Source organism: Pelobates fuscus, chromosome 5, assembly GCF_036172605.1.
Source record: "Pelobates fuscus isolate aPelFus1 chromosome 5, aPelFus1.pri, whole genome shotgun sequence".
NCBI lineage: Eukaryota > Metazoa > Chordata > Amphibia > Anura > Pelobatidae > Pelobates > Pelobates fuscus.
The window spans coordinates 185,506,677-185,734,344 of record NC_086321.1 but is presented as its reverse complement, the minus strand read 5'-3'; the positions used below and the strand labels follow the sequence as shown (position 1 = coordinate 185,734,344).

Here is a 227,668-nt window from a genome sequence, read left to right as displayed (position 1 = left end):
TTCCTCCCATAAAGAGAGGAGCCGCGCGGGAGGAGGAAGAGGCAGAGCAGAGGGGGTCTGAGCCGAGCTAGCCAGACCCCAACTCCCAGCAGCTTCAGCCACCCTCTAAGGTAGAAAACTGGGGGGTGGGTTTTATAGTGTAAATTTTGTGTGTGTGTCAGTATGCCTGTCAGTGTGTGTGTCAGTATGCCTGTCAGTGTGTCTGTCAGTGTGTGTGTCAGTGTATGTGTCAGTGTGTCTGTCAGTGTATGTGTCAGTATGCGTGTCAGTATGCATGTCAGTGTGTCTGTCAGTGTGTCTGTCAGTGTGTCTGTCAGTGTGTGTGTCAGTGTATGTGTCAGTATGTGTGTCAGTATGCCTGTCAGTATGTCTGTCAGTGTGTCAGTGTATATGTCAGTGTATGTCAGTATGTGTGTCATTGTGTCTGTCATTGTGTCTGTCAGTGTGTCTGTCAGTGTGTCTGTCAGTGTGTCTGTCAGTGTGTGTCAGTGTGTCTGTCAGTGTATGTGTCAGTATGTCTGTCAGTGTGTGTGTCAGTGTGTGTGTCAGTATGCCTGTCAGTGTGTGTGTCAGTGTATGTGTCAGTATGTGTGTCAGTATGACTGTCAGTGTGTGTGTCAGTATGCCTGTCAGTGTGTGTGTCAGTGTATGTGTCAGTATGCCTGTCAGTGTGTGTGTCAGTATGTGTGTCAGTATGCCTGTCAGTATGTCTGTCAGTGTGTCAGTGTATATGTCAGTGTATGTCAGTATGTGTGTCATTGTGTCTGTCAGTGTGTCTGTCAGTGTGTCTGTCAGTGTGTCTGTCAGTGTGTGTCAGTGTGTCTGTCAGTGTATGTGTCAGTATGTCTGTCAGTGTGTGTGTCAGTGTATGTGTCAGTATGTGTGTCAGTATGCCTGTCAGTGTGTGTGTCAGTATGTGTGTCAGTATGACTGTCAGTGTGTGTGTCAGTATGCCTGTCAGTGTGTCTGTCAGTGTGTGTGTGTCAGTGTATGTGTCAGTATGCCTGTCAGTGTGTCTGTCAGTGTATGTGTGTGTCAGTGTATGTGTCAGTATGTGTGTCAGTATGCCTGTCAGTGTGTCTGTCAGTGTGTCTGTCAGTATGTGTGTCAGTATGCCTGTCAGTGTGTCTGTCAGTATGTCTATCAGTGTGTGTCAGTGTATGTGTCAGTATGTGTGTCAGTGTTTATGTCAGTGTGTCTGTCAGTGTGTGTCAGTGTGTGTCAGTGTGTCTGTCAGTGTATGTGTCAGTATGTCTGTCAGTGTGTGTGTCAGTATGTGTGTCAGTATGCCTGTCAGTGTGTGTGTCAGTGTGTGTGTCAGTATGTCTGTCAGTGTGTGTGTCAGTGTATGTGTCAGTATGTGTGTCAGTATGCCTGTCAGTATGTCTGTCAGTGTGTGTCAGTGTATGTGTCAGTATGTGCGTCAGTGTATGTGTCAGTATGTGCGTCAGTGTGTGTGTCAGTGTGTGTGTCAGTGTGTGCGTCAGTGTGTGTGTCAGTATGTCTGTCAGTGTGTGTGTCAGTGTATGTGTCAGTGTGTCTGTCAGTGTCTGTCAGTGTGTCTGTCAGTGTATGTGTCAATATGTCTGTCAGTGTGTGTGTCAGTGTATGTGTGTCAGTATGCCTGTCAGTGTGTGTGTCAGTGTATGTGTTAGTGTGTGTGTCAGTATGTCTGTCAGTGTGTGTGTCAGTATGTCTGTCAGTGTGTGTGTCAGTATGTCTGTCAGTGTGTGTGTCAGTTCATGTGTCAGTATGCCTGTCAGTATGCCTGTCAGTATGTATGTCAGTGTATGTGTCAGTATGCCTGTCAGTGTGTCTGTCAGTGTGTCTGTCAGTGTGTGTCAGTATGTCTGTCAGTGTGTGTGTGTCAGTATGTCTGTCAGTGTGTGTGTGTCAGTATGTCTGTCAGTGTGTGTGTCAGTGTATGTGTCAGTATGTGTGTCAGTATGCCTGTCAGTATGTCTGTCAGTGTGTGTCAGTGTATGTGTCAGTATGTGCGTCAGTGTATGTGTCAGTATGTGCGTCAGTGTGTGTGTCAGTGTGTGTGTCAGTGTGTGCGTCAGTGTGTGTGTCAGTATGTCTGTCAGTGTGTGTGTCAGTGTATGTGTCAGTGTGTCTGTCAGTGTCTGTCAGTGTGTCTGTCAGTGTATGTGTCAATATGTCTGTCAGTGTGTGTGTCAGTGTATGTGTGTCAGTATGCCTGTCAGTGTGTGTGTCAGTGTATGTGTTAGTGTGTGTGTCAGTATGTCTGTCAGTGTGTGTGTCAGTATGTCTGTCAGTGTGTGTGTCAGTTCATGTGTCAGTATGCCTGTCAGTATGCCTGTCAGTATGTATGTCAGTGTATGTGTCAGTATGCCTGTCAGTGTGTCTGTCAGTGTGTCTGTCAGTGTGTGTCAGTATGTCTGTCAGTGTGTGTGTGTCAGTATGTCTGTCAGTGTGTGTGTGTCAGTATGTCTGTCAGTGTGTGTCAGTATGTGTGTCAGTATGTGTGTCAGTGTGTCTGTCAGTGTGTCTGTCAGTGTGTGTGTCAGTATGTCTGTCAGTGTGTGTGTCAGTATGTCTGTCAGTGTGTGTGTCAGTGTATGTGTCAGTGTGTGTGTCAGTATGTGTGTCAGTATGCCTGTCAGTGTGTCTGTCAGTGTGTCTGTCAGTGTGTGTGTCAGTGTATGTGTCAGTGTGTGTGTCAGTATGTCTGTCAGTGTGTGTGTCAGTATGTCTGTCAGTGTGTGTGTCAGTATGCCTGTCAGTGTGTGTGTCAGGATGCCTGTCAGTATCCCTGTCAGTGTGTCTGTCAGTAGGTATGTCAGTGTGTGTGTCAGTATGCCTGCCAGTGTGTGTGTCAGTATGTCTGTCAGTCTATGTGTCAGTGTGTGTGTGTGTGTGTGTGTGTGTGTGTGTCAGTATTCCTGTCAGTGTATGTGTCAGTATGCTTGTCAGTGTATGTGTCAGTATGTCTGTTAGTATGCCTGTCAGTGTATGTGTGTCAGTATGCCTGTCAGATTGTGTGTCAGTATGTGGGTCAGTATGCCTGTCAATGTATGTGTCAGTGTGTCTGTGTAAGTATGTCTGTCTCTATGTGTCTGTATATCTGTGTGTGTATATATATGTTGTCATTGTGTGTGTATCTGTATGAAGTCTGTGTGTGTATCTGTGTATCTGCCAGTGTGTCAGGTGTGTATATGTGTGTCTGTGTAACTGCATTTGTGTCAGTGTTTGAATCTTTGTGTATGTCAGGATGTGTATCGGTGTGTCTGTATATGTGTCAGTGTGTATCTGTATGTTGTCTTTGTGTGTTTCGCTGTATCTGTATGTTATGTTATTAGTGTCTGTGTATCTGAATTTGTGTCAGGTTGTGTATCTATGTGTCAGTGTGTGTATATCTACTTGTGTGTTTGTGTGTGTATATGTGCATACATCTCAACATGCACACGCTAACACTACACACAAATACAACCCTGCATTCAAGCTTCAGCACTACATACAAATACACGTCTGTGTTAAACACCAACATTATATGTATACACACACCTGCATTCAAAAACCAACACTAGACAAATACATGCTTACATTCAAACACCAACACCACATACAAACATATTCCATACAAAAACCTGTTTACATTGAAACATACAAAAACTGCTTAGTGTTAAATACAAACCTGCAAACATGGGTAAATGGTAGAGCCCCAGCTGTCAAGGCATTGCTGGAGTTGTTGGACAGATGTGGATTTAAACATCCTTGCAATAGGGAGGCTCAAAAAATATTCTTGCACCTCTCTACTTTAGGTTGCCACTGTATTAAGGGTGATAACGTGATTGTACGCCTGGGGAGGGTGTACAGGGTCCAGGGGGCCCAAGCAAATGCTTTGCCCAGGGTCCAATCAATATTAAAGACGGCCCTGGCCCAGACACACCCAGCACACCCCGGGTGCACGCCTATGACTATACCAGACTTTCCTAGCCCCCTGTAGCTTATAATACTTAGCTGGGTGCTTTCAATTTGTATGCAATTGTGCAACATAGTATCAGCGTTCTCCTGCTTTATAGTCTTATTCCAAGCTGGGAGATCATTCTGACTATCTATATAGGATCCATCTGCTTGTCCAATTTTATTTATTTTCTATTTTATCACTTTATCACATTTTTCTGGCACTGTTTTTGTGTGTGTGTGTGTGTGTTTTGTATCATCCTTATAGGGATTTAATAAAGTTGTTAATTATACATTTTTAAGGTTTTCTCATTCCAATGTTCGACTAGTACTTTAATAAGGGTATAAGGATTGGTATTGAGTCTGCTTTTCACTAGTCTGTACTAATCTTCTTATTGATTTCTATGTTGGGTTATGCCCTAATTAACCCCCAACCATTACGGACTCGGTGTTAGATTTTCTTTCATCGTGTCTGTATATTTAACAGCTTATGCAGATAATTATTATTATTTATAAAGGGATATAAACATATCCCACAAAGCTGTAATCATTGTTTTACAGGTTGCTAATCATTCCTACAGTATAAATTAGGGTTTTGTGGTCTAGGTTTCATTCTGCAAAATATATGAATATATATATATATATATATATATATATATATATATATATATATATATATTATATAAAAGGATGCATTTAAATATAGTAACAATTGCTTCCTCTGAGGTCTCAGAAATTATTTATTTTGAAAAGCAACATTTCTAAATCATTTTATTTTTCTCCTATTGGTTGAAAAGTCAGAATTTCGGGGTTTAGTTTACTATCACACTCGTTTTGATTTCTTAACTTTTTGTTAGTGTTGAATGATGTGTTTGTCAAAAATAACTTATAATATAAATCATCAACCCAGGAAGAACTTTCATTTTGTTTTACCCTAATAACATTTGCGATACTACATGCCTGAAATTATGATATGACACATAAACCTACTCAATGATCTCAAAACATAGTAGGAACGAATACGTACCATTCATCCCCCAGAAAATACTGCTGTAAAACACAGCTGGAAGACAAAACAGGGAAAGAGTATCAGTAGAAATAAACATAGACAACCTGTCAGACTTAACAATATAATAACAATAACAATACCATTAAGAAAACTTCTTAATTTGTTTGTTAGAAAGAGGTGGAAGAGCACTTTATGCCTTCTGGTTATAATGATGTAACTACCTGATGCATTCACATGCACAGTAGTGCTACACTAAGATAGCAAATATTGTTTCACATATTGTTCAGTGGTGTTTGTCAAGATTTGTCAGAATATTAAATTAGATACACCAGGTGAATTTTAGTGGAATGATCATAACAAAGAATAATCAACCAAAATCATTTTATCATTATGAACATCATGAATTATTAGTATCAATGATGATATAACATGCACGTGAGTAAAGAGGAATAATTTAACACCCAGCCTAAAATACACAGGTACGTAGCGTACTCACCAAACAGGAATGAACTAGAGAGCATGTTGGAGATGACTTCCACAACTAAAAGGGATGAGAGTGAATTAGACTAAATTTGTAATATTGTTAAGAAGTTTTTAGGAAACATACATTCGTACATGGCCACAAGAACATTTTTTTAAAATTAAAAGTCATTTCCTGTCTTGTTCAGCCTTTCTCACTTTGTGTTTTATCCACATAGCTAGCTGGCTGATTATTTCCAAGGTGTCAGTGCTGAACCCAGACTTTACTTAAGGACCACTATAGGCACCCAAACCACTTCAGCTTAATGAAGTGGTCTGGGTGCCTGGTCCAGTAAACATAGCAGTTTCATTGAAACTGCTATGTTTATAATAGGGTTAATCCAGCCACTAGTGACTGTCTCATTGACAGCCGCTAGAGGCGCTTCCGCGCTTCTCACTGTAATTTTGCTTTCCTATGGACTGGCTGAATGCGCGCGCGGCTCTTGCCACACATGCGCATTCAGCCGGTGACGGAAGAAAAGGGAGGAGAATAGGAGGAGAGCAACATGTTTTCCTGACCCTATAGTGTTAAAACCACCATCTAGCCCCCCTGGACCCTTCATGCCTCCATAAAATTAGTACAAATCTTACTGTATTCAAGCCTGAAACTGTAACTCTGCATGCTGTTTGTCTCAGAAAAACAAACAAGCAGTCTGCTGACATCATCAGAAGTGGTAGCCTGATCCAATCACAGTGCTTCTCCATAGGATTGGCTGAGAATAACAAAGAGGCAGATCAGGGGCAGAGCCAGCATGATTCAAACATAGCCCTGGCCAATCAGCATCTCCTCATAGAGATGAATTGAATCAATGAATATCTATGAGGAAAGTTCAGTGTCTGCATGCAGAAGGAGGAGACACTGAATGTTTTGATGCATTTTAGGCAGCCATGACCCAGGAAGCATCTCTAACAGCCAACTGAGGAGTGGCCAGTGAAGTTATCACTAGGCTGTAATGTAAACACTGCATTTTCTCTGAAAAGACAGTGTTTACAGCAAAAAGCCCGAAGGTAATGATTCTACTCACCAGAACAAATTCAATAAGCTGTAGTTGTTCTGGTGACTATAGTGTCCCTTTAAATGGCCTTTGGAACCTCCAGTTGTTTAAATGTGCATAGGGATTCTGGATGGTGGACAAGTAACTTTTTTCTTTAGTTTTTATTTTATTTTTCAAATATAGATCTTTATTTTCAGAACAGTGTGTTAAATTTACAACAGAAACGGTACTGAATTAGGTGCATCAATCATCTGCATATAACTGCAATATAAGATTTTGGCTTTACAGAACTTTGAATCATGGTAAAACATAAGTACTTGGCAAGTTTTAATACAGCACTCAATATCATAGGTTTACTGTCTGGTAATTTGAAAATAATAGGAAAAGAAAAAGTGAATCCTAGAAGAGAAAAGGACAGTATTAGAAAGAAAGAAGTAGTTGAAGGCAAGAGATACTTTCTTATGATCATCTACAGCATGAGAGGATCAGATAATGAGTGTAGTAAATTAAAGTTGGAGGGTTAAGAGCATTGCTCTGTCAGAGACGTTTTCCCACTGGACAGGAACATGTAGAGTTGGATTACCTATCTGTGTCATGAAGAAGATTCCCAAACTAGACAGTATCGCTAAATCTTCATTGTTGCCAGTGAGGTCTAATCTATCCCTGAGTCAGGGACAGTAATGAGGGTTTAAGTCCCACCAATTCCATGCCTTGCAAACCAGTAAGATCTATTCAACTGCACAAATCAGGTCTCTTACCATACATCAGAATTGGTGTAGTGCTTGGCAAGACCATCACATGTGTAGCATTGCCCCTCTGTCACTGAGGCACCTCCAACATTTGTCAAACTGGGAACTCCCCAAACGTGCTAAGTTAACTGGTACTAAGTACCACCTGTATATAAGTTTTCTGATTATTTCTAGATGGCATTAACAGAATGGTAAGCCACAGTGTATAGACGAGGCTCTATGCTGTGGGACAACTGGATTAATGGGAGCGACACACTGCCTTTTATGTGAGTCCCCATGCAAGGGGTTTCATGAAACATATTCCAGGGGCATTCCCCACTGATCTGAGAGGAGACTACAGTAAAGTACACAACTTAATTACATTAACTCTCAGGTCAAGGACATACATTTCAATTAAACCCCAAAACATACATTTAACAGTGGGGTACCGCCTCAAGTACTATATCCCTGGATATCTTGGATCTGAGCACCTAACATATCTTGAAAGCGCTCAAGATATGCTGAACGCAGCCGCAAACGCAGCCGAAACACCACAGGGGTAAAGTTTAAACCGTCCGCACACGAGGTGTCTGCCCAAAAGAGTTGTGGTTGGTCACTTTCGGGGGTATGAAATATATCCCAAATAATGAATAAAACTGTTTGTACATATACTTGACTGGTATCTCTAGTTTGGGAGTGTGCTTCCACCAAACCACGGGCTGAACGTGGAACGTAGGTGGAATTAGCGGAACGTAGGTGGAGATGGAAGTCTCAGCGGTGTTCCAATTTGAGTTCCACACACTCGATGACCAAACACCACTGTATGTGTTCACGGCTCCAGATGGCCGCCGCCACCTGTTCATATGTCGAATGGCGACCACCCAGCCAACCGTTTAGAATGTTTGTGGTTTTAGTAGTGTTAATGGGGTGCGAACAGGGGTTACAGAGGTTAAGGAGCAGCACACTCCTCATATAGGTGGTCCAGTCATTAGGGACTTTGTTCGGTAGGTGAACAGAATAATGATAAAACGAAGGAGAATGAAATGTCCTGAAGACATAGGGAAATTGAGCAAAGTAATTAAAATCCAGGGACAGGGTGATCTGTCGCAATAGTAAAGGACATTTCCCATTGTTTCATTTCAATGGCATGCCCTAAATCTTTTCCCCAGTCTTTGGTGAACTTGAGAAGAGAGTTGTTATAAATTAACGAGTCAACATAAGTAGATCAATTTGCTTTAAAGGCTAATTTCATGCAATCTTTTTTCTATCTTAGATACAGTGATTAGGGGTGCTCCTAAACAGAGGGTTTGCTGTTATACGGCTTTATTGGCTGAATAAAGCATGAAGTGCGATAGGTTGTAGTCGGACTTTTAGGCATGTAGAGGAGGGGGAACAGTGGGCAACCCTGACTGGTCCCATTTGATAAAGAGAAACAATCTGACATAAATCCTAAAGTCAAAGAAAATGTTACCTGCGCTTTCTCCTTAATCCCTATGTATATTTAGACAAATGGAGGTCATTTAAATCCTAAATCCTAAATCCATAAATCCTAAAGTGGCTACCCTTGCTTTCAGATCATTATATAAAAATGACCAACTAAGACTGTTAAAAGCTTTCCCATCCAGAAAAGGCATGACCTCTTGCCATTTTTGTTTTTGCATGGAGTAGATCAGGTCCAGGACCTTTCTCGTATTGTCAATTGCCTGTCTACAACTAACAAAATCTGTTTGTTCTGAGTGAACAAGGTCCAGAAGTACAGTTTTCATCCTATTTGCCATAAGTTTGGTAAACTGTTTGGCATCGAGATTTAGTAATGAGATGGGACAACAATTCTTAAATGTTGTTGGGGATTTAACGGGCTTGGGGATAGTTATGACTGTGGTCAGAAAAATGTCTGGTGGGAGCCCTTGGCCTTCTATAGCCTCAGTTAATAACCTTCAGAGATAGGGAGCAAGTTGTAATTTGAATTTCTTATGCAAGGCATTGGAAAATCATTGGGGCCTAGGGAATTATTTGCAGGGAGATCGTCTATAGCTTTAGAAATTTCCTCTTGTGCAATGTATTCTGTAAGAGTAGATGTGTCTATCGAAGCCAAATAATCTGAGGCATCCGAAACTGAGAAATGCGTTAAGGCATTGTCATTGCCAAGATTATAAAGATCATTGTAAAAGAGGTCAAATTCATTGCTAATGTCAGAGGGTTTCAATAGTTTGTCACCAGATTTTGACAGTAAGTAGGGCATTTTCAAATTGATTTGATGTTCCCTCAATCTGTTAGCTAGATGTTTTCCTGCTCTATTAACCTGTGTATAATAAGAAGCTTTCAATGTTTTCATGTAGAAGCCTGTTTTTGCTGGCTTGAATGTCTAGAATCTCTTTATGGAGCTCAATTGTGAGTGATTTTTGGTTATTCTCATTCAAGGTCTTTAGTCTATCTAACCATTCTTACATTTACATGCTAGCACACATTCTAAGTAAGGCTGCTCTTTTCATCAGGAGACTGCATATGACAGTTTTCTGGGTCTGCCACACTGTAGCTACAGTGTGTCATTATCAGTGAAGTACACCAGCTGATTGTACAGGCATCCAATGAAAGCTTGGTCCTGAAGTAAAGATTTGTTGAGTAGCCATGGGTTCCTTCCCTTAAAATCAAACTGGTCTCTCAAGGTAAGTGCCACCGGGGATTCAACATCCTCCAGACATCATAGAAACGAAGACCATCTAACAGTTTACTCATGGATTTTTGTCAAAGGACATATGCATTGATAAAGGGCAAGAGCCCAAAATGTTTGCTGTATTAAGTTTGTCCTTAATTAAGCTTGGTTAGCACGTTCGTGTGCACAAATAATTCTGGTTGCGCATATCTCCTTTCTTTTTACTCTCTATCTCCATCCTTAGTGAGTACACTGACCCATGTAGCAGAGCAAAAGGCGGAAAAATAATATTGAGACATAAAGAAGAAGACTAAAGTTAAGAAATTTGCAAATATAAAAGTAAAACTGAGTGAAAAAAGGCAGTGAATCTTTGGCCACTGGCAATTCTGATGAAAATATTTGGCTCCACTGAGTGCCATCCTAGTTCCCCTGGGGTGAGGGCTAAGTATACAGCAATGTGTGTAAAAGACCTTGCAATGACACTCCATGAGAGTTGGCCCATTTTAATTGATACTTCTAAAAATATATCCAGTATTACTATTACGTTAATAGGCATAGTGACACTTATTCATACGATTCTCTTAGTATACTAAATGTTTATGACTCCAATTCAGGACATAGCATGGCAAGGAGAAACATCTTAGAACATTCAATACATTATATAAACAAAGCCTTGAAAGCAAATCAGTGAACCTTGTGAGAACCCTCGAATGAACACTGTAATCCACCCCTTGGTTACTGTATAGTTTAATCAAAATTATTCAACTTTCATTGAAAAGCAGGTTTTATTGTCAAAATGTACAGACTGTCAGCTGTTTGCAATGAACAAATCAAACAAAAGCAATTGAAATAGCTCAACACACTGAATGTTTTAAATGTTTTTTCATAAATTCAACTGAAAATGCATCTTATAATGACTTTTCCAGTCTCAAAATATTTCAATCCCTTCATTTACAGTTTTGCTGCAATTAGTTGAAGTAATCGTTTTCTGTATTACTTTATTGGTATCTCACATTGTTGTGGAGACATTTTGTCCCACTCTTCTTTACAACATTCATTCATTCATTCATTCATTCATTCAGATCTTCTGGCATTTGTTTATGCAGCTTTCTTAAGGTAGAGAAATGAAATTTGACTAGGCCATTGCAACACCTTGAATCTTTTCTTTTCAGACATTCTGTTTTAGATTTGCTGGTGTGCGTTGGATCATTGCCCTGATGCCTAACCCAATTTTGGCCAATCTTAAGCTGTCGGAAAACTGGCATCACTTTTGATTCTAGAATAAATTTGCTATAGCAAGGAGTCCATGGTAAACTCTGCAAGGTTACAAACCAAGCCAAAATCATCACCCCTCCACCACTGTACTTGACATTTGTTATAGGGTGTTTGTGCTGATATGCTGTTTAGTTTTTGACAAACTGGGAACTGATCTAGAAGTCTTGTGGTTTGTTCAGACAGATAGGGGGTGTGGGGTGAGCAGATTTTTAAAAATGTAAAATTAAGTTTATTACCCCCATCTTGCCTCTTACCTATGGCCAGGCAGGGGGGGGACACTACATTCCCTGGTGTTCCGATGGCACAGCAACTTGTTGGGTTCTAAAGTGAAGAGACTCCTCTCCCTCTCATGTAAGCCTTGGCATCATGGTGCATCTGAGTGTTGCAATGCTCTGTCTGCAAGAAAACCTGACAGAAGTGGTAGCTTGAGTCTCCCGGCCCCCATCTTCACCATAGTAGCCAGCAGGGGCATGTGATACTTGCTATATATGCGTTCATTGGAAGTATAGGGCAAGGTCGCACCAGAACCTCTGTATTTGCTGTACCCCCCATGGCAGACCTGAGTTAAAGAAATTACTAGAATGGATAATAAATGCATAATGCATAATAAAAAAATGACAGTAACAAAGGCTAATTGGGTGTTGCTATCAGGTGGAAACAAGAGTAGGGTAGATTAGGGAATAAGGTATGTGGGAAAGGAAAGTGTGTGATTATTGTGATGGAAATTAGGTTTAGGATAGGGGGATGAAATAAAAAAATAAATAGCAAAATACATGTGAGTGTGTCGTGTTACCCTTACAGTAGAATCAATAATGTTTTATTATCTGAATGTGTGAGGTATTGGATGTGTGTACTATTATTATTATTATTATTATTGACATTTATATAGCGCCAACAGATTCCGTAGCGCTTTACAATATTTTGAGAGGGGGGGGGGGGGATGTAACAATAAATAAGACAATTACAAGAAAACTTACAGGAATAATAGGTTGAAGAGGACCCTGCTCAAATGAGCTTACAGTCTATAGGAGGTGGGGTATTAGAAACATTAGGATAGGAAATATCAAGTAGGAGTGAAGCAGAGCTGGAGGAGAGAGCAAAGCACTATCCCATAGGAGAGCAAGAGACAGGTATGTAAGGGAGAGATTACTCTGGGAGGCCATACGCTTTCCTGAAGAGATGGGATTTAAGGCCCTTCTTAAATGATTGAAGACTAGGGGAGAGTCTGATGGCAGTAGGCAAGTTATTCCATAGGAGAGGAGCCGCCCGTGAGAAGTCCTGCAAGCGTGAGTTGGCCGTACGGGTGCGAGCAGCGGTCAGGAGGTGGTCGCGGGCAGAGCGGAGGGTACGAGGAGGGGCATACCTCTGGATCAGTGAAGAGATATAAGAGGGGCTGGAATTGTTCAGTGCTTTAAATGTATGGGTTAGCACTTTGAATTGACTCCTATAGGATACAGGAAGCCAATGTAAGGACTGGCAGAGGGGCGAGGTGTGAGAGGACCGACTGGATAGGAAAATCAGTCTAGCTGCAGCATTCATTACAGACTGTAGCGGGGCAGTACGGCTTTTGGGGAGACCAATCAGGAGAGGGTTACAGTAATCCATGCGGGAAATTACTAGAGCATGGACAAGCTCCTTGGTAGCATCTTGCGTAAGAAAGGGGCGGATGCGGGCTATGTTTTTGAGTTGGAACCTACAGGACTTGGCAACAAACTGGATGTGAGACTCAAAGGTGAGACCAGAGTCAAGTATGACGCCAAGACAGCGCGCTTGTAGGGATGGACTTATGTGGATATCACTGACTTGAAGGGAGAGTGAGAGAGGAGGATCAGTATTAGGAGGAGGAAAGACAAGGAGTTCAGTTTTAGAGAGGTTAAGTTTGAGAAAGCGTGACGACATCCAGTCAGAGATGGAAGAGAGGCAAGCAGTGACACGTTGCAGGACGGCCGGGGAGAGGTCCGGTGAGGAGAGGTATATCTGAGTGTCATCAGCGTACAGGTGGTAGTTGAATCCAAAAGAGGCAATACGTTTTCCAAGAGAGGCAGTGTACTGACTGATGTATGCTCCCTAACTGGTGTGTGTACATATATATGTGTACCTAACACCAATATTGACCTATAAATCTAAATAATTACTCAAATGTAGTCCTATAAATGTTATTACCACTTTTTCATGATCAACACCAACTTCGGGCACCATTACCTAAGGTGAAATTTTCATGACCTGGGATTATACTGCCCCATCATGGTTGCAATGATATTGACATAGAAAACACACCTTTTAGCATTTTTTAACTTTCTCTGTAGGGATGGATGTTAGGGATGGAAACTTAGAAACTAGCTAGTATTTTTTGGATCCAAAACAGTAAACATGGGTTCTCTGATCAGTCAGGTGGCCGCCCAGATGTCAATTTTGCATCTGTTGTGCCTAATCATTAAATTCATGAAGCTCCAATATCCAAAAAGTAATAATCAATACCTAATAAGGTTTATAGTGATATTGGCGGGCACACAACCCAGTTTGGATAGAGTACATTGAGTTATAGGAAAGAGAAATCACACAGAGACCAAGTTGAATATAAGAATTCACACTACACTTTATTATCCACAAAGGGATCTAAGCAAAGTAAGTTTTACTCTCATTTAAGTAGTTGCATGCATTTACTTCAAACAGCTTAGTATCTAGATATATCAGCTTAAGTATACATCACCATTAGAGAAGCTTGGTTGTCTCCTTGCCACACATGACTGGGGAGAACTCAGGCAGTCACTCAGAGAGACCCTCTCTTCTGGGAACAGCAGAAACCAGTAACACGGGTCCGCATTACAGGTGGGTAGTTCTCCAAGTGAGCGCAAGATTCCCTTAGTCTTATATACCTGTCTTCAAGGACAGACAGTAGTTCCTTATCAGTGCAGCCCAGCAAAAGACCTTGATACAAGCAGCTGGATAGACCTGGCAGTTGGCCAGACTGTTCAGGACCACCAGAACTTATGCCAAGTCTTGTGCGGTTAATTATCGCTTATCTACAAGCCATGGGAGCACCTAATAAAAAGGGCTGCAAGCTAGCAGCCAGAGAGTTCTATTTTTACCCTCAACTTGAGTCCTGTCTCTTATTGGGGGAATCTGCTACAAGGGATTGCTATGCTAGGCATATTCCCTTGCTATAATCACTGAGCTCTTGTAAGAGCTTGTTCCTGTTTCGTTCTGAAGGGAGATAGCTGCAGCCTGCGGTGCTTATGGTGTCTGGTGGAGTGCTTGGAGTCCTCTGGAAGCGCTAGGAGCATCCATTAACGGAGGTACCCAGTCGGGGTGCCAGGTGATCCGTTACACTTTCTTTGTACTGTTCTAGAGATGGCAACATAAGTTTTTGATGGCAACATAAGTTTCTCAAACTGCTGAAATGCTGTGTCAGCTTATAGTGCTGTGTCAGCTTAGTAAACAGGTGTAGTGCTGTGTCAGCTCTTAATAGCTGTGGCATAAGGCCTTCAAGCCTGCATCTAGTAATTGTGGCCTTCAAGCCTGCATCTAGTAATATGTACTATGTGTGCTTATATGCTTATCGGTGCCATCTTAACTATCTATTAATGTTTGAGTTGCTCAATAGTGATCAATCAATCATACTTAATTAATATGAAATATTATTATCACAGCATCAGAATTGCAGTACCATCCAGAAAACTTCAAAAATTTGAGCAAATGTTTTACGTAGGTATCCACACCTCTTTGCCATTAATGTCTAAGTGCTAGAAGCAATTTTGGGCCTTGTGGAGCGGTGTCAAAGAATGCTTTTGCTTGAGAATGTTGGTTCATCCAGGTAAGATAGGAGCACTATATATAACAAAACTGGATGGAGACCACAATAACATCTATGAGTCCAAGGAGGGGAAGATTGAATGGGGCTCCAAGACCAGCCACAAGCTTGTAGGGCACACTCAAGGATTGGAGATTTCCCATCTCTCCTGTACAGTGTAGTAGATCCAGTCTTGAAATGTAGTACCTGAAACTCTGCACTCTGAACCAATCTGGCACGTAAGGCTACTGTAATGTGTTCTGCCAGTGGAGAAGTTAAGTTAGAACATGTTTATGAGCAAACTAGAAAGATTATAAGACCACAAATGTGAATTAGCTGCAGGGGTCCTACAACCTACATCTGGCCAAGCTAATGGTCAGGCCCTGGCACTGTTCAATTGTTTTTGGCAACTAATGTATGAAGTTGACTTTGAATATTTCAACATATATATTTTGCACTACTGGAATGATAGTATTCATTGCTTTCATATATATGTTTTTGCAATATTACAGTTAATATAATATTATATTACAACAGAACACTTCACCACAGAGGTTTTCTCTGCATATTTTAGCGTACATATGATAACCATACTATTTTCTGTTCATGAGATATATCCAGCACACTAAGGTGCATTATTACATTCTGACCAGAAGCCAGGATGTGGTTTCACTTCTAACACCAAACTAGAGACAAATTATGTTATAAAAACGTCAGTAACTATGCAGACGTTTGTGCAAAGCAGATTTATTATAAGTTCCGAAGAGAAGTAAGATGTAGGTGTTTATTGACTAAACAGGAAAATAAAGAATTAAAGGTACACCATAATCTGTGTATCTCATCTACTTTCCCTGATTATATGGTGTACCAAGACGGTATCACTGTAGTATAGAAGAGAAAAAAGCTTAGCTCTGCTATGAGGATGTGTAACAACTTTGCATTGCAAAGTTTTCTCATGGGGAAGGCTTAATACACATGCATGTGCATAAGGTCCCCCCATAAGCTGGTGGAGGAGTAGCCCAACCCTGCGCAGAGGGATCTCAATGTTGGAATCAGGTAAGTATGTAAAGGTTTTTTTTACTCTTTTGTAGGTGGGGGCATGGGGACACTTTAGCTTTAGGAATGCATCCTTGTATTCCAAAGACTAAAGTGTTCCTTTAACAAAATTGGATTGCAATCTCCTATTTGGCTATTTAATATTTCTATCCAGCTTTTGTCCTAAAATCTTGAGTTTTCTTGTTAATTCTCCATAATTTCAGGATTAGTAGATAACATCCAAGCATAAAAAAATCCCAGAGTACTGAACAGCTGCAAAGTGTAGATTTTTTGTACATTTAACAATATGTATGTCTCCTACTCGTTTTCCTGGCACTATAGTGCCCTGAGGGTGCCCCCACCCTCAGGGTCCCACTCCCGTGGTGCTGAAGGGGTAGGAAGGGGTTAAACGCTTCTTGTGGAACCTTCATGTCAGAGCACTCTGATTGGTTTGTTTACAATATCAGTCAGAATGCTCTGATTGGTTAGCTTAAAAGCCAGTCAATCAGAGCGCTCTGATTGGTTGGTTTATAAGCCAGCCAATCAGATTGCTCAGACAGGAAAATCCCACTTACTAAGTAGAACACCTACCTGTGGGGGGGGGGGGCACAAGGATACATTATATCTTCCACCTCTGTGGGGTCACTAGTGGTGAACAGTGGTCTGTCCATTCCCCCCCACCTCTTTCATTTGAAGTCCCCACCCAATGTCCATGGGTGGGGACACAAGAAGGAACTGGTACTAGTGACTGGGCAGCAGTAACTGTCCAGTCACTAGTGTTTTATTACAACAAGCAGCCACTGGTTGCTCACTTTTTAATGGACATGACCCCACTTGCAGCATTGAAAAAAACAATTATTGTAGAATCTTTTTATCAAGCAGCCAACCTGCTTTTCAGGTTCAGTTGCTAGCTTTTTGTCTGGTAATAAATTCAGCCAAAATGCAATAAAATATCTGCTGAACCCAGTCAATCCTTTTTGACTGTTTTTTTGTATCTACGTTAAATCTAGGTCTTTATGTGAACTCTCAATAGACCGAATACTCATTTTGCAGTGGCTACTGCTATATAGTTAACACCAACTTTGAATCACTAATTTACAGTTTGATAGTGTTTTTTGTTAAAGAGACACAAGAGGCACCATTATTTCTTCATTTTAAGGCCTCTGGCAATATTCAGATTGATCCATTTTTTTAAAAAAACTAAATACATTTTCCAACTAACATTCAGATTGATTTGCATTGTTTTATAACCAAACCAAATTTTTTGAAACAAACTGAAATATTTTGATAATCAAATGCAAATCAGAAAAAGAATCGAAAATTTTCACTGTGCACAAATGTATTTTATAAACACATTTATTGAAGTTTAAAGACACATCACTGTCGGTATCATTGCTGTCGGTATCAAACTTTTTAATTGTAGACACCAGATACTTACATTGAGAATTTCCTGTCTTGCTGTTATGCATGCAACCCTTTAATGGTTTATGTCTTGGACTTAGCTTGTTGTTTTTAGACACAGGTCTTTAAGCACAGGAAGAGACCATGTTGACCTTTTAAAATACCTTAGACTCATCCATTGTTCTTGTTCTCTCTCATATCCACATTGATTCTGGCAGAACAGCAGCAGGAATTAAAGGACCTCTATAGTGCCAGGAAAACATACTTATTTGGGAGACTATCTGATAAAAATAAGAATATTTCAGAGAAAGCACTTCTAGTGGCTCTCAGGGAAACAACCACTAGAGGCATTTAAACCATGCAAAGTAAACAATGCAATTCCTGCAGAATGGCAATGTTTTACATTGCAGGATTAAACAGACAAGGACATGGCACCATTAAAATGAAGTGGCCTGAGTGCCTATAGTGTCCTTTTAACTAAGAATAGTTTGACATTTTTAATTTAACCATTTTATGAACAACCTCGGTTAAACCCTATATTTATCTTTTAGTGCTTATTACATTTTTGTAAAGAATTTTACACACCGCGTTGATTTTCTATTATAATGAAAGCAGATGTTATTCTGCTACTGCCCCCCATTTACAGTAGTATGTCTCATGTAGACCTTTACCAGATTTAAGAGAAGCCAATTTAGGCTTGGAGCAGTTTGAAATGTTTCACTATACCATTTGATCACCAATTTTGAGTTAAATGGACACTCTAAGCGCCAAAACAACTTAATGAAGTAGTTTTAGTGTGGCTATAATTGTATAAATAAGTGATTTAATGACAGACAACTGAGCAGTGAGACTGCATGGGCATAATCTATACGCCAAGACCATTCCATTAGGCTAAAGTTGTTTCGGTTCTTATAGTGTGCCTTTAAAATGCACTTTTTCTTTTAATAGTTTTTATTAGGTATTTAATATTATAATAAAATACAAATAAAAATAATTAAATGAACAATAATAAAAAGTTGGGTAGGGGAAACTTGGGGGAAGTATCCAATCCAATTGTACAATATTTTTGTGCAATATTGATATGTCTATATTTATCGATGATAATAAAACAATTATAATATATCTATGTAATACAAATTAAACATGTTTGTACAACTAATAATTTACAGTTTGAACATCTTAAATTATAAACGATAAGCTTTTGTAACCTTGTTTTCCACTCAGTCCAGAAATAATGAAGCTGATCCTGTAATAAAGATGGCTGACTAATAGACATCTCATACAATTGGTTTTCTAATGCTAACTTTAGTACATCAACTGTAGAGGGTATAGCAGGGGACTTCCAATATCTGTGGAAGTAGGATGTGGTGGCTATAAGAATCTCTCTTATAATTACTCTGTCTTCTTAATCAACATATTCTGGAATTTTTTCAAAGAGCCCATGTTTCAATGTAAATGTGGAAATATTTTTGGTTTATGCATATCACTCCAGAATCTAGCGAATTTAGGGAAATACCACCAAATGTGTGACATGGTACCCATCTCATCACACTCCCTCCAACATCTGTCTGAGACTTTAGGATTCATTTTGTGAAGGCGTGATGGAACCAGGTACCAACGATGGAGAATTTGTAAATGATTCTCATGATGACTAGCACACTGCGTGGTACATCTAAAGGCAAGAAAAAACCTTATCCAATCCTCCAGTTCATATTGAACTCCCAAATCTCTTTCACATGCTTCCATAAAACATCATTTAGATGTGGGCTTAGGAGAAATATGTACTTATTTTTTCACATGCAGATTTAATTGTATTGATGATTGTCACAGGCCTAGTGAGTTCTACTCGTTCATAGAGATTTCTATACAGCTTTATCTGTATATTTATATGTATACCTTTTTTTAGGAAAGATTACAGGGAATTCTCTAATCTTATGCTACTTGACTTGTTTCTCAGAGACACTATTTGTAACTCTATATCATCATACTGACTATTGTCAATCTTTGAAACTACGTCTAACCCGGGCTGGTCCTAATCCTAGTGTAAACTTAGTAACTATAACAAATCCTAACTCAAGGTTTTCATTATAGAGGGTATCGTACACTTAAAGAGAGAGCCATCTAACTAATATACAGAGGATATGCATGGCCTTAAAGAGACACTATAGTTACCAAAACAACTACAGCTCATTCTAGTTATTTTGCTGAGTATAGAAAGTCCCTGCAAGTATTTTCATGCAAACTTTTTCTTTTCAGAGAAAAGGCAGTATTTACATTAAAACCTAGGGACACCTCCAGTGGCCACTCCTTAGATTTCCACTGGAGATGCTTTTTTGGACTGATGTTCAGCATCTCCATGCTTTGTATGGAGATGCTGAACTTTACTCATAGAGCTGCATTGATTCAATGCATCTCTATGCGGAGATACTGATTAGCCAGGCCAGAATTTGGTCCTAATTCTGATGATTCTGTCAGCCAACGAGGTTGATCGGGGCAGGGCCAACAACAGAGGACCCATGCGGCACAGGAAATAGGGTAAGGGGGGGAAGCCACCTTAATGGTGGTTTTAGCACTATAGGGTCAGGAATATGTGTTTGTGTTCCTGACCTTTTAGTGTTCCTTTAAATATAAGTGGTCCAATAGGAAGGTACAGAGAAACAGAAATAATACAGACTCATTTGAGAGATGAGCTCAATCATGATAGGTAGGATATATCACTTTTGATTTAACAAGTGTTTAGCATTTGAAATATCCAATGCCTCTTTCTAAAACTTCTTGCTGGCTCTATATGTTCTAGCCATGGTTTCACATTTGCTAATTTGCATGACTAGTTGAATAACCTCTGGTAATTGTGGTGGCGCAGTAGAGTTTCAATTCCTAGCTATGGAGGTGAGAGCAGCAATCAATATGTGAAAAATTGTTCTAGTGTTGTCTAGTTCAGGAAGGTCATCAGGGCATAGGAATAACAGTGGGCATTCCAGAGTGTTGGGTAAAACCTGCCCTCTGCAGAAGTGGATGAGGAATGCTACGTCTAACCAATTGACCAGTTTGGGAAAACTCCATGCAGCATGGTCCCTGTACTTTAACGGCATCTCAATCAATTGCTAGATTTGACTGGGTAGATTAGGGACAAACTGGCAGGGACCATTTACCACCTGTAAAGAATTCTCCGTAGGGTCTCAAAATGTAAGAAGTTTAAGCTGAGACTTACATGTATCTGAACTTTTTTAAAACAAGTCCCTTTCTGGCAAGATGTGACTTAACTCTCTCCCATGCAGTCACTCTAGCTCTACTATTATCTATTGGGGAGATTGGGTAATTGATAATTTAAAGTGATAAAGAATATTTTACCTCTTTTCTTAATATCCACTGGTTTCTCAGTAGTTGCTGTCCTTTCTGGATGTTTACAGCCATATCTGGTAATTTTAACTAATTTGAATTTTTTCTGGCTTCCATGCTTTAGAAGTATTTGTCTCTGGTCTTAACCCTCAATGCTTATATCTCAAGAGTTGAAATCAAGTTGATATTTGTTTTAGATAATATTAGCGACGTCAGATCTAAGAACATCAGTGGTTATAGTGAAACTTTTTCACACATTCTTAAGTGGGAACATTGCTTCATGAGCTTATGCTTGAGATACAGATATGTTTATTTAACTTACTTAGTTGCTTTAATAATACAGCTGGATGAGACAGAGAGTTGAACCTCTGTTAGATCTGGGAAATATTTATGTTAAACGATTCTAATAATTTGATGTTGATGTCATTGTCACATAGCCCTAAATTAATAATTAAAGTTATATTTTAATCTGCACTTAAATTTAAATTTAAATTTGTATTTTTTTTTGTGATTTAGGGGTTATCCTCCATTTCTGATTTCCCTGAATTATTCTGATTAGCTCAGTTTTGCCTTTTCTGATTGATTTACTGAATCCGACACAACTAATGTTTAGATAGTGACATTGGCAACAACACTCTTAGGAAGATCAAATGGTCCAATCTTTATTCATAAGAGAAGTTACTTTTTACCCTGGTTAGCTGTTGGTCAGACATCTCTATACCCATGCCATGAGTTTTAGTTAAATTCAGTTTATAATAAGAATATTTACTATATTCATGGAGCAATGAATGACAAATGAGTAGTGTGATATACGGTTGTGATAAACAAAGGAGTTATCTGAAAAGAGACAGGAGTGTAGTGAGATATACATTTGTGATAAACCAATGTTCTCTGCAAAGAAATTTAGTTTAAATTCTATGATTCCTAACTGAATGCCTTTTATATCTGGATTGGCCCAGATTATTACTGCTCAGGTGTCAAGGGTCATCACATACAATAATGGTGAATACGGAAAACTTTTTCAGGTTCCATTAGAAATCAAAAAATGGTTTAGACAGCAAGACTCCATTGAAACCTTAAACTATGTGGTGTCTATACAGTGCTGTCACAACCAAAAGGAAGCAGAGTGAAAACTGGAATTGTGTAGGACCACCTCCCAATTGGTCAAATGCTTTCTCAGCATCGAACAATAAAAACATACAGCGTTCTTTCAGTTTTATAGCACTGTGCAATAGGTGGTGTACTATTGGTTCCTGCCCTTCCCTGAACAAAGTCCACTTGTCCCTGGTAAATGAGGGTTAGGAACAAAGAAATCAATCTGATCAATCAAGATTTTAGCCATTATCCATTGATGTTTAACAATAATGTAGGGTGGAAGTTTTGTCATTTATAGGGTGCCTTAGCACGTTTTGGTAATTTTGTAACATTGGCTAGTATAGCCACGTGATACGGATCGAGTCCCTGTGTCACATGACTTAATTAACTATAGGTCAGTGTGGTGCAGTAGACATTGCACCTAACTTTTGAACCCCTGAACCGACTTGCATGATTTTTAAATTTGTTGTTGACCCAGATCTGGGCTATCAGGATATGTATGTTTTATGGGGTTCTGATGTGATTTCAGGGTGTTTCTAGAAATGCATAAAATTGTCCTTCTTTTTCATTTGGAGATAATTGAGTTGATATAATAATTAACGCAATTATCTCCAAAGCAGAGGGGAGGGAATGTGTGTAATGTATGAAAGTGTCTCACCGTCTGACTCTATATTTATTGGTTGTTCACTGTGTGCCCCTGTGCCCAAAAAGGTCCACCTGGGTGTCACCCTTGTTGGGAAAAGTTGCATAAAAGGCCAGTGTGGCCCCATTAAAAATCAGTTCTGCTTAACCCTCAACATGTTGCCTTGTCTCGTGCTTGTAGGGAACCTGCTTCACAACTAATCACTAGCTCTTGTAAGAGCTCTACTACCTATTCAAATATTTGATCAGCTGAGATGACATCTGGAGAATACTGCAGCACAGCTCCTTCCATGGGAAAAGAATGTCCCTAATGGCATACACCCCTTTGATAATCAGGGGGACCGTTACACCAGTCTTCTGGGATTACTCCTGTAAACAATGATTGGTTTAATAAACCCGTTAATGGTTTTGCTAGTACACCACTAAGCTATTTTAATAATGTTGGGTGTATTCCATCAGGCCCCATCAACTTATTTGTCTTTACTTTTCACCATTGAAGTAGAACCTTTTCCCCTGTAAACTCTCATGTAACAAATGACTTATTTGTCATTTTTTCTAACTGAGGTCCCTTTCTTGAATTTTCATTTGTAAATACCGAACAAAAATATTAATTGAGACACTCAGCTAGACCTTTATCCTTTTCTTTACCTTCCTTCTTTTGCTTTTAATTTAACTAATTCTTTTTTTTACTTTCATTTTCTCATTTACAGTATCTCACAACAGTGAGTACACCCCTCACATTTTTGTAAATATTTCATTATATCTTTTCATGTGACAACGTTGAAGAAATGACACTCAGCTACAATGTAAAGTAGTAAGTATACAGCCTATATAACAGTGTACGTTGGTGTCCCCTCAAAATAACTCAACACACAGCCATTAATGTCTAAAATGTGAGGTATGTACTCACATTTCTGAGATACTGTATATGCTCAATTCACATGGTCACGTGAGCGAAATTGCAGACACGTGATCATAACGTCATTTTGGCCTGAAATTTACATTTTTATTTTCCTATATATTCCTGTGTTCTATGATTCCTGTAATACACTTTATAAAGCCACAGAATAGGCAAAAGGTGTTATGTATTGTTTTATTCTCCTTTCTGACTGTTTTTTAAGCAATAATGGATATCTGACACTTTCCTATATTGGATTTTGCCCATATATTTTTTTTACTGACAATTTTATTTTTATATGTATTTATGTATTCCTATCACCCTGTGAAGCACGCTGTTGAAGACTCCTACCATACCTACCAGTCCATACCTCCTACCCCGGAAAGTCTGGGTGGTCTAACTGCTCTCACAAATATGAGTACAGCTTTTAAATTATTCCATTTACTCACTGGTCTACAACCTACTTCTATTGTCTTCATAAGTTCCCATAGTGAGCTATACAAATAAGTCACAGATAGTTATATTTGTGTTGCATTATTATAATAATCATTTATAACTATTCCTGGATAAGTGATAATACATCAAGCACATAGCACACAAGTTATATACATTTATTCCCATATACTGTAACCTTAAGATATAGCCATTAATAAATATAGAAACAGAAAGAAATTCCCCTTAGTCTTAGATCAACAAAGTTAAATCCAAGGTTAGGGGAATGGGTCAGAATAGGTGGTATCAGCTCCACCAAATATGGGCATGAACCCTTACTTTAAGAATAATGAGAAAAACACATAAGATGCTGGGGTTGTGCCCTTGTTAGAGGGCAACTACCCAGCCGGCTGATAAGTTTGTTGGTAAAGTATAGTTAGTGCCTGAATGAATCTTAAGGTCTGGAGTCCTGTAGACAGACCGGGGGGGGGTGGGGGGGGGGGGGGGGTGGGGGTGGGGGTGGAGTGGGGTAAGGAGAAAATTCCTTCAGAGCAATACTTCAATGCTATGTAAAAAGTGCCAAAGAGTATCCTTATATCAAAGAAAAAAATAATAAAAACTTTATTGGTCTATTACAAGATAAAAAGGATATAGAAGCACTTATATATCAGCAGATTGACTCTGTTATCTATATTAGCCTTAAGTGTCAACCCTTGGTATGTAATACTACTCAAAAGCCTCCTTAATTGGGGCTTGTACCGTAGACACTTAGGCTAATATTCCCCTGAAGCAGCACGTAGCCTTAGAGGTCTTGTTGAGAGATCAATCAATTAGGTTATCAATCCACCCAATATGCAAAGTATATTCATGAGTATGTAATAGCAGATATTGGTAGCAGGCAATAGTTACACAATAGTGACAAAGAGAGCAGAGCGATCAAAGTGTACCTTGAGACAAGTTAAAGTCTAATCTGCTGATATATAAGTGCTTCTATATCCTTTTTATCTTGTAATAGACCAATAAAGTTTTTATTATTTTTTTTCTTTGATATAAGGATACTCTTTGGCACTTTTTACATAGCATTGAAGTATTGCTCTGAAGGAATTTTCTCCTTACCCCACTCCACCCCCACCCCTCCCCCCCCCCCCCCGGTCTGTCTACAGGACTCCAGACCTTAAGATTCATTCAGGCACTAACTATACTTTACCAACAAACTTATCAACCGGCTGGGTAGTTGCCCTCTAACAAGGGCACAACCCCAGCATCTTATGTGTTTTTCTCATTATAGCCATTAATATATGCATATACACTATATACATGAGGTGTTGACAAACTGTAAATTAACATAAATACAGATTCTAATAATTAATAAAGCACAGTTATTTAATTTCCCCCTATAATAGACTGTAACTGAGCATTTAGTGAAGTTCAGTCAATAACCCTGAAAGTCAATGATAGTCATTCATCCCTCTTTTTGAATATCTGCGTGCAATGATCTTCAAATGCATCTTTACTAAAGATGTTTTTACAGAATCAGAACTGCTGCTCTTTTAACAAATTTCTTTCTGAGCAGCAGTTCTGATTCTGTAAAAACAGAGCCCGTATAACTATTCCACCTATAGTAAATATAATCCATTACTGGAAAATCAAACCAATATTGTGTGCATAGTTTAATTATCACATCCCCTAATTTACCAGGAAGGTGATATGAAATCTAATCTCAATCTTTAAAACATGTTACATTTCACTCTCTTGCATTCTCTTAAGTGTGGATTCAAGCTTTAGGTTTTATGACATGCTCATCAGTTTAATGTGCCTGTGAGACTGACCATTCATATCTATACAAAACCTTTCACCATACCTTAATGAAGATGCAAAATGGGTGATTGCTCATAGGTATTGGAACTAGACAAAATCCAGAGGAATTGTTCTTTCTACTTACTGTATTTTATCCTTCACTATTATTGTTAACCACTAATAAACGATAACATCCATTGAAACCAAAACCTAAAAATGTTACGTTTAACAAAGGTTCCTCACCTCTAGTGTAATTTTATCAGGGTTCCAGAGTCTTTCTTTTCTTAGGCGTTGAGATAAAACCCCTCTTCATTAGGATTTACAACACTGTAAATTATACCTGGTACAAGATATGACAGTGACTGTGACTAAGTTCCTTCTGTTTTTAAGATAAGCTTTGGAATCGGTTTTACTTCCGGTTCTATTGTCAGCGGAAAAAGGTTTTATATAATTCTGTTAGTAACAATTCTGAGAATTATTTTATTGATTTATATAAGATATTAAAGTGATACTCTTCTCTCTAAAAAGAACACGGCAGCCCGGCTTAGGTTTGCAAAGTTGCATCTGAACAAACTACAATGTTTACAATGCAGGGTTAAATCCACTTCTAGTGGATGTCTGTTTGACAGTCACTAGAGGCGTTTCTGCTGCACTGACCTATGCTCTATGAGGAGCATTGGTTTGGAGACCTTCTTGATGTTGCAGGTGGCGATCAGCGTTGCTAGGAAAAGGTAAGTACACCTTAATTTTTATTATTTTTTATAGCAAAATGGGGGTGGGGTGGTACACATAATCAGTGGTGTCTCTAGGATTCATTTTTAGGGGGGGGCACATGGTGGGCCAGGGACAAAAGTAGGGGGGCTAGTAACTGCCCTCGCTGCAGTTTGACCCCGCCCCTGCTGCATGTTAAGCCCCCCCACTTTTTTTTTTAAATAATCCCTGGTGGAGAATTCATTATTTTCCACCAAGGATTATTAAAAAAAAAAAAAAAAAACACATTTCCCTTGATACAGTCCATACACACACACAGACACAGACTGCTGAGTCCTTACACACACAGAGACTGCTAAGTCCATACACACAGAGACTGCTGAGTCCATACACACACAGACACACATACTGCTGACCACACACACACAGACTGCTGAGTCCATACACACACACAGACACACAGACTGCTGAGTCCATACACACACACAGACTGCTGAGTCCACACACAGACACATAGACTGCTGAGTCCACACACACACACACACACACACACACAAACACACACACAGACACACAGACTGCTGAGTCCATACAGACACACACACAGACTGCTGAGTCCTTACACACACAGAGACTGCTAAGTCCATACACACACAGACTGCTGACCATACACACACAGACTGCTGAGTCCACACAAACACACAGACACACAGACTGCTGAGTCCATACACACACACACACACACACACAAACACAGACTGCTGAGTCCACACACACACACACACACACACACACACACACAGAGAGACTGCTGAGTCCATACAGACACACACACAGACTAAGTTCATACACACAGCCTGCTACACACACACACACACACACAGACTGCTGAGTCCATACACACACACACACACATACTGCTGAGTCCAAACAGACACACACACACACACACAGACAGACACGCACAGAGACTGCTGAGTCCATACAGACACACACACACACACACACACACACACAGACTGCTGAGTCCACACACACACAGACTGCTGAGTCCATACACACAGACTGCTGAGTCCATACACACACACACACACACACACACACACACTCAAAAGACTGCTGAGTCCATACACACACACAGACTTCTGAATCCATACATACACACAAAGACACACACACACATACACACAGACTGCTGAGTCTATATACACACACTGCAGAGTCCATACACACATACAGACTGCTGAGTCCATACACACACACAGACTGCTGAGTCCATACACACAGAGACTGCTGAGTCCATACACACACACAGACACACAGACTGCTGAGTCCATACACACACACAGACTGCTGAGTCCACACACAGACACATAGACTGCTGAGTCCACACACACACACACACACAAACACACACACAGACACACAGACTGCTGAGTCCATACAGACACACACACAGACTGCTGAGTCCTTACACACACAGAGACTGCTAAGTCCATACACACACAGACTGCTGACCATACACACACAGACTGCTGAGTCCACACAAACACACAGACACACAGACTGCTGAGTCCATACACACACACACACACACAGACTGCTGAGTCCACACACACACACACACACACACAGAGACTGCTGAGTCCATACAGACACACACACAGACTAAGTTCATACACACAGCCTGCTAAGTTCATATACACACACACACACACACAGACTGCTGAGCCCATACACACACACTCACACACACACACACACAGACTGCTGAGTCCATACAAACACACACACACACATACTGCTGAGTCCAAACAGACACACACACACAGACAGACACGCACAGAGACTGCTGAGTCCATACAGACACACACACACACACACACACACAGACTGCTGAGTCCACACACACACAGACTGCTGAGTCCATACACACAGACTGCTGAGTCCATTCACACACACACACACACACACAGACTGCTGAGTCCATACACACACACAGACTTCTGAATCCATACATACACACACACACACACACACACATACACACAGACTGCTGAGTCTATATACACACACTGCAGAGTCCATACACACATACAGACTGCTGAGTCCATACACACACACAGACTGCTGAGTCCATACACACACACTGCTGAATCCATACACACATACAGACTGCTGAGTCCATACACACACACTGCTGAGTCCATGCACACACAAGCTTCCTCACTAGCAGACAGACACAGCCTGCTGAGTCCATACACACACACAGACTGCTGAGTCCATACACACACACACACACACACACACACACAGACTGCTGAGTCCACACACACACACACACACACACACACACACACTGCTGAATCCATACACACACAGACTGCTGAGTCCATACTGTTGTGGACATGAAATATTACCCTAATTTTAGTTAGTAAAATGCCTATTTACTCCATTTAGTTATAATCAGTATTATTCATTAAATTACTAAAATGACCACTAGATGTTACTCAGGAGTACCCCACCCATCGACTAAACACTCTCATTTTCAAGATGGCGCTGGAATCCGGGGGAGAACTTAATGACGACAGTAATGACATAAGATGGCACACAACAGTAGGACGTGCTTTGAATGAACCACTTAACACTTAACCAATTACTGATTTATAATTCTATGTTATCTCTGACAATGCTTATGATGTAATTGTGCTTTATAAGGGGTTTATAAGGGGACTGCTGAGTCCATACACACACACAGACTGCTAGGTCCATACACACACACTGCTGATTCCATACACACACACTGCTGAGTCCATACACACACACACACACACACACAGACTGCTGAGTCCATACATACACAGACTGCTGAGTTCATACATACATAGACTGCTGAGTCCATACACACACTGCTGAGTCCATACACACACAAACACTGCTGAGTCCATGCACACAAATAGACTGCTGAGTCCATACACACATACTCGTGAGTCCATACACACACTGCTGAGTCCATACACACACAGACTGCTGAATCCATACACACACAGACTGCTGAGTACACACACATACACACACACAGGGCTGAGTCCACACACACACACACACACACACACACACACACAGACTGCTGAATCCATACACACTCACAGACTCCTGAGTCCATACACACACACACACACACACACAGACAGACTGTTGAGTCCACACACACACACACAGACTGCTGACTCCATACACACATACAGACTGCTGAGTCCATACACACACAGAGACTGCTGAGTCCATACACACACAGACACACACACACACACACAGACACACACACACACAGACACACACACACACAGACACACACACACACAGAAACACACACACACAGGGCTTAGTAGGTTATTTTTGACAGCTGCAGGAGAGGAATCAGGTGCGGGGAGGGAAAGCCATTAACAGTTTAATTGATACACTTTCCTGAAGAAGTGAGTTTTCAATGATTTTTTGAAGGAGTGTAGACTAGGTGAAAGTCTAACGGAGAAGGGAAGGTAGTTCTAGAGGAACAATGCAGATCTATAGAAGTCATGAACGCAAGCATCAGAGGTGGGAGTATCCACAGAGGATAGATGTAGTTCTTATACGAGATGTATATGTGTATTAGGGAGGATAGGTAGGTTGGAGCAGCATTGTGTAGAGACTTGTAAACAAACACCAGAATCTTAAATTGAGTCCTATATCTTACAGGAAGCCAGTGTGAGGACTGATAGAGGGAGGAGGCATGGGAGGTGCGTGCAAACAGGAAAATGAGCATCGCAGACGCAATGGTGCAAGTCGGGAACACGTAAGTCCACTGAGAAGGCAATTGCAGTTTTCAAGGCGAGTTATTTCTACTAACTTCTTCATAGAACACAATTAAGTTAGTTTGGCGTGTTTCATAAAAGTTGATTTCTGCTAATGATATCATTGTTCATTTTGCTAAGGGATTTGATATAATGTCACACAAAAGGTGTAGTAAAATTGTTGGCTTAGATGAAAAATCGCATTCTTGGATAGAACACTGGCTTAAAGATTGAGTTCAAAGAGTAGTTTTAAATGGAAACTTTTCAAATTGCACTTAGGGCCACCCAATAGTAATGTGTCCTCAGAAGCCCTGTCAGTGCTGCGTCCCTTTAATAGTGCAATAGGGCACCTCTAAAGATGTTAGCGCTGGAAAACGTGACAGCTGATCACTTCCTCTAACACAGAGCAGGACAAAGACAGAGAACAATGGGGCAGGGTCCGTGGGGATCCTCATACTTTCAACAGCCTCAGCGAGCGAACCGGACCTTAGGGAAGCTACCCTCCTGCACCCTAAAGGTAGGAAACAGGATGGTGGCTAAAAAAAATGTACAATCTGTGTCTCTCTCTGTGTATCTATCTGTTTGTTTGTGTATTTATGTGTGTCTGTCTATCTGCATGTGTCTATATGTGTATCTGTCTGTTTGTGATTTTCTATGTGAGTCTGTGTATCAATCTCTTTGTGTGTGTTTCTGTGTATCTGTTTGTCTGTATGTATATCTATGTATCTGTATCTCTGTCTTTTGTGAATCTGCATGCGCATATCTATGTGTCTATGTATCTGCATGTGTATGTATGTATGTATGTATGTATGTATGTGTATCTGTGTATGTATGTGTATCTGTATGTGTCAGTGTGCCCTCCTGTGTATCTGAATGTGTGTTATTCTCTGTATCTGTATGTGTTAGTGTGTCTCTGTGTATTTGCACGGGTGTCAGTGTGTGTCTGTGAATAAATCTCAACATTCAAACACCAGCACTACACATAAATACACTCCTGCATTCAAATGTCAGTGCTACATAGAGACACACCCCGACATTAAAAAACAGACACTACACACAAGTAAACCACTACTTTGAAATGGCAACAGTACATAAAAATACCCAACACTACATACAAGTACATCCCTACATTCACATACTCCATACAAAATCATGCTTACATTCAAACAAGAAATACTGCTAAGTGCTAAACAACTCTGCAATGATGGGAAAAGGGTAGCTCCCCAGCTGGCAAAGCTTTGTGGAAGTTGTATGACAGATGGGGAGTTGGGGATCTTTCTTTTGGCCATCCTTGTGGTAGGGGTCCACAAATATTCTTCTACTTTACTTCCACCACTGCTGAGTCCACTTCTATGTAATCTGTTAATAAATAATCTTGAAGTGGGCATTAAAAGTCATTTGTCAGTGTTGCAGATGATACAAAACTGGGTAAGACAACACAGTATGAGAATGATAAAACTTCTAACAGAGGGATTTGGATAAGTTTGGGAATTTGGTATGCTAGTGGAAGATGAGATTCAAAATCATGGATTTTGGAATAAGGGACACACAAGCCTGTTATACATTAAATGAGATTAAGTTAGGGATAACATTTAATGAAAAGGACTCGGGAAAAACTATAGATCACAAACTAGGCAACAGTATGCAATGCTGGTCTGACACAAAGCTAGTAAGGTGCTTTCTTGTATAAAAAAGCGTATTGATGCACGTTATCAAAATATAATTTTGCCTCAATTGTAAGACCCTACCTTGAATATGTAGTGCAATTTTGGGTGCCATTTTTAAAGAGGGATATTAGAGAACTAGAACAAGTGCAGAAGGGAACTACATAATTACTATAACCTAACCTGTTAGCATTAGATGCAATATACAACAAACAAGAAGTCACTCATTATGACTGGAATAAAGGTGTTTTCATTTGCAGCAGAGGGAAGGGGTTGTGACAAACGCTCTGTGTAATTTGACTCATAATTCTCTGATTGGTAAAATGACACAGAGCACTCTGATTGGTGGATTTCAAGCCAACCAATCAGAGTGCTGTGATAGGTAAATGTAGAGACTTACCTGTCAGTCTCTTCATTTACCTGTCAGAGCACTCTGATTGGATAGCTTAAACCCACCAATCAGAGTGCTCTGAGCCTAATTGCAGGGCGGGGCAAGGCTTTATAAGCCTTCCCCCGCTTTGCAGAGCTCAGTCTGCGCGGAGCCCTCCATGGGTGAAGATGTATTTTTTTATTTTTTTTGCGCTTGTATTTTATTATTTTTTTATTGCGTCGGTTATTATAGATTTTTATTTGGCCTTTTTTGGGGCTGAAAAAAGAAGATTTTAGCAGAAAGAAAACATCGAATGGTAAGTTTTATTTTTTTTACAGGTACTTAGTTAAAGGTCCCCCCTCATTATTTTTAGGGTGAGTGGGATAGGTAGGGGGTAATTTTTTTGGGGGGAGGGGGTGACTAGGGGTTTGGGAACCCCTAGTCACTTGGGGGGGATAACATTTTTATTTAGGGCCCCCCACCCGCCACTCAGCGATGGGGGATGGGGGGGAGGACAATAGGTCCCCCCTATTGGTATTTAGGGCCCCCACCCACCACTCAGGGGTGGGGGCCAGGGGGGAGGACATTAGGTCCCCCCCTTGTTAGTATTTAGGGCCCCCACCCACCACTCAGGGGTGGGGTCCAGGGGGGGGGAGGACATTAGGGCCCCCACCTGCCGCTCAGGGTTGGGGGCCATGGGGGAAGACATTAGGTCCCCCCTTATTCCAATTTAGGGCCCCCACCCGCCACTCAGGGGTGGGGGCCAGGGGGAAGGACATTAGGTCCCCCCTTATTAGTATTTAGGGCCCCCCACCCACCGCTCAGGGGTGGGGGCCACGGGGGAGGACATTAGGTCCCCCCCCTTATTTTACTGTAGGGCCCCCACCCACCGCTCAGGGGTGGGGGCCAGGGGGGATGATATTAGGTCCCCCCTTATTAGTATTTAGGGCCCGCACCCGCCGCTCAGGGGTGGGGGCCAGGGGGGAGGACATTAGATCCCCCCTTATTCTGATTTAGGGCCCCCACCCACCGCTCAGGCGGTGTAAAAGGACGGGCCACTGATGCGGATCATGTAACCAGAACTCCTGAAAGGGATGAACATGCCCAAAGAATTGGAAGGCTAGCCTGGCATGAATGCATGTCAGACTGCCTGCCAATCATGCATGCTGGCCAACAGCATCCTGAGCTTGGCATACATGCGTCTAATGATGCGCTCGCTCCATGCTTTCTAAGGACTGTCCCTTAGCACTCACATGTCCACTTGTCTCCTTAGCTTCTTACTAGCAGGCAGAAGCTTCTGGCATACAGTCTGAGACAGAGAAAAGATGGATGTAGTGAGTGTAGAAGAAAGGGAACATGCCACAGTGTTAGAGAGACCAAAGTCAGCATTACCTTAAAGGGCCACTATAGTCACAAAAACAACTTTAGCCCACACAAGTTTTGTTTCCATATATCCCTCTTAAGTTTCCATATTTAAGCAAGAGTATGTGAAGAGTAGTTAGGGTTGCCACCTTTCTTGGGAAAAAAATACAGGCCTTACTAATTTGCATAACTAACTATGTATGTGTGACATCACATTATGTAAATTACAAGGAGTGACATAAGAGAAAATTCTGTAAACTCACCAAAAAACAACTTACAGTTTGATTCAGCTGTATAGATGGAATGCTCCCAGTGTCCCCATGTCACTAGGGGATGCTGAGCGACATGGGGACACTGGGAGACATGGGGACACTGGGAGTCATGGGCACACTGAGACACTGGGAGACATGGGGACACTTAGACACCAGGGACACTGGCTGGGAGACATGAGGGCACTGAGACACTTGAGGACATTGTGTCCCCATGTCTCAGTGTCCCCATGTGTGTCTGTGTCCCAGTGTTTCAGCATTCCCAGAGGTCTCCCTGTGTCCCCATGTCTCAAGGTGTCCCCTAGTGTCTCAGTGTCTCCATGTCTCCCTGCAACCTTTACCCCATTCCTCACTTCCCTGAACTGTAGGCTATCTCTGCAGGCGGGGAGCTGCTGTATGGACTCTCTATACTATGTAGCTGCTCCCCTACGGATCAGTGAGTAGAGAGATGCAGGTGCATGCTTTAACTTCCTATCCCTGCCTCTCTCCACACACACAGTAATCTCTGTTTATACTGAGAACAATGCCGGCATTTGTATTGCCGGTATTACTGCAATATCGGCACCGGCCTGGCAGCCCATGGTCATGTGCCTTGGGCTGCAGCTCCATCAGCCCCTATCTTAATCTGGCCCTGCACTCGAATATCGGAGTGCCCTCAGACCCAAACCCTGCTGGATGGTGAAAGCGGGTTTGTGGACATGCAGACCAGCTCAACTCAGGGCCTGGACTATAGCACATGGGACAGTAAAGACCCACACTTGACTTAGCGAATGCTGGTCCAGAGAAGCACACCTGTGGAGTGGGATGAGCCTGGAAGACGGAAACCTCGCTTTATTGCAGATATTGATAAATAGTACAGCTATTCTTTCCTCTTACTATCTGTTGGCTACCCAGGGTCACTTAATCTTACATATACATAGCAGCATACATATACAAAACACCTTTTGATAGTATATGCCTTGCTTACCGTTATACCATGCTTCCCTTTCTCTCTCATTAACTTACTCTTGAACCTAGCATGTCACGATAGGGTTTTTTCTCTGGTAACATACCTATAATCTCTCCTTCCAGACATGTTTACTTAGCCTGTCTTTTATGTTTATTTCAACCATAAAAATTTGCAATTTCTCTTCTGCTATGGCATAAAACCTACATGTAAGCTTGCGAAATGCTGGATACTGTTGTTGTGGCATCTCCAGTCTATATGTTATTCTTTGCACTAGGAAAAAAAAAACCATTCATCTGCCATTTGAGTGCCAGTCCCCCAATCTATTTAAATCTCTCAGCAGCAAAGCAATATCCTGCACACATTGTATTCTTTTACAGAGTTTTGTGTCATGTGCACACAATAAAACATGGCTTTCAATGCCTATTTCAAGATCATTTATAAATATGTGAATAGAAGTGGTCCCAGAACAGAACCCTGTTACCACTTTTGTCCACCTTGAAAATTTACCATTAATGACAACTCTCTGTGCTCTATTTATTAATAATAATAATAATAATAATAATAATAATAATAATAGTTATTATTATTATTATTATAATATGGGAGAGGTATGTAATAAAGTCTCCTAGATTCTATGGTGAGTTCCTAGCCACTATCTCATGAAGAATGGTGTCTGATAAACTATTCATAAACACATCCATACAATATTGGTTGGTCTAGTCGAGTTTTGCAGCTAGGGTGCAGAAATCCAGGGATCCGCTTTGATCCAACATGCAGTGTCTATGTAAAATGAAGCTTAAACTTTTGTGAAATATATGTATTACTGGGCCTTAGAGAGGTCAGACTTAATGTAAATATGAAATGGTCAGAAACAAGCCTAAATCAGGATTACAGAAAAAAGAATAGCCAATAACAAGTTAAGGTCATAATAGAAAAAGCATTTGATCCCCTGCTGATTTTAAATGTTTGTCCACTGAAATGATCAGTCTATAATTTTAATGGTGTATTTTAGCAGTGAGAGACAAAATAACAAATACAAAAAAATCCAGAAAAATGCAAGTCAAAGAAGTTATAAATTGATTTGCATGTCAATGAGTGAAATAAGTATTTGATCCTCTATCAATCAGCAAGATTTCTGGCTCTTAAAGGGAGTGTTCATAATCTCAGCTCATTACCTGTATAAAAGACACCTGGCCACAGACACAGTCAATCAATCAAATTCCAAACTCTCCACCATGACCAAAGAGCTGTCCAAGGATGTCAGGGACAAGATTGTAGACATACACAAGTATGGAATGGGCTACAAGACCATCGCTAAGCAGCTTGGTGAGAAGGTAACAACAGTTGGTGCAATTATTTTCAAATGGAAGAAACACAAAATAACTGTCAGTCTCCCTCAGTCTGGTGCTCCATGCAGGATCTCACCTCGTGGAGTTTCAATGATCATGAAAATGGTATGGAATCAGTCCAGAACTACACAGATCTTGTTAATGATCTCAAGACAGTGGGGACCATAGTCACCAAGAAAACAATTGGTAACACACTACGCCGTGAAGGACTGAAATCCTGCAGCGCCCACAAGGTCAAGAAAGCACATGTACAGGCCCTTCTGAAGTTTGCCAGTGGATATCTGAATGATTCAGAGGAGAACTGGGTGAAAGTGTTGCGGTCAGATGAAGTGCCGGTGCAAGGATTTCTGCCACCCTAGGCAAAAATCAATTTTGCTGCCCCCTTTTGTTAATCACTCACTGACAGACACACGCTGGCAGACACACACACATTCACTGACTGACACACACTCACTGACAGACACATACTCACTTACTGACACACACACACACACACACAGAAACTCACTGACAGACATTTACTCACTGACAGACACACATACACACACACACACACTATCTGACAGACATACACTCACTCACTGACACACACACATAAAGAAAGACAATCATTGACATACATACACTCACTCACTGACAGACACACACACACAGGCAGACACTCACTGACGGACACACACACACATACACACACATACTGACAGTCAAGCACTCACACACTCACTGACAGACACACACACACTCACTGACAGGCACACACACACACACACACTATCTGACAGACACACTCACTCACTGACACACACACATAAAGAAATACAATCATTGACATACATACACTCACTCACTGACAGACACACACACAGGCAGACACTCACTCACTGACGGACACACACACACATACACACACATACTGACAGTCAAGCACTCACACACTCACTGACAGACACACACACACTCACTGACAGGCACACACACACACACTGACAGGAAAACACTCACACACTCACTGACAGACAGAGACACACACACACAAACAGGCAGACACTCACTGACATACACACACACACACTCCCTCACTGACAGACTGTAGAATATTGCACATTCTATGTTTCTATTGATTATATATGGATGTGTGGATTTGGCATAAGTAACAGATGGTATCAATAAGTCACAAGGCGTTCTTTGTATGAGAACTCTGGAATGTGGATTTGGGGGTCTTGTCCTTATATGGTTAGAGTTATAGTCTGACATCAGTATGGGCACATATATATAGTAACAGAGGGACACGAGATCTCTCTTGTCTCTGTCTCTTGGCTCTTGGCTCTCTCTGTCTCTCTCTCGATGTAAAGATGTAAGGATGTAAAGAAGTCCAGAAATTACCATCTGCTGTTGAATGTCCATTATCCTGTAACATAATTTGTTGTTTTATTATGTATCCGTAACTAAGAATAAACCTGAAGAAACCGTAAGTCAGATTGCGTATTAGTACTTTTCAATAATATAGACATATATTATTGTAGCGAGCATTTGGCCCAAGACTATATATACAAAAGACGTATATATATATATATCAATCAACTGAAGACAAGAAGAAATTAAGAAGATTTAACAGTGACGATTCCAACTAGATTTTACACAGACACACACAGGCAGACACTCACTGACAGACAGACACACACACTCACTGGCAGTCAAACACTCACTGACACACAGACTCACACAACCTCCCTGGGGTCCAGTGTAGGGCAGCTCATCACTCCTCTAGCGTGCTGTTTACTATTCCGGGGCCAGCATCAAAGAGACCACATGAGGGAGGAGTAAGAGGCTGCAAGAAGAGCCTCCCTCGCCATCTGGCTTCTTGCCGGCATTTTTTGCCAGAGCAGGCATTTGCCATCAAGGTAAGCAGGTGCCCGCTTTGCCTTACCTAGCACAGCTTCAGGGGGTGCCCTGATGTGGACAGATGGTCACCTGTGACAGGGCTCCTCTCAACGCCCCACCTTTGTGCGCCTTGAGGATCGACCCGGCGCTGGGGGCGGCTCAAGATCTGTTTTCCCAGCTCTGTGGCTCCACACAGGGGCAGGCAGCCCACTAGGTAAGACCAGGAATGCCTAGTTCACCTAACGGTTGCGCCGGCCCTGGTCAGATGAGATCATAATCAAGCTCTTTGGCATCAATTTAATTTGCCGTGTTTGGAGGAGGCTGCCTATGACCCCAAGAACACCATCCCCACCGTCAAACATGGAGGTGGAAACATTATGCTTTGGGGGTGTTTTTCTACTAAGGGGACAGGACAACTGCACCGCATCCAAGGGGCGATAGATGGGACCATTTACCATCAAATCTTAGGTGAGAACCTCCTTCCCTCAGCCAGGGAATTAAAAATGGGTCTAGATGGGTATTCCAGCATGACAATAACCCAAAACACATAGCCAAGGAAACAAAGGAGTGGCTCAAGAAGAATCACATTAAGGTACTGGAGTGGCCTAGCTAGTCTCCAGACCTTAATCGGATAGAAAATCTGTGGAGGGAGCTGAAGGTTCGAGTTGCCAAATGTCAGACTCGAAACCTTAATGACTTGGAGAGAATCTGCAAAGAGCAGTGGGACAAAATCCCTACTGCGATGTGTGCAAACCTGGTGGCCAACTATAAGAAACGTCTGTCCTTTGTGATTGCCTACAAGGTTTTTGCCACCAAGTACCATGTCAAAGGGGTCAAATACTTATTTCACTTATTGACATGCAAATCAATTTATAACTTTTTTGACATGCATTTTTCTGGATTTTCTTTGTTATTCTGTCTCCCACTGTTAAAATACACCTGCCATTACAATTATAGACTGTTCATTTCTTTGTCATTGGGCAAACATTCAAAATCAGCAGGGTATCAAATATGTTTTCCCTCACTGTAAACACACTGTCTGATGATCAATAAATGGAAACAACCGAGGGGTGGCAGGGATTGGTAAAAATGTCCCATGTAATGCCAAAATGGGCATGTGCGTCGATGTTGTGATGATGCACGATCACTTCATTATTGTCAGCAGTGGAGGCAGAGCTATAAATAAACTCTGTGGTGATGTGGCCTGTCATAAAGTCACATGGATGTGGAACAGTATGGGAGGTGAACCAGATTGGCATCTGCCATGGGATATGAGGCTTCCTCAGGTTACTCCTAGTGAAGCTGCACCAATCGGGTGTGTTATCATACCTTTTTGACAAGGTAGTCTTTCCAGCATGAGGGGGCGTGACTAAGGAGGCAGGCTAATGGTGCAGATTCTGCAAAACATTTATTGGTGCTCGGAGTGTCCCTTTGAACTGCATGATGTGGATTATGGTATCTGTATCCCTGCTGCTTAGCAGATATACACTGATAAAAACATGCATTTCTTGAATATTACAACAGCAGGAGCAGAAAGATAATTACATAGTCACATAGTAATCTAGGTTGAAAAAAAAGTCTAAAGTCCACTGAGTTAGACCTTTAAACGTGTCTTTTTATGCTTTTGATCCAAAAGAAGGCAAAAAAAATGATTTTAACCGGTGGTCAGTTATGTCACAATAAGGAGAATAAATCCTTTGTGACACCATAATGTCAATCTGTTTTCTCTCTGAATCAACAACCTGTCGACATGATTATTAATTATATGCTTGAAAGGTGGCAGCTGTTAAAGTCTTAATACAGTGGTGTGCCAGACTCAACCCACAGAATTTGATTCCACATCTCTCATGGAAACCCCAACTCCTGATATATTGAACTCATGAAATATTAAAATAGCTGTCAAATACAAAAAAATGTATATAGAAAACTTTATATAATTTGTTTAATAATTTGACTAGCACATTTCAAACAAATGAGTGAGTGGCACACTTCTTGCATTTAAAAGGTTAAAACATATAATTATGTATTACTTAGGATGCATGGAATTGCTATAGTTAATTAATTATTCTACTCCTGGTTCGATACAATAAATTATGCTAAAATATGAAATTATTTCAATTGTCAGCAAAAAAAGAACTGATTTCGGAATACAGACCAGGCACCATGACCACTTCAGTGACTTGAAGTAATATAGAGCATTATGGAACTTATTGAAAATTATGATACTGGGAGTCATTACATAAAGAGTAGAAATAATTTATGTCAAAGTAGAAGGCTAGAAAATGTCTGAGGGGGAATTAGAATATGCGTCTATACGTGGAAAGTAATAATATATTAAAGAGGCACTCCAGGTTGGAGATAAACCTCACTTTTTAAATTAATAAAAAAAAAAAAATAGAACAAGATGTTGGCGGGTGCATGGAAGGTATTATTTAAATGCTAAAAATCAAATGTTGACATAATATTTTAGGGGGAAATGCCCTTATTGGCAAATTTACCAGTTTATATTATATAAGCTTGGGACTGAATATTTTTCATTACAATGAGACTTCACATTGTTACAATTACACTTGTGTGCACTCACATAAAACATATTTGTGCTAAAAAAATATTCAATTATGTTTCTTAACAAAACAAAAACAGCATAGCTTAATTTCAGACTAATTTTACAACCAATACACTCATAAATGTAGACTCATAGTTTATTCTGAGTCAGTCATAAAAGTGCATAAAACAATAGTCTCTGACACCTGCTGCTTTGAGATGCCAGCACAGTAATCCTTTACTTCCACATTTACACTTTCAATTTCATAAAATGTTGTGTGTTAATTCTTTGCTTGTGTATTCACAATTACAGAATGATAAACAGGTTGTAGGAGGGGAAGTGCCTGTAGTTTGGAATACTCTGGAAAATTTGAAACTTGACCTGAAGAACCCTTAAAAACTGGAGGTCTTGGTGAGGAGGATGGTTTCTTCAAAGGTGGTGATAGGTCTATTTCTGCATACACATGTTGCTTTTCCATCTCTTCTCTGTTCAACAATTCAGTGGAATTTGGGCAAAATGTAGTAGTTTTATTTTCATCCATGTTGATCCACTGATTAAGATAAAGACAAATGCGAAAAGTCATTCTATTGTACATACATATAATTTCAAACCAAGGCCATTGATTACATATCAGTCATTCACTTAGTTTTTATGTTGAAAATATAGGCTTCAGTAATTCAATTGGATGGACATGCTGGATACAACAGCTAAGAGCTGTTACACACCACCCATGTCCCCACAAACCATGTTGCGAGTGGGGTGGATGTTCACTAAATGGACAGTTCCTGCTGTCAATGTTGCTTTTAACATACAGGGGACTGGTGCCCATGGGGGCTTCAAATTACAGAACAGAGGTGCAGTGTAAATTTTGATGGAAAATTTCAATTTAGTTTTAATCATAGACTTTTGATTAAAAAGCCATATTAGTTTTAGACATCTGAATTGTTTTTGTTTATGTGTAGTTTTAGTCGACAAAACCTCCAGTAGATTTTAGTTGATACATCTAAAATCTAATGGGTTTATTTAAAGCCTCTATCTGTCTCTTTTTAACCTTCCATAGCCTGTGTTTCTTTGTGTTTCTCTCCCAAGCCCATGTCTGTCTCTTTTGCCCTTTCTCCAGCCCCTCTGTGCCTCTTTTGGTCCCACAGCCCCTCTTAGTGTCTACCCCCCAATCCTCTGTCTGTCTCTTTGTCTGTGTCTTTTCCAATTCCACTTGTCTGTCTCTGTTGCCCCTTCCCCAACCCCTCTGTGTGTCTCTTTCTCCCCACAGCCCCATCTTCCCCCCAGCACTCTCTTTCTTCTCCAGCCCATGTTGCTCTATGTTGCTTTGTTGTCAGGATTACTAGTTGATCCAGCAAGCAGAATTATATCACACCTAGGACTAAGGATAATGTTTAACCGGACCTTAGAATAGCCAGACTTAAGGTATCCAAGAATAGTCAGAATACTTGCCGAGGTCAGGGATACAGAAGGAGACACAACAATGATGGAAAGCCAAGTATAACAGAAACCAGGGAAGTCAAAACAAAGCCAAAGTAAAAAAACAGAATAATAAGCTCAGGAACACACTCTCAAATAACCAGCAAAGGGAAACCATGACAGGGCACTGATCAAAAGGCAATTTGGGTTTAAATAACCCTCCTAAAGCTGTGATTGGCTGTAAGTGGCCTCTGAACCCAAAATGTGCGTGCACGTCTATGACGTGACGTCGCACGCACGTAAGCACCATCTTTAATGTGGGTTATAGCTATTTTTCCATTAAAACCGGAAACCGCAGCTGCCGGCGTCTCCAGAAACGCTGCATACGCTGGGGACCGGGATAGAAGGAGATCGGGTAGTGGTCTGCCGTGTTCAAGGTAAGTATGTATTATTTATGTCGGTGTGACCGCTGAGTTTCCGTGTGGTCATGCTGACAGAATTCCACGGAACAGTGACAGTAGCCTCCACTTGAAAACCACCCACCGGGTGGGCAGGACCAGGCTTGAGAAGAAACTTGGATATGGAATGGATATCAGAAGCCGGAACCCAAGAACATTCGGCAGGTCCATACCCCTTCCTATCAACTGCAAGGAACCACGAGAAAGCCTGGAATCAATTAAGGAGGAGACTTCGTACTCCTCTTGTCCAGAAACAACCAAAGGAGGAGGGGGAAAAATTGGGACAGTATAGCTATTGCAAATAAGCAGTTTGAGCAAGGATACATGAAATGAATTAGGTATGCACAAGGAGGCTGGAAGAGCCAGAGAATATGAAACAGGTTTAATCCTCCAAACAATACGAAAAGGGCCAAGAAATCTGGGAGAAAACTTCTTGCTAAGAACTTTGAGTTTGATGTTGTGTGAGGATAACCACACTCGATCACCCACCTGGTAAACCGGGTTGGCACCCCGCCGTTTATCTGAATAGCGGAGTGAACTTTAGTCCAAGTCTCATGAATAGAGGTAAGGTGATCATCCAGAGCAGGGATAGCTGTGTCAGAGAATACAGCAGGTAGAACAGTAGGATGATGACCATTATTGACAATGAATGGACTATGTCTGGATGAGTCATGGGTAGCATTGTTCCTGGCAAATTTGACCCAGGGCAGCAATTCAGACCAGTTATCCTGTGTGCTATTCACAAAACAACGCAAATTCAGTTCCAACGATTGGTTAGCCCTCTCAGCCATACTATTGGTTTCGGGATGGTAAGAAGAAGAGAATGATTATTATAAATCTCTGTATCCCTCTGTTCAAGATGGTATGCAAATCAAGAAGGCTTACAGGAATAGCAGGCAGTAGTTAGAAGTAGCTTAACGCGTTTTGTCTACTATGTAGACTTCATCAGGAGTAAGCAAATTATAAAAACAAATAAATACAAATATTACAATCAAAAAAAAAAATGCTGGTTCTGACTCCATGTCCAAAGTCCTTTTAAATATCCCTCCCGTCGTGTTCGGCATCCGTTCCACCAATCAGTGTAGCTGGAATCACCTGTCAGTAATCGTTCACTCCAGCTTCTGTCCATATATGGTCTTCCGCCGGATCTTTGTGGAACGCATATGCGTTCCACCGCTTGAAAACTCTGTCCCCTTTTCGGGACGTCATCCGCCCGCGGCTGCAACGCACATGCGTTCCACTCCATCGACTCCGTCAAACAGCAACAAGGGGACCATCAGAGAAAGTCAAAGATAAAAATACAAATACAAATACCCAAAATTAATAATAATTAATCCTGGGACTCTCCTGATAGAGAAAACGATAGATCCCAACGTCTATCACCTCCTGTTGGACAGCTTCCTCCAATAGAGTCCTCAAATAGTGGAGGTACATCAGGCGGAGGTGAAATAGTCGGAGGAACATCAGGCTGTAAATAAGCTGTCCGATTAAGAAGCGTACTGAAAGCCTGGGCAAATTGATCCATTCCTCTAGCTTTCTCTCGCAAGCTGCTATGTGTTGACACAATTCTGCAGGATCTCTGGCCATGTCGTAATGTTAGGATTACAAGTTGATCCAGCAGGCAGAATTATATAACACCTAGTACTAAGGATAACGTTTAAACGGACCTTAGAATGGCCAGACTTAACTTATCTAAGAATAGTCAGAATACTTGCCGAGGTCAGGGATACAGAAGGAGACACAACGATGAGGGAAAGCCAAAAGTCAAGGATACCAGAAATCAGGGAAGTCAAAACGAAGTCAAAGTTAAAAATCAGAATAATAAGCTCAGGAACAGCTCAGGAATAAGCTCAGGAATTCTCGGATAACCAGCAAAGGGAAACCATGACAGGGCACTGATCAAAAGGCAATTTGGGTTTAAATAACCCTCCTAAAGCTGAAATTGGCTGTAAGTGGCCTCTGACACCAAAACGTGCGTGCACGTCTATGATGTGACGTCGCACACACGTAAGCGCCAAATTTAATGTGGGCAAAGGCTATTTCCCCATTAACCCCTTAAGGACACATGACATGTATGACGTCATGATTCCCTTTTATTCCAGAAGTTTGATCCTTGAGGAGTTAAAACTGGAACCGCAGCAGCCGGCGTCTCCAGGAATTTCGCACACTCTGGGGACCAGGACGGAAGGAGGTCAGGTAGTGGTCTGCCGTGAGCAAGGTAAGTATGCATTATTGCTGTCGGCGTGACCCCTGAGTTTCCGTGCAGTCATGCCGACAGAATCCCACGGCACCGTGACATTTGTGTCCTCCAAGCCCCTCCATTTGTGTCTCAAGCACCCAGGCTCCCGTGTGTCAATTCCTCCCTCAAGTCCCTCCATGTGCTAATTTCCCCCCAGTCCAGTTATGTGTCTCAGTCCCCCAGACTCCCATGTGTCTCATTCCTCCAACCCCCATGTGTCTCATTCTCTCAACTACCATATGTCTCATTTTCTCTCCTCCCTCCCCATGTGTCTCACCTGCCAGTGTATATTTTGGTGGCAAATTTATATTTAGTTTTAATCATAATTTTAAAGTGAGGCTGTGGGAAATTACTTTGTATTTGATTCAATGATTCTGTTAACTCTATTAAATTACAAAGTCCTTTTTTATATATGCCAATAAATATATATTTAAGAATGGCTTACCAAGGGGGCAGGAATTTTGCCTTGACGCTTACCTAGTTAAGAGTATTTAGAAAGAGAAAAAGATGTTACTGAAAAACTAATCTTATATAATACACGTGGTCGAAATATGAGGGTTCAGAAAAATAGATCTTACTTTTTTCAGTAGAACAGCTTTATGACTAAAGTAAAGTATTCTATTAAAACAGGCATATGTAACCTACGTTTGTAAACTAACACACATCAGTACTATTAACCCCGTAAGGACCAAACTTCTGGAATAAAAGGGAATCATGACATGTCACACATGTCATGTGTCCTTAAGGGGTTAAAGAAAGGTAGCAGATTAAGAGACAATCAGTTCTGGCGTTTGCAGTTGTCTCCAGATGGACAATAAACGCTGGACACTATGTGGTTCCCATTTCCAATGTAATTTATTGAAAAAGAAAAAAATCCAAAAACATATGAATTATAAATTCATCATAATAGTGAAAGACTTCACCTTACAGACAGAGGAGAAAGTACATAAATCAAAGAAAAATAATTAAAAACAGTCCATGTGGATGCATTTTGTACACTTACTCAACGTCAATCACACCTGAAACAAGAGGTTCTATTCCAATAGGCATGCTTAACATATTTGTGTAAACATATACAATATATCTGTAATATAAAATAAGGGTAGCAGACTAGGATCATCGGTAGGGCGCCTTGGGTCTTATTTTTACAGATACACACTAACATACACACAGACATACAGATGCAGACTGATACATAAACACACTGACATACAGACATACAGCTACGCACATAGACAGATACAGACATACATTATACAGACTGACAGATACACAGACATACAGATACACACTGACACATATACGCAGACATACAGATACACACACTGACACACACGCAGACATACAGATACGCACACTGAAACACAGATACGCACATTGGCACACACATGCACAGACATAGAGATACGCACATTGACACAAACACAGATACACACACTGACACACAGATATACACACACTGACCCACACACAGATACACAGACATGCAAATACGCCCACTGACAAACATATACACAGACTGACATAAAGATACACTGACACACACACCCCGATATACATATACAGATACACTGACACACACACAGATATACTGACACACACACAGATATACAGATACACTGACACACACATATATATACAGATACACTGACACACACACACATATATACTGACACACACACACATATATACAGATACACAGATATACAGATACACTGGCACACACACACAGATTCTCAAGAAATACAAACATACACTGAACAAACACTACATACATACTGACACTCAAAACACACATACATTTTGCGTGGCTTCTGGGGCTGAGACTGTTGAGAGTTGAGGTCCCAGTCTGATCCTCTCCGCCACGCCCCCTTTACGGCCTCCACCCGTGCAGCTTGGTAACAGCTGGCAGGAAGTGTGCGTCTTGCACTCACTTCCCCCCAGCTCTCCAGTCAGGTTAGAAGGGGCCTTTTTACCTAACTTATTGTCACTGGGTACTACCTCCATCTGCAGTGGCAGCATAACCAAAACCCAGCAGAAGTTAGAATTTACTGATTGGGTTCAGGCTATTGGCAGTTACAGGGGGAAGTAATTTGCCTCCTACTGATGACCCTACAGGGATTAAAAGATATGGCCTGCTCTGTGTCTGGATGCCAAACAGTTATTGTCATGTCCACTAACAGATGTCCAAAGTAAGTCAGTAAGTAAGTGAGTGTGTTCCGTTACAGGAAACATTCTGAGTCCCCAATGCTCACAAATGTCTCACAACTGCAAATAGCTTCCCTCAAGTCCTACCTCCCCAAGCTGGGTACTTCAGTTTCATACTTGAGACATTATCATCTGTTAGCTGAGATCCAATTGGCCTCTCCCTCTCCCTTTAAAGTTGCAATAGTATTCTATTTGCTGACAGTGAAAAACAATATTTTAAAAATAGTATAATTTCAAATTTAATTAGCTATGCTACTACTGTCAAATTTTCTAATGTCTTTTGTTATAGCTGAGCCTTTAGGTGCGGATACACCTGCAAACTATGCAGATGCAGTTGGCAGAAGTTGACAGAGCACTGTTTTCTCCACATTGACGAAAATTATGTTTCTCTTCAAAAAGTGAGTGACTTGGCCAATGACCTACTTACAACTTCCACCTGAGAAAAACAAAGCTTTCCCACGTACCCACTGACCATCCTCCAGTGTGTAAAATACAGTGTCCTGCCAGCTTCTCCCAACGGTGTCTGGTTGGCACTAGGAGATATCTGTATATAGGTTGTTAACTGCTTATTTATAGCACAGTGTGGCTTATTTTAATAAAAAGGGGTACATCAGAGGATGGGAAGACTGAGCTACTGCGCACTCATATTAGGTAGACTAATAAGCAGAGACATAGCATTGTGATCTGAAAGTGGTTAGAAAATTGTAAAATGGGAGAAATTATCTTGAAAACCAGTGGAATCAACAGGCATTGCATTGGAGAATATTCAATTCAATTTGTGTTTTCACAGTTTAGGTGGTCATGACATCAAGCCACATATCTAAAAATGGATTGCCAACTGTGTTTCATACAGTGGCAGAACAACCACAGAACAACCTCTAGGGGGTCCGGCCACCTTGTCGACTTCTGCAACCGGGGTGCCCGCTGGCATTGTGGTGCAGCCCCGGCCGCGCGGAACATCCGCCGGAGCCGAATTAAAGGGGCCCATCAGGTGGCCCATATTTTTTTCCCAGTAATTAAGTCAGAGGAGGGAGTCAGAATGGGAGCTCTGACTCTCATCAGCCTGAGACAACCACTGAACCCCAGGAAAGTCACCCTCCTGCACCTAGAAGGTAGGAAACATGAGGGTGACTAATTTTTTTTACAGTTTGCATGTGTGTGTGGTCTGTATCTGTATGTCTGTATATCCCTGTGTCTGTATGTGTATCTGCATGTCTACATGTGTGTCTGTATGTGCATCTATTTGTCTGCATGTATGTCTGTATGTGTAACTGTATGTCTGCATGTGTGTCTGTATGTTTATCTGTTTATCTGCATATGTGTCTATGTGTATCTGTATGTTTGCATGTGTGTCTGTATATGTAAGTGTATGTCTGCATGCGGTCTGTATGTATATCTGTTTGTCGGCATGTGTGTCTGTATGTGTATCTGTTTGTATGTGTCTGTATGGGTATCTGTCTGTGTGCAAGTGTATCTGTTTTTCTGCACGTGTGTCTGTATGTGTATCTGTATGAGTGTCATTCTGTGTATCTGAATGTTTGTCATTAAGTGTGTCTGTGTATCTGCATGTGTGTCTATATGTGTATCTGTATGTGTGTCTTTGTATCGCATGTGTGTCTGTATGTGTATGTGTATGTGTATCTGTTTGTCTGCATATCCCTCTGTATGTGTATCTGCATGTGTTTCTATATGTGTATATGTCTGTAAGTGTGTCTGTGTATCCGCATGTGTGTCTGTATGTGTATCTCTTTGTTAGCATGTGTGTCTGTATGTGTATCTACATGTGTGCCTATATGTGTATCTGTCTGTATGTGTGTATGTGTATCCGCATGTGTCAGTGTGTGTCTGTGTATCTGTATGTGTCAGTGTTTGTATCTGTAGAAATGTCATTTTGTGTACCTGAATGTGTGTCATTCTGTGTGTCTGTGTATCAGCATGTTATATTATGTGTATCTGCATGTATGTCAGTGTGTTTGCCTGTTTATCTGTATGTGTGTCAGTGTATGCACCTGTGTGTCTGTGTATCTGTCACCCCTCACACACACATTCACCCCTCCAAACACACTGTCACTCCCTTCATACTGCCATGCTCACAATAATCCCCCAATCATGTCACTCACCACATGGGGTTGTGAATAAGACACATAAATGGGGCTGGGGGGGCGGAAAAGTAACACATAGAGGGGAGGGGGTTAGAAAGGGAATATGCATGGTGGGGGGGGGAGGAGTGGAGGAGAGGGGGAGCAGGTAATTTATTTCCCAGGAGCCCTGTGGTTTCTAGTTACTCCTCTGGTTTCTTACAATACCTTTTGAAGTGGTCATTACAGAATATGTCTGTTTTCTGGCAGAAAAAAAAGCACACAGAGTGTTTTATCAGGTAATGCTACTAAAATGTATGTAAAAAGTGCTAAATGTAACATAATACTTGACACTTATTTAATATGTATCGAATAGTTCTCTGAAATTGCTCCAGTTTTGCTCCGACAAGTTGGTCTATGGATTTTTTCAATAAGACATCTGAAAAGAGTGCAAACAGGATTCTGAGTAAACTTACGTCTCCTTAGCTTGTGAGTGCGAAGCAGAATAAAAAGTATAATACCAATAAAAGTGATGGAAATTAATCCCCCAGTGTAATATATCCAAGTGACCTCTGTGTGAGGTATATCTTTGAAAACATAAAAAGAAAAAAAAAAGTACAAATGTTAAGACAATTTTATCAAATAATTTATAACATTTATAATATTATAATACAGTACTGTCAGCGGTTGAGCACTACACCGTACTCTGATAGAATGAAATATGTTCATAATGGGAATGGCATGGAGATTGGTGAAGGGAGCATTTTTAATTAAGATTTATTTTCGAGTTTTATTTTTACAAAACAATGAAACAATACAAGCATACAACTAAGCCCAAAATATACATTGCGGATGTTGTAAGACGCATTAAAGTTGTTTTGGTGTTCAGAGCCTCCCTTTAATGCACAAACATAAACCTTACCACCCACACTTACTATTTACAATGTATTAATTATAAAGTCATTGTAGCTGTTATAAATAAAACCATTGCTAAATACTGGTTGTAGAAATTAAAGGAAGTGATTGGCATATTTATGTCAGTTATTAAAAAAATTACTGGTCTAACTGGTTAAAGGGAAACTCCAGTGCCAGGAAAACATTCAGTTTTCCTGGCACTGCAGGTACCCTCTCCCTCCCACCTCCCATCCCAGGTAGCTGAAGGGGTTAAAACCCCTCGTGTCACTTACCTGAGACCCCCGCTGATGTCCCTCGGCGTTGGTTTCCGGTCGCCGCTGCTCCTCCCCTTCCTTACGTCAGCCGATGGGCGAGACTGATCCCGCCCGCCGGCTGAAGAAACCTAATGCGCATGCGCGGCAATGCCACACACGCGCATTAGGTCTCCCCATAGGAAAGCATTGAAAATGCTTTTCAATGCTTTCCTATGGGGAATTGAGCGACGCTGGAGGTCCTCACACAGCGTGAGGACGTCCAGCTACGCTCTAGCAAAGAAAATCTTTGCTATGAAGCAGGAAGTGCCCTTTAGTGGCTGTCTAGTAGACAGCTGTCTAGTAGACAGCCACTAGAGGTGGAGGTAACCCTGCAAGGTAATTATTGCAGTTTATAAAAAAACTGCAATAATTACAGTTGCAGGGTTAAGGGTAGTGTGCACCCAGACCACTCCAATGGGCAGAAGTGGTCTGGGTGCCTGGAGTGTCCCTTTAAGCCTTGGTTATCTCCACTCTCTAACTCTCCATCTAACAGCTTAACCACCTCCTAGTAAAAGCCTGATCTTGAACTACTGATCCTCTGAAGAGCCTTTATATGGACAAAAGCAATTGACTACTGACAAAGAGAGATGTGCATGGGAAAAACATTTGTTTTGTTTAAATTTTTTCTTACATTTCGGTATGTCCAAAATTGTAAAAAAATATCAGTTTGGTATCCTTGTTTACAATTCCACACAAGCATACCAAGTTGAGGAGCAATCTACTAAACAGCTGAAATAGCTATGTTAAGAAAAAACACTTTTTCTTAATTTTGCTCTTTTAGTTGCTTAGTATATAAATTCCTAATTTGCTATCCAATAAAAATGAATGGATCTAAAATAATTAGTTTCTATTCAATTCAAATTTGTTTGTTTTCATTTCCGTTTATACAGAATTCAGAAATTCAGACTTTTCTGAAATGCCAAATGCGGACAAATATGAAAAAAAAAAAAAATTAAAGAAACATACTAAAAGTTATGTTTTAATATATGAAAATATTATTCCAATCTTTCCTTGTAGTGGTATTCAAAGGTTGAAAAAAAAGTGTATTTAGGAGGTCCCTTTTTGTAACCCTTTAGTCCTAGGATTAATCATCTGAGTAATACGCATGTTGATAATCTCTGTTTTGTGCACATTTGGCAATGTTTTTCATTGTAAAAAAAAAAAGAAAGAAAAAACAATCAAACTATTTCTAGATATGATGGAATCTTGAAAAAAATGTCAACAATTTTTGTGAAATCTAAAATGGTAAATTTCTTCCATTCACTTTATTTATAGGCTACTTTACATGTGAGTGTAACTCTGTACTTTTTGGTACCTTGAGTAATGAGAATAAGCTTTGATGTTCCACTAGGGTTTCTCTTAATAGATGTCAAGGCTATGCGGATAGTTGTGGTAGATTCTGTATCGAAGGGCAAAAATTAAGTGATGTAAGCAATACATGAAACAATATTGACGAGACAAAATATTTACAAAATAAATTATGTTTTGTTATAAGTTTGGGCCATCTGTGATTCGTCCGAATTGCTTAACTCTAAATCGTCATGTGACTGAATCAAAAACCAAACAAAACAATTAATTTATGAGCTGTTTGCTTCATGAATTGAGGTTAGGGTCTAGGGTGCAAAAATAAAAAGATGATTAATGGATTTTATTTTTTTTTTTGATGGTTAGAGGACTGACACTAAATGTTTTATTCACAATTAATCGTTTTATCCACAGATGAAGTAAGAGGTAACCACTAGAGTGGAAAAAAGATGAAAAAGGAAGTATAAATATTTATTTATATATTTATATATTTAATAAATATATACAGGCTATTTACTAAAGTTAGAATTCAAAGTGAATTCAAGGTGAATATTAAGGTAAACATAGTCGACCTGGAAACCTTTCTAATTCAGTAATGCTTTCACTTTGACTACTTTTGCCTTAAATATAGAATCACTTGAAATTCTCACTTTAGTGAATAACCCTGATAATTTATAAATATAGATTTTTTTTAACTGCTCTTCATTTCCCCCACTAGTAGTTACTTCCTCTCACTTGATTTATGAACCAAATGGATTTATATCATGTATATCTTTTGCAGTACACTAGTAGACTCATTTTCCAGACAATTTGGTTAATCTTAATCGGTCAATAGACAAAATTAGTTTAAGTCGAAATGGACGAAACTCAAATTGCCCAAAATAAATATTATGATAATGAATTAGAACGGACTGAATTTTTAGCTGTGCACAAGTCTAGTATTTACAATGAATTAAATATAAGAGTAATATATGCCCTATGCTGAAACACAGTTTTGCTGACTTACAGTCATAAATGTAGACCAATATTAAGAACATCATGTAGTGAAGACACCATAGTATGGATATTATTGCTTGTTTCCTCCAGTTTTGCTTGAATAATATACCTTTCCATAAATTTGTCTAAAATGTGACAAGTCTACTGTAAGGGTTAATGTGAGACTGACTAAAATTTGTCTGCTCATGTGACAAGTCTACATACACAGATCAGTGATCATTGGCAATAAGCAGACAATCTTAGCCGATGAGCTAAGCCTTGCACTGAATTTCTTAAAGGAAGTAACTGCTATGTAACTTCAGTCTCCAGTATTAGTATTGACGGCAGGTAGCAGTGCCTGGCAGATCCTATGGTAAGGAGTCAAACTGTTAAAAAATGCATTGACTTCTTACAATTGGGGGGGGGGGGGAGGGGGGGGGAGGGGAGCGCCAGGACATTCCACTAGTAGTTATGGTGCTTGTAATGTTTCTTCAATCATAAAAAAAAAAATCTGTATGCTGAAACTCTTTGCTTTTTTGTATATATACAGTTCTGAAGATGGCAGTTAATTTGAAAAGTCACACAAAGAAATGGATTCCTACTACTCAGACTGATTTCACTTTGGTATAACTTGAACAATAGTCTGCCCTTAAATAGTCAGGTACACAGGCCCCCTGACACAAAAAATACCAAGGTCCCACCTCCAATCCCCCACAGTTAGCACTTTGGCATTAAACTGTTAAACTACAGTTTACCTACAAAATGATCACTCTGCCCAGTGTATCAGCTGATGCTCTCAGCCTATTAGTAGTTCCTAGCTGCCCGTTTACAAAATGGCTTGAGAAACCTTTAAGTTTTTTAAGCCGTTTTGTGATTGGGGAGCTACGGTGGGCTCAGAGCACCTCTAATTCAAGCCCTGTCCAATGCTTCCTGTCTCAAGCTTTGGGTTGAGCCATTTGTTTAATTCCTTGAGATAAGTTGGCACTGAGGACCTTCTCACATCATAACAACTGAATTCATATGAAATTGTGGTGGAGACCAGAGCATTTAAGAGTATAGGCATGAAAGTTACTCAGTTCTCTTTGTACCTTTAGTGGCGAGATTCATTGGTGTTGTAACAATAGGCGATCTCTCATTTGATTTTGACAGGATGATGGTAGGTATGGTATTTCCTATACATAATAGAAATAACTGTTATTGAAATACGCAACACATCAAGCAGGATTTAGAAGGATGAGCAAGTAACAGTAAGTCAAACATAAGACTAGTATTAGTCACCCTCCTGCAAAAAAAGTAAGAAAAAATTGCTGTGTGTGTGTATGTATCTGTATGTATGTATGTCAGTATGTACGTCTGTCTGTGTGTATGTATGTCAGTATGTATGTTTGTGTGTGTATGTATGTATGTCAGTATGTGTTTGTATGTATGTCTCTCTCTGTGTATGTATTTCAGTATGTATGTCTGTGTGTGTGTATGTATGTATGTCAGTATCTGTCTGTGTCTATGTGTATGAGTGTATGTATGTCAGTATGTATGTATATGTTTGTATGTATGTCTGTGTGTATGTATGTCAGTATGTGTATATCTGTATGTCTGTGTGTTTCTATGTATGTATTTCAGTATGTCAGTATGTATGTCTGTGTGTGTGTGTGTATTTATGTCAGTATGTATCTGTCTGTGTCTGTCTGTCTGTGTGTATGTGTCTGTCTATCTATCTTTATGTATGTCAGTGTACATATGTATGGCTGTGGGTATGTATTTCAGTATGTATGTCTGTGCATGTGTGTGTGTGTGTGTGTGTGTGTTTGTTAGTATATATGTGTATGTATGTATATTTATGTCAGTATGTGTTTGTATGTATGTATGTATGTATGTCAGTATGTGTTTGTATGTCTATGTGTGTGTATGTATGTATGTTAGTATGTATGTATATTTATGTGTATGTCTGTCTTTATGTATGTGTATGTCTGTATTTATGTATTTCTGTATGTATGTGTATGTCAGTATGTATGTATGTTAGTGTGTATGTGTGTGTATGTCAGTATGCATATGTATGTATGTCTGTCAGTGTGTGTGTGTGTGTGTGTATGTCCTTATTCGTGTTTGTGTCTGTATGTATGTTAGTATGTGTATGTGTGTCTGTATATGTCTATGTGTCTGTTTCAGTATGTATAGGAATTTGTTTAAAAAAAATGTCAAATTATAGTCTGGCCCCAGCAGTGTCTGAGGGAGCGTGAACTGGCCCCCTGTTTAAAAAGTTTGAGGACCCCTGCTCTAGAACATCATGTAGTGAAGATCTCATAGAATGGGTATTATTGCTTGTTTCTTCCAGTTCTGCTTGAAACATGTACCTTGTCACATATTTATGACAAGTCTACATACACAGATCAGTGATCATTGGCAATAAGCAGACAATCTTAGCCGATGAGCTAAGCCTTGCACTGAATTTCTTAAAGGAAGTAACTGCTATGTAACTTCAGGCTCCAGTATTAGTATTGACGGCAGGTAGCAGTGCCTGGCAGATCCTATAGTAAGGAGTCATACTGTTAAAAAATGCTTTGACTTCTTACAATTGGGGTGAGGGGGGGGAGGTGGTCTGGGGGGGAGCACCAGGACATTCCACTAGTAGTTATGGTGCTTGTAATGTTTCTTCAATCATAAAAAAAAATCTGTATGCTGAAACTCTTTGCTTTTTTGTATATATACAGTTCTAAAGATGGCAGTTAATTTGAAAAGTCACACAAAGAAATGGATTCCTGCTACTCAGACTGATTTCACTTTGGTATAACTTGAACAATAGTCTGCCCTTAAATAGTCAGGTACACAGGCCCCCTGACACAAAAAATACCAAGGTCCCACCTCCAATCCCCCACAGTTAGCACTTTGGCATTAAACTGTTAAACTACAGTTTACCTACAAAATGATCACTCTGCCCAGTGTATCAGCTGATGCTCTCAGCCTATTAGTAGTTCCTAGCTGCCCGTTTACAAAATGGCTTGAGAAACCTTTAAGTTTTTTAAGCCGTTTTGTGATTGGGGAGCTACGGTGGGCTCAGAGCACCTCTAATTCAAGCCCTGTCCAATGCTTCCTGTCTCGAGCTTTGGGTTGAGCCATTTGTTTAATTCCTTGAGATAAGTTGGCACTGAGGACCTTCTCACATCATAACAACTGAATTCATATGAAATTGTGGTGGAGACCAGAGCATTTAAGAGTATAGGCATGAAAGTTACTCAGTTCTCTTTGTACCTTTAGTGGCGAGATTCATTGGTGTTGTAACAATAGGCGATCTCTCATTTGATTTTGACAGGATGATGGTAGGTATGGTATTTCCTATACATAATAGAAATAACTGTTATTGAAATACGCAACACATCAAGCAGGATTTAGAAGGATGAGCAAGTAACAGTAAGTCAAACATAAGAGTAGTATTAAAACCATGAATCTTCTGCCGTATAACCTTAAATAAAGTATAAAAGGGACACTACAGGCACTCAGACCACTTCTGCCCATTGGAGTGGTCTGGGTGCCAACTCCCACTACTCTTAACCCTGCAAGTGTAATTATTGCAGTTTTTTATAAACTGCAATAATTACCTTACAGGGTTAACTCCACCTCTAGTGGCTGTCTACTAGACAGCCACTAGAGGGAACTTCCTGATTTATAGCAAATATTTTCCTTGCTAGAGCATCGCTGGACGTCCTCACGCTGTGTGAGGACCTCCAGCGTCGCTCAATTCCCCATAGGAAAGCATTGGAAATCTTTTTCAATGCTTTCCTATGGTGAGCGCTAGTGCGCATGCGTGGCATTGCCGCACATGCGCATTAGGTCTCCCCGGCCGGTGGGCGGGATCAGCCCCTCCCGTCGCCCGACGGAGTCAGTAGGAGGAGCAGCGCGGAGGAGGAAGCAGCGACGAGGGACATCGTCGCTGCCTCAGGTAAGTAACTGAAGGGGTTTTCACCCCTTCAGCAACTGGGGATTGAGGGGCTGGGAGGGAGAGGGAACCTGCAGTGCCAGGAAAATTGTTTTTTTTCCTGGCACTGGAGTTTTCCTTTAAAGAGACAATATAGGCACCCAGACCACTTCATCTCATTGAAGTTGTCTGGGTGCAGTGTCCTAGTCACCTTAACCATGCAATGCAAGACATTGCTGTTTTACAGAAACTGCAATGTTTACATTAAAGGTTAAGACAGCAACTAGAGGTGCTTCCTGCTGCTTCATGGAGTTTAGCTTTCAAGTTTCTGGCAAAGCTGGACTTCGCCTTAAATTTAGAGCAATACTCTAGAACATCATGTAGTAAAGATATCATTGTATGGGTATTATTGCTTGTTTCTTCCAGTTCTGCTTGAAACATGTACCTTGTCACATATTCATGTGACAAGTCTACATACACAGATCAGTGATCATTGGCAATAAGCAGACGATCTTAGCCGATGAGCTAAGCCTTGCACTGAATGTCCTAAAGGAAGTAACTGCTATGTAACTTCAGGCTCCAGTATTAGTATTGAAGGCAGGTAGCAGTGCCTGGCAGATCCTATAGTAAGGAGTCAAACTTCTGACTTCTTACAATTGGGTGGGGGGGGGGGGGGGGGGGGAGGGGAGCACCAGGACATTCCACTAGTAGTTATGGTGCTTGTAATGTTTCTTCAATCATAAAAACAAAAATCTGTATGCTGAAACTCTTTGCTTTTTTGTATATATACAGTTCTAAAGATGGCAGTTAATTTGCAAAGTCACATTAAGAGATATTTTCCTGCTACTCAGACTGATTTAACTTGGGTATAACTTGAACAATAGTCTGCACTTAAATAGTCAGGTAGACAGGTACACTAAAAATGCCAAGATCCCACCTCCAATCCCCCCACAGTTAGCACTTTGGCATTAAACTGTTAAACTACAGTTTACCTACAAAATGATCACTCTGCACAGTGTATTTATAAGAATATAGGCATGAAAGTTACTCAGTTCTCTTTGTACCTTTAGTGGTGAGATTCACTGGTGTTGTTGTGACAACAGGCGATCTCGCATTTGATTTTGAAGGGATGATGGTAGGTATGGTAGATCCTATACATAATAGAAATTACTATTATTGAAATAGGTAAACCATCAAGCAGGATTTATAAGGATGAGCAAGTAACAGTAAGTTGAACATAAGAGTAGTATTAGCACCATGAATCTGCTCCACTATAACCTTAAAAAAAGTATTAAAGAGACATTATAGACACCCAACCCACTTCATCCCCTTAACCTGCAATGTAAAACATATACATTTTACAGAAACTGCAATGTTTACATTAAAAGTTAAAGGTCGCCACTAGAGGTGCTTTCTGCTGTTTCCCGAATTTTCAGTTTCAAGTTTCATGGAAAGCGGGAGGTCGTCCAGCGGTTTCAAATTTCCAATTGGAAAGGATTGATTAAATGTTTTGCTATGGGCAGGCCTAATACGCGCACGGTGCTCACAATGCATATGCATTAGGTGCCCCCTCACGCTGATGTTGAAAGTGATGTAGCTAGCACTGGACTCAAGTAAGTGAATGCAAGGGTTTTTAACCATTTCTGTTTCAATCTTTTTTTATTGAGTTTTATAACAATATAAATATACGGTACAACAACCAAGAAAGGTACTACAAAAAAACATCCTTTCCCGGGTAAAACACACACAGGTATGGCAAATTACATCATATATATGTAAAAGATAAACCTTCCAGTGCGTAAAAATTTAATATGCAATATCAAAGTATAGGAGAATCACACTCCAACAAAAACCAATACCCACAAGAATAGGACATACAATACAAACAAAACTGGTCCAAGATATTATAGGAATATGGCAGGTCAAAAATTCTATAATAAATATTATTATTATTATTATTATTATATTATTTATAGAGCGCCGTCAAATTCCGCAGCGCTTTACAATGGGTGGACGAACAGACATGTAGTTGTAACCAGACAAGTTGAACACACAGGAACAGAGGGGTTGAGGGCCCTGCTCAATGAGCTTACATGCAAGAGGGAGTGGGGTAAAATGACACAAAAGGTAAGGATAGTTTTAGACTAGTGACAGTTGCAGAAGAGGAATCAGCTGGGAGCTATTAAGAGTTTAATTGATACGCTTTTATGAAGAAGTGGGTTTTTAATGATTTTTTTGAAGGAGTGGAGACTGGGTGAGCATCTAACGGAGGAGGGAAGCGAGTTCCACAGGAATGGTGCAGCCCTCGAGAACAATATAACTAGTATCAAATATATGGTCAAAGAGCCCGTGAGGTATTATCCAATACTAAGTTTCATCTGAATCTAGGTAGGTCATAATACGTTCTTCCATTAAGCTCACCTCATTAAAACCCTCTGATCTTGTCAATAAGGTTGGAATATAGCGTCAAAATATTAACGTTAAAATAATCATTCATGAGGATCAACCCTTTTTCCATCTCAAATTGGTATAGTAATTGAGCTTTAACTTGGTCTCTAGTAGGGATCTTAGTACTTTTCCAAAATCTAGCAATTAATAATTTAGTTGCCATTAGACAATGTATAATCACAATATCGATATTATCTTTTATTTCTGAACCCATAAGATGAAGTAGGGCAATTTCCGCTTTATGCTCCAGGCATATTGTCACGATTCGGGGAACCCAACACGCTAACACACACACACACACACAGAGAAAAGGTGCAGTACCGGACCTTAGAGTGGCCGGGCTAAGCACACACAGAATAGTCAGGAGACAAGCCGAGTAAGGGGAACCAGAAGACAGGATAACGAGAAACAAGCCGAGGTCAAAGGGTAGGAGAAAGTCACAAAGTCAGATAACAAGCCAGAGAGTACGTAACCAGAAACACAAGTTCAGTATCAATACTAGTAAGCAAAGACCACAACAGGGCACTGAGAGACAGGAAAGGTAAGTATATATATCCTTGCCTTAATTCTGATTGGATAACTTCCAATCAGAATTAACAAACACACGTGGGGGATATCTATACCCCCCACTGTGATTGTTGCGCTGTGGCTTTAACGCCGGGTCACGTGAGTGACCCCGGCGTTCTGATATCAGTGCCGGCTCCCAGCGTGCAGCGTTAGACATGCTGCCACTGGGAGGAGGAGAGGAGGACGCGAGCGGCGTGTCAAGGGGAGAGGACGCCGCTCAATGACCGGTAAGGGGAGGGGGACCGCGGGCAGCGATGGACCGAGGGTGAGTGCTGCGAGAGGATTGCAGCCTCCCCTCACCGCTGCCCGCGGAGCCCTGACACATATACCTCCAATCCTATATATAAAATTAAATGAAATACTCCAAAGAGGCTTAATTCTGGGACAAGCCCACCAAATATGGAGCATAGAACCGTCTGGATGAAAACACCGCCAGCAATTTGACGGGTTTGTACTGGATATTTTTTGCAAGTCTAGTCGGTACCAAATACCATCTATACAGGATTTTTGGTCTCTAGAATGTTCAGACAGTGAATGGCTTTTTTAGTCATCATAAAGGATTAACACCAATTGTTAAATGGAATAGATATTGCTAAATCATCTTCCCATTTACTTAAAGCTTTGGGAATATCTGGGGTCCCCTTAAGTTTTATCACTTCTATCGCAAGAGAGAACACCTTTTTTTACCATAAAACCAGAGAAGATTTTCCTAAATAGTTTACCCAAACGGCCATCTAGCGTTAGTATATTATCTTTAAGATAGCTCTTGATACGAAGGTAGTTAAATATTTAGCTAGAAGGTAAATCCAACAGTTCTTTAAGAACTTCAAAGCTTTTCAATTGTTGTTCACTATAAAGATCTTTTATCTTATAGTTAACATTTTTATACCAGCTTACCAAATTAATCCCTAACATATAGTGCTCTAAAGACCTTAAGCTAAGGTTCTCATAAAGTTTTTTATTAATATTCAGCTTTTTCTTTATAGTATTCCATTCTTTTAATGTTTGTGATAAAGACAAGGGAGACTGGAATGTAATCTCGGCCATTTGCATATTTTGGCTTGCCTCTCTACATAGGAGAAGCTCGAGATTATCTAGTCCAATTCTAGCTGACTCAATTTTGTACCAAGCTTGGTTTTTGGCATCACTTAATTGTAAATTACTAGCATGGACAAGCATATTGGCCTGATATATTTGTGTAATTAAGGGGTAGGCTAATCCCCCCTGTTGGGCCTTCCTTGATAGAGTATATGTATTGATTCTTGGTCTCTTCCCTCTCCAGATATAAGATGTAATACTACTTTGTAGCATATTTAACCAGTGGCAAGAGATGGAGAGAGGGAGCATACCAAATAGGTAAGCCCACGCTGTGTAATTTGACTCATAACTCTCTGATTGGTGGATTAAGTAACCAATCAGAGTGTTATGAGTCAAATTACACAGCGTGGGAAAATTCCAAAGAACTTTCCCACGCTGTGTAAAATGACACAGATCACTCTGATTGGTGGATTTCAAACCAACCAATCAGAGTGATGTGACAGGTAAATGTAGAGACTTACCTGTCAGTCTCTTCATTTACTTGACAGAGCACTCTGATTGGTTGGCTTAAGCCCACCAATCAGAGTGCTCTGAGCCTAATTGCAGGGCGTGGCAAGGCTTTATAAGCCTTCCCCCGCCCTACAGAGCTCAGTCTGCGCGGAGCCCTCCATGGGTGAAGATGGATTTTTTTTTTTTTTATTGCGTCGGTGGTTATGGATTTTTTTTGGCCTTTTTTGGGGCTGAAAAAAGAAGATTTTAGAAGAAAGAAAACATTGAATGGTGAGTTTTATTTTATTTACAGGTACTTAGTTAAAGTTCCCCCCTCATTATTTTCAGGGTGAAGGGGGTAGGTAGGGGGATAATTTTTTTGGGGGGGAAGGGGTGAATAGGGGTTTGGGGATCCCTAGTTAAGGTCCCCCCTATTGGTATTAAGGGCCCCGACCCGCCACTCAGGGGTGGGGGCCAGGGGGAGGAGGACATTAGTTCCCCCCCTTATTAGTATTTAGGGCCCCCACCCACCACTCAGGGGTGGGGGCCAGGGGGGGGGACGTTAGGTCCCCCCTTATTTTACTGTAGGGCCCCCACCCACCGCTCAGGGGTGGGGGCCAGGGGGGAGCACATTAGGTCCCCCCCTTATTTGTATTTAGGGCCTCCACCCACCGCTCAGAGGTGGGGGCAAGGGAGGAGGACATTAGGTCCCCCCCTTAATATAATTTAGGGCCCCCACCCACCGCTCAGGGGTGGGGGCCATGGGGGAGGACATTAGGCCCCCCCTTATTCTGATTTAGGGCCCCCACCTGCTGCTCAGGGGTGGGGGCCCAGGGGGAGGACAATAGGTCCTCCCTCATTATTTTACATTAGGGCCCCCACCCTCGCTGCTTAAGGGTGGGGGCGGGGGAGGCAATAGGTCCCACAGGCTGCTCACTGTTTAATAGACATGCCCCTACTCGCGGAATAGCGAGTAGGGGCATAATTTACTAATACGAAGTAATCTTTTGGCTGAAAGACCAATTTAGGTCTTTCAGCCTTTTAGTAGGTAACTCCCGAATACCGTGGGAATTAGGGAGTTATCTACTTATTCATTCCTGTCATTACATTGACAGGCTAAGTAACTTACATTTTATATGAATGTGTATTACTTGATTGTTGTAAGTGTTGCAAATGCTTACAGCTTAATCCTGACTATGTTTGTATACTTTTTATTTAAAATTGTATACAATGTAACATTCTTCTTCTTTCGCTGAGTAAGTATATTAGTACTTAGGCAATACTGTGCTTCGGAACTTCGACACTTCGGAAATTCGGTAATTTCGGAACTTCGGGACCTCGGCAATTCGGCACTTCGGTAATTCGGACATTCGGAAGTACCCGAATGTCCGAATTGTCCGAAATTCGTCCGAATTCATATTCGAACTGAAACGAATTGCACGTCTACCAATTTTCAATCTATCCAGCAAAGTGCTTAGTCCTGAACCAATTTATATCCTAGGTAGGGATCTATCTTTGTTTGGTTCCCACAGTACAACCGGACTCCATTAGGTGGGAGACAGAGCTGTATAAGTTTCATAATACTTTGTATTTGAAACAGTGTTAACATCATTGACTAACAATTTTCCTCAGATTTAGTCGACTAAAATTTTGGAGATTTAGTCGACTAAAACTGAAACAATTCAGATAACTAACAATTCAGGTAACTAAACTAAAACTAATATGACTTTTTAGTAAAAAAAACTACAACTAAAACTAAACTGAAAATGAATGCCAAATTTAGCACAGACGCTTAAGACAAATGGGGGAGGTAGGAGAGGAGATGAGACCCATGGGGCGCTGACGGAATGAGACATATGGGGTGCTGGGGGATTGAGACACATGGGCGAGCAGAAAGAGACACATGAGCATGCTGGGGGCATGAGACACAGGGGGGAGATGAGATGCGTGAAGAGGCTGTGGGTACACAGAGGTGGTGGGGGAGAAAGAGACAAGGTGCTGGGGGGAAAGAGACACAAAGATGGGACTGTGGAGAGAAAGAGACACACAGACGGGCTGGGGAAGGGGAAAAATAGACCGACAGGGGAAGGGGCAAAAGAGAAAAAGAGGGTTTGGGGGCGAAACACCCAGACGGGCTGGGGGGACACAAAGAGACATTGAAGGGCCAGAAAAGGGGAAAAATAGACATACTTGGGCTTGAAAGAGACACAGAGGGGCTGGGGCAAAAGAAACAGATATAGGCTTTAACTAAACCCATTAGACTATAGTAGTGTCGGCTAAAATTTACTGAATATTTAGTCGACTAAAACTAGACTAAAACTAAAACAATTCAGATGACTATTATACAACTAAAACTAAAATGGCTTTTTAGTCAAAAGACTATGACTAAAACTAAGTTGAAATTTGCAGCCAAAGTTAACACTGATTTAAAGGAGATATTTAAGGACCAAAAATAAAAGTACACTTAATCCCCTCCCCAACCAGCCCAGCATAAAATAATTTCTCAAAATAAATCTACCTTAGTGCATAAACAGCACCCATTCAGATGGACTAATCTCACTAAAACACTACATGGAAGCTGTAGAGTGACTGACTAATGATCCTTCATGCTGATGGATATTCTGTAATCTCTCATGCTGATGGAGTAGAGTCCATGCACCAAATTCTGACACAATTACCTCAGTATCCAGGCCCCTCTTGTAGAGTTTGTTTTAGAGTTGATCTCCCTGATTCTTACACAAAATCATTTCCTATTTGAGACCAAGTGGTACAGTCAAATAACAGGAACATATACAGGTGATACTCGAAAAATTAGAATAATCAACCCACTTATGACAAATCACGGCTTGAACTATCTTGCTTTGCATGTAATGCGTCTATCTCATATATTAGTTTCCCCTTTTACGTTGCATTACTGAAATAAATAAACTTTATTCTAATTTTTCTAGTATCACCTGTATGGGCACCAAATATACGCAAACGCTCATATGTACATCATTAAGCAGGAACACATTTTATCTGAGAAACAGGATCCAATGTTGACTCCTTGAAAAAATAAACTTTCAAACACTTTTTAACCCCTCAAGGACTGAGCCAAATGTACACGTTGTGAACAAACAAAACCTGGCATTTGCGCTACATGTCTGTCCAACCCTAATTCACCTCTTTCAAATTAAATGCACCCACCCTTATTATATATGTACAGGTTTTATGGTCTTTTGGGAAGTTACAGGGTCAAATATAGCACGTTACAATTGAAATTGAAATTCGCCAGATTGGTTACGTTGCCTTTGAGACCGTATAGTAGCCCAGGAATGAAATTTACACCCATAATGGCATACCATTTGCAATAGTAGACAACACAAGGTATTGCAAATGGGGTATGTCCAGTCTTTTTTAGTAGCCATTTGATCACAAACACTGGCCAAAGTTAGCGTAAGTATTTGTTTGCGTGATTATGCAATAAATGCCAATTTTGCCCAGTGTTTGTGACTAAGTGGCTACTAAAAAAGACTGGACATACCCCATGGGCTCAGATTTGGGATTTCTGTGGGAAAAGCAAGTCTTATGGCTTGACTGGTGTGCAGATTTTTGTTTAACATTGTATTAACTATTTACAGAACATATATATTTATTAAAGAAAACTACAACAGATTGAGAGAGACAATCATAGAGAGCTTTATGAGTACTAAGCACTTAGGAAATGAATTTAATTATTTTTCGTGCATTATACAGGAAGTCATAGAAGGCAGCATTGCCAAATGAGCTGGGCTTTAAGCATAAACACAAAAACATGATAATAACTGAAGAAACTTGGAGCAATATACCCTTTTTTTTTATTAAATAACTGGTAGCTAGTGCATTGTATTTGTACTCTGTCACTTTTGCCGGACACTCTGTACGCAACTACTTATTCACTCAGACCAGCAGCAACTGTTTGATGTTCAATTTAATCATTCTGTAATTTATTTGTGTAATTGGATAAAAAAAAATCCAGGCACTTCCAGTCTTATAAAGTGCAGACTTTAATAGGAATATCAAGCATAAATTGTGATTTTATTTGTATGAAATACATTTCACTTACATGATAACGATCTCTAAGATCTAAGAGAATTGAAATAGTGGGCAATTCTCAACTGTATAATATTATCATCCCATAAATATCCCCACAGTATGACTTTTCAGCAAGGGAAGGCCTTTGTAAAGTCATAATGATAAAATATTTATATATAAATATATATATATATATATATATATATAGTGTAGGGGGTGAAAGTTGGTAGTGTTGTACCAAAACCAACGAACGGTAGGCCTGTAATAAAATAGGGCCTACCAAGGATAATGTAATAATAGGTAGTTGAGGTAGTGGTGGGTGGGGTCACTTGAATGGAAATGGCATAGATAAGTAGGAGGATTGCATTTTTATAGGGAAAGCTCCTCCCACAAATTCAGACCAATGGCCTTATACTTGTGCTCGGAACTTAATAGTATATATAATATTGTAGGGGGTGAAAGTTGGTAGTGCTGTGCCGAAACCAACGTACAGGTATTACAGGTTTGCCTGTAATAAAGGAGGGCAAAAGTTTTGATGAAAAAAACACACTTTAATGCATACTTATGAAGCTAAACATTTGAGTGCTTTCCTGAGCTCTTCCTCGGGCTGCAGAATGTAAGTATTGTAGAAAGAGGATTTCCATCTACCCAATTTTTTAATAATATAGACTGTTGTGTCTAGTATATATATAATGGAAGGTCAACACCCTGCTGGATGTCTAGAAATGTCTAGAAAACGTGCTTGTTGTTTAAAGCGGCACTGTCATGCCGAATCCCGTTTTTTTTTTAACCCCCCTCCCGCCTCCACTACATCCAATCGACCCCCTAGTCACCCCCAAATGCCCCCAAGCCCCCCATATTACCTATTTTGTATTCTTTATTTTCTGCCCCGATCTATATGCAGGGCGCCGCCATCTTTGTGTGGGTAGGTGAAGTCCCTGTGGGACACGTCATCTGCCCACACTAGATAGACTGTGAAATTCCTGCACATGCCCAGTGAAACCCCTGGTCATGCGAACTGGAATTTCACCTATTCATTCATTCATTCATCAGACAGACGAATGAATGAATAGAAAAAATCAAACGAACAAACAAACAAACACCGAATATCAGTGTTCGTTTGTTCGTTCAGTTTGTTACAAGGAGTGAGCTACCGGCGTGCAGCTCCCTCCTTGTAATATGTAACTATAGAAGCGGCAGGGAGCAGTGCTCCCCACCACTTCATAAGCCCCCCAGGTCCCCCCCACACTCTATGGGGGTCAATATGACCCCCATAATAGCATAAGGGAGATTAAAATCTCCCCAATGCCCCTACTCGCTATACCGCGAGTAGGGGCATGTCCACTAAACAGTGAGCAGCTCACTGTAAAAAAAAATGGTAATAAGGGGCGGGGGGACAGACCTACTGTCCTCCCCCGCCGGCCCCCACCCCTGGGTGGCGGGTGGGGGCCATAATAGTAATGGGGGGGACCTACTGTCCTCCCCTGCCGGCCCCCACCCCTGGGCGGCGGGTGGGGGCCATAATGGGAATGAGGGGGGGGGGGAGGACCTACTGTCCTCCCCCGCCGGCCCCCACCCCTGGGCGGCGGGTGGGGGCCATAATGGGAATGAGGGGGGGACCTACTGTCCTCCCCCCCGGCCACCACCCCTGGGCAGCGGGTGAGGGCCATAATAGTAATAGGGGGGGACCTACTGTCCTCCCCCGCGGCCCCCACCCCTGTGCGGCAGGTGGGGGCCATAATGGTAATAAGGGGGGGACCTACTGTCCTCCCCCCCGGCCCCCACCCCTGGGCGGCGGGTGGGAGCCATAATAGTAATAAGGGGGGGACCTTCTGTCCTCCCCCCCGGCCCCCACCCCTGGGCGGCGGGTGGGGGCCATAATGTTAATGGGGGGACCTACTGTCCTCCCCCCGCCCCCACCCCTGGGCGGCAGGTGGGGGCACTAAGTAAATTCCCCCCCCCCATTAAGGTGACTAGGGGTCCCCAAGCCCCTAGTCACCCACCCCCCACCCAAATAAAAATGCCCCTACCCCCCTCACCCTAAAAAATAGTGAGGGGGGAATTAAATTGCTAACCTGTAAAGTAAAATTAAACTTACCATTCGACGTCTTCTTTTTTCTAAAATCTTCATTTTTCAGCCCCAAAAAAGGGCAAATAAAAAACCATCATACCCGTCGAACTAAAAATAAAATAAAAAACCTGAGTGCAAAAATAAAACTGAAGAAAAAGAAAAAACCCGAGCGCAAAAAAAATAATCCATCTTCACCCATGGAGGGCTCCGCGCAGACTGAGCTCCGCAGGGCGGGGGAAGGCTTATAAAGCCTTGCCCCGCCCTGCAATTAGGCTAAGAACACTCTGATTTGTGGGTTTAAGCCAATCAGAGTGCTCTTTGTCATTTTACAAGCGTGGGAAAGTTCTTTGGAATTTTCCCACGCTTGTAAAATGACACAGAGCACTGTGATTGGATGGCTTGAAATCCATCCAATCACACAGTGCTCTGTGTCATTTTACAAGCGTGGGAAAGCTCTTTGGAATTTTCCCACATTTGTAAAATGACACAGAGCACTGTGATTGGATGGCTTGAAATCCATCCAATCACAGTGCTCTGTGTCATTTTACAAGCGTGGGAAAGTTCTTTGGAATTTTCCCACGCTGTGTAAAATGACACAGAGCACTGTGATTTGATGGCTTGAAATCCATCCAATCACAGTGCTCTGTGTCATTTTACAAGCATGGGAAAATTCCAAAGAACTTTCCCACGCTTGTAAAATGACACAGAGCACTGTGATTGGATGGCTTGAAATGGCTTAAACCCACCAATCAGAGTGTTCTTAGCCTAATTGCAGGGCGGGGCAAGGCTTTATAAGCCTTCCCCCGCCCTGCGGAGCTCAGTCTGCGCGGAGCCCTCCATGGGTGAAGATGGATTATTTTTTTTGCGCTCGGGTTTTTTCTTTTTCTTCATTTTTTTTTGCGCTCGGGTTTTTTATTTTATTTTTAGTTCGACGGGTATGATGGTTTTTTATTTGCCCTTTTTTGGGGCTGAAAAATTAAGATTTTAGAAAAAAGAAGACGTCGAATGGTAAGTTTAATTTTGCATTACAGGTTAGCAATTTTATTCCCCCCTCACTATTTTTTAGGGTGAGGGGGGTAGGTAGGGGCATTTTTATTTGGGTGGGGGGTGGGTGACTAGGGGCTTGGGGACCCCTAGTCACCATGATGGGGGGGGATTTACTTAGTGCCCCCACCCACCGCCCAGGGGTGGGGGCGGGGGGAGGACAGTAGGTCCCCCCCTATTACTATTATGGCCCCCACCCGCCGCCCAGGGGTGGGGGCCGGGGGGGGAGGACAGTAGGTCCCCCCCTTATTACCATTATGGCCGCCGAACAGGGGTGGGGGCCAGGGGGGGAGGACAGTAGGTCCCCCCCCATTGTAATTTATGGCCCCCACCCACCGTGCAGGGGTGGGGGCCGGGGGGAGAACAGTAGGTCCCCCCCCTCATTATCTTTATGGCCCCACCCACCGCTCAGGGGTGGGGGCCAGGGCGGGGGACAATAGGTCTTCCTCCCTTATTTTACTTTAGGGCCCCCACCCGTCGTTTAGGGGTTGTGGGCAATAGGTTTTTTTTTTTTTTTTTTTTTTACAGTGAGCAGCCAGAGGCTGTATTTTGTTACACTTACAGAGTTATTCACTAAATATTTATTTAAGGGACACTATAGGCACCCAGACCGCTTTATCTCAATAAATGAATGTCATCTTCTTGTTCAACATCTGAACCGCTTGCTCCTCCTTATTTAAAAGTCACATAGGTGGGATAGAGTAGTGGGCATTCAAACATTGAATTTGCTGAGATAGCCAATTTTTATATCAGCCAAGGAGACAGGCCAGGGGGCAGAGCCAAAAGCACCTCCTCATAGAGATGCATTGAATCACTGTGCAGCACTGCCACAAGAAAAGGCAGTGTTTACATTAAAAAGCCGTCAGGCACAGACAATACACACCAGAACAACTGCATTAAGCTGTAGTTGTTCTGGTGAGTTTCCCTTTAAGTAGGTAATGCATGTATGAATGTAAATATATGTAAAGGTGACTTTTCAATCGGACTATATTTCACTGCTGAAATGTTGGGATGTTTGTAAGTGTTATTATTTTCTAAATATACAGAAGCAAGAAAATTATATAAAATGAACCTGGCTAGATATTAAACCCAGCAGTACTGTACTCAGACACAATTTATAGTTTTTATCTAAGCACCATGTGAAACACATATAACCCATATATTTACCTGACAGTTTGATGATCACTGAATTACTGGGAAATGACAGGATCTCTATTCCTGATTTTTCAACCGTGTAGTCACAATTATACTCCCCAGCATCTTCTTGCGTTACACTGGATATTACATAAAGTGTTCCTGTGTTTGTTATCTTGTGAGTCACTTCATTTCCATCTTTAAAATATCGGAATCTTTTTACCATTGGGCGGATAATAGGAACATAACACCCTAATGTGATAGATTGACCCCTGACATACTCAGACTGCTGTCCACGCACATACAGAGTAGGTGATTCAGGATGCTCTGTAACACAAAGGTGTACAAAATATGAGAGTTACTGCTTTTAGTTTAATTATGTAGTTAATTTCTTCATACATAATCAATTATGAAATCAAGAAAGTATATTATGTTCTATTAATTTGTATTTATCCTGGAACTCATTCAATAAATTAAAAAAAAAAAAAAAAAACATTTTAAATAAGAAATGAACATTCTTAAAAGTTCTAACACTTGTAATACACACACTCATACTTTTTTTTTTCTACCCTTACCTTTTGTGTCACATTACCCCACTCCCTCTAGCATGTAAGCGCATTGAGCAGGGCCCTCAATCCCTCTGTTCCTGTGCGTCAAACTTGTCTGGTTACAAATACGGATATGTTAGTCCACCCATTGTACAGCGCTACGAAACTTGTTGGTGATTTATAAATAATAATAATAATAATAATAATTTATATTGTTCTAGCATTTTATTACATTATTATATGAATATTTACTCTGGCTATCGTTTGTAAAGCTCATTTTACACTGATAAGCACTGTTGCTGTAAACTTGAACCGAACGTTGCTATATAAAACGTACTTCTATACAGTGACATTTGGTCATGGTTAATATGATATTGTAGATGGGCAGAGTCCTCTAGCCCTGGAGAGTAGAGAAAATGTGGAGAATAGGGATAGGAGTTAAACTAATTATTAAACTAATTTAATTGAGGGATAGGAGTTAAACTAATTATCTCTTAGGCACTAAAGGCACAATGCATAAAATATAAAACATACATAACATTATTAGGAACCACCACAAGTCTAATATCCCTGGATAGCTGGGACCTGAGCACTCAAAGTGTCCAAATAGCACTCAGATCCCACGTATATAGCCAAATCGCCACCGGGAGTTCCTAAATGAACAAAATACCGAACGGATACCATGGCTTTTAGATAGTGATTGTTCGCCTTGTTCGTGCAAACCTTTCCAGTGAACACCTGTCTTCAGGAACAGAAGTAGGAGGCGGTACAAAGTTACCATTGTTCGCGAGCCACATTGTCCATTTTGGAGTACTGGGCACTCGACGACCTAGTACCGCTGCCTGCATTTGGGAGACCAGATGGTCACCATTTTCCAGTGCACGTGTTCTTTGGTTCTCCAAATGACAGCCACCCAGAGAGACCACTTAAAGTGTGGTTTCTTTGAATATAACAAGCATGGGGAGGTGGTCTGTATTCGTTAGAAATACCGAACCAAGGGAAACAATCTTGGACTTGGGGAAATTAGAGGGGGTTATAGGGCAGTTTGCACAGTTAAAATGATGGATAGATTGGCGTTAAATATATACATCACAGAGAGCCCGCAATAGCAAAAAGGAGATTGGCATCCTTTAATAAACTGGCTTTCCTATCATGTTATGAAAGAATAATAGATGGACTATCACCTGTGATGTTGTGGATGGCTATTATACAAGTAACATCTAGAAGAGATCTTTAAGTAAGTATGGGTTTATGATAATACATATTATGCTATATTTTTAAATGATGTATTGAAAATGAATAGAAGAGTAAAATGACTATATTCATCCATTCAATTTCAGCAGGATTATCAACCACTATTACAGTAGTGCACACTTACTATATACAGGTGATACTCGAAAAATTAGAATATCGTGCAAAAGTTCATTTATTTCAGTAATGTAACATAAAAGGGGAAACTAATATATGAGATAGACGCATTACATGCAAAGCAAGATAGTTCAAGCTGTGATTTGTCATAAGTGCGATGATTATGGCTTATAGCTCATGAAAATCCCAAATCCACAATCTCAGTAAATGAGAATATTGTGAAAAGATGCAATATTCTAGGCTCACAGTGTCCCACTCTAATCAGCTAAGTAAGCTATGTGACGAGACCAATCTCGCCACTGTGCGTTGGAGGAGCCTGGTTGCCTGCCTGCTGCCTTTTGACTATGGACCGGCATTTAAATACTTTATTTTCCTATGCAGAAAGGTCTATTCATGTATTTCTGCCCTGGCGTTCGGTAGATTCTCGGATTTACTGAATGAACTCATTTAACCCAGATAGCTATGCCATGGAGCCTATTCATGTAATAAAAGACTTTGGCTCCATGGCAATTGCACTGTATGTGTGTCGTCTGAGCGCCATTCAGTAATAATGTGCGCTCAGACCTAAGCTATCTGGGGATATGTTGCATGTCTGTATTTTATGTAATAAATGTAACCTTGTGTATTTTATTGTATTTTACTGTATTTTGCTACCATGTGGCTAATGGAGTTTTGCCTCTGTCCTTGGAGATAATTGGATTACTTCTCAATTATCTACAGGATAGAAGACTCGGTGGAACTGGTTTTGGGCAGAAAAGCCATGCTTCATTTGGTCACAGAGGACTTTGATCTATCTTTTGAACCAATGGATCAATTTGGATGATTTTGACATATGTTTGTATTTGGAGTATACAAACACAACACAAAAATGGTGGATTGGCGCTTTAAAAGTAAGCAACTACCCCCAGTGCCTAAAATCACTAAATGGCAATCCAAGTACAGTGAAAGAAAGAAGTGTAAGGGGGGTGCAAGCAAAATATACACTAAATGGTATACTTAGTACGATGAGTGGAACACCTCCTGATTTTCCTATAATAAAAACATATATATATAGTGTAACACTGTTTTAAAAGGAAATTCAATAAAAAGAGGGTAATGGGTCACTCACAGTATGCAGAGCCACATAGAGCTGGCTCTGACTTCAATGGCAGGTGAATAATAAGCTTATTCAGGCTTTCAGACTCCCCACCAGGATAGCTCTTTTTCCAGCCTCTCAATAATTCAGGATATCCAATTGGGTAAAGGTAAATAAAACTTTACTGGATACAATGCAAGAGATAAAATAAGCTAAAATAACATAAATAGGTTTCCACAGCACTAACGCGTTTCGACCTCCAGGTCTTTGTCAAAGTGTGTGGTTGCTGTTGCCTTTCTTTCATTTAAATAGTGGTCCTTCCTTTAAATTTGGCGCCGTTTTCGCTGCGTTTTTCTTTACTTCCGGGTTCGTTGTGCATCCCTGTCATGTGACCAATCGTCCGGTCAGGTGATTCTGACGTCATACGCATTGACGTCACTTCCGTTTTTTCGGTCACAGCTTGATTGCTGACAGGCAATGCTGGCAATTTCGCCATATTGGAAGAGGGAAAAGAGCCACTACATACAGAAAACTTCAATATAAAATATCATATACATTTAATTATACATTTCAATGTAAAAATATACTTAAAAACATGTTTATACATAAAATAGTGCTACATATAGCACATTTGCATCACAAATGACATATCCATAATATTAGGAGGATAATCCCCTTAAAGTGAAACACACTTCTACAGGGGAATAGTAGATGTCAAATTTAAAAGGAGATTATACATAAAGGGAAGATGTGTACTACATCTGTAAGAGAGGAGACAAAGATTATTAGTAAAAAATCATTAATATTGCTAAAAGTCATATTAGATAAAAATTATTAATAATTTTTTTTTTTTTAATATTAATAAAAAAGGGATTTTTATTAACTTTTTTAAAAAACTGAAGAATAGAAAATGTAAAAGAAGTGGAGTTTACAAAATCAAATGCTGTCATCTCAAAGTCGACGTTGAGTCAGCTGGGAGACGAAGTGTCCAGATTAAATATCCACTTCATCTCGCAGCGGCTCAACGTCGATTCCAGACCCCCTCCTCTACAATGGGCTTCCGTCCTTTGTATGCCAACAAATTGAAGTCCGGAGGGGTCTCCTCCATGGCACTTTAAAAAGTGTAATGATACATTGTGTTTTAAAAAAAACCTCCTGATATTATAAATATGCTCACGTATCCTTGTCTTTAGGCACCTGGATGTTTTCCCAACATATTGGAGCCCGCAAGGACACGTGAGCAGATAAACGACACTTTTTGAATGGCAGGAAATAAACAAATCTATCTTATACATAGGGTTACCTTCCCTAGACTTAAAATTCTCAATTTTACAAGGATTAAATAAGGGCATCCTTACCCAAAAAGAGCAAGCCTTTTTAAACATCAGTATGCCGCGCATACCAGTTATCTACATATTACCTAAATTACACAAAACATGCAAGACCCCCCGGGTAGACCTATAGTCTCTGGTGTAGGGTCCTTGCTGTCTAATTTATCTAAATATGTAGACACTCAACTTCAGCCCATTGTTAAAACCAATACTTCATACTTGAAAGACTCTATGAGCTTATTACAAATATTAAATGGTTTTAAATGGGAGGAAGATTTTATCTTAGTGACCTGTGATGTCACTAGTTTGTATACCTGTATTGAGCACCAATTAGGCTGTGAGGCTACCCGCTATTTTTTAGAGATGTCGGCACTTTATCCCTCGGACCAGGTGGACTTTATAATGGAGGGGATTCTGTTTATTCTCTGCCATAACTTTTTTTGGTTCGAGGGTGAGTATTATCTACAACGCAGTGGTATAGCTATGGGGACCAGGTTCGCGCCCAGTTATGCGAATTTGTTCATGGCCTATTGGGAAAATAGGTTTGTGTACTCTTCGCATGACTGGAGCGCGAACCTGGTCCTATATAAAAGATATATTGATGATATCTTTTTTATCTGGAAGGGAGAAGAATCTGAAGTTTTAGCCTTTTTAAATTTTTTAAACAATAATGAATGGAATATTGTATTAACTCAAGAAATTAGTAACAAGAATATTCATTTTTTAGATCTAGAAATTTACATAGAAGATAACCACATCAAAACGAGAACTTTTTTCAAAAAAGTTGATGTAAACAGCTATATCCACACAGAGAGCTGCCACCACCAACCATGGTTGGAGAATATTCCAAGGGGACAGTTTCTAAGGCTCAAACGGAACTGTACCGACTTGGAGTCTTTTGACAACCAGGCAGACACTCTGAAACAACAATTTTTTAAATCGTGGATATAAGCTAGAGAAATTTAATTACGATATAAACAGAGTTAGAGATCTAGATAGGACTTCCCTTCTGGAATATAAATCGACTAAAGCCAAAGACAAAACAGATTCCACTATACCACTTATTTTTAATTATAGTAAGGATCAGAAACAATTAAAACGAATCTTAAATAAGAATTGGCACATTCTCCAACAGGATCTAGAAATTCAACCGTTTATAGATAATAGACCAAAAGTGGTATTTAGGGGAGCCAAAAGTCTTAAAAACATATTGACTTCAAGTTATATAGATGTTACCAATACCAATTTTCTAGAATCCTTTAAAGATGGAAAAAAGGGATTCTTTTATTGTGGTGAATGTATGGGCTGCAAAAATTATAAACCCCTAAATCGTAAAATTGAGAATTTTAAGTCTAGGGGAGGTAACCCTATGTATAAGATAGATTCGTTTATTTCCTGCCATTCAAAAAGTGTTGTTTATCTGCTCACGTGTCCCTGCGGGCTCCAATATGTTGGGAAAACATCCAGGTGCCTAAAGACAAGGATACGTAAGCATATTTATAATATCAGGAGGGGCTTTTTAAAACACAATGTATCATTACACTTTTTAAAGTGCCATGGAGGAGACCCCTCCGGACTTCAATTTGTTGGCATACAAAGGACGGAAGCCCATTGTAGAGGAGGGGGTCTGGAATCGACGTTGAGCCGCTGCGAGATGAAGTGGATATTTAATCTGGACACTTTGTCTCCCAGCGGACTCAACGTCGACTTTGAGATGACAGCACTGATTTGATTTTGTAAACTCCACTTCTTTTACATTTTCTATTCTTCAGTTTTTAAAAAAAGTTAATAAAAATCCCTTTTTTATTAATATTAAAAAAAAATGTATTAATAATTTTTATCTAATATGACTTTTAGCAATATTAATGATTTTTTACTAATAATCTTTGTCTCCTCTCTTACAGATGTAGTACACATCTTCCCTTTATGTATAATCTCCTTTTAAATTTGACATCTACTATTCCCCTGTAGAAGTGTGTTTCACTTTAAGGGGATTATCCTCCTAATATTATGGATATGTAATTTGTGATGCAAATGTGCTATATGTAGCACTATTTTATGTATAAACATGTTTTTAAGTATATTTTTACATTGAAATGTATAATTAAATGTATATGATATTTTATATTGAAGTTTTCTGTATGTAGTGGCTCTTTTCCCTCTTCCAATATGGCGAAATTGCCAGCATTGCCTGTCAGCAATCAAGCTGTGACTGAAAAACCGGAAGTGACGTCAATGCGTATGACGTCAGAATCACGTGACCGGACGATTGGTCACATGACAGGGATGCACAACGAACCCGGAAGTAAAGAAAAACGCAGCGAAAACGGCGCCAAATTTAAAGGAAGGACCACTATTTAAACGAAAGAATGGCAACAGCAACCACACACTTTGACAAAGACCTGGAGGTCGAAAGGCGTTAGTGCTGTGGAAACCTATTTATGTTATTTTAGCTTATTTTATCTCTTGCATTGTATCCAGTTAAGTTTTATTTACCTTTACCCAATTGGATATCCTGAATTATTGAGAGGCTGGAAAAAGAGCTATCCTGGTGGGGAGTCTAAAAGCCTGAATAAGCTTATTATTCACTTGCCATTGAAGTCAGAGCCAGCTCTATGTGGCTCTGCATACTGTGAGTGACCCATTACCCTCTTTTTATTGAATTTCCTTTTAAAACAGTGTTACACTATATATATATGTTTTTATTATAGGAAAATCAGGAGGTGTTCCACTCATCGTACTAAGTATACCATTTTGTGTATATTTTGCTTGCACCCCCCTTGCACTTCTTTCTTTCATTGTATTTGGAGTATGCTGATTCTGAAAATGTAAGTGAATGTGCATACTTTTAAGGTTATGAATAATGTGGAAAAACTGTATTTCTCTGCCTGTGATAATTACATTACCCATTGTGTAAGGTAATTGTATCACAGGCAGAGGGGAGTATTTTGTGTGGGAGTGTCTGAGTGTATTGTGCGTGTTTATTGGTTCTTTTCCAAAACCCTGTGGGTGGTACTAATGTGTAAGAATGTGTATATAAGAACAATAAACCCACAGCTCTGTCTGTTCCTGCTTGCCCCTCAAAATGGAGCCTTGTCTCGTTCTTGGGGGGGATTTATTGTATGCTGTTCCAGTTTGACTGCTAGGAGTGTAAACCTATTCATATGGTTTTTCCTATTCGTCTGTTTACAGCATTCGTATGTCTTCGGTTCAGTGTATTGATGTCTACAGTAGCTGTGCCTGTGTCTCTGGAAGGGAAGATCTACTACACAGCTTTTAACCACTTTTTTGCCCGAAGTGCCGTTACAAGCCATAACACCTGCAAAGGGTTTCTGAGCCTTTAAATGGTCTCTCAGTCTGGTTCAGTAGGAACCACAATCACGGAGAAGACTGCTGACCTTAAAGTTGTGTAGAAAATCATCATTGACACCCTCTATAAGGAGGGAAAGCCTCAAAAGGTAATTGTGAAGGAAGTTGGATGTTCCCAAAGTGCTGTATCAAAGCACATTAATAGAAAGTTATGTGGAAGGGAAAAGTGTGGAAGAAAAAAGTGCACAAGCAGCAGTGGGCCTGGTGCTGATAATTATGATGGACCTAATTACAAAATCTTATTGACCAAAAACACTAAAACAGTCCTACCTCCTAAGCGTCATGTATCTGATGGAGATGGTGCTGGAGGGAAACTCATAGGATGCAACTATGAGAAAACACTACCCTTTGCTAATCTCATGCTTTCATCTTTCAAGTAAACCCATACCCCCTAACAGCAGTGTCCAGTAAAGCAGGAAGTCTATGGAAGCGGTAAAAGGGTGGGCCACTGACACAAATCACATAACCAGAACGTCCGAAAGGGTGAACATTCACAAAAAGGGGGCATGTCTGTGTCCCCATGTCTCCCAGTGTCCCCATGTCACTAGGACACTGGGAGACATGGGGACACAGATACTAGGGAACACTGGGAGACCTGGGGACACTGAGACTCATGGGGACACTGGGAGACAGACACGAGGGGACACTGGGAGATATGGGGCACTGAGACACTGTGATATATAGGGGACACTGGAGACTTGATAAAGACCTGGGTACAGGTCAAAATGTTGCAGTGTCCAATAAACATGCTTAACCCCTTAAGGACCAAACTTCTGGAACAAAAGGGGGATCATGACATGTCAGACACATCATGTGTCCTTAAGGGGTTAAAGCTATCACAGTGAGTGCCTGAGATTTTTTTATTTTATACGAGACACTACGGTCACAGAGACACTACGGTCACTGAGAGACATGGGGCACTGAGAGACATGGAGCACTGAGACACTCTGATACATAGGGGAAACTGATACATAGGGGACATTGGAGACTTGATAAAGACCTGGGTGAACATTCACAAAAAGGGGGCATGTCTGTGTCCCCATGTCTCCCAGTGTCCCCATGTCACTAGGACACTGGGAGACATGGGGACACAGATACTAGGGAACACTGGGAGACCTGGGGACACTGAGACTCATGGGGACACTGGGAGACAGACACGAGGGGACACTGGGAGATATGGGGCACTGAGACACTGTGATATATAGGGGACACTGGAGACTTGATAAAGACCTGGGTACAGGTCAAAATGTTGCAGTGTCCAATAAACATGCTTAACCCCTTAAGGACCAAACTTCTGGAACAAAAGGGGGATCATGACATGTCAGACACATCATGTGTCCTTAAGGGGTTAAAGCTATCACAGTGAGTGCCTGAGATTTTTTTATTTTATACGAGACACTACGGTCACTGAGAGACATGGGGCACTGAGAGACATGGAGCACTGAGACACTCTGATACATAGGGGACACTGATACATAGGGGACATTAGAGACTTGATAAAGACCTGGGCACAGGTCGAAACGTTGCGGTGTCCAATAAACCTGCCTATATCTATCACAGTGAGTGCCTCAAATTTTTTTCTTTTATACTAGGGGACACTGAGACACTAGGAGCCATTGGAAGACTAGGGGACTTTGGGAGACTAGGAAACAGAGACACTTGTGACACTGGCACACTACAGACACTGAGAGACATCAGGGACACATGGGGATACTGAGATACTAGGGGCACTGGCTGGGAGACATGGGGAGTGCCCCATGTCTCCTAGGTCTCAAAGTCGCCCAGTGTCCCAATGTCTCCCTGTGTCCCCCAGTGTCTCCATGTCTCTGTGTCCCCTAGTGTCTCAGTGTCCCCATGTCGCCCAGTGTCCCCTAGTGTTTGTATCCTCATGTCTCCCAGTGTCCCTTAGAGTCTGTGTCCCCATGTCTTCCAGTGTCCCGATGTCATGGAAGAATGGGGACACATGGGAACATTGGGAGACATGGGGCCACTGAGACACTAGGGACAGTGGCTGGGAGACATGGGGACACACACTAGGGGCAAGTGGGAGACATGGGGCCACTGTGTCCCCAGTGTCCCAATGTCTCAGCATCCCCATGTCTCGGAGCTGCTGTCTAGACTCTCTGTGCAGAGCTGCTCCCTCGCGGATTAGTGAGGGAGATGCCGTAACTTCTTATCACTGCCTCTCTCCACACAAACAGCGACCCCTACTGTCCAGCGCTGGTATTGCAGAATAATCTGTTTATACTGAGACAGACATTTGTATTGTCGGTATTACTGCAATACCGGCACCAGCTAGGCAGCCTCAAATACCTGAGAAATACTTCTGAGAAATACCTGGCAACCCTAAGAAATACATGAGAAATACCTGGCAACCCTAAGAGTAGTGTTTTTTTTTTTTAAATCAATGGGCCTATTCCATGGGCCTGGGCCTGGAGCTGCAGCTCCATCAGCCCCTATGTTAATCCGGCCCTGGATGACAGCAGCCTGGAGAGGATTGTCAGGAAAAGGCCATTCAAAAGTGTTGGGGACATTCACAAGGAGTGGACTGAGGCTGGAGTCAGTGCATCAAGAGCCACCACACAAAGACGGATCCTGGACATGGGCTTCAGATGTCGTATTTCTCTTGTCCAGCCACTCCTGAACAACAAACAACATCAGACCCGTCTTACCTGGGCTAAAGAAAAACAGACCTGGTCTGTTGCCCAGTGGTCCAAATCCTCTTTTATGATGAGAGCAACTTTTTGCATCTCATTTGGAAACCAAGGACCCAGAACCTGGAGGAAGAATGGAGAGGCACACACTGCAAGATGCTTGAAGTCCAGTGTGAAGTTTCCACAGTCTGTGTTGATTTGGGGAGCCATGTCATCTGCTGGTGTTGGTCTACTGTGCTTCATTAAGTCCAGGGTCTTGGTATTATTTTAAACCTTTGCCCCTCTAATTTAAGACTATGTCCTCTTGTTGTGGTAGTTTTTCTTCTTTTAAATATGGTCTCCTCCTTTACTGTGTGGATTTCCTTTATGTATTTAAATGTTTCTATCATATCCCCCCCTCCCCCCTGTCTCGTCTTTCCTCCAAGCTATACATGTTAAGATCCTTTAATCTTTCCTTTTAAGTTTTATCGCATTTTGTACGAAAGAAATGGTTTGTGACGAAATTCGGGATTCAAGCTGATGAGCTTGAAGGTAAAAATCAAGCGGGATATTTAAATGGCGTTTGAAGACATGACTGTAGGACACTAGCCGGAATCCCCTGATGAAGTCTTAAGGGCAAACACCCTTAAGGGATGTCGCAATTTATTATTTATTTTATTTTTACTCGCATGTTGCTTATCCCGGGCGTTTACCAGCTTCTTCCTGGATGTTAAAGATACATTGCAATTTTCGATTGTCTTTTTAACTACTGATTTCCTGTGAGTGCAATCTAATAAAGTTATCTGTTATATACATACAGTCGTACACTATGTCTTGTATTTCTCTTTTACCCTAAAGTGTAAGAGTGGGAGAAGAAAAGAAGTCCTCATTTTGATACCATACTCCGTCTATTTTACTCGTATGTTTGTGAGTGTATCTTATTTTTTATCTTTTATGGTGATTTATTTTATCTACACCATTGTGGTCCCTCTTTGTTTTTATTTATTTTAGCTTGTGTATTTTGTATTCTTGTTTACACATACAGACACACTGTTATGGACAAAATACTAAAATGTATTTTTTACTATTATACACTTGTGTTTATATCTTATTTGTCACACATTCCCTAAAAGAATATCCTTGAAAGAGGGTCATAATTTCTTACACATGTGTGCTCAGTAACTATTTCCTCTGTAAATTCCTCCCATCCGGCTACCCTCCCCCCTTCCCATCGAGCAAGCCTTGTGTAACAAATTCCTGTGTTAAAGGAACAGCTTCCTTTACTAACTCACTCCCCCTCCCATCTTGTAACCAAGACGGAGCTGGAATGTGGGTGGGAGAACTTTGTAATGATGACATTACATCCTGTAGAGTGGGTTTTGACAAGACCCCTAAACCAATTGTTGAATGTATACTGTGTGTTAACTGTGACTCTGTACATGACGTATTTCTGCATTAAAAGGGAATTGCAGCCCCTGCAATAAAGGCCACTCTGGAGTTCTTCATAAACCTGCAATGTGTCCGGTGTGATTTACTTCAAGAAGACATGCGCACAATCAATTTAGAAAGGAGTAGATAGACAAATAATCAAACGCTTGATTTGATCCACATCAGTTGTCACCCGAACAGGGACACTCCGCTTTTGTTTCCTGGCGAATAGCAGTCCTTGGGGACACCGGAGAGCAGACACCCCCTAGATGGGACGAGATTGATCACCTCTATATATATATATGGTAAGGAATGCATAAGCAACTTACATATATCTCCTATCTTCGGGGCTGGCCTGGTTCCATTCCATGACTGCTATCGAAAGGTAAACAAAAAAAAATGACAGGTGAATAGCTTGCCCGGAGTGTCACTTTAAAAGAACCTGTTAATTGTCTATCTACATCCTGAGTGTGAGTTTTATGTGTGAAAGTGTCTGCTTGAGAATCCGTTTTACTACTTGCTTAATACTGTTATATAATACTGCCAAGTTCGGTTAAGCGCTGGCATATTTAGCCAAGTCCAGGTTCAGTGAAGAACTGAAGAGTTTAATGGTTTTATTTTTTTTGTTGTTTTAGCCTCGTTTGGCATAATCTGGCGTTTCTTTTGTTTTAGTAAAACTCGGTTGAGAGTTTAGTTTAACGTTTTATTTTTTGTTTTGGATAAGCTGGTTTGGTAAAAAAAACTGGTGTCTGTTGTTTTAGTATGCTCAGTGAAGAGTTAAAAAAGTTATTGTATATGTAATTGAGTGTTTGTGTGTGTGACCAGAGTTAATTGTTATTTATTTTAAGGAATTTGTGATTTAATTACATCTGTATATTGTGATTTTACCTGTATGTTATTTGTGTACAATATATGTTAATTGTAAACTATAACTTTATGTCTTGTCACTCTCCTATTCTATCTTTTGTCCTAAGGAGAGCTGTGCTTAGGCAATCACATGGTTAAAAAACTTCGTACTTGCAAGTAGTGATGTACCGAACTGTCCGCCGGCGAACAGTTCCCGGCGAACTTAGCGCAGTTCGATCCGCCCCCTATTCGTCATCATTGGGCAAACTTTGACCCTGTGCCTCTCGGTCAGCAGACACATTCCAGCCAATCAGCAGCACTCCCTCCCTTCCACACCCTCCAACCTCCCTCCCAGCATCCATTTTCGATTCATTCTGAAGCTGCATGCTTAGTGAGAGGAGGGAAAGTTTAGCTGCTGCTGATTAGATAGGGAAATTGATAGCTAGGCTAGGGTATTCAGTGTCCACTACAATCCTGAAGGACTCATCTGATCTCTGCTGTAAGGACAGCACCCCAAAAAGCCCTTTTTAGGGCTATAACATCAGGCTGCTTTTTTTTTTTTTCCTGTGTAATGTAATTGCAGGTGCCTGCCTGCCAGCTTCTGTGTGAGGTTCACATTGGATACTGTGCCTACTTGCCCAGTGCCACCACTCATATCTGTTTTAACAATTGGTTAAGCTTTAGATTTAAAATAAATAATTGGTTTTCACTGTAATAGAAGAGCAGTTGCCTGCCTGCCAGCTTCTGTGTCAGGTTGGATGCCTTGCCCATTTGCACAGTCAGTGCCACCACTCATATCTGTTTTAACAATTGGTTAAGCTTTAGATTTTAAATAAATAATTTGTTTTCACTGTAATTGAAGAGCAGTTGCCTGCCTGCCAGCTTCTGTGTCAGGTTGGATGCCATGCCCATTTGCACAGTCAGTGCCACCACTCATATCTGATTTAACAATAGCTTAAGCTTTAGATTTTAAAGAAATCATTTTTTTTTCACTGTAATAGAAGATCAGTTAGTTGTCTGCAAGCGTCTGGGTGTCAGGCCTACTTCAGCGTGTGCTCTGCAGTTGCCAATCATATCTGGTGTCTCTTTAGCGTGCTTTTACAAAGAAAAAAGGTTTCCAGTGTAAGCTAATAGCAGCCAGTCAGTGTCCTTCAAGCGGCTCTGTCAGGCCTTCCTTCAGCGTGTGCCCTGCACAACCCTGCCAGTGTACTTTGACAATTGCCACTCATATCTGGTGTCTCTATAGCGTGCTTTTACAAAGAAAAAAGGTTTCCAGTGTAAGCTAATAGCAGCCAGTCAGTGTCCTTCAAGCGGCTCTGTCAGGCCTTCCTTCAGCGTGTGCCCTGCACAACCCTGCCAGCGTACTTTGACAATTGCCACTCATATCTGGTGTCTCTATAGCGTGCTTTTACAAAGAAAAAAGGTTTCCAGTGTAAGCTAATAGCAGCCAGTCAGTGTCCTTCAAGCGGCTCTGTCAGGCCTTCCTTCAGCGTGTGCCCTGCACAACCCTGCCAGCGTACTTTGACAATTGCCACTCATATCTGGTGTCTCTATAGCGTGCTTTTTCAAAGAAAAAAGGTTTCCAGTGTAAGCTAATAGCAGCCAGTCAGTGTCCTTCAAGTGGCTCTGTCAGGTCTTCCTTCAGCGTGTGCCCTGCACAACCCTGCCAGCGTACTTTGACAGTTGCCACTCATATCTGGTGTCTCTATAGCGTGCTTTTACAACCAAAATTTTGTTTCTACTGTAATAGAAGAGCAGTTGCCTGCCTGCCAGCTTCTGTGTGAGGTTCACAGTGGATACTGTGCCCTCTTGCCCAGTGCCACCACTCATATCTGTTTTTACAATAGCTTAAGCTTTAGATTTAAAAGAAATAATTTTTTTTCACTGTAATAGAAGAGCAGTTAGTTGTCTGCAAGCGTCTGGGTGTCAGGCCTACTTCAGCGTGTGCTCTGTAGACCTGTTCCAGCGTGCTTTGACAGTTGCCAATCATATTTGGTGTCTCTTTAGCGTGCTTTTACAAAGAAAAAAGGTTTCTAGTGTAAGCTAATAGCAGCCAGTCAGTGTCCTTCAAGCGGCTCTGTCAGTCCTTCCTTCAGCGTGTGCTCTGCAGAACTGTTCCAGTGCACATTGCCAATCATATCTGGTGTCTCTATAGCGTGCTTTTAAAACCAAAATTTATTTTTCACTGTTATAGATTGAATAGCAGTTACTTGTCTTCAAGCGGCTCTGTCAGGCCTTCCTTCAGTGTGTGCTCTGCAGAACTGTTCCAGTGCACATTGCCAATCATATCTGGTGTCTCTATGGCGTGCTTTTAAAACCCAAATTTATTTTTCACTGTTATAGATTGAATAGCAGTTACTTGTCTTCAAGCGGCTCTGTCAGTCCTTCCTTCAGCGTGTGCTCTGCAGAACTGTTCCAGTGCACATTGCCAATCATATCTGGTGTCTCTATAGCGTGCTTTTAAAACCAAAATTTATTTTTCACTGTTATAGATTGAATAGCAGTTACTTGTCTTCAAGCGGGTGTGTCAGTCCTTCCTTCAGCGTGTGCTCTGCAGAACTGTTCCAGTGCACATTGCCAATCATATCTGGTGTCTCTATAGCGTGCTTTTAAAACCAAAATTTATTTTTCACTGTTATAGATTGAATAGCAGTTACTTGTCTTCAAGCGGCTCTGTCAGGCCTTCCTTCAGCGTGTGCTCTGCAGAACTGTTCCAGTGCACATTGCCAATCATATCTGGTGTCTCTATAGCGTGCTTTTAAAACCAAAATTTATTTTTCACTGTTATAGATTGAATAGCAGTTACTTGTCTTCAAGCGGCTCTGTCAGTCCTTCCTTCAGCGTGTGCTCTGCAGAACTGTTCCAGTGCACATTGCCAATCATATCTGGTGTCTCTATAGCGTGCTTTTAAAACCAAAATGTATTTTTCACTGTTATAGATTGAATAGCAGTTGTCTTCAAGCGGGTGTGTCAGGCCTACAGTGTGTGCTCTGCAGAACTGTTACAGTTCGCATTGCCAATCATATCTGGTCTCACAGTAGCTTGCACGCATAGTACCACTAATCCCCAAAAAATGACAGGCAGAGGCAGGTCACCCCGCAGGGGCCGTCGTGGTCGTGGTGCTGTGATTCCCTTTTGCCCTAGAATAATGCCCAGTTTTCAGAAGCCACGTACCCTGAACTTGAAAAGTTCTGAGGACATAGTTGACTGGCTAACACAGGACACCCAATCTTGTACAGCCTCCGCTCGGAACCTTGACGCACCATCCTCCTCCAGCTTAGCTTCAGGCACCTCTCAAGATACCACTCACCCGCCTGCCGCCACCACCAAAACTAGCACCACAGCCGCTTTACTTGGTATGTCAGAGGAGTTATTCACACACCCGTTTGAAGAAATGAGTGATGCGCAACCATTATTGCTAGAGGATGTAGATAACAGGGATATGTCTCAGGCAGGCAGCATTAAACACATGGAGGTACGGTGTGATGATGATGATAGTGTACCCGCTGCTGCTTCCTTTTCTGAGTTGTCAGATACAAGCGAAGCAGTTGATGATGACGATGCGTCCATGGATGTCACGTGGGTGCCCGCTCGGCAAGAAGGAGAACAGGGCGAAAGTTCAGATGGGGAGACAGAGAGGAGGAGGAGACGAGTTGGAAGCAGGGGGGGGTTGTCGCAAGGAGCTAGTGGCACAGTCAGACAGCATGCATCGGCACCCGGGGTCAGCCCGACAGCACGCCAATCAACGCATGCTGTGTCCACCACCAGAATGCCGTCATTGCAGAGCTCATCAGTGTGGCATTTTTTTTGTGTGTCTGCCTCTGACAACAGCGATGCCATTTGCAACCTGTGCCAAAGGAAACTGAGTCGTGGGAGGTCCAACACCCACCTAGGTACAACTGCTTTGCGTAGGCACATGATCTCACATCACAAACGCCTATGGGATCAACACATGAGTACAAGCAGCACGCCTACTCAAAGCCGCCATCCTCCTCCTGGTCCAGCGTCTTCAGCCACGTCAACCACTGCTGTCCTTCTTGCCCCCTCTCAACCATCCGCCACTCCGTCTCCCGCCTTGAGCAGTTCCCGCTCATCTGCCCACAGTCATGTGTCTGTCAAGGACATGTTTGAGCGTAAAAAGCCAATGTCACCAAGTCACCCCCTTGCCCAGCGTCTGACAGCTGGCTTGTCTGAACTATTAGCCCGCCAGCTTTTACCATACAATCTGGTTGAGTCTGAGGCGTTCAAAAAATTTGTAGCTATTGGGACACCGCAGTGGAAGGTACCCGGCCGGAATTTCTTTTCACAAAAAGCAATCCCCAACTTGTACTCGATTGTGCAAAAGGAAGTCATGGCATGTCTGGCACACAGTGTTGGGGCAAGGGTCCATCTGACCACTGATACCTGGTCTGCAAAGCATGGTCAGGGCAGGTATATCACCTACACTGCGCATTGGGTAAACCTGCTGACGGCTGACAAGCAAGGAATGCGTGGCATTGCAGAGGAGTTGGTGACACCGCCACGAATTGCAGGCAGTCCTGCTGCCACCTCCTCTACTCCTCCTACTCCATCCTCTTCCATAACCTCCTCGGGTGAGTCCTCTTGTGCCGCTGCTTCTTGCTCCACATCAACGGCACCCCCCCAGCTCCCCAGGTACTATTCCACATCCCGGATACGGCAGTGTCACGCCGTCTTGGGTTTGACTTGCTTGAAAGCAGAGAGTCACACCGGACAAGCACTCCTGTCCGCCCTGAACGCACAGGTGGAAAAGTGGCTGACTCCGCAGCAACTGGATATCGGCAAAGTGGTGTGTGACAACGGAAAAAATTTGATAGCGGCATTGAAGTTGGGCAAGTTGACACATGTGCCGTGCATGGCACATGTGTGTAATCTGATCGTACAACGCTTTGTGCATAAGTACACAGGCTTACAGGACGTCCTGAAGCAGGCCAGGAAGGTGTGTGGCCATTTCAGGCGTTCCTACATGGCCATGGCTCACTTTGCCGATATCCAGCGGCGAAACAACATGCCAGTGAGGCGCTTGATTTGCGACAGCCCTACACGTTGGAATTCAACACTCCTAATGTTCGACCGCCTGCTACAACAAGAAAAAGCTGTTAATGAATATTTGTATGACCGGGGTGCTAGGACAGCCTCTGGGGAGCTGGGAATTTTTTTGCCACGTTACTGGACGCTCATGCGCAATGCCTGTAGGCTCATGCGTCCTTTTGAGGAGGTGACAAACCTAGTCAGTCGCAACGAAGGCACCATCAGCGACATCATACCATTTGTTTTCTTCCTGGAGCGTGCCCTGCGAAGAGTGCTTGGATCAGGCTGTAGATGAGTGTGAAGAGGAAGAGGAAGAGTTGTGGTCACCATCACCACCAGAAACAGCCTTATCAGCATCGCTTGCTGGACCTGCGGCAAGAGGATTGTGAGGAAGAGGAGTCAGAGGAGGATTGTAGCTTTGAGGAGGAGGAGGAGGAGCAAGACCAAACACAACAGGCATCCCAGGGTGCTCGTTGTCACCTATCTGGTACCCGTGGTGTTGTACGTGGCTGGGGGGAAGAACATACCTTCAATGACATCAGTGAGGAGGAGGAACGGGAAATGAGTAGCTCGGCATCCAACCTTGTGCAAATGGGGTCTTTCATGCTGTCCTGCCTGTTGAGGGACCCTCGTATAAAAAGGCTGAAGGAGAACGACCTGTACTGGGTGTCCACGCTACTAGACCCCCGGTATAAGCAGAAAGTGGCGGAAATGTTACCGAATTACAACAAGTCGGAAAGGATGCAGCATTTGCAAAATAAATTAAAAAGTATGCTTTACACAGCGTATAAGGGTGATGTCACAGCACAACGGGAATCTAACAGGGGGAGAGGTGGAAGTCATCCTCCTCCTCCTCCTCCCACGACCACTACCTCGCCTTAACTGCAGATATCGACACTCTGAGGAGCGATGAACCCCTTGACTACTGGGTGTGCAGGCTTGACCTGTGGCCTGAGCTATCCCAATTTGCGATAGAACTTCTGGCCTGCCCCGCTTCAAGTGTCCTGTCAGAAAGGACTTTCAGTGCAGCAGGAGGTATTGTCACTGAGAAGAGAAGTCGCCTAGGTCAAAAAAGTCTAGATTACCTCACCTTTATTAAGATGAATGAGGGATGGATCCCGAAGGGACTGACACTGGGCGATACAATCGCTTAAAAAAGGCCTGATGAGATGAGCTGCCTTGGGCTAGAATGGTCCACACGCTGCTGTATTTTAGCTCTGAATGACGTTTGACTTGCGTGACTTATCCGCCACCAACTAGGGTTCAAGCCGCCATGTTTTAGGGCACTTTCTGCCTGTGAAACAAACATCAATTTTTCTGGCCACTGCTACAGCAGCGGCTGCAACAATACCAAATTTTTCAGGCATGTGTACATGCCTAATTTTTAGGCCCACTGGTGCAGCACTGTGGCTTCAAAAACCAAACAAAAAAAAATTCCTCCAACATGGCACCAATATACCAGTGATCTAAGCATCTTCCCACCTTGGCCTAAAAAGGGGAGGTGATTCAACAATTAAAAATCTCTGCCATTTACACGTCCACTGATAGGAGACGCGGAAGGTATTAAACTGATATGAACAATACTAAACTCACCACTCCTATCTGGTGGCACATTAGCTTGCCCGCGCAGTGCCCCAAATTTCAAGTAAGAGGACCGACCAAGCATCTTCTTCCATCTCCCTGTTACATAAATCAATGCCATATCCATAGAAATTGTAGAGAATATCCAGGATAGTTTTACAGGGCCAAATCATGTCGCCTGTTGAAAGAGGTGACCTTGCTCGGGTCCCAGGTGTGCGGTTCCTAAAATGGCTGCCATATACACGTCCACTGATAGGAGACGCGGAAGGTATTAAACTGATATGAACATTTACTAAACTCACCACTCCGAGTGCTGTTATTTATTTAATATTTTTGTGGTGAGGCTTTACAGGACAGAGTGCTTCTCCACGGGACATGTTAACTCACGGGCAGCTGGCTCATCAAGGAACCAGAGCAGCTTGAACGAGGTGACCTTGCTCGGGTCCCAGGTGTGTGGTTCCTAAAATGGCTGCCATATACATGTCCACTGATAGGAGACGCGGAAGGTATTAAACTGATATGAACAATACTCCACTCCTATCAGTAGGTCCGTCCCATTGTGATTTATGCCCCCCACCCACCGCGCAGGGATGGGGGCCGGGGGGGAGGAAAGTAGGCCCCCCATTGTGATTTATGGCCCCCACCCACCGCGCAGGGGTGGGGGTCAAGGGGGGGGGAGGACAGTAGGTCCCCCCATTGTGATTTATGGCCCCCACCCACCGCGCAGGGGTTGGGGAGGACAGTAGCTCCCCTCAGTGTGTATCATGGGCTTTGAGGACAGGTGTCAATCCATACCTGCCAAGTGACCCTATGTAGGGGTAACAGTCCCTATTCTGCTCTGTGTCAGTGTGTATCATGGTCTCTGTGGACGGGGAACAGTCTCTATTCTGCTCTGTGTCAGTGTGTATCATGGTCTCTGTGGACAGGGAACAGTCTCTATTCTGCTCTGTGTCAGTGTGTATCAGGGGTTTTGAGGACAGGTGTCAATCCATATCTGCCAAGTGACCCTATGTAGGGGTAACAGTCCCTATTCTGCTCTGTGTCAGTGTGTATCATGGTCTCTGTGGACGGGGAACAGTCTCTATTCTGCTCTGTGTCAGTGTGTATCATGGTCTCTGTGGACGGTGAACAGTCTCTATTCTGCTCTGTGTCAGTGTGTATCATGGTCTCTGTGGACAGGGAACAGTCTCTATTCTGCTCTGTGTCAGTGTGTATCAGGGGTTTTGAGGACAGGTGTCAATCCATATCTGCCAAGTGACCCTATGTAGGGTTAACAGTCCCTATTCTGTTCTGTGTCAGTGTGTATCATGGTCTCTGTGGACAGGGAACAATCTCTATTCTGCTCTGTGTCAGTGTGTATCAGGGGTTTTGAGGACAGGGAACAATCTCTATTCTGCTCTGTGTCAGTGTGTATCAGGGGTTTTGAGGACAGGTGTCAATCCATATCTGCCAAGTGACCCTATGTAGGGTGAACAGTCCCTATTCTGCTCTGTGTCAGTGTGTATCAGGGTCCCTGAGGACAGGTGTCAATCCATATCTGCCAAGTGACCCTATGTAGGGGGAACAGTCCCTATTCTGCTCTGTGTCAGTGTGTATCAGGGATCATTAGGATAGGTGTCAATCCATATCTGCCAAGTGACCCTATGTAGGGGGAACGGTCCCTATTCTGCTCTGTGTCAGTGTGTATTAGGGTCTCTGAGGACAGGTGTCAATCCATATGTCAAGGTGTCAATATGTCATATCTCAGGTGTCAATCCATATCCATTGTGATTTAGGAATGTTAGGTGATTTATGCCCTTTATGGATTAAAAGCAGACTCTGCATCAACTGTGTAATTTTCCATGGGAGTTTTGCCATGGATCCCCCTCCGGCATGCCACAGTCCAGGTGTTAGTCCCCTTGAAACAACTTTTCCATCACTTTTGTGGCCAGAAAGAGTCCCTGTTGGTTTTAAAATTCGCCTGCCCATTGAAGTCAATGGCGGTTCGCAAACATTTGCGGAAGTTCGCGTTCGCGAACCGAAAATTTCGGGTTCGCGACAACACTACTTGCAGGTCTTCTCCCCCTCACTCCCCCCTCGTTTGCTTTCTCTTGCTCTGACTGCTCTGACTATTGGCTACAGGGGGGTGAATGGGTGATATGCTTGTGAAACTCAGTGAGGAATGTGAGGGAAATCTTCCAGCTGCTGGCCATTAGCTGCGAAAAAAAAAAAAGAAGGATTTTTGCTGGACAACTATCCTAGTTAAGAACTTTATGTAATATTGTATCTATTGTTAAGTAAGAGGTTATTGGCATTTTTAGTTTTCTTGAAAAAATCGAAAGTGCGACTTGTTGCTAATTTCCCTGAAGATCAGTTAATTAGTGAATTTGTGAAAAAAATGTCAACATCAACTGCAATTGTAATTGCTAGAGAAAAAAGTACTTTGAAGGAAGTTGATTTATTCTTAGATAAAGTAAGGAGGTATCCAGAAATGAATGGGTTACACTGACTTGTGAGAGGCAGAGAGAGGAGTGCAGATTTGACCCCCTCCTTTTTTTTCCCTAGGACTCAGTGTGAAAGAGCAATACAGACAGCTGAGCCACTCCCAATTGCCTCAACTATAAACTGCAGAGTTAACACTCGAAGGCAGACTATAACTACTACAGTTATTTGTGTTTGGTGCAATAACCAACATTATTTAAGATCTTGCAGATATTTGATTTGAGAGTTAAAACCATCACAAGAATAGAGATCTATGTTTGTTTCATTGTTTGTTTGTTTTACTAAATTGTTAGTCTGTACTGTTTTTTTTTTCATTGTTTTATGTAGGTTATAGGAAAGTACTAGGTTAATTAATTAAAATAAATTTACATTAAGGTTGCAAGTGTCTCAGAATGAAATACACTAATGTAGCAGTTGTTAGGAACATGCAATGTATGTTATATTGGGTGTACGCGATTCAGTACAGTAACTCCAATCCTTTTTAAGGAAGGAAAACCTTGTTACTTCTGGGGTTGAATTAAAATCTTTTATTTAATTCATAAGAATGAGATTTTAATATCATGACCGATAATGGATTACTGTATATTGCAACGCCTGGACATACACATGTTTGGATATACAGCAGACAAAAGGAATAATATATGAGAATGGATAAGGCAGATTTACCACTATCCACAGCCACGCCTACTCCTAACGTAACATCACTTCCACTCTTACTATGCCCTTTTACTGTAGAATTGCCCGAATCCTAATGACCCATTCCACTACATGGCATGACTTTTTTAAGCCTAAGATAAATTGACTGATCAGGCTACCTGTATTACCAATGTCATCCAAGATGAGTTAGCGTCTGTAGAGAAGTATCACTTCAGGTTGTCCCAAATTTTCCTCTGACTTAGGTTTTAGTACATAATAAGGCCCATAACCAACAGCTATATGCGGCCTTGTATAGCAGGCCACATGGAATCTATTTGTAGCAAGCAAGGCCTGCCTGACTCCTCATTCCTGTCTAATATTGTTGTCTCCTGCATAAGTGTAGATGGCTCTCCTTGGAGTAGCCTGTTAACTAAGCCTCGCTTTGTGGTTACCTCTACCTGTCCAATCAATCTGCTAGGTGCAGATGTCCTTCCCCCCACTTGCAGGCCTCTATCACCTTTATGCCTGATGGCCAGATTCATATGTCTGCACCACTCTCTGCTGCTGATAAAACAGCCCTCTGCTTATTAGTTCTTCTGCTCCACACAGTGAAACCTGACCAGGAGGCAAGGGTCATAGCTAGTTCCCCCAATACCTTTACCTGAATTATATAGGCCCCGAAGATTTTGTACACCTCCATGTTCCCCCCCCCCCAGTTCCTGTGAAGTTGCTCCCAGGGGCCAGCCTGTCCCTTAAGCCATAGTTCCTCCCCCACCCCCCTGAAGCCTGTCCAAGCTCTTGCTATTCCCTAACAGGTTAAGGCTCTGGTGTCAAATGGTGCCCTGGTTCCCTGATTCTCTCCCTGCAATACCCACTTCTCCCTGTAATAGACAAATTCTGTGCAGGATACTATCACCCTGCAGAGATGATACTCTATTACCTGGCCACTCTTCTGCCACTTCCCAGAGGGGGAAATGATAAAGTCTTGGCTTAGACCTAGACACTGACTATTATTTTTAGCCTTTTCCTCATTGCATCTTGTGGTTCAGAAATATACCAGGACCTGAACCTCATCATGAGTATCACACTATATATGTGTTTTGTTTGTTGTAGATTTGCAGCCATATCCCACACTTCTCTGTTATCTTATATTCATCATGAAGAAGACCTGTTCCAGTTGGTGGAGATGCAACTCACCATAACAGATCTATTCCGGATTTGCTGTCACTACAGTGGACCAAGTATCTCACCTCAACAATGTCTGCACAAGAAGCTGAGCTATAGGCTCTCACCACAGCATGCAAAATCTCTGAAGGAAGACACGCCAATATCTACTCTGCCACAAGGTATGCACTAGGTGTGCCACATGACTTCGGAATGAATCTGGAAGTAAGAAGATTTCTTACAGCAACTGGCATGCCAGTTAAGTACAGCACGGCTAAAAAGAGCTGATGGCTGCCCTACACCTTCCTGATGAAGTGGCCATACTGAAGATAAAGGCTCACGGAAGACTGAACTCAGAGGAAGCATGTGGCAACTATCTGGCTGACCAAGTTGTCCAATAAGTTGTAAGTGCACTAAGGGAAGTGGACAGAAGAGTGTCTGCTGAAGAAACTCCTATATTCACCATGTAAGATCCTACCCACAGACCTCAAGCTCCTGAAGGAAACACAAGAAGCTACTGACCCTGAAAAAACACAAGCTGGAAACAGAAAAGGGCAACCCAGACGGGCTGTACCCCAACAATTTCAAGTTCTGCTTACCCAAGAACATATACTCAGCAGTGGTCCAGTGGGCCTACAGAGCATCATATCTGTCCAGAACCCTCATGAACTCTTTAGATCAATAAATACTCTGAAGTACCAGGAATTGCCTCTCTGACCAACAGTTACTGTAGATCTTGTGCCATTTGTGCCAAGGGCAACTAAGGAAGAATGGAGGAAAGCCCCAAGCATCTAGCCAAACCTCACTATCTCTTCCAGAGGAGTCAAGTTGACTACATCCAGAATGCCAAAGAGTGGCTGGTTCAAATATGCACTAGTTATAGTACACATGTTTTTTAGGATGGCCAGAGGCCTACCCAGTCACCAAAGTGCTAACCAAGACCACATGCTGAGTAGTGCACCGTGAAAGTTACAGAGATCACCCCGTGGATTCATCATTCCAGAATCAAGCCTGCCTCTGCTTCATGGGAAGTAGCATTTGTTGATCTTGACAACTCTTTTTGAAACTCCATTCTTAGAGAGCAAAGATACTTGTTGAAGAAAATATCAACAAGTGGGTGTTTTGATGGCCATAATAATGCCTGACCACCTGCCATCGATGGAAAGCCGAATACCCCAAAAGGGGACCTCGTGAAACTAAAGAGAAACAGACATACTCCTTACCCTGCAGCCCTCAAGTCTGAGGTGCCTACGCACAGTCGAAGCTTCTTCAGAATCATCTGCTTATCTTGAGTTTGTGGTGATATTAATATTGAATTTTTAAATGATCTGAGTCTGCCAGTACTAGTGTAGCATGAGACAAGATTTATAAGATTAAGAATAAGTGCCCTAGCCAAGGTTATTATGTCCATACACATAATACATGACAATCACCAAGGTACTCTTGACACACCACATTCATGCGTCAGGACAAAAAGGAGCACCCCTATAAAGGGCAGATTTACCCACATTAATGCCATAGGGGTGTCAAGGGGGGTACCAATGATTTTAAGGTAAGAAACTAAGTTTGAATCTATTCTCCCAAGCATTACAGCTAATAAAATCTGAATTGGAAGGGAGGAGGTTCATACAATAACCAGGAGACATTTTACTTACGGGATATGTAGGACTCACCTGAATGGGTAGGTGCCACGCACATGACTGTTAATCCCCTCAAACCACACATTATGACTTTAAAAGACATGGTAGTCATCCCATATTTGAGGATACTATGGCTGTCGAGACAGGTTTCTCTGGCACTAACTTGTGACTTGAATGGATGAAATACAATGCTACTAAACATAACAAGTCTAACTGCTATGTCTGCGGAGGAGCGAGGCCTCACCCAGGTACTGTATCCCTGAACCTTCCTCCGGATATGAGGTATGCTTTTTAAGTCTCTACACTATAATTTAACCTAAGCGGTCAGCATGTGAGTCATGGAAAATGAATACCCAATCATTACTAAAAATATTAACCCAGACGAAGGCATTACTATATTTCCTGGGAACTATACTTGTTATAGGATATATGGTGGGATAGGGTGGTTACAAGCTACCTCTTAGATGACCTTCCAGAATAGAATGGCCTTCGAGATGATTTTGGCAGGAAAAGGGAGTGTATGTAAAATACTCCCAGACACCATGATATGCTGTACCTATATCCCAGATAATACAGGCCCTAATGGTAAGGTAACTTTGGCAATAGAAAAGTTAAAGAGTTTGTCCAATTAACTGAAACAGAATTCTGGGGCCACGGATCCATGGGAAAGATGGTTTGGATGTATGTCTAAATGGCAAGGTGCTCTTGTCCAAATAGGTGTTGCCACTTTAATAACGATAATCATCCTCGATACCCTGTCTTAAGAAATGCCTACAAAAGACAGTTGATCAGACAATCGACCAGATCACCCCGACCTTCCTTCACCAAGAGATTGATGACATAGACCGTGATACACTACATACACCCTTACAGTCCCACCGCACTAAATCAACAGCTACTTCCTCTTAAGGACATTCAGGGATAGCGTCTGTCTCTACGGGCAGAAGTCTGTCGCGGGAGAAGTAGTGGACAAGCTGCTACGGGTCACCCGCGCAGTGAAGCGTTCGAGGCCTGTTCAGAAAGATGTGCAAGATAGCCTTTTTGTTATTTTTCTATAGGGACAGTATTAGCGTTAGAGATAGTAGTTGTTAGTAAAATAGTCATTTTAAGGGGGGACTGTTATGGACAAAATACTAAAATGTCTTTTTTACTATTATACACTTGTGTTTATATCTTATTTGTCACACATTCCCTAAAAGAATATCCTTGAAAGAGGGTCATAATTTCTTACACGTGTGCTCAGTAACTATTTCCTCTGTAAATTCCTCCCATCTGGCTACCCTCCCCCCTTCCCATCGAGCAAGCCTCGTGTAACAAATTCCTGTGTTAAAGGAACAGCTTCCTTTACTAACTCACTCCCCCTCCCATCGTGTATCCAAGACGGAGCTGGAATGTGGGTGGGAGAACTCTGTAATGATGACATTACATCCTGTAGGGTGGGTTTAGACAAGACCCCTTAACCAATTGTTGAATGTATACTGTGTGTTAACTGTGACTCTGTACATGACGTATTTCTGCTTTAAAAGGGAATTGCAATAAAGGCCACTCTGGAGTTCTTCATAAACCTGCAATGTGTCCGGTGTGATTTACTTCTAGAAGACATGCGCACAATCAATTTAGAAAGGAGTAGATAGACAAATAATCAAATGCTTGATTTGATCTACATCAACACATATAGGCACACAGACACACATACAGATACACATACAGACACAGATACACAAAAACACACACATCCAAAATGTAAATTTTTTTTAGTCACCTCCTCCTGTTTCCTACTGGATCGTGACTTCCCTGGGTTCCAGTGCCTGGCTCAGGTAGATAGAAGTTAGAGCTCTAACTCTAACTCCCTCCCCTTCTTTCCTCCTCCCACGTGGCGCACTCCTTCTCGTCGAGCGCGGCTTGCTGGGAGGAAGTTAACTTCCTCCCAGCTCTGACATCATCACAAGTGGGCCTGGTCGCATTATTAAAGCGCAGAGCGCTGATCGATCTTCCTGGAAATACATTGCATCAGGTAGAGGGGTGAGGGGTTAGCGTTAGTTTGCTAACCAGCTATACATTTATTTTCTTTTTTTTATATAAAATGTGAGTTCTGTTGCCCATTACTTTTCATGTAAAGTATTTGGAAGATAAAGGTTTAGTGTTTTTACTGTTCTATTATTGGTTTGAAGACAAACATAATAATTACATTGTTTGTTTGTGAAGAGTAGAGATGTCCCAAACGGTTCGCTGGCGAATAGTTCCTGGCGAACATAGCTTGTTCGCGTTCGCCACGGATGGCGAACATATGCGATGTTTGGTCCACCCCCTATTCGTCATCATTGAGTAAACTTTGACCCTGTACCTCACAGTCAGCAGACACATTCCAGCCAATCAGCAGCAGACCCTCCCTCCCAGGTCCTCCCACCTCCTGGACAGTATCCATTTTAGATTCATTCGGAAGCTGCATTCTTTTTTTTTTTTTTTCAGACAGAAGTGTGTTATATTTGAGCATGCTAGGCTGAACGTGCGTATATCATGGCTAGTTGCCCTGAGGGTATGAGTATATAGCAGTACATTGTTGTGAAAGATGGCTGTCATGTTTAGGATGTAGCTTGCACGTTATCAACTGTGTATTTATATCAGCAGCTCCACCACTAGTTATAAATCAAGAGTTAGTCGCCCCATGAGATGAGACTAGTGAATAACATAATGCATGAACGGTTAAGGTAAAGGCATGTAAGGAACTACGACAAACTCTTTAGGAGGTGAAATAATGACATGTTTAAACGCTTGCTACTTTACGATTAGTTAATGTGCAGAGAGCAGTTCATGTGATCAAAGGCATGGTGTGGAGGATCGGCTATAGTGGGACATGCTTGGCAGGCTGCTGTTTACTGCTTGTGCTCATCCGATCCCTTCTGGGCGCCAGGTGCAGACCCTGGAAGTCCCTGATACCTGGAACAACAAAGGCAAGTCTCTGGCTGAGTGCCGGGTTAGCGGCTTGAGGTGGTGGAAGCTTGTTTTGTCGGGTGGTCGGCTCTGTCCCGGTGGTGCTTCACGTCTGGTGCAGGGTTGTGGTGGCTTAAGGAGGAGGCGACTGCTTGACGTGGGGCAGGCTCTGCATTTCTGTTTGTGCCTACGGTCCCGTCTTCAACGCCTTTTGCGTTGGTGGATTTTAATGGGGACTGCTTCGCTTAGCTGTGGTGGAGCATGTTAGGGCTGTGGTGGAGCTTGTTGGGGCTTCCTGCTTGTTATTTGCTTCCAAAATTGATTAAAGAGTCTGTCCAGCTTAGACTCAATATCCTGCCATGCTTTGCTGGTACCAGGAGGACACGCGGCTGCCGCCATATTGGGAGAGTCGCAGATGAGTATGTCAGCCTGGGCGGCTGTGCTCTGTGCATCCATTAGCTCCAGACAGCCTCTCAGGGGTGGACCGGAATAACCCCCACCGGTCCGAGGGGGGTAACGGAGCTCCTGCCGGGAAGTAGCTGCTCCTGGGCATCCCATAATCGGGAGATCGGCTGCCTCTCCTGCCCGGTGAGCACCAGGCCACACTTGCCACGCGGAGGTAAGTAAGACTCTGTCGAGTTGCTGACCGCTATTAAGCATGTCGGGTTGGTCAGGTAGGAGCAACATTGCTGGGTCATCGCCTTCTGGGGTGAAATTCGCTTGTTGATAGCTACTTAAAGTGAGATATTGAGGGAGCTCACACACAGTGCGTCTTTCCTCCATGACAGCTTGGCCCCGCCCCCCGGAAGCTGCATTCTTAGTGAGAGGAGGGACAGTGTAGCTGCTGCTGATTTAATAGGGAAATCGATAGCTGGGCTAGTGTATTCAGTGTCCACTACAGTCCTGAAGGACTCATCTGATCTCTGCTGTAAGGACAGCACCCCAAAAAGCCATTTTTAGGGCTAGAACATCAGTCTGCTTTTTTTTCTGTGTAATCTAATTGCAGTTGCCTGCCTGACAGCGTGTGTGTCAGGCTCACAGCGTATACTGTGCCCACTTGCCCAGTGCCATTACTCTTATCTGGTGTCACAATAGCTTGCATTAAAAAAAAACCTTTTTTGACTGTAATCTAATAGCAGTCAGTTTCCTTCACAAGTGTGCGTTTCAGGGCCTGCCAGGGCACAGTGTCACACCAGTGCAACTCATATCTGGTGTAACAGTAGTGTACTAGAAATTTGACTGTGAAATAATAGCAGTCAGTTTCCTTCACACGTGTGCGTTTCAGGGCCTGCCAGGGCACAGTGTCACACCAGTGCAACTCATATCTGGTGTAACAGTAGTGTACATTGAAAAAAAAAATACAGGGGGCTTGTTGTCACCTTTCGGGGACCCTTGGTGATGTACGTGGCTGGGTGGAGGAAGAGACCTTCAATGACATCAGTGAGGACAAGGAACGGGACATGACTAGCTTGGTATCCAACCTTGTGCAAATGGGGAGTTTGCGGTTGTGCAAATGGACTGTTTGCAGTTGTTTGCGGTGCGTTAAACGGGGAGTTTGGTCTGTCACTGTGAAGCGGGCGTAACCCTTACACTACCTGATCGATATTTAACTACTTTTAAGAATCTGCTGCAAACAATATTTGATCAATATTTGATCTTAATCTGCAGTTTTGTCCTTTTTCAAACAAAAATCTCAAAATCTTGTTCTTTGATTTCCAGACCAACTACCTGCTCCCTCAGTTTCTCTGAATCCCTCACACCATGTTTGCATTAGAGGGGAGAAACTCACTGTCACCTCTTCTTCTCCCGGTCACTCAGCAGAGTGCAAACAATATGGTGTAGTATGTCAAACCAAAGAAGGGATAAAAGTAAGGTAAAATATTGCACTCACATATTATGGAGCTGGAACGGCGGCTCCCTGTATATGGCTTATAGAAACATAGAATGTGACGGCAGATAAGAATTATTCGGACCATCTAGTCTGCCCAATTTTCTAAATACTTTCATTGGTCCTTAGCCTTATCTTATAGTTAGGATAGCCTTATGCCTATCCCACTGTAACGAAAATATACCCCAACTCGCAGGATTCAACTCGACAAAAGACAACACAGAGGAGAGATACGTCTACCGTTCCTTAGAATGGCCGGACTCAACGTATATGAGAGGAGACAGAGTCAGGAACGATCCGAGGTCAAGGGCACAGAGAGACAGCGTAAACTAGGACTAGCCGGGGTCTGGTACACAGTAAACAGCACGTCGGCAAACAGAACAGATAAGGATAAAGAGATAACGTAGTCAGAAACAAAGCCAAGGTCAAGTACGAAGGAACACAACTGAACACAAAAAGCGCTAAAGGGAACTGAAACAGAAACCACGATAGGGCAGGGAGTAAAGGGAGAGGTAAGTTTAAATACCTTCAACTTATTCTTGATTGGCCCCTGTCATATCCACGCCCCCCAATATGTGAGAGTATGGGGAGTGTGGGGTGACAGGGGCCAATGGGAGACCGTTTTGATTTTCGGCTCCCACTTCCCCTTTAAGAGAGTGCTCGTGATGCGCGGTGCGCTCTCAAAACTAGGCGGGACACGTGACCGCATTCCGCAGTCAGCGCCCGCCGTCATCGGCACTCTGAGCGTGCCGGGAACAGAGGACGTCGGCCGGCCCCCGGACAAGGTAAGTAACACTACCGTAGCCCCCCTGAGGACACGCCCTCCGGGCAGGTAGGGCCAGGTCTGGCAGGAAAACGAGAATGGAAAGAACGCACAAGGCAGGGAGCATGAACAGCATGAGCTGAAATCCAATTGCGCTCCTCAGGCCCATAACCCTTCCAATGTACCAAGTACTGAAGTCGACCCCTAAGGAAACGAGAGTCAAGAACAGCAGAAACTTCGAATTCCTCATGACCCTCCACAGAGACAGGAGGGGGAGGAGGAGTATGCCGGGTATAGCGGTTGCGTACATAAGGCTTCAACAATGAGGTGTGAAAGACATTAGGAATACGCAGATTCTTAGGCAGACCCAAGGCATACAAAACAGGATTGATTAACCTTATGTAGAATACGATAAGGACCAATGAAGCGGGGAGCCAATTTCATAGAAGGCACCCGTAGGTGAATATTCCGCGTGGAAAGCAAAACCCTGTCCCCCACAACATAAGAAGGAGCCGCTCTGCGATGCTTGTCAGCCTGATCCTTCTGGCGAGCAGCGGAATCCACCAAAGAACGCTGAACCTGCTCCCAAGTATTACGCAAACCAACCAAATGCTCATCCAGAACTGGCATGCCCTGTGAGGAGAATGCAGCTGGAAGAACAATGGGATGGAGGCCATAGACAACGTAAAAAGGGCTTCTGCCGGAAGAATCATGAGTGGCGTTATTCCGAGCAAACTCAGCCCAAGGAAGAAGGTCAGACCAATTGTTCTGATGGTGGGACACAAAACAACAAAGGTACTGCTCCAGAGACTGGTTGGCACGTTCTGCAGCTCCATTAGACTGGGGATGATAAGCGGAAGAAAATGAGAGAGAAATACCCATTTCTGAACAAAAGGCTTTCCAGAACCTGGAAATAAATTGGCTACCCCTATCGGACACAATAGATACGGGAATACCATGCAACCGGAAAACCTCTCTAGCGAAGATACTAGCTAGTTCCCTGGATGTGGGCAACTTGTGAAGAGGCACAAAGTGAGCCATCTTTCAAAACCAATCTACTATCATCAGGATAACTGTGTAACCATTCGAAGGGGGTAATTCAACAATAAAATCCATGGATAGGTTAGACCAAGGTCTCTCAGGAACGGGAAACGGATGCAAAAGCCCACAAGGAACTCTACGAGAAGATTTCATACATGCACAAGTAGTACAAGCACCTATATAGTCAGTGACATCCTTGCGTAAGGAATCCCACCAAAAATACAGAGAAACAGCTGACATAGTTTTGGAAATACCAGGATGTCCAGCAGTCTTAGTATCATGATATAACGACAAAATCTCCCGTCTCTCGGGAACATCAACAAACAATTTATCAATATGCCTCTCGCTAGGTGCCATGCTTTGTTTCGCCTGTTTCGCCAAGAGGGATGAAGAAATAGACAAAATAGTGGTAGCTATTATTCTGTCTGGGGGAATGACAGGAGTAACATCAATTTCCTGTTTGTCAGCAGTTTCGAACTGTCTGGACAGAGCGTCTGCTTTAATGTTACGATCACCTGGTCTATAGGTGATAATATAATTGAAACGGGACAAAAACAATGACCACCTAGCCTGCCTAGAAGATAATCTTTTAGCTTCCCCAAGGTAGGATAGGTTCTTGTGATCCGTAAAAATGAGGATAGGATCCTTAGTTCCTTCTAACAAGTGTCTCCTTTCTTTAAGAGCTAAGATAATAGCAAGGAGTTCACGATTACCCACATCATAATTCTTTTCAGCTTTGGACATTTGTCTAGAAAAAAAGCCACAAGGATGCAATGGCTTTTCAGGCGATTCTCTTTGGGACAAAACAGCACCTACCCCGATATCAGAAGCATTAACTTCAAGAATATAAGGCAGTGAGGGGATAGGATGCTGTAAAATAGGTGCAGAGGCGAATGTAGTTTTAAGAAAGTCGAAAGCCTGAAGTGCCTCGGGAGACCAGACACGAGTATTACCAACCTTTTTTGTCATACGGGTGATAGGCGCTACAATAGAAGAAAAACCCTTAATAAAGTGTCTATAATAGTTAGAGAAACCAAGAAAACGCTGAATTGCTTTCAAACCTTGTGGTAGAGGCCACTCTATGACAGCAGAAAGCTTCTGGGGATCCATACGAAAACATTTGGCGGAAATCAAATACCCCAAAAACTGGACTTCGGATTGGTGAAATAAACATTTTTCTAGTTTACAATAAAGACCATTAGCAAGAAGGATCTTCAGGACCGTTGTAACATGTCTGTGATGAGTGTGTAAATCTGTAGAATATATTAGTATGTCGTCCAAGTATACAATTACAAATGTGTGAATAAAGTCTCTTAAGACGTCATTAATTAATTCTTGAAATATTGCTGGGGCATTGCAAAGAACAAATGGCATAACAGTATACTCGTAATGACTGGATCTAGTGTTGAATGCAGTCTTCCATTCGTGGCCTTTCTTAATATGTATTAAATTGTATGCACCTCTAAGGTCCAATTTAGTGAATACAGTAGCATGTTTCAGGATGTCAAACAATTCTGTAATTAAAGGTATAGGGTATGCATTTTTGATAGTGATTTTGTTTAGACCTCTATAATCGATACACGGTCTTAAATCACCTTATACAAGATTTGTGGCAGGCTTTGCTCCCTGATTTTAATTGTCTCAACTCCCAGTCGAAAATGGGATTGTGAGAACATAACCATGGGTACCCTAACACGATATGAGAAGAGGGAGAGGTGATAACCTGGAACTGAACGGTCTCAATGTGTAAAACCCCTGTGTACATGAATAATGGTACAGTTTCATGGGTAACGACTGGAGTACTTAAAGGTCTACCATCTATGGCCTCAATGGCCAAAGGTATCTCCCTCTCTCTGATGGGAATGTTGTTTTTCGTAACAAAACCAGAGTCTATGAAGTTCTCAGCAGCCCCGGAATCAACCAAGGCTAGTATGCTTTCAGCTATACAACTCTCTCCCATATGAAGAGAAACAGGGAGAAGCAAACGGTTAGGAGGCAATTTAGGAGACTTAGATATCACACCCAAGGCCAGTCCCCTATAAGATCTTAGGTGCGAGAGTTGTCCGGAAGCAAAGGACATTCCTTTACCATATGGTCTCTCCTACCACAGTATAGGCAGAGTCCGTCCCTTCTCCCAAGTAATTTTTCAGTATCAGAGAGTTTGGCAACGCCTAATTGCATGGGTTCCTCCTCAGATACTTTAACACTCTCAGATTTATCAATTCTGGGGTTAATAGGTGTAACAAAACATCTATTCCTGTTCTTAGTATAGAGCCTGTCACGAATCCTATTATCTATATCAATGAGGAAGCTCCCTTGCTGCTACCTCATCCAATATAGTGTCAGATAAACCTTCCATGAACGCAGTAGTTAACCCATTATTGGTCCAATCTACCTGTGAAGCAAGGGTACGAAACTGAATAGCATAGTCAGCCACAGACCTAAAACCCTGTTTAATTCTCATTAATGCTCTTGCGGCATTCTTTGACCTTTTCGTTGTGTCAAAAGTTCTATGAAAAGCCGTAAGAAAACTATTGAAATTATGCACCATAGGTCCATTAGCCTCCCAAATAGGATTTGCCCACTCAAGTGCTTTGTCAGTAAGTTGATGCATCAAAACCCCCACTTTAGACCTATCAGTGGGAAAGGAACGTGGATACATCTCAAAGTGGAATTCTATTTGATTAATGAAACCTCTGCATGTCTTAGCTTCCCCACCATACCTGGGAGGGGGTGTTAAATGGGGCGAAGTATTAGGTAAATTGGATACTTCGGGAAGAAGAGGTTTAGGAGGGTTAGGTGCGGTTGCAGGAATAGTTCTAGACAAGAGCGTCTGGAGAGCCTGAGCTATCTGATCCATACGGTGATCCTGCTCTACAAGCCTTGCCTCATGAGAAGCCATTTGCTGAGCCAAATCTGCGGGGTCCATGGCCCTATCATAATGTAACGAAAATATACCCCAACTCGCAGGATTCAACTCGACAAAAGACAACACAGAGGAGAGATACGTCTACCGGACCTTAGAATGGCCGGACTCGACGTATATGAGAGGAGACAGATTCAGGAATGATCCGAGGTCAAGGGCACAGAGAGACAGCTTAAACTAGGACTAGCCAGGGTCTGGTACACAGTAAACAGCACGCCGGCAAACAGAACAGATAAGGATAAAGAGATAACGTAGTCAGAAACAAAGCCAAGGTCAAGTACGAAGGAACACAACTGAACACAACAAGCGCTAAAGGGAACTGAAACAGAAACCAAGATATGGCAGGGAGTAAAGGGAGAGGTAAGTTTAAATACCTTCAACTTATTCTTGATTGGCCCCTGTCATATCCACGCCCCCAATATGTGAGAGTATGGGGAGTGTGGGGTGACAGGGGCCAATGGGAGACCGTTTTGATTTTCGGCTCCCACTTCCCCTTTAAAAGAGTGCTCGTGATGAGCAGAGGGCTCTCAAAGCAGTCATCGGCGCTCTGAGCGGGAACAGAGGACCTCGGCCGGCCCCCGGACAAGGTAAGTAACGCTACACCCACGCATGCTTGAACTCCTTTACTGTGTTAACCTCTACCAATTCAGCTGGAAGGCCATGCCATGTATCCACTACCCTCTCAGTAAAGGAATACTTCCTGATATTATTTTTAAACCTTTGCCCCTCTAATTTAAGACTATGTCCTCTTGTTGTGGTAGTTTTTCTTCTTTTAAATATGGTCTCCTCCTTTACTGCATTAATTCCCTTTATGTATTTAAATGTTTCCATCATATGTCTTGTCTTTCCTCCAAGCTATACATGTTAAGATCCTTTAACCTTTCCTGGTAAGTTTTATCCTACAATCCATGAACCAGTTTAGTAGCCCTTCACTGAACTCTCTCTAAAGTATCAATATTCTTCTGAAGATACGGTCTCCAGTACTGCGTACAATACTCCAAGTGAGGTCTCACCAGTGTTCTGTACAATGGCATGAGCACTTCCCTCTTTCTACTGCTAATACCTCTCCCTATACAACCAAGCATTCTGCTAGCATTTCCTGCTGCTCTATTACATTGTCTGCCTACCTTTAAGTCATCAGAAATAATCACCCCTAAATCCCTTTCCTCAGATGTTGAGGTTAGGAATCTATCAAATATTCTGTACTCTGCCCTTGGGTTTTTACATCCTAGATGCATTATCTTGCACTTATCCACATTAAATGTCAGTTGCCACAACTCTGACCATTTTTCTAGTTTACCTAAATCATTTGCCATTTGGCTTATCCCTCCTGGAACATCAACCCTGTTACATATCTTAGTATCATCAGCCAAAAGACATACCTTAGCATCAAGACCTTCTGCGATATCACTAATAAAAATATTAAAGAGAATGGGTCCAAGTACAGATCCCTGAGGTACCCCACTGGTGACATGCCCAAGCTTTGAATATACCCCATTGACTACAACCCTCTGTTGCCTGTCCCTCAGCCACTGCCTTACCCATTCAACAATATTGGAATCCAAACTTAAATATTGCAATTTATTGATAAGCCTTCTATGTGCAACAGTGTCAAAAGCCTTACTGAAATCTAGGTAAGCAATGTCTACTGCACCACCCTAATCTATTATTTTAGTTACCCAATCAAAAAAATCAATAAGATTAGTTTGGCATGATCTCCCTGAAGTAAACCTATGTTGTCTCTGATCTTGAAATCCATGTGTTTTTAGATGTTCAACAATCCTATCCTTTAACATGTTTTCCATTACTTTCCGCACTACTGAAGTAAGGCTTACTGGCCTTTAGTTGCCCGACTCCTCCCTACTACCTTTCTTGTGAAAACAGGTGCAATAGAAAATAAATCATAGAGTTAGTTGCATGTAAACCAAACATAACATCCATAATATGTGTCTGTATGTTAGAGCGTTTACTTAGAATGTTAACACCTCGCTAACGAGGTGTGAAAACCACAGACCGCAAAGGAATGGGGGGCGTCTGCTTCCTCTGGGTGGCCGCCGGTTGATATCTCCGAATGCCCACCAGGGGGAACATTCGTCTCCCGAACCGTGCCGGACCACCCCAATTCTCCAGTTAGAATGTTTAGTTAGAATGATCACACCATGCTAACGAGGTGTGAAAACCGCAGACCGCAAGGTAACGAGCGGCGTGTGCTTCCCCGGGTGGCCACCGGTTCGTAGCAACGAACGCCCACCAGGGGTCTCATTTGACTCCTGAACCGGCCTGCCTACACTGTCTTCGATCCCGCTACAGGGGTCATCCTACCTGCTCCTAATGGATTACCTGTCACCCTAAAACCTGGGAGCTAAGACGCTCGCGTCCTTTCAGCTGATTGGTTGTTGCTTGGTTTAAGCGTGAAGTTTGAATTCGCCAGATTAAACTAAGCATCACCATGGGACTAATTTTACTGATGTACAGAGCCTTGAGCTCCAGACTTTCAACGCTAATATCTTGGGCTCTGTACATCCAATCGCCCCGCTTTTTGCAGGGATCCTAGGTGGGACCCGGGGCTAATCAGCACCATATAAGACACAAAACAAGTGGTGTATATATAATAGTGATAGAATGCTCTAAACACCTGGCTCTGGTTTAATATATGGCTCTACTCTTGTGAGTGCGTTTTTTATATGTAATATCTCTATATAATATTGTGAGTTATCTGCACTATTGTATACCCCTCTGTTTTTGCAGCATTGTTAAACCGATTGAATAGAGAGGAAAGTATACAAATTGCTCCACCTATTGTGTTCGTATTAATCAGCACTATATGTTTTAACCCTTTAACCCCTTCCCTGTTAGTATCTCCCAGAGCGGGATATGATTATCTGTCACCCTTCCCCCACCTGCATGGTTTTGTGTTGTATGGATGGAGACGCCCTGCGGGGGTCTGTGCATAAAAAGCTGTGTGCCCTAATAAAGATTGTAAAAGTTGTACCCTGGAACTGTGTCCCGTCCAGTTACTGGGGGAATGGGTTTGACCTATCCTTACCAAAGGGGATAACCAGCCAGGTTACCCAGGTCCCACTACAAATTATACATTACTTTTTCTTCTGTATTATATTCCAGTGCTAACAGTGTCTCAGTTCAGTTGTATTTGGAGATTTTAAGATGTTTAAGAATATCACAACAAAACAAAAATATACTATAGAAGTGCACTATTTGTTATCTATTTGCTAGAAGTCATTATACTCTCACCTGCAAAGTAAATAAGCATGAAAAATATATTTACCTTCCATTTCAATAAGCACTGTATTACTGTGAACTGATGATACCTCTCTTCCTAATATTTCAACCCAGTAGGCACAAATGTACTCCCCGGCATCCTCTGGTGTAAACCTGGATATTACATATCGTCCTCTCTTCTTATCTGTTTCCTTACTGTCAATTTCTATTTTGTCTTTAACATATTGTATTCTTTTTACCAGAGTACTGTTATGTGGAAGAGAACACACCATTGTGATTGATTGCCCCCTGACATATACAGACTGTGCATTCCGAACATAGAGAGTAGGTGGTGGTGGATGCGCTGTAACAGAAAGGTTTAAAAATTATCCTTCAACTTTTTATTAATATTTGCTCACTTTGTTTGTTTATGCGCAAATCAGTTATTCAAGCAGATTCTGTAATGACGTTACATTATTCATATTATATTTGCTGATTCCTCAGAATACATTCAAATATTTGAAACAAAACATAATGTATAGGAAAACAAAACATTACAGACACATAACACTTTGCATGCTAGCATTTGTTCTTGTGCTTTAACTTATATATTATTTCAATTTTTCCTTCTGATTAGATTGTTATTCTAAATATGTCTTTTCAAAACCAATGCCATCATTTGTTCCTTTTGTTGTTCTCAGTTGGCGATATATCGGCATCTGAAACACTGTAGCACTTTTCTGCTTTTCTTAAACCCAAGTTCTATTGCAACAACCGTAGATTCTTTAATCTAGCACTAGATGTAAAACTCAGTTTTTAACTAATTTTGCAGTGATAACAAGTAGTGTTGCAATAAATCAACAGCTATAACATTATCTTTTAAAATTAAATGGATAACTTTCATGACATGTTGATGGTTAACACGATGGTCAGATTGACAATGGCCCTCACACAATGGGGAGTGGGTTGGCGTTATCAATGTAATAATGCAACCATTGAGCTGCATGTTCTACTGTATAGGAGGCATGAGCATATGGGAGCACAGTCCTATTAGCTTGGTAGGACTACTAGAGACTGTATAACACTAGTAAATGTTGATAGTATTGTTCCAGTACTCTACCCACTCCTTATTATATGTTGGGTATACAGATACAAGACCAGGAAGCCAGCCCCCACCTTGTTAATACTGGGTCCCACACATTGAATAATCTGATCTAAATCAATAAAATGACAATTACACAGTCCTCCATGAGGACCAGATCCCTGTTACAAGAAGATTCAGATATCATTCGTGATCAGGTGCTCTCCCCTGTCACCTTTGGCCAAGTTTTGTGCTCCTCCACTGACCAAATAACTGTGCAGCACTACAACTGAGTACTTAAGATACCTATAGTCATTTATAATGACTGCATATCTTAGTTCAGTAATCTTATGATTCAGAAGTAGAGAGTGATATATTCCCTAACATGCAGTAATTAGACAATGCAGCATATGAACAGAGTGTCATCATTGTATACCTCCTATCAATTCAAATGGACAAAGTAAGACACTTTAATTTAAGGGGTATGAGTGGAGGTGACTTACTAATAACAATTTATGAAACTAAAACGTAATTTAGAATAATATCAATCGTATGTGTGTCTTATTTACACACTCATTTCTAAATACTGTGAGGGAAAAAAGTATTTGATCACCTGCTGATTTTGAACGTTTGACCACTGACAAAGAAATGATCAGTCTATAATTTTAATGGTAGGTGTATTTTAACAGTGAGAGACAGAATAACAAAAAAAAAAGCCAGAAAAATGCATGTCAAAAAAGTTGTAAATTGATTTGCATGTCAATGAGTGAAATAAGTATTTGCTCCCCTATCAATCAGCAAGCTTTCTGGCTCAACGGTGTCTTTTAAAGGGAAATGGAAGAAACTCAAAATAACTGTCAGTCTCCCTCGGTCTGGTTCTCCCAGGGCTGCCATCAGAAATTTCGGGGCCCCTGACACAGTTCAAAGTGTGGGCCCCCTGGGCCCGCCCCCGAGGGCCCTTTCTGAGTCCACCCACAAGGATGGCCTGTGTGGTGTGTAAAATGGATACAGATTGCACATTTGTATAATGAATGTAGTTTTGTGTGTTTTAGATAAAGTGTGTGTATGTGTAGTGAATGCAGAGTGTTTGTGTTGTAGTTTTAGTGTGTGTATGGTGAATGCAGTGTGTGTTTGTGTTGTAGTTTTTGTGTGTGTATGGTGAAAGCAGTGTGTGTTTGTGTTGTGGTTTTAGTGTGTGTATGGTGAAAGCAGTGTGTGTTTGTGTTGTGGTTTTAGTGTGTGTATGGTGAAAGCAGTGTGTGTTTGTGTTGTAGTTTTTGTGTGTGTATGGTGAAAGCAGTGTGTGTTTGTGTTGTGGTTTTAGTGTGTGTATGGTGAATGCAGTGCGTGTTTGTGTTGTAGTTTTAGTGTGTGTATGGTGTATGCAGTGTGTGTTTGTGTTGTGGTTTTAGTGTGTGTATGGTGAAAGCAGTGTGTGTTTGTGTTGTGGTTTTAGTGTGTTTATGGTGAATGCAGTGTGCGTTTGTGTTGTGGTTTTAGTGTATGTATGGTGAATGCAGTGTGTGTTTGTGTTGTGGTTTTAGTGTGTGTATGGTGAATGCAGTGTGTGTTTGTGTTGTGGTTTTAGTGTGTGTATGGTGAATGCAGTGCGTGTTTGTGTTGTAGTTTTAGTGTGTGTATGGTGTATGCAGCGTGTGTTTGTGTTGTGGTTTTAGTGAATGTATGGTGAAAGCAGTGTGTGTGTGTGTGTGTGTTGTAGTTTTAGTGTGTGTATGGTGTATGCAGTGTGTGTTTGTGTTGTAGTTTTAGTGTGTGTATGGTGAAAGCAGTGTGTGTTTGTGTTGTGGTTTTAGTGTGTTTATGGTGAATGCAGTGTGTGTTTGTGTTGTAGTTTTAGTGTGTGTATGGTGAAAGCAGTGTGTGTTTGTGTTGTGGTTTTAGTGTGTTTATGGTGAATGCAGTGTGTGTTTGTGTTGTAGTTTTAGTGTGTGTATGGTGAATGCAGTGTGTGTTTGTGTTGTGGTTTTAGTGTTTGTATGGTGAATGCAGTGTGTGTTGTAGTTTTAGTGTGTATGGTGAATGCAGTGTGTTTTTGTGTTGTAGTTTTAGTGTGTATGGTGAATGCAGTGTGTGTTTGTGTTGTGGTTTTAGTGTGTGTATGGTGAATGCAGTGCGTGTTTGTGTTGTGGTTTTAGGGTGTGTATGGTGAATGCAGTGTGTGTTTGTGTTGTGGTTTTAGTGTGTGTATGGTGAATGCAGTGTGTGTTTGTGTTGAGGTTTTAGTGAATGTATGGTGAAAGCAGTGAGTGTTTTTGTTGTGGTTTTAGTGTGTGTATGGTGAATGCAGTGTGTGTTTGTGTTGAGGTTTTAGTGAATGTATGGTGAAAGCAGTGTGTGTTTTTGTTGTGGTTTTAGTGTTTGTATGGTGAATGCAGTGTGTGTTGTAGTTTTAGTGTGTATGGTGAATGCAGTGTTTTTTGTGTTGTAGTTTTAGTGTGTATGGTGAATGCAGTGTGTGTTTGTGTTGTGGTTTTAGTGTGTGTATGGTGAATGCAGTGCGTGTTTGTGTTGTGGTTTTAGTGTGTGTATGGTGAATGCAGTGTGTGTTTGTGTTGTGGTTTTAGTGTGTGTATGGTGAATGCAGTGTGTGTTTGTGTTGAGGTTTTAGTGAATGTATGGTGAAAGCAGTGTGTGTTTTTGTTGTGGTTTTAGTGTGTGTATGGTGAATGCAGTGTGTGTTTGTGTTGAGGTTTTAGTGAATGTATGGTGAAAGCAGTGTGTGCTTTTGTTGTGGTTTTAGTGTGTGTATGGTGAAAGCAGTGTGTGCTTGTGTTGTGGTTTTAGTGTGTTTATGGTGAATGCAGTGCGTGTTTGTGTTGTGGTTTTAGTGTGTGTATGGTGAACGCAGTGCGTGTTTGTGTTGTGGTTTTAGTGTGTGTATGCAGTGTGTGTGTTGTGGTTTTAGTGTGTTTATGCAGTGTGTGTGTGTGTTGTGGTTTTAGTGTGTGTATGCAGTGTATGTGTGCTGTGGTTTTAGTGTGTGTAAATGTGGGGGCTCTATGTAAAATAGGGGGCTGCATAGGGTGGTGGGGGTGAGAGGGGAGCCTTTTTTGTAGTATTTACATTTTATTCCCCCCTCCCTGCTTCTTACCTGGCCAAGGAGGGGGGAGATTGCATCCCTGGTGGTCCGGTGGTCTGGTAGAGGGAGCCAGCCGCTGTAGAATGCAGACGGGCACCAGCCAGCACATCTTAACACTCCAGAAGCTCCTGCCTGTAAGTCTCGCGAGCTGTGCCTGTTTGAGCGCGGAGCGTTGCCATGGCAACCCGTGACAACGCTCTGCCGGCCGCGGAGCTCGCGAGAGTTACAGGCAGGAGCAGCTGGAGTGTTAAGATGTGTTGGCTGGTCCCCGTCTGCATTCTACAGGTAGCCAGGGCCCGAGGTGAACATATAGATAGCGATAATCGCTATCTATATGTGCACAAATGAAATGTGGGGCCCGGGACTCCCAGAACAGTCCGGGCCCCCCAGGACCGCCGGGCCCATGACAACCGTTATGGTTGTCATGCCCTGATGGCGGCCCTGGGTTCTCCATGCAAGATCTCACTTCATGGAGTTTCACTGATCATGAGCATGGTGAGGAATCAGCCCAGAACTACACGGGGCATCTTGTTAATGATCTCAAGGCAGCTGGGAGCATAGTCACCAAGAAAGCAACACACTATGCCATGAAGGACATGTACAGGCCCATCTAAAGTTTGCCAATGAACATCTGAATGATTCAGAGGAGAACTGGGTGAAAGTGTTATGGTCATTTTATTGGACAGGAAATAGTGAGACCGGATTTGGGCAAACAAGCATTACATTGCACAAAAGTAGCTAGCTTATTGGTCAAGATTCCTGTCATTATTCATGTAATTTACCTCCCTCTCTCTTGTATAGGCAACTTTTTAGAAATCTGAATCACTTCGGCACTTCTGAAGTACTGAACTACGTCACTTCTGAACTTCGGCACTTCGGAACCTTGGCACATGAAGTTTGTACGAATGTACATTAGGAATGAAATGAATTGCACATGTCTAGTGGAAACAGATTCAGGTTCAAGAGTGGAGCTAACATCAGTCGCCTTCTCTACAAGGACGACATCAAGCTGTATGGCCAAAATTAGCGGGACAATGACTTACCTAACTAGGATGTACAGCAAGGACATTGGAATGTCATTCGGACTAGAGAAGTATAGGCGAATTATAGCAACAAGAGGGAAGAGGTGATCAAGTACCAGAAGACCAAATAGAAGATACCCGGGGTACCACAAACACATGGTAACCATGAGGAAGGGGCAAGGAGGATAGTAACATCCAAGTACCTCCAAAGAGTCAGACAAGTCCTAAAGTTCCAGCTCAATAGCAAGAACAAGATCCAAGCCATCAATTCATATGCCCATTATTCCCAGCTGGAATAATAACCTGGCCAAGAGAAGAACTGGTAACCATGGAAGTCAAGACCCAGAAAATACTCACTATGAATGGAGGATTCTACCCAAAATCCAGCACCCAAAAACTGTACATCAGCCGGAAGGAAGGAGTTCGGGGCCTGATGAGTATCTATATCACAGTCATGGATGAAACACAGAGCATGCACAAGTACCTCCCAAAGATAAACTGCTAAGGGAATGCCTGAGACAACAACAGATAGAGGAGGCAGAAAAAGAGGGGTTTCCATGGCAAGACAAACCTCTCCACGGGGTGTACCACTGGCATATAGTGAATGTGGCTCACATGACAAAATCCTACCAGTGGTTGGAAAAGACAGGACTGAAAGACAGCACTGAGGCACTAATCATAGCAGCACAAGAACTAAGTAACAGATAAATAGAAGCGGAAGTCTACCAGATAAGACCCAAGGTGCAGACTGTGCAAAAAGGCTTCTGAGACAATCCAGCACATAGTAGCCGGATGCAAGATGTTAGCAGGAACAGCATACTCAGAGAGACACAACCATGCTGCTGGAATTGTGTACCAAAACATCTGTACAGAATATGTGCTGGACTCACCTCCAGATGGGAGATACTACAAAGGGTAGTTGAAAATAAGGCTAAGATTATGTGCAAATTCCAGATCCAAGCAAGTATTGGTCAACCAACCTGATATTGTGGTGACAGACACAGAACGGAAGACTGTGGATGTGGCAATAACCACTGACTATAACATTAGGAAGAAGGAACATAAGAAGATCCTGTCCTGGGGGCGTGGCATGACCAGGGATCGAGCTGGACGTGGCTGTGTAGAGCTCCGGCCCCAACACACAATATTCAGCATACTATAGCAGTAACTTAGACACCCATCAATATTCATCGCCAATCATGGACAAAAGGAACCCTAAAAAACAGCCCAAGAGGGGGACCGAGGGGGGTACGTCGGTCCTGGACATGATGACAGCCCATAAGACCGGGTCTCCGGATCCCCAAGATGGCGCCGGACGGAGCCCTTCACCCCAACCATCCTCACCACACGAGGTACAGGGGGACAAACGCAAAAAGGGCAAGACATCGCAAATATTGGAGCGCCTAGCCGAAGTACAGACATACCTGTCAGGGGAGATTGTCAACTCCACAGCAGTTCTCCGAAGCGAGATCGCCACCTTGGGAACACGCACCGCCCAACTCGAGGAGCGGCTGGAGGCCACAACCAGGGCCCATAATGCAGTGGTAACCCACATTAACGGCCTGACGGCCCGAATGTCTGAAGCTGAACTGGCTATCGAAGATATGTCCAATAGGTCACGGAGAAACAATCCCCGCTTACGTGGCCTACCGGAGGGTGAAAGGGAGGGCATGTTGCCGGCTATACTAATGGCCTTATTTAAGCCCCTACTGCCGGATCTCTCTGAGGACAGATGGCACGTGGAAAGGGCCCACAGAGCCCTCCGAACAAGAAGGAATGAAGTCAACTCCCCTCGGGATGTCATCGTCCGCTTCTTGTTCTTCCAGACAAAGGAAGCTTTAATGCGCAAGAGCAGGGAGGCCAAGATAATGCATGAAGGCAAGGAACTCCAGGTATACCAGGTATACCAGGACCTGGCCCCCAGCACACTACAGAGAAGGCGGGAGTGGAGGCCTGTTACAGAAGCTCTGCGAGGAGTATGCCTGGGGGTATCCCAGTATGCCTGGGGGTTCCCATTTCGGCTGATGGCCTTTCAGCGGGGGAAGACCCATACCCTGACCCCCAACGGAGACCCGAGAGGCTTCTTGGATGCCCTGGGAGTCGCTACTCGAGGGGACCTGCCAGAGATGAGGCCTGCAAATCATGAGCTGGACACTCATTCCGATCGAATGGCTGGAGGTGGGAGCACGTCGGCGCTGACTTCTGAGGCCGGTACAGTATGTTGGCCCAGGGATCGCTTTAGGCAAAGCAGCAGCCCTACGGGGGGGAGCCGGGATTGTGTTTGGGTGGGATTTGGGTCTGTCAGGCCCGGGCCTCCTTGGTCTCTTAGGGCTAGATCTGGGAGCGGGGGGGATCCTTGAGGTGCTGGGGAGGGGGCCTTGGGAGATCTGATGCTGTCATCCAGGCAAGTGGTGCTGGGGTTTGGGACTGTCTCCCCGTTCTGTTCGTTTGGCCTGACACTGTCTGCGGGATAAGTTTCGGAGCATCGCAGCGGGGATTTGGACATGCGGAACCCTACATACAGGCCCTGGGGTGGCTTAAAGTTGCGGGACTGGTATGAAATCTACGGGCTTGTGGAGTGTCTTACCGCTCATATGGCCCTCTCACCTGTTTTTTGTTATATGTACATAGGCTGGGGCACGAGTGTCTCCTAGAGCTTCAAGGGGAAGGGTCACCTAAGCAACCCGCATGGCTTGTTAAACAGGGCCCGCCATACTACCATAGGGCTATAGTTTCTACATAACCCCATACAAATTCTAGATTTTCAAAACTCAAATAAAAGAGGGGGGTATGCGTTAGGACGCAACAGAGGTAGCCAGAAAAGCAAACACACCATAGGCTATAATGAGGCGAGGGGACAGGAACTAGAATGTAACCATAGTTACTTCCCGACGACAATTTTTATATACACACTGAAACTTTCCCCCCCAAAAATTAAATATAAAAGAAAGGCCAAAAGTATACAAACATTATAGTATAATATGATTAAAAGGAAAGGAATTAGTATATTATTCTACTTATGATGTTAACGGGGATCCCAGTCACCCCATAGGACCAATGTGCATAGTCGCAGTGACCCTAACACGGGGATAGACGCTGGGGGCTGCATAGGGGCACTCGGATCTCAGGGAGTCAGAGGAGGTTGAGGCCCCCCCCCCACAAGGGTATGATGGGACGCAGATTGGAGGGGACAAAACGACAGCTTCGCCCTGCATTAGGGATCGGAAGTCCCAAACCATACAAATGTTTTTTGTTTCTTTTTGAAATGTTCTGTTGTCACGTTGATACATGCTTAATCACTGTATTTTTCACTGCCGCACGACCTCAGGGTATGTAGGCACACCATACAGCACCCTGGGAGCACGTATCAGAGTGTAATTTTATTGGCATGTTATGTACTTGCAATGTCTAGTTGCAAATTCTGTAAGCACAATTGTGCTAAGTGGGATGGGCTCTCGAACCTGCATCTCTTCTGAACGCTGGACGCGGTTGGGATGCGGGGTCTTGACCCCACAAACGCCTGGCGGAAAATAAGATCAGGCAATATTGGTGGAGCACGGGGTGTGCACCACGATTTCTCTTCTTTGATTCATTTTTTCTTCTTTTTTGTTTCTCTTCTATTCTCTTTTTCTTTTCCCCCTTTCCTAGGCCTCACTTCCTTTCTTTTTCCCTGTATTATCCTGGGGGCGTGACAAGAAACGCATCTTCCCAAGCAGGCTAAATTTAAATTAAAAGACCACACATATAGCTCGACATATGAAGCCAGGATGTTAGGCAAACGCAACGGATGGCAATACTGATGCGGAATAGCTGCCCTATAAGAGTAATAGCCACTGACTCCGATACGGAGGGTCGCTATGTGATAGTTTCAGGCACCATGCTTTCCCACCATATCCATTTAGTTAATGTATATGCACCAAACCGCCCAGAGGCAGCCTTCTGGGAGTCGCTACAGTCCAAACTTCAAACACTACCTCATGGGATGATCATTGTTGGGGGTGACTTGAACGCAACGCCAAGTCCAGCAGTGGACAGGAGGACAGACAGTGGCACACAAAGATCCCAGGGAAGAGGGAGCCAAGACAAACTGCTACAGAATTTCATGGCGGGTTCGGGGTTGGTGGACGTGTGGAGAGCACATCATCCGAGCACAAGGATTAAACCTTTTTTTTGGCCCCACACGGATCCTACTCCAGGATGTTCCTGGTCAATAATAAGAGCCTACCAAGAATACTTAGCACGGACATTGGGTCCATCACCTGGTCGGATCACGCCGACATATCACTAACTCTAGGGAGGCTATGCGAAGCGACCCCGTGGACGTGGCGGCTTAACGCCTCCCTATTGAAAGACCAGGATATAGCAAACCAGATTAGGGCGGAGCTCGACAATTTTTACGAGACCAACACCACCCCAGACGTAACGCTAGCGACTGTATGGGCAGCCCATAAAACAGTAATAAGAGGTACGCTCATAAAAGTAGCAACAGCCAGGAAGAAATTGAAATTCCGGAGACTGGAGGGCCACCTGACAGACCTTAAGAGGGCGGAACAACAACACCAGGGCAACCCGACGGACCTAACTACAGGGCGACTGCGGGAGGTAAGGTTGGCAATACGCCAGCTGCTCCTCGATGACACAGCCAAATCCCTTACGTGGTCCAGAAGGACCTTCTACGAACATGCGAATAAAATGCACACTCTTTTAGCCAGGGTCCTGAAACCTAGACAACGTGGGGGACACATTACGTCCATTAGACATAAGGACGGTTCAACTAAAACTAGTCCACGAGATATAGCAGAGGTCTTCACGGACTATTATAAATCCCTGTATAATCACTCGCCAGGATCTGAGACGGGGGAAGGCGGGGGATGAAGCTCTGGCGCAGCGTTTCCTGGCAAATTTAGGGTTGCCCAAACTAGCTCAAGCAGGAGCGGACGTGCTAGCGGCAGAAATCACAAATGAGGAGGTGGCGCAAGCTATAGCCGCCCTAAAAGGGAATAAGGCTCCAGGACCAGATGGGTTTGACGGGAGCTACTATAAGGAACATAGGCGTGCGCACGGGGTGTGCCGGGTGTGCCTGGGCACACCCTAATCACACCTCCATGCTGCACTACCTTTGGGCAGACTAACATGTCGGGTCCTCGGTCTATGACCGAGGACCCGACACAGGAGGGGGCCGGCGGCGTGCACACAATGCCGCCGGGTGAGAGGCCCCTCCTGTCCGTCTGCCCTGATCCTCAGTCTGCAGCTCCGCCGGGAGTGAGCTGCAGACTGAAGTATCTCGCGATCTCCAGCCTGTCAGAGCGTTGCTACATACATACGTAGAGCGACAGTCGATTAAATATTTAGGCATTAAATTGACGGCAGACCCAGACCACCTTTTGCAACAAAATTATACACCACTCATAAAACAACTTATTAGGGAACTAGAGACCTGGAATGAAAAGCCTATCTCTTGGATAGGGAAAATTCATGCGATCAAAATGAATATCCTACCTAGGATTTTATTCTATTTTCAATAGTCTCCAAGACGCACCTAGCGCCCTTGCAACAGGCGATAGGGAACTTTGTGTGGCAAAATAAATGCCACAGAATTTCGAGACACACCCTATATAGGCCGAAAAATAGGGGAGGCCTAGGTCTGCCTAACCTATTTAGCTATTACATGGCGACACAACTGTCGCAGATAGTCTTATGGCACTCTCCGCCCGGAGAGCAGAAATGGGTGGACCTGGAGTCACTGATGGTAGGGGCAGAGATACCGCAGTTACTCATTTGGGTCCCCAAAGATAACAGACCAATCATTAGGGCAACATTCCCAGCTATATTGAACTCTATTCACGTCTGGGATAGAGCTCAGCAGAGGTATGGCTTGGCATCAGCCCCGTCCCCGCTGATGCCTTTTCTGCGAAATAGGGCATTCCCGCCGGGAATGTCAGCACGGAATTTTAGGAATCTAGAAAGAATAGGCCTGCAATGCATTCATCAATTGGTACAGGGCTCGGAGGTGGTATCTTTTGATGCCCTACAGCCAAGAGGTCACCTCACACCTGCAGACTTCTTCAGGTACCTTCAAATAAAAGATTTCATAAAGCTCCCATGGGTCCGAGCTGCGGCCCAAACACCCATGACTTTTTTCGAACAAATCTGCCTTCGAGACCATATGCCTATGGGTCTGATAACCCAGTTGTATGCTCACCTCTGCTCTGTGTCTAATGAAGGGGGTGACTTGGCCTATACGGAACAATGGGAGAGGGACCTGGGGGAGCAACTAGAGGGGGTGGAGTGGCAGGAGATCTTCGCTGGTATACAACCCCTGTAAAGCTATGCCAAATGAAAAAGTGCCCTACCGATTTTTGCTGGAGAGGGTGCGGAATGAAAGGGACATATATTCACATGTGGTGGGAATGCCCCCTGATGGTACGATTTTTGATAGCCCAGATTCCTCCCCCCCCCCCTCCGGACCTGTGGCTTTACCTGCCCAGTAGAACGATAGACGGGTGGACTAGACACGAACAAAAACTCATCCATAAACGAACGCTAGCAGCCAGGAGAGTAGTGGCAGCGGAGTGGCTTAAACAGACCACACCGGCTATAGCGGGAGTAATTAACAGAATACGGGAGGTATATGTGATGGACGACCTGACGGCAAGAGTTAGAGGAACCCAGAAACAATTCCGAAAAATATGGGCGCCATGGGAAAATAGCCCCATGTGTTAAAGCTCGCAGCGGTACCGAGACCCGAAAGACAACTAAAAAGAAGGATGAGGATCCCCAGTACTTCAAGCAAGAAAGGATGTGGATAGTAAAAGCAGTAGCAATCCCAGTTGTGATAGCAGCACTTGGGACTGCGACTCACAAATTGGGGGAGTGGCTTTAGCAGATTGCTGTAGACCATAATGAATGGCTTTAAACAGGCTTCCCCAAACTCCGGCCCTCCAGATGTTGCTGAACTACAACTCCCATGATTCTCAGCTCATCTATTTCATTCATAAAATCATGGGAGTTGTAGTTCAGCAACATCTGGAGGGCCGGAGTTTAAGGAAGCCTGGCTTAAAAGTTTTAGGCAAAATGTTAGGTATTAAGATTTTATCACATCAGAGATCGCTGTCCAGAAGAGTGCAGTTCTAAGAACAGCTAAGGTACTGTGCAGAACCCTCAGACTCCCAGAACTCTGGTAGATGATCTAAGAATGAGGACTAAACGAAACTCATTCTTAGATCCTCTAAGAAGGGGTGAGAAAATATTTTTTACATTTTAATATACATATACATATAGCAAAAAACAAGAAAGTAATGGTGGGGACAAAGTGTGATTGAAAAGCCCTTCCACCTAAAGTATGTGGATAGTCAATACAATGTTAAACAAATATCTGCACACCAGTCAAGCCATAAGACTTGCTTTTCCCACAAAAATCACAAATTTGCAGTGATGTTACTACCGTAAAGAATTCTGAGTGGGCATATGCAAATTAGCTCAACAAGGAGTCACATTTTTGCCTCATTCCATTTTAAACATGGATTCCTTAAAGTTTGTGTTGGCTGTATAAAACAGCTTTGAAACACAACTTAGGAAAAGATGCAAAGCTAGTGAACCACTCATGAGATGCAAAGCTAGTGAACCACTCATGGACAGCTGTTTCATTAATGCAAATAATCAGCATGTACTGCCAAGCCTCAATAGCAAGCCAGTAACCAACCTCATGTGTTACTATTTCAATTGCTTTTGTTTGATGTGTTTATTGCAAAGAGCTGATTTTTTTTTTACATTTGTACAACAAACCTGATTTTCATTGGGGTTTGAATAATTTTGATTAGAGCTATATGTAATTTTGTGATTTTAATCACAAACATCAATTTATTTTTTGAAGACCCCAGAGTGCACCCCGTCTTCAGTTATTAAAGGGACACTCCAGGCACCCAGACCACTTCTGCCCATTGGAGTGGTCTGGGTGCCAACTCCCACTACCCTTAACCCTGCAACTGCAAACATTGCAGGGTTAACTCCTCCTCTAGTGGCTGTCTACTAGACAGCCACTAGAGGGCACTTCCTGATTTATAGCACAGGTTTTCTGTGCTATAGCGTCGCTGGACGTCCTCACGCTATGTGATGTAAAATCCCCATAGGAAAGCATTGAAAACAGTTTCAATGCTTTCCTATGGAGAGGTCAAATGCGCAATCGGTCTCCCACGCCGGATGACATCGGCGGGGGAGGAGCGTGGGCGGACCCTAAACCGGCACTGGTCTCAGGTAAGTCACTGAAGGGGTTCTAACCCCTTCAGCAACATGGGATGATTTTTTTATAGACTTTTTTTAAAAGTTGGATTGAACTACGATACCAATGTGTAGTATGATGATTTCTCATGCATGACTATAGCATTAACAAACAAATTGGCCAAGGCACGGTTGTTGTTTATGGAACATAAGAACATTTTAAAGTGGTGTTTCAAATTTGAGAATGTTGTTTAACCCCTTAAGGACACATGACATGTGTGACATGTCATGATTCCCTTTTATTCCAGAAGTTTGGTCCTTAAGGGGTTAAGTTCAACAACAATGGACGCATGAATTTGCAACAGAACCTTCTGAGAATTTCATGAAATCGAGATAAGTTGAAAAACAAAATACGAAATTATTACAGCATGTGCAGCAATCCCACTGGAAACTTTGGGCAATGTTACCCGAGCAGCAGATCGCCATAATAATAAGTGTCTGGACACTAATGGCAACCACTTTATTCACCTTTAGTAATTGTAGAGGTCAAAGGTAACTCGTATTCTTCTCTTGATGTCTGAATGAATTTAGTATCAAAATATTTATACAGATTTTTGTTTTGCTGAAGTGTGTATACATTTTTCTGGCTAGCTCTATATGAATAAGTACATCAAGTGACATGGTGTATGGGAATCTTACTAAATTTTGTAGAATATACAATAAAATATTTTTACCATCCAAAATGATCATGTGCACAGCATTACTTCTTGTTGAGCTATAGCTGCCATCCCAGTATTCACAGGTAAACTTCCCTGCATGACTGTAATCCAGACTTGGGATGTGATATGTGAAGGTGTTATTAGAGGGAATCCAAGCAAAATTCTTATAAAATTCAAAATGTTTGTAGATTTTCTTTGGAGGAACAGAACACTCGAGGGTAATAGCTTCTCCTTTTATATAGACCGGATACACAGGGGTAGCAAACAGGTGTGGTGTGGTTACGACATCTGTAATATACAGTTAGAGTAGGAAAGGTTAATATGAGTACAATCATCTTACTTGGTGTAAGTAATAGAAACATAGAAACATAGAATGTGACGGCAGATAAGAACCATTCGGCCCATCTAGTCTGCCCAGTTTTCTAAATACTTTCATTAGTCCCTGGCCTTATCTTATAGTTAGGATAGCCTTATGCCTATCCCACGCATGCTTAAACTCCTTTACTGTGTTAACCTCTACCACTTCAGCTGGAAGGCTATTCCATGCATCCACTACCCTCTCAGTAAAGTTATACTTCCTGATATTATTTTTAAACCTTTGTCCCTCTAATTTAAGACTATGTCCTCTTGTTGTGGTAGTTTTTCTTCTTTTAAATATAGTCTCCTCCTTTACTTTGTTGATTCCCTTTATGTATTTAAATGTTTCTATCATATCCCCCCTGTCTCGTCTTTCCTCCATGCTATACATGTTAAGATCCTTTAACCTTTCCTGGTAAGTTTTATCCTGCAATCCATGAACCAGTTTAGTAGCCCTTCTTTGAACTCTCTCTAAGGTATCAATATCCTTCTGAAGATAGGGTCTCCAGTACCGTGTACAGTACTCCAAGTGAGGTCTCACCAGTGTTCTGTACAATGGCATGAGCACTTCCCTCTTTCTACTGCTAATACCTCTCCCTATACAACCAAGCATTCTGCTAGCATTTCCTGCTGCTCTATTACATTGTCTGCCTACCTTTAAGTCCTCAGAAATAATCACCCCTAAATCCCTTTCCTCAGATGTTGAGGTTAGGACTCTATCAAATATTCTGTACTCTGCCCTTGGGTTTTTACGTCCAAGATGCATTATCTTGCACTTATCCACATTAAATGTCAGTTGCCACAACTCTGACCATTTTTCTAGTTTACCTAAATAATTTTCCATTTGGCTTATCCCTCCTGGAACATCAACCCTGTTACAAATCAAACCTTGTGCAGTCAGTAACCTTTTCCTACAGTGGAATCTTACCTGTAACAGTAAAAAAGAACTCTTAGCACAACTCTTAGACAGTTGAAGCTTCTGTAAAACTCTCCAGAATATCTCCAACCACACACACACACTTAGAAGCAACACTTAGATGAAGCAACCAAGCTCTATTAGCCAAGCTAATGACAACTACCCTTATATACTCCTAAAATCACCTCCCACTAGGAATGTTTAACACCTGGGTAAGCCTCTGCTTATTAGCAAACAATAGCTAATTTAAATAGCAATCAATAGCAAGTAGCTACCTAATCCAATCAAACGCCTTATAATTACCAACAGGAAATCAAACCTTGTGCAGTCAGTAACCTTTTCCTACAGATGAATCTTACCTGTAACAGTAAAAAAGTACTCTTAGCACAACTCTTAGACAGTTGAAGCTTCTGTAAAACTCTCCAGCGCACTCTCCTATCTACTAAACAGCAACTTCAATGTTGACAGATTTTATTAGTTTTTAAAAGTTTCTTTAAAAACACCTAACCTAATCTAGGCAAAAAAAATATATACATATAGATATAGATATATATGTGTGTATGTGCTTATTCATACATACATACATATATTTTGTAGTTTGTCTCGTTCTGCATGATAAAGCCACCTGTCATGTTATTAAATTGTGCTCCCTGCCCTACTCACCATTGTTGGTTTGTTAACTTAAATGTTATTCAACTATCTGCTTATCTCTAAAGACTTTCTCTGTTATTTCTGCTTCCCCCCTTATTTTATTGATAACCACCCGAATGGTCTTGCTTGACCAATCCTCACCTCCTCTGTGCATCTCCAGTCCACAGTTTTATTGCAGGCCTTTTTTGACCCTATCCTCTCTGTTTTCCACAATCTGAGCTTTAAAAGTTCCCTACTACAAACCAGAATGTTGCTCGACTGTAAAGGAGGTGGTGTAGGCATCCTTCTCTCCCCTCAATTTACCTTTCAACCTATCCTCCCTGTCCCTGCCCTTTCCTTTACTTCCTTTGAAGTTCACACTGTCTGCCTTTTTAAGCCCACTCCTTTAAAAATTGCCATCATCTATCGCCCCTCACTGTCATCCTAGGCTATTCACTGAAAACTTTTTTTTCCTGGCTACCCCACTTTCTCTCCTCTAGCACTCCCTCATACTTGGGGACTTTAACATCCCAATCAACAACCTCAACTGCCCTGATGCCTCCCGTCTGCTCTTTGTAACCTCCTCCTTTGGCCTCACGCAGTTGTCTACTTCAGCAACTCATATAGCAGGAAATACTCTTCACCTCATCTTCACCAATCTCTGTACCACCTCTAATATCTCCACTTTTCCATTTCCTTTGTCTGACCACCATCTTCTAACATTTGACATCCACATGCCCTGTACCCAAAGCCAGGCCGTGCTCCTACAGCCTGGCTCTTTCCACTGCGAAAGTAAATTACTTAAACACCCTCATAAGTACACTGTCCCAACAACCCAAACACCTATTTGATGATCAAAGGCAGCAGAAAGATCAAGGAGAATTAGGATAGAGTAATGGCCGCGAGATTTAGCAGCAATTAAATCATTGGATACTTTGGTCACAGCCGTTTCGACAGAATGACCAGCGCAGAATCCAGGCTGAAGAGGGTCAAGCAGAGAGTTGGATTCGAGAAAGTCAGTCAGTCTGGTGTGCACAACTCTCTCGAGGATCTTCGTGGCAAATGGCAGTAGCAAGATAGGGTGATATTTTGATAGGGAGTTGGGGTCAAGGCTGGGCTTTTTCAGAATTGGGGTTACAGTTGCATGTTTGAAGGGTGAGTGAAATGTGCCAGAGGAAAAGGAGAGATTGAAAATTTTAGTTAGAGGAAGAGCAAGAGAGGGAGATGAAGTGCAGATGAGATATGAGGGAATAGGATCGAGGGAACAGGTGGTGGGGCGGGAGTCCTGCGCTTACTCCCATCACTACTGGGCCGACAACAAGGACTACAGTACACATCAGCCCCAATATAGTAAAAACCAAAGAAAAGAAAAAGTTACCTGCGCTCTCTCCTTAATCCCTATGTATATTTAGACAAATGGAGGTCATTTAGTTGCTCCAATAGGGGGTCTGCCTTGACGTTGGCAGGCGGGCATTCCCTCCAATGGCCATTGGAGCAACTAAATGACCTCAATTTAACGCATTTAACTTTATATATATATATATATATATTCACACACATACATATATACACAAACATATACACACATATAGTAAAGAACAAGCACGCGCAGTCACAAACCCTAGCCAACATTCGCATTCATGTTTGTTTGTTTTTTGCATTTTTCACTCAAAAACAACTTATTCACTAATGATATCATCATCGTCGTACATTTTACTGTTTTAAAACACTCACATTTGTGTTCAGGGAAGTTTCTTGAGTACAACAGCACCCCCATGAACAGGTTTTATGGTGTTTTGGAAGTCACAAGGTCAAATACGGGGCTTGCAAATTAAATTGTCTGGAGTTTCTGCCTGGGTTGTCAGGCAAATCTCTCTAATGAAATTGCTTTATTACATACAATTAATAGATAAATATATACAGATTAACCTATATAGTGGATTCACAGGCAAATCCACTGTATAGGTCTTCATGGAGCATTGTCACTTTAATATTGTAAGAACACATTTTTGCCGGTTTGTTGGTACATCTATTTTTATATCCTTTCCATTTTCACTATTGGTTAATTCCTGTTTTCAACATCCTCACTGTACACTTTACTTAACACTTGCCCAAATTGCTGGATTCTAATATATTGCATGGCACTTAATTTTGTGTTATTTGATTCCATACCGATAACACGGTTACCAGCATCACTATGGCAACAAGTCATACACAATGACGTAAGCACAGCACTTTTGGGAGCAGAACAGGTTCATGCATTCGCACAACACTCGGGTAGATGCTGGTGATCACTTTGTTCAGCTGGAATGAGTTAAATTTCTCATTACTTCGTCCCATACATATTTTTCTTGTTGAATGTCTGTATTATTGTTATTTTTTTTCCTGAAGAAAGTCCCTAAGAAGACTATATATATATATATATATATATATATATATATATATATAATAATTAATGCAATGTTAAACACAAATACACACACCAGGCAAGCCATAAGACAAGGGGTTTTCAGCCACACTTTTTTTTCCCACCACAACTTATTTGGTATATATGTATTTATATATTTGTACAAAAATACCGGCACTAGCCGGTATTTTTGTACAACTATATCTTCCATGTGACCAGAGCACCAGGTACCAGGTATATTTTTAAGTAGGAGTCCAAGAGCTTTGGAATAATTATATATAATATATATATAGATATAGCTATAAATAAATAAATACAAAAAAATACCGGCACGCTGGGTTTTCCAAATCTTCTAAATACAGATTGTATACAAAACCGACAGACAGGAACACAATTTTTTTCACAATACAAAACAAATTTCCCCAGGATGCATTGAACCTGGGAGGTTTATAGCATGGCCCCTTGCATGCTGGCGCCTCTGGGTAGCACGTGGAGTAGAGTGTGGAGGTGTTGGAGAAGCTTTTGCATCGAGTTTTGGAGCCATTATGGAAATTGTTTGCAGTTGTTTTGGGACTTTTTGGTGCATTTCTGTGGAAAGGTAGTGAGCTGAGCTTCGTTGTTTGCATGCCTTTTACTGTGTGTTCTGCATTGTGGGTGGCTGTGGATATTTTATTTCAATAATATTGATTGCTGTATTTTATTTAAATACTATTGATTGCTGTATTTTATTTATATACTATTGATTGCTGTATTTTATTTAAATACTATTGATTGCTGTATTTTATTTTAATACAATTGATTGCTGTATTGTATTTGCATTATTTTGGTTGTGGGGGTTTAGATTTGATTTCCCTTTCTGTGCATTGACTGGTCTATTGCTTTCATCCTTTCTCCCTGCCTGTTTTTTCACCCTCTCCTTTCTTTTCCCTTTGTATTGGGGTATACTGCTTGCCCCCCTCTCCCCCTATTCCCAGCCTGACTTTTTCTCCCCCTTTTGCCTTGTTGTTTGTGTGTACCTTTCAGCGGTCAACGGGGAGCGGTATCCCGTTGCCGACCACCGGGGCCGCGGTGATTGTGTCCAGCGGCCCCACGTGTATGCTCCCGCTTGCCGACTCGGTTCGCCGAGCGGGAGCTGTCCCGGTCCCTTCTCCTCTCCCTTCTACGCTCCCGGCCACAAGTGTCAAATTCGAAGCTTGCGAGCAGCGTGGGTGGAGGGGAGGGGGCGAGCCGGCCATGTGGAAGTAACAGCTCCCGGCCTCGTTTCGCTCCCCCTCCGGTCTCAGCACTTACCCACGTGGGAGGTGTGCGATCTAATGAGACCACATCCATGTTCTGTGTAGGGCGACAGGACTTAGGTTTGCTGACTGTATTTAGTTCATTCATTTTTTCTATGCACCAGGGTTCTTTGTATACACGCCTTGTATACAATTCTGATGGGGCTTTGCATGTATTTTTCTGGGGAAGTGTGGTGAGATAGCTCAGTGGGCTGATTCCTCATCAGAACCCTTGGGGTTCACAGGTTCAATTCCCGGCAGGGCTGACTCAGTCCTTAATGCCATTAAATTGAGTAAATGTAACATCCCCACTATGCACTTGGAAATCAGAAGTATCTGAATGTCTCTTTTGCCTGTATTGTATGTAGTGCATACTCATCTAGGGAGTGAACGCTTCCCCTACTATTTGGGCCTTCTTTTGCCTACCAGCTGTCTCCTGCATACCTACACATAGGAAAACACCGCTGGTATAGGCAGGAGACTAATCTGATAAATAAATCCAGAGATTTAAATGTTCTGCCCTACATTACGGTATTCTCTAATGGTTGGCTACACGTGGCAATTACCTGCATGCACTGATTGGCCTGCTTCGTCTGTGCCCACAGATTGACCTGCTTTGTCTGTGCCCGCTGATTGGCCTGCTCTGTCTGTGCCCTATTGATTTGGCCTGTGCTGTTTGTGCCATTGCCTCCTGAATGCACGGCTTAGTGCTACAGACTCATGCTAGCGCCCTGCATGGGCTACCCAACTTGCCTCTGCCACTATATGGGGTGCTGCCCCAAATTACTCAGCTAAAGGTGACATTTATCCTCTACACCCCTAGGTGTACACACCTAAAGTCCCGAGTCTGTGGAGCCCTCTACCCAGGAGCAGAGTCTACAGGCGATGATTAATGCAGCGGTGGCCGCCTCTGTGGAACAAGCCCTGGCCAGGGCTCTCCCTCCAGCATAGCTGGACTTTAGTGCTTGAGGGACCCCTCAAAGGGCAGATGACTCAGCGGAGTCGGACTCTCCTAGTAGAGAGCAGGCAAGTGCGCAGAAGCGGTATTGGAAGGGTGAAAGCCCTGAGCCACGCTCCAGGAGGGGAAAGGCTCAGACGAAGTGACTTGGCTGTATGCTATCGGCGTCGCCGGCCAGACACCGACGCTTGTCCTGCACTTGGGTGGTGACATCCATACCTCCCCCACCCATGACAGTCCCCGTTAAATGACCAGGTCCCCTCGGAGGAGGTGGATGTTTGGGACAAGGATTCTGGAGACTACCCCGAATGCACCGTGAGACTGGGGACGACCCCACACCTGGGGAGACGGCTAGGGTCGTAGATGACTACATTTTCCTGGACGCCATGGGCTATACCCTGTGCGACCCTCGGTCCTTTCGACAAACCTGTCCCCGATTGGTCCTTTCCTGACCATTTAGCACAAATCGTGCATTACTTGGTCCGCAGGCCTTTGGATTGGGAAGTTCGCTGGAAACTTCGGGCGGAATGCCCAGGCCTGTACTGCCGGATAAGGTTGCCACGATCCCAAATGTAGCTTCTCTGGTCGCCACATACATGACCCGTAATGGACGGGATCCCAAGAAAGGGTCGAACGCAGTCTCCGTCTGACGCAGGGACGAAGCCCAGATTTCCATGAAGAGGATCTTCTTTCACCCATGAACCATTCTTCTTTCCATCCTTCCACTCCCGGTCCTTCTACTCACTGAGATCGGACGGAGGTAGAGGGAGTAGAGCCAGAGGACATGCGAGACTATTCTGCAGGTGAGAGCGCCTCCTGCCATTTATCTTTCCCCCTGTTGCATGCGGGCAGACTGTTTCACTGCATGAACAAGTTACGGGAGGTATACTCAGACATCTGGGTACTCAGTTTGCTCAAGGATAGGTCATGGATTTTCGTTCCCGCCGACTCTACTTCCGTTGGCTCCAACCACCTTAAGGGTGCTACAATCCCTCAGAGACACTGAGATTCGAGTTCTGTTCGACTAGGGCGTGGTCCAATGGACTCCGGACACACAGAACTTCTTCAGCTCGATTTTTCTGGTAAGGAAAACATCTGGGGATTTCCGCTCGGTGTTCTACCTGAGAATCTTAAACAGCGTTGTGGTATACCATCATTTCAAGATGAAGGACACACATTGACTACAGGACCTCCTCCGGCCGCGAAATTGGTTTGCAGGACTGGATCTGAAGGACGCCTACCTCTCTGTCCCGGTGGACAACGAGTGCAGAAGATTTCGCAGTTTCCTTGGGTAGGACGGACTTTGCCATTTCACCTGTTGTCTTATTGGACTATGCATGGTGGGTCTCCTCTTTGCATCGAGCCAGGCAACCTACCCGGACCCACTCCAGGACATTTTTTTCTTCCTGGCTACGTCACTTCCTCTCCTTTAACACTCCTTCCCTTATACTTGGGGATTTCAATATCCCAGTTAACAACCTCAACTGCACTGATGCCTCTCGTCTGCTCTCTGTAACCTCTTCCTTTGGCCTCACGCAATGGTCTAATTCAGCAACCCATACAGCGGGAAACACTCTTGATCTCGCCTTCACCAACCTCTGTACCACCTCTAATATCTCCACTGTTCCATTTGCTTTGTCTGACCACAAATCTTCTAACATTTGACATCCACATACCCTGTACCCAAAGCCAGCCTGGCTCTTTCCAGTGCAAAAGTAAATTACTTTAACACCCTCATAAGTACACTGTCCCATCAACCCAAACACCTATTTCACACTTTTGATGCTCTTCTCCGCCCTTTTACCACCTTATCCTTCTACCACCATGTCCGCCACAAACTTTGCATCTCACTTCACTGAGAAGATCTCTACAATCAGAGAAGAGATTGCTAATTTCTCTCCTTCCCATAATAATACATAACCCAACCCCACTCCCTCCACCATTCTACACTCATTCGTACCTGCTACAGCAGAAGAGGTTTCTGCTCTGCTCCGGTCCTCCCGCCCCACCACCTGTTCCCTCGATCCTATTCCCTCATATCTCATCTGCACTTCATCTCCCTCTCTTCCTCTAACTAACATTTTCAATCTCTCCTTTTCCTCTGGCACATTTCACTCACCCTTCAAACATGCAACTGTAACTCCAATTCTGAAAAAGCCCAGCCTTGACCCCAACTCCCCATCAACATATCACCCTATCTTGCTACTGCCATTTGCCACGAAGATCCTCGAGAGAGTTGTGCACACCAGACTGACTGACTTTCTTGAATCCAACTCTCTGCTTGACCCTCTTCAGTCTGGATTCTGCGCTGGTCATTCTGTCGAAACGGCTGTGACCAAAGTATCCAATGATTTAATTGCTGCTAAATCTCACGGCCATTACTCTATCCTAATTCTCCTTGATCTTTCTGCTGCCTTTGATCATCAACAGCTTCTTCGCATTCTCCGTAATTTTGGTCTACAGGATACTGCTCTCTCCTGGTGCTCCTCCTACCTCTCCAAGTGCTCTTTCAGTGTTTCTATCTCTGACTCTTTCTCTTCCCCCCCCCAAGGACAGAACCTTGGGGGATGCCGACAGAGAGTGGTTACTCTCTGTCAGCATCCCCCAAGGTTCTGTCCTTGGTCCCCTACTGTTTTCATTCTATACTGCCTCCCTTGGTAAACTCATCAGTTCATTTGGCTTCCAATAGCACTTCTATGCAGATGACCCCCAAATCTATATGTCCTCCTCTGATCTCTCTCCTCTTGATTAGTGTCTCTGACTGCCTCTCTGCTATTTCTTACTGGATGGCCACCCATTTCCTTAAGCTCAACTTGTCCAAAACAGAACTTCTGGTCTTCCCTCCCTCAAGTGTTGCTACTCCTGTTTCTGTCTCCCTCCACGTTAATGGTGCTACCATCAGCTCCACCGTGTTCTCTTTGACTCTGACCTCTTCTTCACGCCTCATGTCCAGTCTATCACCAAATCCTGCCTCTTCCATCTCAAAAACATTGCATGCACCCGCCCCTATTTAACGCCAGATGCGGCTAAGGTGCTGGTCCATGCCACTGTCCTCTCTCTCCTTGACTACTGCAATCCACTTCTCAGTGGTTTTATGTGCTCCCAACTTGCCCCATAACAGTCTATAATGAATGCGGCGGCAATGCTCATCTTCCTGTACGCCCGTACCTCCCACGCTTCACCCCTCTGTCAGTCCCTGCATTGGCTTCCCGTAAGATATAGAGCTTAAAAGAAAATGTTGGTTCTTGCTTTTTAAATCTCTACATAATGCTACTCCCACCTATTTATCCTCCCTAATAAACAAGTATGTCCCGTCTAGGCCCCTACGCTTGGTCAAAGACCCGCGTCTATCCTCTGTTCGTATCTGATGCTCGTATCCAAGACTTCTCTAGGGCTGCACCGTTCCTGTGGAACTCCCTTTCTGTTAGATGCTCACCCAGTCTCCACACCTTCAAAAAATCCTTAAAAACCCAATTTTTCACAAAAGCATATCAATTAAACTGTTAATAGCTCCAAAAAAAAGTCTTCATTGAATACTATGCTACCAATCTACTTCCCCAATACTTTGATGTAGAATTATTAAAAAACCTGTATTGAACCTGTGTTGAATTTTTGCACTAACTCCATTTTAACCCACATTACCCGACAGAATCCTCCATTTTAAACTACATTACATGACAGAATTTCCTAACAGCATTTAGTGTAATGAATAGAGACTGTATTTTCTATAAAGACATGACTAACTCCGGAATTATTGAATCTCCTGTTACATGCAACAAAGTATAACCAAGGCCATAGCCAAGGCCATGAGAAGCTGGCCTAATGAAATGTTCTATTCATAAAAGAACCCTGCACCTGACCACGAGTCTGACATCACTAACTACCCAAAATTACGCTCAAGCCCCCCTTCCCACCGAGTAAGCCTCGTGCTGGGTAAGATGGCGCTTGAGCCATCTGTCCACACCCGTGTCCAGAACAATACCACCTCCCGGTGGGAGAACACCTAGCTAACCACTTAGTTCTAGAGCCAATTAATAATATTGATGGGTGGACACTGACATAGCCACTTAACATTTAATCCAATTAATGATGTTTATTTACTGATATCTCAATAATCAATGATGATGTAATTTCGCTCTTATAAGGGTCTGCGAGCCCGCTTTTCTTCAGATGCCATTAAATTTCCTCGAAGTTATTTTAACCTGAACTCCGTGTGTCAGTGTGAATTTACTTCTGCGTATACGCAATTTAATCATCTCAGATTTGGACAGGAACAGATAGACATTTAAACATATTTGTTTATTTCTAAATTAATCTACATCAATTTGGCGCCCAGAACGTGGGGCACCGGGCTATGGCCTCTGGCCAGTAAGCCGTCCTAAGGAAGACGCTGTTGGACGGAGGAATCCGGGGGGAAGGAAAGGAGATTGATCACCTCCCTGTACACGGTAGAGACTACTGCAGAGTTTATCCGGTATGTTCCAGCCCCTTTGATTGACCCGTCCACGTGTCTGTGACTGCTAACGGGAGGACATCAAAGACAGGTAATATCTTGCCCGGTGTCTTGTTGTTACCCACCTGTTTACCTGCATTTAGTCTATCTGTTGCCTGGGTGTGTTGGTATTGGTCTATATTTAGCTTAAGTGCCCAGGAGTGTTTATCTGTTTACCCCTTTTGGGATAAAGGGGGGTGGACATGTGGTAGTTTGCCTGGGGGTCCTCTGTTTGTCTGTTTACCCCTTTTGGGATAAAGGGGGGTGGACCTGGGGGTGTGTGCCTGGGGTCCTCTGTTGCCTGTTTACTCCTTTTAGGAGCCACGTGGCTGTGGCTGTAGGGAAAAAGGGGGGTGGACCTGTGGAAGTTTTCCTGGGGGTCTTCTTTGCCTGTTTACCTCTTTTAGGAGCCTCGTGGCTGTGGCTGTAGGGAAAAAGAGGGTGTTGGATCTGTGGAGGTTGTGTAGACTCATAGCTTCCTGGGGGTCCTTCTGGTGTCACTTTGATAGCCTAGCTAGCCTCATTGTGCACATAACTCTGCTTGCAGAGAGGTGGTACCCTCCAGCTTCGAGCGCTGAGGCTGGTGGAATTCCAATTTTATTTGTGGTGGGTGGATTCAAGCAGGCATTGCTGTCTCCAGCACCACGTGGTAGTGAGACTTACGGGTGGGTCCGTAGGGGCGCTACGGGGGTGAGGATAGTGGTAGCCACACTTAGTGGACTGCTGCAACAAGGGAGGCTATACAGGATTCGGGTCGGAGATGGTTGCTGTTTCCTGTGGCCGCTGGTAGTGAGACTTGAGGAAGTCATTCTCCGAGCGGGGACACTACGAGGTTGAGGGAGGTGACTTTGGTCACATGAGTAAAGGAAAGGGATTACTGTTGATTTTATTTGAACTGTGATGCATGCACTGTATTTCAATTGAATTGTTGTTTTTTGTTTAATTGGGAGTCATTCAAACTCCCGTGTCTGTCTCTAAATTTCACCTTACTTTTACTTTACTCTACTTCCTGTATTATTTACACTATCCCCTCCTATTTCTCTTGTGAGAGAAGTGATTGGTTACACACTTCTCACCCCGCTCCAATCCGTGACTACCACCTCGGGTAGGCGGATTTAGTGACTAGTCTACGTTTTGGGAAGACGCACTTGAGGGGGACCCACCCTTCTTGAGTGGCAGTCGAGCATTGTAGACGTTCTGTTTCATTTTCCTTTCCCTATATCTGGGACGCCATTTATAGGGGGATATGGGACAGGAATTGAGTAAGCCCGGTAAGGGCTGGCTAGCGTGTGATTTAGTTGAAGATAGAGAGGGTGAAGAGATGGTTAAAGGAGTTGAAAAGATTGCTAAAGTGTGTAAAATTGCTGTGCCTTCATGTGGTAGATTGCAGCCAGAAAGCTGGCGTAGATTACTGACAGAGAAGAAAGGCAAGCTTACAGATAATGATTTATTGCGTACTGCTGAAGCATGGTACAGAGTTGCGAAGGCTATTCAGCAGGAAGGTTGGGTTGAGGAAGAAATAAATCACAAAGGTGTAAAATTGTTTGTGTATCATAATAATTGTGTTGCTGGGGCATTCCCTCAGCCAGCGCCCCAAAATGGCGCCCAGGGGATGTCCATCCCCAAGGTTCAGTCAGCAATAAGTGACAGCCAGCTGACCATGTTCCCCACTCCCAATCCTCCCATCACCCATCCCGTCATTTCCCCTGTTTGTCCGGTCCTGAATTCTGATGGATCATTATTCTCCCCATCATCATCCCTAACATTCCCATCATCCTCATCCATCCCTGCACTACCTTCTCTGCCTAATCCAAGCATTTCATCTGCCATTCCTTCTCTACACTCTCTCTACGTCAATAATCCTACCCTCCCGTCTGCATCCACCCAGTTCGCTAACCCCTCCTCTCTTGCTACTGTCAATCCTACTACACCCGCTCCGGCTCCTCCTACTACACCTGCCTCTGCTAATCCCTCTCCGCTCTCTCCCCTTCCCACTCCTCCCACAGCCCAGGTTCCCACCCCTTCAGTTTCATATCCGTATCCCGGATGTCCCACCTCCTTCCCTAATCCCTGCCCAACTAATCCACCCTCCCCAGGTTCCGCCCAAAACCCTACCCAGTTGTCTTGGCCCTACCCCTTCCCTTACCCCTTGGCCCTGCCCTATCCAAACCAAGCCTACTTCCTTTCCCAAGCCACTCCCCAGACCCCGGTCATGCCCAGTCCGGCACAGTCTGCCCCGGATGTGCCCACATCCAACATGGCCGCCACTTCTTCCCTTAACCCTAACGCAGCTTCCTTCCACGCCTCCAATATGGCGGCCCCCAGTCATCCAGCACCCTTAATGCCGGTACTTCCCGGTGATTACTCACCCCAAGCTCATAATCCACTGGCCACTCCAGCTTCTGGGATTCCCTCATTACCCCCGGTTCTAACACCTCAAATGGCCCCATTAATCAGAGGGGTCCAGGTCACAGATGAGGATGAGTATGAGGAAGGATCCCAGGGCTCTCAGGATGCCACGGGGCCCCCGCCCCGCCGTTCCCTCGATGATCCTTTCGGACATACGGGCCGGGGGGATCGGGCCCCTCCTAAATATGTAGCTTTTAATCCTACTCAGGCTAGTGCCCTGATGAAATCACTCCCTGACCCAGAAAAGCAGCCCATGCCATTTTACCGAGGAATAGTTCAGATTCAAAAGACTTATTCTGCAGCATGGCGTGATTTACTGAGCATTTGTGCTATTAAAGCCGGGGATGCATACTGGCCCAGCATGGCCCGCCACCTCAGTACAGATCTGCTTATAAGTGACATTGATTACCCCTCCGGAGTAACTTTTTGTAACCAGCTAAAAGAGTGGGCTAAGGACAAACTTGCAGATCAGGCTGCTGGCCTTACTGATATTGTACAAGACAAAGGAGAATCAGTGGAAAGGTTTCATGCAAGACTGTTTCAAATGTTTACAGATTTAGGATTTGATCTTACAGACAAGATCCATTCTCAAATGCTGTCTGGTGCATTTGTCCAAGGTGTTAAAGACTCCATACGCAAGGGAATCATTGCTGCACGCCCTGAATATAAGGTGGTCCCTCTGGATACCTTACTCTTAGTTGCTAGGGGTCTGGAATCTGCCCCGACTCCTAGAAGGCCCAGTTCAGCTCCCCTCATGGTGTCCCGCACCGGACCTGTCCCAAAAGGCACCAAACCCGAGGATGGACATTGCTTTAATTGTGGTGCTAAAGGACATTTCAGAGGTGAATGCCCAGAGCCCAAGAAAGAGACCAAGAAGGTGACAAAGGCTGCACCTGTCCCCAAAGCCCCAAAAACAGTTCCAATTGTTGAGGAACCAGATGATTAGGAAATTGGCAAGCCTGTGTCATTAACCCCTGTCATGGCAGTGTCTTCAGGGGATAAGGGGGGGCCACTTGCCACTGTGACTCTACCCATTGAAGGACAACCTACCACATTTCTTGTTGACACAGGTGCAGCCCGAAGTGTTCTACGAGAACAAGACCTGCCAGACCCATCTTTTCTGTCAAATATTGATGTCTCTTGTGTTGGAGTGGATGGCCAAGACACAGTCCTTTAACAACTCCATTACGAGTTGGCAACTACCCTAGCTTGCTTGCTCATTTTGTGGTATCCTCCACATGCCCAATTAACCTGTTAGGCGCTGATGTCCTCTCACGCCTGCAGGCATCTATCATCTTCACTCCAGATGGACAAGTAGAACTGTCTACTCCTCTATCTGAATCAGACACCTCAACCTTGTGCTCCCTGCCTCTGATGTTGCATTTAGAAGAACCCCGTGGGGAAGCAAAGGAACAGAGGTCCAATTTTCCAGATGAACTAAAGACTAAGGTACCTGCAAAATTATGGTCCTCAGGCCCAGAGGACATAGGTCACCTAAAAGTTCCACCTGTGGTGGTAAAGCTCATTCCAGGAGCAAAGTTACCAAGAAAACCACAATATCCGTTAAAACCAGCTCAAGCTGCAGCTATTTCAATTCAAATCAAAGCACTCTTGGAGAAGGGTGCTCTTGTGAAATGTGAATCAAAATGCAACACCCCATTATTTCCTGTGAAGAAGAAAACTCCAAAAGGTGAACCAGAGAAGTACAGAATGGTTCAGGATCTCCGTGCAGTGAATGAAGCAACAGTCCTGGACACCCCTATTGTGCCAAATCCACACACTCTGCTCTCTGGGGTCCCACCTTCAGCAAAATTCTTCACAGTCATTGATTTGGCCAATGCCTTCTTCAGTGTACCACTGGATCCAATTTGCCAATTCCTGTTCGCTTTCACACATGAAATGCAACAGTACACATGGACTGTTATGCCCCAAGGGGCACAAAACTCTCCACGTCAGTTTGCAAAGGCCATGTGCTCTATCCTTGATCCATGGCAAGCGGACCACCCAAAAGTTGTCCTGCTCCAGTATGTGGATGATTTACTGCTCTGTGGAGATGACATACCAACAACTGAAGAATGTTCAATTAGTCTCCTTTGCTATTTAGCAGAACAAGGATGCAAAGCTTCACTTCTCAAGCTGCAATTCTGTCAACCTACAGTAATCTTCCTTGGACATTGTCTATCTCAAGGCACCAGACATCTCACTCGTGACCGAGTTAGAGCAGTACTGGATATTCCACCTCCAAGGACTTCAAAATCTCTACATGCCTTCTTAGGCCTCATTTCCTACTGCCGAGCATGGATCCCAGAAGCCTCTCTGCTCATGCAACCTCTCTATGATGCACTCAAGTCAGACCCATTCTGCCTGACCAATGAAGCACTGGATAATTTCAATACACTAAAACGTGCAATTGCATCTGCTCCTGCTCTAGGCCTACCAGACTACACTAAACCCTTCAAATTGTTTGTCTCTGAAAGAAAAGGCCATGCTACAGGAGTCCTTACCCAAACAAATGACTTAAGAGGCCGTCAAAGGCCTATTGGTTTTTTCTCCTGCCAACTGGATATCGTGGCCAGAGGGACCCCTTCTTGCCTTAGGGCCGTTTTTGCAGCAAGAGAACTCATTGAAAGAACTGCAGACCTGGTCCTTGGCCACCCTCTAGTTGTCTTGGCCCCTCATGACATTTCTGCCATCATCAACCAAGTACAACTCAAGCATGTGTCTCCTGCAAGACACCTACGTCTCCAATGTCATCTCCTGTTACCTGACAACATTACCATACAAAGATGTCAAGTTCTCAATCCGTCCACTCTTCTCCCACTACCTGAGGGAGGTATCCACTATGGGTTTATCATGGATGAAACCTACATCTACCTTCTTGCTGGTTCAATCAAGAGAATGCATCCTGATTTATCCTTTCATGATGGACAAGCTCCTCTCTGCGAGGGACCAGGATATGCCTTCTGTACCATGTGGTATAAGCCAAACAGCACTCCTGAGCCTTGCTACGAAGATGAGCTTTATCACCTAGTGGAGGTGAAACTCACTGCCCAAGACTTTTACTGTGACTCTGAAGGCAACAGCATGGCCTTGATTCCATTACCTTCAGAACTCAAATACTTGTACCGTCATTGGGATACTGCCATTCCACATGTCCCTGTCACCAAGTTGAAAACAAAATCATGGAATGATCTTGGGCCCATGGCAAAATTATGGGCCACCATGGATGAATCACAGCTACAGGAAAATGGCATTGTCAAATACCCAACAACTGACCATCTTGAAGCATGGCCACGCCACTTCCTGGAAAATGAATTTCAAGATCTGGTCATAGTGAATGATTATGACCCAGAGACACCTCATGACTGTTTTGAACAGATGAAAATGGAGACAATACACTTACCAACTGTACATGAGAATCCATTAACAAATCCTGATTTCACCCTGTTTGTGGACGGTTCAAGGTATGCTGATGAAGAAGGAAAATACCACACAGGATATGCCGTAACCACAACAGATGAAGTTATCAAGTCATCATCTTTGCCACCAGCAATGTCTGCACAAGAAGCTGAATTGCAAGCCCTGACTTCAGCATGCAAAATCTCCGAAGGAAAACGTGCCAACATCTACACAGATTCAAGATATGCTCTGGGTGTGGCACATGACTTCGGCCTAATTTGGAAATCAAGAGGATTTCTTACCACTGCCGGTACACCAGTCAAACACAGCTCTGCAATTAAGGAACTAATGGATGCCCTCCTACTCCCTGAAGAAGTGGCTATCTTGAAAGTGAAGGCACATGGGAAGTTGGATACAGATGAAGCAAGGGGCAACCATTTGGCTGATCAGGCTGCTAAGCAAGCAGCAAGAAAATTGCAGGAAGTGGATGAAGAAGTGTCCGGACACAAATAAATTCCTATTTTTGCCCTGCAGACCCTTCCTACTGACCTAAGAATCTTACGGGAACAGCAAGCTACAACTACCCCCGAAGAAATACAGAAGTGGAAGAAGAAAGGAGCAGTCCTAAAGGATGGAGTATATTACAACAACTTTAGATTCTGCCTTCCTAAGAATTTATATCCAGCAGTTGTCCAATGGGCACATGGACCTGCACACCTGTCAAAGGACTTAATGGCCGCCCTCATACAAAAGTATTATGAAGCACCTGGAATCACAACATTGATCAACAGCTTCTGTAGGGCCTGTGTCATTTGTGCAAAATGCAACCCAGGAAAACCAACCAAGGTGCCCTTGAAACACCTGGCTAAGCCCATGTACCCATTCCAGAGAATTCAGATTGATCACATACAAATGCCCAAGAGTGGGCCTCATGAGTATGCACTAGTAATAGTGGACATGTTCTCAGGCTGGCCAGAAGCCTACCCAGTGGCCAATATCACTGCAAAAACAACTGCAAGACGCCTACTTACAGATATTGTATGTAGATTTGGACTTCCAGAAGTCATTGAAAGTGACCAGGGCCCAGCCTTTACAGCAACAGTGACTAAAGAAATTTGGACTGCTCTGGGGGTGACCCTAGCCTTTCACACCCCTTACCACCCACAAAGTAGTGGCAAAGTGGAACGCATGAATGGCACCCTAAAAGCCAGAATGCTAAAAATGTCACAGGAAACAAAGATGCCCTGGCCAGAAAGCCTGTCAATAGCTTTATTCAGTGTTAGGCACACACCTAGAGGGAAGCACTCACTATCCCCATATGAGATTCTATTTGGGACTGCACCCAGACTAGGTTGTTATTACCCGCAACAGTTGCAGCTTCAAACTGATGTTTTAGTAGACTATGTAACTGAACTTGCAAATGCCTTAAACAAAATACATGCCCAAGTTTTCTCTTCAATTCCAGATCCCGAATCTGATACGGGTACCCACAACCTGCTTCCCGGAGATTGGGTTCTAGTCAAGAAATTTGTGTGGAAACACACCCTGGAACCAAGATTTGACGGGCCATTCCAAGTTCTCCTGATTACTGCAACCTCCGTCAAATTGGCCGGCAGGCCACATTGGATCCACGCTTCCCATTGCAAAAATACTCCTGCCCCAGAGGAAGCAGATACCGCACAACCATGTACTTCTGGTACATCCTCTCCTTAATTAGCTTAATTAAGGCCCAGCAAGTAGCCATCACCAAAGATGCCAGTGGGTATACCTTCTGGTACAATTCTTCATGTACCCGTGTGGCTACTTATACTTTTGATTACTGTGACATTGTAGAATGCCCATTCCCTACATCACAGATTCAAAATATCTATAGAGATATTCCTCATTCAAAGGACCCCTATGTTTGTGTAGTTGACAAACAATGGGGGCACAATTGTAACCATTGGGGGGCGGCGGGATGGAATGCCGGGCCTGCCTGGGGTTACAAACCAAAAAGTGCCTTATCTAAAGTAGATGATCATGGTAGATCCCTCCTCCAAAGAATGACCCTAAGGAAGCCTGGAGGAGGCACACCCATGAAATTAATCCTAAATATTGAGCATCCCAGTCCAACAGATGCAGATCAGTATGTAATGGGAATGTATTGGAAGAAAGGTTCCTATAACAAGTTAGGGCACTTCTACCTTAAAGAAATGTGCCACTCTCCAGAGTGGCAAGGGGCCACCCATATGGTCTCAAATCCATTAAAACCACACATCCAGTCCTTTAAAGACATGATGGCCATTGCAAACCCCACCTTTGAAGATACCATGGCCGCTGAAACAGGTTTTTAATGATGTTAATCTATGGTTGGAATGGATGAAATATAATGCCAACAAACATAACAGAACCGCATGTTATGTGTGTGGTGGTGCCGGGCCTCACCTCGGCACCGTACCTTTAACCTTACCAGTAGATATAGAAGAATGTGTTTTGAGTCTTTTTGCCTACCACTACAATTTCAATAGGTCCCTCTGCAAAGCATGGACAGTGTTATATCCTCTCTTAGCCAAGGATGTCAAACCCCCAGATGGTGTTACAGTTTATAAAGGTAACTACACTTGTTATGCTAATTATGATGGAATTGGTAAATTCTTGGGTAACTTCTCCAAAGGGTATTGTGCCACCTACAGAACTGTCTCCATGAACCTGCTGCAATTCCATACTAGGTCATTGGGGGATATTTACTGGTTGTGTGGGGATTTACAGCTAAGATCCAGGATGGACAAAGAATGGTGGGGTGAGTGTACTCTGGCTGAAGCCATTATGCCTATACATATTATCTATGACACACACCCTGACACATATGAGTCCAAACACACACCAGCCAAGGTTAAGCGTGAAGCCCCAGTAAAGGGCAGTTTTGACCCTCACATTTATATTGATGCCATTGGGGTGCCTAGGGGGGTGCCCAATGAATTTAAAGCAAGAGATGAAGTTGCTGCAGGATTTGAATCACTTTTTACCATAGTTACTGCAAACAAGAATTTGAATTGGATAAATTACATTTATTACAACCAACAACGCTTTGTTAATTACACCAGGGATGCCCTCCAGGGATTAGCCGAACAGCTGCAGGCTACATCCCAAATGTCCTTCCAGAATAGAATGGCCTTAGACATGATTCTAGCTGAAAAAGGGGGTGTATGTAAAATTTTGCCCGACACCATGACATGTTGTACTTACATCCCAGAAAACACAGGCCCTAATGGTAAAGTCACCTTAGCCATAGAAAAATTAAATGAGCTCTCTGAAGAGTTAAAAAGTAATTCTGGGGGGGCGGGGCCTAACCGCAGAGCCGAGAGGTCGCAGAAAAGAGCTGCTCCTGCACCTCGGGACAGAAACCTCGGGTTAAACGCCTAAAACTTACCGTAAATTCCTCAAACGAGTATCCAGCAGAAAGGCGAGACCGGGGGCTACCTACCGATACCAAATATGTGGCATACCAAGCAGAAACCCTCGAAGTACCCCTCAAGGCCTGCCTGCATAGCCGGCACAGGGGAGACGGCCGCTTCCCTGATGCCTCCAACAGAGATAAACATGATTACGGGCCCTAACCCCCCCCCCTATGGACCGGTGGGGGTCATCCCGGTCCCAGGAGGACCACCCCAGAAGCTGTGGCAGCAACCCCAACGGGATCGACCTGTAAGCAAAATGGCGGAGACTACACTCGAGCCAACAGGCCCAACAAAGGAGACCGACATCCTAGCCCGGCTGGACGCCACGTTTACAGCGTTTTGGGACAAACTAGCAGACCGACTGAGCACAAGTAAGGCTAAAGCTTCAGACCCACCTAAGGCACCGCCATATCGCTCCCGTCCAAAGCGCACACGTAGTCAAGCCAAGCGCGCCAAAAAAGTATGGCGGAGAAGAAGACGCTCTCTCCTGCAGGCAGGGACACACACGAGGCGGCGCCCGACAGCACGGCACAAAGTACAGCAAGCCGCACCCAAGCAGATGAAAACAGAGCTGCTAACCATGAGAGCTGGGAAGAGCCTGCACTCACACCCGAGAGGGGTCCACACCACGCCTGCAAATATACCGGGGAAAAAGAAGATCTATCCACATCTCAGCAAACGGGCAGCAAAGCACATGAAGCACACAGGCCTGGTGGTCGGAACCAGGGCCGGATTAAGAGCCCAGTGGGCCTGGTGCTGATAATTATGATGGGCCTAATTACAAAATCTGATTGACCAAAAACACTAAAACAGTCCTACCTCCTAAGCGTCATGTATCTGATGGAGAAGATGCTGTAGGGAAACTCATAGGATGCAACTATGAGAAAACACATACCCTTTGCTAATCTCATGCTTTCATCTTTCAAGTAAACCCATACCCCCAAACAGCAGTGTCCAGTAAAGCAGGAAGTCTATGGATGCGGTAAAATGGTGGGCTACTGACACAAATCACCTAACCAGAACGGCTGAAAGGGCGAACATACACAAAAAGGGGGAATGTCTGTGTCCCTATGTCTCCCAGTCCCTTAGTGTTTGTGTCCTCATGTCTCCCAGTGTCCCTATGTCACTAGGGGACATTGAGAGACATTGGGACACTGGGAGACATGGGGACACAGATACTAGGGAACACTGGGAGACCTGGGAAATCTGAGACTCTTGGGGACACTGGGTGACAGACACGAGGGGACACGGGGAGACATGGGGCACTGAGCCACTGTGATATATAGGGGACACTGGAGACTTGATAAAAACCTGGGTACAGGTCAAAATGTTGCGGTGTCCAATAAACCTGCTTAAAGCTATCACAGTGAGTGCCTGAGATTTTTTTCTTTTATACTAGGGGACACAGACACTACGGGCACAGAGACACTACGGGCACAGAGACACTATGGGCACAGAGACACTACGGGCACAGAGACACTACGGGCACATAGAGACATGGGGCACTGAGACACTGACATAGGGGACACTGATACATAGGGGACATTGGAGACTTGATAAAGACCTGGGTACAGGTCGAAACGTTGCGGTGTCCAATAAACCTGCCTAAATCTATCACAGTGAGTGCCTGAGATTTTTTCTTTTATACTAGGGGACACTGAGACACTAGGAGACATGGGGACACAGAGACATTGGGAGACTAGGGGACTTTGGGAGTCTAGGGAACACTGAGACACTAGGGACACTGGCACACTACAGACACTGAGAGACACCAGGGACACATGGGGATACTGAGATACTAGGGACACTGGCTGGGAGACATGGGGACACTGCCATGTCTCCTATGTCTCAAAGTCGCCCAGTGTCCCCATGTCTCCCTGTGTCTCCATGCCTTTCAGTGTCCCCATGTCGCCCAGTGTCCCCTAGTGTTTGTATCCCCATGTCTCCCAGTGTCCCTTAGAGTCTGTGTCCTCATGTCTCCCAGTGTCCTGATGTCACTAGGACACTAGGGGACACTTAGAGACATGGGGACACTGGGAGACATGGGGCCACTGAGCCACTAGGGACAGTGGCTGGGAGACATGGGGACACAGACTAGGGGCCACTGGGAGACATGGGGCCACTGTGTCCCTAGTGTCTCAGGGTCATGGGCGTCCGAATGGGGGGGGGTAAAGGGGGGTACTTGCCCCCCCCCCCCCGGATTTTTCAGCTTGTGCTGCTATTTTTCATTTTAGTGTGAGAATACAGTGCAATACCAGCGCTGGCCAGTAGGTGGCGCTGTGAATTGAGAAAGGCAGAAAGCTACAGCTAATCCCTGCCTCTCTCTCATGACTGAAACCGCAGGGGAGCAGCACAAAGGCAGCCTACAGAGCAGGTAAGTGAGGGATGGGGGGGTGGGGGAGACCGCATAGAGGAAGGTAAAGTAGAAGGAGCAGAAAGGTTCTGCAAGGGGCAGGAGGGGTCAGCAAGGAATAGAAAGGGGCAGCAAGAAGCAATAAGGGGTCGAAAGGTTTTCATGGAGCAGGAGGGTAAAGTAGAAGGAGCAGCAAGGAGCAGGAGGGGTCAGCAAGGAGCAGGAGGGGTCAGCAAGGAGTAGAAAGGGTCTGCAAGAGGCAGGAGGGGTCAGCAAGGAATAGGAAGGGGATGCAGGAAGGGGTAGGGCCAGTCTGCAAGGAGCAGGAGGGGTCACCAAGGAGTAGGAAGAGGCAGCAAGGAGTAGGAAGAGGCAGCAAGGAGTAGGAAGAGGCAGCATGGAGCAGGAAGGGGCAGCAAGGAGTAGGAAGGGGCAGCAAGGAGTAGGAAGAGGCAGCAAGGAGTAGGAAGAGGGAACAGGAAACAATATCAGTGTTAATGTGTTCACTTTTATTTACTGAGTGTCAGGAAACACAGAGGGCCGCTGGGCAGGGGTGCCGCTGATTGGCTAAAACATTGTTGGCTAAAACATTTTTATGAATCGCGAACTAGCGATTGGCTTAGAGTGTCAGCTGACCACTCTAGCCAATCAGCGGCACCCATGCCCAACGTCAATCTGCACTTCCTGACACTCTGTTTCAGAAGTCGAATACCACTGAGCGACCTGGAGATCTGGAGCTGAAGGAAGCCTTTGGGGGTAAACCATTTGAGAGCAGTTTCACCCCTTCAAAGAAAGAGCACGCAGGGGCCTCTTTGCATCACAGCATTTTCATTTAGATAAAGTTGTTATGGTGACCAGAATGTTCCTGTAATTTGATGAAAGGAACACTATAGTGTCAGGAATACAAACATATATTCCTGACACCATAGTTGTGAAAACGCTATTCATCCTTGCTTTATGTGAAAATGACTATGCTCCTTCCCTTTCATGACACTGTCAAAAAGGGGCCAAGCATGGATGTCATTACAATTATGCCCCCCCCCCCCCCCACGGAAAAATTCCTGCGGACGTCCATGCTCAGGGTCCCCATGTTCCCCAGTGTCCCAATGTATCAGCGTCCCCATGTCTCGGAGCTGCTGTCTGGACACTCTGTGCAGAGCTGCTCCCCCGCGGATCAGTGAGTAGAGAGAGGCAGGGAGGGAGATGCCGTAACTTCTTATCACTGCCTCTCTCCACACAAACAGCGACCCCTACTGGCCGGCGCTGGTATTGCAGAATAATCTATGTTTATACTGAGACAGACATTTGTGTTGCCGGTATTACTGCAATACCGGCACCAGCTAGGCAGCCTCAAATACCTGAGAAATACTTCTGAGAAATACCTGGAAACCCTAAGAAATACATGAGAAATATCTGGCAACCCTAAGAGTAGTGTGTAAAAAAAAAAAAAAAAAATGTAAAAAAAAATTTTTTTTTTTTTTTTTTTTTTAAACCAATGGGCCTATTCCATGGGCCTGGGCCTGGAGCTGCAGCTCCATCAGCCCCTATGTTAATCCGGCCCTGGTCGGAACGGAAGGCAACCAGCACAGCACAACACCCCACACGGACGACAACAAAGCCCAATGCGAAGCAGAACCAGCTGCAGCAAAGCAGATTCCAGAGAAACAAAGCTGTTGGGAAACCTATACACGGAACCCAGGAAGGACCACACCAGCCAGAACGGGAGTTGGGTGAAGCAACCAGGACTTATGCACTCCACGGCCTACAGCCGCAACCCTGCCTGTAAGGCAGAGACGGACACTCATAGCAGCCGACAGTAAAGTATAAGACTCTCCTTTACATGGGGAACACCCACCCTACACACCCAGCTATAGGCACTAGCAATGTTACGCTTATAACTTAACTCTCACCGGGGCCACTTTAGACGTAACATAAAGTCTTGCGTTAATTAAACCCGTACCTGTGACCCTTACACCTAAGTATATGTTAGACTTAGCATACTGTAGGAATAGGCTGAAGCAGCTCAGACAAAGCGACTGAAACTACTAGCTGGACTGATTGTTCACCCTAGTTAAAATGGCGACGTTTTCGTATTAACTTAACTTAATCTATGACATTAACCTGTTATTGTTTCAAGTTGTAATGTTTGACCTAACCCTGTATCACACCTTCCCAGATAAGATGAACTGACAAACTACTTGATAAGCGACAATTATATATAAAATGTGCAGAACCCTCTAATGCCTGACTATTGTAACATGATGTCTCATTACATGTTTTCCTTGCTGTTGTGGCATGATAAGCACGACTTGTTGAACCCTTGCACAAATAAAATAAAGAATTTAAAAAAAAAAAAAAGTAATTCTGGGATAAAAGATCCCTGGGAAAGATGGTTTGGTTGGATGACAGGATGGCAAAAAGCTTTAATGCATATTGGTATGGCAATACTAATTTCTCTTTTTATCTTTGCTCTTCTCGTTTGTTGTGTCCTCCCTTGTCTGAGAAAATTCCTACAGAAGACTGTAGACCAAACGACACCAACTTTTGCACATCTGGCAGTTGATGACCAAGATTTTCAAGATCTCGACTCACCCTGTATACCGCTGCAAACTATCCCTTTTGTTGATAAAGTGCAAGAGTTTTAGGAAGGGACCAGCTTAGGGACAGCATCCGTCAGTAATGGGTAAAGTCTCCGTGTGGAGAAGTGGTGGACAAGCCACCATGGGCCACCCATGGGAGTGAAGTGTTCGAGAGCCATGCTGACGGATGAGTTAGCCTACTAGGGTCAGATTAAGGGACAGGATTGCACTTTGCATTAACACCTAGCTAGCGGCCACGGGGTTTCTGTGCCTTCGGGCTATCACGTCTTCTGGTATTAACAAATAAAGTTTATCTTTTTAGAATCTAACATTTCATAGGGGGGACTGATGTGGAATTATTAAAAAAACCTGTATTGAACCTGTGTTGAATTTTTGCACTAACTCCATTTTAACCCACATTACCCGACAGAATCCTCCATTTTAAACTACATTACATGACAGAATTTCCTAACAGCATTTAGTGTAATGAATAGAGACTGTATTTTCTATAAAGACATGACTAACTCCGGAATTATTGAATCTCCTGTTACATGCAACAAAGTATAACCAAGGCCATAGCCAAGGCCATGAGAAGCTGGCCTAATGAAATGTTCTATTCATAAAAGAACCCTGCACCTGACCACGAGTCTGACATCACTAACTACCCAAAATGACGCTCAAGCCCCCCTTCCCACCGAGTAAGCCTCGTGCTGGGTAAGATGGCGCTTGAGCCATCTGTCCACACCCGTGTCCAGAACAATACCACCTCCCGGTGGGAGAACACCTAGCTAACCACTTAGTTCTAGAGCCAATTAATAATATTGATGGGTGGACACTGACATAGCCACTTAACATTTAATCCAATTAATGATGTTTATTTACTGATATCTCAATAATCAATGATGATGTAATTTCGCTCTTATAAGGGTCTGCGAGCCCGCTTTTCTTCAGATGCTATTACATTTCCTCGAAGTTATTTTAACCTGAACTCCGTGTGTCAGTGTGAATTTACTTCTGCGTATACGCAATTTAATCATCTCAGATTTGGACAGGAACAGATAGACATTTAAACATATTTGTTTATTTCTAAATTAATCTACATCAATTCCCTTACCTTTTTTGTAACTGTGTGTTAGTCCACCCATTGTAAAGAGCTACGGAATTTTTTGGTGCTATTATAATAATAATAATTATATATATATATATATATATATATATACACACATACATACAGTAATCTATGTTTATATTTATATTTTAATAATTTATTTTTTGGGTCTATTGTTCCTGCAGATTCCCTGTTGGCCAGCGTGTCCTGGTTGCTATGGAGATGCACCGAAGCTTGCGTCAAGAGGAAGGCATTCCCTCTTTTAGTTTTGAGGAGGTAAGCTCCCGACGGCTTCAGTACACATAGTAATAACCAATGGCTATGTTGCGCCATTGGTTTCCTTAGTAATGTGATGGAACACTTTGATTGGTTATGGTCATGACCTCTGATGTGGGGATAAACCTTAAGGATTTGCGCATGTGCCCTCATGTCCGGTGCACGCCGATCAATTAGCAGAGTTGGCAACAGCTGATTTGATGAGTATATTCATTAGTTGTCATATAAAAAGCTTATTTTTGTAATGTATACACTGTATGTCCTGATGAAAGCTCTGGTTAGGAGCTGAAACGTTGACTTGGATCTGCTATAATAAAGAAAGTAGATTTGCAAAACCCAGAGTGCCAGTATTTTTTGTATTCATTATTAATTTGGGAACGTGCACCGGGTATCAACAATATGTAGCCAAAATAGTAAAAAACTAAAAGTTAGCATTTAGTAATTATAAAAAAAAAACAGAGCGAGGAAGACAAAATGATCAATAAGATAAGGCAGAAAGAGGCTGAGCAAGTTATAAAAGCTTGCAAATGACATACAGAAGATAAAATAGCACAGTCAGTAAAAAAGGAGGACAAAACATTTTTTAGATACATAAATGAGAAAAGGAAAGTAAAACAAGGATTATATGCAAAAATAGGGGATGATCTGCTAAACCAATAACAAACAAAGTGTCACGTTCACAGTAAATGATGTGGAACACAACTGCAGATTTCTTAGGACTTTGATCTTTTATTAAGACACTTAGATGGAACTGAGACTTCAGTTCCAGAATTACAGTTACTGTTTCTTTAAATAATAAACGGTTTGTTTCATTTAGCATTGACAAGGTTCAGAATGAATTAGAGTCCGTTATTCTTGTTAACAGTTCAAATTATAAGAGATTATATACATTGGAATTATCAGTAGCAAGAATGGTGCAGCAAAACTTAATTAGTACTTGTTTTGAGGGATGCTGTAGCAGGCTTGCTGAACAACTTGACAGCAGACTTTAGTATGAAGAAATAAGATAATCTGTAGCAAGACAGGTACAGCTGAACTTGAATAATACTTGATTTGAGGAAAGCTGTAGCAGGATTGCTTGACAACTTGATAGCAGACTTTAGTAAGAAGAAATAAAGCTTTAGCATTGTTAGCTCTTAACTCAGAGACTAAGTTACTTAACTTCTAGAAGTGGAGGGATTGTGTCCCCAGCTCTCCTCAGAGGCGGTTGCTTCAGTGAAAGGTTGCCGAGAGTGCTGGTAACTGTCTGTGATGAGGAGAGATGGTGGGAACTTGAATATTCCTCCAGTCCGGTCTAGTAGCGAGTGGTCGTCTCAGCGAGGTATGTGAGCCGGTGAGTTTGGCGCGGTACGCGTTTCAATAATCCAGCGTCTATCAGCTGGTGCGGTCGCATTAAATAGCAGACCGCGGCAATGGGGGTGTGGCTAAGCTCCGTCAAACCCGGAAGTATGAGGAGACATCGGGAGGCTTAAGGCCTGACAGTACCCCCACCTTAATGAGCAACCTCAGGGTGCTATCTCAACATGGTTTAGAAGGGTAGCGTCTATGAAAAGCAGAAATCAATTTATCAGCATGGATTCCAGAGGAGTTTTCCCAAGTATCTTCATCAATTCCATATCCCTTCCACCTAATGAGGTATTGTAAAGAGCCACGATGAACCCTTGAATCAAGAATTTTCTGAATCTTGTATTCTTCTTCACCCTGGACTAAAACAGGATCAGGAGAAGTAGTTATAGCTCCATGGAAAGGAGGATGATGAGTTGTAAGTAAGGATACATGGAAAACAGGATGAATTTTCAAAGTAGATGGAAGCTTCAATTCAACAACATTACAGTTGATTATTGACTTAATTGGAAATGGACCATGAAAAAGGGAACTTATGAGGAGACATCGGGAGACTTAAGGCCTGACACAAAGTAACAGCGTATAACTGTGTATATGAATTAACTACAGATGCTGTGTTCGCAAATGGCCACTCACACATTTGCTGATGTTAAAGTGCCTTAATTTCAGCGAATGTGTGAGTGGCCATTTGCGAACACAGCATTTGTAGTTAATTCATATACACAGTTATACGCTATGTTTCTTTGTTTGTTATTTGTTTAGCAGATCATACTCTATTGTTTGCATATATTTTGTTGAAGACAGAAGGAAGTCTTTGGGGATACCATTAAAAGCTTCACCTTGTACAGGGAAGTTTTTGTCTGCTTATACCTTATTGGGCACTGATTGCACTCTTTGGTTTGTGTACACTAATATTTGTGTTTTTCTTGCACTTAAAACAAGGATTAGTTAGATTAAAAACAACAGATGGAAGGTATGTAGAAGAGGATAAAGGTCTAGCTGACTGCCTCAATGAATATTTTTGTTAAGTATTTACAGATGAAAATGAAGGAAAGGGGCCTCAGTTAGGAAAAAGGACAAATTAGTCATTTACAAATGAGTCAAACACGTGAGTTTACAGAGGAAGAGGTTCTATTTCAACTGTCAAAAGTAAAGACAAATAAATCAATGGGACCTGAAGGAATACACCCAAAGTTATTAAAAGAGCTTAGTGGTGTACTAGCAAAACTATTAACAGATTTATTTAACCAATCATCGTTAACAGACGTAGTCCCAGAAGATTGGAAGTTAGCGAATGTTGTGCCCATTCACAAGAAAGGTAGTAGGGAGGAGTTGCGCAACTATAAGCCAGTAAGCCCTACTCCAGTAGTGGGGAAAGTAATGGAAACCATGTAAAAGGATAGGATTGTTGAACAGTCTTGCATATTTTAAGAAGTGCCTTAAAACCCATCTCTTTCGGAAAGCTTATGTCTTCCAAGACTAACCTCTACCTCACATACCTGTCTCTTGCTCTCTCCTAAAGGGCAGCCCACCTTATTTGACTGCAAACTCCTGTCCTAATGTGTTTCACACCTCACCTCCTATCGAATGTAAGCTTGATTGAGCAGGGTCCTCTTCAACCTATTGTTCCCGTAAGTTTTTTGTAATTGTCCTATTTATAGTTAAATCCCCCTCTCATAATATTGTAAAGCGCTACGGAATCTGTTGGCGCTATATAAATGGCAATAATAATAATAATAACATCTAAAATCACATGGATTTCAAGATCAGAGACAACATGGGTTCACTTCAGGGAGATCATGTCAAACTAATCGTATTGATTTTTTTGTTTGGGTAACTAAAATAATAGATCAGGGTGGTGCAGTAGACATTGCTTATCTAGATTTCAGGAAGGGTTTTGACACTGTTGAACATAGGCTTATCAATAAACTGCAATCTTTAAGTTTGGATTCCAATATTGTTGAAGGGGTAAGGCAATGGCTGAGTGACAGGCAACAGAGGGTTGAAAACATCCCAGTTCTTGCATGGCCAGCATACTCACCGGACATGTCATCCATTGTTTTGGATGCTCTGAATCAGCATATGCAACATTGTGTTCTAGGTCCTGCCAGTATCCAGCAAATTTGCACAGCCATTGAAGAGGAGTGGACAACATTCCACAGGCCACAATCAACAACCTGATCAACTGTATGCGAAGGAGATGTGTTACACTGCGTGAGGCAAATGGTGGTCACACCAGATACTGACTGGTTTTTGGACCCCCCCCCCCCGATCCCCTAATACAGTAAAATTGCACATTTTAGAGTGGCCTTTTATTGTGGCCATCCTAAGGCCCACCTATGCAATAATCATGCCGTCTAATCAGCATCTTGATATGCCACACCTGTGAGGTGGATGGATTATCCCGGCAAAGGAAAAGTGCTCTCTAACAAAGATTTAGACAGATTTGTGAGCAATATTTGAGAGAAATAGACCTTTTGTGTACATAGAAAAAGTCTTAGATCTTTGAGTTCAGTTCATGAAAAATGGAGAAAAAAAATAGTGTTGCGTTATAATTTTATTCAGTGTACTATATGTATAATATACAGCTGCATGCAGCTCTAAACCACCTATTCATCATCATGATCACAAGGCCCTGGAGGGTTAGAGAATTGGAGTTGCTTTAGGAGGACTGCCTTGGTTGTCAGGCAGCCTCCCCTCCCCCCTCTCCCCCCCCTGCCTCCTCCTGACAGGGCCAGATTAAGAGCCCATCAGGCCTGGTGCTGACAATTATGATGGGTCTAATTATAAAATCATATCGACAGAAAACACTAAAACAGTCATACCCCCTAATTGTCATGTATCTGGTGGAGATGCATGTCTCGCATTCACCCTATGCTAATGTCTCGAATTCATCTTTCAAGTAAATCCATACCCCCTTAACAGCAGAAAAGGGTGTTCCACTGACGTGAATCACGTAACCAAAACTGCCCAGAGATGCAAACATGCCCCCAAAAATCTGCCCGAAGAATTAAAAGGTCAGCCTGGCGTGAATACATGTCAGGCTGCCTGCCAATCATGCAGGCTGGCCAACTAAGGGCGTACTAGGCAGACATTACCCTTAGCTTGGCATAAATGCGTCTGATGATGCGCTCATTCCACGCTTTCTAAGGACTGTCTCCTAGCACTCACTTGTCCACTCCTTTCCTTACCTTTAATAGCAGGCAGAAGCTCCGTTTACACAGTTTGGGACAGAGAAAAGTGTATATAGTGAATTTTGAAGAAAGGGAACATTCCACAGAGTTATACTGAAGCAGCAAGAGCATTTGCATAGTGCACAAAGTCAGCTTTACCTTAACTAATTTCATTGTCAGCCAGTCCACACAAGGTTTTTTTTTAGCAGTGGGCCTATTTCATAGGCATGGGCCTGGAGCTGCAGCTCCATCAGCCCCTATCTTAATCCGACCCTGCCCCCTGACCAGGGCCGGCGCTACCTGTAAGGCAGACTAGGCACCCCTTTTGAAGGGGCGCCACCAGGAGCACCGGCCCCCCTCATGCTGCAGCCGCCCGAGTGCTCTGCAGAGAGCCTCAGGCGGCTGCAGCTTTGCCCGGGCTGGTGCGTCCATGAGGGCGCACCGCCCGGGCGCAGCTTGAGGAGAGGGGCTGACAGGAGGTAAGCGCTCAGCGCTCCCTCCTGTCACTCCCTCACTATAGCGTGGCCGAGCCCTAGTCCGCGGGTACAGGGAGCTTTTGTCTCCTGTACCCGGCCGGACTAACAGGAAGTGAACACTGAGGACCATACAGGGCTCGGCCACGCTACAATAGAGGTAGGGGAGAGGGATAAATTGAAAGGGAGGGGGGAATAAATTGACAGGGAGGGCGGTGGGAATAAATTAACAGGGAGGGTGGGAATAAATTAACAGGGAGGGGGGGAATAAATGGACAGGGAGGGGGGGAATAAATGGACAGGGAGGGGGGAATAATTGGACAGGGAGGGGGGGGATAAATGGACAGGGAGGGGGGGGAATAAATGGACAGGGAGGGGGGGATAAATGGAAAGGGAGGGGGGGAATAAATGGAAAGGGAGGGGGGACTAAATGCAGAGGGAGGGGGGTAATAAATTGACAGGGAGGGGGAATAAATTGACAGGGAGGGGGGGAAAAATGGACAGGGAGGGGGGGAATAAATGGACAGGGAGGGGGGGAATAAATGGACAGGGAGGGGGGGAATAAATGGACAGGGAGGGGGGGAATAAATGGACAGGGAGGGGGGATAAATGGACAGGGAGGGGGGGAATAAATGGACAGGGAGGGGGGGAATAAATGGACAGGGAGGGGGGGATAAATGGACAGGGAGGGGGGGATAAATGGAAAGGGAGGGGGGGAATAAATGGAAAGGGAGGGGGGACTAAATGCAGAGGGAGGGGGGTAATAAATTGACAGGGAGGGGGAATAAATTGACAGGGAGGGTGGGGGGAATAAATTGAAAGGGAGGGGGGGGAATAAATAGACAGGGAGGGTGGGAGGGAATCAACTGAAAGGGAGGGTGGGGGGGATAAATTGACAGGGAGGGTGGGGGAATAAATTGACAGGGAGGGTGGGGGAATAAATTGACAGGGAGGGTGGGGGGAATAAATTGACAGGGAGGGTGGGGGGAACAAATTGAAAGGGGGGGAATAAATTGAAAGGGAGGGGAAAGAAATTGACAGGGAGGGGAAAGAAATTCACAGGGAGGAAAATTGAAGGGGTTGGGAGGGGGAGTGAGAGTGGGGAGGGGAGAAGCGAGTGACAACGGGGAGACGAGAGTGACAAGGGAGGGGGGAGAAGAGAGGGACAAGCAGGGAAGAAGAGAGTGACAAGGGAGGGGGAGAAGAGAGGGACAAGGGGGGAGAGGAGAGTGACAAGGGAGGGAGAGGGGGAGAAGAGAGTGACAAGGGAGGGGGAGAGATTGACATCCATCACACACACACAATGCACCCCTTACACACAAAGACAATGCACCCCTTGCACACAGAAAAACACACAATGCATTACACACACAGACACACACAAGCAATGCAACCCTTACACACAATGCATTCCTTACACACACTCAATGCACCCCTTACAGACACGCACACTGCATCCCGTACATACACAGAAACACACCTTGCAGCCCTTACACATACAAACACAGATTCACACAATGCATTCCTTACACACATATCAGGAAATCCCCTACTCCACCTCCTGTGAACAAACTCATTGGTGGAACATGAAGGTGGACCCTGGGACCCAGACCTTGAGCTGTGTAAATGGCGGTAAAAAAAATGGAGCTGCTTCCCGTTCTCCCAGAACATTGATTTTTTTGACCACAGTTACAAACAGCCTCCAGAGAGCCTGTTCTACACCAGACCAGTGAAGCCAGACTGCAGCTAGAGCCCATCATCATCCTCATCTGGTTGTAAGTAGGCAATCTAGTATATTATTCGTGGCACTAATCTCTAATTTACCTCACATTAAATAAACACTATAGTCCCCAGAACCACTTCAGCTTAATGTAGTGGTTCTGGTGTCTATAGCCTGTCCCTGCAGGCCTTTTAATGTAAGCACAGCAGCACTGCAGCACTTGCGTTAGTTAACATGGCAGATCATATGCGTGGGGCATTGTGATGTCATATGGGGGGGGGGGGCGGCAAACTTTACTTTTGCCTAGGGCAGCAAAAATCCTTGCACCGGCCCTGCCCCCGACTCGGATTGCCCCGGATTGCAGAACAGTGTATCATGCTGATGGGCTTACAATGCCGCCCTGTGGCATTTAGGGCCGCCTCCTTAAGGATGGCATAGTATGCCAGTCGTCCTTAAGGGGTTAATTTGACATGGAGTTACAGTGTTTATAGTGTTTACATGTTCTTATAAGAAACTCTGGAATTTCAGGATGGCCAAACATCTCATTGGTTATACAGTGAGGTAAACAAATATTTAATCCCCTGCTGATTTTGAACATTTGCCCACTGACAAAGAAATGATCAGTCTATACGTTTAATGGTAGGTGTATTTTAACAGTGAAAGACAGAATAACAAAAAAATAATCCAGAAAAACGCATGTCAAAAAAGTTATAAATTGATTTGCATGTCAATGAGTGAAATAAGTATATGACCCCTTCGACTTAGTACTTGGTGGCAAAACCCTTGTTGGCAATCACAGAGGTCAGACATTTCTTGTAGTTTGCCACCAGTTTTGCACACATCTCAGGAGAGATTTTGTCCCACTTTTCTTTGCAGATTCTTAAGTCATTAAGGTTTTGAGGCTGACGTTTGGCAACTCAAACCTTCAGCTCCCTCCATAGATTTTCCATGGGATTAAGGTCTGGAGATGGGCTAGGCCACTCCAGGACCTATCTGTGCTTCTTCTTGAGCCACTCCTTTATTGCCTTGGCTGTGTGTTTTGGGTCATTGTCATGCTGGAATACCCATCCACGACCCATTTTCAATACCCTGGCTGAGGGAAGGAGTTTCTCACCCAAGATTTGATGGTACATGTCCCTGTTCATCATCCCTTTGATGCAGTTCAGTTGTCCTGTCCTGTTAGCATAAAAACACATCCAAAGCATAATGTTTACACCTCCATGTTTGATGGTTGGGATGGTGTTCTTGGGGTCATAGGCAGCATTCCTACTCCTCCAAAGTTGGCTCGATTTTGGTCTCATCTGACTACAACACTTTCACCCAGTTCTCCTCTGAGTCATTCAGATGTTTATTGCCAAACTTCAGATGGGCCTGTTCATGTGCTTTCTTGAGCAGGGGCCCATGCAGGAGCTACAGGATTTCAGTCCTTCACAGAGTAGTGTGTAAGCAATTGTTTTCTTTTTCATTACGGTCCCAGCTGCCTTGAGATCATTAACAAGATCCTCCTGTGTAGTTCTAGGCTCATTCCTCACAGTTTTCATGATTATTGAAACTCCATGAGGTGAGATCTTACATGGAGCACCAAACCGAGGGAGACTGACCGTTATTTTGTGTTTCTTCCATTTGCGAATAATTCCACCAACTGTTGTCACCTTTTCAACATGCTGCTTGGCGATGGTCTTGTAGTCCATTACAGCCTTGTGTAGGTCTACCATCTTGTCCCTGACATCCATGGACAGCTCTTTGGTCTTGGCCATGGTGGAGAGTTTGGTACCTGATTGATTTATTGCTTCTATGGACAAGTGTCTTTTATACAGGTAACGAGCTGAGATTAGGAGCACTCCCGTTAAGAGAGTGCTCTTTATCTCAGCTCTTTACTTGTCTAAAATACACCTGGAAGCCAGAAATCTTGCTGATTCATATGGGGATCAAATACTTATTTCACTCATAGACATGCAAATCAATTTATAACTTTTTTTGACATACACTTACCATTAAAATTATAAACTGATCATTTCTTTGTTAGTGGGCAAACGTTCAAAATATGCAGGGGAACAAATTCTTTTTTCCCTCACTGTATAGGGCTTGTTTTTTGTTCTTTTTCATTGAACTTTATACAATTACTACTTTGAAGAATTTATCCTTGAAGTGAATGTGGCTTGACGATTGTTATTAGACATGTGCAATTAGTTTCGGTCCGAATATGAATTTGGACGAATTTCGGACAATTCGGACATTCAGGTACTTCCGAAGTGCCGAATTGCCGAATTGCCGAGGTCCCGAATTTCCGAAGTTCCGAAGTGTCAAAGTGCCGAAGTTCCGAAGCACAGTATTGCCCAAGTACTAATATACTTACCCAGTGAAAGAAGAAGAATGTTACATTGTAAACAATTTTAAATAAAAAGTATACAAACATAGCCAGGATTCAGCTGTAAGCATTTGCAACACTTACAACAATCAAGTAACATACATTCATATCAAATGTAAGTTACTTGGTCAGTCAATGTAAAGACAGGAATGAATAAGTAGATAACTCCCATGGTATTAGGGAGCTATCTACTAAAAGGCTGAAAGACCTAAATTGGTCTTTCAGCCAAATTTACTAATACTAAGAAAAGATTACTTAGTATTAGTAAATTATGCCCCTACTCGCTATACCGTGAGTAGGTGCATGTTTATTAAACAGTGAGCAGCCTGTGAGCGGTGGGTGGGGGCCCTAACGTAAAATAATGGGGGGGCCTAATGTCCTCCCCCCTGGCCCCACCCCTGAGTGGTGGGTGGGGCCCTAAGTACTAATAAGGGAAGGGACCTAATGTCCTCCCCCCGGCCCCCACCCCTGAGCGGCGGGTGGGGGCCCTAAATTATAAATAAGGGAGGGGGGACCTAAGGTCCTCCCCCTGGCCCCCACCCCCCTGAGCAGCGGGTGGGGGCCCTAAATTGTAATAAGGGGGGGACCTACTGTCCTCCCCCTGGCCCCCACCCTTCAGCAGTGGGTGGGGGCCCTAGTGTCCTCCCCCTTGGCCCCCACCCCTGAGCCGGTGGGGGCCCTAAAAAAAATGTCCCCCCCAGGTGACTAGGGGTCCCCAAACCCCTAGTCACCCCCTCCCCCAATAAAAATTATCCCCCCTCACCCTAAAAACAAATGAGGGGGGGACCTTTAACTAAGTACCTGTAAAAAAAAAAAACTTGCCATTCAATGTTTTCTCTCTTTTAAAATCTTTTTTCAGCCCCAAAAAAGGGCAAATAAAAAAACATAATAACCGACGCAATTATATAAAAAAAAAAAAACAGCGCAAAAAAAAAAAATCCATCTTCTCACGGCGAGGGCTCCGCGCAGACTGAGCTCTGCAGGGCGGGGGAAGACTTATAAAGCCTTGCCCCGCCCTGCAATTAGGCCCAGAGCACTCTGATTGGTGGGTTTAAGCCATCCAATCAGAGTGCTCTGACAGTAAATGAAGAGACTGACAGGTAAGTTTGAAATCCCCCAATCAGAGTGCTTTGTGTCATTTTACACAGCGTGGGAAAGTTCTTTGGAATTTTCCTACGCTGTGTAATTTGACTCATAACTCATTTTTATTTTTTTTTAACCAGTGAGCAGTCACAGGCTGCTCACTGTTTACTAGACATGCCCCTACAAAATTTACTAATACTAAGTAATTTTTACTTAGTATTAGTAAATTTGTCTGAAAGACCAATTTAGGTCTTTCAGCCTTTTGGTAGATAACTCCCTAATACCGTGGGAATTAGGGAGTTATCTACCAAGCGGCTGCAAGTGAAGTCCCGAGGTGCAGAAGTCCCGAAATTCCGAAGTTGGGAAATTCCGAAGTGTCGAAGTGCCGAAGTTGCCGAATTTCTGAAGTGCCGAAGTTCTGAAGTTGCCGAAGTCCCGAATTGCAAAAATCCTGAATTTCGTAATGCCGAACCCAACCGAGAATTTTCCCAATGCACATGCCTAATTGTTATACAATTGGATCTTTCTTCCCTTATCATTATGAAAAGCTAATTTATTTCCATTATCCCGTCTTCTGCTATGACCATCAATCATTAGAGATGTCCCAAATAGTTCGCTGGCGAATAGGTCCTGGCAAACATAGCTTGTTCGCGTTCGCCACAGATGGCGAACATATGCGATGTTCGGTCCGCCCCTATTCGTCATCATTGAGTAAACTTTGACCCTGTACCTCACAGTCAGCAGACACATTCCAGCCAATCAGCAGCATACCCTCCCTCCCAGACCCTCCCACATCCCGGACAGCATCCATTTTAGATTCATTTGTAAGCTGCATTCTTTTTTTTTTTTAGACAGAAGTGTGTTATATTTGAGCATGCTAGGCTGAGTGTGCGTATATCATGGCTAGTTGCACTGAGGGTATGAGTATATAGCAGTACATTGTTGTGAAAGATGGCTGTCATGTTTAGGGTGTAGCTTGCACGTTATCAACTGTGTATTTATATCAGCAGCTCCACCACTAGTTATAAATCAAGTGTGAGTCGCCCCATGAGATGGGACTAGTGAATAACATAATACATGAATGGTTAAGGAAAAAGGCATGTAAGGAACTATGACAATAAACTCTTTAGGAGGTGAAGTAATGACATGTTTAAACGCTTACTACTTTACGATTAGTTAATGTGCAGAGAGCAGTTCATGTGATCAAAGGCATGGTATGGAGGATCGGCTATAGTGGGACATGCTTGGAATGCTGCTGTTTACTGCTTGTACTCATACGATCCCTTCTGGGCGCCAGGTGCAGACCCTCAGAGTCCCTGATACCTGGAACAACAAAGGCAAGTCTCTGGCTGAGTGCCGGGTTCGTGGCTCCAGGTGGTGGAAGCTTGTTTTGTCGGGTGGTCGGATCTGTCCCGGGGGTGCTTCACGCCCGGTGCGGGATTGTGGTGGCTTAAGGTGGAGGCGCGTGCTTGACGTGGGGCAGGCTCTGCATTTCTGTTTGTGCCTCCGATCCCGTCTTCAACGCCTTTTGCGTTGGTGGATTTTAATGGGGACTGCTTCGCTTAGCTGTGGTGGAGCTTGTTGGGGCTTCCTGCTTGTTATTTGCTTCCAAAATTGATTAAAGAGTCTGTCCAGCTTAGACTCACTATCCTGCCATGCTTTGCTGGTACCAGGAGGACACGCGGCTGCCGCCATATTAGGAGAGTCGCAGATGAGTATGTCAGCCTGGGCGGCTGTGCTCTGTGCGTCCATTAGCTCCAGGCAGCCTCTCAGAGGTGGACCGGGATAACCCCCACCAGTCCGAGGGGGGGGTAACGGAGCTCCTGCCGGGAAGTAGCTGCTCCTGGGCATTCCAAGATCGGGAGATCGCCGCCTCTCCCTCCCGGCAAGCACCAGGCCACACTTGCCACGCGGAGGTAAGTAAGCAACCTGTCAAGTTGCTGACCGCTATTAAGCATGTTGGGTCGGTCAGGTAGGAGCAATATTGCTGGGTCATCCCCTTCTAGAGTGAAATTCACTTGTTGATAGCTGCTAGTGAGATATTGAGGGAGCTCACACGAAGTGCGTCTTTCCTCCATGACAGCTAGTTTCCTTCACGCGTGTGTGTTTCAGGGCCTGCCAGGGCACAGTGTCACACCAGTGCAACTCATATCTGGTGTAACAGTAGTGTACATTGAAAAAAAATAAAAACATTTTACTGTAATAGATTGAATAGCAGTTAGTTGTCTGCAAGCGTGTGTGTCAGGCCTACAGCGTCTACTCTGCCAACTTCTGCCAGTGCACAGTGCCACTCATATCTGTTGTCACAGTAGCTTGCACGCATAGTACCAATAATCGAAAAAAAATGACAGGCAGAGGCAGGCCACCCCGCAGGGGCTGTCGTGGTCGTGGTGCTGTGATTCCCTTTGGCCCTGGAATAATGCCCAGTGTTCAGAGGCCACGTACCCTGAACTCGAAAAGTTCTGAGGACATAGTTGATTGGCTAACAAAGGACACCCAATCTTCTACAGCTTCCGCTCGGAACCTTGACGCACCATCCTCCTCCAGCTTAGCTTCGGGCACCTCTCAATTTACCACTCGCCCGCCTGCCGCCACCACCAACACTAGCACCACAGCCGCTTCACTTGATCTGTCAGAGGAGTTATTTACACATCAGTTGGAAGAAATGAGTGATGCGCAACCATTATTGCCAGATGATGTAGATAACAGGGATATGTCTCAGTCAGGCAGCATTACACACATGGACGTACGGTGTGATGATGATGATGATGTTGTACACGCTGCTGCTTCCTTTGCTGAGTTGACAGATACAAGTGAAGCGGTTGATGATGACGATGCGTCCGTGGATGTCACGTGGGTGCCCGCTAGAAGAGAAGAAGAACAGGGGGAAAGTTCAGATGGGGAGACAGAGAGGAGGAGGAGACGAGTTGGAAGCAGGGGGAGGTTGTCGCAAGGAGCTAGTGGCACAGTCAGACAGCATGCATCGGCACCCGAGGGTCAGCCAGACAGCACGCTAATCAACGCATGTTGTTGCCACCACCAGAATGCTGTCATTGCAGAGCTCAGCAGTGTGGCATTTTTTTTGTGTGTCTGCCTTTGACAACAGCGATGCCATTTGCAACCTGTGCCAAAAGAAACTGAGTCGTGGGAAGTCCAACACCCACCTAGGTACAACTGCTTTGCGAAGGCACGTGATCGCACATCACAAACACCTACGGGATCAACACATGAGTACAAGCAGCATACAAACTCAAAGCCGCCATCCTCCTCCTGGTCCAGCATCTTCAGCCACGTCAACCACTGCTGTCCTCCTTGCCGCCTCTCAACCATCCGCCACTCCGTCTCTCGCCTTGAGCAGTTCCCGCTCATCTGCCCACAATCAGGTGTCTGTCAAGGACATGTTTGAGCATAAGAAGCCAATGTCACAAAGTCACCCCCTTGCCCGGAATCTGACAGCTGGCTTGTCTGAACTCTTAGCCCGCCAGCTTTTACCATACAAGCTGGTGGAGTCTGAGGCGTTCAAAAAATTTTTAGCTATTGGGACACCGCAGTGGAAGGTACCCGGCCGAAATTTCTTTGCACAAAATGCAATCCCCAACCTGTACTCGATTGTGCAAAAGGAAGTAATGACATGTCTGGCACACAGTGTTGGGGCAAGGGTCCATCTGACCACTGATACCTGGTCTGCAAAGCCTTCAATGACATCAGTGAGGACAAGGAATGGTACATGGCTAGCTTGGTATCCAACTTTGTGCAAATGGGGAGTTTGCGGTTGTGCAAATGGACTGCGGTTGTTTGCGGTGCGTTAAACGGGGAGTTTGGTCTGTCACTGTGAATCAGGGGTAACCCTTACACTACCTGATCAATACAACATCATACCTGATGTTTTAAAGCACGTTATTCCAAACAATTTAGGAATGTTAGGGGATTTATGCTCTTTATGGATTAAAACCAGACTCTGCATCAACTATGTAATTTTCCATGGGAGTTTTGCCATGGATCCCCCTCCGGCATGCCACAGTCCAGGTGTTAGTCCCCTTGAAACAACTTTTCCATCACTATTGTGGCAAGAAAGAGTCCCTGTGGGTTTTAAAATTCGCCTGCCTATTGAAGTCTATGGCGGTTTGCCCGGTTCGCCCGTTCGCGAACATTTGCGGAAATTCACGTTCGCCATTCGCGAATGGAAAATGTTATGTTCGCGACATCTCTATCAATCATGTTTTCAGTGGGTGTTAACGACTTGCTTACCCTAACAGGTTAAAAGTCCCCAACACTCTCTGTCTCCATATTCATATTGTCTGTCCAAAGCTGCTGCAACAAAACGTTCTGGCTGTTTCACTCTGTTCTGTTGCTGCTGCACACACATCTAGCCAGCCATTCTTTCCTCCTCCCCCTTGCTGGCATTGCTTTCCCATGGGCTGAATTCAAACAGGAGAGACGCCCAGATTTCACTGATAATAGAGATCCAGACCACAACCTTCCTATCCCTGTGCCAGTTGGCACAGAATTGGCACAGATTGAACTGACTGAGAGGAGGGGCGGTTTCTTAACCTCTAATTTTAGTGAAATCTAAACATTTGCCATTAATTTTGCTAGCACAATGTATAGATCAAATTTGATTCTCTATAATTTCAGCTTACGTTGTATTTGTCATGACAGATTCCCTATAGTAACTCATTGTTATCTATTTTTTTTCACTGTATTAGTGACTTCTACACAAGTAGCTATCTCTGTTCAAGATTTGATTTCTGATTTTTATATTTGCTTTAAATGTTTGCATGAATATTAAAGTATTACAATATGTTACAGTTGTATCCACTAACAGAAAATTATATTCATACCTCTTTGATTACGATGTTTCTTGTATGCAATTTGATTGTTATATACAGTTTGAAAATTATTTTTAGGTTTAAAAGTGCCCGTTTCGAATTTAGGGTTTTTCTGTTCCACATGTAGTAAGAATCTTCTTTCATTGAGTAGTATTTCTGTTTTTGAGGAAACTGTAAGAAAAAAACGGTACAGGACAAAAAATTAAAAATTAGGAAAAAAATAACTATATATATATATATATATATATATATATATATATATATATATATATGTGTGTGTATATATATATATATATATATATATATATATATATATGTATATATATGTATGTATATATTATAGTATCTCACCCCTCACATTTTTGTGAATATTTTATTATATCTTTTCATGTGACAATACTGAAGAAATGACACTCTGCTACAATGTAGTAGGTGTTTAGCCTGTATAACAGTGTAAATTTGCTGTCCCCTCCAAATAACAACACACAGACATTAATGTCTAAACCAGGGCTGTACAACCTGCGGCCCCCCAGATGTTGCTGAACTACAACTCCCATGATTCCCTGACTATCTGTTTAATTGAAAGAATCATGGGAGTTGTAGTTCAGCAACATCTGGGGGCCCGCAGGTTGGACAGCCCTGGTTTAGACATTAATTTCTGGATGGATTGTCAGGGTGCCCGGTCAGCGCTGGGCACTTTAACAGCGCGACCGGGCCCCCTGTTATGTCATCACTGCTGGGAGGAAGTAACTCCCCTGTCACTCCTCCCAGCTATCAGAGCCCGCACGGGAGGAAGGAGGAGGGAGTCAGAGTGGGAACTCTGACTCCCATCAGGCTGAGCCACCACTGGACCCCAGGGAAATTCACAAAAGGTAGGAAACATTTTGTGTATGTGTGTGTCTCTGTATGTGTGTATGTGTGTGTGTCTCTGTATGTGTGTGTGTGTGTATGTGTGTGTGTATCAGTATGTATGTACAATATGGTAACTTTTGAAATAAACTCAAAAAAGCAAAAGCACGTGGGGTATATTAAAACGTATAATTTAAAAAATGCCAATTTTAATAAGATTAGGGCAGCTCTACAACATATCGACTGGCATAAACTCCTTAGTAATAAAAACACTGAGGAAAAATGGAAACTATTAAACAAATATTAGAAAGGTAAATTCCACAGTATGTACCATTGGGTAATAAATATAAAATAAACAAATTAAAACCAATGTGGCTTAGTAGAGAAGTAAAACAAGAGATTAAAGGGCATTTAAAGCATTTAAATCGGACAAATCAGAGGCAACAGAGGCATCCTTTATAAGATATAAGGAAGCCAATAATACTTGCAAAAAAGCAATTAAAGTGGCTAAACTAGAAAATTAGAAATTGATAGCCAAAGAATGCAAAACTAACCCCCAAAAAATGTCAAATAAATTAATTCTAAAAAAACAAAAAATGAAAGTGTAGGTACACTGAAAACAGAGATGGGTCTGTTAGTCAATGAAGACCAGGAAAAGGCAGAAATGTTAATTAACTATTTTTCTTCAGTATATATTAATGAGGATCCTATGACAAGAGATATGCAAATGATTGCTGCAACAAACTTGCAGATAATTTGTGATTGGATAACTCGAGACAAGGTGCTACAGCTATTAAAGAAAATTAATGTACCGTATATACTCGAGTATAAGCCGACCCGAATATAAGCCGAGGCCCCTAATTTTATCCCAAAAAACTGGGAAAACTTATTGACTCGAGTATAAGACTAGGGTGGGAAATGCAGCAGCTACTGGTAAATTTCTAAATAAAATTAGATCCTAAAAAAAATATATTAATTGAATATTTATTTACAGTGTGTGTATAATGAATGCAGTGTGTGCGTATGTGTGTGTGTATGAGTGCAGCGTGTGTGTATGAGTGCAGTGTGTGTGCGTGAATGCAGTGTGTGTGTGCATGAATGCAGTGTGTGTGTGTATGAATGCAGTGTGTGAATGCAGTGTGTGCAGGGCCGGTGCAAGGATATTTGCCGCCGTAGGCAAAAAACATTTTGCCGCCCCTCCCCCCCCATATGTCCTGACTTCCCCTCCTCCTCCCTCAGTGGTCCTTACCTCCCCACCCCCGTGTTCCTTCACCCCCCCCCCCAGTGGTCCTGACTCACCCCTCCCCTAGTGGTCCTTACCCTCCCCTCCCCTAGTGGTCCTTATCCCACCCCCTCCCTCTCATAGTGGTCCTTATCCCCCCCCATCCCTCCCATAGTGGTCCATATCCCCCCCATCCCTCCCATAGTGGTCCATATACCCCCCCTCCCTCCCATAGTGGTCTTTATACCCCCCCTCCCTCCCATAGTGGTCTTTATACCCCCCCTCCCTCCCATAGTGGTCCTTATCCCCCCCCCTCTCCCTCCCATAGTGGTCCTTATACCCCCCCCTCTCCCTCCCATAGTGGTCCTTATACCCCCCCTCCCTCCCATAGTGGTCCTTATCCCCCCCCTCCCTCCCATAGTGGTCCTTATACCCCCCTCCCTCCCATAGTGGTCCTTATCCCCCCCTCCCTCCAATAGTGGTCCTTATACCCCCCCACCCTCCCATAGTGGTCCTTATCCCACCCCCTCCCTCCCATAGTGGTCCTTATCCCCCCCTCCCTCCCATAGTGGTCCTTATCCCCCCCCCCCTCCCATAGTGGTCCTTATTCCCCCCCCCTCCCATAGTGGTCCTTATACCCCCCTCCCTCCCATAGTGCTCCTTATACCCCCCTCCCTCCCATAGTGGTCCTTATCCCCCCCTCCCTCCCATAGTGGTCCTTACCCCCCCCTCCCTCCCATAGTGGTCCTTATCCCCCCCCCTCCCTCCCATAGTGGTCCTTATACCCCCCCTCCCTCCCATAGTTGTCCTTATACCCCCCCTCCCTCCCATAGTGGTCCTTATACCCCCCCTCCCTCCCATAGTTGTCCTTATACCTCTTTTTTTTGTTATTATAAATTTTTTATTATTATTTCTTATTTTTTTATTATATTTTTTTTTTCGTCCCCCCTCCCTGCTTGATACATAGCAGGGAGGGGGGCTCCTTCCCTGGTGGTCCAGTGGCAGTTCAGTGGGGGGAGAGGGGGGCTGGCAGAGCTGTACTTACCTCTCCTGCAGCTCCTGTCAGCTCTCTCCTCCTCCGCGCGGTCTGTGCAGCTCCCTCTGTCAGCTCCCAGTGTAAGTCTCGCGAGAGCCGCGGCTCTCGCGAGACTTACACTGGGAGCTGACCGAGGTGCTGAACGGACCGGCGGAGGAGGAGAGAGCTGACAGGAGCTGCAGGAGAGGTAAGTACAGCTCTGCCAGCCCCCCTCTCCCCCCAGTCTGTATTATGGCAATGCAAATTGCCATAATACAGACTCTGACTCGAGTATAAGCCGAGTTGGGGTTTTTCAGCCCAAAAAATGGGCTGAAAAACTCGGCTTATACTCGAGTATATACGGTAAATAAAGCTCCGGGGCCTGACGGTATCCACCCACGAGTACTTAAGGAGCTGAGTGGGGAAGTAAGTGAACCTCTGTGTTTAATTTTTCAAGATTCTTTTGTTTCAGGTATTGTACCGGAAGATTGGAGGATTAAAATGAGTTGAAAATCCTTGCCTGGAAATTATAGACCTGTGAGCTTAACTTCTGTGACTGGGGAATTATTTGAACGGCTATTAAGGGATAATATTCAGGAATTCATTGGGAAGAACTGTGTTATTAGCAATAATCAGCATGGTTTTATGAAACATAGGTCGTGTCAAACTAACCTAATTGCATTCTACGAAGAAGTAAGTAGAAATATAGATCAGGGTGTTGCAGTGGATGTGATCTACTTGGATTTTGCAAAGACATTTGATATGGTTCCTCACAATAGGTTAGTCTTCAAACTAAAAGAAATTGGTCTAGATTAGAGATGTCGCGAACATAAAAATTTTCGTTTGCGAATGGCGAACGCGAATTTCCGCAAATGTTCGCGAACGGGTGAACTGGGCGAACCACCATAGACTTCAATGGGCAGGCGAATTTTAAAACCCTCAGGGACTCTTTCTGGCCACAATTGTGATGGAAAAGTTGTTTCAAGGGGACTAACACCTGGACTGTGGCATGCCGGAGGGGGATCCATGGCAAAACTCCCATGGAAAATTACATAGTTAATGCAGAATCTGGTTTTAGTCCATAAAGGGCATAAATCACCTATCATTCCTAAATTGTTTGGAATAACGTGCTTTAAAACATCAGGCATGATGTTGTATCGATCAGGTAGTGTAAGGGTTACGCCCGCTTCACAGTGACAGACCAAACTCCCCGTTTAACGCACCGCAAACACCGCAAACTGTTGTCAGAGGCAGACACACCAAAAAAATACCACACTGCTGAGATCTGCAATGACGTCATTCTGGTGGTGGCAACAGCATGCATTGATTGGCGTGCTGTCTGGCTGACCCCGGGTGCCGATGCATGTTGTCTGACTGGGCCACTAGCTCCTTGCGACGACCTCCCCCTGCTTCCAACTCGTCTCCTCCTCCTCTCTGTCTCCCCATCTGAACTTTCCCCCTGTTATTCTTCTCTTCTAGCGGGCACCCACGTGACATCCACGGACGCATCATCATCATCAAACGCTTCACTTGTATCTGACAACTCAGCAAAGGAAGCAGCAGCGGGTACAACATCATCATCATCACACCGTATGTCCATGTGTGTAATGCTGCCTGACTGAGACATATCCCTGTTATCTACATCCTCTGGCAATAATGGTTGCGCATCACTCATTTCTTCCAACTGATGTGTAAATAACTCCTCTGACAGATAAAGTGAAGCAGCTGTGGTGCTAGTGTTGATGGTAGCGGCAGGCGGGCGAGTGGTAACTTGAGAGGTGCCCGAAGCTAAGCTGGAGGAGGATGGTGCGTCAAGGTTCCGAGCGGAAGTTGTAGAAGATTGGGTGTCCTGTGTTAGCCAGTCAACTATGTCCTCAGAACTTTTCGAGTTCAGGGTACGTGGCCTCTGAACACTGGGCATTATTCTAGGGCCAAAGGGAATCACAGCACCATGACCACGACGGCCCCTGCGGGGTGGCCTGCCTCTGCCTGTCATTTTTTTTCGATTAGTGGTACTATGCGTGCAAGCTACTGTGACAACAGATATGAGTGGCACTGTGCACTGGCAGAAGTTGGCAGAGTAGACGCTGTAGGCCTGACACACACGCTTGCAGACAACTAACTGCTATTCAATCTATTACAGTCAAAAAATTTTTTTTTTTAAATGTACACTACTGTTACAACAGATATGAGTTGCACTGGTGTGACACTGTGCCCTGGCAGGCCCTGAAACGCACACGTGTGAAGGAAACTGACTGCTATTATATTACAGTCAAAAAAGTTTTTTTTTTTTTTTTTTAAATGCAAGCTATTGTGACACCAGATATGAGTGGTGGCACTGGGCAAGTGGGCACAGCATACGCTGTGAGCCTGACACACACGCTGGCAGGCAGGCAACTGCAATTAAATTACACAGGAAAAAAAAAAGACTGATGTTCTATTTTGGGGTGCTGTCCTTACAGCAGAGATCAGATGAGTCCTTCAGGACTGTAGTGGATGCTGAATACACTAGCCTAGCTATCAATTTCCCTATTAAATCAGCAGCGGCTACACTGTCCCTCCACTCACAAAGAATGCAGCTTCCGGGGGGCGGGGCCTAGCTGTCATGGAGGAAAGACGCACTTCGTGTAAGCTCCCTCAATATCTCACTTTAAGCAGCTATCAACAAGCGAATTTCACCCCAGAAGGGGATGACCCAGCAATGTTGCTCCTACCTGACCGACCCGACATGCTTAATAGCTACATAGTTACATAGTTAGATAGCTGAAAAGAGACTTGCGTCCATCAAGTTCAGCCTTCCTCACACCTGTTTTTTGCTGTTGATCCAAAAGGCAAAAACAAAATAAAAAACAAACAAAAAAAAACCCCCAGTTTGAAGCACAATTTTGCAACAAGCTAGGACAAAAAATTCCTTCTTGACCCCACAATGGCAGTCAGATTTATCCTTGAATCAAGCAGTTATTACCCTACATTGAAAGATTATATCCTTGAATATTCTGTCTTTGCAAGTATGCATCTAGTAGCTGTTTGAACATCTGTATGGACTCTGATAAAACCACTTCTTCGGGCAGAGAATTCCACATCCTGATTGTTCTTACAGTAAAAAAAACCTTTCCTTTGCCTTAGACGAAATCTTCTTTCTTCCAGTCTAAACGCATGGCCTCGTGTCCTATGTAAAGTCCGGTTTGTGAATAGATTTCCACACAATGGTTTGTATTGGCCCCGAATATATTTGTATAATGTTATCATATCCCCTCTCAGGCGACGTTTTTCTAAACTAAATAGGTTTAAATTTGTTAACCTTTCTTCATAGCTGATATGTTCCATTCCTTTTATTAATTTTGTAGCCCGCCTCTGCACTTTCTAGTGCCATGATATCCTTCTTTAGAACAGGTGCCCAAAATTGCACAGCATATTCAATATGTGGTCTTACCAGTGATTTATAGAGAGGCAAAATGATATTCTCGTCCCGAGAATGAATGCCCTTTTTCATGCATGACAATACCTTACTGGCCTTGGCCACTGCTGATTGACATTGCACATTGTTGCATAGTTTGTTGTCTATAACAATTCCCAAGTCCTTTTCGTGTGTTGTTATCCCTAATTCACTTCCATTAAGGGTATACGTTGCTTGTGTATTCTTTACGCCAAAGTGCATAACTTTGCATTTTTCAACATTAAATTTCATCTGCCATTTGAGTGCCCAGTCCTCCAGTCTATCTAAATCCTTCTGCAGCAAAGTAATATCTTGCTCACATTGTATTATTTTACAAAGTTTTGTGTCATCTGCAAACACTGAAACATGACTTTCAATGCTGTCTTCAAGATCATTTATAAAAATGTTAAATAGAAGGGGTCCCAGAACAGACCCCTGAGGGACACCACTTGCCACCTCTGTCCAGCTTGAAAATTTACCATTAACGACAACTCTTTGTATTCTGTTTTTAAGCCAATGTTCTACCCAAGAACAAGCATTTTCATCGAGACCGATTTCCTTGAGTTTGAACACTAATCTTTTGTGTGGAACTGTATCAAATGCCTTGGCAAAATCCAAATAGATCACATCCACTGCAACACCCTGATCTATACTTCTACTTACTTCTTCGTAGAACGCAATCAAGTTAGTTTGACATGACCTGTGCTTCATAAAACCGTGCTGATTTTTGCTGATAACCATATTCTTCTCAAGGAATTCTTTAATATTATCCCTTAATAACCTTTCAAATATTTTACCAGCCACAGAAGTTAAGCTCACAGGTCTATAATTTCCAGGCAAGGATTTTGAACCATTTTTGAATATAGGAACCACATCTGCCTTCCTCCAATCCTCCGGAACACTTCCTGAAAGAAAAGAATCTTGAAAGATTAAAAACAGAGGTTCACTTATTTCTACACTTAGTTCCTTAAGTACACGTGGATGGATACCGTCAGGCCCTGGAGCTTTGTTTATATTAACTTTCTTTAGTTGCTGCAGCACATTGTCTTGAGTTAACCAATTACAATTATTCTGCAAGTTTTTAGTAGCAATCATTTGCACATCTATTGCCATGGGTTCTTCTTTAATATATACGGAGGATAAATAGTTATTTAGAATTCCTGCCTTTTCTTGGTCTTCATTAACTAACACCCCCGTTTCAGTTTTAAGTGTACCTATACTTTCATTTTTGGGTTTTTTGGAATTTATGTACTTAAAAAATGCTTTGGGGTTGGTTTTGCTCTCTTTAGCTATCATTTTTTCATTTTGAAGTTTAGCAAGTTTAATTGCCTTTTTGCACGCATTATTTGCTTTCTTATATCTTTTATAAGATGCATCTGATTTGTCTGATTTAAATGCTTTAAATGCCCTTTTCTTATTTTTAATCTCTTGTTTTACTTCTCTACTAAGCCACATTGGTTTTAATTTGTTTCTTTTATACTTATTTCCCAATGGTACATACTGAGAAATGTACCTTTCTAATATTTGTTGGAAGATGATCCATTTATCCTCAGTGTTCTTTTCACTAAAGAGTTTATGCCAGTCAATATATTGTAAAGCTTCCCTTATCTTATTGAAATTGGTCTTTTTAAAATTATATGTTTTAGTATACCCCATGTGCTTTTGTTTTTTTGAGTTTATTTCAAAGGACACTATATTGTGATCACTATTTCCCAAGTGCTCACCTACTTGAATGTTGGTCAAAAGATCAACGTTGTTTGTTAAAACCAGGTCCAGACAAGCGTCCATTCTAGTTGGTGCTTGTACAAGTTGTGACATGAAGTTGTCATTTAACAAGTTTAAAAACCTAATTCCCTTTGCTGAGCTACTAGTCCCTATGTCCCAATTTATGTCTGGGTAATTAAAATCTCCAATAATTAAAGTGTTACCAAGATTTGCAGCTTTCTCAATTTGCTCAAACAGCTGTTGTTCCTCGTCAATATTAACATTAGGTGGTTTATAACATATCCCAACCAATAGTTGGTTTCCCTTCTTTTCCCCCAAGCAGATATTTACCCATAAAGCTTCCACATTTTCCTCATCGCATTCAATTTGCTTAAGATTTGGCTTTAAATCATGGTTGACATACAAACATACCCACCACCCTTCTTGTTTTTCCTATCCTTCCTAAATAATGTGTACCCATTTAAGTTAACTGCCCAGTCATGTGTCTCATCCCACCATGTTTCAGTTATGCCTATTATATCATATTGTTTAGTGTATGCTAATGCCTCTAGTTCCCCCATTTTGTTATTTAGGCTCCTTACATTAGTAAGCATACATTTAATATCATGCGTCTCTTGTTTATTTTGTGAATTACCAACATTACATAGCTTCTCTGTTCTGAGCTTGCCCCTCCCCCGTCTCCACCCTCCTTATACTGTTCTAAAGCCCATCTCCTTTCTGTCCTATCTCCATTTTGTAGATTGCTATGACCCTCCCCCCCTACTACTAGTTTAAAATCTCCTCCAACCTTCTAGCCATCCTATCCCCCAGCACTGCAGACCCCCTTCCGTTTAGGTGCAATCCATCACTACTATATAGGTTGTACCCAATCGCAAAGTCGGCCCAGTGCTCTAAAAACCCAAAACCCTCCTTCCTGCACCAAGACTTCAGCCACGCATTAACCTCTCTAATCTCCCGCTGCCTTTCCACTGTAGCACGTGGCACAGGTAATATCTCAGAGAATACCACCTTGGAGGTCCTTTTCTTGAGTTTGCTACCTAATTCCCTGAAATCATTCTTTAGGACCTTCCATCTTCCTCTTACTTTGTCATTGGTACCAACATGGACCATGACCGCTGGGTCATCCCCAGCCCCTCCCAATAATCCATCCACTCTGTCAGCAACATGCCGGACCCGAGCACCCGGGAGACAGCAAACTGTCCGGTTGAGCCGATCAGAGTGGCAGATTGCCCTATCTCTTCTCCTAATGATAGAGTCCCCTACCACCACAACCTGTCTTGCCTTCCTTACATTTTGATCCCCACCCGTACTAGAGGGGCTGTCACCTCGGCTGTTAGAAGTAACAGCTTCCTCTAATACAGCTACTCCTGAGCTGATGCTCCCAACATCTTCCCTCAAACGGGCAAATCTGCTAGGTTGCACCAAATCAGGACTAGCTAGCCCTTTCCTCTTCCCTCCCCCCCTGCTTCCTCGCCCCACTGTCACCCAGCTACATGCCTGTTCCCCATCTGTCATATCTCCTCCCTCTCCACTACCTGTCCCCACTAAACTCTGCTCAGTCAGCAGCAGACTCCTCTCAAGATTGTCGATCTCCCTCAAAGTTGCGATTTGCTTCTCAAGATCTCCAATCTGAGCTTCCAGAGAAGCCACTCGCACACAACCATCACAGAGGTATGGACCATGGACGGGTACATCCAGGCATCCATACATGCAACAAGATGTGCATTGAGTTAAACTAACAATCTTGCTAACACTCATTTCCCCAGATACAGATAAAAATATAATTAAATAAAAAAAATATATATATATATAAATAAAATAAAAAATTTAAAATTACCTTGATAGTTTAAACCCCTAGTTAGTTCCAACTCCTGGTTTTCTAACTCCTACTTGAAAGAGTCTGCTTCCAAGTAATGTGAGCAAGCTCAGAAGCTCAGTGGGTTAGGGGTGTGCCTTTATGGGGATACAAATCCCACACAGGTGCAATTAATGAACACTATCCCCCAATCAATCAAGCAGCAGCACAAAAGACGGGGAAAAACCAGAACACCAGGAAAAAAACAAAAAAGAAACCTTTTTTTTTTTTTTTTTAAACTTTACAGACTGAACCAATTAAACAAAAACAAAATACAAACCACTCTCCACAGTATACAAACCACTCCAAGCAACTCCTGGTTTTCTAACTCCTACTTGAAAGAGTCTACTTCCAAATAATGTGAGCAAGCTCAGTGAGTTAGGGGTGTGCCTTTATAGGGATACAAATCCCACACAGGTGCAATTAATGAACACTCCCCCCAATCAATCAAGCAGCAGCACAAAAGAGGGGGAAAAACCAGAACACCAGGAAAAAAACAAAAATATAATTGTAGTCCACAATATATTAAAAAAACAAAAAACAAGCAGGCCCAAGTATGTTAAAATGATGAAGAAATGGAGATTAAAGACACATTGATTCAAATTCTACATACAAGTAATTCAAATACAATACAGTTATAGTGTCCAGCATTAAAGGTTGATAGTGTCCTCCATAAGCTACCTTGCATAAGGCACTGGTTCAACTGTACTTGATCTGAGAACTGTTCTGGTTTTCAACAGGGAAATTTTTAACTCAGACTTGCATAAGGCACTGGTCCAGCTGTACTTAATCTGAGAACTGTTCTGGTTTTCAACAGGGAACTTTTTAACTCAGACTTGCATAAGACACTTGTCCAGCTGTACTTGATCAGAGAACTGTTCTGGGTTTTTAACAGGGAACGTTTTAACTCAGACTTGCATAAGGCACTGGTCCAGCTGTACTTCTGTAGATGTACCAGACTGAGAAAAGCATTGGTTCTTCTAGCCCACCACAAATATTAGTGGAGACACCCTGTGCTTAATCCTTAACTATTTTGTGAGTGTATTACTAATTGCCTATAGACTGTTATATTGTATTCAAAGAGCCGTTTTCCTGGCACTATAGGGTTACTAGGTCCTCACCTCCCTCGGGGACACTCTCCCGCAGGGCTGGAGGGGTTAAAACCCCGTAGACATTTACCTTAATCTAGCGCTGGGCTCCCTCGGAGCTGGTGACCTCTTCTCCCTCTGCTGACATTAGCTCCCGAGTGGAGCCGAATGTGCATGCACGGCAAGAGCCATGCATGCATTCAAACCGCCCATAGGAAAGCATTACTCAATGCTTTCCTACGGGGATCTGAACTCACACTGCGTGAGTGTAATGCAATATTCACACTGAGAATCACGGAAGCAGCCTCTAGTGGCTGACAGGGAGACAGCCACTTGAGGCTGGATTAAAACTGCAATGTAAATATAGCAGTTTCTCTGAAACTGCTATGTTTTCAGCTGCAGGGTTAAAACTAGGGGGACCTGGCACCCAGACCACTTTAATGAGCTGAAGTGGTCTGGGTGCCTATAGTGGGGGCAACAATGGGGGCAAAAACAAAAGTGTTGCATTTATAATTTTGTTCAGTGGATATCTGGAGGGCTTTATTAGCCTACAAGCTAACTTTATGATCTGTCCACAAACGTGTGCCTAACCTGACCACCTACGCCTTATTATAGCTACATAATCTTTTTAGCTTACTGAATACTGTGTAAAACACCCTCTAGACATATCCACTTAGCCTGCTGTTATTTTTTTTTTAATTTTTTTTTTATTCTGCAGTTTTTTCAAGGCCATGCAATTGTTCTCATGTCTTACATTGCACTTTCTGGGCAATAAGTTTCATAGCTAGGCAAGTTCTTATGTAATACTATGCACATTAAGCTAAAATTTATTTGGTGACTATAGTGAAATCCAAGACATATTGGGCAATTTAACAATCAGGGCTAATTAGTAAATCTATTTTGAGGTTTTTTCTTTTTTTTGTATTAAGATCATAGAGTTCATGTTGCCATGCTCTTTTGTGAGCATCTCCTTAATTGGGATGCTTTCTTGATAATTAAACCACTTATTTTAACGCTTCACATGGAAACCTCCTGTGAAGCGTTTCTAGAAAACAGTTTTGGATGTCTTGTGCTACTATGTCTGCAAAAGATGAATCATTTATAAAAGACTACTTGAGCCTCCATGGGCTTCTATTACTGTAACCGTATTAATCTTTTAGGATTGTGATAAGAGCTGAATGGTCAGACCAAGCGGTCTGTTAATTGAACATCGGGGGCCCTGGTCCAGGTAGCTGCTTGTAAAATGACAACTATCAATCCTTGAATATGCATTGTTGCATTGTGAATAACAGGTGAAATTCCTTTCTCCGGGGTGAAGAACCCTTCAAACATCATACAAATTGTGGTCATCTAGCAATTTAACTAATGCTTTACAAGATTTGGAGAGTATAGTCTGTGTAGGACTTTTTATGTGTGAATTTGAGTCTATTGAGGAGTCCAGAATTTGATAAAATCCCCACAGAACACTATTACTGTCCAAATAGAGCACTGATTGGACAATCCACTCCATTGTTAGAGTTTGTTAAAGATTTTCTCCACCTCAGAGTTACAGTCATGTGGCTGGTAAGTCCTGGTCTCACAAAATGGAGTTCCTTAGACTCTGGGAAGGACAGTTCTTCCACACATTATATGTACCTGGATATCTCTTCACTGAGTGCCCTTACTATCCAAATAGCACCCTGTTTAGAGAATTGGCGACCAAGTTAGAGCTATTCTCTGATTCAGCTCAGAATTACAGGCTAGTTAGTCCCAGTCTCAAAAAATTGTATTCCTGGGGCTTTATGGAGGACAGTACCCGCACACATTATATGTCTATTGATAACTCATCACAGAGCACCCTTACTGTCCCAGTTTCACCCTGATTGGTGTTTGGGGGACCATCGATACCTGATTAAAGATTTAATGGATCACTGCACAGTCCTGATTCGGTGAACAGTTCCATAGTGTGTCAGGGTATCTCCCGCTCGATGTGCAAGATGGCAATCCCAAGAGGTTGCATCCAGGGGGTCTCTATAACCCCTTCCCATAGGAACTATAGCCCTTTTTAGTGGCTCTTGGTACCATGCACATAGTCTATGGGCAGGAGACAGGCGTTCACAGTTCTAAAAGGCTGTGGTATGGGAGCTTTCATCACAATTATTGTTATTATTTGGTATTTATGTAATGTCAACATATAGGTGGCTTAGGCTAGTCTTGGCCTGGGACTCTGGATCTGTGTGTGGGGTCCATGTCTGAGCCTGGAGAGCAACAGATCTCTCTGTGTGGCTGTGTGCTCGCTGGAAAATCCGGAGGGGGAGAGCATCCTGCATGGCAGCACTGGGAGAAAGTGATGTCAGCTCACTTTCTCTTGGCACGGGAAGGCATCTGCATGAAATTGAAAAGAGTGCTCTGCTAATTTCCTCACTGGACCACAGGGATGCCACCCTCCTCCAGCACAAAGATAGGCAAAGAGGAAGGTGGCTAAATGTGTGTGTGGGGGTACCAGTCATATATATATATATATATATATATATATATATATATATATATATATATATATGTATATGTATGACACTGTGTAAATTGGTGGGTATCTTTGTGTTTTTATGACAGTGTGTCTATTTTTTTATGTACTGTGTATATGTGTGTGACACTGTGTACGGAAGTGTATATCTGTGTGTTTGTGTAGCAGTGTTTACCTGTTTGTGTATATACATGTGTGGCAGTGCATATCAGTGTTTGTAATTTGTGTTTCTAATGCTCAATCTGTGAGTGTGTGAATGTGAGCATGTATAAAGTTGAGGTAATACAATTGTTAAGATTAGAGACAGCTATAGAGTATAGAGTGAGAGAGAGGAGGCAGAAATCTGCTGGCCATATGCGTCTAGCTCTAAAATATCTCAGGTATTTCTGCTGTGCTGCTTTTTCTGCTGGTCTCCTTGTTGAGTTTAGGCTATGACTGCCAATGCATGCCTGAAACACATAACCCTCAAAACCCAAACCCCACCAGATATAAAACCATAAACACTGAATAAGAGGAAAAGGGTTTGTCCATAGTTTTATTTTAACCACCTGTACAAAACAACATAAATAACCACTGCTGTCTGAAAATGCACAGACAGGCAGGTCTCTCAATCCAGAAATCTATTTCTGTTCCCCTTTCCCAATGCTCTATCTTTGATCCAGGGACTAACCAGGATAAAACTCCACATTTGTGAAAATAACTAAAAAAACTAAACACAAAACATAGAATCGCACCAAAGGAAATGGGTGGGGAGGGGTGGAGACAAAGCAAAAAAAAAGGAGAAAGTGGAGAAAAGGGATCATAGCAAGAAAAAAAGGGGAGGGGGTGGAGAAAAACCAAGAAAAATATAGGAGAAAAGGGATCATAGTAAGAAAAAGAGGTGGGTGGGTGGGTGAGCATGTAAGGTCCTGTTCTTGTGCTGCCCTGGACCAAAAAGGAGGAGGTGTGGTAGCAACATTTTATAAACTTTCATAACATTAATGTAGCCAATCCATCACTACCTTGCAGACAGGTCCTAAAGAGTTATGCTGGGCAGTCAAGGCCTAAATGGTGCATTGGGCTTCCTGACTGCAAAGGCATGCCTGAACCACATTACCCACAAAACTCTAAACTCTTTCCTCAACTGAAGCAAATAACTACTGGTGGCTGAAAGGACACCAACCCCCAGGTACGTCTCTCAATGCAGTCGGTTCCTGTTTGCCTGACAGGAAACCCCTCTCCCAATTGTCAGGATTACTAGTTGATCCAGCACGCAGAAATAGTATTACACCTAGGACTATGGATAACATCTAACCGGACCTTAGAATGTCCGGACTTAACATATCCAAGAATAGTCAAAATACTTGCCAAGGTCATGGATACAGAATGAGACACAACAATGAGGGAAAGCCAAAAGTCAAGGATTAAGCCAAAGTAAAAAAACAGAATAATACGATCAGGAGCACACTCTCACATAACCAGCAAAGGGAAACCACGACCGGGCAATGAGCTAAAGTGAGTTAAAATAACCCTCTTGCGGATCTGATTGGCGTACCCGCCTTTTACCCCAAAACGTGCGTGTGTGTCTCCTGCGTGACGTCACCCGCATGGCGATGTCCTCTCCACCATGGACAGGCGTGGGGTTATACAATAGAGTGGATCCGCAGCAGCTGACATGTTGCAAATGCCAGGTATAATGGCGTAGGGCTGCTGAGCAGCACTTCTATTATTCTTAGGAAGGTAAATATTACTGTAATCCTAATATGGAGAGGATGGATACGTGACACAAATGTTCTATCTTTAAGGTGCTAATCAGGATGAAACAACACCACTGTAGCCTGTCCGGACCCTGAACAGACCAGGTTGCTTCTCCCTGGAAATAGCACCTGCTCAGTTTGCGTTAAACATATCAAGACTTATGTCATAAAGTTGAACTCCACCCCTTTCCATAAGATCCCTATTGTCCCCTTCCAACTAGAAATGCGAAACACCACTCTCTTCAATCTATGCACAAACTCCAACACTGCATAGTTCAGCTTGCACCGAGCCTCATGGTACCGAAATAAGCCTAGCTTTGACAGGGGACTATTTAAAACTACATCAAAGTAGCATAGGAAAAGAGTAAAAATCCTAGCAAGATCCAGCTTGACAGCCCAGAACAAATCTACCATATGGAAACACCCAAGATTAGTCCAGGTCCTGGCCAGCTGCACAAACATGCTCTGGTTGGGGGTATCAGAGACCCCCCAGTCAGAGAAAGTCATATTTGTACATATTCCAGCAATAGGTTGCCCCTGCAACCTATCACACACTTAGTATTCTCCCTCTGCCTACCCTCCACCCCCACCTTCTGAGTGAGACCTGGCAGTGATCCTGCAGCACTTGCCAGGTATCCTCCATGTTGTGACTGAGGGGAAGAGGCGGGGCCCAGGAGAGGGGAAGTGTCACGACAGGTGACCCAAACATGCAGAATATAACCCAAATAGAAAACTTATTATCAGACCTTAGAATGGCCAGGTTTAACGTAGATAGAATAATTGCGGACTTGCCAAAGTAAAGGAAAACCAGAGATCAGGATAACGATAAGGAATAGCCTTGTCAGGGAACCAGAAAGCAGGATAAATGAGAAAACGAGCCGAGTCAGGATACCAGAATGAAGAATAGTCAATATAATACAAGCCCAGTCAAAATACCAGAATACACAGACAGTTAACAGTATAGCAGTAGAGGGAACAACCAGTGAACCACAATAGGGCGCTGAACAAAAGCAAAATGCGCTCCTTTATAATGGAGCACCTTTTGCTTTAAATCCACACCCCCAAAATGTCAGGGAGCATGGAATATTTAAAAATGTTCATGACATTGCCTCTATGACATCATCGCTCATGCACCACGGCATAAAAGGGGGTGTGCATGGAGTAGACAGCGTCCAACAAGCCGTGCCGTCGCCGGTAGGAGTCAGCACCCGGAGCTTCACCTCACGGGTCCGCGGGATAAAGGTAAGGTATCGTGACAGAAAGTTACTTCACTTCCTGCCCTGTCCTCTCCTGCAGAATATGCTGAAGCCTGGGAGACAGCAGGTATGTAAATATTTTCTTAACCCCAATCCCCCCTTCATCCAGGCCAGACACATTGCACCCCCGTCCACCCATTCCCCTCTATGCACCAATTCACCCACACCAGCCCCCCTTTACACATACCAGCCTCAATGCCATCCATCCCAGACCCTATGCCCCCTTTACCCATCCCAGCCTCTATGCCCTACTTCACCCATTCCAGCCCCTATGCCCCACTTCACCCATACCAGCCTTTATGCCTCTTTCACCCATCCCAGACCCGATGCCTCTTCACCCATCCCAGACCCTTTGCCCCTATATACCCATACCAGGCCCCATGCTCCCCTTCATCCATCCCAGACCCTATGTGTAAAGGATTTTCCTGTATTCACCTGTGTTCATTCGGTTATGTCCTCTCCCTGCTGTTTAACTACTTTTGAACGTTTCGTTTAACTATGTGTTCGGGAAAGTTATTCGTTCTACAGAACGGAGACCACCCTGGGTAGCCATCAGAATTTGGAACACCGAGTAATCACATGAAAAACCGCAACTTAATTGAGTGCTTCTAGGTGACCGCCATTCGGCATACGAACACGTGGTGAGAACAAAGGATGGTGGCCATCTTAAATCTCCCGAATGCGGTCAGCGGGACTTACTCGTGGATTGCCTGAAACTGTTTTCGGCATGGCAATCACACGAACGTCCGGTCATTATGGAAGTCCCGGCTGACTCTGTGACGAAATGCCTTTAAAAACATTATTTGGGCTAATGGATTTATATTGTGCTGTTGCTGGCCCTTTAAGAACTGCATTGTGGCTTATGGACTTGTATTGGACCATGCTGGCCCTTTAAGAACCATCTGGGGGGGGGCGGGGCCTGACCGCCGAGCTGGCTGGACGTGGGGCACCTCTGCTCCTCAAAGAATCCCCAATATCCAGCGCAAAACACCCTAATCTCTCCTGAATACCCGAACAGCTGCTACAAGAAGGCGAGGGGGGACCCGAGCACAACTTAAGGGGTGAATACTGACCCCCGTCCTGCCGGCAAGGATGATCGCTGGATGGCTGGGATTGTGGCCTGTCGTGAGGCTCTGGCGGGAGATGCGGCCGGTCTCCCGTGCTTAGTCTGGCGGGACCTCCCATGCACTTAACGAGGGCCCCGTTCACCCCCCCCCCCTGTGGCAGCGATCTCCTATGTAGCCTCAGTGACAAACGGCGCAAATAGGGACCGCATGGCGAAAAACAAAATGGCCGCCGCATCAATCACCAGCGGCAGAACAGGAGACCCACAGGCACAGACACACTCTTGCTGCACACCAAACAACTCTAAGGAGGAAACGCTCAGACTGTAAAGAAGGCTCACACCTGCATAACATGAGGCAATCTCTCACCATGGTCACCGGAGGATCAGAGGGAACTCAATCGGGACTCTAACCCTGCTGTGTCACAAGCTCCCTCTCCCAAACACCAGAAGCTGCAGCTAGCACAACAAGAGATTTACCCCTCCCTGGCAAGAGACCTGACTACATCAAGGACACTGACCGATCCAGCACAGAGGCAGGGATGATCAAGCGGAGGCTAATTATATATGCCTTGTGTATATGTATGTATAAGGTTGTGGACTATGGCAAACCCTGTGTTTCAGCACCTTACCTTTACAAAAATCCCGAGTGTAAACTGCAGCTGAATCTCCTTTTGTAATTCCCCATAGAGAGCAAATATGAAGCGAGACCATGTGGAAAACCTAGCGCTCTGCTGCCCCCTGGTGGTTAAATTTATTTAAGCATACAGAAATACACTCTTGATGTTTACTTTTATAGCCTGTACTAACAATCTAATGTTCACACTACTTTAAAAAAACCAAAATGTGCATTGTTACACATGCCTCACTAACACTGATCTATGTTAAACGATCTCTCGGCAACAGCTGTTGGGGCATTGCCAGATTATTTGTACTGTTTATCCTATGCACCAAAAATAAAGAATTTAAAAAAAAAAAAAAAGAACCATCTGGGGACATATTGAGACTTTGTGTGACAATGACCCTTTAAGACGGTGTCCCCAGACTTAGTTAAAATATTTTGTTCCTGGCTATTTTCCACTTGGTTTAGTAAATGGGGCTTACTGAACCAAGTACCACACAGGTGGACCACCCAGAAGTGGAAGTGTGCAGGCAATTTACCTCCCAGGCTGTGAGGTTACTGCAGTTTAATTGCCGACCGCTGGGTGGCCGCAGTTCGTGCAAATGAACACGTGGCGGCGGCCATCTTTGTTCATTCGAACAAGGTCAGCGGTATGTGTAGCCATATCCATGGAACTAAAATCGGCTACACATTTTCGCGAACACCGCTGACCCTTACCTTCTCCTACACTGAACTTTCAGCTGCAGAGACTAAGTCCCGTTCGGCAATTCGAACGCAGGTTTGAATGGGACTTAGTCGTTTTTCTGCATAAAATAGACCGACCGCACAGCCCAAATCTATGGAACTGTTTTGGGCAGGAAAATGTGCTTGCGGTCGGTCATAAAGGACTTCCACGTAACTTTTTATGTACTGGGGGGGATTTGTCTGATTTAAAGTATGTTGATTCTGAATATGTATGTTTTATGTGAATATGATGCATATTTTTAAAGTTACAGTGTATGTATAAAAAGTGTATTTTTCCTGCCTGTGATAAATTACAGTAACCCATTGTGTTCAGTAATTATATCACAGGCAGAGGGGAGGGATTGTATGTTTGTGCTGGGTGTGTTTTACGGATTTCCTGTATATGATTGGTTGTACTGTGTCCCACCCTGTGGGATGTCCCCTTGCATGGGGACTTGCATAAAAGCCAGTGTGTGGTCATTAAAAGTTCAGATCATCTTGGACCTTCATGAAGTTTCGGCTCATGTTTGGGGGATTGGAGAACTACACTTTGGGGATTGCTATAATCACTATACTCCCGAGGGTATAATCACTAAGCTCTGCTAAGAGCTTGTTCTTGTTCCTACTCTCTGGAATTCGGAGAGGTTGGCCTACTGGAAGCTGGACCCTGGTCTTGGGTCCAGAGTGGGTGGAGACGGCGAGACCCCAACCAAGCTGTGGCAGTTCGTGGGGTCTGCTGTGGTTATGGTGTCAGGCAGAGTGCTTGGAGTCCTCGGAAAACACTAGGAGCATCCGTCAGCGGAAGGTACCCGGTCGGGGTGCCAGCGGTTCTGTTACAGACTCCTTTCCACTCAAAGTATCAAACCGACATTCAGGACTTTTTATCTACCGAACGAGGGGAGCATTCTCAGGTAACAAGCTGCAACATACCTATGGTAGTTTTCGTGTAATTATGCGCGAGTGGAGACTGGCTCCTGCTACTGATTTCATGGAACTCTAAATCTGATACCACCACATGGCAAGCCGGTCAAACTTCCACACGATGCGACACGGAAACTACCGAACGGATTTTCATGAAATTTGGATATGTGACTCCTAGTATCCTCAGCTACCAAGGGATGTTTATATATTTCTATGTTATGCAGAAAGTATTTTTCTAAAAATTTTAAAAAATGTTAATGTTTCTGGCCAGCAGATAATTGAGTTTAGTAGGTTGTTGAAACTTAATAATCTAGCCTGGCCCAGAGGAGGAGTCTGTTATTGTATAAATTGAATGCCTGTTGCTTCCAGTAAATCAGTCTTGTTCCAGCATTAAGCTTTGGCTCATGTGTGGATTATTTGGTGATATCAGCGATATTTATTCCTGTGGATTATTGTGATTATTCTACTATTGGGAAAAAGGGAATACTGGACGGTGATACAGTTTACTACTGTCACACTATGTCCCCCTTTATCCATCCCAGCTCCTATGCACTAATTCACCCATACCAGCCCATTTGCACCTTCATCCATGCCAGACCCTATACCCCCTCTTCACCCATCCCAGACCCTTTGCCCCTCTAAACCCATCCCAGACTCTATGTCCCCCTTTACCCATTGCAGCCTCTTTGCCCCACTTCAACCATACCAGCCCATGTGCCCCGCTGTACCCACCCTTGCCCCTATGCCCCCCTTCGCCTATCCCAGACCCTATGCCCCCTTTACCCATGCCAGACCCTATGCACCCTGTGACAAACTGGATTGTCACGGGTTCTTGCAGGGACATACTTATCAGCCTCTTGCCCTGTGACTATGGCCCCTGTGTTAAATCCTGGTTAAAACCACTGTGTGTGCCTTTTTGTACTTGTTTGGCAACAATTCGAACTTTCGAAGCAGCACTTCGAACTCCCGAAGCCATTTGAAGTGGCAATCGACCACGTGGTGGTGGCCATCTTGTTTTCATGGACCAAAACCGCGAATAAACTTCAGTGGGACTTAGCCGCGAATGCCCTGGAACTATTTTCGGCATGAAAACCTTGTGGTTCCCGGTCGATCCCCCAGCGGCACTTAGCCACAATTCTATGGAACTATTTTCGGCTATGGGACCATGTCTGCGGATAGAGAAAAGGACTAACCATGCACCTTGAAGAATACTGTAAGGTTGAAATGTGTTGTGCTTTTTATCCTGGACTTTTTATTTGCTATTTGTTGTTGCTGTTATTTCCTTTATTTTGCACTTTATTTGAAGTAAATTGATATTAATATACTTCTAGTTTCCCTACTAAGTTTGTGGAAGAAGGAGCTACAGGACCAAAATTACATCAAAGCAGCTTTACTAATTGATATGCCAACATAGCCAGAGCCTGCTATATGTGGCTCTGGGGCGTGTTAGTGACCCATTACCTCTGTTTTCTAATTTTTCTGTGTGATGAAACAGGATTTTGCTGTGAGCTTTTCTGTTTTACAGACTAATCAGAGGTCTACCATCAGGATTTTCCTGTAATAAGTATATCTCACTGTGTGTTGGTGATTACTATTGCGCACCTTGTATTTTGTATTATTTGTGATATTGTATTTAGTGTCTTGTGAGTGATTATGGACACTAGGGTAGCTGCACTTGCACTTTTATAACTAGCGCCAATCCACCCATATCCCATTGCTTCTCTGGTTTGCTACATGTATAATTGTATGTGCATATGGACTAGTCCTGAGTTAAAATAAAGCTAAGTACGTTAGTTCCTTTTAGTTCCTCCTAGTTTCTAGAGGACCCAAATCCGCTATCAGACCTCAGAGCCCACGTGGACTGTGGGGGCAAGTCAGTCAGAGGGGCTGAGGGGGAGAAAGAGACCCACAGATGGTCTTAGGGAGATGAGACACACAAAGGAGTTGGAGGAAGTAAGAGACACACAAAAGGGCTGAGGGTAGAAAGAGAGACATAGAGGAGCAGGGAGAGTAAGAGACATGCAAAGGAGCTTGGCGGAAAGAGACACACAAAGGAGCTAGGGGTACGGTAGCTTAGTGGTGGGCTTAACACAATATGACAATATGATTGGTAAGCTTAACACAATATGAAACTAAATTCCCATATTTGTTTGGTAAAATAGGTGATTTTAATTAAAGGGACACTATAGTCACCAGTGCAACAACATGTATTCCTGACCCTATAGTGTTAACACGGCCATCTAGTGCTTTCTTCACTGTGTACCATCTGGTGCCAGGCTTCCTGTAATGGCCAGCAACATACATCCAATGTGTGAAGTGCTGCAGAAACTGTATGCTGGTCCCACTAATCATCTAGGTGCGTACTAATGATGCTGCTGGTGGTGGAGTTGGACCATAGTCAGAATCATTAAATAACTCTATATTCGCAGCTTTTCATTGGAAAACACTACATTTAACGACTCCAAATACAATGACCACTTTAACCCCTTAAGGACACATGACATGTGTGACATGTCATGATTCCCTTTTATTCCAGAAGTTTGGTCCTTAAGGGGTTAAAAACATGTCATGGAACATGGAGCAACACTTTAAAACTAGTCTGAAATCTATGAAGAGTATTGATTTGAAGTGAAATGCATCATGCCTTCAGTAGGTTTCTTAGCATTCAGCATGTTGGGCTGGTATTTCACAAAGTGCAGAGATGCATTTTCTGGGTCTATTTCTCCTCATTTTATGCCTGGAAACAACAACTGGGCCTATCTGCCCAATCTGAGGCCAGAATAGGAAATGCTCCAATTGAGATTAGCAGTGATGCAGAGCTAACTAGTTTGACGCCCATCTTGGCTAAAGCCATGCCCTTCTCTCATACTAAAATACTGTTGGTCTTAAACTTTGAAAACTAATCACAAACTCACCACCAGTTTATTGACCTGGTTATTTATGCCAGTAAAATGACCCAAACAAGAATAGAATTTAGAATATCAAGGACAGTAGTTACCGTATTTATCGGCGTATAAAACGCACAGGCGTATAACACGCACCTCATTTTTAGAAAGAAATTCCAGGAAATTTCCCCCCTCATGCCATAGTATTCCCCCCCCTCATCCCATAGTATTCCCCCCTCATCCCATAGTGCCCCCCCTTTCCATAGTATTCTCCCCCCCTCCCATAGTATTCTCCCCCCTCCCATAGTATTCCCCCCTCCTCCCATAGTATTCCCCCCTCCTCCCATAGTATTCCCCCCCTCCTCCCATAGTATTCCCCCCCTCCTCCCATAGTATTCCCCCCCTCCCCTCCCATAGTATTTCCACCCCCTCCCCTCCCATAGTGTACTTCCCCCCCTCCCCTCCCATAGTGTACTCCCCCCCCTCCCCTCCCATAGTGTACTTTCCCCCCCCCTCCCATAGTGTACTTTCCCCCCCTCCCCTCCCATAGTTTACTTCCCCCCCCTCCCCTCCCATAGTTTACTTCCCCCCCCCTCCCCTCCCATAGTGTACTTCCCCCCCCTCCCCTCCCATAGTGTACTTCCCCCCCCTCCCCTCCCATAGTGTACTTCCCCCCCTCCCCTCCCATAGTGTACTTCCCCCCCTCCCCTCCCATAGTGTACTTCCCCCCCTCCCCTCCCATAGTGTACTCCCCCCCCCTCCCCTCCCATAGTGTACTTTCCTCCCCCTCCCCTCCCATAGTGTACTTCCCCCCCCTCCCCTCCCATAGTGTACTTTCCTCCCCCTCCCCTCCCATAGTGTACTTTCCTCCCCCTCCCCTCCCATAGTGTACTTTCCTCCCCCTCCCCTCCCATAGTGTACTTTCCTCCCCTCCCATAATTACTTACCTGTCCTGAAGCGTGGGCCGGCTTCACAGCGCGCACCGCGGTACAGGAACTTTAATTTGAGGTTCCGGTTTCCGGCGGGACTGAAAGGAAGTGTGCACACTATTGTGCACACTTCCTTTCAGTCCCGCCGGAAACCGGAACCTCAAATTAAAGTTCCTGTACCGCGGTGCGCGCTGTGAAGCCGGCCCACGCTTCAGGACAGGTAAGTAATTATGGGATATCGGCGTATAACACGCACCCACGATTTTCCCCCTATTTTCAGGGGAAAAAAGTGCGTGTTATACGCCGATAAATACGGTAATTTTCTACATAGCATTCATTATATTTATTTGGAATTTAGGGATACATGTGTTATGTGGGGAGGTTTTCAAGTCAGCTATTTAGTGCAGATATTTACCTGGCATCCTAGGTTACTGCAGGACTGATTCTTATACCAATTGGAAGTAAAAACAATACTATGTTATTGAAATAAAAATTCAAATATTCAGTAATGTGTTAGATTTTTTTTTCTAACCTAAACTTCACTGCATGCACCCACAAATAAACTTCTGTCAACAAAATACACGTTTTTTTATGATATATTTAACTACATAAATAGCTACTGTAAATGTATATAAGATGTAAGATGTATATTCCTTTAAAAACATCTAAAACACTTCAGTTTGCTGAAGTGCTGTATGTGTGAAGATTGTGGTCTTGCTTTTAATTTTACAAAAAAAGGATAAAAATGTGCACTTTTATAAATTAACCTTGTTTCCAGGGGCGGCTCTCTAATTAGGCGGTTTAGGCGGCTAACTGAGGCTTCGCTCTGGCTGAGGCCTAGCGGCCGCCTAAACCACCTGAGGGCAGACTGTGTCATGTCTTCGGTCAGTGACTGTCAGGATTACAGAATGATCCAGCACATAGAATTGTGTAACACAGAGGACTGATAGGTAATGTATACCGGACCTTAGAATGGCCGGACTAACGTACCAAAGAATAGTCAGGAATAGCCGAGGTCAAGGGAAACAGAAAGAGACACAACGATAAGGAAAAGCCAGGAGTCAGAGATGCCAGAAAACAGGGAAGTCAAAAACAATGCCAAAGTCAAATAACCAGAATTACCAGAATCAATAATGCGCTCTCAGACAACCACAAGGGAAACCCCGACAGGGCACTGAGCAGGATGAGAACTGGGCCTAAATACCCCTCCTCTAGATCTGATAGGCTGTAACCGGCCTTTGACCCCAAAGCAGTTACCAGGTTTCCATTTGCATAATTGCTGCTCAGCATTAACCCTTCTGTGAATTCAGTTTCTGCTCGGCACAACTTTTCCTGTGTGGACAGTAAATGTCATTAACCACATTTTTATAAGCGGATGAATACGTGACATTACCCACCACCTGAAGAACGCCCACCGGACGGGCAGGACCAGGCTTGAGTGGAAATTTGCCATGAAAATAGCTAATCTTGCGGCCAGCATGTATATCAGATGCCAGAACCCAAGAACGATCGGCTGGTCCATAACCTTTCCAATCCACCAAGTACTGTAAAGTGCCCCGAGAAAACCTGGAATCAATTATGGAGGAGACCTCATACTCTTCCTGTCCAGAAACAACTAAGGGAGGAGGAGGGACACTTGAGACAGTATATTTATTGCAAACATGAGGTTTGAGCAAGGACACATGAAAGGTATAAGGAATTTTCAAGGAGGCCGGAAGGGCCAGAGAGTACGCAACAGGATTGATCCTACAAAGGACACAAAAAGGTCCAAGGAACCTAGGAGCAAATTTCATGCTAGGGACTTTGAGCCTGATGTTACGAGAAGATAACCAAACCCTCTCACCCACTTGGTAAACAGGGTTGGCACCTCGACGTGTATCAGCAAAATGCTTGAAACGGTCAGCAGCAGTACCCAGACCAGATTGAACTTTAACCCAGGTATCACGGATGGAAGCCAGACGGTCATCCAAAGCAGGAATAGCCGTATCAGTAAAAACAGCCGGTAGGACAGTAGGATGCCAGCCAATATTAACAAAAAATGGACTATGCCCAGAGGAGTCATGGTTCAGCATTGTTCCTGGCAAACTCGGCACAGGGTAATAATTCGGACCAATTATCTTGAGTGCTATTAACGAAACAACGCAAGTATAACTCCAAAAACTGGTTAGCCCTCTCAGCTGTACCATTAGTCTGGGGGTGGTAAGAGGATGAAAACGACAATTCAATCCCCAATTGCTTATTGAAAGCCCTCCAAAACCGGGATACAAACTGAGAACCTCTATCAGATACAATATTGTGAGGAATGCCATGCAGACGGACAATCTAACGTATAAAGATCAGTACCAGGTCTTGAGATGACGGTAATTTCTTAAGAGGGATGAAGTGAGCCATTTTAGAAAAACGGTCAACAACCATGAGAATAGTGGTATAACCATTAGAACTAGGAAGTTCTACAATTAAATCCATAGACAAGTGGGACCATGGGACCTCAGGAATGGGAAAAGGTTGTAACAAGCCACAAGGGAGTTTATGAGGTACTTTGGAAACCGCACAAACAGAACAAGCCTGCATATACTCCTTAACATCCTTCCTGAGGGAATCCTACCAGAATGACCTCATGATTTATTAAAACCTGGGTGACCAGCAGACACATTGTCGTGAAACACCTTCATGATATTAACCCTTTCCCCCAATGGAACGAACAATTTGTCCTGAGGTTTACCGCAGGGCGCCTGAGACTGAGCCTCCATGATGGAGCCAAACAGCAGAGAGGACAATGAAAGGATAGAGGAAGCAATGATACATTCCAGGGGAATGATATGGGACTTTTCTTGCTCTTGTATAGACTCAGTATCAAACTGTCTGGATAAGGCATCAGCCTTGACATTTTTAGAACCAGGTCTATAAGTAATAAGAAAATTAAAGGGAGAAAGGAACAGTATTGTATTCTAGCTTGTCTAGAATACAATCGTTTAGCATCTCCTATGTAAGCCAGGTTTTTGTGAAAAGTAATGATCAAAAGGGGGTCCTTGGCTCATTATATATTATAATCTCACTGCAGCCTGACGTCTTCTCCACTACAACTCTTAACATACTACATACTCGCTACGAGTGTCCTATTAATGCCCTTACTAGTAGCAGTGACACGGCTATAATCACGCTGGATGCGGGTTCAAGACTAGCATCTAACTTGCTTTTTAGCGTAATCTTGTAAGCCTGAGGCACAAGCCTGTTACCTAAGCATGTTTTACACTATACCCAGGCTTTACAGTCAACTAAGACGGAGTTTAGAGCTATATCGCGCCCCACACTGGATACTCGCTAGCCTGGTTTAGTCTGCATACATAATTGCCACTTTCAGCCCTCATCATTTCCCAACACGAACATCATGGCATGGGGCTACACTACAAATCTATTTTTGATCTGATAAGCTTGCTGACACATGCATCCGCTAAGCCACATGTATAACCTGCCTGTGCAGGATAATCGATTAACCTCCTCCTAGTATGTGTATATGCATCCTATACCTCACCTGTTGACCTTGGTTACACGCAAACCACATGAAAATGCACAATTGTGAATCTTACAAGGTCTCAGAGACCCACTGTTTATCAATTACTGCCAATCCTGACGCATAACTTTAACCTATTTTTCTCTTTTTATCTTGTTTCAAGCGTTGGTTACTCTTCTAAGCTACAGCGCATACAGTTGACCTTTCATGTTAATAAATAAAAAATGTGCAAAGTACCTATATACCCCAATGTTACTAATACCATTCAAACGTGTGTGGAATGCCGTCGGGGTACCACACGTTCATTGTAATACCTTCATGCACTACAAAAATAAAGAATTAAAAAAAAAAAAAAAAAAGGGGGTCCTTGGAACCCTCTAAAATATGTCGCCATTCCTTGAGAGCTAGAATAATGGCCAACAATTCCCTATTGCCAATATCATAATTGCGCTCGGCAAGAGACACCTTTCTAGAGAAGTAACCACAAGGATGCAATGGAGTATCCTGACTCTCCCTCTGGGAGAGAACTGCCCCTACCCCTGTCTCTGATGCATCAACTTCCAGTATGAAAGTTTACTGGTGTCAGGATGTATCAATATGTCGGCGGAGGCAAATCGCTGTTTGAGAGTTTCAAAGGCTTCTATAGCCTCCTTAGACCATATCGTACTGCTAACCCCCTTGCGTGTCATATTGGTGATGGGGGCTATTACTGAAGAAAATCCCTTTATAAACCTTCTGTAATAATTGGCAAAACCAATGAACCTTTGAATGGCTTACAACCCAGTGGGTAAAGGCCATTGTAGAACCGATTCCAACTTTTTAGGATCCATCTGAAACCCCGAGGCAGAGATATCATATATCCCAAAAACTGTATTTCAGATTGGTCAAAGATGCATTTTTCTAATTTACAATAAAGTTGATTCTTTAACAAGGTCTGCATAACTTGTTTAACGTGATCGTGGTGAGTCTGAATGTCAGGAGAATAAATAAGGATATCATCCAGATAGACCAAGACAAACGAGTAAATGTAATCCCTGAGTACATAATTTATGAAATCTTGGAAAACCGCTGGAGCATTGCACAACCCGAATGGCATCACTAGATATTCATAGTGTCCACTTCTGGTATTAAATGCAGTCTTCCACTCGTAGTTGTCCTTGATTCTCACTAAGTTGTAAGCACTTCTCACTAAGTTGTAAGCTGGACTCCCAACGGCGGTACCAATGTACCCCGCGCGGCCCGCAAGGGCCTACTCACCACCACACCTCCCCGCGGGCCGCGGGGGGACCTGGACCGTCGCCGGGTGGCCTTCTGCCGCCCGGATGGCTGTATCCGCCGCCCACCGCCCCAGGACCGCAATCCAGCACAGGCGGCCGGGGCGGATGGTGTGGAGGGAGACCAGCGTGTAGGCCGCGCGGCAGCCGCACCAGGAGGCCGCGCGGCGGTAGCAGGCCGCATCCCCGGCCTTGTAGTAACAGGCCGCGCGGCCTGCTGCTTCCGCCGTACTAGGCAGTACTTCCGCGGTACTAGGCCGCATCCCCGGCCTGGGAGTACCAGGCCGTGCGGGAATGGAGGCGGCTGGCCGCGCGGCAGTAGCAGGCCTCGTGCAGAAGGCCGTGCCACGCGCGCGGCCGCAGAAGGCCGCAAATCACAGGCACTGGAGGTAGGCCGCGTGTCTGGAGCCCCCAGACACGCGGTCCTGGCGTTGCCACGGGCCCGGGCTCTCAGTCCTCAACCGGGCCCGAGGAGTGGGATCAGGGAAGAGCCTGGCAGGCGGGTAGGAACACCTGCAAGTGCTGGTGCGGCCCCCAGGGGCAGGGACCGCACGGGAGGCAGCAGGGGAGACCGCAGTGGGTGCTCCAGGGGGAGGTAGGCCGCGGGGGGGGCCCACACCGGTAGCCATACCTTCAGTAATGCCTGCCAATTGCTCCCACAGGTGCCGGCCACCATCCACGCTGCAGCAGCCCTGAGGGAAGCCAGAAGCCTCAACCATCAGGCTGTGTAAATCTGCAGGCCCAGGCAAACAGGAGCAGGAGACATGAAGCTGTTTGCTGGCCCGAATCCCAAGTGGCACTGAGGTAAGACCTCCCCCACACTGTCTTACACAGAACATAATCACACCCACAGACTCTTCCCAACCAATCCCATGCATCTATCCCCACACTCCTACATGTGCCCTTGTCCGCTTAGCTGCGCTATCTCCCCAGGGCCTGGGTAGTAAACTAATGGAACGGTCATAAGGTCTGTGAGGAGGTAGAGTTTTCGACTGAGTTTTGCTGAATACTTCTTTAATGTCTTGGTACTATGTAGGGATTTACGGGTTTTGAGGTGTACTAGTGGGTAATCCAATAGTGCCCACTCTTTTGGCAACATTCAATATACACCTTTCATAACAATCCTTACCCCATTCTAATATTTCCCCATTAGCCCAGTCAATATGAGGGTTATGCTTGTTAAGCCATGGAAAGCCTTATATGATCGGACAGGAAGGGGATGCAATAACCTGAAATGTAATCTCTTCCTTATGTAAGGCACCAATGGACAAATTAATGGGTAAGGTTTCGTGTGTAATCAATGGTTGTGAGAGTGGTCTCCCATCAATAGCTTTAACAGCTAGGGGTGATAGTCTCTCCTTGATAGGTATAGTATTTAACAAATTGAACGTTGATGAAGTTTCCAACGGCACCTGAATCCATCAGGGCTTTGCATGAAAAGTTCTTCTTCTCAAAGGCAATAGAAATATCAAGTAGAAACCTATTTTTATCCATTCCAGAGGACGTTTCCATTACACCTAAGACCTGTCCCCTTAAGGTGCAGTAGTTTTCCGGATGTATGGGCCAATTGTTTCTCATATGTCCTTTTCTACCGCAGTATAGACATAGGCCTTCTTTTCTACTATATTGGCTTTCTGCTTCCGACAGTCTAGTGACCCCCAACTGCATGGGTTCGGGTTCAGACTGTACAGGAAATTCAGGGACAATAGGTTTGGAGAAGTGGGGTGCTAAAGGCATATTCATGTGTCTAGTCTTATTTCTAGTAGCTTCTCTGATTCTCAATCTATTATCAATTTGCATGACAAAAGTGATAAATTCATTAAGCTTTTTGGGGAAATCTTTGGCAGCAATCTCATCTAGCATAGTTTCAGATAGTCCCTTTTTAAATGCAGAGATTAACCCACTATTAGTCCAGTCTACTTCGGAAACTAGGGTACGAAATTCTATGGCATACTCCGAGATAGACTCCCCATACACACAACACACTTCAACCAGCTACCCCATATACAAACGGTCCCAGATAAAAACACAAACATGCTCACAGAGATATACATTCACACACACAAGGATACTCTCTGTCAGACACACTCTCAGGCACATACACAAGTAAACAGTGCATCAATGGGTATATGTGACATTGTGCATGTATTGCAACTCTATTTGTTTTTTTTTTTACTTTGCTTTTAGTGGGGCCTCATGTATAAGTTTTGCCTAAGGCCTCATAAAGTCTAGAGCCACCTCTGCTTGTTATACACACTGGCATCCAATCAGACAATCTGTCCTGTTACTTCCTGGTTTGTTTAGTTCAGTGTACCGTAGCTAAAGGTCTAGAGGCAGCAATTGCCTAGAGCACCTGCCTTGCAATGACTTCTCATTGAACTGCATTTGGAAGTTTGATTGGATAGATACAGAAAGACTGTGTGACATTAGAAGGGGAGGGCTTGCAAAGACAGCAGATGAGATTTGCAGCTATGCAAGCTATTTTTAGATATATCCCCAATGAATAAAATGCATAAGTAATGCGTGCATGTTTTCATTGAGGGTATTTGTACTAAATAGTGTTTTTTTAATTCCTTTTTTTTTTGTATTTGGGCACTAGAGTGTCTATTTAATATGCAATATGTTGGAAGGTGACTCCTTATTTCCAAATACATACTCACCAATTAGGAATGCGCAGGAAAGGAGAGTATTTAGGGTTACAATCATATCTGGAGGATAAAAGTAACAAGAATAAATTCACAACAGAGATGTTCTGCACTATTTTCGTACACATTAGATATATACACGTTATAATATTTAGAACTATAACAGGTTTATTTACTATAGTGATAATTCCAAGTGAATACATAGTACATTTCAAATGTAAGGGCGGTGCAACTGAACTTGAAGCAAAAAATAAAGAATGAGAACTCTGAGAATTGACAAAAGCTTAGAGTAAACTCAATAGCTTGCCCTTTGGTACATCCCCGATTAGGTCTCAAATAGTTTTTGCTCACTTGTGCCATTACAGAGAGAACATATCTGAAGCATATCAGACTGGTTCCACCCATACAGGCAGTCCAGATAAAAAATGCCAGCAAGTTCCCTCTGCACGAGAGATACAGAAACCCGATTGTTTCGGCCTTCTTTTGGGCCTTGTGAGGTGTAGCTGATATCCCTCAAGGCACAGTGAGCACGGGGTCCACATCTGGATTACCCTTTTATCTTGGGGTGAGCCAAGTAAATGCATTAAAGCCAAAAAAATAAGAATGAGTACTCTGAGAACGGATAATAGCTTAGAGTAAACTCAATAGCTTGACCTTCGGTACAAAGCAAATATGACTTAGAGAATGTTTCTGTTTTCACTATAAATTCTCACTTAAATATTTCCAAAGTATGGAATAAATCCATACAGCTGAGTTGTAGTTTTGGTTTTTTTTTAAATTGGTGATTTTGCAGCCTAATTCTAAAAATCAATTCTCAACTTACCAGAATCAATTTTGAAGTTGAGATGCGGGAGAAAACTACATTATATTTTTTGTAAAGTAATTATTACTCTGCTGTATTATTCTTGTTAATATACATATTTTATAGATCTGATAGCAGAGACACAGTTCTTTCTAACGCCACACCTCTAGTTTGTGGTGCTTGATGTCTGTATCTATACTTAGCCATACAATCCTGCCCTGTATGTAAGATCATGTATTAGGGTCACAGCATACGTCTGCACATAGTACAGCTGTGTGGCAATGCAGAAAGGAATGTGCATTTTTCCCACCACTAACCTTTGTTTCCACTCTTAAAAAATCCAGAACCTTTCTATCTGTAAACCATGCTTTGCTGCCCTTACTTCTCAAAACAATTTTAGACATTATTTTACAGACACAGAAAAAAAAGTTTAACTGATAAAATGCAAGTGTTTAAGGAATACTCCAGCACCACAGCACATTGTAATCATATAGTGCCAGGAGTGCATTGGCACACATCCAATGCAATTAGTCACACCGCTTACTAACTGTGTGGAGGGGTCTGCTGGGCACAACTTATGCAATACTTCTTATGGAAAGTCAAAAGCTTGATAACGAGACAAGTTCGGTGTTGTAGGGCTTAACTCACTAGTGTAAGTAGCTGACACTCTCAGCCAAAGAGCTAGCCCTGCATTCAAGTGCTAAGGTCAGCAGAGCTAATGAAAGCTCCTGTTTTAGGAGCATCCTGCTCTCCATAGTAACTAATGGAGGCAGAAAGTGTTGTCTGCCAAACTCCTGGAGAGAAGTCAATCAAACATTCTAAAACACTTTGACACCTTATATTGGGGGGGGGGGATGTAGGGGGAGGACACCACAGAACTCGTGGCACCATAACAATTACAGTGAGCTCTAGTGGGTATGGTGTTTGGAGTGTTCCTTTAAAATACTCTAAAATCTCTTTTTAAAACTATGTTTTTAACAGTTGAAGATTTATAACATCATATCCCCTCATCCTTAACTGTCTGTCTATACAAACAAGAATGACATGGCTATTTAATAACAGTTCATTTACAGTAAATCATTAATCATCTCAATGCATATTATCTGTTTAGATTGTAAGCTCATTGACCTTAATCCATAGAGCTAGCTAGCATAAAAGTGCTGCAAATGCTAGATTAAAGTCCACAGGCAGGCTTCTATACTACTTTTTGTTTCAGCAAGTCTAAATATCTCCCATCTGTAACCCATAATTGCTATATTTCATAAATAAATAAAATTCAGTGAAGGATATGGTTATTATGATATACCAAGTTATTAATCTATGGTTTCTAATTTAGAAGTCAGATCTTTTCTTTCATTCTCTTACTATATACTATTATATTATCTGGTAGTGAGCAGAATGCCTAAGAAACCATTTCTGATATTTTATAAAACAACTAATCAATTGTATAAAATGTCTTATTTGCATATGTAATACGTATACAAACTTAACTCTACAAATCATGTGTATTTAGCATTTTGTGCTATTAACTATTTCACATATAATTACAAACCAGTAGTAATACTATCCATCACTCTATAATACATAACATAACATTACCTATTTGCGATTCCAAGTCTGTTTTTCAGTAGAGAGCTATATTCTTGTGCTTGAAGGGCTCTAATATAATTTAATAAGAAGCAATAGCCAGTAAGATGACACTGTGTTTTCCTGTGCTTCTGTCTACATTACGTAAAAAAGACAAAAATGGTCATGTCTAGTCTAAGGTTCTGCTTCCTATTTTTATGAAGCCACTTGAAAGTGGCATGCAATGTACTGTTTCAAAAACTTGCTCACACATCTTTTACTCATGCTAATTAGTTTTTTTTTCTTTTTTTTTTTGCAATACATTACTCTACAGAATTTGTTATATAGGAAATGATTTTTGCTCTACACAAGTACAATTTATCATAATATATTTGATACAAAAAACAGTTTACCTATATTTGTTATGACATTTTTTTTTTATTCTGCCTCCTAATACTAACATTGAAAAATTCAGGGACTGCAATTGTTTGGATAGTAAACACATTTTTTTATTTTTTTTATTATGCACTTTTCAAGTTCATATCTTGCACAGTGTGTGAAAGGTTGTATATCTTGCTTGACAATCATTCACATTAACATACTGTATTATATAGTACAAGAATGGGCAACAACATTAACGTTTATGATACAGTTGAGAGAGCATAGAAGGGGGGATACTGGGGGGATGGGGGTGGGAGCAGGGTAAGGGATGTGTGGGTTATAATATTGCATACATCTTTGCCCTTGATTTAAACTTCATAAGGTTCTTGATATCGTCCCCTAGGAGCGACTGCGATACTGTTGGTCTAATGTAATTTGGTGTTTGTAAGTGTATGGACTGGGGTATTCATAGAATATTTGCTATCTTTCAACTGAGAGTTTGCCTAGACTTGCTTGTTTGTCCTAGGAGTTTTGTGTGGTAGGCAGAGCTGCCTTTAGAAATTTTGGGGCCCCTGACACAGTTCAAAGTCTGGGCCCCCTGCACCTGCCCCTGAGTCTGCCCACGGGGCCCATTCTGAGTGGTATTGTGGAGGGAGCCAGTCCCTGTACAATGTAGACGGGGCCAGCCAGCACCATCTTAACTTTCCAGCAGCTCCTGTGTCTGTAACTCTCGCGAGCTGTGCCTGCGTGCCGCGCGGAGCATTGCCATGGTAACCTGTGACAACGCTCTGCCGGCCGCGGAGCTTGCAAGAGTTACAGACACAGGAGCTGCTGAAAAGTTAAGATGGTGCTGGCTGGCCCCCGTCTACATTGTACAGGTAGCCGGGCCCGCAGGTGCACATATAGATAGTGATAATCACTATCTATATGTGCACTTATTAAATGTGGGGCCAGGGACTCCCGGAGTAGTCCGGGCCCCCCAGGACCGCTGGGCCCATGACAACCGTTATGGTTGTCATGCCCTGATGGTGGCCCTGGTGGTAGGGTTTTAGCATTTTACTATTCCTGTTGGTTATCCACCTTAGCGTGGTCAGTCAGATCTATACAGTCAGTGTGTCAGTGGGTTCCAGTAGGAATAACCACCTAGGAATGACAATGTATGGACTTCTAGCATAATTGATAAGTCATGTCATAGTGTGATCGTCTCTTTACAATTATGTACCATTAGGGACAGTTATGAACAAATAACTGAACTGTTAGTTTTGAACTTGGCTGGCGAGACTTCAAACATTTTTTAGTATTAAGATTCTAGGGAAGTATTCCCTAGTATTATCTAGAGACTTTCCACATGTGCCAGGCAGAGCTCCAGAATTTTGCCTTAGTTCGAGATGACGCTCTGCACGAAGATTCATAGAGTTGTGTGGTTTCTATATATTTGATACACTGCATTATGGTCGGTGTTTCAGGGCTGCACCATTTTCTGCTTATCATGGCAGGTGCCGTGACATTAATATGGTATATGAGAAATTTTGTTGCTTTGGGCAGGTTAGGCGGTTAGGTATGGAGTAGCATGCAATCGGGTGTTTTAGGTAAACTAATTCCTGTGCTAGAATGGATCAGTTTTGCCACCGCTGTCCAGTATATTGTTAATTGTGGACAGTCCCAACAAATATGGAGCATGGTGCCAGTTCCAGCTGTTCATCTCCAGCACTGGTCTGAGGAGTTTGGGTAAATTTGTTTTAGGCGCGTTGGTACTAGATGCCAGCGATATAGTATCTTTCATGATATCTCTATTTGATTAACACTTAGTGTGAGTTTTTTTAAGAGTTTGGAATATCTCCTGCCATGCACGCTTATTAAGAGTAATGTTGAAGTTTTTTCCCCATGCCCTGACAAAAGGGGTATCTGATATTTAATTTGAATATCAGATTGCTAGAATAGAGTGTTGAAATCATTTTTACTGCTGGTGTAATTTTTAGCATTATTTTCTCAAAGCTCGTCAGCCAGTGTTCATGTACATTTTCTTTAACCCACGTTTTTTTGTTTTTTTTTTAACCAAAAATTGTATTTGTAAATATGAGAATTGTGCTATTGATGGGAGACTATACATCTGTTGCATTTCCTGAAAACTTAATGTTTTGCCGTTCTGATAAAATTGATGCATAAAGTGTACTTTGTGGCATTCCCATAAACTGTAATTGAAGTTTAGTATTACTGAATGTAAGGTTGAAACTGTACATGCCCCCCGAGCAGCATTTGTGTTTGTTAAGGTCCCAGATGTGGATGATTGTAGTTGTGGTAGGCAATATCGGAAGTTTATTGGGTCTGATATGTTTGGGTAAACACACCAAAAGTGTGTGTTCCTGCATTACCGCATTTTCTAAAGTTACCCATTGAGGTGGTTTGTGTTTGGCTTGGGTACTATGCTAATAATGATAGCTGCTTGATAGTATATGTGTACATTTGGTGCGTTCATCCTGCTATCGGCGTTTGTTTGGTAAAGCGTATTTGCCGTTACTCTAGGGGTTTTGTATGCCCATATAAATTGGTTAAGTAGTGTTTGCACGTCTTTAAAATATGAAGTGGGGAGACGGATAGGAAGGGTTCTAAATAAATATTGAAATTTGGGGTCTATGATTATTTTAATAGCTGCTATGCGACCTATCCATAAAAGGCATTATTCTCGCCAGTAACCTAGCATTATTTAAATTTCCCCCAAAAGCCGAACATAGTTTGCTTTATATATATGTTAAATGGCAGATGTAAAGGCTACCCCTAGGAATGTGAGTTTGTGTGTTCTCCAATCAAATGAATATTGGGATTTTAGGCTCTGCAGTGTTTGTTTCGGTATGTCAATACCCATAGCCTCTTTTTTGACCACATTTAATTTGTAATACGAGCATAGGCTGTATTCCTGTAGTAAGGGCGAGAGTGAGCAGCCCTACCTAGAGCCATTGGAAATATGAAAGGGGACAGAGGTGAAACCTGCTACAAGTTTTCCCGGGAAATTTGCTGTGCAATTTTGGGCACCTGTTCTAAAAAAGGATATCATGGCCTAGAAAAAGTGCAGAGATGAGCTACAAAATTGATAAAAGGAATGGAGCATTTTAGTTACAAAGAAATGTTAAAAAATGTAAATCTCTTTAGTTTGGAAAAATGGTGCCTCAGAAGGCATATGATAACATTATACAAATATATTCATGGCCAGTACAAATCATTATCTGGTAATCTATTCATAAACAGGGCTATACATAGGACACAAGGTCATTGGGGGTATTCTCTGATTATTAGTATGTATAATTTTTTTCCATGGATAGGTCATTAATGCTCTTTGTGAGGTGGTCAATAGTGGTCTGTAATGCGTCAGTAGGTTGAATGTAGTGTTTCGTGGTTGCCTCTCGGAGGTCTCATAGCAGAGCTGTGTATTCTTCGTGGGATTGTTTTTTTTAAAAAGGATGCCCGGCTTAGAAGGCCTTGCATGAATAATTTATGTGCTTGCCATACCGAGAAGGGGGACATCCCTCCGCCTCTGTTAAGTGTGAAGTATTCAGTGAGTGTTTTATCTATAGTTTGTTTGAATGCGTCATCACGTAATATCGACTTGTTTAGTCTCCATGGGGCATGTCCTCTAGAGGCAAATTTTCAGAAATTGTTGTTGGGAATTTGAGCTGTATAGGTTCACAATGGTGTACATCATATAAATCATACACAGTAACATGAGATATCTTCCTTGACTATCTGTGGTGATTTTGAGTAGTTCAAATGATAGTGATTTATGAATAAGTATAGATACGCCTCTAGTCTGATGCATTGGATGAGTCAGATAGTCAGTGGTACCAAAGGTGGGGATTCGCAGTTTCACAAAGTGTGTTTCTTGTATACATACAATGTCTGCTGATATATGTTTAACATCCTCTAGGAGTTTAGGGCAATTGTGAGGGGTGTTTAGCCCCCTAGTATTGTGAGAATATATTTTCATATTGGTGGAAACCAAAGTGGAAGTGCTATATGTCGGATTCTGTTAAGTGAGAGGGTCTGCCAGAACAATATTAGTGTTGCAGTTGTCCTCATCATAGTGCCAAGACAGTAAAGGTGGTTTTCACCTGTGTGCGTGTTATTTCTTTCAGGGGGGGGGGTTGGATTGACAGAAGGAGGAATGTATGGGGTTGGTTGCATATCAACCAGGAAAAAGTAAAAGAAAGTATTTACATTAGTACCCTCCATGGGGGAACAGTGCAATAGTTTTGCAATTTGGGCATAGTAGGACCCAGTGTATTGTGTCCCTGGCTACCTGGGCTCTTAGGTAGAATTGACATCTATGACTGGTAAGGATATAACACAGTAACAATCGATGGACATTCAGAATGTAACAAAAGATTGATTCTAAAATAATTAAAGTTTTCCCACAATATTGGATTCCTACGTGTATTGAGCATAATAATTGAAGTCTGTCTTAATGATCTACTACTTTTAAATGTTAGGAAAGCTCTGCACATATGCAGTTTTACCCCCTAGTTCCCAGCGAGTGTGTTAGATTTGTGCGGGTAGGATAATCGCAATATATGGCGAGATTCATGATACTCTAAGTGTTGGAGTATAGTGGTGGTGTCACAATGTGTTCCCTGTAGAATTTAACCATGTGCATGGGGATTAACTGCTTCCCAACTCATTTGGGTTCTTTCATTCTAATCCCTATTATGTCCCCTATCAAGGGACGTGTATATAAGGCATCGATTTTAGGAAGCGGGAGATGGAAAAACATGCTTGGTCGGTCCTCCTACTTCAAATTTGGGGTACTGCGCGTGTAATCTAATGTGCCACCAGATAGGAGTGGTGTGTTAAGTAGTACTATTCTTATCAGTTTAATCCCTGTTAGGTCCCCTTTCAGGGGACGTGTATATAAGGCATTGATTTTAGGAAGCGGGAGATGGAAAAAGATGCTTGGTCGGTCCTCCTACTTCAAATTTGGGGCACTGCACATGTAATCTAATGTGCCACCAGATAGGAGTGGTGTGTTAAGTAGTCCCCCTCATCAGGCCTTTTTCAGTCGAATGTATCGCCCACTGTCAGTCCCTTCGGGATCCATCCCTCATTCATCTTAATAAAGGTGAGGTAATCTAGACTTTTTTGACCTAGGCGACTTCTTTTCTTAGTGACAATACCTCCTGCTGCACTGAAGGTCCTTTCGGACATGACACTTGAAGCAGGGAAGGCCAGAAGTTCTATCGCAAATTGGGATAGCTCAGGCCACAGGTCAAGCCTGCACACCCAGTAGTCAAGGGGTTCATCGCTCCTCAGAGTTCGATATCTGCAGTTAAGGTGAGGTAGTCTGCTACCTGTCGGTCGAGTCGTTCTCTGAGGGGGGACCCCGAAGGGCTGTGGCGATGCGTAGGACTTAAAAAGCTCTGCATGTCCTCCATCAACAACACGTCTGTAAAGCGTCCTGTCCTTGCCGGCGTGGTTGTGGGAGGAGGAGGATTACTTTCACCTCTTCCCCTGTTAGATTCCCGTTGTGCTGTGACATCACCCTTATACGCTGCTGTACAGCTGTTTCATGTTGCTGTTGTATGCAGCCTGTTCTGCTTCAGCTGCCAGCCCATCTATGTAGTATTTCTTGTCCTTCCTAATGCTCTTCTTCACTGCTCTGTGGACTTCTGTGTATTCCACTTGGGCCTTGGCTTTTTCTGCCCTAGTCCTGTTGTTTACTGCCACCTTCTTCTGTTTTCTCTCTTCTATCAAGCCCAAGGTCTCAGCTTGTGATCCACTCTTTGTGGTGATGTTTATTTGCTCCGACCACTTCTTGACAGGCTGTTCTTAATGTCTCTTTTATTGTCTGACAGCTGGCCTGTACACCTTTTCTTTCCTCTTTCTCATGCAGCTCATGTAGCACCTCAATCTTGTTCATTAACTTAAGTCTAAACTCTTCCCTGATGCTGGTGATCCTTAGGCGGCTGACATCATACTTCACTCTACACTGTGTTGTTTCAATCCAGTTCTTCTTTAACTTCAGCTGCATGCTGGCTACTACTAGGTGGTGGTCGGATGCCACATCTGCTCCTCTTCTAACTCTAACGCCCTGCACGGATCTTCTAAACTTCTTGTTAATGCATATGTGGTCAATCTGGTTCTCTGTCACACTATCCAGTGATACCCAGTTGTTTTTGTGGATCCACTTGTGAGGAAAGATTCTTCCTCCAATGATCAGGTTGTTGAGCGCATACAATTCCGCAAATCTCTCCCCATTATCATTCATCACTCCCAGCCCATGTATCCCCATGACTTGTGTTGTCGGGTCCAATCTTGGCGTTTAAGTTTTCCATAAGGATGACGATGTCTCTGGCTCGGAATGTCTCTACGATTTTCTGCAGTCTATTGTAAAACTCGTCCTTCTCTTCTTTATCGGAATCATTGGTTGGAGCGAAACCTGAATGACGTTGAGCTTAACCTTCTTCTGCTTGGTTCTGTAGGATGCTGTGATGATTCTGGGGCCGTGCGCCTCCCATCCAATCAGTGCCCTTTGTGCTTGCTTGGACAACATAAAGCCTTCTCCCTGCGATTGGGGTGCGTCACTCTCTTCCTGCCCGGAGTACAGCAACAGCTCTCCTGCAGGGCCGGCGCTACCATAAGGCGGCACAAGCGGCCGCCTTAGGGCGCACGGACCCGAGGGGCGCAAAAATGTCCAAGTGACCGGCGGGAGCACGGAGAACTCCGCTCCCGCCGGTCAATTTCTGCAGCAATCTGCTCAGCTGGCTGGGAAACGTGCAGCCACTGAGGGAGGGGGGCGGAGCACCGAGGAGCGACCGCGGCGAATCTCGTCCTGAGCTACAGGCTGCTGGGATATGTGACATCATATCCCGGCGGCCAACTGCTGTGGAGAGAGGAGGAACGCTACAACAGTGCAGCGGGACCTCTGTTTGGCAACTATAAGAAACAGTAAGTCTGTGTGTGTGTGTATGTGTTAGAGCCAGTGTGTGTGTGTAAGAGTTAGTGTGTGTGTATGTGTAAGAGTTAGTGTGTGTGTATGTGTATGTGTAAGAGTTAGTGTGTGTGTGTGTGTGTGTTAGAGCCAGTGTGTGTGTGTGTTAGAGCCAGTGTGTGTGTCCAGGGCCGCCATCAGGGGGTGACAACCGTGACGGTTGTCACGGGCCCGGCGGTCCTGGGGGGCCCGGACTGCTTTGGCAGTCCAGGGCCCCACAATTACTTTCTGCACATATATATAGCGATCATCGCTATATATATGTGCAGCCGCGGGCCCCCCGGCTCCCTATACTTGCAGAGGGGGCCCAGCGGACTGCAGGAGCACTTTCCAGCATTTCCCTCGCTCTAACTCCCGCGAGACGTGCGGCCGTTAGAGCGTTGCCATGGCAACGCTCCGCGCGGCGCGCACACCACATCTCGCGGGAGTGAGAGCAGGAAATGCTGTAAAGTGTTCCTGCAGTCCGCTGGGCCCCCTCTGCAAGTATAGGGAGCCGGGGGGCCCACAATTCCACCTGACCGGACCACCAGGGATCAAAGGATCTTCCCCCCTCCCTGAACCAGGTAAGAAACAGGGAGGGGGGAATAACAAAAATACATTTAAATTACTATTACTACATTTACATGCATACACTACTAAACACATACACACACTGCATTACACTGACACACACACTGCATTCATTACACTGACACACACACTGCATTCATTACACTGACACACACACTGCATTCATTACACTGACACACACTGCATTCATTACACTGACACACACACTGCATTCATTACACTGACACACACTGCATTCATTACACTGACACACACACTGCATTCATTACACTGACACACACATTGCATTCATTACACTGACACACTCACTGCATTCATTACACTGACACACACACTGCATTCACTGCACTGACACTCACTGCACTAACACACTGCACTCACACACACACTGCATCCACTGCACTCACACTGCATTCACTACACTGACACACACTGCACTAACACACACACACACTGCATCCGCTGCACTGACACACTGCACTAACACACACACACACTGCATTCACTGCACTGACACACACACTGCATTCACTACACTGACACACACACTGCATTCACTACACTGACACACACTGCACTAACACACACACAATGCATCCACTGCACTGACACACACACTGCATTCACTACACTGACACACTGCATTCACTACACTGACACACACTACATTCACCACACTGACACACACACTGCATTCACACACACACACACACACACACACTGCATCCACTGCACTGACACACACTGCATCCACTACACTGACACACACTGCATCCACTACACTGACACACACTGCATCCACTACACTGACACACACTGCATCCACTACACTGACACACACTGCATTCACTACACTGACACACACACTGCATTCACTACACTGACACACACACTGCATTCACTGCACTAACACTCACTGCACTAACACACACTGCATTCACTGCCCTAACACACACTCTGCATTCACTACACTAACACACACTCTGCATTCACTACACTAACACACACTCTGCATTCACTACACTAACACACACTCTTCATCCACTACACTAACACACATACTGCATTCATTGGGGGGGAGGCAGGCCGGCCGGGCAGGGAGGGGGGGGAGGCAGGCCGGCCGGCCGGGCAGGGAGGGGGGGGAGGCAGGCAGGCCGGCCGGGCAGGGAGGGGGGGGGGGCCCAGACTTTGTGCTTTGTCAGGGGCCCCAAAATTTCTGGTGGCGGCCCTGTGTGTGTATGTAAGAGTTAGTGTGTGTGTCTAAGAGTTAGTGTGTGTGTTAGAGCCAGTGTGTGTGTGTGTGTGTCAGAGCCAGTGTGTGTATGTAAGAGTGTTAGAGCCAGTGTGTGTGTGTAAGGGTTAGTGTGTGTGTTAGAGCCAGTGTGTGTGTGTGTGTGTTAGAGCCAGTGTGTGTATGTAAGAGTTAGTGTGTGTGTGTGTAAGAGTTAGTGTGTGTGTGTGTGTGTAAGAGTTAGTGTGTGTGTATGTGTAAGAGTTAGTGTGTGTGTGTGTGTGTGTGTGTGTTAGAGCCAGTGTGTGTGTGTGTGTGTTAGAGCCAGTGTGTGTATGTAAGAGTTAGTGTGTGTGTCTAAGAGTTAGTGTGTGTGTTAGAGGCAGTGTGTGTGTGTGTGTGTTAGCGCCAGTGTGTGTATGTAAGAGTGTTAGAGCCAGTGTGTGTGTGTAAGGGTTAGTGTGTGTGTGTTAGAGCCAGTGTGTGTGTGTGTTAGAGCCAGTGTGTGTATGTAAGAGTTAGTGTGTGTGTGTGTGTGTTAGAGCCAGTGTGTGTGTGTGTTAGAGCCAGTGTGTGCGTGTAAGAGTTAGTGTGTGTGTTAGAGCCAGTGTGTGTGTGTGTGTGTTAGAGCCAGTGTGTATGTAAGAGTTAGTGTGTGTTAGAGCCAGTGTGTGCGTGTGTGTGTGTAAGAGTTAGTGTGTGTGTAAGAGACTGTGCGTGTGTGTAAGAGAATGTGCGTGTGAGAGAGACTGTGTGTGTGTTACAGCCAGTGAGTGTGTATTAGCAGTGTGTGTAAGAGACTGTTTGTGTGTGTCTGTTAGAGCCAGTGAGTGTGTATTAGCAGTGCAAGTGTGTAAGAGGCTGTGTGTGTGTATAAGCAGTGTGTGTGTGTGAGCAGTATGTGTGTAATGGTCAGTGTGTGTGTGTGTGTGTGTGTGTGTGTGTGTATGAGCAAGTGAGTGTGTGACGCAAGGGGGTAAAGAAAAGTGGGATGAAGACACAAACATAAAAAAGAATGCCAAACAGGGGATACAATATACAAAAAGGGAAAACAAGAGACAAAGGTGGTAAGATGCACAAAAGGGGCAAAAGAATGGGTAAGAGGGGCAAAAGTGGGAATATGAGACAGACAGGTGAAGATAAATTTTGGGGGCAGCAAAATTTGTCTTCGCCTGTGTAGACAGAAGTCCTTGCACCGGCCCTGCTCTCCTGCCATTGGTCTCCTCTGTCCTGCTTGTGTCCATCTGGTTTTGCTGATGCCCAGTATGATCAGGTTGTTTTTCTTCATCTCGGCAGCTACCTGCTTCATCTTGCCTGTCTCATAGATGGTCCTAACATTCTATGTGCTGATGTGGGTACTATTGGTCGAAAGAAGGGTAATTGGCTCGGTGGCTTCCTTGCGGCTTTCACCACCTATCATCATGCGTCTCCGAATTGTCGGAGGTCCTTGTTACATAACTACTCCTACTTTATCACAATGTGGTTTCATCACTTTGTTTGTATACAGTTTGTATTCACATATATATCACACTGTGCTCCTGTTGGTGGGTGATTTGTACATTTTTAACGTTTTGATTACCACTTGTTTTTCACGGCTATCTCCAAATAATGTTTGTGCACCTACAACTTTTGCTTTTTACAATCACCACAGATGCCATTGCCTAGTCCCAGAAGATGTTCCTTTCAATATTTTGGAAATGTGGGCTCTTCTTCAAGGCCTGTTGTATTTCAGCACCCAGATCAAGTCTCAGTGGATTCACCTGAGGATAGACAACTGATCAGCCATACAAAAAAAAAACAGTCAAGGATCAACATAAGTGTATAAATTATTTTCTAAAAGCCCAAAGTTGGTCGAATGTGTGTTCAAGTCAGGAGAACAAACCAACAATGCATGAAAATGGGCCAACTAGTGTGCTGCAAAATATATACATATATAAATGTAATACAGTATATATACTTTACACTACATTGATTGGAGCATATTCCAACCATTTGGTTCCCAGATCAGGTGAGAAAAGTACCAAATAAAGGAAAAAAGAGGAGAGACAGTAAACAATTATATTTATGTAATATATTTATTAATTATATAATATATACATACATTTTTTTTTACTGCTTCTCCTGTTTTCCCTCAATTGCTCACTTCTCACTTGTTCTGTAAATGTAAAATAACAGATTAAATTATTATCTTGTGATTATTATTTTTTATTTGATTAACAGTATTTTGGAACAACGAGCTTTCATGAGAACTTCCCTGTCTCAAGTTTTAAAGCATTTCTGAGCAATAATGACACATAGAGGGTGCTACATTGGGGAAACCACAAAGCAATAATATGGCAGAGTGAATATGCACAGTGTCACGGGGTCGTATCCCAAATGACAGAAATTGCGAATCTTACAAACAGAGGAACTAGATAGACGTTTTACTGGTCCTTAGAGTGGCCAGATTTAACATTAATAAATATAAAGACAAAGTCAGAAATAACCAAAGTCAGTAATATAGAAAGAGATAATGAATAACAAGCCAAGTTAGGATGTCAAAAATACTCAAGGTCAGAAACAAGCTTGGTCAGGATATCAGAATTTCTCTAAGTCAAACACAAGCCAATGTCAATATCAAAATATATCAAGAGATAATTAAATAAGCACTAACATGTGTCAAGGCAGAAACCAAGATAGGGCTATTAACAAAGTCCCATATTAACTATATATAAGCTAACATCTTTTCCACGTCCACGTCATCTCTGCAAATTCAAATAGCTAGCATATGGGGTCGCCTAGATGACATTGTCAATTTAAGGGCAATCGTGATATCAGGGAAGAAACAGCAAGTATGGATTTTGGCCCATACAAACTAGGAAATGGAGCTGTTCATGGGCCTAAACCCATACTTGCTGTTTCTTCTCTGTATAAATATAGATGCTGCTTTGATATATTCATATCACGTGACATCACGCGCTCATAAACTAGAAAGGTTATAAGGCCATTTCCAAACAGTTTAAAGTTCATCATTCTACAGTGAGAAAGATTATTCAAAAGTGGAAACATTAAAGACAGTTGCCAATTTTCACAGAGGTGGGTGTCCCAGCAAATGATGAACTTTTAACTTGTTTGGAAAATGTCTTATAATCTTTCCTAGTTTGACAGGCAGCAACAATTGCTTCTCTAAGATCATTGCTGATGTCTTTCCTCTTTGGCAATGTGCTAACACACACCTGAATGCTCAAGACCAGCAAATTACTAAACGTTGACCTTTAACCGCTTAGTGACCAGACTGTTTTTACATTTCTGCGGTGTTTGTGTTTATCTGTAATTTTCCTCTTACTCATTTACTGTACCCACACATATTATATACCGTTTTTCTCGCCATTAAATGGTCTTTCTAAAGATACCATTATTTTCATCATATAATATAATTTACTGTAAAAACATTTATAAAATATGATGAAAACATTGAAAAAACACACTTTTTCGAACTTTGACCCATAAAATTATTACGCATCTACAACTGCCAAAAAACACCAATGCTTAGTAGTTTCTAAATTTTGTCCTGAGTTTAGAAATTCCCAATGTTAACATGTTCTTAGCTTTTTTTTGTGGAAAGTTATAGGGCTATAAGTACAAGTAGCACTTTGCTATTTCCAAACCATTTTTTTTCAAAATTAAAGCAAGTTACATTGCAACACTGATATCTGTCAGGAATTCCTGAATAACCCTACACTTGTATATATTTTTTAAAAGAAGACAACCTAAGGTATTAAACTTGGGGTATTTTGACTCTTTTCATGCAACCATTTTACCACCAATCTATGCCAAACGTAAACAAAAAAAAAAAAATGGTGATTTTTTTGGACACACATAGCAATTTGAGAACTTTAAGGGTTACTGCCAAAGAACACCCCAATATGTGTTTAGCAACATCTCCTGAGTACAGTGATACCACCCATATGTAGGTGTGTTGGGTTCTCTGGGGGCTAAAATACCTTATTTTGAGGGCGCAGGCCTTTACTGAGTACCCCTCGAGGCACTCAGTAAAGGCCTGCAGATGGCTTCAGATGCTCTTCCCTACACTGCCGGGCGCCATGTGATGCAACTCGGAAGTCATCGCCACGGGGGGGTGGGCCGATCACTCAGGTCCCCGGCAGCCTAGGGGGTCATTACATGATGCCTCGATATCGATGAATTGTGTAATACCATAAGAGCTGCTAGAAGCAATCACAATCGCTTCAAGCGCTCAAATTTACCACGGACGTATCAGGTCCTGAAGGGGTTAAAGAGGTGGTCACACTTGCTAATGATCAATTAATCAAGGGCATTTGATTAGCAGCACCTGTCTGCTACTTAGCCTCTTAATTCGTATTGAAGCAGTAAGGGTGTACTTAGCTTTTCAAACATGACTCCTTAACCCCTTAAGGACCGGACTGTTTTTGCGATGTTGTACATTTGCGACCAGGTCTTTTTTTACACTTTTGTGGTGTCTGTGTTTAGCTGTAATTTTCCGCTCTCTCATTTACTGTTCCCATACAAATTATATATTGTTTTTTTCAGGACAAAAAGGGCTTTCTTTACATACCATTATTTATATAATCTCATGTAATTTAATTAAAATAAAATAAAAAAATATGATAAAAAATTGAAAAAAATACATGTTTTTTTACTTTTACTTGAAAAATCATTTACTCATCTACAAAAGCGAATGAAAAAAACTGCTAAATAGATTCAAAATTTTGTCCTGAGTTTAAAAATACCCAGTGTTTACATGCTTTTTTTTGCAAGTTATAGGGCAATAAGTACAAGTGGGATATAGCGGTTTCAAAACATACAATTTTTAAATTTATCAATAGTGACATTGTAACACTATTATCTGTCATAAATCTCTGAAAAACACCCCACATGTACATATTTTTTAAAAAGTAAACCCAGGGTATTCAATATGGGGTATGTCCAGTGTTTTTTAGTAGCCACTTAGTCACAAACACTGGCCAAAGTTAGCGTTCATATTTGTTTGTGTGTGAAAAAAGTAAAAAACTAAATTGAACGCTAATTTTGGCCAGTGTTTGTGACTAAGTGGCTACTAAAAAAGACTGGACATACCCCATTTGCAATACCTTGGGTTGTCTTCTTTTGCAAATGGTATGCCATCATGGGAGTAATTCTCATTCCTGGGCTACCATACGCTCTCAAAGGCAACGTAACCAACCTGGCCATTTTCAACGTAAAAATATGTGACCCATATATTTGACCCTGTAACTTTCAAAAACGCTATAAAACCTGTACATGGGGGGTACTGTGATACTCGGGAGACTTTTCTGAACACAAATATTAATGTTTCAAAACAGGAAAGCGTATCACAACAATTATATCATCAGTAGAAGTGCTGTTTGGGTGTAAAAAATGCAAAAAAGTCACTTTCACTGACAATATCATGGCTGTGATATTTTTTTACTGTTTTGAATCATTAATATTTGTGTTCAGCGAAGTCTCCTGAGTAAAACAGTACCCTCCATGTACAGGTTTTAGGGCGTCATAGAAAGTTACAGGGTAAAATACAGTGCTAGCACATTAAATTCTCCAGTCTTTCGTCCTGGGTTGGCAGCCAGGTCCCTCAAATTGCAATCAATAAAATTACTTAATTATGTAAAAATATTACATAAATACGCATGTAGAATTTAAATATATATATGCATATTTATATATTTGAAGTCTACGTGTATATTTATATAATTATTTATGTAATTTTGTATATGGACATATGTATATTTTGTATTATTATTATTTATTTATATATACATAGATATATATACAATTTTGTTCTAAGTGTATTTTGATATAAATATATATATATATATTAATATCAAAATACAATTAGAATAAAATTTCATATAGATATATAATTATTTTTTCATTTTTTATTATTATTTTTCATTTTTTTAATTTAATTTAAATTACTTATTATTTGTATTTTATAATAATATATATATACAATATATATAGTTATTATATATATTATATATATACGTGTGTAGTTTAATTATACGTGTATTTTTATATTAATATATGTACATATTAATATAAAAATACACTTGGCATGACATTATATATATGATATATAGACATATATTATATAGATATAATATGCCTATATGTCATATATATATACAAATATATAATATATATATTTTTTAATTAACATTAACTTTAATTTTTTTTTTTATTTTACAGTTGCAGGGAGACTGCCTGTCAGCACAGACAGTCCCCCTGCAGGCAGAGACTAGGACACCTATTGTGACCATGTGGTCGCCCTATTGGGCGAACACATGGCCACAGGGGTCCTAATCCGCCATGGGGAGACTGTCTGGTCTGCAGGCAGTCTCCCCACAAGGGGACCAACACCGATCGCCGCCGGGGGAACGACGGCGATCGGGTAAGTACATAAGACCGCTGTGACGGTTCAGGACCGTCAGCGGTCGGCAACGGTAAAATGCCGATGACGGTCCTGAACCGTCACCGGTCCTTAAGGGGTTAAGGATGGAGGCAATTGTACACATACTGATCAAAACAAAATCAAAACAAACCCTAGAATTTGACTATATGTCTGTTCATCCATACTTCATCTCTTTCATATTAAATGCAACCAAACGTATTATCTCTAATTTTGTTCAGGAGAAACAGGACTTTCATTTCACATCAAATATTTATATATGAAACTTAATTTTATAGGAATAAAAACTAAAAAAAGAATGAGAAATTAAGAAATGTTGTTATGTTCTTAGTTCTTCATGGCATTTCTACCGTGAATGTCATAATACAATAAGCTTTTACTGCAATAAAAAACAAATTTTTATGTTCTGCGATGTCTCACAAGTACAATGGTACCATCCATGTGCAGGTTTTATGGTGTTTTTGAATGTTAAATGGTCAAATATAGAGGTTTCCCCTTTCTAGTTTTTACACATTCATTTTGCCAGATTGGTTACGTTGCCTTTAAGACCATATGGCAGCCCAGGTATGAAAATGACTCCCATCATTGCATATCATTTTGAAAAGTAGACAATCCATGGTATTTAAAATCAGGTTTGTCCAGTCTTTCATACTAGCCACTTGGTCATAAAGATTGGTCAAATTTAGCGATCATATTTGTTTTTTCCATTTTTAACAAATAAACTGCTCTTTTACCAATGATATAATCAGCATTATATGTTTTATTGCTCTAAAACACTCATATTTGTGTTCACTAACGTCTCCCGAGCACAACAGTAATCCCCATGTCCAGGTTTTATGGTGTTTTGGGAAGTTAGAGTGTCAAATTTAAGACTTGCTCATTTCTGTTTTTGCACATTGAAATTTGCCAGATTGCTTATGTTGCCTTTGAGACCGTATGGCAGCCCAGGAATGAGAATTACCCCCATCATGGCATACCATTTTAAAAAAGTGGACAACCCATGGCATTCAAAATAGTATGCCCTTTCTTTTTTAGTAGCCACTTAGTCACAAACCCTGGCCAAAGTTGGCATTCATATTTGTTTTTTTGCTTTTTTTTTTACACAAAACTGCACTTTCGCTGATGATTTAATCGCCATGATATTCTTTACAGTTTTACCACACTAATATTTGTGTTCAACAAAGATTGACAAGTAAAACAGTACCCTCCATGTTTTATAATGTTTTGGAAAGTTACTGTCACATGTTCGTCCTCACCTTGTGGTGTCCGTGAGGATGACCACCTTCCTGGCATTGGTGGAGATGTTGGACGGCGGCCCTGTGTCGGTATATCTGACTCCTGCGGCATGCTGAAAGATACCAGCCGCTGCGGATCCAAACCAATTTGTAGCCCCAGGTCCGCCCACAGTATTAAAGACATCGATATGCGTGTGACATCATGCAAAGGACGCGCATGCACGTTCTGGGTTCATATGCCAGGTATGGCCAATCGGATTTAAAGGAGACTTATTTAAACTCCTTTCTTGCCTTCCCTCATTGCCCTATTGTGGTTTCCCTTAGTGGTTGTCCGAGAGTGTGTTCCTGAGTGTTTATTTCTGGTTATTGACTTTGGCTTCATTTTGACTTTTCTGTATTCTGGTATCCTTGACTTTTGGCTTTCCCTCATCATTGTGTCTCATTCTGTATCCCCGACCTCGGCAAGTATTCTGACTATTCTCTGGTACGCTAAGTCCAGCCATTCTAAGGCCAGGTAAGATGTTACCTTTACTCCTAGGTGTGATACAGTTCTGCGTGCTCGATCAACTAGTAATCATGACAGTTACAGGGTAAAAGATAGGGCTTGCAAATCAAATTCTATGGACTTTCTGCCGAGGTTGTCAGGCAGGTCCCTCAAATTGTAATTAGTAAAATCAGATAATTAAGTAAAAAGATTACACAAATATATATATAAAAGATTACACAAATATATATATATATTATTTTTATTTACACACAAATTTAGATAATTAGAAATGACAGCTGAAAACACTGCCTGTAATCAGCACACTCCTACACTCTCATAATCCATAACACTCAGTCCTCATTGTTATTACTTCTGCTCATTCTGCTTTCCTCAAAGTACTTACTCATCTGAGCAATGCTCTATCGTCTCCTCTTCTCCTTTTCTCTCCTCTCCCTCAGCATCAAAATATCTCCTTACACCCACTTCCCTCAACAACACAATCACATCCACATTAATCGGTCTCTGCTACACTCCCCCGCTTCTCTCATCTCATGCCCTGCACTCATTTCTCTATTCTCACTCTCCTGCTCCCACCCGATCTCATCCTAGACCCTCGCCCATATAAAATCCATTCACACCTCCTGTCATTATCTCTCCTCCTATTTCTAGCAGCTGGTGATGTCTCTCCCAACCCAGGACCCTTCACCTTGTCTGTTGACACTAAGACAACCAGAAAGCATGAGAACCTCATCTGAATACCCAGCATTTTATCCTCCTCTACCAACATTCAGTGTCCACTCTGGAAGCCCATTCCATCTGTATCAATATTAAATCAACAGCCATACACATCTCTAATTCCCTCACACTACTAGCACTCTCTGAAAACCTGGCTGTCCCCCTCTGATACCACTACTCCTGCTTCTTTGTTTCTCCTACACTCCCTGACTCAACTTTAAAGGAGGCGGTATAGGCATCCTTCTCTCCCCTAAATGTACCTTTCAACCTATCCTCCCTGCTCCTGCCCCATCCTTTACTTCCTTTGAAGTTAAAACTGTCCGCATATTTAAACCCACTCTTTTAAGAATTTACATCACCTATCAGCCCCCCGGTAATCCTAGGCTAATTATTGAACACTTTTCTTCCTGGCTATCCCACTTTCTCTCCTCTAGCACTACTTCACTAATATGTGGGGATTTTAACATCCCAATGAACAACCTTAACCACCTTGATGCTGCCCGACTGCTCTCTGTAACCTCCTCCTTTGACCTCACACAGACGCGCCGCCACCCAAACAGCCAGCCCGCCGGGTGACACCACTAGACCCCGGGGAATCCCCTCAGCTCTCCAAAAGGTAAGGAGGCTGGGGGATTAAATTAAAAAGAAAAGTGTGTGGGTTAGTGTGTGTGTTAGAGTGTGTTCATGTGTGTGTGTGTGTGTGTTAGTGTGTGTGTGTGTGTGTATTAGTGTGTGTGTGTGTTAGTGTTAGTGGGTGTGTTAGTGTTAGAGTGTGTGTGTGTGGGTGTTACTGTGTGTGTGTGTGTTAGTGTGTGTGTGTGTATTAGTGTGTGTGTTATAGTGTGTTAGTGTGTGTGTTGGTGTGTGTTACAGTGTGTGTGTAGAGTGTGTGTGTGTGTTAGTGTGTGTGTGTGTGCTAGTGTGTGTGTGTGTGTGTTAGCGTGTGTGTGTGTGTTAGATTGTGTGTGTGTGTGTGTGTGTGTGTGTTATAGTGTGTGTGTTAGTGTGTGTGTTAGTGTGTGTGTGTTAGAGTGTGTGTTACTGTGTGTTAGAGTGTGTGTTAGTGTGTGTGTTACAGTGTGTGTGTTAGTGTTAGAGTGTGTGTTAGGGTTAGAGTGTGTCAGTGAGTATGTTACTGTGTGTGCTAGTGTGTGTGTGTTAGAGTGTGTGTGTTAGTGTGTGTGTGTGTGTGTTTGTTAGAGTGTGTTGGTGTGTGCGTGTGTTAGTGTTAGAGTGTGTGTGTTAGAGTGTGTGTGTGTGTTAGTGTTAGAGTGTGTGTGTTAGTGTGTGTGTGTGTTAGAGTGTGTGTGTGTGTGTTAGTGTTAGAGTGTGTGTTAGTGTTAAAGTGTGTGTGCTAGTGTGTGTGTTTGTGTTAGTGTTAGAGTGTGTCAGTGAGTGTGTTACTGTGTGTGCCTGTTACTGAGTGTGTTAGTTTGTGTGCGTCTGTTAGTGAGTGTGTTTTGTAAGTGAGTGTGTATGTGTCTGTCTGTCAGTGAGTGTGTATGTATGTCTGTCACTGAGTGTGTGTCTGTCAGTAAATGTGTGTGTCTGTTAGCTAGTGTGTATGCGTGTGTTCGTGAGAGTTTGTGTGTCTTAAGCACTTACCTTTCTCCAGCGCCGGACTCCCTTGGCGCTGGGGATCTCTCCGCCCCGATCCGCCTCTCAGCTCTGAATGCGCAAATTGGGCAGACTAGATGGGCCGACTGGTTCTTATCTGCCGTCACATTCTATGTTTCCAAGTTTCTATGTTTCCTCCCTCAAGTTTGCTACTCCCATGTCTGTCTCCATCCAAGTCAACGGCACTATCATCACTATTACTTCGCAGGCTCTCTGCCTAGGTGTTCTCTTTGACTCGGACCTCTCCATCACCCCTCATATCCAGTCGATCGCCAAATCCTGTAGTTTCCACCTTAACAACATCTGCCCCTATTTAACACCGGACATGGCTAAGGTGCTGTTCCATGCCATTGTACTCTCTCGCCTTGAGAACTGCATTCCCCTTCTCAGTGGTCTTTCGTGTTCCCAGCTTGCACCACTGGAATCTAAAATGAATACGGTGGCGATGCTCCATTTCCTGTCCTCCCACACCTTCCACTCCTCCCCACTCTGTCAGTCCCTTCATTGGCTTCCAGTCCCTTCATTGGCGTTAGTCTTTCACCCACTCTCCACTCCTTCCAAAAAATCAATGAAAACTCACTTCCTTAGTAAGATATTTTTGACAGTTGCAGGAGAGGAGTCGTGGGGGTTGAAAACCTGCTAACCGTTTAATTCATATGCTTTCCTAAGCCCTCAGTGAATACTTTTCTAGAAACCTACTGTGTTACCCTTACTTTTACCCTTTGTGTCACTATACCCCACTACCTCTAGCAAGTAAGCTCATTGAGCAAGGCCCCCAACCCCTCTGTTCCTGTACACTCACTTGTCTGGTTACAATTATGTGTCTGTTAGTCCACCCATTGTACAGTGCTATGGAATTTGCTGGTGCTATATAAATAATAAAATAATAATAATACAATTGTATTATGATATGAATATATATGTATTAACATTTGTTTTTATTTATATATTATTTTTGGTAATTATTATTTCTATTTTTATCAAATTTTTTACTGAGACAATGAAATGAAACATGTCACAAAATAAGGAGTAATAGCACACAATCACATTGGCACATTAGCTTAGCTCGGAACATAACATGAGTATGTCATAGATAATAAAACACATGATATAAACTAACTAAATCTGCTCTATTTAAATAATAAGATCAAGCTTGCTTAAAGATTGCTTGACAGCAGATCATTACACCCATGGGGGCTTCTAAGGTTTTAAAGATTTGTTCAATATCCGTAAAGACATGGAGAATTGTGACCACAGCTAAGGCATGTTTGTTAGGAAAAGAAAAAAAGAAGTATAAGCATAAAATAGTAAAAAGAAAAGACAACAGCAGTAAAACAGGTGAAGTGAGGTGCTATCATGCTCTCAGAATGCCAATCAGCTTATGCCCATCGTGGGAAGGACACAGTTCCAAAATAGTGTACAGGCCCTCAGGCCAGATGTCATATATGCAGGAGATCAGCTCAGTGTTGGCAGGTGGGTTTCCCTCCTCCACTTCTCCCACTGTGGTAACACTAAGCTTTCTCTGTGGGTCTTCAGTGGCAGTGAATGGTTGTGTAGCACCTTCTGCCTTAGCTGCCCCAGATGCACCGCTTGAGTGGTGCAGGTTGCTGGTCTACCTACTTTGCTTTGGGGTAGACTCAGAACTTATTGGATGAGTGAAGGAGCAGGTATGTACTGTTGAGCCTGCAGCTTTTGCCAAAATGCTTTGACTATTGTGTCTAGTTGGCTTATGATAGAGGAAGATTCTCTGGTGTGTTCAGGCCCTAATACTAATATTCTGGGGGTAGGACCAAGTCCGCCATCTTGTGTACTTCACTGTTGGCAGTGTCAGTGGCTGCAGTGCCAACACCAAAGCTCGGCAGATCTGAGGAGCCTCCTGGGTGTGGACCAGGATCACCCCCATTGGTCCAAAGGGGGGTTGCGGGGCACCAGCTTGAATCAGATATAATCCTGCTTGCGGCCGGTTGGAAGAGTGGCAGCCTCTCCCTCCTGCAGCGCCTGTTAGGCCACACTAGTGGCGGCAGTAAAACCATGGCTGGATAGCTAGAAATGACCGTGGGAAGCACTCCCAGGCCAGTTAGTCGATTTGGATGTTCTAGAGTATGCTGTCAACCACAGATCGCAAGCCAGAAGAGCAGGTATTTTTATATTAAGTATATTGAGAATTGAGCAGTGAGGATTCAGAAGCATGATCTATGCACCAAAACTGCTTCATTAGGCTAAAGTTGCTTTGGTGACTATAGTGTCCCTTTAAAATATATAGGCCCAGCAAGACATAGGACTTCAAAGTTTTGTTTTGGCACAGTCCCGCTGAAAGGTTGCCTACCCTATAAAACATGAAATAAATTATAATTTATAATTAAGTCAGTTAGGTCAATAATGTTGAAGTGTTAGTATAGAGTAGAATTGTACACAAGGTGTAGAATTGTATACAAGGTGTAATCAAGCCTAAATGGCTCACCTCTTACATGCCCTAGTCTAGGAATGCAAACTGCTAAAAAATCATGAAGAGCGACCGACTAATGACTTTAATAATCAGTATGCGTGGTCAAGTCTGGTGGCTTGAAAGATAATAGGATAGGTATATGGCATTCACAAAGACGGTAGATCGGGAAAACGGTCACTGTATCGATTTCTCCCGGTTGTTGTAGTAATGTGTGGCTAGCTGTAGCTTGTAGAGCTATGAGTCTATAGCTAGATATCCTTGGGACACATAACTCAGCCAAAGGAGGTAGTTTAGCAGGTAAAGTAAGGTATGTGTGGCCGCTGCTGCCTAAATAGTGAACAATAAACTTGATAGGGAATAATAGTAGCCCCTTCAATTCTAGTGCACCACTGGAATAGAGTGATGATATAGGTAGCAGGGCTAATACAGCCCTATCTGAGCAATCTCAGAATGGAACCTGCCAATTACCTGTAGTGACCAGCTAAGAGGTGAAAAATAAGTAGGAAATTAAAGTGAATGTATGTGCAGAACCATGCTTAGAATGCTGGTTGCCTGCACATACTGATAGCCCTGGTGAAAGGAAAATAAAGTAATATTAGTGTTACGAAGAATATGTCACCTCTAATTTCAAGGAAGTGCCATGACATATTTGAAAAGTACCGTTTCCACAATTAGAAAGAAACAAAAATAGTACATATAATATAACTAATTTTAAAAGGCAAGGGGTTCAGTAGTGTTCATTCCTTTGCTACAATTAATTTCTGAAGCCCAGTAAAACACTATATAAACTGTTCTCAGCTCATACTCAACACTGTTTGAGGGAAGTCCAATAAAAAGTGATCTTTATTAAAAAAAATTGTAAATGCAAGGCAGAAATACAGTTCCACATACAGGGAGTGCAGAATTATTAGGCAAGTTGTATTTTTGAGGATTCATTTTATTATTGAACAACAACCATGTTCTCAATGAACCCAAAAAACTCATTAATATCAAAGCTTAATATTTTTGGAAGTAGTTTTTAGTTTGTTTTTAGTTATAGCTATTTTAGGGGGATATCTGTGTGTGCAGGTGACTATTACTGTGCATAATTATTAGGCAACTTAACAAAAAACAAATATATACCCATTTCAATTATTTATTTTTACCAGTGAAACCAATATAACATCTCAACATTCACAAATATACATTTCTGACATTCAAAAACAAAACAAAAACAAATCAGTGACCAATATAGCCACCTTTCTTTGCAAGGACACTCAAAAGCCTGCCATCCATGGATTCTGTCAGTGTTTTGATCTGTTCACCATCAACATTGCGTGCAGCAGTAACCACAGCCTCCCAGACACTGTTCAGAGAGGTGTACTGTTTTCCCTCCTTGTAAATCTCACATTTGATGATGGACCACAGGTTCTCAATGGGGTTCAGATCAGGTGAACAAGGAGGCCATGTCATTAGATTTTCTTCTTTTATACCCTTTCTTGCCAGCCACGCTGTGGAGTACTTGGACGCGTGTGATGGAGCATTGTCCTGCATGAAAATCATGTTTTTCTTGAAGGATGCAGACTTCTTCCTGTACCACTGCTTGAAGAAGGTGTCTTCCAGAAACTGGCAGTAGGGCTGGGAGTTGAGCTTGACTCCATCCTCAACCCGAAAAGGCCCCACAAGCTCATCTTTGATGATACCAGCCCAAACCAGTACTCCACCTCCACCTTGCTGGCGTCTGAGTCGGACTGGAGCTCTCTGCCCTTTACCAATCCAGCCACGGGCCCATCCATCTGGCCCATCAAGACTCACTCTCATTTCATCAGTCCATAAAACCTTAGAAAAATCAGTCTTGAGATATTTCTTGGCCCAGTCTTGACGTTTCAGCTTGTGTGTCTTGTTCAGTGGTGGTCGTCTTTCAGCCTTTCTTACCTTGGCCATGTCTCTGAGTATTGCACACCTTGTGCTTTTGGGCACTCCAGTGATGTTGCAGCTCTGAAATATGGCCAAACTGGTGGCAAGTGGCATCTTGGCAGCTGCACGCTTGACTTTTCTCAGTTCGTGGGCAGTTATTTTGAGCCTTGGTTTGTCTACATGCTTCTTGCGACCCTGTTGACTATTTTGAATGAAACGCTTGATTGTTCGATGATCACGCTTCAGAAGCTTTGCAATTTTAAGAGTGCCTCATCCCTCTGCAAGATATCTCACTATTTTTGACTTTTCTGAGCCTATCAAGTCCTTCTTTTGACCCATTTTGCCAAAGGAAAGGAAGCTGCCTAATAATTATGCACACCTGATATAGGGTGTTGATGTCATTAGACCACACCCCTTCTCATTACAGAGATGCACATCACCTAATATGCTTAATTGGTAGTAGGCTTTCAAGCCTATACAGCTTGGAGTAAGACAACATGCATAAAGAGGATGATGTGGTCAAAATACTAATTTGCCTAATAATTCTACACTCCCTGTACTTACGGATAATAGACATATAAAATAAACAAAACAAAAAATAGAAAAAGGCAACTGTATGTATTTCGTGTCTACACCTACACTTCCTGAACAGCTAAGTTATGTTTTATTTTTAGGTCTGTGAGAAATATTAATTTCTGCTTCTGTTGTTTCAAGGGTAACCTGAAATGTTGACATTAACCATGAAAATGTGTTCTGTTTCACTTCTAGGTTCCTAAATGTGAGACAGCTGAAGATGCATTAGATTGCATGCAAAAGGTTCTTACTGTAATATCTATGGAAAATGTAAGATTATGCTAGCGTTAGTGTACTTATAATCTTAATTTTAGTAATGACAGGAGGCGAGTATTTTGCATTAACTCTCTTTACTAACTCACATAGCAGTAAAGAAAAAGGTGAAAACATTAACCAATCAAAAGAAAGTAGGAGGTATAGTATTCACAGTAATGAGGCTCCTTCCCCTCTTTCGAGAGCGACACCAAATACAAGAATTTTTTTTTTTTTTTTAAACGGATAAAGTCTTGCAACATGCACCAACGGGTGACTTTTCAAATACGAAGTCCTAGGGTGATCCAAACATGCACCAACAGATGACTTTTCCAATTGCGAAGTCCTGGTTTCTGAAGGAAGGTCCAAACATGTCCATCCTGAGTGTAAGCTGCAATGTCTTGAAGTTATGCTGAAAGAGAGCGTGGAAAAGGTTAGGAACCGGTCTGGCAACTGTTTGCAGTAATGTAATAAACCCAGCACAAACTCTAACGAAATGTAACTAGTCTAAGTATGACAGATAACAGTAACGAAGCTGTAGTTAAACAAGGTACAAGTCTGATATATACCAGGTAGAAAATATGAAGGAATATGTAGAGTATAGGTATACTTACATGAGATTTCATCCCTCGAGGGTGCGGAGGGTGGGAAAATACTCGCCCCCTGTCATTACTAAAATTAAGATTATAAGTACACTAACGCTAGCATAATCTTCAATTTTACCACATGACAGGAGGCTTCATATTTTGCATTTTTAACGCTGATGAAGGAGAGATGCGGCTGCCCCCGAGTTTGGGCGGAAATAGAAGGTCCGAAAGGTCGCTTCGCGTGACCAATCCGCGGCTCGTAGGATGTCTGCCAGTGATGCTCCCGCGGAGAAAGCGGACGAGGCCGCCGCTCCGCGAACGGAGTGGGCACCGAAGGTGTCTTCCACACCTGCTAGAGACAGGATCCAACGTACCCATCTGGCAAGGGTGGTAGTAGAGACGGGAACGTGAGGTCTAACATAAGACACCAATAGTTGTCCCGAAGCTGAGACCAGAAGGAGGGAAGTGACCTGAACATAACGACGCAGAGCAGAAACCACGCAAAGCAGCGGTTCCGTAGGAAAAAAGGGGTAGAAGACCGACGAGGAATCCGATTTTGTACGACGTGACACTTGGAAGGTAACTCCCTCGGGGGAGACCGAGAAGGCGTCAATGTCGAAAGCCCGCACGTCCGAAACTCTGCGGAACGAGACCAGACAAAGTAGGAGTGTTAGTTTGGCCGACAGTTGTCGAAGTGAGAGTCTGTCGTTATCTGGCCAGTCTCGCAGAAACTGTAGGACGACTTCCACGTCCCATAACCGAGTGTACTTGGGTCTGGGGGGCCTTTGAAGTCTGATGCCCCTGAGGAGGCGGCATACCAGAGGGTTTTTCCCGACGGGTGTACCCAGGACCGGAACGTGAGCCGCTGAGATCGCGGAGTGCACGACGTTGAGGGATCGGTAAGACCTGCCCGCGGAGTATAGGTGGGAGAGAAAATTCAAGATGGCCGTTACAGGTGCCGTAAAGGGATCAAAGTTCCGTTCACTGCACCAAGTGGACCAGGAATTCCATGCTGCAAGATAGCATCGTCTGGTTCCTGGTGTCCATGAATCCCATAGGAGGTCTCTAGCTGTCTGCGATAAGTCCTCGGTCCGCCAAGCGCCCCTGAAAGAGTCCAGGCTACTAGAGTGAGGCGGTCTTCCAGAATGAGAGGATGGGGGTTCCCTCTCGGGTCTGTGAGGAGTGTCGGGTAGGACGGTATGAGGAGAGGATCCCTGTAGGATGAAGCTAGAAGGTCCGGGAACCATGGTTGGCTCTGCCATAGGGGAGTGATGAGGAGCAGAGACCCGCGTTGCGTCTTTAAGTATTGTATCGTCCTTGCCACCACGGCAAATGGGGGAAAGGCGTAAGCGCCCCTGGGTGGCCATGGTTGGAGAAAGGCGTCTACTGCTTTGCTCTCCGGATCTGGTAGCCAGCTGAAGTACTCGTCCGTCTGCCTGTTGTTGCGAGATGCGAAGAGGTCTAGGTGGAGGGGGCCTCTCCTGACCGAGAGGCGATGGAAGATCGTTGGGTCCAGTCTCCAGTCGCTGCTGTCCCGCCAATGGAGAGAGAACCAGTCCGCTGTCAGGTTCGTTTCGCCCGGGAGATATTCTGCCATGAGGGAGATTTTCCGGGGAAGGCAAAACTCGAATATTTCTTTTGTAATCTCTGAGAGGAGTCTGGACCGGGCCCCTCCCAGTCTGTTGATGTAACAGACCGCTGACACATTGTCCATCCGGAGGAGGATGCAGCAGTTGGTCCGGTTTCTCGCTAGGCTGCGAATTGCAAACGACCCCGCTAGAAGTTCTAGGCAGTTGATGTGGAGTTTGAGTTCCTGGGAAGTCCAAGTGCCTCCCGTCGAACTGCCTTCGCAGGTGGCGCCCCATCCCCAGAGGCTGGCGTCTGATTCCAGGACCATGTCGGCAGGGCCGGTGCAAGGATTTTTGCCGCCCTAGGCAAAAGTAAAGTTTGTCGCCCCCCCCCATATGACATCACAATGCCCCATGTTAACTAACGCAAGTGCTGCAGTGCCGCCGTGTTTACATTAAAAGGCCTGCAGGGACAGGCTATAGACACCAGAACCACTACATTAAGCTGCAGTGGTTCTGGGGACTAAAGTGTCCCTTTAATGTGAGGTAAATTAGAGATTAGTGCCACGAATAATATACTAGATTGCCTACTTACAATCAGATGAGGATGGTGATGGGCTCTAGCTGCAGTCTGGCTCCACTCGTCTGGTGTAGAACAGGCTCTCTGGAGGCTGTTTGTGTTCTGGGAGAACGGAAAGCAGCTCCATTTTTTTAAAGGCCCTTTACACAGCTCATGGTCTGGGCCCCAGGGTCCACCTTCATGTTCCACCAAATAGTTTGTTCACAGGAGTAGGGGATGTCCTGATATGTGTGTAAGGAATGCATTGTGTGAATCTGTGTTTGTATGTGTAAGGGCTGCAATGTGTGTTTCTGTGTATGTACGGGATGCAGTGTGTGCGTCTGTAAGGGGTGCATTGAGTGTGTGTAAGGGGTGCATTGAGTGTGTGTAAGGAATGCATTGAGTGTGTGTAAGGAATGCATTGTGTGTTTCTGTGTGTGTAAGGGATGCATTGTATGTAAGGGTTGAATTGCTTGTGTGTGTGTGTCTGTGTGTGTAATGCATTGTGTGTTTTTCTGTGTGCAAGGGGTGCATTGTGTGTGTGTGATGGATGTCAATCTCTCCCTCCTCCCTTGTCACTCTCTTCTCCCCTCTCCCTCCCTCGTCACTCTCTTCTCTCCCACCCCTCGTCACTCTCTTCTCTCCCCCCTTGTCCCTCTCTTCTCTCCCCCCCTTGTCCCTCTCTTCTCTCCCCCCCTTGTCCCTCTCTTCTCCCCCCTTGTCCCTCTCTTCTCCCCCCTTGTCCCTCTCTTCTCCCCCCCTTGTCCCTCTCTTCTCCCCCCCTTGTCCCTCTCTTCTCCCCCCTCCCTTGTCACTCTCTTCCCCCCTGCGTGTCCCTCTCTTCTCCCCCCTCACTTGTCACTCTCTTCTCCCCTCCCCACTCTCATTCCCCCTCCTAACCCCGTCAATTCCACTCCCTGTCAATTACTTCCCCCCCCACCTTGTCAATTTATTTCCCCCCCTTTCAATTTATTCCCCCCACCCAGCCTGTCCATTTATCCCCCCCTCCCTGTCCACTTATTCCCCCCTCCCTGTCCACTTATTCCCCCCTCCCTGTCCATTTATTCCCTCCCTCCCTGTCCATTTATTCCCTCCCTCCCTGTCCATTTATTCCCCCCTCCCTGTCCATTTATTCTCCCTGTCCATTTATTCCCCCCCTCCCTGTCCATTTATTTCTCCCCCCCTCCCTGTCCATTTATTTCTCTCCCCCCTCCCTCTCCATTTATTTCTCCCCCCCCTCTCCATTTATTTCTCCTCCCCCCCTCTCTCTCCATTTATTTCTCCTCTCCCTCCCTCTCCATTTATTTCCCCCCTCTCCCTCCCTCTCCATTTATTTCTCCTGCCCCCCCTCTCCATTTATTTCCCTCCCTCTCCATTTATTTCCCCCCCCTCCCTCCCTCTCCATTTATTTCTCCTGCCCCCCCTCCCTCCCCATTTATTTCCTCCCCCCTCCATTTATTTCTCCCCCTCCCTCCCTCTCCATTTATTTCTCCCCCCCTCCCGCTCCAGTTATTTCTCCCCCCCCTCCCTTTATTCCCCCCACCCTCCCCTACCTATGTTGTAGCGTGGCCGAGCTCTGTACTGTCCGCGGGTACAGGGAGCTTTTGTTTCCTGTACCCGGCTGGACTAAAAGGAAGTGAACACTCAGTGTTCACTTCCTGTTAGTCCGTCCGGGTACAGGAGACAGATGCTCCCTGTACCGGCGGATCATACAGGGCTCGGCCACGCTACATTGAGGGAGTGACAGGAGGGAGCGCTGAGCGCTTCCCTCCTGTCAGCCCCTCTCCTCATGCTGCGCCCGGGCGGTGCGCCCTCATGGACGCACCAGCCCGGGCGAAGCTGCAGCCACCAGAGGCGCTCTACAGAGCGCTCGGGCGGCTGCAGCATTAGGGGGGCCGGCGCTCCTGGCGGCGCCCCTTCCCAAGGGGCGCCCTAGGCGGCTGCCTAGTCTGCCTTAATGGTAGCGCCGGCCCTGCATGTCGGGCGTGTTCCCGAAGATGGCTCGGCCATTCCACGCTTCCATGCTGTCCAACCACCATCCAAGTTCTTCTTTGACTTCCTCCGTCACCGGAACCGTTTGGTCGTATGAAGGGTTCTGGCGGAGGAAGGAAGCCTTCAAGCGCTGCATCGCTCTGTAGTGGAGTGGACCCGGGAATATCACCTGGATAGATGCGGATAGCAAGCCCACGATCTGAGCCAGGTTGCGGAGTGGAATGGAGTGGCTGCGAATGGCTCTGCGTATTTCCTTCTTGATGGCTGTGATCTTTGAGGTCGGGAGCCGTAGTGTGCTGGTCTTGGAATCTATCTCGAAGCCCAGGAATTGTATCTTCTGGGCTGGGGATACTTCCGACTTTTGAAAGTTCACCACGAAACCTAGGGACGTGAGGAGTCGGGTGGTATATTGTGTGTGTTGCGTTAGACTGTACCTGTCTGAGGAAAACTGTAGCAGGTCGTCCAGGTAAATAATGCACCGAATTCCTTGAGTGCGTAGTCGAGACACTACTGGCTTCAGTAGTTTGGTGAAGCACCACGGTGCTGAGCTGAGGCCGAAGGGGAGGCATGTAAACTGCCAGGGGCGGCCTTGCCATCGGAATCTGAGGAACTGTCGGCAGGATGTATGGACGGGTACCGATAGGTAGGCGTCCTTGAGGTCCAGTCTTGTGAACCAGTCCCCTTCTTGGAGCAGATCTCTTAGGAGATGGATGCCTTCCATCTTGAAATGTCTGTATGTTACAAAAGCATTGAGCTTCCTTAGGTTTATAACTGGCCGTAAGTCTCCAGATTTCTTTTTCACTAGAAAAATGTTGCTGAAGAAGCCGTTTTGGTCGTGAGCGGTTCTATCGCTCCTTTGGCCCTGAGTTCCCGTAGTTTGCCATCGATTAGAAGGCGATCTTCCTTGGAGCACTGAATGGGGTACGGAGGGGCGGTCTGGGACGGGGTTTCCACAAAATCTATGATGTAGCCTTGGACCGTCTGGAGGATCCATGCGTCCGTGGAGATGGCTGTCCAGTTCTGAAAAGACAGAGCGATACGACCTGCAGTATACGGGGTTAGTGGACATTGAGGCATTATGATGCTTACCTGTGGGGAAGCGTGCTCTGCCACGGCTACGAGGTCCTCTGCCTCTGTCTGCTCCACGGGTGTAGGAGAAGGGCTGCCTGAAACCCACTTCCGGGTAGAAGGGTTGGGGTCTGTGTGAGTGGGGGCCAGAGGGCATACTGCGTATGCTTTACGTTTATCATTAATGTATTGTATCTTCCCACCATACATAGTGTGGAAAATAAAATAACAGCTTCTATCCAATTTTTATGTTAAAAATCTTTGGAGTCGCTATCTACTTTATATTTAAAGATGTAGCCCATGGAGCAACATAGCTAAGGGGAGTGGGCCTTGACATTGCCAGGAGACATCTAAGCATCTAAGGGTCAGTGGTTAGGGATTGGTTTAAGGAAATGGAGTGGGGTGGAGTTATAAGGGGAGTATAAGTAGTGGCCATTTTAGATCTAGGGATCACTTTAATCTAAGTTGCACTTAACTGTTGTTGTCCCACCCACCCTCCCTTTGCTTTCAGGTGTTTCCCGTTTGGTCACGGCGGCGGGGGATGGAGAGTAAATTTGTGGGGAGAAAAGAGTGAGATGGGGAAAAAGTTTGGAGTTCAGGGCTAATAGGTAGGCCTTTGGACTGGTTTGGTAGGTTCAAGCTCGTAGGGAGCTCCGAACCGTGGTATGTAAGGGTGT

At 43.3% G+C, this 227,668-nt stretch overlaps 1 protein-coding gene and 1 pseudogene across 1 annotated transcript; both read right to left on the bottom strand.

Moving 5' to 3' along the window:
- Positions 1–39,848: 39,848 nt before the first annotated feature.
- LOC134612699 (uncharacterized) lies at positions 39,849–196,575 on the bottom strand. The gene is made up of 12 exons (XM_063457124.1): positions 196,410–196,575; positions 194,024–194,071; positions 162,763–162,921; positions 121,181–121,453; positions 107,094–107,390; positions 69,143–69,436; positions 57,330–57,416; positions 55,602–55,685; positions 53,444–53,527; positions 49,344–49,454; positions 45,027–45,058; positions 39,849–41,015 (listed from the first exon to the last, which is right to left on the bottom strand). Exons 2-12 carry the CDS (start codon positions 194,067–194,069, stop codon positions 40,746–40,748), a joined length of 1,737 nt encoding a protein of 578 aa, XP_063313194.1. The 5' UTR covers positions 194,070–194,071; positions 196,410–196,575; the 3' UTR covers positions 39,849–40,745.
- A 5,711-nt stretch (positions 196,576–202,286) lies between these two features.
- Positions 202,287–213,323, bottom strand: LOC134612127 (craniofacial development protein 2-like; annotated as a pseudogene).
- Between the last annotated feature and the right edge of the window lie 14,345 nt (positions 213,324–227,668).

Bases quoted from the DNA above. Each gene is read 5' to 3' on its own strand.
- LOC134612699 (XM_063457124.1), bottom strand. From the start codon at position 194,069: ATGATTGTAACCCTAAATACTCTCCTTTCCTGCGCATTCCTAATTG. The intron at 53,528-55,601 runs GTACAAAGAGAA...TATTATGTATAG, and splicing joins AATGAATCTCGCCACTAAAG to GAAATACCATACCTACCATC. The intron at 45,059-49,343 runs GTAAGTTTACTC...ACTCTTAACTAG, and splicing joins CACTCACAAGCTAAGGAGAC to GTAAGCGTCAAGGCAAAATT.